General features: G+C 42.9%; 1 protein-coding gene across 1 annotated transcript; it reads right to left on the bottom strand.

The window, feature by feature from the left end:
• Nucleotides 1-15410: 15410 nt before the first annotated feature.
• Nucleotides 15411-237013, bottom strand: LOC144727088 (thrombospondin type-1 domain-containing protein 7A-like). Its single transcript, XM_078605833.1, has 29 exons — nucleotides 236767-237013; nucleotides 174254-174761; nucleotides 173620-173852; nucleotides 150807-151761; nucleotides 150030-150293; nucleotides 145012-145193; nucleotides 143865-143933; nucleotides 137944-138099; nucleotides 136937-137149; nucleotides 123124-123318; nucleotides 116878-117190; nucleotides 110356-110471; nucleotides 106409-106541; nucleotides 103801-103904; nucleotides 92346-92540; nucleotides 82075-82338; nucleotides 79837-80015; nucleotides 71868-72004; nucleotides 67077-67230; nucleotides 62774-62915; nucleotides 57405-57520; nucleotides 43969-44086; nucleotides 38916-39061; nucleotides 35509-35686; nucleotides 25884-26060; nucleotides 24756-25039; nucleotides 22648-22912; nucleotides 18579-18666; nucleotides 15411-16972 (listed from the first exon to the last, which is right to left on the bottom strand). Exons 3-29 carry the CDS (start codon nucleotides 173801-173803, stop codon nucleotides 16879-16881), a joined length of 5421 nt encoding a protein of 1806 aa, XP_078461959.1. The 5' UTR covers nucleotides 173804-173852; nucleotides 174254-174761; nucleotides 236767-237013; the 3' UTR covers nucleotides 15411-16878.
• Between the last annotated feature and the right edge of the window lie 2302 nt (nucleotides 237014-239315).

Genomic DNA, 239315 nt, shown 5'->3' with positions numbered 1-239315 from the left:
TCCCCCCACCGACACCCACACACATGACAGTGCCACCACGACACCACGAGGCCCCCATCCTCACGCAGCACAACGCAAGCAGGTAAACAAACAGCGGCGCTGTCCGCGGCGCGTCCCCACGGTCGCCACGGAACTCATTCGATCGATCGGTCTCCGCTCGTTACGCGAGCACATCGGTATGAATTCAAGTTGCTCGTTGTAGCGAATTATCGTAGATAGAACGCGCGTATAGCGAGTCATGCCTGTATTTCAAGCGGTAAAACAATCAGTTCCAGCCCTTTGCCAATCCACTGTCGGATGTAAGCCTGCCCACACATTTCAGTGACGGGGGCTGTTTGACCATACTTCACCTCGCTGGCCAGTACGGGTTGGGGAATGATGTATCCCAGGATTGGTTCACAAATCGTTTTAGCAGCGGCATGGAATCGGGCTCAGGCCGCCGGTTTCAGTGCGCAAGTGCGCACAACTCATCGTGCCACCACTCCCGAACTTGCATCACAATGCACACCTGTACTCTGCGGTCCGATTATTTTAACACCGAGCATAGCATCTCAGCAGACAACACTGTCCAATTCCATTGGGAAGAAGAGGGGTGGCCGCGCTGACACGCGTTGGTGGAAGCTTAAATAATTGATGCTTTTATCCACCCCACCACTGGGACAATGAGCGGATTTGTTGATCCACCAGCCATCCGCAAGTCCCCCAGCCCTCCTTGTTGCCTCGCACCTCTTCGCACGGTCATACCGGAGCGATTGCTCTCCGATGTGTTTTCGGGTTGTGTGCCACATGCCGCTCAGCACGACTCCCAACACAAATTCAGTTCATACTCTTAGCTCTTTCGGTAAAGTCACGTAGGTAAAAAATGAAATAAAAATTAATAAAAATAAAACAATAAAAATCACGACGTTTCGGAGGCAACACAAGCTTCCGTCTTCAGGTGAAACCGTCACAGCAAAATATCTGTACCTTCCAAGAAGCTCGGCGCTTCTTGGAAGTCAAATGATGTTGTTGGTACGACACGAAACACCAATGATGATTCTCATTCAAAGTTTGCCAGTTTTAGCAAGCGCCTTTCCACATTCGTACTACAACAATAACAACAACCGCCATTCGCCACTAAGTGGCGGTGACGTCACCGCGGCGCTTGTGCCAGGCTATGTGCACTCCTTCATACATCATACACATAACACGGGGTCGGGATGGGGGTTGTGTGAGACCTACGACGGGATACACGAGAGACGCAACGCATCGCATCTCGTTGCACATCCTGTTTGTCCTTTCACATTTATTTAAAGTCTGTTTACACATTGGCCGCGTCGTCGCCGTCCCCCCGACCTCGCCCGATGTTTTCGTGTGCCCCCTCTAAATAAGGTCACGCCACCGGGGGTGGCCTGGTCTCACGCCGCCCGCGACACGAGCGGTGGTCGCTCGCAGAGACGTCCCTTTTGCAATTCACCCTGAGCCTCCGTCGTGCGCGTCCGAGTGAGTCAACACTGGCCGAGAGCGACAGGCGTGACCCAGGTTTTGATGTAACACCCGAGCTGACACCATCGATTGCAGGGTCCGTGGACGGTAAGAGCTCGTAGGTGAATGTCACGCGGAGGCCGCGCTTGACGGTGACGATGAAATTGACAATGTTCATTTCAGTACCTGGGACGGCTTTTGAAGGTGGGACAGATTCCAAACGACTGCCAAAGATGCAGGCAAGAGCATGTTGCGTTTTTGGAAGAGCGCTTTTGGACAGATGTAAGCTTGGTAACGAAAAGTGGCGTGCCAACGTGTCTAGGTATTTAATCAGTGTGTACGACCCAGTGGCGTAGCTAGGATATTTTGCGCCCGGGGACGAACTATAAAATTGGCGCCCCCCCCCCCCCGTTTAATCACATACCAAAATGTAATTACATGACATGTAGGCTGTGTGTGGCGGGATATATAAACTTTTAGGTTGAGGTGTAGATTTGTGCAGTAGTTTCAGGCTGCCGCGCCCGCCGCAATAAGTTATAATGTAACGTTGTAAGCCTCATTTTGGCGCCCCTTTACCTTGGCGCCAGGGGACATATGTACCCCCCTGCCCCCCCCAGCTACGCCTCTGGTACGAACCGGTTCAGAAACGTGGCCATTAACAGAATAAATGGGACAAAAAGCTCAAACGTGTGCAAAGAAGCATGCAGAGATGCGTGCTTGGAGTTCCGTTGAGATACAGAAAGGGAAATACATGGATTCGAAAAAACGCAGATTAGAGACACCATTCAAATTATTTTGGGACGTAAGTAGGTTTGGGCACAGTATGCCGCTCGATGGGACGATGACTGGTTTTAGAAGAATATGGATTGGCAGCCAAGGACTAAAAACGCATCCCACGGGAAATGGCCCCCAGGAGACGGAGCGATGAATTGAGCTGGTGCGTGGACTATCACGTTTCAAGATTGTGAGACGTGGCTGCAGCTTGTAGAGGCTTTCATCCAGCGGTGGATTGAGCATGACCGATGATGATGATGATGATGAATTGTAGGATGCACAGCATTTCAACCATGTGCTTTTTGTAGCAGAAGCGGACGTAGGGACTGGATTACAGACATTCTGTCTCAGGACCTCCTTCCTCAGAGAAGCTTGCAGTGGTGCTCACCTCTGTGAGCAATCCTTCAGCAGAGCGCCGCAAATGGCACATTCTGACGACAGGGCCAGGCTCTCCGTAGCACTGCCTTTTTGGTGACCTCCCACAAAGTGGTACTCGTTTCATACGTCCCGGGGATGATGATGAAGCGCCGAGTCGAACTCTGATCGAGACTTGAACTCATAACCTTCGGTTTATGATTTTATTAATGCGTAGGTCTGGTTCAACCAATAATCACCAAAGGTAAATGGCACGCGTGTACATCACTTCTCAGCCAAGAGACCGCTCACGGTGTCAAAATGTCAGGGTCCTTCTCAAACACAAGCTATAACCTTTGGGTGATGAAGCCAGTCCATTGTGGTGAGAATGAATGCTTGGCATTTAATATAATTCTCACAACCTTCCCATGCTAGTCTGTTTAGGGCAACATAATTCACAGGCTGGGAGAAGCCCCGTTTGTAGGGTTGCCACCTCGGAGGTAAAAAAGAAAAACACGAAAAATATCAGGAGAAAAAAACGACTATCTCAAAACACCAAAATAGAAGAGACCTGCATGCAAACGAATTGTCTAGGGTGAGTGGTGTATTATTATTATTACAAAAAAACCCGGGCTTCTCTTGTCCAAGGAAGACTTACAGATTTCCCCAAAATAGCTTCCTAAAAAAACAGGAGGTCCTGGGGGAAAAAAACAAACCAGAACGACTTCCATTTGGATGCGTGGGATCTGACACAGCTGACGTGATGTGCGTCAGGGGTCACGTTCAGGCAAGGGGACGTCGAGGAAGAATAATGACCGTTTGATGCAATCTCTCCTGGCTGTGATGACCGACCTCAGTGAGCTGTTATGGCGGCGGGGCAGCAGGTGCGCCAAAAAGCCTTTTCACTTTTAATTAAAAGCCTGAAACTTGGTACTAATAAGAATTGACCCGTACTAAATATTTCTGGATATGAAACTCAACCACGCCAGACGTGCACCTTGGTGTTCGTGTGTAAAACGAAATAGTTTTTTGGCTTAAACATTCCCAGGATATTGTATGGTACCGTATTCCGGGATACGACGCCATGCAGGAGTTGAGACTGGATAGTGCTTGGTTGGGTGACTATCATGCATAATTAAGTTATCGGGTGATTGAACAAGACTTCTGTGCTCCAAGCTCATAACATAACGCTATGAACTGATGGTGCATGGTAGCTGTAAATAAGTTATACAGAGGCGAGTGTGAATGCTGCAATGCCGGTCTCATGGGTACCACTGCTTCGCGTAGCCGTGCAGGAAACTGCCACCAGAATTAACTCGAGATAGATGATTGGGTAAACAAACTCTTGACATTTAGCCCTCGAAAAAAGAGAATGCTGTAGTGCAGTGATTCCCAACCTGGGCTCCAGCAGAACTGTTGCAGTTCACGAAACGCGACAGTTCTTACTGTTTGGTGGTCCGCGAAATTCTGTTCAGGGGTTGGCCTGTGGGTCCAGATAGGTTGCCAACTAGTGGTGTAAATCTATACAATTAATAATAATAACATTCATATAGCGTTTTTCTTCAAGGATCTCAAAGCGCTGTACAGGACACAGCAGCAGCAGACACTCAGGATGAAAATAATATTATGAATGAATTTTAAGAATAATTTACTCCGTTAACTAAAAGTTTCATTAGCGGAAACGTATAAATAGGTTTTAAGTCGTATTTAAAAAATGTTCCCAGACTCAGAGATTCTGATATCTCGTGGACGAGCGTTCCATAGCATTTTACTACCTATAGGCGCTATAGATGGTAAGCAAAGATGAACCGTGAACTGAAAAGGTAACGTATACGGGTGTATTTTACTGGGTATAGTTTTTTCGTATCATGTGCTGCACGGTAAATCTTTCTGGTGCTGTATTCAAACCGCAGAGCTATTTCCCTTTAGTAGGAGCACTGAGGGTTTTGGATTGTATGTTGTCCCAGCGTCACGACTTGAGGTTTTGGATCGTAGTTGATATACAAGGTAGTGACACAGTTACCATACTAGATTTATTAGGAATATGCGGTGATCATAATGAAATTGTATCTTGCGATATTTTTATATGCCGTTTAAACAGTTTGAATTAATACCATATGGTTTATGTAATAAAGCAACGGTATGGAAACGTATTTAGTAAATACTCTAAACACATATTTCTCTTTCATAAAATATACGTTATAAATGCATTTGATGTTCATCAGCAATTTACGAGCAATTAATGATACACTTGATGCAATTGGGGTTTTCAGCAAAATGTAACGCAGAATAAATATTCCTCGTTCGGCCACCAGGAGTCGCTTCGATGGTGGTTTCATATCAGACATTTGTTCAGGTCAAACCAATGAATATGTATGCAGAGTTTGAGCATGTTTAATCCAAAGTGCAAGGATTTGGCCATATCCTTAGCTTAACCCCTCAGCTATTATGACGAGTTGATGCAATATCTCACTTGATGGTCAACGTCATCTCAACGCAAGGTGCATCGCTGCTGTAATGAACGTTTCCAAGAAAGGATAACAGGTAAATATAAACAACAATAACAGACGTCTTCGGCCACTGATAGGAAAGAGCGATCTCGACGTTTCGGCCGACGGGTCTCTTTCACAAAATGTTGATGGTTACGGAGTCGTTCATACTGGAGATGATGGGTGGCGGTTGGGGGGAGTCGGTTGGATTAAAAACAAAATCAGAGTTGCTGAGCACAGTGCCAGATGATGCCAAGCAGCCAGCAACAAACAGCACTAATGAAGGATTAAGAGATTAGAGTGAATACATTTATTGAATTGAGTGAGGTCATAAGAAATTGGCAAAAGAGTGTGGGAGGGAATCCCAAAGTGGAACAGTGCGAGGTATGAAGCAGAAAGATAAATATGTTGAGCTGCGGTGCGGTTGAACGGGGGCGTGGGGGAAATTAAATTGATTGGCTACAGCCGATTATTATACTCAAGCGAATGCACCCACAATTATTACAGACGTGAGTAATAACCCATTATTGTACAAACGTGAAACAAATGTGCAAACGTGAGACAAACGTCGTGATAAATACACACGAGGCAAAAGGAATGAATCATTCCTTTTGTCTCGTGTGTTCATTACATCACTCCAAAAGTAAACACGTGCACTGCATTCCCAAAGCCTTGCACGGGGCTCAGTTGACGTGTTTATGTATTGGCGCTCTATAAGAATTCATCGATTGCAGTCAGAGGTACACGTCAATGTAAACAGACCGATTTCTCTTTATCAATGAGCACGCGTGTTTTTACAGGGCCTCTGATGCGGACGTCGCGTGGCCGTTTGAATCATGGACATCACCAATCATGGCCCACCAATTGATGAGCAATCACTTGAGAGAGAGAGAGGCAGAGCAGAGCGGTTGATTCCTCCCATTATTTCAATCGTTGAAAGCGCCCATTTAAGAGACCCTGTTCCCTGTAAATAGAAGGCCAGGTCCCGAGGCAGTTAGCGAACAGCAATATCCGTCAGTGAGGCTCGATCTTTAACACACCGCCATGGATTCAAGGTACGAATTGCAGGACGTGTCATGCAAGAGAGAATCATACTTCAAGGATGCGGGATAAATACATGCAACTGCGTTGACTTGAGCGCTGTATTTTTTTACGCAACTGAAAAAAAAACCTGGATTTTCCATGTCCCGGGAAGAATGACAGATTTACAATGATCTCTACCTCGAGAAAAAAAAAAGTGTCAGTATTGTTTTAATGGTAGAGCATTTCACTCTACAATATAGAACTACAAATATAAGAGTGCGTAGAAGAGGGAATCCACTGAAGAAATGGAGTGATGAAATAATCTCATGCGGCGGTGTGAGGATCGTTAGAGATGGCGGTGGCTTGGAGAGGCCTTCATCTAGCAGTGGATTTACCAAGGCTGATTATGATATAACAGTTCCATTAGCATGTTGAAATGGTTGTCGGAGTAACAAAAAACGAAAAGTATTATTTTACGAGGTAAAGTCTACTGAACTATATAGGTCTTTTTCAGAAGCGACCTGGCCACATATGATTGCCCAATGAAGTGGCTTATCACGTGGAAGTTTCTAACAGCTAAATACTCTAAACGCATGTTTCTAAATGTGGAGCAAAACCCGGAGAACCCGGAGAAAAATACACCCGACCACGCGGAGAACATGCAAACTCCAAATATACAGGCGTAAGGGTCCGAATCGAACCCACGACCACCTGTATACCAGGAAACGTAGTTAACGTCTCGCTACCACGGCGAATCAACAAATCCCGATCTGCAAGTTGCCATGCTGTCACCTGCCGCACGTAAACTGTGTGATAGATACACACTTTAGTCCGTGGAAGAGTAGAAATTAGCACCAGCCGGAGGTGGCAAAACTTTATTGGTACAGATTTATTTATACGGCCAATTAAAGTGAACCATGCAGTAATGTACTCATATAAAACAGGCTTTGAAATAATTCACTTCTATCGCCCACATAAAGACACTGGTGGCCTTAACGTCTTGCCATATGAGGTGGAACTGACATCTCTGCGCCAATGGACTAATTATCCATTCTTCTCTGGAATGGCGGGGAGTTGATGAAATAAAGTTAAAGTAATTTCTTGCTCAAATGAGCATTAAGGTGGTGCTCATCTCGTGTTTGCTTGCAGCTCTGAGCCAGTGGTGGAAATTCCTCATTCCCATTACGATGGGGGGGGGGGGGGTTGGGGCGAGTTTATCCAAAGGACAACCACTGCTGTCTTCCCTGCAACGTGGTACTCGTATTGATGAAACCTGGAGTGATAATGGGTTGAGTTTATCCCCCCCCACCCCCCAACCGGGAACTGAATTCCCCGTGCCGTTCGCCGTGCCGCTGTAGCCACCTGGCCGGATTTGGGATTTTGTTTTTCGCTTCAAAGCTGTCGCTCGTTACGCCTCCATCTCAATAATTATTATGCAAATGTCTACCTCCATACTCTATTACTTTACCCGCAAATATATGTGTAGTATATCCTAGGTTGCGCAACAATTTACTTGATTTGACGACGAAAGTGTAATTTGACCGAAACTGATGCAGCGTGTTATTTATTTACTATTGATATATTAAATTACGATTGATGCGTACTATGTATTCACTATTGAGATATTATATGTTGCGGTCATTTTGTTTTGTTTTCCTTACTTATTTAGGGGGGTTTCTTCCTCTTTGTCGTTTGGTGACCCAAGTCGCTCTTGCAAATGGGACGATATTTCGGTTAAATAATAAAATCACCTTTTGCGCTGTTGGGACATGAAAAGCGCCTCCCCGTATGGATGAAGCAAGCGCTGTTAGCGAGCTCCTATTAAGGGCGGTACGGCACACGACGGGGGTGGGTGGCCAACACCATACCCGGACGCCTTTGTCTCCCCAGTGCTGATGCTTACGTTCCGCACCAGCTACTCATTTAAGGCAGAGTCGACCTAGGGGAGGCTCAGGACCGATTTTGATATTCGTCACCGATTTTGTCCTTGAGCGCGAATCGAATTCGCGTCGCCGGGTTCGTAGCACAGAGCGCTAACCACGAAACACTACCGCTCCCCACAACCAAAGACAAAGATTCCCCGTATAGCGTTTAACAGACTGTTGAAACAAATGCCGCCACCATCACCACCACCACGCACGCACATGCGCTCCGCACGCGAGTCTATATGGTTCTCTATAACTCTCGATCGTGGCGGGGGCTATGGCATCAGCCCCTTTAAATGAGGCTGAGCGGGCGCCGATAGATCAGCGCGTCCCTCGAGGAGATGAACCAATTACGGACAGAGAGAGAGAGAGCGCGCTCGCCTGCTCTGACCTGCGCCAGATTGCACGCGATGGGAACGCGCGGCGCGCCCACGCCGTTCATCTCCATCGCGAGTGCGGAGCGAGTGGGGCATCACCACCGTCACCACCACCACCTCCACCACCACCACGGAAACCACCAACCCCCCACGCTCTGCGTCCGACACGACGGCGTTACGCGCCGGATCGAAGCGTTTAACCGCACGAGCGTGAATTATTCGCCTACCGCCTTGCCTCGCATACACGCTGCAGAACCACCTGGCCCCGTTAATAAATCGCGCGACCGATCTTCAAAATACGCGCCGACACGACGCAATTCGCTCGGGTGGTTGTGCTGTTGCTGCTGCTCCTACGGTTGCGCATTGCCACGGAATACGCATCATAATCCGCACCGGAAAGTAAGACGCGGTCCACGCGTGCGCCCAGTGAAAAGAAAGTTATGCAAAGCTGGTCACTCTCTCTCGGTCTCTCACACACACACACACCTGCCGGATTGTTTGACGGAACCCCAAACTTTTTCTTTTAAAATACAGAGAGAAGGGGGGGGGCGGTGGAAATTGCGTCTTATCATCCGTAGAATATCTGAAGACGCTCTGATGGCATACTACGCAGCGCGGTGAAATCAATACCGGCGGTAGTCGGGTTGGCCCTTGGTGGTCGGAGCGGGGATCTTCTCTCGTTCCTTCTGCGCTGTCCGCGCGCGTCCCCGCGAGTCTGGTCGGATCGGCCTCTTGTTTGTGCCAGAGGATTTTTTTTTTGATTCGAGCGATAAGAGCCGCGTTTCCCACAGGGGTCGCGGCGACCTCTGTCCAAACAGCTCGGACAAACACGAAGTGCAAACGTGGCTCTACAAATCTTCGGCCGGTCCCAAACAAAAAAAATATATAGAGGCTGCAAATTATAGACAAAATGCGCGCGCGTGCGGTGAAATTCTACGCAATCGATTTTTTTAGGGGGGGAATAGTAACATTGCACAAATTGTGTCAAAGCCGATGTCCTGTCTTTGCGTTTTTTATCACAGCTCTTTTCCAAACCACTGCTATAAGAAGGGCCTCACCCATGCCGTGTCGGTCGGGGGTGACAATTGACCATACTTCACCACGCTGGTCGTATGTTTTTTTTATGTTGAGCTTCTCTCGCACTGTACGTAGCCAGCCGCGTTAATCGTAGGTGCGGGTTGGTGAATTGTTAGCAGGGTGTACATGACCGGTTCAAATGTCACTCTCGACTGATGCTAGCTGTAGCCAGAAATTGAACTCAACTCCCTGGGGCCTTTAATGCATTGCTTCACCCTTTATTTTTCTACACTAAAACTATTTCTATGTTCTTCTTATACCAACTCAAAACAGGTGGAATTGATGCTCAGCGAGCTTAAAACCAATTTACAGGTTCACGTCATGGAAGTAGGAGTAATAATGTTAGTTTATTTATTCAATAAACCCTGGAGGATTTTGAAGACTGCGGAGGATTTAGCATTTTGATGTTTGGTAAATTCCATTAAAAGTGTTTACCTTGGAAGAGGAAACAGGAGCGCCAAGAGAAACTCCAGACAACCAAATGGGGTTTCACATGGATACAGATTATTGCAGTCATCTTCTTCGTATGGCTGATGTTGTAATGTAGACCAACGACGACATATAACACTGGTCAACAAAAAAAAAACATTTTTTTCTGGCCTGGACTTATGCAGCTGTTTTAGACTAATTTCAGGGTGCTGATTCAAAATCTGATCTCAGATTTGCTCTATCACATCTCATTTTATGCTATCGGCATACTCCATTTTCATTGATTTTACCAGAAATTAACTCTGTCACTTATGATTGTAAGTTGTTGCGAGTCAGTGACTGCTTTAGTGTTAAAATATGGTGCTGTATTTTTAGGTTAGTGTGTTTATAGTATCATTTTATGTAGATATCCACATTTATTGAATATTTTTCTTCTGCAGTTTTGATTGAAAATGCAATATTTGATATCTCAAAAACCTGATGTGATAAGACAAAAACTGATGCCAGATTTGGAATCAGCACCCCAACATTACCTTAATACCGTTGGAATACCTCATGCCAGAAAAAGTGTGACCAGTGTAAGCGTTGAGGTGGTCGTGCCACAATGCGTCAGTAGTGGAGTGTATCACTGTGATGATGCCTCCTTCGCATTTGTGAATCGGTATCTTCTGGGTGACCATAGTTGCACGCGGGAGAGTGTTTTAACAATTATGGTTGCCCATAAGCTTTGCGGAAGATTGAAGACAGGGATCTTCTGCGTCGAGAGTCTTTGAGGCGGTGTTATTGCTGTAATGCCATCTCTGGTGGTTGCGTGAAAATCAGCTATTTGTATTGGCATCATCATTGCGGAGAGGCAGCATACATTGAAACTGCACGAAGCCTACGGAGGCTTTAAACATACAAATATCAAGCCACTGCGCAGCGGAGATGTAAATGTTTTGGGAATTTATACGACGTAACGGAGAAGATCCCAACAATGCTTGATAAACAGATGTTCCTGTGCTGTCACAACACATTTACACAATGTCCTTTGAATAAGTAGCACTTACCCGCGCATTTTTATTAAATTTTTTGATGTCACACGCCGTAATTTTTTCTTCTTTTTCATTGTTGACTCAACTGTAATCATGCTTCTCACAGCATTAATTTATTACATTGTTCACACCAAATGGCACCACAGTTCTGAAGGTGGCATTTTTCAAATGTAATTGGCAGCATAACATTTGCAATGCACTCGCAAAGGATGAGACAGTGTTCCCGGATCAGAGATCTACATCTAAACACGTGGTGAGATCATCTTCTTGGTTCTTTCGGTAAAGTCACGTAGAATGGAAATAATAAAATAATGAAATAAAACATAATAAAATAATTCTCACGACGTTTCGGCCACAACGCAAGCAGCCGTCCTCAGGTAAAGACCAGGTCTGTCGGGGAGACAGCGTCTGAATGAAACAGCACCATGCTTGGAGCGTATATTTAAGCTGGGTTGGAAGGGCGCCTTGACAAAGGAATTTGCATATCAAAATATGCTAAATTCCTCTTGATATGCAAATTATTTTGTCAAGGCGCCCTCCCCCCCTTCCAATCCAGCTTAAATATACGCTCCAAGCATGGTGCTGTTTCATTCAGACGCTGTCTCCCCGACAGACCTGGTCTTCACCTGAGGACGGCTGCTTGCGTTGTGGCCGAAACGTCGTGAGAATTATTGAATGTTTTATTTTATTATTTCCATTCTACGTGACTTTACCGAAAGAACCAAGAAGATGAATCCCTGCAGTCACGAAAGCTTTAAATCGAAACATGGTGAGATGTTTACCAAGTTAGAGATGCACTTGTATGAGACTCTCGACTGGACCCAGTTGAGAGTCCCATAACAGTAATGGAGGCTCCTCGAAGGGCAACCGTTTCATGCGGACACTTGGGCACGCTGTCAACATTATAGTTATTTTAAAATCTGTGAAGCTCCTCACTCGTGAGTTATATTGATGTGTTTTATGGTTGTACTGCGTGTTGTACAGGACGATATCCGACGTTTCGCGCCACGTGGTGGGCTCTTCTTCAGGAACTGAATTCTGAAAGAAGCTCCCAATACATGAAGCAAAACATCGGACATAATCCAGAAGAACACGTGGCACAACCTGAAAACACATCAGAGATAGACAGCACAACTGCGAACACCTATGCAGTGGCTGTCACTCAAAGCCAATAAGTCGAACGCTTTCCTGCTGAATTGGTTATGGGATGGCACTCATATCATGTTTACAGCCCAACGCCAGTGGTGGAAATTCCACATTCCTATGGTGGGAGTGAGTAATTCCATAAGACAACCAATATGGATTTCTGATAAAGTGATAATTTATCAATCATGATTTCAATTCGGGAGCCTTCCAATTGTGGACCTGTATGCTCCAACAACTGCGGTACCTCGTCAGATCCGCCACTTTTAATCTGAAATAACATGCAACTGCTTTCGTGTGAGCGTGGACGTGAATAACAATGCATCATTTTAAGTTGTTTAAATTGATCAAATACTGTGAGCACTTATCCCCTCCTATTCATCACGGATTCAGACAAACATTCACTGATGCCACTCATTTAAATGTATCATGCTGCTCTTGCATGGACTTTGTGAAACTGAAGAAATTCCACCTTGACTTAGTTTTTTTCCTCAATACTAGTGTATATTTATCCATTATACACTGTATAATGTTCAACACATATTCCTATTTTTGATCAATTCGAAGCATGTTTTTTTGTTTTACACCCAGACTCTTGTTTGCCCAGTAATACATAGATTAGCCACAACGTTCAAAGCTCAGATAAGCAGTGACTGCAAGAGAACTGGTGTAACCATGGGGTGATTTTGTCCAAATCAGGGTTCTTCAACTCGTGGCCCGCGGGTCACATGTGGCCCCGTGAAGGCCGTTGGCAGTAGCCCGCCAAGATATATGGCTCACTGATACATAAAGGGATACCGGTTATTGAGATGAAAGAGAGATAAACATCTCGAAATTTGAGAGGTATTGACAATAGATAATGACTCGTGATATGAAACCACGATAAGCAAGGTAAATGAGACCTGGACACTCGAGGGACAGATAAAGAGGTCATATACAGACATTGTCACGAAGCCAAGTGACGTAATGACATGACCTTCACGTGGCCTGTCAGATGTGCCAATTTTATTTTGTGGTCCACCAGACAATGTCGTTGAAAAACCCTGGCCCAAATAAGCCAACACACGCTCCGGCATTAATGGGCTTGGGATAGGCCTTTTTGCAATACAGCAGATACAATTCGCATTTTCTTGTTTGAAATTGAAAGTGTGACCCATGTGTAATTGACTCCTCAAATTGTTGTCGGGAAAGTGTCTGGGGAGCTTAAAATATGCATGATTAAATTCTATCCAGTGTCCTTTCATTAATCGAGGGAGAGCTCATTGATATACAATTTGTCGCATACAAGTCGCAATGAGTGACACATTATTATAATTTCGCAAAAAAAAAGTTTGATAGAATTTAAACGTTAGTGATAATGTACGTCTTTAGTTGTGGGGAGTGGTGGTGTAGCAGTTATCACACTACGCTACGAATCCAGCGATCCGAGTTCGATTCCCTCTCACGGCCAACACCAGTGACGATTATCTAAACCAGTCCTGGGCCTCTCCTAAGTCGACTCAGCATCAAATGAGGTCCTGGTTCGGTGTGTAATCATCATCACTCGGGAGACAAAGGCAGCCGGGCGTGGTGCTGAACACCCACTCCCTCGTGTGCCGTGCTGGCCTTCAGAGGTGATCGCTAACAGCACTTGCACCAAAACTATGTCACGGCTATATGGGGAAAAAATTGTTAAATTTGTATCATTTTATTATTTCCCTTCTACTTGACTTTACCGAAAGAACCTGGTCCAACACCATGTGAGACTAGGCTCTAAGAAAAGCTGTCTCCGGTGTGGACCAATCAATTTCAAGGGCAGTGCATACATTATCAGAGTTGTGTTTTTGTTTGCATTCCGACTGCAGGTATTGTGGTCAATGCAAACATGACTCCTTGTAAAAAAAGGTGTCAGTTTTCTTGCCAGATAAAAGGGTAAGAAACCAATTATTATTATAACCAAGAATAGTGTATTTTTAGTATATATTTCTTTGTTTATTTGGTTACCTTTTCTATACTTTGCACTCCTATCGTGTTTTTGTATCGTTTGTTGTTGTAACTTTCTGACCTGCCCCTACTGGACATCTGTGAAAAATAGCTTCAGGGTCACGATGCAAATGAAAAATGGATTTTGTCTCGTTATTAGTTTCGTTTGCATTGTGTCTCGATCGTTTTCATTTGTTCTGCGACTCCCTTATATAGCTTAGTTTGCGCTATTAGACTAAATGTAAGATTACACATTTAAATTTGCATATACGTTGCATCATCGTAAAGAAACCATCCTATGTCAATGCGTGTTTTTTTGCGATCATAATCTATAAACAACAAAACAAATGTTTAATTGATGCATTGTTGCATGCCCGGTTAATGCAGTGTGCATCCACAATATGCCGACGTATACACAGTGAAATACAGCGAGACTCATACACTCAACAAATTCCATAGGCAGTTTGAACATGTTTAACTATCACCTATTACACTCCATGGCAGTTAAAGATTTCGCTATTGGCTTTTGTAATTATTATCATCTTTACATTAAATACAGATATACAGGTTACCTTGTAACACACAATGTAAATTAAGTATTTGACAAGTCAGTGCACATGTAATCCTTCCAAATCCCTTACGCTATTTAAATATAAGAAATCATGAATTCAAATGACTGTACACAAGCATTATATTTATACGAATACTTTGCTTAGTTCTTTGTCATAATGCCACCGTTTGTTAAAGAAAAGAAACGTTTCGGAAACAAAATGCAAAGTTCGTTACAAAACAAAACCTTTACATTGTTGTTACATAGCGCTGTATTGTACGAATTTTCCGCGAACACCCGCTTTGCAAGGATACCCTTCGAAATTCAACAGCATGTCGACACAACACAGTAGTTACACAATCAAGTACGTAAAGTAAAACATTATCACCTTATTTTTTTTCTGCTCGGCAAAACCCCCCCCCCCCACAGCTTTAAACAATGATATAAAGGCTTTTTTTCCCACAACGCCATGGCAAAAGGACATCGCTCCACGTGTCTATTTTCACGGAGTCCCAGGAGTAACGGCTTCTACCCAGAGCCTCGTGCGAGACGCATTTCATTATCAGGACGATGATGGAAAAGTGTGTGTGCCCATAACATAGTGCAAATAGTTATCCTTACCCAGGTCAGGCCAGGCAACGTCTCACACGAAGGCTTTTTTCTCTTTTACTTGACCAAACACAAAAAGCACCATGTGATTGGGTCTCGTCGCAACTCAGCCCGATTGCCTCTGCATGCAATCACCGGTTCCAATTCTCTTGTCCATAAATAAATCAGCCGACACGAACCACATCCAAATGACTATACGCAGAGTACAGTTATGTAATTGCGACTCCCCGTTAATAACAAATACACCTCCCCCCCCCATTTACAACAACAATGTGCTTCAGCACAGGACAGGAGCGCAGGTTTCACGTTTAACATTGTAGAAGTTGTGCATGTGTTCTCTAGGCTGTAAAATTGCTACGCTTTAGAGTCAATAGACAGTGCAATGAATTTATAGCGCCGGGTACAAAAAAAGGTAATAGAGAAACAACATCCATGCTCCGCTTGTGCAGGACCACGGATTGTTAAGACAGTTATTATTATTATCAAATGCAGAACGCAATTCATTTGCAGCAAAAAACATAAAACAGATCGGCAAAAATTATTGTTCATTAATGTGGGTGTGGGTGAAGTCCGGTCATTTTTAGAGCTGATTCTTTTTCTTCTGCATGTATACAACAACTCATGATGTAGTGTCCAGCTTCTGTGTTCCGGAGGATGGCTTGGTGTAGTGGCATCCTGCTTGTTGAAAGCTGTGATGAGTTCTGCATAAACATTGTTCCACTCCGTCAATTAAGTGCCTTACATATTTTGGCATCATGTTCTCTTTTGAAGCTCAACTGATTTTACATAATCCACCATTTGATGCAACTTTCATTGGCCGCCTTAATGGCATCAGCCGTGAATATGCATTCACTCTTATGCAGCGATCTATGGGCTGGTAGCATAATTTTTTTCAACCTTGTGTAGCTTTGTAAAAAAAAAAACGTTGTTGTAGAGAGGCTGGTCTTTTAGTCAAAGATCCCAAAAACAATATCCCGATGGCAAGAGAGGAAAAAACATAAAAGCACACATCCATATTCCACAATTGTCCTGATTTGACTGGTAAAATGCTTTTGGATCCTACACTTGTCTTGATTTGACTGATTCCACTGTGATGGATTCCATGTCTTCCACTTTGACTGGTAAAATTACTTTGGATTCTATACTCATCCATATTTGACTGATTAAATTCTGCCGGATTCCACGTCTTCTGATTTGACTGCTGCATCACTGCTCTGGCCATCCACTGTCATGGTTCTTGCTCTCTTGGCTGCCAATGTCGACGATGTTCCTCCTCATGGTTTTCACCATTTACACAAAGGTCTCTCAAGTGGTGGACGAGTTGCTTCCTTTGTCTGATACAGGCACGTTGCTTTTGCATCCAAAATGCACTCTGTAGTGCAGCGTGTGTGCTGATACCCACAGAAGAGCTTGCATGAATCAGAATTATGTTGGTCTTATCTCATTATGTAACTTATTTTTGTATGTATACATACACCAAGTGTAAGTCTTTACACGGTATGTACATATTTTCCACAAGGTCCAAAAAAGCAGATGATTGTCTAGCCATAAAAGTTTGTGTGGTTCAGTCCACTGGACACAACAACAACAACAAAAACCCCGACAACGAACCGTGGAATCCGCTCGCTGGTTGCACCGACCCTGCCCAGACGAGGGGGTCGCCGCTTCCTAGAGGTCGATGTCACCGTCGTACGCGAGGGTGACCGGCCTCCTCGGAGAGGGGCGCTTCACCGGCCTGCGTATGGGCCGCTTCGGTCGTTTGCTTGGAAGGGGAATTGGAGGGACGGCAGACGGAATGTTCAATCGAGTTACACAAGCGTTCGATTTAAATGGGAGGCAAAACAACGAAGCAAGGTTGAAGCTGAGTTTTGAAAAGAAACGGTCGTAATGGGCCCTCTGCGCTCTTCACCCGTGCAAGCAGGTGAATCGTAAACACAGCAACGGGAACTCAATCCCAAACAACACTGTTGCTGCCAGTAAGCACACAGTGTTATGCGAGCGTTACTATTATTGTTACAATTCACCACACCGTGCCCTTCAATTCCCCCCCCCCTCAGCCGCCCTCCACCCCCCCCCAACCCCTGGGGCAATTAAAAATTCAATTCACCAATAGATTTTTGTTGCTCCGTTTTACCGACTCATTTGTATTTGTCGTTCACACATTCTCAACAGACACAATTCGACGACTTGATGCATCGTTAGACACCTAATTGTTGCCGAATCCGACTTACGAGGCATTCAATTTTTTCAAGCAGAAAACGATGTCACACTTAAAAAAATAACTCATATGAACCCTTGATATTTATTTTAAGGTCCAAAAATCAATGCGCAATTTCAGAGCGATTGGGTCTAGCACTTTAGTATCTCCTGGGCTCACGTTGGCTCCAAATCAATCCCTCCCCCGTGTCTCAACTCTCAGCCCGCAGGGAGGATGTAGCTAATTGCATCCTTCATGCTGACAAATTATTCTGCACAAACGCTAATGAAAGAAGAATCCACGGGTGAGTATTGATCATCTCGCAGTCCCAGGGCACCTCCACACTAATTATAGCTATCGCCACTCCTTAACGGCGCGATTTGAATTCTTAGTTTCCACAAACAACACAATATTTTATAAGAGCGTGTTATTAATGCTCAAGCTAACAGAAGGTGGCCTCTTGGCTTACACATGTAAATTTGAGGAGCTTAAAAAAAATGGGATTTCAAAAGTAACACCTTCATACGTTTTATATTTGAGATGATATTTGATAGTCCATTGTAAAACCACTGCTGGATGAAGACCTCCTTACACTGTCCTTCATGGGCATTGTTTGACCATACTTCACCACGCTGGTCACTGCAGGTTGGTGAAGGGGGGAGGGGGGTGGCGAGGAACCAGCTGAGATATCTCTCGCCGCTCATTGTCGCCGAGGTCGGGAATCAAACTGAGGTTTGCTGGGTTCATAGTGCAACACGCCAACAACTGCACCGCCACTTCCCTACGTTTTCTATTACTGTATCTTGCAACAGTAACCCCTCAAAAATAGACATGTAACGATTCCTTCCACCCCACCCCTCCCCTCATTATTCAATGAATTGTCACAATCTAGGGTCACGATTTGATTTAAGAATCAATTTAGTTTTTACGTTGTGGCGAAGGTGGTGCCTCTCGCGGCCGAATGGTTCACGTAAACTCATTACTGTACGTACAAGATATAGGAATTGCAAATAATCGATACTTACTCGCACAATTTTCTGCACGTGTCGCGAGCATAAGAATCAATTTTGATTGAAGAATCGAAACATCATTACACGGCTACTCGCTGTGTATTTACTGCACCGTGCATGCTTTAGTAGTAATGATAATAATAATTATTATTATACTTTACCAGGCGAGATATATCATGGAGACGATGAAGATGAGGAGTACACACGCCGCCGCCGACACACCGTAAACCCACACTTTGAGCTTGCCATCTGTTCCGACAGGACAAGGGGAACGAGAAAAGAAACAGGCGCGGGGAAAGTAGACAAGGATTCGCTGTCAAATAAAATGTAGAACGTGTTCCAAACAGGAAGGGCAGATGGAGACGCGAAATCAGAAAATCCATAACGGCAAAACATTTTAACGGTTAGGGTCCTCCAGAGTGTTGCGTGTGTCTCCGAAACACTCGGTGAGCGTTTGCTCGACCGTGAAAAACAAGCCTCGTTTCCGTACGACGAGGCAATTTTAAAAGGGATGCCAGTTGAGGGACAAACGGTAGAGCATTCGAATTTTATGACACTATTTCACAACCAGCTCGCTGATATACAGTCATTTATGCAGAAATGGGCGCATTATTCCGGGCGCAGGAAAACTGGTGCACCTGCGAAGGCAGAACACATTAATCACGGCACTCTGGCTCTATTGACCGTCCACATCATGAGACAACATCAATGATGTCTTTTTCCCTGCGCACCACTGAAGTCAACCTGAGCTTGTATCATGTTTATGTCACTATTCATAATGTAAGAAACCCCCCCCCCTGCCCCCGCCACAAACTTATTAAAATATACACTAGCCCAGTGAACCCATAATCAGCACCCATGATATATCCACTGCTGGATGAAGGGCTCGCCAAGCCATCGTCATTTCTCACGGTGCAATATCCCATTGTAGCTCCTGCCTCCGACGCACAGGCTCATGTCATTGCTCAATTTTCACGATGGACATCCTCTCGGGCATGTTCCCTCCTTTGGCCGCACGCCATTGTTTTATCTCAGCCGAGGGCCATCATCCCTTCTCGTGAGGTGCTCTGCCCCAGCTCACGCACGTTTCCTGTGAGTCAATGTGATGTCTATAACGCGCTATGCTCTCTAATCCCTCTACCATTGTCTCGCAGTGTACTAGTCCAAGCGTCCACCTTGCTGTGGTTACATTTTCCTTGTCACTGTGCATTTGTTTATGCTCTGTGCGGCATAAGCAGATGACATGCACTGACGAAACACGTTCTTTTCAAAACTACTAAGTACCCACAAACAAACTAAAAACGAAAGCAGTAGCAAGAAATATTGCGTGCATTTCACTGTTTTAGATTTGTACGTTTTATTTTTGAGAAGCATTTTACTTTGGAAAGTAAAGTGATAGCTGGCGAGGGGAGAAAAAAAAGTTAAAATTTTGTCTGCGTACTGGGTCCCTGGACAATGAATTTGCAGTGATTTCAGGCGTGTAATTTAATGCCTAATGGAATGTAGGTCTCAACAGAGAACTCAATGCAATGTATAAAGTCTCAACAATGAGTCCAATAGGGCTGTGATTTACTGCCCTACCTGTCCAGGTTGGTCATGGGCCACATTCACGAGAGAGGCACAGCACAAACAACAGGGAAGTGGTGCCCGGTGGAGTCGCGATCAATTGATCGCCTGTAAGGCTGCAAACGAGAAATGCCGACTCACATCCTACCCGACGCGTACGTTATTGAAACAGAAGGTCGCATTCACATCGTGTTCAGCGCACCGTGCAATTTTCTCGAAAAGGAAATTTGAGGCCGAGGTTATTAAAACATGAGAATGGGTTGCAAGACTGGAGTGACTGAAATTAATATATTGAAAAGTGTTGACATAACCTTGATATTGTCCATCAGCAGTATAGACAACATTTGAATATCCTTTGTATATAAAAAAAAACTTATCTTGTGTGAGCTGCAGCACTATATATCTGAATTAAAAAAAATGTAGGTCAATTTGCTAAAGTAAGCAATATTAAATTCATTATATGTGTGAACAGTCTGATACAGAGTAGGGACATGAATATTTCATGAATATATAAGAAAAATTAAATGTCTTTTCAACATCATGCATTTGTGAGAAAAACATCTTCAAGTAAATTGACAGGCCTGCAAATTCAGTGATAACCCCATAATAGGTATATTCATTAATCTGTATTAGAAATCAGACACCAGACATTTGCTAGATAATCTTAAAAACCGCATTGCAAAGTAAGAGAGAATGAAAGTGAAGATAGGGGAGAGGTGAAGTGCAAATGGGAAAAACCAGTAATGATGGGATTTTAATGTAAATGGAATTTGCCTCACAGTAGTAATGGGAAAAGCTTTGACCAGGAATTAGTGCCGTATAAGTTTGACTTTTCTAGGCTTTGAGTTGCCAACAGACCAAAATAATTACCGATTTCATTTAAATGACATATATATCAGATTTGCAATTTACTTTTAATTTGAGTAAGTACCATTACCTGAATGAAAGTTATTTAGACATTCGATCGGACGGCTACAAATGTATATAAAAGCGCTTCCAAACAAAAGTCGCCTGACTTGCAAAGTGCATCACATTTTCATTATGCAGAGACAGCGCGTAGCACCTTCCACGCTCAGGTACCAACCCCTAGCGACCCTCCCAGCAAACCCTCAAAGCGACCTCCCTTCCTCGCCCCATGTCTCGACAGTAACAGTCGATCAAACGCAGCCAATTGGCCTGTAGATGACCCTAGGGCCTTCTCCACAGTAGCACTTTTAACCGACAAAACGAGTCTGCTTTAGAATGCTACCATATTCCCTTTTCTGGTTCTCACTCACAGAGTATCCAGACGAGTGGTCGGTGCATCTCCCTTCACGATCTCTCCACTCCCAGGGCAATGCAGCAAGTGACACCCTGGTCACCCTTCCAAATGAGATATTCCATTCTCAAGGGATTTTCCAAGTGATGTATTTGAAAATAGGAAAAAAAGCAGCTATCTAAACTCACAGCCTACAAAGCTCAGCCGAGGTGAAGGGAAAATGACTGTCATTGGCAAGAGAGAGGATATTTCCAGGTGCCCGCACGGATAACCGCCAAAGATTAACCGCAGAGCATACCCATTGAACATATGCCTTTGCAGCACCAACCCAGCAACGCTCATTCCGACCAACCACAAGTAAACACCAAAGCACCCTGCCATCAGGATTTGGGCACCTTGTGCACTTTGCCCCAGACCCTTCATATGCTGCACAATCCTCCAGCGTGGAGCTGCGAATAAAAGGTTTCCCTACGGCCAGGAACGAGACGAGTTTCAGTAGAGATGCCGTTACTCGTTCAACCACAGCCTCAATTTACAGACACGGGAACCGATGGAAAATGGTGCTTCTCACCCAAGTTTCAGTGTGCAAAGCTACACCCAGTAGTGCGCTTCTCCAGTCCGGAATGCTGTAAAGGTCATTTTATTATTGGAGCCAGTACAAGCCCTCTGTTGCGGTATGACATTGGTGCTCAAGGCACCCCTCTGCCATCTGTTTCTCCAGTGCAGCTGTTGATCTGTCTGGCAATTTGTTCACCTGACTAGACATTGTCCCAGCCAGCCGCAATAACCACCTTATAACCCCAACCAGGGACCCTTCTGTATTAGAAGGGACCTGAAGGTCATGGGTAGCAGGGTCGCTTACTTGCCTGTGCAGGTTTAATGGAAGCATATCCACTACCTAATCAGTGACACATGATGACTCTCATCCAATTACAATTATGGTCGGGATGCAACTGTAATAAAGCAACATGTAAATCACAGCACACGAAGCCAGTCGAGGCCATGACAGAGGAGTAAATACACTTTGTCAAATGGTAAGTTGCTGAACTTATAACGAAAACATGTTTTTTTTGGAGAAACTGCCTTGGTAGTGGTGGACAGAGCACGCATAAACAAGAATCTCAACACATTCGTCATGAACACGGCCGTCACGGAAAAATATATTACGGACGATGTGATGGGTAATATCTCTTCTTCATAGGCTCGTGATAAAAGCGTGGCAATTTAGACTTTTGAAAATAGTCATTCTTCCCACTTCTCATTAAAACCCATTGCAGGATGGTGGCAAACCTCGCACACGCTTCTGCATCTGCAAATATTCCAGGCCACACGAGATAACACGCACGGGCGGTGCTCTGCGGTGACAGCCCGCGCTCGGCAATTAGCCACAACTGTTGTGCGCGTACCAGGGCCGTAGGGCTGCATGGACCATGTGCGGAGAACATCGCCGAGCCTCGTGTCGCCGTTCGCGTCGGGCCGGCTCCGGCCAGCGCCATGACCGGCCACGACGTCCGCCCTGTGCTCACCACCGCCACCGCCGCCGCCGCCGCCTCCACTGCCGCTGCCGCCACTACCGGCGCCAGCTGTCAGGGTAACGCGCTCGCACCGCACCGCCGTCCCGCCCAGCGCACTCGCTCGTGAGAACCCCCGCGCACACTCGCACGTCCCCGCCTGCTCACGCACAGCAGAGAACGACGACAATGACGACCGTCAGTTTGTACTTATTCAATGCACTTATAATCATATTACATAGCTTTGCCATGGTAGCAAGATGTTAACTACCTCGCCTGGTGTACAGGAGGTCGTGGGGTCGATCCCGACCCTGACGCCTGCTGTAGCTTTGGAGTTTGCATGTCTCTCTCCCTGTGGCCGCGTGGATTTTTCTCCCGGTACTCTGGTTTTTCCCTCCACATTTAGAAACACGCATTTAGAGTATTTGGCTGCTATAAATTTCCACGTGACAAGCCACTTTGTTGAGCTATCATTTGTGGTCTGGTCGCTTCTCAAAAAGAGCTATATAGTTCAGTGGGCCTTACCTGGTAAAAAAAAATAGTTTCACTTTGTAGTTTAGTTTATATTAGTTATAGATGGATAGATAGATAGATAGCTCTCTCCCGATGGGGTTTTGGGTTGTTCAGCATGATGGCCAATGTTTCGCTCCAGTGACTGAATAATTCCATGTGAATTCATGAATTCAATTCAAGAACTGATTTCTTGTAAGAACTCCCAGCACGTGGAGTGAAACTTTGGATAATGACCCGATTAACACAAGATACAACCACAAGATACAAACAATTGCTATAACGTATGCAGTAATAATAATGATAGGTATAATAATGTAATACATTAATCTAGGAAAGCCTCAATACATCTCAACACTATTTTTCAGTAGGCTCCTGCACTGGGATGTTTGGCCAATTTAATTTAATTGAGTGTTTTCCTTTGTGTGGGAAGATATCAATGCACTTGGAGACAATCCATCCATATAATTGAATAACGCTTGAAGGTTAGCATGAACACATTCCTATCCACCTCAGAGCCAAGATAGTTCTGGAGTTTCACAAATCTATTCGATCCACTAACTCCTGCCTGTAAATTGCTGGATCAGAGACATGCACAACCACGTCTGGCACCATTATTGACAGCCTCACTTACACAGAGTGCATTATAAGAAAAAATTAACCCATAAAAACAAAGTTTTTCACTATAAATCTTTTATATGCGTGGCATCGGTTTTATTTTATTATTCATTTCTGTTTTTCTTGAGTAAGCGTTTCATTTTTATCACATTGGTATTTTAAATTAAATATGAAAAAAAAATGTCCTAAAAGTGGAAAATTTTGGAAAAAAATTTTCACGAAAATAAATTGTCACGCACAACGAGTCTGTGTGCAAAATGTCAGCTCGATTGGATCACGGGAAGTGGGTTAAAAAACGACCGAAATATTTGCACGGTCGTAAGCGCGAGTAAGCAAGCAAGTGAACTTAATATAAAAGATTTAAAAAGGTGCTCGTGATTTGGCCAAATCTGACTTGCTCAAGCAAACCTTAAATAAATGCCCCATTCGTCCTTCCCGATTTAGCATTGCAAAAATGCTCGGCAGGTTTTTTTCAAACATACAAACCCGAACAAGATCACACAGAAAGATATTGACAAACATGTGGTGGCCTAATTGTTTTCCTAATTAAGTATGGACATCCAAAAACGATGTTATTCGGCGCTTATCTCTGCCTACCACAATGTTTTCCAGTGGCCGAGTTGTCTCTCGCAGTAGTTCAGTTAAAATATACCGTAGAATCAAGCCCATCCCTCCCACACTCCACTTGGCATTATTATATTGAACATTGTGCTTTGACAAGCCTCATCACCAGGAGTGGCTGAGGCTCTGCGAATGGTTCAACTGATCTCATCTCACAAATTCTGGCACCGTGTAAAAGGATGAACGATGATTTTTATTTTTTATAGATAAAGATGATGAACGTGTCATCTAAACATCAACTGCGGTCTCCCCACCTGTGTACAGAATGAGTTGGGTTTCGGGCAGGGTGGCTGGCAAGATCTCATCCTGGGCGGCTCGGATGAAGCGAGACAACCACCTGTGTTTAATACGGAGAAGGGCGTGTTAAGGGTTGAATGCATTTTAAACGTCATGCTCTGGAATGGGGTTTGTAAGAACACAGTAACAATAATCACGATCATACCGGTCACATTGATGCCATCCGAGCGGGCACACCAGACCTCTCTCTCCGTCCCTCGCCAAGGCCCTGACCTCCACTGGTATTGAAAGCATTTTCCATCTGTTTGCAAGCACCACGAAGCAATGTATGTAACTCTTGCATTGTAACGACTCCCCGTCCTGCCATTAAAAATTAAACGGCGCTGTACGTGCTATCTTTTTGAAAAATGAACGGCACACCGCTACAAATTGCTTTAGTCCCACAGCTGCTATCACAGCATTGCAGCATTACCAGAACTATGGAAAAATCAATACCAAAACATATGACCATCACCGGAGTAAGCCAATGCCTTATGGTTAGAGTGTCTGCTTTGAGTGGGAGGTCAGAGGTTCAATTCCCTAGGCCAGTGTACACTGCCGAGGTTTGAAAATGATTGAGCACCTCTGCTCGGTGCTCGGCAGCACAGCTGCAGAACTACGGCTGAGCAATGCGAGTCAGAGAAGAGCGATCGCCGGAAGGTGCCAACAGTGACCACCCTGGGGACAATGTTGCCTCCGTGAATCACGGAATGTGAGTGAGCCAGTGAATATTAAGAGCACGTCTTCGTTCCAAGTGACAATGCTCAAGTTCAGGAGAGAATGCGAAATAATCAACTCTATACCCTCATGCCACCTCAAGCAGAAATGAACACCTTGCACAGCTGAATCGTTTGCACATAATTCCAAACCGCAGAACAAGTACACGACTGAACACATCGGTATTTTTAATCATCTGCATCACCGAAACCAAGGAAATGTGGAAATGATCCTCCACGTGAATACCTGGACCTACTTGGCGTCTCGGGGGAAACTCACTTTTTGAATTTGGGTGAAAAAATTATTGCCAATATTGCGCGTTAACAAAGCTTAATCGTCGCGACGACAGAAGCCGGACCACGCGGCATGAAAAGAGGAGGCCGACTCACCGTCGCACGGGCGCGACTCCCAGAGCTGCGCCGGGCAGGCAGCACGGCTCTCCGGCACTGCAGCTCCGAGGGCGACGCGCGAGCGCGCCTGCACGCCACGCAGCCCCACGTTGCTGCCCGTGGCGCACATCAGCTGACACACGCTCCAGTCGGACCACTTGCCCAGGCGGCAGTCTCCTGGGACGGAGAAGCACGTGATACGCGCCGTGGAGCAGCCGGGGTGGGGGGGGGGACAACGGTGCAATTAAACTGGGGAGAAAATTCATGTAGGTGCAAGGATTCCGTAACGCTTTCCAACACGCGCTTGTCCTGAGATGTATTTAGTAAGTGATAGGGGAACGGTAACGTTGTAGTTAGCGCATTGCTCTACGAACCCGGCAGCTTGGGTTCAATTCCCGCTCACGGCTGACACCAGTGACGATTATCTTGACTGGTCCTGGGCCTCCCCTAGGTCGACTCAGCCTCATATAAGTACTTGGTGTGGTTTGTAAACATCACCACCCACCCCCTCGCGTGCCATGCCGGCCTTCATAGGTGTTCGCTAACAGCAGTTGCTCCTATCGTCAAGAGATATATGGGGGGATCTTTGTCTGAGTAAGCGGGAAACAAACGTAACGTTTGAAGCCGCATAGTAAGATGGCATCGCATTGCATGAGATGTTGTAAAATGATGTCACAGGTATATATCATCAGAGAGCGAAGATCCACACTTTGCCTGTAAGCTCTGGGTTTGTTTCCAATTTTTGGGTATTCCTTTGAAAAATTTTGGCCAGTTTTCGATAAGCAGCAAAAGTTTTGTTCATATTGGATAATCTCTGTGACAGTCATCATGACCCTCTGTGACAGACATGCAGGCGGGTAGAGCGATGCATTAACCATTTATAGATATTTTGGAGAGTGATAATAGGTTTTTCCACTTTTTTTCTGGCAACAAAACAGGTGTTAAGATGTTAAAACACCAAACTGAAACCTTTAACAAGGAATCATGTCTACATTAACCACAATACTTGTGGTTAGAATGCAAACAAAAAACATACTCTGCAAACAAAAAACATACTCTGAAAGCTGTTAATGGTGTGGACCAATCAGTTTCAAGGACAATGCATATATTATCAGAGTATGTTTTTGTTTGCATTCTGACCACAAGCATTGTGGTTAATGCAGACATGATTCCTTGTAAAAGGTTTCAGTTTGGTGTTTTAACATCTTAACACCTGTTTTGTTGCCAGAAAAAAGGGGGAAAACCTGTTATCATATTTTGGTACTGGCAAATGAGGTCCCATGATGTTTTGGAGAGTGTTAAAATTAAAAGTCCCTTCAATAAAAAGCCAGGTCCATTGACCACTATCACCAAAGGCAGCTCCACACTAGCAGCAGACAGAGGTTGTTCGCTTTTTAATTGTCCATGTTCTGTAGAACACAAGTGACTCCGGTTCTTTTAATGAATTTCCCACACTTTGGGAAATTACTTTTTTATGATTAAAGTTTGCACTATAAAACATTATGCTCAAAGACAGCACGGAAAAATAATTAACTTTTGCCTCTAAGATGGATGTGTACATTTGACAAATATCTGCAAAAAAGGTTTTTTCCTTTGAATATGCATATTTGAAAATATATATACACGTGTGAATTGCCTTATGGGGAATGTTCATGGCTTAACCTTGCGTTGACACAAGAGAGGCTTGGAGATGAGGGATATCATGATTTACCCCCCAGCTTTTCTGTGACTGTGGGCTGCAACTCAATGAGACAAATTATTTTTTTATTGTCTAATTTCTTTACTTTGTATTTGTAATAGTTTATTTCCATCTCACATGTATTTGCTCGTTTAGCCTAAATATAACAGTAGCATATAGTTTTCATCACATTATGGATAGTCGATTCTCAACAGCATGATATATTGAGTGTTTCTTTCATGTAAGAATAGATTTTAATTAACAAATCGATGAATTAATATGGGATTTATCATGTTCAACTCCTCCAATGGAGCCCATATGCTACTCCTGAAATTGGAACATTCCGCTCCTCCAGAGGAACCAATATTCAACTACTGGAGACTGAACATTCACTCCCGGAGAGTGAATACTAAAATAATCTAATGGTGAATATTCAACTCCTCCAGTAGAACCAATATTCAACTCCTCCAGTAGAGCCAATATTCAACTCCTGAGGTTGCCCACAGCAGCGCGGGGGTGATGGCTTCAGAGAAGATGCGCTCAGCAAGCGGCTCCACTACCCGGACAACCCCACTTGGGTTACCAGCGGTGCCTGTGGCGTCAATGTCCGTGTTAAATTGATGTATCGTTACCGGCCTAATGGATACACACTCAAGTTTAATGCTTGTCACCTGGAACAATGACTGCTTCTCAAATACATGTATAAGGTATAAAGGCTGCAATAAAAAAAGCGAGTGAATTTAGCAAACGGTATTTAATTGTCCAATTTATCATGTCAAAGTATTTTGTTACTGTCAGTTGGTTGTAAATTAAATGTGATTTTGGTCATATGAAAAGTACAGATTCTTTTTTACTCACAAAACTTAAGATGTTACTGTTAATTTCGAATCATTACCTTGATTACGCCAAATTACTCTGCTTGTAAAACGTGTGTAAGGAAACTAATGGGCAACATAATGCGACCAAATGGGCAGGAATTACATTTCTTACGCCAAAACAAGTCAAATTAGGAATAATATTTGACAAAATAAGAATTTGCATAATTGTATTCTCAATTGTAATCATAAGTGGGATAACTACATTCAAGCTTTAAAGCAATAATGTAAAGATCGGGGTGCTCCTCTTCTCAATCCAATATATTAAGTCGAACATTTAAAAGCGAGACAGATCCACCGTTAGAATCCATGTTGGCGTACTGCTGGAAGATTCTACCGACTCCCCCCGGAGTCTGAATTTTCTCATGGACTGAGGCCAAGGTTACTAGTGAATGGAGTCTCTCAAAATGCGTTAAAGTCATGATCACCCGTATTTAACACGTCAAACTATGTGACAGTGAGACCTATTGCAACCAATGTGGTCATTCAACAACATTGATTTAATACGTATACTTGTTTTTGTAAATAACAAACATTACACGTACGGGAAGGAATGTATCTTCTCTGTCACCCTTTCACCCACAATTTCTATCATCTGCACAAGTCGGTGAGTCTGCAAGATCTATCAAGAGTGGCCACATTTTTGCAATTATCAGTAACAATTTTTTTTTACGGATAAATCGGAATTCAGGGAAAACAGGATCTGCGATTTTGGTCCCTTACAAAATGGTTAATAAAAAAACGTTCTCCTGTATTTACACACTCTGGATGTAAACTGTTGCTGGTCTCGGATCAACAAAAGACCTTCAACCAGTTACCGGCACCTGTTTTGAGATCCATCCTCGAGTCCGAGCCAGTTTTGCAACAGACATGAAACAAAGAGCCTACACTGTGTGATCAGCGTGCATATGTGATGGACTGGACTCGTAGAAGTGCAAGATAACAAGTGTTCAGACTTACATACGTACTAGTGCTACGAATGTGGGTTGATAATAACGTACACCTCTTTGTGAAGCCAGTGCTGCATTATACCGTGGAAATCATTCAAAACTATTCGATGATTCTTGATGCATTGTAATTTTTTTTAAGTCGATCACTTGTGCCTAATAAAAAATTGTGGACGCCCCCCACATCCTTCACCCCAAAGGTGGGAAACCCCTACAAGCCACGCCCCGGATGACAAGGATCATGACGTCACCAAACCATGCCCATCGTCTTCCATCCACAGCTCCACATAGGAACAGAAGTGACTTTGTTTATCCCAACAATTTTCGTATTTTTCGATTCATGGCATAAACGAACCAATAATCGGTAGAGTGATTGTTTAATGAAATAATAAAATATCGCAGCTCTCATAGATATGTAATTAAATGCTGATTACATTCGTGACTTTTGTAATGTTATGACATGCACATTGACGACAACATGTGACAATGGTTTGCTCCAAGCTCATTAAGATCAATGCCAAGTCAATACAGGTCGTTATCACACACGCGCACATACAAACTGGTGTTATGTAATTATTTTCATTAATTACATGCTGCTAATTAACTTGACGAGTAGAATCTGGGTGGAGTGGACATTATTGATGTCTCATGCAAATCAGGTCCCCTGTTTGAGCAGCAAGTCAAACAAAATTACAATCAGGATGTCGACAGTACTCAGCCTCCCCACAGGATCCCACCGAATGTAATTATTTCATATAATCTTTTATCAAATTGTTGATTAATGGAGACAGCCAAGTGCATTTGAACCATCATTGCAGAGTAAAATTGCTGTCCAAAATCATTTTAACACAAGATAAGACTTGTCTCACTTCTGACGTATTTCCATCAAAATCGAATTGACAAAAATGTGATGGCTCTTGGGACATGAAAAGAGTTAAACTAAACAATTTTTTTATTTTATTAGATAAGGCCCACTGAGCTATATAGCTCTTTTCAGAAGTCACATGGCTATAAATGATAGCCCAATGAAGTGGCTTATGTGGAAACTTATATCAGCCAAATTCTATAAACGCATGTTTCTAAATGTGGAGGGAAAAGCCGGAGGACCCGGAGAAAAATGTACGTGGGGAGAACATGCAAACTCCAAATATACAGCAGGCGTCAGGGTTTTTGTAACAAAGCAATGCATTCAAGGTATTATGCACATCATGTCAACTGCAATGAAAGTTTCAAACGAGGTTTGGCTGAGGTGTGGCTAGACTTTCTTTAAAAGGAAAGTTGTCCTTTTAAATGCTAACATATCAGCTAAATCCCGAGTTACACTAAAACATGTAGCAGACGCATGTAAAAAAAAAAGTTAATTAAAAATTCAATTGATTTCCAATAAGCCTGCAAACCATCCGTAGAAATCCACCCTCCCGACTGCCTGCACGCTCCATTTGTCTGTGAAGTGTCACGTCCCCAAGCAGGCATTCGGGCCAGGCTGCTATCGATTTTGAAGTTATTGTTCCGGGGAGCACCTGACGATTACCACGTTAACATACGCCACACGTTGCAAGTGCACGCTGCGTAGCCCTATCTTTATTGCTGGGCTTGATAGTTCTTTGGCCTTGTATTGACTCTTCTGAAATTAACCATGCATTCGTTTAAGCTTATTTATTTTGATGCCAGAGCGCGCAAGCAAGCAAGCAAAACGTCGCATCTTGTTTACGGGTGAAATAAGCACCCTTAATTAAAGCAGATAAGTAATAAACTATTGAGGTAAGTGGTGGCCTGGAAGTGTAGAGTTTTACTGGAAAGTCCAAGGGATCATCATTTAAAACCCTCATTATTGGATCTTGAGTAAATGTGCTAAACGAGAATAGGTAAAATGTGCACGTAGCTTCCTGTGAACATATCTGCTGTTAACAGCAGCAACAATATATCTGCATGTTGTCTTTATTAAACTATATAAAGACATGCATCATTCTTCAGAGGTGTTCAGTGTGTCATGCTTTGGAGATATCAAATGGCATTATCTGACAGTCACTTATTCATGTTTGTTCCCCCCTCTCTGGCAGAAGAATAGCCATTCTTCATGTCTCTTTACATTTATAGTAATTGGAATAATATAATTGAAGTTTTCGTGACTGCAGGGATCCATACTCTTTGGTTCTTTCTGTAAAGTCATGTAGGTATAAAATAAATTAAATCACGACGTTTTGGGCGCAACACAAGCGTCCGTCATCAGGTGGGACAACCACAGCAAGAAACAATTGCTGAAGTGGGCAAAAGGGCTGCTGTAACAAGAGGCTACAAACACTTACTTCACCTGGAATGGTACTTTCTACAAACAAAATTAAGGTACCCCCATGGGTTTCCCGTTATCACCAGTGATAGCGAATGTTTTCATGGAGAAATTTGAAACAGATGCCATCCAGACATCCACCCTACGTCCTTCCTTGTGGAAGAGATATGTAGATGACACTTTCGTCATTTGGCCACATGGCCTGCCAGCATTGAACCAATTTCTCAACCACATTAATTCATAACACCCATCCATCAAATTCACCATGGAAGTGGAGAAGGATGGTAAGCTACCATTCATGGATGTTTTGTTTGAGAAGAGACTTGATGGCTCGTTGGGACACTGTCTACAGGAAAGCCACCCACACAAATTCCTATCTGATACCTGATTCCCACCACCATCCGGCACAGAAGAATTCCCTCATCAAAACACTACACCATAGGGCCCACTGCATTTCTGACCAACACCACCTAGCCAGTGAACTGGAACACGTACACCAGGCCCTCAAGATGAATGGGTACTCGGACCGCATTATTCGCAAAGCTGTTTCTCCAACCATGGAGAAACAACCCCCTGAGACGCCGATCAAAACCATCACGTTACCATACATAGCAGGGGTTACCAAAAAGATTTCAAAAATCTTAAACAAACACAAGATCCAAGTCCGATTCAGTACAGTACACAAAATCCGTGATCTAATCCCATCTGTGAAGGATGTCATTCCTGACATGCAATATCCTGGAGTCTACAAACTAAGTTGCACCTGTAGGGGTGTTACATTGGGGAAACGAAACATATCTCGGACCGTGTTTGCGAGCACAAGTCAGATCTGAAACATGGCAGAACGAATACATCTGCCGTGGCTGGCCATTGCTATAACGCGGTGGGCTCTCATAATATTGTTTTTTCAGAGACCAAGGTACTCTGCAAACCGTCGGGCTACGATCAAAGGTTTGTTCATGAAGCCATCCAGATATATAAACACAGACATAAATTCAACCGAGACGATGGATACAAATTAAGCAATCATTGGAAGGATGTTATTAACCAGGTAAAACCTTAACTGCTTTATGGTATACTAATAGGGTTTTCCCCCTTTTTTCTGGCAACAAAACTGACACCTTTTGCAAGGAATCATGTTTACATTAACCACAATACTTGCAGTCAAATGCAAACAAAAAACAATACTCTGGTAATTATGCATTGTCTTTGAAACTGATTGGTCCACACCAGAGACAGCTTTCTTTGGAGCCTCGTCTCATATGGTGTTCGACCAAATGACGCCAAAAAGGGGAAAAACCCTATTAGTATATTTTGGTACTGGCAAAAGAGGTCCCATGATGTAGCTGCTTTATGGTGTTGCCTTCATATCCGCATCTCCAGTTTCTTCAGCCTCCCAGTCCCAGCCCCGCCCACTCACCGCCCCCCCCCCCCCGCATTTTGCCATGCTCGCCCTTTATCCCTCCTTGCAGTGCTGCACTTCCCCTACCCCACACCCCACTAATAACCGCATCTCTTGTTACGTCAGCCTCCCACTCCCAGCCCCGCCCACTTCCCCCCACCCCCCCCCCCAGCATTCCCTTGCTCGTTTCCTAATCCCCTCCCCCTACCCACAACCCCCGCTCTATCTCTCCTCCCTGACTCCTCCCCCTTCTCTTACCTATATAGCCACTTGTTACAGCAGCCCTTTTGCCCACTTCAGCAATTGTTTCTTGCTGTGGTTGTCCCACCTGATTACGGATGCTTGTGTTGCGCCCGAAACGTCGTGATTTAATTTATTTTATTTTATACCTACGTGATTTTACCGAAAGAACCAAAGAGTATGAATAATATAATTGTTTATTAGCTCACAAGGAGAGGCTCTTTATAGCTCCCTCTAGTGAAGGCCCTCATTCCAGCCATGACGTGAGTGAGACATTGCAGGGTTTCACCTTCACCTGTACCTTAAGCTCGTCCACAGGCCCTTATTTTCCTTTATTTGCAGTGCTCCCCAAAATCTTCTGCAGAACACCAATAAGAGCAGAAATCTCATAACTTTCTGTTTTCCATCTTCTCGTACCCAAACAACTCAGCTTAGCCAAACAGATACACTCATTTTGATTCGAAATTCACTCTCAAATGTCCCAACCGTGCGGTCAAAGCTGGTCTGATGTGACTACTAAAGTAGAAAGGAGCCAATGGTTGCTTCTAATTTTCAAGAAAGCTGGGCCAGTATTAAGAGTACAATGCAATTCGGAATTATCAAGTCCCTAAATGTGGCCACATCTCGGATGTCGTGACATTCCCCACATTTAGAGGCCCCGTCAGCACGTACGATGTGGACAAAACAAAGTCCTCAAAATGTAGTTAAATTACTAAAATTATATGTTTTAACGAACCATGATGCATTTGGCAATGCACGCGACTCCTGTGGTTGAACGCTGTGGTTCCTCCAATGAATTCCACGTGGCATTACCTTTGCTATGATAATGGTTAGGGCTCGTGTCATGCCACTGCTGGTAGAAGGCATTTCCTCTCGTAGAATCATTCATGGATGGTGTTTGACCATGTATCACAATGCTGGTGAGTGTGGGTTGGTGAAGGAGAGGGCAGGTATTAAACGGAGGTCACCAGGTTAATAAGCACAGTGGGTCAACCACTGCTGCACTGCTACACCCCACTAAAATACCAAATAACGTGTTCATTTACACAGTTTTTGTTTTATATTCAAGTAACTTTTGTTAATATTGATTATATAAGTTGCCGTTAATGAGATGCTTGTAAATACACAGCTTCATTCCAAAGATACACACGTGTTATCGAATAAATAAATGTTCACATTTTTCACATATGGCTACTAGTAAGCTGTATTTTCAATACATGTGGTTGTTTTTATTTTTGACCACTGGATAGCAACGTTTAAACACCAGGGAAAAAAAAAAACGTGTATTTTTTTTGTAATGAAACCTAAATATCCCAAAAAAAAACCTCTCCAACACAAAATATAAATCGACAGACAATCTTAGCAGTTCATGGTGCAGACACAGTCCTGAGAAGCACTCGTTCGTAAGATTAACAATGATGGGGAGGCTCATGGTTGGTGTCCCACCCACTCGTACGTGATTACAAAACGTCCTCTGCTCGGCCCTCTCTGTGAGAGGAGTGGGAGACAGGCGAAGCCATGCAGTGAACAGGCCATCTGGCTCTTGGGTGGGTGGGGAGCTGGCGATGTATCATTGGCTTTGACATGAGTTGCATCCGTGCCTCTTCGCAAGGAAAGCTTTGCTTACTTCGCATGTGCAGGCGGCGCAAACGTCTGAATGTTTGTGAGAGTTATTGCCCAGCTGACACAGCCACGTGAATAGAAGGGAAACCACGGGGAGAGCCGTTACTCTAAGAAGAAGTTCTGCACTTGAGGTGTCTGAGTGGCTATGAGACCAGACTGCTGAGCTGGCACTGCTGAGATTCTGAGATTAAACGTGGGTTTCAGCCATTCATGAATGAACCATGTTCTTAACGACATGACGCCACAAAAAAAAAAACACCCAACATATTATATTTGTTTATACACTCGGTTAAATTGTTGCTCTGGGAATAAAAAAAAAATACCCCTTTGACTTTCATGTGGCATTATGTGCATCAAAGTACACCCTCGATTGTTGTGCATGAAAAGGGCCGCTTGAAGCATATCTCGGAAATAATTCTGACATCTCATTTCGTCGACTATTCTCTCACACGGGAGTGATCCACTGCTCTGGGAGCAATTCTCGGTGGACACCTGGTCTCATGACATGGCACCGATAGAGCACTGGGGGAAAAAGACAACAACTTAAAAAATATATATCTATTTAGCAGTCACCTGGGCAGGGCACGGAGCAGACTCTCTGCAGCTCCTCGGCAACCTCTCCATCTGGCATATCCTGCCGCTCGCCACACTTGTCGTCCTCCTCGACGGCCATCGCCGAGTCGTTGGTTAGCCCGTCCGTCACCACACACGAGACGTTACGCACCTGGACACCTTCCCCGCACTGTGCATCCTGCATTGGAAAGTCGGCTCAGTCAGAGGCACACGCGTTTAATGTTTTGTGGCTCCACTCTCTCGTGCACACGTGAGCGGATTGGCACCCTTGCCTTGGCACGTCTCCATATAGAAACAGCTGCCACATCGTAGCAGCACGCCATTCCGAACACAAATGTATGAACGACACTGCCAACACTGTGCACATGTCCACATGGGCACATCACTGCTCCCAGTTTATTCAACCTTCACTCAGGACTTCCGCAGCTAAACACGGGGAATTTTAAACAAATTCAGCCTCGCGCGACCGTTCAGAATATATATATATTTTTAAAGGGCGGAATTTGTGGGTGGGCATTGCACTCCTCAAATAATCACATTTGATGCTTAGACGTCAGATTATGGGTGTACACACATTATCAGTAGCTTGTCTATCAAATCATTGGTTCATTTCGTATTCGTGCCATTGTACGTCTGAATGTATGTTTAACTTTGCACTCTGCGTAAGCCAACCGTCCTAATCGGAGGTGCAAGACTATCACAAAAGTGCTCCGTTTCACAGCTCAGAATCGTGTGGAGTCGTTTTACAGTGGGAGTGATGTCGCCATGTGGTTTTACGAGATTAGGTAATTTGTGAGTAATGTTCAAATTTCGACCATGAAGGCAGTAGACGTGGCCTACTTTTTTTTCATCGGGTCTACATTGTGAAGCAAAAGATGCACATGTTGTGGTTAATGTAACAGCAGATTCGCATTAACCAGGGAGTCTTCTGGCCTTTAAAACCCTGCAACAAGTGGCAAACGCGCGCCCGCTCGGCTATGTCGCTTGCTTGCATCTTGAATCCCTGCCTCACTTGATGCAGCAAATCTGTCTGTGACGGTCCCACCTGATGACGGAGACTTGTGTTGCCTCCGAAACGTCGTGATTTTATTGTTTTATTTTATTAATTTTAATTTCATTTTTTTACCTACGTGACTTTACCGAAAGAACTAAGAGTATGTCACTGCCCTCAACTGCCTATGGAACTGTGAAAAATCCGCACAACCACTGGGGAACTACTCTAGTCATGTGTGTATTCCAGTGCTAGGTTAGTGCCTAAACCCCACCATACTCCTTGCAGTGAAAGCATACTACAGGATCAATGTCTCAGAAAAATAAAAATAAAGAAAAAAACCAGAAAAAAAGTTTTACTGCAGTAGCCTCAGGTTCCCAAGTGGCCCAGAAATCTCTCACTGGGAAACACCGACTGTGGACTCTACTGAAGCTGGAAATGTCATCTAATACTAGAAGCTGTCAGCTATGTATTTGTTTTTCCTGTAGTAATTTCTCACCAAGTGAACTAATGACACCGATAGATACCGTGTACTATATTACAGCCCTTGTCAATCTAATTCTGGAAGAAGGCCTCCCGACATTATATTTGCCATGGGGGTTGTTTGACCATACTTCACAACGCTGGTCAATGCGGGGGGGGGGGGGGGTCGTGATCGGTTCAGATATAATTCGCCACTGATGTTAGTCATGGCTGGATATCAATATGAAGTTGCTGCACTCGTAGTGGTAGTGCAGTGTGCTAACAACTCCGGAGGTATTCTGACAACCAATACATTCCCAGTGACTCAGCTGGCAAAGACAAATCATGAAGGCTCATTTCTTAATTCTAGATTTGAAGCTTTCGTGACTGCAAGGATTTATATTATTTTTTTTCGGCAAAGTCACGTAGGTAAAAAATTACCGAAAAAACCTAAGAATATGCTCATTTCTTAATTTGTTTGATTTGTTTCATTTTATTTTATTTCTACCTACGTGACTTGACCGAAAGAACCAAAGAGTATGGATTCCTGCAATCACGAAAGCTTCAAATCAAGAATGAAGGCTCAATGAAGCCATTTAAGATGACCCAGTGAACAACATTATCTGGATCCTTCGTGGGCTTAAGCCCATGTGATCAATAATATCACTCTGAGGAATGCCTGGCCTGAGTATAATAGTTGAATTCATGCACATGTGAATTCCTATCATATCCTTGTCGGATGGGGGTTGGTCTAACATGTCACACCTCTGGGGTTGAGAAAAATCTGTGTGGAAAGACAAAAGTGGTTGTCCTGCTGAGAGACTGGACTCCCCTTTGCTTTTTTGGGAGAGAGACAATTTGACATTTGGCGACGTAAATAATTAAGCCAGAATTTAGCAGTAATTAAATATTGGTGAAAGGTTGAAACATGTGATGATTAGGAATGTAATGATGCATTGATGCATTTATGAATATTGGTAAGCTCATGATAAATGGATCAAATTGTATTGGACCGATGCCTTTAAATCTATTATAATTTGTATGCAATGGGTTCACGTGGCTCCTGCAGCCACTCGTGGCCAATACATTGCGCCGCGACGTTAATTTGTTTTTCTTTTTATTGAACAGTATAGCTGAATCGCGACCATTCATCGAACTGCAATAAAAAAACAAGCGACATCATTTATCATCAAAGGAGCCATGGAACTCCCGCGCTGTAGATCGATAAAAATACAATCTATAGAGGTGGCCGAGTGGTTACAGGCCTGTGATCAGAGCTGTCCCGAGGGTACGGCGAATCGGGCCGATCGTCCCGGGCCCCGCGCTTTGGGGGGCCCCGCGCTTTGATGTCACGGTGTCAGATGTAATATTTCCGGTTTAGTTTGAAGGCAACGGGGGGAGGGGGGGGGGACCCACACAGTGGGATTTTCTTGGGGCCATGCACCCCCGGTCCTGCCTGTGATTAAATCAGGTTCTCGAGGACAGTGAGTTGATTATCTCAGCCCAGTCACCAATGACCGCACAAAAAAAGACAATCACATTAAATGTGGTTCTGCACTTAATTTGGATAAATTCCAGCTTTGAAAATGAAATATTAATTTGGCTGTCATGCGATGAAAATTACTCATCGCATGAGTAATGGTTCCTTATACAGTGTGGACTTGCTTCAAAGTTCATTTCATTTATTAGGTATAGCCCTGTGAGCCATTCGGCTCTTGAATCGGGTGCAACCGCAACAAACAAAAAAACATGAACAAGAAAACATCTTGCTGGCGGTCACTTGCAAGGATCTCAGTAGTAGTTCTATGACATCTGCTTACTTCGGGCGTTCTGTTCTACACACAGATTGCACTGCTCCGAAACACATCCTCGGCTCGTAACATGAAACTGACGGCACAACTGGGATAAAATTGGAGAGGGGGGAGCGGTTGGGGAAAAACTCAAATGTGTGCACCTGGAGCAGGCAGCCGGACCACTGGCCGTACTCCCAGCGGTAGCAGGGCAGCACGGGGCACGGCTTGCTCTGCTGCAGCTGGGATGAGCAGCGCCTCCCGTCTCCCTGGGCTGGGCGCAGCACTCGTCTCTCCCTGCGTATAACTCCTAAATCGACACGACACAACACAGGTTCAGGCCGGGCATCTGGGCGACTGGGAATTCGTTTGGTACGCTGAACGTGGAGTCCGAGGCGCCTCATCCTTCAGGCAACTTAAATCAACAGGCAACTGATTGAAGCCGAGATTCATGTCACGCTGTGTGATGACCCAATTCCAGGCTTGGCTTATCAGGTAAATACCCAGTTGCCTGGTGAATCAGGCCACTCAGAACAGTAGAGCAAAGGGTCAGAACACTTGTGCTTCTACACGTGGGTACACACGAACAAATACATATGCACAATAACAGACACTATCATCATCATCATCGTTGTCATCATCATCTCCACGTCCAGAAATGTCCTGGGTTAGTTCATAAATAGAATGTCTGCATGCCTTCCTGTCTTACCATCTCTTTCTCTCTCTCCCATCCTTCTGCAGCCCTATCACTCTTTTTTAAAGCCTCCATGACACCATCTTCCCACTTTTTCCTTAGCCCTCTTTTTTCGCCTCTTGCCATCGTCTTCCCATCGTCTCAAGGAGCTCTCTTTCTCCGACTGTGTCCCCGATCCGCTTGTTCCTCACCCAATTCAATCTTCATTTCCCCACCGCATTTCTAAGGTGATGCATTTTAGTTGCCGTCGCTGGGACTGTGACCTTAAGGTCGTAGGAGGCTTTCAGTGCCTCGTTCATCCAGGAGCTCGAGTTGCTCGCAAAGGTGACCATCCTAGGCGGCTGAGTCGATGGAGAGGGGCGACACAAACAAAGAGTCCAAAGAGACACGCCGCAAGCGACTGTCTCTGCGTGACACAGATGGAGCGGATCAGTGAAGGACAGGCAGGTTTGCAGTGAAGGGGTTACTAAAGGGCGAATATGGAAGACCTACATTCAAGAGGCAATGGCTGCATGTAAAGCCCCGGTGTGTCCCACCGCTGTGTGATGTAGCACGAGTGTAACTTGATGGGCTGATCGGTATCACATCACCATCATGCCTCGTTAATAGTAAAAAAAAAGCTTATGTTTATTTGGCTCAAAAATAAAAAAAATATGGACATGTGTTTATAAACTCTTTTGAGCTTCACCAACGGGGTATAGTTAGTTGCGTTTTAGTCAAATGACAGCTTTATCTCACACACATACACACAGTGTGTTTTTGTAGAAAATGTGCACTATACACCTAATGGTCTATACTCGTTGGTTATTTTTCGGTAAAGTCACGTATGTAGAAATAAAACAAAACTAAATAAAATAAAATTTAAATAAATCACGACGTTTCGAACGCAACACAAGCGATCATCATCAGGTGGAAATGGGGTAGAACACATAGCGAGGGAACACACAGGGGGACATCACGCACGTAGCACACGGAGAACGGTAAACTGCACGGACGCAAATACAACAAGAGGATGGGAGACGAGATCTCAACAAACCTTAGAAACATAATGTGATGCAAAACCAGTCGACACTAACCTGGTTGACCACGTATTTCAACAGACTGCTAATGGTCTGCCCGTCAATGAAAATGGCACACAAAGCAGACACCAAAGACCCCTCGCTGTTAGCGAGTAGCACCTATGAAGGCTGGCCTACGCCACAGGAGGGGGTAGGTGGCCAACACCACGCCCGGCCGCCTTTGTCTCTCTAGCGGCGATATTTACACACTGCACTAGGTATTGATTTGAGGCGGAATCAACCTAAAGGAGGCCCATGACCGGTTCAGATAATGGTCACTGGTGTTCGCCATGAGCGGGAATTGAATTTGGGTTGCCAGGTTTGTAGTGCAGCGCGCTAACCGCTACACTACCGCTCCCCAAACAGCAGACACCTAGACATTATGCACACACGTGCACGCAATATATGCAGTGACATGCATATAAATAGAGAAGCACATTATAGACAAACGTGCATATTATACACTGCAAAATGAGTGTACTTGCGTATAAATGGGGGGCACACATCTTGGCGGGCAATGACTGATGGGAAGGAAATGAGACTGAGAAATTGAGGCCAGTGGAGGAGAGTGGAGCAGTTATTTTAGTGGAGTCCCCGTCATAGGAGCTTACCGTTCAAAACAATTTGATTCACCTTTTGTTGTTGACAAATAATGAAACATAACCTGTTTGATTTTTTTTTAGTTTTGAAAGATGCTTTCCTGAAGTCTCTTGAAATTATAAAAAGGTGGCCAAGAGAGTAACTTTCTATATTACGTGGCAGAGTTTCATAAAATTCATGAAAGCCTATAAATGTCAACAATAATGTTTGTAAACCCAACTATGAAAATAATGTATTTCTCTCTTTCACTCTCATGTATACATTCCTGAGTGCAAAATTGCTTCATCATGCTTGTTTATTTCTTTACTTCGTTTGTATACAGGTGTTTTGTCTCTCTGCTTAAAATGGTTTCTGATGCACGATCACAAACAGGCCAGAAAAACGCAGCGAAGCCACATCAATGCTACTGCTGCCATCGCTGCAAAGTAGGAATATTTTCCTTAATGTGATAAAATATGATTTAGCATAAAAATACAAGCAAAGCCAAGTGTGAAGAGGCAGGACAAAGATTGAGTGGATTGAGGTCTCTGAAGGGGAACTGGTAATTGACTAAAGGTTGCCGGGGAAGTGCAGGCATTGTAGTGACAGGTGACGGTGAGAGATGAGAGCATGTGTGAAGCTTACATCTCCCTAGCATGAAGAGGCCACTTAAACAAGGCAGCCCCTAATTAAGGCCCTTCTCGTGGAATGTGCTGCCAATTTGAAATGCCTCCAAAGCATGTCTCAGCTAAAATAAAATTGAAAAAGGCGACTGCAGTTCAGTGCATTCCCGTTCCACCGTGCATTGTGAACCGTGTAATGAAAAAAGTCACTATTGTTTACAAACAAGAGACTATTGCTGATGCTGCAATAAAAAACAACATGAGCTTTATAATGAATTCATATATTTTCATAAGGAAGTGCCGATGAAATGCACTGACTGCACACCACTGGTGGGTTTGCGGCAAATAAAAGAGTCAAATAAACCTCATCAGATAAAAGAAAAGCTATCAGAAAAGAGAAAATTGAACTTGCAGCAGAAGCTCTCGGAGGCTTGGCTGTGTTTGCGCAGTGAAGTTACGGGGTGAGAAATGTGAACGAAGCAGAGAATAACGAAACACTCAACATTTACTTAAAACTGCCACATTAGCCTTTTCTACAAGGAGGAAGAAATACAAAATTACCATTTTTCACACTGCTAAAACTAAAAAATACGTAAATAAATCGGTGACCATTTTTCACACGAGAAACGCAAACGGGCAACGGTTTTCCTTTTGGTGGGTACCATGTCAGGCATTGGCGTCACCAGTGTTTCCTTTCTCCCCAGTATTTCACAGAGCCATTCGCTCCACGGCAGCGGGAAATTGATGAGGCTGACAGAGCTATCAGCTCAACTCCTTGCACAAGTCTGTGGGGGTTGATGAATAATCCCTGCAGGGGAATTTTCTACGGCACGATGACCAGAATTGCTTGCAAGTGCGACTCTCTTCTTTTGTTCATATTAATGTCCATACCGCATAACCTGGCTGCTCCCCTCCCCCAACTCTTTTATTATTATTATTAAACATAAGCACGAAGGGAGGAGGGGGAGAAGGGGTGGGGGTAGTTGGGCGTGGGGGGTAATGTCCAGCAGCCTAACTCAGTTGGGAATTAAATCAAGATTCAATTTAATTCAGACACGTATTTTCTTTTGATCCATGACAGAAATTGGTTCTGCCTCTTGCTTTGAGCACCTGCATTTATTATTATTGAATTTAAAACCATTACTTTGGTTATTTGTTATGCATGTGGGGAACACAATTTCACGGAGGCGCAGCGGTGCATGGTCGATGCATTGTTCTCCAGACGCGCATCCAGCCAAAGTTATTTCTATGCTCGACATTGATATGAAGAAAGGCAACACGCTGTTTATAGGGATTCTGGACACAGATTGAAATTACTTCCTGACATTATTATGTCAAGACCATTAGCCAGCCATGGTCAAAATAACTGCAAGTTGTACAGTAATTAGCACTAGCTCCAACGCAAAATAATTAGAATTAAAGGACACTTTGCGAATTTGAATGAACTCTCTTTAATATTGAAGCGTTTTTTTCCACATTATATGGAGATGTGTGAGAATTAATTTCATAATTTTCACCGATGACACCAAGTGTAACCTATGTACGTTCTGGATTGTTCTGCAATCAAAACTTTAGCTGGTTCTTAATTATAGGGTCTCGTAGATTGGTTTTAAACTAAAACTTTTCCCAATTGCACATTTGGCAACACATCTTATTTTTAAGAACGAACAAGTTTTGCTAAAATCTAATGATTCAAATGAAGGTGATCGCACGTATCATGCAAAAAAATGTCTTGCAGGTTTATGGCACTACATTAGCTATCTTCACGTTAGCCACCGAGAGCTGAGATGAAATCAACATGAAACAAAGCCTACAAATGGAAACACAGAATCGAGAGCTTACTGGAGAGTGCTTGTCATGTTTTCTATGTTCACCAATAGCAGTCACTATTTAACTGCGTCCAACTCTTCCGTACAGAATACACTTTTGAAGATAACATGTTTGGGTAGACTATGAAAGTAGTCTATATGAAAATAAGACCCAAATTTCGTATTTATCAGAAGAACTCTTGCACCCATGCAGAGATGGTTTGGTGGCTCTCTGGTGCAAGATACAGCACCGAACTTTTGTATTCTATTTACAAACACAATGAAATGCGTTATCTTCAAGGGGCTAATAAAATATATATTTTGGTATATGCAATTCTTTGACTCCTGCCACAAAAGAAATGTACTTTGTTGGTGCAATTTTAAAAACAAATAATAAATGTGTCACAAACAAACAAGCGAGCGAGCGAGCGAGAGTGTAGCGAATGGTCCCACACCTGCCAGGCCGCAGGTGTGCGAGCACACAGACCACGGTGACCACTCCGACAGCTGGCAGTTGATTGGGCAGGGCACCAAGCAGGGCACAGCGAGCCTCCAGGGCGACTCCAGTCCCTTCTGTGGATGCAAACGACCACAGGGCATAAGGGGTGACAGACAAGACAAAGATCCCACTCGTATTCCAGTTAACAGACTGTGGTGGCAAGTGACTGTTTGCGAGCACCTATTAAGGCCCGTAGGGCACACAAGGGGGTGGGCGGCCAGCGTCACAGCAGACCACCTTTGCCCCCCCAGTTTGGATGTTTAACGAATGCCCCAGGTACTCATTTAAAGGCTAAGTCGAGCTAGAGGAAGCCCAGGACTGGTTCAGATGATCGTCACTGGTGTTAGCCGTGAGCAGGAATTGAACTCGGGTCACTGGGTTTGAGCTCAGCATGCAAACCGCTGCACCATCGCTCCCCACATGATGGATGACACACACAGACACACGGCAGCCATCTACTGACAATACCCATGTATTGGTAACACCAGCACACACACAACTGCATACATTTGCAACGTGTCCACTACACATGTACAGACACAGGCCCTTACACAATCAAGACGCAAATCCGCGAGATAGGATTGTAAATGCTGTTGGAGCAAGTGTTTGTTAATGAGAACCTATTAACGACAGGAAAGTACACTAGGAGATAGTGTGGCTAATACCAAGCCTGGTTACTTTTGTCTCCCCAGTGCTGATGTTAGCATACCACACCAGGTACTCATTTAAACACATTTTTTTTAACAATTTTTTTTAAACAATTTTTTTTCTACAAATTTTTTTTATCATCATCATTTGACCACAAGTATTGTGGTTAATGCACACGTGATTCCTCGTAAAAAGGTTTCAGTTTTGTTGCCAGCAAAAATGGGAAAACCCTATTATTATATTTTGGTACTGGCAAAGGAGGTCTAATGATGTAGATGCTTACCCCGAGCTCTCATTACTTTGATAGTGCATTGTCTTTGAGCTGTACGCCATTTGGCGTCCTCTGGTCAAGCACCAATTTAGACGAGGCTCAAAAGAAAGCCGTCTCTGGTGTGGAACAATCAGTTTCAAAGACAATGCATACATTATCAGTGTGTTTTTGTTTGCATTTTGACCACAAGTATTGTGGTTAATGCAGACATGATTCCTTGTAAAAAGGTTTCAGTTTTGTTGCCAGAAAAAAGGGGAAACCTCTATTATGATTATATATTTTTTTTATTTTACCAGGTAAGGCCCACCGAGCTATATAGATCGTTTTCAGAAGCGACCTGGCCACAAATGATAGTTCAACGAAGTGGCTTATCACGTGAAAATTTACAGCAGACAAATACTCCAAACGCGTGTTGATTCATAATATATGGAGGGAAAAACTGGAGGACCCGGAGAAAAATCCACGTGGCCACAGGGAGACAGACATGCAAACTCGAAATTTCCAGCAGGCGTCAGGGTCGGGATCGAACCCACAACCTCCTGTATACCAGGAGAGGTAGTTAACATCTTGCCACCGTGATGCCACCTGGCTAAGTTAACCTAGGGGACGGTTCAGAAACTTTGGTTCGATACCACTTTGCTACCTTTGTGACTGTACTATGGGTACATAGCTATGGGTTCATAGCACAGTACACTTATCATTGCGCCACCACCTCCCCCCCACACACACGTATGCAATGACGCTCACTCATACATGCGCACAAATGCATTAATATATGAACAATCAAACGTAAAAAAGATAAAGAACCTCTGTTTAGCCATTTATCTTTACATGGTCCGTGAGCACCTATTAAGGGCAGCCCAAGACATGACATAATGTAGACAGTCAGGTTTAGTGCTGGCTTTCTACCATAGACCTAATTAAGCCTAAGCCAACCTAGGGGATGTCAACGACAGTTTCAGATGCAGCTTGTTACAGATGTTATCGATGTGCAGGAATCAAACGCAAGTTGCTGGATTCAAAGTGCAATGCACTCACCTCTGCGCCACTGTTTCCCACAATAACAGCAACAGCAATAACAACAATAACAATCATCATTCACCCACTAAGTGCTGGAGGCATCCCCTTGGCGCCAGTGCCAAGCTTGGGGTACTTAACATACCACGACGATGACCACGCAGAGTGGAGAAGGTTCGCTGACAGGTCAAATGACATGTTATGGGGTCACAAATTTGAGTAGCTTGCATTCATCAAACCAGGTATTGCCTAGGAATAAGTGCGGGCAGGCCATTGGGATGAAAGACAGAAAGCACGGGTATATTTTAAATGTTTGTCGTATTTAAAAGAGATTAAGGTGATATCATCCTCATGATCATCGGGGCTTCATGTCAACCAGATCTGTGTCCGGAACATGGAAGGGGCTATTAGTTACGTGCCTACTTCAGTTTACGAGCAACCATACAAATATTCAGTGAGAAATTAAGCCCTGATCATTGCCAATTCCTGCGAATGTGGCGGAACAGCCGATGAGCTGCATGTGGACTAAGGTATTATGCACCTTAAATGTGCAATTAATTATCAAATGAAATAATTCCAGCATATTAAATTTGAAGAGTTTTCTCTGGGCAGTTTGAAAAAGATGAAAACACTAGCTGTGTAAAATAAAACTCCTATACTCCTTTAGCAATTGCCGCAACTTATTGCTCATGGAAATTGATCATAATGTCGTGTTTGATGGCAACAACTACCCAGGCAGGGCTCTTGCTTTTACAGGGCTAATGGTAAAGTTTCAACTCGATATAAAAAGCTCTGACTAAAAATTGTAGCAGCACTTTAAACTACCATGTACTGGTAGGAACCACCTGGTTCCACCAGCCCACAGGGGATTATTGTGTCCGTCCGTCCGTCGTGCATCCAAAAATGGGAGGGGTGGGGCTTGGTGGAGAGGGGAGGATGGGGAGGGGCTGGGTGGGGAGGGTGTGGAGGGGCTGGGTGGGGAGGGAAGGGTGGGGAGGGGCTGGGTGGGGAGGGTGGGAGGGGTGGGGCTGGGTGGGGAGGGGCTTGTCACCCCATGGTGCCATGATAAAACTCAACGTTTAACCTACTCACACCAGCTTGTGCCCACCCTCACAGTCACCCCACGCCGCTATTGACCCTGGCCATTGACCGAGCAACCCAACGTTCCTACCAGCTCCCTCCGCAGAAATGTGTTAATGTGGGAAAGTCAACTGATATACAGTATGCAATAACATACAAAAAACAACAAAGATTCCCCTGCAGGTGACAGACTGTTGGGAAAAGTGTTGTTAGTGGGCACCTATGAAGGCTTGTATAGCACATGAGGGGGTGGTGTGGCTTGCTCCATGCCCAGCCACCTTTGTCTCCCCAGTGCTGATGGCTTACACACTGCATCAGGTACTCATTTAAGGATGAGTCGACATAGGAGTGGCCCAAGACTGTTTCAAATAATTGGCACCAATGTTAATGATGGCCAGGAATCAAAGCCAGCTACTAAAGTGTGATACTGCTACGCTCAAATAAAATATCTCACAAGTACATGTACAGTATACGAATACGTGCAAGCACGGACGCCTGTGTAGTGACATAGAATGGGTGACGAGGGCGCGTAGCGCTGGTTACTGATAGAGAGCGGGATTGTGGGTATAGTAGCCCGGTCTACCAGCAGGGCAGGTAAATTGTCCCACTAAAGCGCTTAGCGCTGGTTGCTGCCAGCAGGGCACGTGATAGGCCGGGGTGAGGGATGTGGGGTAAAGATGGCAGAGGGGACACATGGGGCAGGGCCCTGAACCTTCTGGTAGGCTGCAGAAGGGGGCGTGGGCGAGGGCGGAGCCAGGCCACGCTGGGGAGGATAAAAGGGAGGCCCCGACGCTGGGTCAGGGCTGTCGTTTGGAATGGAACCCATCGTCTATGCAAGTCTCCGTCCCCATCTTACCTCCTCAGGCAGTGTGCCGGCTGTAGTTATCCCCTGTACTGTGGAAGTATAGAATAAACGTGTGTGCCTCCTACTTTGCGTCTCTGAAGTGACTACTACACATGTACACCACATATACCAACACGCATACACACGACAGCGCACACACAACAAAATACATCAGCACAGTGTGCAATTCTTTGTGGTAAATCTGTCGACTTTGAAAAAAATTGTTTCTCCAGAGCATTTATCCATTCAACGAGTAGGGTTATCTAATAGTTCACAAAACATATTAAATTCTATTCGCAGGAGCAACCACAGTGGCTGCAAGTCAATTCTTTACTGAGCACAATATTGGAGATATTTAAAATATATATATATATTGCTATGGATCTAAAGAAATCGTCGGTTTTTTGTCAAGATCTATTTATTATCAGAAAAGATTTTTGCACAATATTTTAGTATGATGATGATGGATATAATGAAGATGATGAAGATGGTTCTTGGACATACAAAGCTTTTTCTCATCATATTCACTGGAGAACGACCGGTGCGTAGTGTAGTCGTTTTGAAATAACAGAATATACAATGTGGTACATTGTAAACGCATTCCCATTAACATAATAACTTAGTTATGTCGGCGCTTTTGTGTGGATAGACTGGTTAACCAGTAAACAGACAGGTGAACTTTGTTCATGAGCAGACAAGAGCCCATCGAGGCCAGAATTAGATTTTTTATAAGAAGGAACATTTGGGTTTCAGATTAATGGAATATCCAAAATCGAGCACCGCGTGCCCTGTTGCTGAACGCAAGGGCTATTTGTTGATTTTTTTTTTTCAATCAAATGCACTAGTATGTGTTGAAAATAACATTTTAGTGAAGTTGTAAACATTTACCAATGAAATGTCTGTGGATTATATAACTTAGGAGAATGAGAAAATGCAGCAAGTTAAATGCATTGCTAATAAGAGCAAATTGTTTCGTTGATATGAAAGTGTAAAGTTGAGTACACAGCATTCAGGGAACAATCCCCTTGGTTGGCATCAACCAATGCCACACAAAGCAAATCCAATAATGACAAAAAGCTACGAAAATAAACACGTCAATAGATTTAGTTTCCACCCTGACAAAACAGACATTTAATTATTACATTTATTTATAACCAAGGGATGGCCCAGTTGAGACCAGAGGTCGCAAATGGGTTTTGATTCCTTACCCGTACCCGGCCGCACCAGGGTCGCAAATGGGTACCCGGCCGGGTACGGGTACCCGTTCCCTACCCGTACCCTACCCGAAATGAGTGACAAACGGTTACTCACCAGTGACTCACGCCTACCCGTACCCGGCCGCACCAGGGTCGCAAACGGCGACCCGTACCCGTACCCGGCCGGGTACGGGTAGCCGGGTATCGGGTAGGGTACGGGTATCGGGTACCCGGTTGCGGCCTCTGGTTGAGACACAACAGCCGTTGTTTACATCTTGCTGGTATTTTCTGACAACCTCCAGGATGAGCAGCCACTCTGCATTGCCATGGTTACAGCTCTTTGCTAGTAGCTACTAATATTCTTGGCTGCTAATACAATTCAGATGCGCATCAGGGGCCTATGGCTCTTTTTTATTACAAAGTACTGTAAACGGTTAGGGCACCACATCTTGGAGGTCACGTGTCCACTGCAGCAGCAGGCGGGAGGAAGCGTTGGCAAGTACTGGAGTGGCATCAACGGCTTGGGCCACGATCTTGAAAAAAAGACACCAAAATGTGCACGAGGCATTATGCCCTCCTGCCTGCAAAGCAATTAAACTGCAATATGAGCCGTACATACTCAAGCCTTTAAGAATTGGATCCGTGTAAAGTTTGATTCTGCACACTTGACATGTTCGTGTATGATCCGTCATGCGGTATTGGTGGAGACACATTCCACTGAAATCTAACAACCAAACAGTGTCCTGGGGGTACTGAGAAAACGCTGATCCTTGTGTCCCACCAAGGGACCAAGCTGACCAGTCGGGCTCCACGCGTTTCTGGCAACTTCTCACAATTGTGACTCCGGCCCTAAACCATGTCCACCTATGGTCATTCTGGAAATGTATCCTGCCTCGTGGTGGAATGGTTCCATTTTGTACAGAAATGGCCATTCAAGAATTGAAAGTTGCAAAATGTGACTGCTTTTAAAGAGAAGTGGCTGTCATTACGGAACTTTTGAGATGAATGATGGCTTATATAGCTACACGAAAGGCATTATGGGCTGTTGTGCAAAATTAAAACTGCCCCAGCGAAAGCTTTTTAAAATAAAGGTTACTGATGTTCGTCTAGAAGACCCACGTTGTCTACTGACAAACGGACGTGTTTAAATGTATCAAAGTATGTTTGGTGCATGTAAAATATTGTGGGTATGCAATATAATCTTGTGCCATATATAGCAAAGGGCAAAACCAGTATTAGTAATCCAAAACATTAAGTCTTCTGGTGAGAAACATCAATAGCGCCTATGCTCATAACAAAATGTTGTTGGTGCAGGTTGACTCTGCTGTGATGCCACGTCCCATCCATGCCACGCGCTACTTGATGTGTAACGCATAGGCAATGACTTTGCTTAATATATGTGTAATGACAGGGTGACACCTGCCGGCCTGTAGGGGTAATTACGGTTATGGCTGCATTACATAATGCCTTATTATAAGGGGGCGTATCTGGGGTAAAGGTGAAGGGCGGAGTCAGTTGAGAAGCTCCGGGAACCAGCTTGAAGGTTCTGGAAAGGGGGCGTGGCCAGAGGTGGAGCTTGGGCCGCGCCGGGCAGATATAAGGGGGACCGAACCAGAGGTTTGGGGCTGTTCTGCGGGTCCTGGCTGCGTCGCTGATCGCCGTCATCTCTTCTTCTTCGACCACATGGCGGTTCTTCTGCAAGACCAGCTCCGTCACCGCCGCTACGCTAGTCAAACAGCTAGCGTAGTGTATGGTGGAGATGGGCTGCGTGTTAGGATCGCCTATGTGCAGCTGCGTTACGAAGTGTATCGCCCCGTGTGCTCTTAATAAATAAGAACCCTTCTAGTCGACGTGTCACGGAAGTCGATCACTACACATGCATTCCATGCCAAGCGTCGAAACAAAGACAATTTCCATAAAATGTCATGTGCACAATCCTTATCAGCTATGGATAATACACTGCTGCATGAAACCTTCCCATGTCGAATTTTTTTCCCCAAGATCATTCCCATCTGTAATCAATCTTACTCCTCTCTTGCAGATACCATAGTAATTGCATTACAGTCACTGGCAATTCTATTCAACATCACATTAGGGGAATTTAGAATTTCAGTCTGCTAAGGATTTTCACCTACTGCAAAAGGCTGCGTGTACTTTTTCTCAAGCGGTTAACTAGCCTCTAAATTGTAATCGTCAACTCAAGTCACCTCGACCTGCAATGCACAATATACAGCCACCTTGATATCCTCAAGGCAGAAAAATATCTGAACATCCGCGGCTTTGCCGTCACACTTGGCGAGCTCCAGCAGATGGATTTCTAACCTGCTCTCCTCCCCATTTCCAGCCCACACCCGCCCACGTTGCCCTATTTCCAGGACTGTTTTTCGCCCCTCATTAACCACATATATGAGACTGTAGATCAATCCAGCCCACACCGCGACAATGCAGAAGCACATCGCAGGCCCACCTGGAGATGGGCACATTCGCCGTCATGCACTGCCGAGTCCACAAGATTGGTTTTAAACTATTATTGCGTTTTTCATCAGTTGCGTTGCCATTTAAACCTGCTTTCATACTGTAACCTTTCCTGTTCTTGCACTTAGCATCAATGTGCAGCTGAAAAGAGCTTTTTTTTTCATTTACTTTGGGGCTCTAGGCTACAACTTCTATCCCCAGCATCGCCATCTGACCGAATGGTCTGTAGACAAAGGCAGGCTCCATTCACGCAGAATGGCAGTGACTATAGCAGTGCCAAAACTCTTCGTGCGTTACCCATATATGATTGATTGTGTGCCTCAGTTCGTTCTAACTCGCAATTAATTATGCTTTGTATGGAAGCCTCAGTGGTGTGCCGTCCAACAGCGTATTTCACCCAGACTGCATGCATTATACTGTTATGATGGCAAATGTCAGACATGTCCATTTCATACAATTCAGTCAGCTTACCCTTTTTTACAATTCAAAATAAACTAGTTACATCACTTATTGTAGGTTCACACGGGATGTTGTGACCGCAATTGGATGTGAGTTATGAAGTATGTTGAAACACTCAGTGACAGAGCTGTTTTATTTACCACATACACTTGTAGCCTACAAAATTAGTTGGCTCGTATCCATTGTACCTAATAATCTATTTTTTCTCTAAAGTTTGTGGCTTTAAAAACTCAAGTTAACACCATATTTTTGTGACTTTTCTGAACTCAAAAGTTCTTGACAGACGCCGTGTGCACACTTATATCTTCCCCTGCTCAATGGATCATAAATAAATGAAAACGTGATAAAAAATGTTTATGATGAAATGCAATGTAACTACACTGCAGTGTGTCAGATTGAATTGCCATGTCTTTACAGTAACTTGCACATTTATTCTCAGGCAAGTGACAATGCCATGTTTGTCACAAACATCTGCCGAGGACATAAACAAGCCGGCTATTTTGTTATGGGATTTCCCCATACAAAGAATACCATCATCAGCCGTGATCTATCCACTGGTTGGAGGAAGACCTCCTCCCCATGCCGTCACCATCCCTCACGGTGCAGCGATGTCACAAAACCATCTAACTACTACACATGAGCGAATTGGACCACTATATCTCTAGAGCAGTTGTAGTTTCGGCCAGGCCCACTTAGTTTTCTTAAGCCAACAACATGCCCCTTCTTTGCTTTTGTTCCCTGATGCACACGTTTTATTTTATGTGCCTCAGTGTTATTCCGAGCAAACAACTCTCCTATGTTGCTTTGCGTACTTTTCATATTTTTTTTGTCATTCAATTTTCTTTGTCATTGTCCATGTTTTCGATCCACATATCATAGCAGGCAATATGCATAATTCACTAATCTTTTTTTAACCACATTTGGTACGCTGCTTTACATATAAAATTAAATTTTTGAAAAGCATTCCAACCTGCTCTTGCTGCCTTTTTTATTTCTACATTTTGATCCTTATCTTCCGTCAATCACTGTCCTCGGTAGACCGATGCTGACGTTTTTTTTCGGTTGTGTCCCTCTGACAAATGTCTCCAATTGTTTACAGACCTTATTGCATGGAATTCGTTTTTTTGCTCACATTTATCTTGAGACCAACCTTGCAGTCATCTTTATTACATTTTTCCAAAAATTTGGCTATTATAATAACTACGGCATCAGTAAATCTAAGATGGTCAATACTTTCTCTATTTATTTTTAGTCTTATATTACTCCCAGCAAATTTTAAGAGTATATTTTCCCATGTTGCTGTGAATGGCCTTGATGAGAGCCGATCTTTGCCCAATTCCTCTCCGACTTCTATTTTTCCCTTCTTAAATCAGTCTCAGTGTAGTTCCACCTTTATAAATGGTTCTTATATACATGGTTCTTATATACAATAGTGATTATTTCATCACATAAAGAGGTGATAACTGTTGAATAATTTAGCTTCTCTAGGGATTTAAATTTGTGTTTGCTTAGAATCAACCAAAATTCTCCGACCTTCTTAACTAATTTTCGATGTTCGTCGTCTTGTTTTTGCCAGCAATTAGCTATGAAGTATAAATTATATCACACAGGCCTGCAATACGTTTGCTGTGTTGAATTTGCTGAGGACAGATACAAATCTAACAATGTCGAATTTGTCCGTGAGAATCAGGTCAATTTACATTTTAATTCATCCATATGGGCTCCGCCATACCCATTTTATAATCGACTTTTTTTTTTTAAAGGTGTTCATTGTCTTCATGTCCCTCCCCACGAGCCGCAAACAAATCATAGAGATGTATCTTCTCTCATTCCTCACTCCAATGCCAAATTTACAAATCATCCTCCCACCCTGCAATATTTATAACTAACTACATTTGCATTGAAGGCACCCCTTATATGTCACGTTGTTTTACCGAACACACACACATTAGGCAAACATGCCAATTGCGCAGATGCATAGCATACTAACATATATATAAAAAAAATTAACTAAAGATAACTTTTTTTAAAATCGTATTTCTAGGCAATCTTCCACAAAAATTATATAAACCTGTTATTGGGATTGGTAAGCTCTGTGCTATTCGGGGTTTCGTAATTTTTCGTGAAAGCATCTAAGGTATCTTCGGGTGGACAGAGGGTCACATTTCACTGACATAATTGTTGTGCAGTAGAACCCCACGGAGACGCGATTTCTACAAGGGCTGTTGCCGTTTTATTACCACTGCTACATTCAGTACTCTAAGCTCACAGGTGCTCTCTATCTGGGTCTTTCGTCCTACCCTCTCTCTCTATCAGCCGATCCGTACTGAACACTCGGAGCCCTATTCTCGGCTATCCCCTTGGCTCTCCCACTCGTCTGCACGGGACGGGGGTTCAACCAACACCGCCCGGCGGCGAGGAGGGAGAGACCTCTCCAGCCGATCCGTGCCCTGGCTCCCCACGACGACATCGCCTTCGTCACGGGGTCCCCCTTAAGTACCCCTTTGGTGGCTCCTCCCCCTAGCTCGGACCCGCCTTTGTTCCCGAAGGTGCCCCCCTTACAGCACCCGTGACATGACGTCATCCTCCGCTGTCAACTCGCTCGCACCTCCCTCTGTTTGCCCCCTCGTGGTTGCTCACACTACTCCTCTACATAATGATGACATTTACCATCTGTATCAGTGAATCCTGGGGATGGCTCATCATCACCAGCTATGACTAATCCACTGCCGACTTTCCTTTCACGACGAGTTCCTTTCCTTGGTTGACACCGTCATCATTCTTGGCCGTCAGTCAACATTCTTCTAGCGATGTGTCCCGCACAAACCCGTTACTTTTCTTAAGAGTTTGAATGATGTCTTTAAACTGCCTATATTCTCTAACCCACATGTGCCACTTTCAGACCTTCATCATTGTCGATAAAATAAACTATTCAGGTGGATCATTCTCCACTTCTCTCTTGCATGGGCATTTTAAAGAATTTCATATCATCATAATTCAATTGTAATCCTAGCTTCCTTCAATACAGTGCTGCATTTAAAATTACCAGATAAACAAGGGCACATGAGAGAGTATAGGCCATCCACAGACTGCCATTCGCTGCTCGAGTGGCTTTGCACACTGACCATAATTGCATGATCATCTTAATTAGAACCGATGAGACCATCATCCATCTCCGCAAGCGTTGGTTATTTACATTTATTTTTAATCACAAGCTCAGACTCTGCAGACCAAATATGCTTCTGTAGACACATGTGACAAGGCCCTCATGGTTAATTTTGTACCATAAATCAATGCAGTTGCTCAAAGAGAAAATGCTTTGGCAGGTAGGCTCTTGCATACAATTGGGACCTTTAATTAATGCAGAGCCCCTGTGCAGCGTAGCAAAGCAAGAGAGACGTATTATCCCAGCATGCAGCAAGCCCAGTGTCAGAACAGGCAACACGATGTGTACCATGGCAAAATCCTGTTGGTCATTTTGTATCTAACAAACAAGCATTGTGTTAACCTTCTTTGTCTGTCAGCGAAACAAAACTCTGATGTGATGGACGATGAACAGAACCAGTGCCTTGTGACCAAATCACATGGAAAGCGCCCGCATCTTATCAGATCACAGAAGATAAATAAGGTTGATCCTGGATAGTGCTTGGATGGATAACCACCATGCGCTTGGATGGATTTTATATCCAGGGTTTTTCAAAAATATGGTTCCCGATTTGAAATCGCTATATCTCTGCAACCACGAACCGCCCATGAATGAAACTCTTACCACTTGAAAGGGTGGGGCATAGAGAGGAGGGCGGGGCATATAGAGGGCGGGGCATAGAGAGGGCGGGGCATAGAGAGGGCGGGGCATAGAGAGGGCGGGGCATAGAGAGGGCGGGGCATAGAGAGGGCGGGGCATAACATTTCAAATGATTACCGCTAAATGCCTCTCCCAGCGCACAAACAGCCCCTAGCCTCAGTCATTCGCAAGACACACTGCTGCAACGTTGGATAGGTCGCATGGGACCCCAAGACTTGGCGCTACCCTCTTGGCCCCCAAGATCCCCAGACATCACACCCTGCGACTTTTTCTCGTGGGGATACGTCAAAGACCGTGTTTTTGTGCCACCATTAGCGACTAATTTGGAAGACCTCAAAAACAGAATCACGGCAGCAGTGACTGCAGTGGAAGAAGACACTTTGAGAGGCGTTTGGGACGAATTCAACTATCGTCTCGATGTTGTCCGTACAGCAGGTGGAGGGCACATAGAGCATTTATAAAAATGGTTAGTAAAACTTGACAACTCATTAAACCGTTTGTAACTTTTTGTGTAATTGTAACATGTTGCCATCGTGAAATATACTGCTTTGAAACTGGGTCCATATTTTTCAAACACCCTGTATATTGCCTGCGTTGCTACAATTGGGGGCAGCAGAGGGCATTGCAAAAATATATATTTGTGTTATTATATTTATTTGCTTCCTTAGGCCTGACTTCACAAATCCACACTGACCGACGTGGTGAAGTATGGTCAAACAGCCCCCACACGACCTGCACAGAAAGAGGCTGCTGCGTTGGCAGTGGTGCACAAGCCCAGTTAACAACAACAAACAACAAACTCAACATATTCGTCTAAAACATTGAGGCCTTAAAAATATATATAACTTCGGGTAATGCCCTTCTTCATAGCACATTAAGAAGGGCTGTTGCCCTAAACCTCATCAAATAAAAATATTCGGCCAATGAGATTGCACAAAGAGGGCTGTATGTGTACACATAATAATAATGTAAGTTTATAAAGGACCCTTTAAACATCGTTCTCAGGGCACTGCGCATGGAAAGGCGGAAATAGTTTAACATTAACCGAGGGAAGAATAAGTGAGAAAGAGGTTCGAAAGTAAAACAATCGAGAAATCCACTTTAAACATATAGTTTTTAGTCGAGATTTGAGCATTTTGTAAAGTGTCTTGGAAGTCCCCTGACCTCGAAGGGCAACGAATTCCAGAGTTCAGGTGCCGCGGTCGCAAAGGCGTAGCCGAGACCATGGGCACAGCGAGCATCATGTCCCGTTCACATGCGCACAGCACTTAATATGCTTTTAAATGGACGAGCGGGTGGGGAGAACCAATCTGCTGACTGCTCTGGTTGGATGGAGAGAGGCTGCTGTGGATACTCGAGTTGCTTGCGCACGGAGCGGCAAAGGCGGGGGAAGTAAGAAAGTGGGCCAGCGGTGCCCGTTAAACGCTCCATGTTAAATTAACTTACGCTGCTTTTATTGCGGCTTACGTTGCATTTCCTCGGAAAGAAGCACCACATCCTACCCCCACACCTCCGCTCAGTGCCAATTGCCCTTCGAGCCAAAGGGGATGGGGCTGGAGGGGGGGGGGAGCTCTCGTGAAATTTCAAGTCAACTCACCTCTTGGCAATAGTCCATGTCCACCGACTTGCCGTCACTCCGCGCGCAGTCCAGCATGCGGGTTACGACTCCCACGCCGCACACCGCCTTCTCGCTCAGTTGGCACGTGCTCCACTCTGCGGACACGGCGAGCCACGAGCACGTCTCAGGCTCGGGGTGGGGGCAACAAGCCAATAGCCAACGCGCGAATTGTTACAGCTTGCGACGATCAAGGTCGCGGCCAATTCTTTCGAACCAAACGGCTGTCGGTGACATGCGGTGTGGCGCAGAGGTCACAAACGGCTTTTGATTCCTTACCCGTACCCGTACCCGGCCGCACCAGGGTCGCAAACAAACGGCTACCCGTACCCGGCCCCGGCCGCGTACGGGTAGCCGGGTATTGGGTAGGCTACGGGTATCGGGTACCCGGTTGCGACCTCTGGTGTGGCGGTTTGAAAGATGGGCACGCTTAAATTAGAACCATTATTATTATTATTGAACCTCGTCCCCCACCTCTGTCCACCCACCACCCAGCAGTATAAGGGGTGCACCATAACGCCAATGTTAGTAAATAAACTCAACACTCATCAACAACAGTGCCTTAAAAGAAAGAAAACAAATAAACAATTGGTGATGTTTTGCGCAATGGCCCTTCTATATAACACATAAACAGAGAGCCCAGAGAGGTAAGAGTTAATAAGAGTTGGAGGCTGCACTTAACACCATGGGGCCTGATGAGAATTACATTTGAAAAAAAATTCTGATGACCAGTTTTTAAATGGGTTTATGAATATTTGCCTAATAGTAGTTTTGAGTACAAATTAATGAATCAATCATAAGTATACATTAATAAACTAACTTGTATGAAACTTCTAATTTGAAAATTTTACTGACTGTGGGTCGGGTTTGTCCTAGATAGTCGATTTGGCAGGTTCCAAGTGGTGGGGTAAGGTGTGGGTAATTCCACCTCTTCGAAGACATTAGGTCAGTGTGAAAGTGGTCGCTCAACGTCCCAGTTAAAGAGTGGCTCTCTGGACCTTCCTCGAGTGGAGACCCTTCCGCTAGCAGTCGCGTGAGCAAGAAATTGAAACTGCAGGGCTCTGAACATCATCAAGCAGGAATTGCAGGTACCGGGCGAATGCTATCGAATTGACATGTGGACGGTAAAAAAGCAAATGCAAGTCAAAAGATACCACTGTGTTACAAACAGCACGGGATAAATATAAAGAAAAGTGTACTTTAAAAAAATATTACTTTGTTTAGTATCAAGTCATTATTATATGGCCTTGCGTATCCCACAATGCAGCTATGCGATACATTTCCTATTTGCAATTGTTTCGTGCACAAGTGGTTACGTTAGATTTATAAACATAAATATAATGGGAGAGTGGAAACAAGAGGCACAGTGGGGGGGCGGGGGGTGGATCGTTGTTGGGGTAGAGATGAAAGAAACTATGAAAGCAAACACAGCACATCTTTAAATGTTTTAATGAGAATTTAAGCCCTGAATCTCGTTAATTGTGCTGGATTACTCCCCGACACCACTGCAGTGTAATAGCATGCACTAACCTAATGCATTCACTAATTTTTTGTAGCAAGCTTTTATTATTTTCAACAAACTTTTTCAGACATTAATTAGCCTTCAAACTGCCAAAGTCCATACACGGACGGGAAATGCTCTGAAGAATGACTGCACACCGCAAGGCATGATCTTGCGGTGTTTACATGTGTGTACATAATTTGCTCAAGTCTACCAAGAGCAACACAGAATTACAAGTGATGTACAAAAAAAAACCAGGCTTCATCGTAGCAATATGTCTCTACCATGTTACACACTTGCTCTGTGTACAAAGCTGGTTCGCCATGCGATACAGGTCTCCCCCGATTGCATTTGCACATCAGCCTTCAAAATAGATATTTTTGTGGTTTTCTGTACATTTGTAGAACACGCATCATCCATTATACGGCACCATTATCATTTCGTTCAAGTCACTGTAAGCAAACTGACGAGTGGTGAGGATGAATGAATGAATCCTTAGCTCCGAGTCGCAATAAATTAAATCAGTGCAAATACTATGGAAGGTAAAGGTGTGGACCTACAATTGCTTGCTCACTCACTGTCGGCGGAAGGTGCGTCGACGAGAGAGCTTGGAAGTGTCCCTTTAAAGGATATTTTGGCCCACTCTTCTACTTTACCCCAGCACACGCGATCGACTAACTGACAGAGGCGGAGGCATTTGACAAACTTGATTAGTGTTTCAATTGCCGTTCCGGGAGATAGCGTGAGTGATCTTAGGATTGCAAGTCCAGTGTGCTCACCATTACGTAATGGCAGCATCCTCAAAAATAGTGTCAAGGCGCCCTTCCCCCTCCAACCCAGCTTAAATATACGCTGCCAAGCCTGGTGGTGCTCATTCAGACGCTGTCTTTCCGACAGACCTGTTCTTCACCTGAGGAAGGCTGCTTGCGTTGTGGCCGAAACGTCTATTATTTCCCTTCTACGTGACTTTACCGAAAGAACCAAGAAGATAGTGGAGCACGCTTTAAAAAGAAGGCAGCGTCACCCCAGTCTAGTGAGGAGGGCAGGAAATAATTTCTGAGTAACGAGTATTGCTCAACAATTTAAATGTTAAACCTCAGATGTAATTAACCAACGAGCTGGCTGAAGTAATTCCAGAATTTTATAAGATTTTAATGACAGTTTGGCCATAATGTTTCCTTCAAATTGGGGGCCTAAATTGTAATTCGTGCTATTTCTTATTTTTAACATGTGCGTGAACATTATTTATTGCTTTTTGAATTGGTGAGTTAAAAGCTGGAATAATTCACGACGCTGCAGATACATGTCCTTCAAAATGCATTTCGTATTACCGCCAAGACAGAATACATTTGTGCTAACAAAAGCGATGAAATCATCCCTTCTCTCATGCTAGGCCACAGCATGAGCATAGAGAAGCTGCACTATGCAGAGTTCTGCTACGAATTGAGACAATGCATGACATCTACAGCTTTGTTGAAAATGTGTTTTTCTATTTTTCAATTTACGTGCTTTATTTCTTTGTAATGTTATACCGGAAATAAGTGGTGTCACGGCGCTTAGCGTGCTGGGCTATGAACTTGGCAACTAGAGTTCGATTCCTGGCTACTACTCATTGGATTCCCAGACAGATATCAGAATCGGTCCTGCCCTCCCGATTTACCAACCCACACTGACCAGCGTAATAAAGTATGATCAACAATACTCCCGTGACTAATACGGCATTGGGAGGCCTTCATCCATTGGTGGATTGAGAATGGCTTGGTGCATTTTTTTTATTTTCATGTTCCACGGTGTACAATAATGCTGCAGTCATTTGTGCTTTTGCAATGCTATCGAAAAAGTCCTGATTCTGAACTCCCAGACATTAGTACAGTGTATTTAAAGTGTATGTCATTTGGACCAGTGCTGTTCGTGAGCACGTATTAAGGCTCACGTGACACACCAGGTACTCATTTGAGTCAAGGTAGTGGAGACTCACGTCGAGCCAAGAAACAAGTTGGGGTCAGTGCATAATGCGAGGTTAATGAATACATTGGGGTGGAGTGAATTAGATTCCAAGCGAATGACATCTGGACTGCAAACGGGGCCCCCAAATGACCAACTCTCACCACGGATCTGCGTGAAGTATGGTCACGCATCCCCCATGATGGACACGGCGTGGGGAGGCCTTCATCCAGAAGTGGATTGGCTCAGGGCTGTTTATTATTTAATAATATAATTTATGCGTTGTTTTTTGGAATTCTAAGCCCATTGAGGTTGCGTAACCCTTACACGGTAATCCCGTGGACCTGTCGACATGCCTGGTTATTTCTGGACAGACATATGGCAGAGGACGAACTGCAATGCTGAAGCCCTTCACGTTGTGCAGGTGCACCGCTCATTAACAAAATGCATTTTCATGAACAAACATCACTGATTGCAGGCACAAAGAAACACGGTGCAGTAGGAAGCATAACCAGACGGTTTCGCGCATATGAGCATTGAAGATTATAACGGAGCGTGTCTACAAAATACAGTTGGGCCAAAATGGCTTAAACATAAGCACACTCCTGGGAAGTCATTCCATCGGATGGACACAGGCTTATTGAAGCAAGAAGATTTAAACATGCCAAAAGTTGTGTTGCAGTCACGCAGAAAAAAAAAACTACATCGATGCCAGATGCCCCAGTGTAAGACCATTTTCTGGAACAAAATGTCACACTTCAGATCAAGAGGTTATAATGAAATGCAAAGCGTGCTCACTTGCACGGCAGTGTGGATTTGAAGGGACACACGCACACACGTCCATCAACGCAAAATGCTAAAGAAAGTGAGAGATGACATAAATAAACAACTGATCTGAATGTAATGCAGGTTAATAAAAGCTCTCCAGTGTGTGCTCCTTCTTGCAAACATTTCACGCGAGCCCCCACTCATCATCTGTGCCAGCTGTGGTCATATGCATTTTTTTTGCGTGAGTTCAGATGAAGGGCACTCCATAAGAACTCCGGAAATTTGAAAACACTTTCAGCAAATTCATGCTGTCAGCACACACACACACCAGCTTAATGGAAGCTGCATGTGTCGGTTTGCCGAGTGGCTGTCTTGTGATCGGTTTGGCTTGGACCTCTCATTACTAAATGACCTTCAGATCGGTGTAAGTTCCAACACAACGTGAAAGCAGTTTAAATTTTAACCTTTCCAAAAGAATTGTAATTAAAAACGTGCAATTATGTCATTTATCAACGATAACTTATTAAAACAAATCCTATAACACCGATGGCAAGATTGGCCTAATTTTGAATGCCATGATGCATTCATTTTGCTGGAACACATTTATGTGGAATGTCCCGCATCTGTACGGATTTTCATCTACCAGAATTCCAATAAACTTGCCATATATTCCATGTGTGTGTGTATGTTGTTCAAGTTAATCTAAAAACACTCACTGATGAGCAGCCTGGAATCAGGTTGTCTGCTGCATTTTCTGTCATTATTCCTTATTTAAGAAATATATACATAATATGAAAGCCGTAGGCTCGTGTTATGTTTAGGAAAATTGCACAAGTCTACCCACACAAGACACAAGAAACGATACAAATGTGGCAGCTAAAGGGAGCCAAAAATCTGAATCTCTTTTTATACTACAGAAATCCGATGAGCCATACAACTCTTCGTCACAGATGTCCAGCAGTAGGAGCGGGTCAGCAAGTTCGAGCAACCAAAGAAATGAACAGACTCGCGACCAGAAATCGTGACAATCGTCGAATCATTAAGGAGGTGTTTGGGGAGCAGGGTCACACCACCGGTGAGCACGTTGGCCGATCGGGGCACAGGTGCCACCCTCGCCCACCACCCCCCGTGGCCGCACCTGTCAGGTTGTACTGGTGGTGGAAGTAGTTTTTGTCGAGCGCGCACGACTCGCTCTCGTTCAGGGCAGCGCAGGTCGCTCCAGGCGCGGCGGGGCGGAGCACGGAGCGGGTGCGCATCCGCGCCATGGAGCTGTTGTCGGGCTACGACGCAATAAAGAAATAGACATAAAGTGGTTCGCGTGCAGGTCATAGGTGCATCGGTACATCGCTTGATCGTGAGAGGTGGGGGATGACTTTGGGAGGCCTTCGTCCGGCAGTGGATTGACCCCGATTGCTGGTGGTGATGATGATTATAACAATGGATAACACGCACGGTACGAGCACGCACTGTTAATCCAATCAGCGGCTTAGCTGCCGAGTGTGCAGGTGGTGCAACTGCACAGGCGCTGGGCTACAGAATCCGGGGGGTGGGGGGGATGGGACAGCTTCCCCCCTTATTTTATTCTTTGCACTGGGGCCCATGCCAACCACACGACACCGCTGACGGCAGTACAACACAACTGCTGTCCCATGGTTATCTGCACCAATACATTTACTGTCAGGCTGTACATTATTCTTTTCATATTTTATTGATGCCATCGTACATCATGCTTTTAATATTTTATAATGGATGCTTTTTGTCTCCATCTATTTATAATGATAATAATTTACAGCTCTTTGTCAATCCATCGCCAGATGAAGGCATTTCCACACTGCGTCATGCAACGGCGGGTTGACGATACTTCACCAGGTTGGTGGGTGAAGGGGGCCAGTACCGCTTCAGATATGAATTGCTACCAATTGGATTGAGTCATTTCCCACATGACAACAAACATGTTGGAAAGTAAACTATTTTACGAGCATTAAAAACAGATGACTCCAGTCTTCACCCCCCCCCACCCCGTTCTATACGAACAATATTTTTTGTTTAATCTAGGCCACCGCACACCCCACATTACCCCAGATGATTATGAGATGACGTGTGTGAGTAAATCTATGGGTCATTTGGTTCCGACTTTGCGAGTACGTCATGTCTACCGCTGGCTTACCACTGCCCACGGACAAACGAGCGCTGTGTGACGCCGCCGTGATACAACACCCTTTACTTACAGAGATTAGTGAATTAACACAAAGGCAACACAGAGATTGGCACACCAAAATGTGTAGCTATTCTTTCAGCAGACATTCCTTTGGGAACACATTTTCACGGGTTGGTATTTGAATAATCCTTTGTCTCTGTGTCACCTCCAGCAGATGCTCTGAAAAATTACTTTCATCATATGCCGGCCTTCAGCCTGTTTGATAAGCCAGCCTTCAGCTTGCATATTGAAGGAGAGCTAAAAAGCAATTTCTTGGTTCACATCTTCAAGGAAAGTAGAATTTTCTTAAAGAAAAAAACATGACAAAAGAGGTGAAGTCTATAAATTATGAACTCCAAGGTGACATCTCGAAATATAATACAGTACTTGTTTACAATTACATTTGTTTTATGTTCAGCTATTTCTCTACAACTTTTTGCTTTGGAAACTGAATTCCACCAGAATTATCCGAAATTAAACTTGGCAAGGATAAAAAAGAATAACCCTAAAATATATTACCCTCATTGGGAAACTAATTTGCTCAGCAGGCTTATATATCTTTTCACAAAATTGGAGAGAACATTCTGCTTTGCATATGCAATGCTTCCACAACTGTCAACTTGGCATCATCAACAGTCAACGTGGAATCTTCAACTGTCAACGTGGAATCATCAACAGTCAACGTGGAATCTTCAACTGTCAACGTGGAATCCTCAACAGTCAACGTGGAATCCTCAACAGTCAACGTGGAATCCTCAACAGTCAACGTGGCATCTTCAACTGTCAACGTGGAATCCTCAACAGTCAACGTGGAATCTTCAACTGTCAACGTGGAATCTTCAACAGTCAACGTGGAATCCTCAACAGTCAACGTGGAATCCTCAACAGTCAATGTGGAATCTTCAACAGTCAACGTGGAATCCTCAACAGTCAACGTGGAATCCTCAACAGTCAACGTGGAATCTTCAACTGTCAACGTGGAATCCTCAACAGTCAACGTGGAATCTTCAACTGTCAACGTGGAATCTTCAACAGTCAACGTGGAATCCTCAACAGTCAACGTGGAATCCTCAACAGTCAACGTGGAATCTTCAACAGTCAACGTGGAATCCTCAACAGTCAACGTGGAATCCTCAACAGTCAACGTGGAATCTTCAACTGTCAACGTGGAATCCTCAACAGTCAACGTGGAATCTTCAACAGTCAACGTGGAATCCTCAACAGTCAACGTGGAATTTTCAACTGTCAACGTGGAATCCTCAACAGTCAAAGTGGAATCCTCAACAGTCAACGTGGAATCCTCAACAGTCAACGTGGAATCTTCAACAGTCAACGTGGAATCCTCAACAGTCAACGTGGAATCTTCAACTGTCAACGTGGAATCTTCAACAGTCAACGTGGAATCTTCAACAGTCAACGTGGAATCCTCAACAGTCAACGTGGAATCCTCAACAGTCAACGTGGAATCTTCAACTGTCAACGTGGAATCCTCAACAGTCAACGTGGAATCTTCAACAGTCAACGTGGAATCCTCAACAGTCAACGTGTAATCTTCAACTGTCAACGTGGAATCCTCAACAGTCAACGTGGAATCCTCAACAGTCAACGTGGAATCCTCAACAGTCAACGTGGAATCTTCAACAGTCAACGTGGAATCCTCAACAGTCAACGTGGAATCTTCAACTGTCAACGTGGAATCTTCAACTGTCAACGTGGAATCTTCAACAGTCAACGTGGAATCTTCAACAGTCAACGTGGAATCTTCAACTGTCAACGTGGAATCTTCAACAGTCAACGTGGAATCTTCAACAGTCAACGTGGAATCTTCAACTGTCAACGTGGAATCTTCAACAGTCAACGTGGAATCCTCAACAGTCAACGTGGAATCCTCAACAGTCAACGTGGAATCATCAACAGTCAACGTGGAATCTTCAACTGTCAACGTGGAATCCTCAACAGTCAACGTGGAATCTTCAACTGTCAACGTGGAATCTTCAACAGTCAACGTGGAATCTTCAACTGTCAACGTGGAATCCTCAACAATCAACGTGGAATCATCAACAGTTAACGTGGAATCCTCAACAGTCAACGTGGAATCTTCAACTGTCAACGTGGAATCCTCAACAGTCAACGTGGAATCTTCAACTGTCAACGTGGAATCTTCAACAGTCAACGTGGAATCTTCAACTGCCAACGTGGAATCTTCAACTGTCAACGTGGAATCTTCAACACTCACGTGGAATCTTCAACTGTCAACGTGGAATCTTCAACAGTCAACGTGGAATCTTCAACAGTAAACGTGGAATCTTCAACAGTCAACGTGGAATCCTCAACAGTCAACGTGGAATCTTCAACAGTCAACGTGGAATCCTCAACAGTCAACGTGGAATCCTCAACTGTCAACGTGGAATCTTCAACTGTCAACGTGGAATCCTCAACAGTCAACGTGGAATCTTCAACTGTCAACGTGGAATCCTCAACAGTCAACGTGGAATCTTCAATTGTCAACGTGGAATATTCAACTGTCAACGTGGAATCCTCAACAGTCAACGTGGAATCCTCAACAGTCAACGTGGAATCTTCAACTGTCAACGTGGAATCTTCAACAGTCAACGTGGAATCCTCAACAGTCAACGTGGAATCTTCAACAGTCAACGTGGAATCTTCAACTGTCAACGTGGAATCTTCAACAGTCAACGTGGAATCCTCAACAGTCAACGTGGAATCTTCAACTGTCAACGTGGAATCTTCAACTGTCAACGTGGAATCTTCAACAGTCAACGTGGAATCTTCAACAGTCAACGTGGAATCTTCAACTGTCAACGTGGAATCTTCAACAGTCAACGTGGAATCTTCAACTGTCAACGTGGAATCCTCAACAGTCAACGTGGAATCATCAACAGTCAACGTGGAATCCTCAACAGTCAACGTGGAATCTTCAACAGTCAACATGGAATCTTCAACAGTCAACGTGGAATCTTCAACTGTCAACGTGGAATCTTCAACAGTCAACGTGGAATCTTCAACTGTCAACGTGGAATCTTCAACAGTCAACGTGGAATCTTCAACTGTCAACGTGGAATCCCCAACTGTGAAAGTGCAATCCTCAACAGTCAAGTTGGAATCCTCAACAGTCAACGTAGAAGTTGTTTGTTTTGTGTGCCACCTCCACATTACGCAAACCCGGGTCACAGAGGTCTTGGCTTGAAGACATTAGAAGTGGTGCGCGTTTGCCACTGTGTACCTGTACGCAGGTTGTCCACGGGCCCCACTCGGACAAGACACACTCCCAAGGGCAGGGAAGCCAGCACGACCGGTGCGCAGCAGGCATGGCTTCAGGATCGCACATCTGTGCATCGGCCACTTCGCTGGGCCCATCGGGAGTGTTCACAGTGCACCTGCGCAAGCCACACACCGGCCGTAATGCAGCACTTCGAGCAAAAGAAGAACACATGCATATCTGGCGAACAACCGGAAAACACATCGGAGATCTAAAGATCATAACTGTAAAAACATACACGGTAAATGTATAACTGCTGCAAAAGTGATTGATAGCACAAAATAAAAGCTTTGTAATGCACATGACTAGCTTGATAATGGTGAAATCTGGGTCCAGACTGGGTCAGCAGCAGCACCCGTGTCTGTATCCTTAGGGTGCCTCCGGTATTTTTTAACTCTGCATACATAACAGCACCATGCCCACGTGGAATGGATTGCGTGTCTGTGTTCCTCTGCCTATGTGCAAAGTTTTGGTTCAAAAGAAATATGAAGAAAAGAATCCTCCACATTTTCAGATATAAGTGAATATTCTGTAATAATTTGACAGCTGTTGGAAACGTCTCTCACTTTGCCAGAAGTTGCATCTCAATATTCGCATTAAACCCCAACAAATCGATTTGGGTGTACACAAATATAAAAAAAAAAACTGTTAAGATGTTAATAGTATAAACTTTTCCTGTGGTGGTTTAAGTCTGGGAGATTTACCGGTCTCCTGGTGGGGAATGCCAACAGTTGCGATGAAAGTCGCGGGCTCACTTGCCAGATGAGCTTAACACCAAACAGTACATTTTAATTATAACTCGAGTCATGTTCTCTTTCTGTTACCGCTGGTTGGCACAGCGCTCTCAGCTAGAGGCAGCCCACAATATCGCATGCTGCCAGAGTATATACTGTAGTCGGAAATGAAATAGCAAGAAACTTCAACCAGTGTTGCGATGAATGGTGTTTAAATGGATATCAGGATACACAATTTCACATTTAAAATTGTTGTACCGTCACAACCAAATACTGTCCTTGAAGTATCCATGAGCATTACAAGGTTTATAAAAAGGCAATTGCTAATGCTTAGGTGAATGTGAAAATGCATCTATGTTATCGTAACCTAGAGAATGGAACACTGAATGGGAGTGGGAGGGGGGAACTTTTATGTGTAGGCACACAATAGTTTTAGTCGCACATTAACGACCTATTATGTTGAATGTGAAAAAACAGAAATCTATAAAAATTTCTCTCGTTCCGTGTCTGTGCAGTAATGATGTCTGTTGTGGGTTAAGGACAATGCAAGGTCAATTCTTAAGCAGTAATCGCCAAGGCACATAAATATGTGCATACGAAACATCCTCTTTTGCTCGCTGCTGGCACTAATGAGCAAATTCTGGGTTAGTCCTGAAGTGGGCTGTCCACCCCCCAAAGGGAGAAATTGTCGCTTCGTTTAGCAGTATTATAGTGTGGGCTGCTCCAGCAAACGAAGATACAAAACCAATGCTGAAAAATTAGGGGCATGGGGAATAAAAGCTCCCGCTCTTATTACTCAAGAATCCTACTGAGACAACAATCACTCGCAAATTATACAAGACATTCAAGGATTGAGTTGTCTACTCCAAGGGTAATGATGTCTTATGATGCGATACTTATAGCTAACTAATAATTACGTTAGATTTGTTTTCACGCAAAGTTTCTAAGAATACCACTGCTCTGTCAGTCGGCATTATCAGTCTCAATATTGTGCTCACAACAGAGTAAAAACTCATGAAACCTCCAGCTGTATCATATTCTAGTGAATCTGTCTTATAATAAAATATTGCCTTGTGTAATTGAATGGATATACAGCATCAACAACTGACAGTTCGTGAAGGCAAAAAGTACTCGTAAAATGTATAACCTGGGTCATTTTGATGCATCATCTTACTTGTGAAATTAATCAACAGTTGCCCAAAGGTGTTTGCCATTTCTTTGACGCCCGCTGAATTACGAACGTTCATTTGTGCTTTTTTTTCTTTCGTAATAAAATAACATCCCCCTTAAATTAGATTGCATACATTAACCAGTCCCAAATACTGTATGCTCATAGACATTTAAAGAGTGGCACAACTGGACCTGCATTCATTGTCACACTCTCCAGACCAAACAGAGAATTCTCCACTCCCTAATCCCCACAATTGTTTTAAATGAACGAAGCTCATACACGGATGCGTTTTCCTATAGTCAGAACGTGTGTTCACCTTTTGTTCGTAGCAGTGTTCAAAATCTCAAGGGGTTTAACTTATTCCTTCACCATGCACATTTTAAATTGGAACACTATTTTCTACAGGAATATAATGGCGACGATATTAAAGGATAATAATTGAGATTTAACAATTCGCAGACACTGTCTAATTTCCTCTCCGGTATTATGCTCTAATTTGTAACATTTAATTTTAATTGGAGACAAAATTCGAAATATATTCTTGGTTCTTTCGGTAAAGGAAAAAAAAGTGTTTATTATTTTATTATTTCCCTGCTACGTGACTTTACCGAAAGAACCAAGAATATGAATCCCTGCAGTCACGAAAGCTTTAAATCAAAAATATGTTATACAGCGTTTAAAAAGACGTAACAAGACTGCAGTTCTATCATTTCGCTGCATTACATTCACCAGTCACATTGTCAATGCCCAGAATCTCAACCGGCTTTGTCATTCAACCCTGACGGCAAGCACATACCAAGAGAAGCAACGCTCTCCAATCATGCACCTCCATTCTTTGGACAAATCCAATGTTGGGAAAATAAGTAGAGTAGTTCAAAAGGGTTTATACTTCTGGGAATGTACCCGTATTAATGCAATGTTGTTGAAGCAGGGTACCACTTCCTCTCTGGGGAATTTTACCCGATACTGAGAACCTGCAGCAAAAAATCCCCAAAGAGCATGCCATTAGGCTGTGTAGAGACACGAACACAGGAATAGGTAACAATACGTGTTCCGTCTCGTAATATCTGGCTGTGAGGAGACTAGGTCAGCATGCTACATCGTTTACCACAATACGTACACACACACACACTTATTTATTCTTCCTTAAAAAAAAAATACCGAGGTCACGTTTTGCAAAAAAGATGTTGTTAAAAATCGGTTGTGAGCAGCATCCGAGATTATCTTGACTATGTGTTCAGTTGACCGTCTCTTTGTATTGCGTTGAAATCAGGAAATCGGAGTCGGGAGATAAATTTACGTCTGCTTTGAAAACCCATCCCTTTAAAGTGACTTTCCCTCTTTAGTTTGGTCGGTTTTCCTGGTTCTGTTGTTGTTTCCTGCTTTCCATGCATTGTGCATCGGGATCCTAGGATGTGATGCGCATTATACTTTTGAATATTCTTTGGTTTTTTTCGGTAAAGTCACGTAGATAAAAAATTTAAATTCATAAAAGTAAAATAAAAATAAAATAAAAATCACGACAATAGCTATCGTGCTGTGACGGTTCCACCTGAAGACGGAAGCTTGTGTTGCCTCCGAAACGTCCTGATTTTTATTTTATTTTTTATTTTACTTTTATTAATTGTAATTTTTTACCTACGTGACTTTACCGAAAAAACCTAAGAATATGAATCCTTGCAGTCACGAAAGCTTCAAATCTAGAATTAATACATTTGAATTATTATTATACATGTGCAGAACTGTCTATTTGTAAGGGCCACAACCAAACGTGAGACGGGCACCCTCAAAACCCCTTTGCATTCTTTAAAAACGTAACAAAAATGCGTTAACAAACATATCTTCACTTATCAACACATTTCGATTTAAAGCTTTCGTGACTGCAGGGATTCATCATCTTGGTTCTTTCGGTAAAGTCACGTAGAAGGGAAATAATAAAATAAAATAATATTATTTTATTACTTCCCTTCTACGTGAATTATCAACACATTTTAAGACCAAACAAAGGTTCAATAAAAAAACACTCTGCAACTGTCTTGACTGTGCGATACCAATCGCATTCGCTTCATAAATTAGAAGATGCACAACATTTTCAAATAAATTAAACCTCTCTGTATTTGCTTTTGATATTCGTTGTGAATATCTAATTCAATCAGAGCTCTGTAATGTAAAAGCGTGACCGCGTTCTGTGATAAATGTGATGTATTTGAGAGGGTGCTCGTTTCACAGCTATCATTTTGTATTTTGTTGTATAAAAAAAAATACTAATTTTAAACGCTGTCATGAGAAAATGTTAGCTCACTTGCCAATACATTCCAGGGCATCGTATCATACGCCGAAATGTTATGTCACATTTTTAATGCTCAAAATCTAATTTTCAAGCTGTATTACTGTGACAGCATTTCTAACAGCTGACCACTGCTGGCCATCAATATTCTGCACGTCTGATGGCAACAAGAAAATGTAGCACAAAATAAATAACCAATATTGATGAACATCTCAACCATAAAATAAGCAAAATTAACACAACAGCGCAACATAATACTGGCAAACAAGTGTTGTCTAGACAAAAAAAAAAGTCTAAATGGATATCACAAGCCAATGCATAACTTGATCATCAAATTTTCAGATGACACTGCCGAGTGGCCAATATGTGTGATTTAACTAGAGCCTGGGGAATTATTTGCAAAGCTGAGCAAGCTGCCCAGGCTTTAGAGAACGGGAAAATTCCATGAAAACAAAAATAAAAAGGAGGGGAAAAAAATCCAGCAACAATAAAAACCTAATCGCAATGTTCCCGAAAGCTACGTGTGCCGCCTGCTTCACTGTCGCGCACACGCGAGCTCTTACCTGACTTGACGCACCTGCTCACTGGCGCTGGATTCCCCGCACCCTCCCACCGCGCCGCTCACATTGCAGGCCCCCCACGGTCCCGCCACCCACACGTGCTGCTGGCAAGGCACGTGGCACGGCACCACCTCATACACCTGCTCGGCGCACACGGGACACCGCGGAGGGTAAAGGAAAGCTTCTGAGGGACACCCAAGGCCGACGGGAAGGGGACATTTACGCCACAAAAGCCTCGGCCAGCAGATTAAGGGGGCCGCTTTGCTTGAGCAGTCCGGTGGAGGTTGGCCCCAAAGTGTTCTGTGCCCAGTTCTAGGGATGTGAGAAAGCGCTTTGACAGGATTTTTTTTTTCATTTATCGCATTTTATGACATTCGTTCTCAGAACAGATCACACGAAATAACATTAAAATCACATACGTAACTTTTACTTATGAAAGCAGTGTACACGAATGTTAAGTGTACTATGTTAATGCCACGCTCGGAGTTTTCAAATGAGCATAAAAAATAACGCAAAATATGTAAGCTCACCAGCATTATTTCAAGCAAATCTAATTGCTGATGAGGCACTGAACGTCAAAACTGGTCCAGAATTTTGCTTGTGTTGAATCAATGCTGCCAAATGATGCACTCCCAGAAGGCCGTGCGGCTAACGTCATGTGTTAAACACATTTTATTATCTCTTTGGAGAGGGAACTTTGGGAATCTAGCGTATTATTTGCGTGATTTATGAGCATTAAAGTTGATTTAGCTGCGAGTCCTAATTATGGCTGCTTACTAAGTGCTTATAAGGGGCAGGTTCGGAAGAGCAGCAGGAAAAAACATGGTTATGAATTGACGACAAAAATTCAAACGCTACAATATTATGCTCTGTTAATCGATATGGGCACCAACAAAGCAACAGCAACTTCACTTATTTCACAACCTAAAATATGCGGACAATAAGCCGACTCCGGTCTATGTGGAAAATTAATTAATACCTATGTAACTATGCAACAATTATGCTTTAATAGAAGATCAAACCGATTCGCCTAGGGTTATATTGGGTTTGTGCAAAAACACGTGGCTTGTTTTCAACATGGACATTGCCTTACATCCATCATAAACTAATATAACTGGAAAGCGATAGACTTTTACAGATTTTCATATTTTAGTAATTGGTGGCCTCAAGGTAAAATGCAAAAACAAATTATAATTACTTGACAGACCTAAGCCTCAATGGGTGCACAGAAAGGTATCTTATTATTTCAGGATGGTAACACATGCACAATTAAAACCTAGACAAATAATGGCTTTACAAACCTGTTAAAATAAACAATGTACTGCAGTTACAGTGCTGCAGTATTACATAATGGCTGTTAAATGTGCAATATATTATCAAACAACTCCTGATGCCATCAAATAGATTCCTAAACTCAAAATGCAAATAGAATGTTTTATGAGCTGCTTTTCAAATGCCATACAATGGAAAATAAAAACACACACACACTACTATCGCTATTTTATCAAAAATACCAAAGAAATAAAAATGCTCAATCGGGATACATAAAAGTGGAAATACAAATTATGTTGCAAAAGTGCAGTAATGCACATCATTGTAAACGCGGAAGACGAACAAGCTGATGTACAAACGTGAATGTTGACTTGTGATTGTGAGTCTGGCCCGCACAGGCAAGAAATGTTTATCTTCAGTTAATTGCGCACCGTGTTGTGTGTGTCATTGTAACACATAGACACAGATGAGATGGGCATTCTAATGCGAGACATGTGGCAAAGCGCGCCAATGCAGAGTGTGACATGCAAGGCGTGGGATTGGTGGTGGTGTTGTTTTTTTTACATTCTCTTGCACCAAGGCACGCATTAAGAATCTGAAATGTGCAAAGTTGATTGTGAATGAACGCTGGAATTCCAGAGCAACATTTCACTCGCGCTGCACCATCTGCAGAGTAATCTGAAACCGCACACATGCAGCCGTCACTATTTAATAGCAAAAGATTAAAGTACTAAGGGGGGCTGTAAAATAAATTCGGCACAGCCGACTGTAATTAGTAATAATAATGGCAGATTTAGATAGAAGCGTTATGGACAATAATCATATATATCACCTTCTTAATGCATGCCTCATTGTGGAGCCTTGGCTGTGTAAACACATATAGATGAGTGATGTGCATGTTCATAACTATAAAATTATAAATAAACAAATAAGAGTCTTCACAGTAAACCGATAAAGCATGTTCACACGTAATAGGCAGCTCCCTCACGAATTATAATTCCTGCAAACCCAACAGCAAGCGCACAGAATAGATTTGTTATGGAGAACATGAGAGCGGGTCAGATAAAAAGTTTATCCTCTTGAATGGAGCGAGCGAGAACGAGAGATGGCTTTGCCACCTGCAGCGAGATAACGAAGTGGACAAAAACACAGAGAGGTCAGCAAAGCGGCCTTCTAGCACTCCGCGCATGACTGTGGCATGCAGATGTGGTCACCAACCTGGGCTTGCTGAAGGTCACGTCCAGAATAACAGAGAACATAAGGAAAAGATGAATAAGAAAAGCGGGTAACGACTTAGAGGGAAAGTGTCCAGGGCCAGAAGACGTCAAAACTGTAACGGACATTGTCACCGGGTGAATACCACACTTGTGCCCAACAAGACAGCGCGATTTGGCGTAGACTTAAGGATACCGTATTGTGAAACACACAAAATTACAGTGCATATATCGTGACCACGTGTGTATAAGACTAACAAGGTAAGGTCCAACAAAATGAAGATACAGTCATGATTGCATTGAGAAATTCGGTAGCCTCTGAGTCACGGCAGTCGACTCGTGAGAAGATCTCCTGGGGAGTCGAGCAGGACAGAGCAGCTTGTGGCGCAGTGCCCTCCCTCATAATCACCGCCGTTGCACAGTGGGCAGTCTCAAAAATGACACTACCTGATATTATACTGTCTGGTTGATAATTGTTTTTTTACCCATTTATCTGGCAACAAAACTGACACCTTTTTTTACAAGAAGTCATGTTTGCATTGACCACAATACCTGCGGTCGGAATGCAAACAAAAAACACAACTCTGATAATGCATGCACCGTCCTTGAAATTGATTGGTCCACACCCGAGACAGCTTTTCTTAGAGCCTAGTCTCACATGGTGTTGGACCAGATGACGCCAAAAGGCGCGTGTTTTTTGTTTGCATTCCGACTGCAGGTATTGTGGTCAATGCAAACATGACTCCTTGTAAAAAAGGTGTCAGTTTTGTTTCCAGATAAATGGGTAAAAAAACAATTATCATATTTTGCTACTGGCAAAAGAGGTTCCAATACTCTCTGGTTCTTTCGGTAAAGTCCGTCATCCTCACCTGATGACGGGCGCTTGTGTTGCGACCGAAACGTCGTGTTCTTGTATTATTTTTTCTATCTACGTGACTTTACCTGATATTTATAATGATCACGATGCAGAGTCGGGAACTTGTCAATCTAAAGCTGGATGAATGTTTCCCCCACACTGTGCAAGTCTTTGGGGTTATTTGGACATATTTCACCATGCTGGTCAGTGTGGGTTGGTGAAGAGTTTGAGGGGTGGGGGGGGCAGCTGGTGTGGGTCAGGACAAATCCAGATGTCACTCACCATCGATGTGAGTTATGGACAAAAATCTAACTCAGGTGGTCGGATGCAAGTGCGTTAACCACTGCACACCATTGCTTCCACCCAGGGATAAAATGGGTGTGGGGACTGGGGAATCTGCCAAACACGGACAGATAAATGTGCGACTTGTTCAGTCGTCAAGCATAATAAAAAAAAAGGAAAATAATAAATAACAGGGGTGGGGGGCGAAGCAGGGCATGGGTGGGGGAGGAAGCTGGTGGGATGGAGGCCATTTTAGTTTTGAATCAGAAAAAAAAGGCTTAAGGTTGTGGTGTGTCATTGTGAAACATTAATCAGATGTAAATTAGTTTCATAATTAACACTGTGCATAGTGCCACTGTTTAAAAATTAAAACCGTTTGTTTTTTCCTGAATTGCTGTAACCTGTGAAGACTGCACACATTACTTGTGGCATCCTCTACGTGAATTTTTTACTTTTGCCAACTGTAAATTCAAGTTATAATGTTGAACTGTCAAGACTTTCATAACCTGTGCAACGTGTTCATCTAAAATGTGAACACGTTGCACATTTAAAACTGCGGAATGTTCCCAGAAGTGTGACAACAGCAATATTTTCCGCACTTTTCAGGGCATGTAAAATGTAATTATTATCACTGGATGTTTAAGAATGATATTGAAAGCTACAGGGTATGAGGTTGAGTAAGCGCTGCTGCTTTCGTTCGAATATAAAACTGCACGCAACCCACGCATGTGCACTTTATTTGCGTGCTGAAAGTGATATATGCATTAGACCGCCGCGCAATTATCACAAACTCTCATTATTCGATCTAAACTCCTGCTCGGCAACTCTAATCCTGATGCATTTCAATTTCTGAGCGCGGTTCGATATGGTCTGGGACCAATGAATGTTTCCTGGAACACCTGTCCCAGGATTTTCAACACACGTTTGATTACTGAAAAGCTATTTTCTCCCCTCTTGATGCATTCTTCATATCGCTAGATCGATGCTTTTCGATCCTGAAGAAAATAAAACTGCCACGTGTGTGTGTGTGTGTCGACGTGTACTTTCAGCAGCGTTATAACCATTCTCGGACATTACTGGGAAGGTCATACTCACATCAGAGAGGCGGTTCTCATCACGTGTGCCTCGGTTTATAGAATAAAACAAAAGTATGATGGTGTGAGGTCAGCACTCCGGGGCAAAATAAGCAGATGGGAAGTGTCTTCCAGCCTGCATTGTGTACCTTAGCAGTAAGCCACGCGTCGCCACGCATAAACAGCGGTCCCTTTGCCCGGCCAACAAGAGCACATCTTGTTGGGTGTACACCGCAATGTTTAAACACTTGTCTATAAAGCACATGCCATCTGCTAATTGAGACTCCTGTTGGGAAATAGCATCTACTAAGCAATGAGACTAATTTTACACGACTGTGCACTGCAAGGTGGGGGATGAACCGAGAATTTCGTAAGTGCCCTGCGACGTGGATGGGCTCTGGCGAATGCAAAAAATATTCAGGTTCATGCGGACAGTGAAAACTAAACAGCAACTCAGATGTTTAGAAACAAACAAATTAATAACTTTAAAGAACAAAAAATGTTGCAAAAAAATAATAAACAAAAACTGCGATTACATCGCTATGGGATTCTTTCACCAGTATCAAAATATTGATGGGAAATAAAGTCTCTAACTGCTTGACTCGAGCTATTCATGCGTTGGTGTTTGCATTGTCCTTGCACTGCTTGCCTTTTGGTGGCCTTTAGTCTGGTGCTGGTGAGACAATGCCATAAGAGAATCTGTCTCTGTTGCAGGCAAATCAGTTTTAATGACAGTGCATACATTATCAAAGCATATTTATTTGCATGTTTTTTACCACTAGTATGTATGGTTAATGCAGACTTGGTGCCTTGTTATTGCCGTCAATTTGGTGTTTGAAGATCGAAACACGGGATTACATATTTTATCACCCTTGCAAGTACAGGTAAAAATGCTCCCCCATCGCACACAGTAACCGTGTTTGCATATATTTAAGAATACATAACATACTGCAGGGGCTCATTTTAGAATAACACCGATGCAGTGTTACCTGGAACCATCACTTGCACCCGGGGATGGGATAGGGTGGGGAGGGGCAGGTGCTCCCCGCCCCCCATCCCCTAAAATATTTACATGGCCATTGTATGTCGTAGACCTTTTAGATTTTTCATAAATGACGTAATACTCTTGCTCGGAAAACCAATGCGTAGATTGATACACGGTGAGCCAAACGCTCGCCTCCAGCAATACATAAATGCACCGCTGACCTCTGATGCAACCTTGAATGGCATTTACATCAGCTGGCCACACTTTCTGAATCACGCAACTGTACTAGGCACCACCACTGTGTGCGCTGAGTGTGCTTCTCGTGAAAGCACACGACGTTACTTTTGTTTATTTTCAAAAACCAAAATTCTCAAAAAAAACATTTAAGAGTTTTCACACTTTTTAATCTAGATAAAAAACCCATTTCTTTATCATTGCGTTTTGTGTTTAGTTTGTTGTCCTTTCCCCACACATCCGATTAGCATGCTTCGCTCCGCGAAATAAGTTTAACTTACATAGCTTTGGGCCTGTATCCCTTTTAAATTCATAAAAATAAGATGTTGTGCTATTGGTATCATAATATTAATGGGTACAGTTGTTATTTTATTGTATGATTTTTCCATTCCAAAATAAATTTGGGGAAAAGTATGCAAAATGTGTTTATTTTGTTGTTGTTATTCTCACCATCATCATCCATGCTCAAACCACCACTGGATAAAGCCCTCCACAAACTGATGGCATCTATCATGAAACCACGATGCAAACATGTACAGTATGTATGTATGTATGTTGAACTTCTTTCGCATCGTATGTAGCCAATCGTGATAAACGGAGGTGCGGAAAATTCACAAAAGCTGATTCCAGTGCTCGGTCTCCTCAGTGGACGTCCTCTCAGATGCATTCTATTCCTTAGCTGGCACTCGGTCATTACTCTTGACCGTTGTCCATAATCCCTTCTATCAATGTCTTCCATACAGATTACAGTTTTAATACATAATTGAAATAAGAGCATTAACTTCAGCAGTATCCACAAATCCACAACGTTATTGTGACACATTTAAATGTACAATTTTATGTTTTGTCGTAGAAATAATGTCATGAAGCTGTCAGCCTGCTGAATAACATGCTTTGTTATCTCGGACGCGCTCTCTGATCAGCCCTTCTTCTATCAGTCTGTTTGTTGAACCAATTTTACTGTCGGAAAATGCAGACACTTATGTGCAGGTACGAGCCAACTATGCCCCGTCCCGTAATGAATAATTGATTGCAAATAAAGCGCTTCCCTTTGTACTTTGAAGGTCTCTGTTCTGTCGACATCTCTTGCCACGCGGACAGCTCAGCGCTGCGATAACTCACGACCCAAGGCGGCCACAGCCTGGAAACTCATTTTTACTTTGCCGGCGGCACGGGCAGCCTTTCTGGGCGACTGCGCGTGTCGAGAGAGATTACTGCGCACACGTCGTCTCTCGCCCAGGGGAAAGGAATTAACATTTTACGGCAATACCCAGGGTAGGTGGTGAGGCCCTGCGGCAGCTCGAGAAGGTGGGAAGGGCGGGGGGAAGTTCGCAGACGGCAGTTGACAATTGATTGGAGAGCAAAGGCCACGTCAAGTGGGCATAGGTGGTGTGATGCTGCAATTGATACGGGTAGAGACCAGTTCATAATGAGTATTGCACACCTACTGTGAAAGCCATCAATATTATTAACTTGGTATCAATGCAGCTGGCATAAATAACTGTCGGGCACAATTGTAAATTGGCAAATAATGGGAAAGAATGTAATGCAATTATTTTAAAACATTTCCATAATTAAATTAGAAAGAAAGTCAATTTTCAACTCCTCTAATGTACATGGCAGTGAAGTGTACTAATTAAAAATACAGGTTATTAGCATGCCACGAGTGCATCAGTCTATTACTACCATCAAGGTATAATTCACCTGGCCATTGCATTTATAATCAATTGGGTGATTGTGATTCAAGTACCATCCTTGTCTAATCCTTAAGTTTAAGCGTAGAATACTCTTTGCAAAAAAATTCAGTGGATTGAACAAGAATGTGTGAAACACTACAAATAGATGTGAAAGTAAATGAATAATAGCAACAGGAAAGGAAGCTGGGTTTTACGTGGCAACAAATAGACGGGGCGTTGGTCCATTTTAATATTTCGATAAAGTCATCGTAATGGGGTTTGATTGTTTCTTCAAGCCTACGATAAAGTCATCGTAATGGGGTTTGATTGTTCCTTCAAGCCTATGTCCGTAGTATGTGCCGCGCCGACTTGCACCTTACCTGGTTTGTGTGATCCAGCTTTGGGCAGGGCCTCCCGCCATTGAAGGGCTTCTCCCGTAGCCACTTGGAACGCACCTTGACACCTGAGCCACATGACTTGCTGCAGGGCGACCACCCAGACCACTCACTCAATCGGCAGTCTGACGGGCAGGCCACCACACACGACTCCTCCTGGTGAACTGAGAGATGGGACGGACACGAACAAGGACAAGTATTCCCCGGTGGAGTATTTTGCAGACGACTGGGAAACGTGCTGTGAGTGAGCACCTGTTAAGCTCAGCACAGTGCCTCTGAGGGTGGTTGTGACCAGTACCACGCCTGGCTGCCTTTGTCTCCCGTGACTGGGAATTGAACACAAGTTGCTAGATTCATAGCGGAGTGCACAAACCACTGTACTCCCGCTCCCCATGGACACAACATGCATACATACACTCACATACGCGAACATAACCAGACATGCCAACAAGCATACGAACAAATACAAGGATCCTCCATATATCCTTTACCAGACTGCTTGGGCAAGTGCTGTTGACTCGCATGAACATAGCCTCTAACAGTGCTGTTAGTGAGCACCTACTGTATGTGAAGGTCAACACAGCACACCAGGGGGTGGGTGAGTCTGCCCAGTGGCTGATGTTTACACACTGCACCAGGTACTAATTTTACGGCTGAGTCGACCTAGGGAAAGCTTCGCGCCAGTCATATATGCCACTGTTATTGGTTTTGAGTGGGATTCGAACTCGGGTGGCCAAGGTGAGTAGCGCAATGCGTAAAAACTACTGCACCACCACTTCCCAAATACAAAGACACGCTAACAAACGCACCCACACACACACGTGTGAACACGTGCACACTGACATATCTAAAAACTAAAAACAATTAATACGAAGCAGGAAAAGGACATTTAATCAAACCTGAAACTTGTATTAACACGAGGAGGCAATTGATATGAGGCACACCATGTAGAGCTGTAAAAAGGCAAACGTTCTAAAACAAAGTGGCACACGGCCATTCTCCACACAATAAGCAAGAAGGTCGTGATGAATGCCTTCTAACAATATGCGGACACCCGCAATTGATCTACTTTGCATATTTATACCTCTGCCAGGTCTCCAGGTAAAATATGCTTCGTATATTTTTAGCGAAAGAAATCATGGTGACAGTTGCCTCTTCGTGCCACAGTCCTGTTTCCTCAGTGGAAGCAGTGCTGCTGCCACTGCTGCAGCTGCCACAGTGTCAGTGTCGTGATGGCAATTGGGAGGCGTCTCAAAGAGCATGGCAAAATAATGATGGCAAGGAATGACATACAAGAGACAAAGATCCCCCGTATAGCTTACATGGGATGTTTGGGCAAGTGCTGTTCGCGATCACCTATAAAGGCTGGCACGGTAACACGAGGGAGTGGGTGGCCAGTACCACACCTGACCGCCCTTGTCTGCCCAGTGGTGGTGTTTGAACACCACCCCAGGTCCTCATTTGAGGCTGAGTCAACCTAGGGGAGTCTCAGGACCGGTTGGCCATGAGCAGTGCATGCACACACGCAAGCAAGCAACCCTGGGAGCCACGAGTACCTTTTAAAGTTATATTTGAAGACTTTTACATTTTGGAAGGCTATCTGTTTAGATGCATTTTACACATTAATCTCAATAATGTTTTCTTTATTTAACAATTAAACTTTTTTCTTGTTTCAGACATTGTTGCTTCTGTTTTATTGTTCATATGTTTTAAATGATTGTTATTAGTCGGTAAGAGATTTTAGTCATTTGTGGCTCAAATAAATCAGAGCTGAGACCATGAATGCTCAGTTATATGATTTTTCTGTTCAACATCAATCACACGCACTTTAAGGAGGAATACAATTGTGGTGGTGGTGGTGTTGTTATTGGTGGCTGTTGGTGGTGCTTGTTATTTTATTGTTGGTGGTTGGTTTTCTGGGACTGCTCTTGGTAGTAGTGCGGTTAGTCCTAGTATGCTGTCGGTGTTACTGTTGGTGATATTGGTGCTGGTGCAGGTGGCGGTGCAGGTGCTTGTGATGGCGATTGTTGTTATGGGGGTTCTGGTGCTGGTGACAGTGGTGCTAGCTGTAGTGTTTTTGGTTGGAGGTGCAGGTCGAATTGGCGTTGGCCAGCTATTAATGAATACGATTTCTCGCACTGGGAAATGTTGGTGGCTGGTGCAAATGTAGTCAAAGGTGGTGACGCTGTTTTTGTTGCCAGCGCCAGTGGCCACTCTTCTCACCAGGAGAAGCACAATTTCCGCCCTCCACCAGCCGGCCTTGCTGGTCGTAGCACGCCAGGGCTCGATAGCGTGTGCCTTGGCCACAGTCGCCCGTCTCCCTGGGGGGGCTGGCGGGTCCCCGGCTTCGGCCCCTTCCCTCGGGCAGCAGGCAGTCGGACCAGGGCCCCACGGGACGGGCCGAGTACTCCCGGCAGGGGCAGGTCTGCGTGTCCACCTGGGGGTACAGCTCCAGGTCCTTGCACTTGTCCACGCGGCGGCTCTTGCCTTCAGGAAGGGGAAAGAGATGGCAACGCAGTGGCATCGCACAATATGCGTGGCGCAAATACAGGATCGCGTTTTTTAAAGCACACATAAATGTATGGAAACTGCCATATATTCTAGTATTTATATTTGTATTCGAGCTAGGCTTTCCAAATTAATCAAGTAATCACTTCCTCTTTCTTTACTCAACTAACGATTGCCCTACCAAGTATTAGTTTTATTCCTCAACCAGTCGGATGACACAAACGTAGTTGAGAGAAAAGTCTCTTTTGTGTTCCCACTTGTGCTGCTGGATGGGAGGTGATGGACGGGGCATGGTGACAGCATCCACATCCATCAGCCCATTGTCACGCCGTTCATGGCTTGTCTGCCGTCGGGAGGCAGGATGTGGGGTGGCTGCCTTTTCTTTTTACAGGAACCAGAGTAACCGACCACGCGAATAGTCGATTACAGTTTTTATTGGATTCATCAGCCTTATGGACTAATTACCCAGCACTAAAGTTCATTAACTTTGAGATAACTTAGTTATTCGTACATACATGCATAGACACATGCGTGTGTTGTTGTTTTACTTAGAGTCACACTGTAAACATATTCTTATAGATTTTTGTTCCTTAAATTCTTAACCATACTTCGCAGTCCCTGTTATGTAATGGTTGTCATAACAGTATTTTTTTTCAATCTTTCTAAAACGTGATCGTTGAAAGGTTGCGAATTTAAATTCCTTTCAGAAGTCAACTAAAGCACGTCACTCTTCTGGGGGTGATAAAATGAATTCCTACTTTGTGTAAATTCTACAGCAGATGTCCAAATGATTGACTCAACCCCACCATAGAAATGTGGAATTTCCACCACTAGCTAAGGACTGTAAATAAGAGACATCGTTGTTTGAGTAGGAAACCACTGTGATTGTGTTTAGGACAAGCAAGAAATACTTTCCAAACAGAATCATAAGAACTACAGTATATTGCATGTAAACCTACCAAACACTATAACAGTGCAACACCACTGTAGGAAAGTAAAATATTGATGCAAAAAGTTAATTTACGCATTCATCAACCAAAAATATGCACATGCTAAAGGAGAACGGCATGTTTTATAATCTCATGTCATTTCCAAAATGAGTTTTATTTCTGTGATATATCTTATGCATGTGATACTGTAGGACTTTCATTTCTGGTGAGGTTGCATATTTTTATCAGTAATATATGAAAACGTACATCTCAAAGTATTTGATCACAAGAAAGTAAATGCATTCATCAGTGTGCTCTGTAACCAGGTCAGAGTCCATTGCGACCGTCTCTCTTTCAAGCGAGACGTGGGTCAAATAAAACAATACAATAAAGAACAACACTCAACGTATATCGTGACGGGTAATTGATGACCATATAAAAGGGATAAAGGTGCAGCCCTGCAGTTGCTTGTTCATGCTGCTGACGACATAGCCTTCAAGACAGGGAGCTCTACAGAACCCCTCGAGGGTATTTTGGCCTACTCTTCCACGCTAGCCAGGCAGAAGAGGTGGGAGTAGCCACACTTTACCCCACCACACGTGGCCTGCCGATGATTAATGGTGGTATACCGACTTAGACTGTTGAGTGGACTAAGGCGGAATTGAGTGGATTTCAGGAATGTGTCGGTTATTTCAACTGATGTGCCAGCAGGCTGAACCAGTGACCTCTGTATTGCAAGTCGAGTGTGCTAACCATTACACCTCGGCAGCATTGTAACAACAATGTACGAAATCTAAAGTCCCATTAGAACGTGGCACAATAACAACAAGAGCAATATCAACGTCAGAATGATTTCATACTTGAAATAAGATAGGTGCATTAAGGTTTAAATACACCGTTTCGCCTTGGAGTTATCCACTGACACTCGAAAATAATTGAGTCAAGTCTAAAATAAAGTAATCTCTCCCACTGTAAATAGACATGGGGGAGCATGCCTCATGTATTGACGGTCCTGAAGTCGTGGTGGAAATGCCTCATTCCTCTGTAAGGGTCGGTAATCCAATATGGATGGTACTTGTTTTATCAACCTGAGAGCAATGTCAAAGAGATGACATCGAAATGACTTTGATAATTGTCTTAAGACAATACATCCTAATTTATGCTTAGTAGTTTTATGATTATTCACTCCCAACTCATGGAAACTCAAGATGAGTTGTTAATATTTATGGTCACAATTGGAATAAAGAATTTAATGTCTTTTGTCTCATGAATGCAGTCTTGTTTTATTCCGTATTTAAACTCTTTATCTTGTTTGTTATATTTTCCTGTTGGTATATTACACATAGACTTTGTATAGAAATGTAATTTGCATTAAATAATTGATCCTTGTAGGTTAATGTACAACATTATAAATAAAATGTATTAAAACATTGAATCAATGTTACCTATTATACAGCATATATTACAAATATAGCAAAAACCAGCACTGAACTTTCTAGGCCCGTTAACATCAATCAGACGGGAGTTTTAGTTTTCACGTTGGCATGGCAATGTCAATTGATTTGAATTATCTAATTAGATTAGACTCATTTAAAAATGATGTGCATGCGTGTCATCATGCCAAGCTGCTCAAATAGACATACATTATTCAACGGAACCTCTACAATAGTTAAGTTATAAAATCAATGTCCCATATCCTGAATGTACAGTATTTTATCAAACAAAGCGATATGAGGAGCAGTTCGTGGTCGCGCAGTATTTAGTACAAAATGCTCTGATCCTGGCGACCTGCGTTTTATTCCTGGCCATGGCTGACACCACTGGCAACTAATACTGGTAGGAACCTCCTGGTTACACCAACCCACAGGGGATTATTGTGTCCGTCGTGCAGGGAGGGGCTGGGTGGGGAGGGGAGGGTGGGGAGGGTGGGGCTGGGTGGTGAGGGGAGGGTGGGGAGGGGCTGGGTGGGGAGGGGCTGGGTGGGGAGGGTGGGGCTGGGTGGGAGGGGTGGGGCTGGGTGGAGAGGGGAGGGGCTTGGTCACCCCGTGGTGCCCTTATAAAACTCAACGTTTAACCTACTCACGCCGGCTTGTGCCTGCCCTCACAGTCGGGCATATTTGCGGAATACACCACGCCGCCGTTGACCCTGGCCATTGACTGAGCAACCCAACGTTCCTACCAGCTCCCTCCGCAGGAATGTGTTATCTCAACCTGTCTTGGGCCCCCTGTTCACCAACTCACATTGCCCAGCTTGGTGAAGTATGGTCAAACAACCCCCATAAGTTGATCCATCAATATATCTGTAAAGTATTACTATTATCAAGCCATGTGAAGAGTTCACTGTAAATTTCAAAGGTTGTTACATAATGTGATTAGATATTATTTAAAAAACTGGCATGTAACAAAGTATTGTATCCTCTCATTAGTAATAATAATGCAATTGTATTTTTGCTTCATGCAAATGGCTGCTTAAAAACCCATGACAATTTTTAGAAATTCTAGATTTGAAGCTTTCGTGACTGCAAGGATTCATATTCTTAGGTTTTTTCGGTAAAGTCACGTAGGTAAAACATCAAAATTAATAAAAATAAAATAAAACAAAAATCACGACGTTTCGGAGGCAACACAAGTCGTGATTTTTGTTTTATTTTATTTTATTAATTTTGATGTTTTACCTACGTGACTTTACCGAAAAAACCTAAGAATATGAATATAAATGTTTAGAAACATTGCTAAAGTTATGCAAACAAACAACACGAAACAAAGCAAATCCGAACACCAAAAAGGCTCAACCACTGCATCGAGCAGTTCTTGAGTTTTTTTGGGGGAGGGAATTGCATTGCCGGTCAATGGTAATGCGGTGAATGCTGCAATTTAATCTCCGGCACTAATTTTTTTTAGTATACCAGCCGGGCAAACGCGGGCGTTCCGTAACGAGCACTGCTCAGGAAGTGGAAAATGTGCTGGCTGGTGTATGTGCATGCACTGCGCTGTATGCCATACTAATATAGAGTGCGGTAACACGCACCCCCACGGGTTGCACTAAACTAAGAGCAGATGCCTTAAAATTGTGATTACATCAGGGCAGCACAGCCCCAGAGAGTGCTCTGGAGGAACAGATGCTGGAGTCACATTAGCCATGATCATATACGTCCAAAAAGCGAGCAGATGCGAATGTGCTCCATTACCCTCTATAGGTTTATGTTAGTTTTGAGAGAGCTTAGAGGAAACAAGGCCATGAATAACTGTTTATTTCTCCTTCGTGAAAAATTAGCAACATTTAGAGACCCCCACCGATGAATTAATAATGCGCATGCTGTTCATAAAATACAGATCCCAACCTCGAGAAATCCATATTTATAGCCGAGTGCTATTTATTCGATCGAAATAAATGACAGTGAATGATAATAATTGACATCCCTTTGCTCATCCACTGCTGGATTAAGGTCTGTCATGGGGAATGTTTCACCATATTTCACCACACCGGTGTGACACAATCGTACTAATAGACAGGCATGCACGTCCTTGCCTGACCTCACGTGAAATAAATGTTATACCCTGTGGATTAGTTGAAAGGGACTTCTCCCCAGGACCTGGTCAGATATCGCTCACCACTGAAGTTAGTCATGGCCAGCAATTGACCTCAGATCGTTAGGTTTATAGCAGTTTGCTAAACACCACACCACTCCTCATAAGATATCTGTGTACAGTATTTTGAGTCTGTTCAGAAAATAACTAAATCAGACATTAATGTACTGTTTGTTTGAATGTATCGCGTAAACATACACACACACTTTTGGAAACAGCTTCGAGGTATAAAATGCTTTCACATCTGGTCTGCAAAAATACGCGCGCGGATCTATGTGGCTCAGGGGCACGCTTGTAAAACGCATGGGTCATTTTCTGTACACCATTAAGCAAGCGTGTATAGGTGATCTGCTGGTCGGGCTACAAGACAAAGGCAATTAAGTTTATTTTATAAACTGATGAAGTATTATAATTGGTTTTTTACCCTTTTATCTGGTAACAAAACTGACACCTTTTTTTACAAGGAGTCATGTTTTCATAGACCACAATACCTGCAGTCATAATGCAAACAAAAAACATAACTCTGAAAATGTATGCACTGTCCTTGAAGTTGATTGGTCCACACCCGAGACAGCAAAAAAGGTGTCAGTTTTGTTGCCAGATAAAAGGGTAAAAAACCAAATATAATTTTTTTTTCTTCTGGCAAATGAGGTTCCAATGGTGATGAAGTATTCGTATTTTAAGATCAACTTCACAGGTGCATCATCTGCCACGATCAATTCGCTGCTGGATGAAGGCCTCCACAAGCCGTCGCTATCTCTCATGGCCCTGCGATGTAACAATCTACCTAGCACCTCAGAATCTTGATTTAGACGGGAAGAATCTGATGAGCTATGAAGCTCGTTTTTACAGATGTCCAGTAAGGGGCGGGTCAGAAATTAACAAACAATACAAAAGCCTAATTTGGAGCTTTCGTGACTGCAGGAATGATTCTTTGGTTCTTTCGGTAAAGTCACGTATAAAGATAAAATAATAAATTAAATTAAATACTAGCATACATCAGGTATAAATTAAATAATTTATACTTGATGATGATTGCTTGTGTTGCAATCGAAACGTCGTATGCTAGTATTTAATTTAATTTATTATTTTATCTTTATACGTGACTTTACCGAAAGAACCAAAGAATAATACAAAAGCCGCTTTAATCGCTTCGGACATTGTCCCTTCTAGTAACGAGTCGTGCCCACGAACGTTCACTTTCCTTTACAGTTTTCATTTTGTCTCGAACCTGTCTGTGTGTGTGCGTTCTCTAATCTACGTTTCTCTCTGTCTCTCAAAAGCATTTGAAGCGTGCATCTGTGCATCATGGTTCTTTGTGCACTTTTCAGCTTTTGTTGGAAAAAGTGTCAATATCCATGTTTCTGATCCATAATTCATAGCAGGTCAAACTGTCTCATGTAGGCAAACAGGTATGTTGCTTTTCACTATCAAGTTAAGTTTTCCAAAAGCACTGGAACTCACTCTCGCTCACCTCTATTTCATCAACATGATCTCGTTCTAACTTCAATAGCTGTTCTCGGTATTCATATTCGAATGGGTATTGCAGTTGCGTTCCCTCGACAGATAAATCCAATTGTGTCGAGAACTTGTTTAGCACGTGACTTTTGCTTTACTCATGTGTACATTGAGTCCATCTTTGCAGCCTTCCTGATTAAATTATTCGAAGATCTTCTGTAGCTCATTTCCAGTGGATATTATAAGTTATACCGCTGATTTCTCCATTTATATTATGCATTTGTTTTTCCAACTGAATGTTTGGAAAACATCTAGAAGAAAAAATATATATATACTGGGAATCAAAACGTTGTTTAGATGAAGAGGAGGAATTTCCAAGCAGGGCTCAATTTCATCCAGGCCCATCTATTTGGACAGGGGCCTGGAATGTATTTACACACCCAGCACATCACTTCCAGTATTGTTCTCGTTATGGCTGTGGCTACTCGTGGTTTTCCACCTACTCCAGTCTACAAGCAAATGAGAAATAAAGAAATGTACATTCCTGGCACACCATATCCAACATACCTTTCACTATGGCTGTAGCTACCATTTGCTTTCCACTCCAGTCTACCAGTGAACCAGAACATATTTACATCCTATATCCCTCTCAATATGGCTGCTAATTGCTTGCCACATACTCCAGAGTACCGGCCAACTTGGAAGATATCAGTGAGCAATTAAACCCTGTGAAAAAGGACACGTTTCCCTTCACAAGATGAAGAATTAGAAAGCTCCTGGACAACAGTTTGTTAATGGATACCAAAGCAGGCTAGCGGAGTATATAGACTAGTTCCAATTCCATGCAGGGTCTTAACATTTAGGCTGTGATGGAGGAAGGGCATTGGTAATGGCGAGTTCAAGCAGAAAGCTTGGGAAGGTCACGCAAAGAAGTTACACCTAATATAGTCGAGCTGATGTATGTGCTGCAGTGCGGGAAAGCTACACTTGCAGTGCGCAATGCATTATTGGAAATACGCAGGAGAATAGAATTCCGATTCCTGTGGATTCCTTCAATTTAGCTTGTGGCATGCTCTGTCAGTTGGGCATGACACTGGGGTTTGGTTTCAATCTTCGGTTTTATATGCGAGTTAATGTCCTAGTTCAGATCGTCGGTCAGTGATGACATCCTTTATTTTGGTCAATACCCGTAATTTGCTTCTGTGCCCTTGGTTACAGCTACAATCCCTGCTTTTGGCTGGAGTCCCCAGTGTCAGCTGTGTTCCTTGGGATCTTGAGGCAAGGCCTCTGGATGTCGGTATTACCGAGCCCCTCATTATGATATGATCCTTGTCAAATATCGAGTGCTCTACATTGCTCACAAGGTAGTTTAATCCTCTAAGGTAATATCGCAGTTTTGGGAGTGGCCAAAAAGATTACTTTTCCCCATTTATACAGCCAAATCACTGAACATTAAATAGCGAATTTTTATTATTAAAACTGCGTATTTGGATAAAAGAGAATAATAACAGATTACATGTATTCAAGAGAATCCCTTGATCTCCGTTCAAATTTTATAAATTTAATCTACATTCTGGAGGGATTAAAGCTCCCCTCCCCCCCCACTTCTAGCAGAATGAGCAACTTTACTGAAAAATGTAAAGTACAGTAATTAACTTTTTTTGAATGTACGAATGATTAACAGTATTTGCTGCGAATGTCTCCGTGTGCCAATGCATCTCCATTAAGTGGGTCCAAGGGATTTTAGGAATTAGGAACACATCAGTGCAAAGTGCTGCCGTGGGATTAACAAACTGAGCGTGAGAGCATGTGCGCGGGGAGCAGTGTGTCGATAACACGTGCTTTTGCGCCTTCGCATCTGTAAATACACATTTAAAGCAGCGCAGGTTTTTAATCAGGCTTACAAGGGCCCTGTGGGAGCAACCCCTCCGGTGGATTATAATACAAATGCTGCTGACAAAACGCTTTGGCCAGCACCACCAGCACCACCACCACCCCACACCGCCACTGCCGCAGCAGCTAGTTACTCATCACTAAGGACAGTTGGTTTGTCTATTAAAATTGCCTCCATCTGTACAGTTAGTTTCACAGGATTATTTGCCAAATACGAATATTCTCAGCGCGGCGCATAATAGAGGGGTGTCGGCTTTGCTCCGAAATACATAAATCATGGAAACTGCCTGCTGAAATAAAATAAATAAAAACACTTCCCTATCTCTTATGCCATTTTGTTCATAAGAATATAACAACACTGTAAAACCCGGAATATGGTAAGTGTGGTAAAACAAACAAAACAGAAACTGAAATACTAATAATAAAACAATAAGCCGCTTCGTGATTGAGGCGAGGTGACCATAAACTTGACCATTGTGAACAAGTTATTATGGAAATTAGTTCTAGATAGTAATCGTGAATAACATCCCCTAAAATTAGGGACAAAATTATTGTTGGTGATTTTAAAATAATCATGAAGGTGATGATTTCATTGGAATTGTGATTTTTAAATGGTCTTGATTCAACCGAGTCAGATGTGGGGTTTGCTGTCGAGGCGAGTGAGGTGTTGGGGATCACGAGAATACAGAGTAGCAGCAAATTCTACTTTTTATGCCATCTCGGAGGATGGAGGAAGGTGGTAAGGACCGAGGACTGGGGGACATAGGATAGAGGGCCAGATTTCGGTATCTATGCTCCTAATGAAGGTAGCAAAGGTCGTAGAATGGCTGGGTGGCACAGTGGTGACACTTGTGTCTCGCAGCAAGGAGCGCCTGGGTTTGATTCCCGACCCGAGTTTATATGTGCTCTCCCTCTTCTGAATGGGTGTCCTCTGAGTCGACTGCTTTCTTACCATAGCTATACAAAAAAACCCGTAAAATATAACGAGCATAGGCCACATTTCTCAATGCTGAAAAATTTCCTGAAATGATCAAATTGGGATTAAACGAAGCAACATCGTCCCCAACTGCGACAACCTGGCAGGGCCCTCCTAAAAAGTGTCCTGAGACACAGTGAGACTTTACTGGGTAAACAAGTGTAATAATAAGAATTAGTACAGTATCAATTTAAAGCTTTCGTGACTGCAGGGATTCATATATATAGTACAGCATCGTTTATATTCTCCATACAAAAAAATCTAAAAGGAATAACAGTCGTATTTCGCTAAATAAACAATACAATGCATTTCTCTGCATGAGGTCCTCTACAGTTCGGGGCCTTGGGCAAATGTCCCATTTGCTCCTCACTTTGTCAAACTCTGATGGGAGAGAGGGAGGGCAATGCCATGCCTGATGCTAGTGAGGCCAAGTAACAAGACATCCATATATTCACTCATGTACTTTATTTACAACTATGTGACAGCCCACTGTGACTAACCATATATTTTTCAAGGAAACCTGAGTCAGAGAAAGCAGTTCAGTAAACACGTGATACACCTATGACATGTTGGCGAATTTAGACATTATTCTGAGCGGGTGCAGGGGGCGACAGTCAGGGGGACTGAACTGTTACATTTGCTGAGCAAACGTCTAATAATTAACATCAGCCACGGTCAACTCACTGGCCTCCTCAAGGTCACTGCCACCTCTCACAATCTTGCGATCCAACAATACATCAAGCACCTGCACATGAGCTGACTTCATCGCTCCATCTCCGCAGGATTAGTCCTCTCTCATCCGTCCCATTCCTTGACTGCCACTCTGTTGTTCATCTTGACCATTGGCTATCATCCCTTCCAATATGAAAACAAATTCTATATTCCCAGAGCCTCACAAAAAAACACTTTTTCCCATATTCTTACTCTAGAAACGTGTATGTTATGATGACGATGGTGACGGGCATTCTGTGTTTAACAGCTCTAAGCGTGGAATACATATAAAAAATCGCGTTAAAACGATTTACTATTCTTGACCATCAGGCCACCGTCCCCTTCTATAGCGATGCGCCCCAAAGAGCGTTGTTCGATGACGACGCCGCCGCCGATGACGACGTAACATCAAACGGGGCCGCACGACGTACCGAGGAGGGACCTCCGTCGCGAGCGCGTCGAGCCGCAACCGCCGGCGCAGGCCGAGAAGCGCGACCAGGCACTGAACGTGCACTCGTGGCGACAGGGCACGCGGCACGCCTGCGACGGGGCCGGCGGAGCGCCCGCGCCCGCCAGGCACAGCTCGGGGTCGACCTGGCTCCCATCCTCCTGCCGGCAGGTCACAGCTGTGGAGGCGGAGGGGGGGGGGGTAGGATGGGGTGGGGTTGTGGGAGGGAGTGGAGGGATCAGATGCACGTATATGAGGACAACACGTTTCAGGAGAGATGATGGAAGCTTCAGGACACTTGCTTTACCAGTGGTGCTCGCGCAGGTAAAAGTAAAATATCAGCACATTTATCATTGGCACCGCCTTCGAAGAGAAAATAGAATAGGCTAGGTTATCTGGCACTTGCTCTTCTTCTCTGAAATGTGATTATTTCGTTATTGACTCTGGTGATGCATTTAGTTCAATACAAGATACTCATCACAACATTTTCCAAACATTTCCATGCAGAGTATTTCCATGCAATTAGAGACTTTGATACCAATTCCTCCCTTAATTCTGATATGAATGGGCTTTCTTTCATATGTTTATCGCGTGTTTGTGTTTTTTACACGATTATGTACTTTTAAATTCTAGTGTTTTATTAGATCATAGGCAACTTGGCTTTAAGCTACAATACCACTGCTTATACGTTCACAGTAAAAATCACACTATGACTTCATGAGGATATTTATTATTTTCATTAACAATTTAAACATTGACAACTGTGCCCAGCAACTGACAAATTCTATATTTACATGATGCATCCTACAATTTTGCAGTGTTTGCAGCATTCCGCAATTATAGTTTTTATTTTACCAAAATAATTACTGTTACCAGGTCTGTCGTACATGTGAACCCAGTAAGTGAATAATGCGAAATGCACACACAGAGTAATCAGGCCATGACAATGTAGTCATGTTTTTATTGACATTTTAAAACAATGGCAGGATATTTTCCACGACTGTCTTTTCTGTAATTTAAGAACTGGGTAATACAATTAGCAGAATAATTAACGGTAACAAAAAGCATTAACATTTGAAGAAAAATTGTAGCATAAAGTAAAAATGTTTAATTGAAATTAAGCCTTGCAGGAGGCAGGCACACAATTGGAGGTGCCTGCATTGAAAGCGTCTGATGTCAACGGTGAAAAACTGCTTGGCTCTTTGAGGCACCTGCAGCAGCTTTGCAATAATGACTGAAAACAGATACATTTCTTTAATGGCCTTCTCATGATGATTCAGCTAAATAGATGTTTAAAAATGTGACGACTATAAATCCACGTGGACAATTATACAAAATACACAGTTAACTCCTGGGTTATATCTGTGTGGATTATTCAGGTTGTGGATTCACTTTGCTTTTGAAAAAAAAAGGATTGGAAGTAGAATACTGAGCATTTAACACTAATTCGTGCCTTTTCCACACACACTGCGTCTATTAATACCTGTTCCCAAGTCAAACATCAGTGACCTATTCCTTTGAGAAATAATGAAAACGCACTCGCATTCTCAACCTTCACTCTCATTTTACGTGGGTAAAAAATAAATACGTGTTAAAAGTCCATGTTTTTTTCACTATCTGTGTTTTAAATTTTGATTGAAATTTTGATTTAAATCTTTCGTGACTGCAGGGATTCGTATTCTTGGTTCTTTCGGTAAAGTCACGTAGAAGGGAAATAATAAAATAATAAAATAATACAAAATACAATTCTCACGACGTTTCGACTGCAACACAAGCAATCATCATCAGGTGTGAAATCCACAGCAAGAAAATTGAAAAAAGTGGCAGTTTTTTTTTAACGTCAGCACCACGGACAGCGATTTGGCAGTTGGTCAGATGGACGAGTCCATCTATGTTCGGAAAAGAAGAGGGGGGAGAAGAAGAGAATGGAATGCGGTCTGAAAGTCACCGTAAGCGTGAACACAATCAATTAAGACCCGAAATGGTTTATCAAATCCGTCCAATGATTGCTAAGCCAGAATCCATCTGTGTTTTGTTCAACGCCCTCTACCCCACCACCCACACCTCCACTCATCCCTCCACATTAACCCAGATAATCAAGAGTAGGCTGTTGTACCATCATCACAAAAGTGATCTGAATTCAGGTAATACTTTGTGAGTATTGAATTTACAAACAAGTCAAGTCTGTGACAAACAAATCGTAACTGGTGGAAATCTATTTTAAAACGTTTGGTTGCATATTTTTTGCATTGATCTATTATTTAGAAAGCTAGCACATGCCAAGAATAATGCTACAGTGGCGTCGTACTCATTAAACATTTACAATTATGCCGTTACCCTTTCAAAAGCATTTTACACAAATCCTTGCGTTTCAGTGATCATATCGTTCATAGTTGAATTTCAGAAATTCCTCTATATGTTTGTATGCATTGTGTATCTCTTGCCAATGGATTAATTTCAATCCTATGAACGCACTCATGTACATTTGTGGTAGATTAACTAAAAATTCAGAAAGAAAATGTCTATCAATCCATTCTCCGCACAAGCTTCACTCACACGTGCAAGCCATAAAGCAGCCAAGCCTGCCAATTTCTAATTTGGCAAGCCCAATGACTCATTACAGCCCGATGATATGTTAATACATGTAAAATTAACAGCCAGGACATCATTAAGGTATTAACGAGAACAGTGGAGTGACACAATTGACTCTATGACAACCGCACTTAAAACCGCTAAAGCCAGACGTTAATGCGACAAAATAAAACAAAAAGCAATTACCGCTTCTGCGTAGCTTTGCCGTCTGCTCTTTTGTCAGACTAACCTGTGAGCATTATCAGATGATCACCGTGTACCATCGGTGAATTCTAACAGAAGCAATGGTGTCATGAAGGTAGCAACATCATCGCAGCACACACACGGCGGGGTTTTAACTGCTCAGCACCCATCCCCCTCCTTTCAAACTGGGCGCTAACACCCAGCCTGACATTATTATATATTCAAGATGCATCGGCGCATGGGGCTGAGGAAGTGGGTCCCCGTGTGTCGAGGCACTCGGCACATGAGGAGCCACTTCCACATTAGGCCATTTAAACTCGATCTGTGCGAAATGAGAGAGGGGTCAAGCACACCAAACGGTGCTCATATGCATCGGTCTAATGCGATGACATTCCACCGTACAACATGGCTTAATATCAAGGAGTTTGACTTTTCATGTATTTGTTCACTGCAATGTCACACAAATACTTCAAGATCACAATTGCTGCGGTGCAGGTCTGCATCAAGAACGTATGTTTAAATTCTGAGAACAATACACAAACAGATATATTGTATAGGAATTGGGTAAAACAACCACAGTATTATATCATTGCTTACAAATAAATGCATCCCAACTACGGTAAGAGTTATCTGATTATTGTATTGCATAATAACACTTCCAACCCTTTGTCAATCTACCGATGGATGAACAAACCATGCCATGCCGGTCATGGTTTGTTTGACCATACTTTACCATGCTGGTCAGTGAGGCACGCTCATAGGAGGGACACGCAGGACCAGTCCAAATATCAGAGGCCACTGATGTAAACTGTGGCACGAAATTGAAATCAGGTCAACCAGGTTGTTTCCAAGTACAGTGTGTTCACCACTGCACCATTGCTCTACCCAAATACAATTTCTGTATCATATTCCACTTCTAACATGCTCCTGCTGCAGATTTCCTCGTGTACTTAATCATTCAGTAGCCAGACATGGCCAACATTACCAACATAATAAAGGCAATGCAATTTAAAAGCTTTCAGACATATGTTTTCTTGAATGAATCCTCAGATGTCATCATCATCATGCTAGGTGGAAGCAATTGCTCTAAAGTAACTTTTTTCCAATGTACTTAATACAAGCACTGAGATAACAACTCACGATGCATGTTGCTGCATTTGACGATAATGAAGTGGGTAGAGTTTTGTGTGGTCGTTTTTATTGGCACGTGTTTGCAGGATGTTACATCGCAAGCGATGGGGAGGGTTGAAACTCAACTTGTGACTCTTGCCATGCACAGTATTCCCGTTTATTACCTGGGCTTCAACAGGTCCTTCAAACGCAAACATGCCCAGTGTAGGCTGTAAATGAAAAACCTAAAAGGGGCGCTGATCACACTGATTTCAAGTGGCTCTCACAGACAGTACTAGGTGAGAAAACACTGACTGTGTGCTTTTTTCACGAGACTGACAATACCAAATTGAGCTCAGATAAAGGCTGCCAGAAGCTTCAAGGGCATTGGAGGTGGCTAAGCGTAATGCATAACTGTTAACGTGCAACTGTTATATTCTCTCTACACAGAGGGCAACACAGGATGATTCATAAAAGCTTTTAGAATCTAAAAGGAAAATGCATCAACTACATTGGCACAGAAGAGTCGCTTTTTACATAAAATGAAAGCGAATGCATCAACAAATATAACAACAAAATATTGATCCCATGGTTGTGAAAGAAGTGGCATCCACCATTGTGTCCGTAGAAGCAATGCAGAAAGGGTAGGCAAAGTGTTCACGTTAACAACATTCGACAAAGATATTGTGACGCACGTTAATATATGTTGGAGCAAATTTGCAAAGTCTCCTCGCAGAAGAGATATCGTGTTTCAGTGTACCCCGTAAGTAGAACTTCTTATAGCCATGTCACATGGTTATACAGTTTTGTCGGCCAAGTTTATAACGTACGTGTACAGCCCGTTTGTCAATCTGCTGCTAGATGAGGGTCTCCCCTACGCCGTACAGGTCACGAGGGTTAGTGGCCACACTTCACCACTCTGGTCAGTGTGGATTGCTGAAGATGGGAGTGGGGGAGGGTGTGTACAGAAAGATGGATTTCCCTGCACTGCCCTCTGATTCATCATCTTGGTTCTTTCGGTAAAGTCACGTAGAAGGAAAATAATAAAATAATAAAAATAAAACATAATAAAATAATTCTCACGACGTTTCGGCCACAACGCAACTCTGTCTACTTCATAGACCTGTTCTCCACCTGAGGACGGCTGCTTGCGTTGTGGCCGAAACGTCGTGAGAATTATTTTATTATGTTTTATTTTTATTATTTTATTATTTTCCTTCTACGTGACTTTACGTAGAAGGAAAATCACGCAGTCACGAAAGCTTTAAATCGAAATTTGCCCTCTGATTCTCACAGCTTCTAGGTTGTCTCCCATGCAGCAAAGAAAAAAGGTTCAAACCTGCTTAGCTTCCGAAGTCTGACGATATCGGGTGCATTCCGGTTGATTGAGACACAGTCCTTGTAAAGTACGCTTGCAAAAAATGAGCAGTCGCATTTGTAGCTCAAAAAATTGGTTCACAACACAGCATCCAGCAATGCTTTGACTGACCGGGCAAATTAGATAACTGTTGGGTGTTCTCCACTGTCTGAAACTGCTTTTTCGTGTTTAAAAGCGGTCTAAACACAAAAAAATACCTCCAATTAGCGCGTTCGGCTATTTACGGTGCGAAAGAAGTTCCACAACATGCTTACAAAATGGTATCTCTCCACCGAGCCTGAAAGCCTTTTTATTCATTTTCTCCAGCGTCGCAATCTGTTCCCGCGTTTAATCCTAAATAGACTGCACATGAGTTGCGTACCGTATGTTTGCACACTTGTAGAATTCTGATTTTACGTGGGAATTCTGTAGAACGTAATCTTCCTAATGAATGTGGCAGTTTTTGACCCCTTGTACCGTGCGGAAAGGGTGATGCCCCATTCTGCGAACACTCCTGCAGCCCATTAGCAGCGAGAACAGTGGCAAGGAGAATCCAAACTAGGCGTGCGGACGTCGGAATTTTGAAAAGAACAGGCCGGACAAATCAGGCTCAATCCATCTCAAAATGACAAAGGCAAAGATCCCCCGTATAGCCTGAACAGACTGTAGGGGCAAGTGCTGTTAGCGAGCATCTATGAAAGGCCGGAACAGTACACGAAGGAGTGGGTGGGCCAGCACCACGAACACACATACTACTAATAGGCGTTCTATATTTGAAGCTTTCGTGACTGCAATGATTCATACTCTTAGGTTTTTTCGGTAAAGTCACGTATGTAAAAATAAAAGTAATAATGGAAATAAAATAAAATAATAAATCACGACGTTTTTACTGCACTTGATGCAGTAAATTTAGCTGTGACGGTCCCACCTGATGACGGAGACTTGTGTATTTTATTTCCATTATTACTTTCATTTTTACATAAGTGACTTTACCAAAAAAACCTAAGAGTACTAATAGGCGTGTTTGTGTGCGAGAGATTTTTTCTGCCATCCACTGAGGGTCGGGATGTAGCACGATGTTAAAAACGGCTTAGTGCGGCTTACAAACAGGTGATGATGATGATAGTGGTTCGAATGACTGCTCTCCGGCAAGTGATATCTGAACCAGTACTCCGCTTCTAATCAACATGGTTAAATATGGTCAAATAGTCCGCATCACGAACACAGCGTGAGGAAGCCTTTGTCCAGCAATGATTAACCGAAATGCTGGAAATTGCTCTTATTGTTATGATGCAAAATGAGATACACATCTCAAACACCTGAATGAATAATCAATACATTTTAAAGTGAGCTTAATTACACCAATTATTATGAATTATTTTTAAATACCCTTTAACTGTAGTAATGTTTTAAACATTCAAGATGTAAGCAACGTGGTGTAAACATGCAACAAGCCATCATTCTGCCACCTTTTGGTGGAATAACAGCTGCCATATTCAGGCCTCTTGTACACAGAGATAATTCGCTGAATAAATATATAAATATATAACTATATAAATAAATAGCCTGGAATTATTAATCGCATTTCATATCATGTTCTTAACAAACCTTAACATTTTGTAACAGTTTTCCAAATAATAATAATATCCGGACCTGGCTGCGAACGTGATTTTACGCCACAATCAGCCTGCGATTGAAGTGCTGTGCGATTTTTTTTTTACGTGCTTTGGTGCATCTCTCTCACTCCCTTCCCTGTCTCTGACCTGACCACGAATGTTGCATCCATATTTTGCCGTTGATGTGAGTGTGACAGGTTATCAGAACATATCAGGGGATGCGGCTTTTTTTATTCAATTCTTTGGAGTTGGCAAAAAGCTATTCAGTCTACATTTGCGAGAGGAAAGCCGGAATATATCAGCGTATAAAAGGTTTCCAGTGGCCCTGAAGAGAAGGCCATTTGCTTGTCTTGTGCACTCACAAGCTCGTGTGAAGAATGGAAAGGGTTTTCTTCATTGCACTAATAGGCCCAATCCCACACAAAGGAGCAATATGTACGAGTGTGTCAGTGGCAGCAGATATGTATTACCACCACGAGATGCTTTTGGTCATGAAAGGTCATGCATTCTCAACATTGTCACAATACAATTGCGTTTTGTGACTTTAAAAAAACATTACTAGACCAAAACATTGTTGAAAACAAACCTGAATAACAATACGTAGTTTGTTGTTGTTATCAAGCTCACTTTAAATTGCATTTGTTAGTTAATCATATATCTGTGGAATGTACTCTTATGAATTATCATAATAATAATGTATAGCGCTATGTAAATCTACAGCTGGATGAAGGTCTCCCCATGCTGTGTAAAAGCCATGGAAGTTATCTGACCAAAATTCACTATGGCCAGGAATCAAACTTAGGTCATCGGGTTCATAGCACAGTGTGCAAATCTCTCTGCCATCCCCCCACCTCACTCTTACTAATTTGCAGCTACATTGCACATGTCTAGATAAATAACAACGCATATTTGTCAAGATCACAGGTATATAGACAATACAGTGCACAGTAGTTATACAATATTACGATTCTTCCAAACAATGCCGGCTATTCCGCAGCGTTAAGGAGCTAACCAAGTAAAACCATAAATAAAATAATCACTACGTGGCATGTAATTTGATCCAAGCAACGTAAAATTAACAAGCTTTTATCAAAATGTGTACTGCCTGCAGCGAAGAGAGCAGACGTCTGTGCCACACACTGTTTCTGTTGTCACTTCACAGCTCATTGAATTGCACAAGGTCAACTCAGATAACCCGTCCCTGCCATGTGTAGGCTGGCCAGCAGCATTCCCCCTCAATTTATCACCGGTACCACGCAGGGGTTTGGAGAAACATTATAATTCATATTGGAAATGGCAAAAAGCCCAACCGCAGAGTGTTTTTTTGTAGGACTTGGATGTGGAAGTGGGGTTGTCTGCAACCCGCGTGGTTTACGGCGCCAGGTGCCACTGCTCCTCACAGTGTGAGGACTGCGATGATTGCCTGTGAGGGGCACATCCACTCTCCGGGTGTTGTGGGGGTCCGCATACCCCAAGATGTTTAGACATGGATAAGAGACACCCACACAAATTTGGACAAGAGAATCACGGTATCTTTTTTTTTATAGTCCTTGCTTTTCTCCCTTCAACAATGTGACAATAATGCCGATAACGGTGCTGATAACAGCACCGTTAAATACACATTAGCGCAAAAAAACAGCAGCCTCAGTACTGAGTCAGGAGCCAGTTAATGTGATAGAATGAGAGTAAAGCACAACAATTATTCCTGACTAAGAAAGGGGTGAACTTCACGGATCCCATCAGCAATCGAACCAATAACCGCCGGGAAGCCACCGGTTCGTCATACGCCCCCAACTTTCACATTGAGGCCGTGGCCCTGGTGCCTTTGCTTGACAGTGGCTTGGCGTCAACCTGACCTCACTGACCCACACACCGCCATTGCCCGTGTGTAATCATCGCTCCACAGAGAACGGGAGCAATGTGTTTCAACACCTGTGTGCTAAACCAGTAACGAATTGGCATGTTGTGTTTACGTGACAAACCTTACTAATTGTCTGTGTCAGGTGGTGGTGGGTTTAACGACACATTTATATTTACACGATCTAACTCAAAAACCTCTATTATGGATAATATTGGTCGTGAAAGCCTACTTGTTAAAGTCACGTCACCATCATGAAACAAACCTTATACGTGTTTAAATGCTATTGTACAGCAACTGGCTTAGAACGATAAGTTGTGCAATGGAAAGACTCGCCTTTTGTCACAGCAATATGGAATTTCCACAAATGGCTCAGATCGACTCAATGGAGCTGGTAACCCTTTCACTTTGTTGATTCCCGTCGAAAGGCAGGTTCACATGTGGTGGGGTAAAGTGTGGGTATTCCTACCTATTCCAAGACATCTCGCTCGTGCAGCCGAGTGAGCTCGCCTGTGATTTACCACACTTATAATTGTGCACTCTGCAGTAAATGGGAACCCAAGACACCAATTTGTGTCGCTATGGGTATCCAGTGATTCAATGATGATCAGGGATTGGACCCCGATCCTACATGTGCACAGCAGAATACGGGGCACGCCACCCAATTTAGATTTGGGCAGACTTCGTACTAAGGAATTCAGTTGGGGTGTTGTGACGTGGAAAATGTTTTCGATCGCTATTGTAGATATGCAATTGCCCTTCCGAGAAAGGCTTTGAAATAAAGTTACGCCGTTTCACACCCCCCCCACCCCCCGGTGCTCAGCTGTTGTGGAGTTGCCCACTTCTATTCATCGTCTCCGAACTTTCTTATTTTTTTAATTGTTTTTACCATTTAAAGCTTTCGTGACTGCAGGGATTCATCTTCTTGGTTCTTTCGGTAAAGTCACGTAGAATGCAAATAATAAAATAATAAAAATAAAACATAATAAAATAATTCTCACGACGTTTCGGCCACAACGCAAGCAGCCGTCCTCAGGTGGAGAACAGGTCTGTCGAGGAGACAGAGTTTTATTATGTTTTATTTTTATTATTTTATTATTTCCATTCTACGTGACTTTACCGAAAGAACCAGGAAGATTGTTTTTACCGTCATCTATTTAGCCGACCTGTCCCCCCTCGTGAGGGTTCACAGCGGGAGCAGAGGGACAGGGTGGATCGGCGACACTCGCAAAATGGTCTCAAGAGCAGCCCTCTGGGGCTCCACTCTAGATGGAGGCCCTTCCACCAGCAGTGGCTTGAGCAAGCAATTGCAGGGCTGCCCCTGTACCTGCTATCGTCTTTACCTTATTAAGTCTACTAATTTTACACATTACATGATATTATTATGTAACGGATAGAAAAAGTTGCATCTGATAATAATGATAACAACAACAACGATGACAAATTAGTTGCACTATTAAAGCCGTGGGCGATCTGCTTCTTGAAGCAGCCCCGGCAAAACAAAGCTCTCCGACTCTTGCCAAGTGACACCCTGAGTTATGCTGCCCTTTCCAACCAGATGGCGAGTGATGTTGCCCTTTACTAAAGAATACATCAAGCAATCGACACCTCCACCCCTCTAGGGCATGTACCCACCTCTCAATGGCTTTTTTGAGATGAAAAATATTTAAATGTCCCTCTTGGACGAAAAACGGGCACACTTGGTCCCACAGAGGGGGTTTTTATGTTTTCGATTTTTTTTTTTTAAAGGGGTAAAGATGCAGCCGTGCAATTGCTATGTCACGTTATTGCTGGCAAACATGCCTCCACTCGAGTGGGTGCTAGAGAGCGTCCTCTGCGGGGTATTTGGTCTACTCCCGCACGCTTGGCAGACAGCTTGAAACACGTGGGAGCACCCAAACTTTACCACGGCACACGTGACCAGCCAATCAAATAACTCTCGTGAACCCATTTGTACCGATGGATGGACAGAGGCCGAGTGGATTTAAGAAAGGCATCTGATTGGTGCAGGGAGGCCTCAAAGAGGATTGGTTACGGTCAGAGAATTAAACTGATTGGAAGAGAAATTCAATCGTAAAAGGCGGTGAAATGAGGGTTGACTGTCGGGGTAATGGTTGACAACCATTCGAGAAGCAGGACCAGGATTGGTTGAGGGGAAATAGGTTGAGCGAACCTTCGAGAAAAGGGGCTCGAGGGATATGAAATGGGACAGCTCAAGGGGAAAGGGACGGTTGGAAAATAGACGAAATTCGCGCCTAAAAAATAGTGTTCGTGTCTACAATAAAGGCTCAGAGTAAAGTAAGAACGTGTGTCGGTCGTCGTTGTTACAATACAACTGACACGTGTACCCGACAAAGCAAGAGCCAAATAAATGGGTGTGAATTGGCCAGGGTATAGCAAGGTTAATCGCGAATGAGTTCCAGCCGCCATTTTATTCACCCGGCTTTGGCAGCAGAGCTCGACGCGATGACTCGTGCTGCCCCCACTTCCCACAAACTGTCTTGACTGCTGCGATTCTTGGACAAGCAGCAACCCCGTATGACAGCACGCCAAGCCAGAATCAGGAGCAATCGTATTTGACATGATGTATGTCACAGGCGGGGCAGTGGCGGAGAGGGGGTGGGGGGAGTCGAGCATTGGTGAGTGTGGGGTGGGGTAAGTGAGTGAGTGGCTGCGTGGGTGGGCTGGCTGGCTGGCTAGGTTGGTCACGGGTCGCGCTCACCTCGTGTCTGAAGTCCTGGCCCACATGCCTCGTCTGCCCCCGGAATTCCTCGACGCACATAGTCCGGAGCAAGCTGGCACGGCCGCCACCTGTGGGCCTTCCACCTGCCACCAGGCGCACACGCACACCACCCACAACGGCGTCACTCGCCCCTCCGCCGTGCGTGATCACACGTCGTTCAGACGGGATTAGCGGCGACGTGTGCTCATTACCGATACGTTTCAACTAAAATAAGAATCCCACGCTTCAACAAATACATGTATTTGTTAAAATTTCATAAATGTATTAAAGAAAATGAAAACAATCGAAATAACCAAAATATACTGCATTCATCAATAATACTGACTGATAACCAAAAAAAAGTAATTTTGTGCAATGAAACATCTTCATCGCGGAGAGCAAGGGCAGAAAGATAAATTTACGTATTAACCCAAAGATCACATGTTACACCATGGGGCTTTGAGGAAAATTGACAAATGATGAGTTTTTTTTAATGAAATACGAGCAGTATTCTATTCGTAGCAATTTAGCATTAAATAAATTATTGGAAATAAAATAAAAATATAACTAACATTAAAATTAGTTCTTAAATTACCATGTGAATGCAGAAGTGCATCAAAGCCCTGTTTCTCCCCACGAAAGTTCTACTTTGAGTTCAAATGGCATACAAATGTTGAGCGCAAATGCCGACCAGTGGGTCAACTTGTCCTCCGTCAGCTCTCGGACTGAAAAAGTGGAGTGCCACTTTAATCGGGGTTCCTACCACGGGAATGTGGACCTCTACAATGAGTTAAGAATTGACAATGGCGATGGACACTGGTGCATACATTCAGATAAAGCATGCATAATGCTCTGGCTTGTCTTGCTTCTTAAAGCGTAGCATAACAAACACTGCATTGAAAAATAAGAATAGGTTTGACCCTTTCTGGAAATCAAACAGGCGTTAAGATGTTCAAACACCAAAATAGATAGCTTTTGCAAGAAATCGAGTCTGCATTAACCACACGTACTTGTGGTGAACATGAACACAAACATGCTTTGATAGGATATTGCATTGTCTTCGGAACTGATTGGCCTTCTTTGTGTCCTAGGCTCACCAGTTTCAGACCAAAGAACGCCAAAAGGTGAACAGTAGAAAGACAATGCACGTAATAGACCATTGATAGCTCGAGTTGAGCAGCTATATTATGGGACTATTTTTTCCCAGTTTCAAAGTATAAAAAATAAGAACATTCTTTTCCCTTTGTGGCAATAAAACAGGTTTCAAAATGTTCAAACACCAAATAGATGCCTTGTTAAACACAACATTACTAAATATGGAATAGTAACCACACTTAATATTTCATCATCACCACGATCATCAGCCATGATGGATGGCCTCCCCACGGGGTCACCCTTTTTCACGATCCTGCAATATAATAATCCACCTCGCACCTGTACAGGAGTCGATCTCACCCGCCCCTTCTCTTTCAGTAAGTTCTCTTGGATGCCTACGATTCCTCGGCCGTTGCTCCACCATTCTTCTTAAACATCAGCCATAATCCCTTTCAATACGAAAAGTATTGCGACAGCCTCGCATGAAAATACATTCCAAGATTCATTAAACGCTTTTGTGGGATGATGTCATTCTGTGTCTAAAATCTTTAAGGGTGCAATACAAATAAAGCATTGAATGAAAACTATTTTCCCCAAGGTCTACATAAAACCCCCACCATTAGAGTCCAGTTCATTAACATTTATGACCTGCACATTGCCACTGTAATGTCTGCTACTAGCGGCACACTTTTATTACTGTGCACAAAGCACAGATCCCTTCACGGTAAACATTATGTTCACCACTGCACACAAAAACGGCAATTTACATGCATTTGACGTAGCATTCAATTGTAGCGGGTGTCTACGTTGGTCAAAATCAACTTTTTATGTTAAACCCATTCCCCCTATAATTTGTCTACCGTTCTGGTATTGTGATTTTTCCACCTACATTTTAGTTTTACTGCCGTAGACGTGCATGCACATTTAAATGAAGATAAAGTTGAATAAAGATTTTTGCTCTGCAGACCTTTCATAAGATTATGGAACTTTCACTTTGCTTTTATTGAAATTTCTGCACAACGGTCTTCCCGATTTTTTTTTTCCTTTGGACGCATCACAAAGCCGCTGTGCGCCCGGCTCTTACTAACCTTCACCTCCACACACACATCCCTGAACAGATTGCACTGGATGGATTCTCTGCAGTCTATACTAAACGATATGCACAGCCACTGGAACCCACTTGCCAAGAGATTTGTTTTTGGAAGAGGGAATTTGCACCTCAAAAAAAGAGTACGTTGTAGCGACCGTCGCCTTGCAGAACAAAGCTCGCTAAAACTTTTCAATGCACGTATGTCACCGAATAAACAAACGCACGGTTTTGAGCAATGAATAATGTATAATGGCTCTGTGGATGGCTCATTGGCCTTCTAGATATATCTACAGCTCTCCTGCCTGCTCAGCCCCAGCTGCTTCACAGCCGGAATTCCAACTGTCACAGCGCCTTAAATTGCCTCTATAAATCTGCGCACCTTCGACTTGACATGTGCCAAAGGACAATGCAGCTGGCGCTCACTTGTAGGCGTGGCAGGGCGGCCGGTCTTGGCAGTCGCGCTCCTCCTGCAGGTTCTGCGGACACTCCTTCCCGCCGTGGGATGCCTGCTGGATGACCATGCGCCAACGACGCTGCTTTTTGGGGGAACCGCCACCTGCCCATGGAGAACGCAACAGATCGTTTTTTTTGTAATCTTTCTCTATTTAGCATGGGAGGAGAGACAAACTCTGCCACGTGCGCTCGGGGTGTAATGCGTGGTGTTCGGAATATTCTACTCCACGTGCTGGGGAGCTTCTTCGGCAACCTCTTCGGGAAATGAATTTATCTCTTGAGGAAGCTCCCAGCACGTGGAGCGAAATGTCAGATGTCATGCCGAACAACACGTGCTGCAACGCAAAAACAAGGCAGAGAGTGTGACTACAAAATGTGTAAAAAAAAACTAAATTGTAATAACCTTCATATTAAGTGATGACTATATGAAAAATGCCTTGCACAAGACAGAATAAATTGTACAGCGAGTGTTGAACGGACTATGTTGGAGAAGCGGTGGTGCAGCGGTTCACGCAATGCGCTTTGCACCTTGCTACCTGAGTTTGATTCCCGGCCTTGGCTATCATCAGTGGTGAGCGATGTCTGAACAGGTCCTGAGTGCCTTCTTCACCGATCCATAATAACCAGTGTGAAAAAAGTATCGAGTAGAACAACCTTAATTGCCGCTATGACTTGGGGAAGCCTTTATCAAGCAGTGGATAAATGAAAGTATGTTCATTTTATTTTTATTCCATGGGAAATGGTATCGAGACTGACAGAGAGCGAGTTCCACAAAAAACGTGACGCAAATTATGCTGTCGATGAGAAGTGCATCATAATGCACGTACAGCAGATGAGGAATTAATGTTTAACTCAGTCTATTAACGGCACATCTTATTATCGAGATGGGAGGTGAGTGGGAAAGGGATGACGTTTTATTGGACGGTTAAAAAGTTTAACAACCAATTAAAAAGAACCAATATATGGAAACTTTTACGTGTATCGGGCAGGATACAGCATGGTACAATATGAAGAGATCCTGTAGATTACAGTCAGGGTCTTATTTTTTAAAGTCATTCTACTTCCCATGCAGCACATTCATCAAACATTTGGATTCCTTCAATTGGACGCATGGACAGCCTAGTGAGCTGCCTCAGCTAAAGTGCAATTGAACCGTATGCCTTCTGAGTGTATGTGCAAATTGCAGTATGTTTCAATGGGAACGTTTATACTCAAAGTGTTAATGATGGTTCATGCGCAAAGTGTTAACGATGCGAGTAATTGTATGCGATTGCTTACATTGTGTAAAATGGTGCAACTTTCCTTTACTCCATCGTCAGGGGAGGCTACATATATGTAGTGAGTCTAACTGAGTCGCAGACGTTATTCTTCGGAGGCAACACATTTATTCACAACACGTATATTCAACGGGGTAACTGCCCCTTTACCAGATACAGCCTAGGGTGGTGACCACCCAATTAACTACACTACACACAGGAGTTACAGCGACGATGGATCGGACCCTCATTCGGGTCCCGGCCACGTGTTGGTGCCTCTTCTGACGTAGGACGTAGAGCTTCCAGCTTGTAGACGTAGAGTTTCCTGCTTGTAGACGTAGAGCTTCCAGCTTGTAGACGTGGAGCTTCCAGCTTGTAGACGTAGAGCTTCCAGCTTGTAGACGTAGAGCTTCCAGCTTGTAGACGTAGAGCTTCCAGCTTGTAGACGTAGAGCTTCCAGCTTGTAGATGTTGAGCTTCCAGCTTGTAGACTGGAGCTTCCAGCTTGTAGACGTGGAGCTTCCAGCTTGTAGACGTAGAGCTTCCAGCTTGTAGACGTAGAGCTTCCAGCTTGTAGACGTAGAGCTTCCAGCTTGGAGAACGAAGCGACATCAGGTCCCTCTCAGGGACCCACCTTATATCCTCCCGAGTCGGGGCCGGCTCCGCCCTCGGCCCCGCCCACCTTCGCGAGCGTTCCAGCTCCCTCTCGAGAGCTCTCCTCGGACACGTGGTCACCCCCTAGCCCCCCCACCTAGGGGCCTCTCTGTGGACACTCCGAATCACGTGCCTACGGGGTCAACCAGAGTGCCATGGCCTGGGGCAACCCTGTCCCTGGGCAACCTTGTCCCTGGGCTGACACTCTCCCGCTCCCCCTTGTGGGAGCCCGCACTGCACGCTATGCGTGGTGCCCGTGCTATCCCAGCGCTCACCAAGCCCCGCTAGGGCTGGTACTACACCCACCTACGGGGTGTACGCGATGACGGTGCATCATCGTACGCCGTGCTGTGCTAGAGCCGGCCTCACTCAGAAACACACACGGTGCTGTCCACGACATAGGGAAATCGCACGCCACGGCCTTCCCAGGCCGGCACCACACAGTGACATCCCCGATGTCACTACATATATGTTGGACCTCTTGCAGAGCCTGCGTGGCTAGGTCATGTAGTGTCACGGTTTGCGCTCCACGCAAAAAAATCCAACCACCCGAGTTCAATTCCCGCTCACGGCCAACACCAGTGATGATTATCTGAACTGGTCCTCGGCCTCTCCTAGGTCGACCCAACCTCAAATGAGTACCTGGTGCGGTGTGTAAAATCATCGCCACTAGGGAGCCAAAGACAGTCGGGCATGGTGCTGGCCACCCACCCCCTTGTGTACCATGCCAGCCTTCATAGGTTCTCGCTAAAAGCACTTGCCTCAACAAGCTGTTAAGGCTACATGGGGGATCTTTGTTTGTCTTTGTTTGTTTATGTGCAGGTGATCGAATCCTATTTTTAGGTTATGTCTCCGCCAACTCATTTCTGCAATATTGTTCAATGCATGTGTCAATTTAATACGAAAAGGCTTTGAAATGTTGGTTTAATAGAGGGGAAGTTTATGCTTTTCAACGGACAAAGGTACCGCTAATTTGAATAGGCCATGGGAAATGTCATTCGACAAACACTTTTTAAGATAGGTAACCATAATGTAGGGAGACCAGGTTAAGGAAAAAAATAAGCTGAACACCTTACAATTTATAATGACTTGGGCTATCTATAATTACATCACTCCGTGTAACAATATGGGATAGAATGGTATTTGATATGGAAAAGAAAAAAAAACAAGCCTTTACATTTTTTCTCCCTTCCCATTTTCTTTCCGCATATCACAATATTGAATGTATGCCCATTGACCTTTTGTAAGTAGCAGTGAATTCTGCGTAGCAGTAGAATATGCAGCAAGAAAAAGCTTGCACAGCCCAATGTTTATCATCTGATGTCACGAGTAGACGGTAAATACAAAGAGTCCCTGTCACATGGAGCAAGCAGCATGATTTTATGTATAACACGATAACCCTGGGGCACAGAAATCTTATGGGTTTCTTTTTTTACAAAGAATGAGGAAAAATGAAATTATCGCTCTGCAGTGATGTGGTTTTGGAAACTTTGAAATTATTCCTTGAATTTTCACCTGCAAGTCACTCGCTGAATATAAAAAAAAAATTACAAACTTGGCTTCTACGTGGCTTCATTAAAGCAGCCGAGAGGCGTTAAAGCTCTCTATGCCTGAGCTCCGATCTCCTAATTTCTATAAAGTAAAGAAGTCAAAGTGATTTCCTGTTCAAATGAGCATTGAGGCGGTGCTCATCTCCGGTTTGCATTCCTGAGCCAATGGTGGAAATTCAACGATCCTAACATGGGGGCATGTCGATTAAAAGGAAAATCACTGTTGAATTATTTTACAGAGGGACTGATGGTCCATAGTCAACGCGCCAAGCAGCATTTGCGAGATGCGACCTTTAAAGCTGAGACACCTCGCCAGTTCGTAGACAGCTGTTTTTGTTTTGTTTTTGCACGAAAGTACAATGATCAAAAAATAAATATAAATGAAACAACTATTAATTAAGGACGCTAAATGATGACATTAAGACGTGAACAGGGATGGATGTGTAAAAGGCACGCACGCTCTTGGCAGGTAGCAGGGCATGAGCTCCAGTCGCTGAAGGGGGTGGCGATGCAATCCTTGCGGCAGATCAGCATGCACGGCCTCACCGCGTTGGGCCGCTCCTTCTCGGGGCATCTGCACCAAGACGCAAAAAGGGGCATCGTCGTCGTGGCCTCATTAATTTGACCAAGACTCACCGTCATGTCCTATGTCTGCAGCCCTGGCACCAGCGAATGCTCAGCGATGTGTCGGAAGCGTGCAATAGTCACGTCCTTTATTTAGCCAGAAAGGTTAGTCGATCGGCAGGTGGCTTGTGGTGGCGTAAAATATGAGTACTCCCACCTCTTCCAGGACAACTGGTTAGCATGGAGGAGAAAGCCAAATACCTCTGTATGAGCTTTCTAGAGATAGTGGAGGCCCTTCATCCAAACGTGGGATGAGCAAGCAATTGCAGGGCTGTCCCTTCATATTTACATATTTTTTCCCACGAAAGTCTCACTGTCTCAAGACTCTCTATCAGTGGGGTCCTGCACTGCGATGTTAGACCAATTACATTTGTAGTGGGTTCCACGGAGGCACACACTTGACTTGGAGGCAACACTTTTATTACAACACTGGTTAACTGGACCCCAACAGGGTAACTACATTAACGGGTCAGGTCAGCAACATGTTGCCTGATCCACGATGCCGAGCTAATGACCGAAGACTGACGACCGCAGACCGAAGAGACGTAGCCCCGAGAGCTCCATTCCAGCAGACAGCCGTGATCGCTCTTGGGACTTCCCGTTTATGCTCCCGAGTGTGGCCTTGCTCCGCCTTCGGCCACGCCCCCTTCTGGATCTCACCAGAAGGTTCTCGACTAAGCATCACGTGTCCCACGAGCCCCCTTTTAGGCCCCCTCGCTACCCTGTCCCGGTCACGTGCCCGCTCGGGTTCACCCAGACTGTCACGTCCTTACTTGCCCTCTCTCAGACCATCACCAAAACTATGCCCCCTAGGGCCCGCTTGCATGCCATACCTACTCTGGTGCCAGAGAGAGGCTCAAGACGCACAGTTCCACTCGTGTGACAGTAGCTGGCGCTAAATACCAGTGATTATTTACGTCACTACACATTTATGAACCTTAAGCTTTACGTGTAAATAAACTCGAGTACCTGGAGAAAGCACAAGCATTCGAGGGGCTAACGCTCAAAGCTTTCCATATATTATACATTTTAAAAAAGTCCTGCACTTCCCTCTGCTGGTCACCTTGCAACCTAAGCCCACAACACCTGCTACAGTATACGGCAGACATTCTCCCATCCATATACTAACCAGAATCGGCTTCCGAGAGGGTGAGACAAGGTGATAGAAAGAGCCAAATCTTTGAGCCCCATGCTGCCGTTAAAGCTCACCTTGTAAATCCTGGGGACACCACAGTACCCACTTGCACACACCATGCATCCAGGAAACAGAGCATCAATTCATTTGAGAAGTAGGAGTGTGCCAGTACTGGTTCACTGCTAAAAAAAACAGAGTTGGCATCCATCAGCCTCCCTCCCTTGTGTGTCCTGATACCGTGACATGCAAGGACAGTGAGAGAACCAAGCTGGGATTTGGCAGCTGGCTTTGATAATTTCCTCACTGCCCTCATTGCCCGAGGCTAATCCGCCTACCAACATTTACCGTCCGTAATGTATACTCATTTCCATTATAGCTAGCCGCAAGAAATTGTCCTCAAGTAAATAGAAGCAATTACATGTTTATTTTCCTTTTGAATTTTAGAACATATTGTTTATTATCGAAGTAGAGGCAGCCAAATGTTATGCAGGATTAAGATGTTTTCACGTAGCTGTTCCCTGCCTGATATGTTGATGTAATTTTTACTTTCATTTTCACAGTAAGTTTCTCTCGCCAAATATATATTACGTCCATTTGCCACACTTTAACATTTTTTGCATAATTGTGTATGGAAATGTTTTAAAATAACTAATTCCGAAGACTGTGTTTTGTATAAAATACAAAAATCCCAAAAGACCACCCGTCACACCCAACAAGTTAAAGCAATGTCAATAAATGTATCGCCTCGCACGTTCACGTATTTACACACACGGAACATGGCGTGAGAGCTGACATACGCCTGCATCCAGAGGGGCGGCTATCGCCTCCCTAAACGTAGGTCATTTGCATATTCTAATTAAGGCTCACTGCAGGTATATCATTAATATTACAAATCCCAAGTGGTGTCTAATAGGGGTGTAACACTACACCGATAAGTCGCATTAATATGAATTATTCTTGGTTCTTTCGGTAAAGTCACGTAGAAGGGAAGTAATAAAATAATAAAAATAAAACATAATACAATAATTCGCAGCCGTCCTCGCCTTAAGACGGCTGCTTGCGTTGTGGCCGAAACGTCGTGAAAATTATTTTATTATGTTTTATTTTTATTATTTTATTTTTTCCCTTCTACGTGACTTTACCGAAAGAACCAAGAAGATGAATCCCTGCAGTCACGAAAGCTTTAAATCGAAAATTAATATTAATTATTAGGCTTTATAATACACGACTCAAGTGCATGTATAGGAATAAATGTTTTCCAATTGGTGTATGTTGTACGTTACAGGAACGTGTGACCACATCATGGACTCGGGGCCGCTGCAGTCAACACAACGTTCAAAAATAATCCCCTCTTGAATCTCATCATGACCCTTAATCGTGACCCCTAATCGTGGCAATTCGTGGCACCGTGCGGAGGTGGGGGTAGAATCGCTACACACTATTAGTGTCTCAGTAATGCAAGCACATTGATTCGACACGTCCGCATCCATTTTTTGTTGTTGCAATAAACACACTTTCAGAACAGTTACACATTTTCATAGCATAATAAGAACTAACGAATGCATGTTCAGGTAAATATCACAAAACATAATTGCGTATGGATGATTTTTCGGTGCTTAAATTCAGACACATAAATCCTACATGTAAGCAGCGTAATTTGGTTAATAAACGAAAGTGTACGTGCTAATTGCAAATATCCATTTCTATTTGATGGTGCTGTGGACATGCAGTAACAAATGAGGCGTTGGTCTACTCTTAAATGGGATGGAACACCTGCCGTCTGACTTTAAATGGCCAGGTAATTTGGATACATGCTAATCTTGATAAAGTATGTTGAATTACATCGTAAATATATATTCGTGAGGAGTGGCTAAAAAGTATGAGGATGATGTTGAAAATGTGAAAATTATCGCTTCACGTTTGTGAAGCAAAATTGTTATGCACGATACTGTATTCTTTGCGAATGTGACTTAGCACAGCCTAGATGCTGGTCAAGAATTGAGAAAAGATTTAAAATTCCAGTGGTGTAATTTTTTTCACTATGTTTCTGCTTTTTTTGTCTTCCACATTATTCTTTAAAAATACGGAAAATGATGACACCACATGAAACAGAAATTAGTTTTAATACGAAAATGACAAATCATATTACTGTGTAGATTGACATTACAATTTAATACGCAGCAAATGAGGGATTGTCCTGTAATTTAAAGCATGTTTTTCATGATGCCTGGCACAAACAGCAAATGTGGTCATATCAAGCTTGTCAAATAATGCGTAATGCTATTTTGTAAGTAAAATCCAAATATGTAATTTATCATAACCATTTCTCCAATTACTCGATATTTGTTACAGGTTTGAACTATGTCATAACGTATTAGGATTATGTGGACAAGTGTGTTTATAGATAATATGTATTGCGTTATGCATGTGTTGATGTATGACTAAGGACTTGTATACTGTACTGTATACGAGGGAAAACAGACCTTATACATTCGGTATGAGCTGTCTGAAAGACTTTTGATCAACTCTTCATATCCCCCCCCCCTTCGTCAGCAAAAAAAAGAACACCCAGGAGATTGGGAAAAAAAACTAAGTGTATGCATCTGGGAAAACCAATCCCTGCCACGTGACAGATCACATGGTAGACCGTGGCACCCTTGAGATGGCTCAAAGACTTGTGCCAACATCACGAACAATGCCTGTGGCACATGTACTTTTGATAATTTATTGAAGCAAATAATTGCGCAGTCGAATTATTCAACAAGTATATAAAAGTATATTTTCGCTTTTTCGTTAGTATTGTTCACGAGATATTATCGTTATAATTATGATTATTCTTCCTGCTATTTTGACAGAAGTTACTCTAAGTGCTGGGCAAAATTATTGTTTGGTAGGGCTGAATTAATATTTGTAATGAATATATATTTTAATGAACGTATAAAAAAACAGGTGAGGGCAAGGTTGTCTCACAAGCAGAGTACATGCAAGACTGACGCGCTCAAGTACACGGGTCCACTGGTGACGTCAGTCTGCCACGTGCTCTGCTTGTGGTTATGGGTGGCGGATGTGGCCCAGTGGGAGCGTGTTCGCCACTTGTTGCAGAGGTATATGGTTCAAATCCAGCGGCCACCCTGGTTATTACTGTGTGGGTGTAGTGAACATAATGCTGCTTCTAGTTTTGAAGCATTCGTGACTGCAAGGATTCATACTCTTAGGTTTTTTCGGTAAAGTCACGTAGGTAAAAAATAAAAATAATAGAAATAATAATAGAAATAAAATAATAAATCACGACGTTTCGGAGGCAACACAAGTCTCCGTCATCAGGTGGGACCGTCACAGCTAAATTTACTGTATCAAGTAAATTTACTGTATCAAGTAAATTTAGCTGTGACGGTCCCACCTGATGACGGAGACTTGTGTTGCCTCCGAAACGTCGTGATTTATTATTTTATTTCTATTATTATTTCTATTATTTTTATTTTTTATTTTTTACCTATGTGACGTTACCGAAAAAACCTAAGAGTATAATGCTGCTTCACAGTGGACGCTCAAGTTTCCTGACGTCATTCGCAAGAGGAGGCCATTGTGTGCCGGCGAAAGGGTCGAAATTTGTCAAATAAAAAAAATATCTGGAAATTACTCAATTGTGACCACTCAGCAATCATCACCCTCTACTGGCAAAACTAATGCCCCAGGTCACTTTTGCAAATGAGAATGGACCTTGTACTCTCAACCAGTCCAGCTTCCAAAGGTTGTTACTGTATTGGCCGTGTTTGAAAAATGCAACCTGGCAAATAGGTGTGGTGGTAACAACACTAAGTCCCGTTAGCCACAGCCACCCATCGTCTATGTGCATAGCAGTTCTTCACATGTAACCCCAGGCATGCTTTCATCTTCTATTCATTAGTGGAGCATACATTTTCCATAACACAGCAAGATATCTTCTAACTCCCTCACTTTGTTTTAATAAGCTACACATTGAGGCAAGGCATGCATTATGCAGTAATATTATGCGAAGTACATACTTGCATGCATATCGCATACGTGTATTCGCATTGTTCTCAGCTGCCAGAATTAATTAAACGTGACCAGCGCCACTATCATATGGCATCTTCTGCTCCACGGAAAATGTCTGCAAGTTTTGTCATGCGGCTCTAAAAATACATAATTGTATTGGCGGTCAAGCCAGGAATGCCAAAATAAATAAATAAGAATTAGTATGTGAAATATGCGCAAATAATTACGTAAAAAAAGAGCTATGTGCATGAGTTAATCAATACATGTTACAATATTTGTGGACAAAGCAGACCTATGTTGAAGTCATGCTCTGAAACCCTTATCATCATCAGCAGCAGCATCCGCCATGATATATCCACTGCTGGATGAAAGAATTTCCAAACAAAATTCCATCCATGGATGGTAATCTTCAGCGAAACGTCGTATAAAATTGTCATAGTTTCGCTTGGCCTTTTCAATATTCCGGTTTTGCGGAAATACCAAATCAATTGGCACATTTGCCCATATGGCGACTTGATTTGATTGGCTCTTTCAGGTGATGCAGGGTAATTGTTAAAAGTGTACAAAATAAATTATGTTTTATAATATCGGTCGTGAAAGTCTACGTATAAAATCTGATTACTTTAATCATACATTTTTACAATGTATAATCGTATGTTTACCCGATAATCATTATGGTAGTAAAACAACAACAACAATAATGCTTAAGCTTTAATAACCCACATAACCAATTTGTGCAAAGCTAGAAAGGACCACATTATTTAGGTTTGACTATTTTTTTTATCTTTTGCTGAGAATTACGTTATTAATTGCATTTGAGTATGTGTATGTGTGCCAGAATAACTGAAATCCAGCATGTCAAGCAATATTTTCAATGTGATTTATAAGATTTTTGTTAGATGCCATTAAAACCATGCCTTTTGTGATTAATAGTATAACGATAGTACAAAAAGGAATCATCGGTGTCTGGCTAGTCAATACATTTGTTTTAAAAGCTCATGCATATTATGAAATTGACACCTTCAACAGTACAAGAGTATTTCTAAAATAAATCTTTAGTCCTTAATTAATCATACATATTTTTTTTATTTCCTAGCACATGATGACACTGAAACATGTACAAAAAAAAACCCCCTCCAAATGCCGGCATGGTATTTCATGACAGCGTTTAATAGACATCCGTTGAAGTATTTGGGAATCTTACTTTTTGGTGCCGACCTGCCCAATGCCAATCCGCATGCAGATGACTTTTCGACTTTGGATGCCGGACGAGGAGCAGGAAGGCCCGTCGTGTGGCGAGGACGAAACGCCGACGTGGGCCGGCGTGGTTCCTCGGGTAGACGCCCCAGCCGGGGCAGGTCGGGCCGCCCTGAGGGAGGCGTTCCTGGGCGGGGTGGAGAGGTCCTCTGTGCAAGGCCCCCAGGAGCCAGCCTGCCAGTGGTAGACGGTGCAGGGCACCTGGGCACATGGCTGCCACTCCTGCAGCTCTTGGCCCTCCCCAGTACACGGAGCACCACCTGACATGAAACAATATATATTAAAAAAGAGATGTTAAATTTCGATTTAAAGCTTTCGTGACTGCAGGGATTCATCTTATTGGTTCTTTCGGTAAAGTCACGTAGAATGGAAATAATGAAATAATAAAAATAACACATAATAAAATAATTATTTTATTATGTTGTATTTTTACGTAGAATGGAAATAATAAAATAATGCAAATAAAACATGATAAAATAATTAATTTATTATGTTTTATTTTTATTATTCAAAATAATAAAAATAAAACATGATAAAATAATTATTTTATTATGTTTTATTTTTATTATTTTATTATTTCCATTCTACGTGACTTTACCGAAAGAACCAAGAAGAAGAGATGTTAAAATATTTATTTAGATTGGAGGAATCTGATGAGCTATGAAACTCTTCTTCACACATGTTCAGTAAGGGCTGGGTCAGTAAGTGTAGTACTTACTCGCTAACCAACAGTGTGGAGCTGTAAGGGGGATCGAGGTAACGGTGCGCATGGGATTGAGAGCACGTTACTATCAAATATACTTTCAGCGATCCACTATTAAATTGTATAATGTACACAAGGTGAACAGCACCTGCACCCACTGCTGCTAATACATTATTTATACCCAAACGTTGCCGTGCAGGTGGGAAAATATGTCGGCTCGCTTCGCTCAACGCAGAGTCAAATTGACAACATGTGTTGCGTCTCGCGAGGGTGAGCCCCACAGTGTATGCAGGTACCACAAACTGCTCTGTGCATATGCAAATTGAATGCTATAATCATAGCTGTCAAGTTCCTGAAGAAGTTCCCCAGCATGTGGAGTGAAACCTCAGCCATCAATGCCAAACAATGTGTGGTAGAATCCGAAAACACATCGGAGGAGAGGCCTAAAGCGCAGCCGCGAAAGCCTATGTGGTACATATAAGTCACAATATTAAGTCATACCAAGGTATCTTTTCTGCTATGGTGTGGTGACTGCAGGAAAAGAATATTGGTATTTTTGAAAACTCATGACGCATATTCGCTTTGACGGGATGAAAAATTGCTTTGAATGAGGCAATGTCACGAGTTTAGCATTTAAATAGTAACATCAAAAACAATCACTTCGTTATTTGCATTTTATTATAAAGTCTGTCGATATACAAAACACTGCAATACAGTCGTGCTGAAAAGACTGAGAAATGCACATTTTTCCTCAGATAATAATTTAAAATATTTCTACTTGTGTACTTTATGATTTAAGTAAAAATGTAGACATTTAAATATAAAATCCACATTGTGTACCGTAGAAAGTCAGCTTAAGCTTTAATTCAGGAAGGATACGCATTTTCTCCAAAATAATCTGACATTAATGTTTTTAAAAAGTAGATCCACACCAAAAAGTAATCCTTTAATACTATCCCCTATATTAGGACTCAGACAGTCAATGGGCAAACTAAAAAAGAACGAGTGGCTAGTATTAGCACTAATGGTGCCCTGTACCCAACAGGGAGGAATTCCGCAGCTCTGTCGATGGTTTGGTCTTGAAACATATCAGCACCAGTGAGGAAAAAACAATAACGAGTTGCCAAATATATGTAATATAAAATGCAATGGTAAATTCGTACCCTGAAAAATAATGTTGGCACGGTTGGATATGTATGGTGCAAAAGAAATTCAACATAGATACATATAAATTGCCCAAGACAGGGAGAAAAAGAGTGACCAATTTACGCATCCATGAAATGGTCCGACAAATGCCAAAATTTCGTGAGATATGCACTGCATGTAAAATTCGAAATTGCTGTCCCAACTCATTCACATTCCTCCATGTGTCACGTCCACACCACTGTTAGTAGGAGGTGTAATGATTTCAGCGTCTTATCAATTCAGTGACTTTTCCGCTACTCTGGGTCACAGTTACAATTCATGAAAAACATGCGTTTTTTTTACTTAAAACTTTTGTGACTGCAGGAATTCATATTTTTTGGTTCTTTCCGTAAAGTCACGTAGATAGAAAAAATAAAAATAAAGTGAATAAAAATATCACGACGTTTAGATCGCAACACAAGTGGTCGTCATCAGAAAAATGAATCAGCCTCTAAAGGCACACTATTTATAAAGGTTTGGAGATGGATGTAGCCCAAATGTATCAGCAGTACCAGCAATGCCATTGCAGCAGCAATGCCAATGCAGCAGCAATGCCAATGCAGCAGCAATGCCAATGCAGCAGCAATGCCAATGCAGCAGCAATGCCAATGCAGCAGCGATGCTAAGGGTGCTGCTGCATTGGCATTGCTGGTGCTGCTGATACACTTGGGCTACGCCCATCTCCAAAACCTTTATAAACAGTTTGCCTTTAGAGGCTAACCCCTATTCCTGATGACGACCACTTGTGTTGCGATCGAAACGTCGTGATATTTGTATTCACTTTAGTTTTATATTTTCTATCTACGTGACTTTACCGAAAGAACCAACGAATACGTGGCTTTTAACAATGCAGTTAATGGTAGCACCTCTGGTTGCTACAAGGGTCACACGAACCTATTACGTAAAATATTTAAGATGCGACTAACACCATGGATTCCTTAGCATGCGATATGACTCGTGTATCATGATCTGAATAATCAATCATATTTGATTAATTGATCCATCCTTATACTCATATTGGCGAGTGGCTCGTGAAAGCTAAGGGAATATATTAACTCGGTCTCATGCGTTAACATTTATGTGGAGAAAATGTTCAGTGCTTGGCTATGCAGTTGAAAATGCAAAATGCAAAAGAATACAACGCAGGGTAAATGTGTGTGGATAGCCAAGCCTTTGGGGGCTATTAATAAGTTATGCGATTTGGATTACGATTCTCAATTAATGAGACAAATATTGTCCCTTATAATGTGGTGTGTTGGGGAGCAGCGGTGCAATAGTTAGCGCACTGAGCTATGAACCTGACCACCTGAGTTCAAGTCCCAGCCGTGGCTAACATCAGTGGCGAGTGACACCTGAACTGGTCTTGGGTCATCCCCGCCCCCCCCCCCCCCCGCTTCTCACCAACACGAACTGATCAGCGCAGTGAAATATGGCCACACAACCCCCGGGACTGACACAGTGCGAGTGGGGCTCCATCCAGCAGTGGATTGACAAAGGACTGAATTTTTTTTTTTACGCGGTACACAGTTGATAAGATATACGCACGCACGCGTAACACACACAATTGATTATTTATACACACACACGCAAACACAATAATCACGTAAAGTGTTATTGACTGGTGGGAGCAAGTGTTGTTCCGATTTAAAGCTTTCGTGACTGCAGGGATTCATCTTCTTGGTTCTTTCGGTAAAGTCACGTAGAAGGGAAGTAATAAAATAATAAAAATAAAACATAATAAAACAATTCTCACGACGTTTCGGCCACAACGCAAGCAGCTGCTTGCGTTGTGGCCGAAACGTCGTGAGAATTTTTTTATTATGTTTTATTTTTATTATTTTATTACTTCCCTTCTACGTGACTTTACCGAAAGAACCAAGAAGACAAGTGTTGTTCGTGAGAAAAATTTGCCGATATTGCAGACAAGACACAATGGGGATGTGTGGCCAGAACCACACCTGGCTACATTTATATACTTATTGGTCATCTAAATACACAAGTAAGTAAGAACATTTGATATTGCGCACTCTTATGAGTCGAGTCCATCACTAGTGTGCCAGATACTCATTTAAGGCCGAGTCAACGTAGAGGAGACCTGAAACGGGGTTCAGGTACCATTACGTCTTCGACGTTGGTCGTTGCCAGGAGCCATTGTGTACAGGCCACTGCACCGCCACTCTCCGCACGTGTATAGATAAACAACTAGATACTTACACATTATGCATAATCGATTGCAGAGAAGTGTGCAAATAACAAACTTTACCACACGGACACTGAAATTAAATACAGCTCCTTTCTAGATTTGAAGCTTTCGTGACTGCAAGGATTCATATTCTTAGGTTTTTTCGGTAAAGTCACGTAGGTAAAAAATAAAAAAAAATAAAAGTAAAATAAAAATAAATAAAAATCACGATAGCTATCGTGCTGTGACGGTTCCACCTGAAGACGGAAGCTTGTGTTGCCTCCGAAACGTCGTGATTTTTTAATTTTTTTAAATTTTACTTTTATTAATTTTAATTTTTTACCTACGTGACTTTACCGAAAAAACCTAAAAATACAGCTCCTTTGTTTAAGCACTGACGATTGATAGCCTCCACATGCTGTGTCGGTGCGGCTGGCGTTCATTGCCCAGAGTGGTATTCAGGACCGGTTCAGATGTCATTGCCGCTCTCAGCCGTGGCCAGAAGTCCCGTGGCCACTTGTGCCGCCGCTCCCACCGCCACCGACACTGACCCAGAGAGATTCAATCATGTATTCTTGGCACAATTTCTTCACGCAGGATGATGAAGACCATCACCATGTACAGCAGGAACTTATTGCAAGCTGGTTAATTAAAGAGTGCCACATCGTGAAGGGGAGTTTGATAGAATGACAGTATATGCAATCACTTTATCTCTTAAGCAGTGCGTTGTGACATTGTGGCATCGTGCGCAATCGTTAAATGCCGCCACGGTATGAACTTAATCGGGGAAACTTTGAATAAAAAATAATTGCTGCCCTTTAAGTGACTATACATTTGATAACACAATTACGACAAAGAAGTTTTTTTTTTTTTTGCAATATGTTAATGTATTCATATTCAATACGCTTTACATTTTTTAATACTTGGAGTAATCCAGTTGGGCTCCAAGTAAGCTTGAAATAATTACATTGAAAAAAAACAAGAACCTTCATAAAAATAAAATAATTGCAGTATGGGAATAATTAATCGGACGAATACATTTTAATTAATTAAATGTTAAGCCGCTAGATTCCCTTGGGATAGCCCACACCCTAAATGTATTATAAAGCGTGGTGTCCCGCTATTTTCCATGCGTCTTTTGCCTTCTAACCAATTCACCTGGGAGACTGCATTATCCGCTTGGCTGTTTAATAACCTCTGCATTTGCCTGCAGTGCCCACTTACACTAAGAAATTGGGCCATGCTTGACTGATCCGCTTTTTATGAACTGCTAAAGCGGAATTGTGTTACTTTATTGGGATGTGCCTTTGTGTAAATGAGATAGAAATTGCGCCTGATAAACAAACCCCGCTCCAGAAATGTTGATTTGTCTGGCATGACAGCTCGTATATTTTCAACCCTTTGCGATTCCACTTCTGGACGAAGGCCTCCGCACACTGGGTCCGTCATAGGGGGTTTTGACCTCGCTGCACCTGCTTGGTTGGGGTGAGTTTGTGTAGCGGAGGTGGGTGGGGCCACTGATGTTAGCCGTGGCCAGGAATTGAACCTGGGTTTCCGTGTCAATATCGCAGTGCACTAACCACTGTGCCACCACTCAACTCCCCCCCACCACCCCCACCGCCCCAACTTCGAAATTTTTATTGGAATGTGCCTTTGTGCAAATGAGATATAATGGGCCGTTCATAAATGACGTCACGCGATTTTGGACGATTTTTGACCCCCCCCCCCCCCCCCTCGTCACACGGCGTCACAAAAAGTCAGACCCCCCCCCCTCAAATATGACGTCACAAAGCTCTGCCCCCCCCCCCCCAAAAAAAAAAACATGCTTCAAATCGCTTTAAACTATTGTCATTGTAGTGTGTATCTAATGTGCTGCTGCACTCTGATGTTGTAGGAGAAAACATTTATTTAAAACATCTATTTAATTAAGTAGAACGTGTTGTCTATATTTATTTAAAGTTGCGCATTTTGATGTGACGTCACATTTCTCAAACCCCCCCCCCCCCTCGTCACACATCGTCACAAATGTCTGACCCCACCCCCCTCCCCCAGGTGCGTGACGTCATTTATGGACGGCCCCTAAATCAAAATCTAAGAATGGCAACTCAAGCTTCACCACCCACCGTCGGAGGGATGGGCAAGCACGGCCCTGCCACGGCTCTGTCGACCTTCGCCTGACTTCCCCGAGCAGGTGAACGAACACGGAGACCAGTCGGACCACTGGGCGAGCACGCAGTCTCCGGGACAGGGCACCCGGCAGGGCAGCTTGGCAGGGGGCTCCGCTCGGCCAGAACACAGCTCCCGGGACACCTGCTCGCCTGTGACCGCACAACAATAGGCAACGTCAACAATAGGCAACGTCAACAATAGGCAACGTCAACAATAGGCAACGTCAACAATAGGCAACGTCAACAATAGGCAACGTCAACAATAGGCAACGTCAACAATAGGCAACGTCAACAATAGGCAACGTCAACAATAGGCAACGTCAACAATAGGCAACGTCAACAATAGGCAACTTCAACAATAGGCAACGTCAACAATAGGCAACGTCAACAATAGGCAACGTCAACAATAGGCAACGTCAACAATAGGCAACTTCAACAATAGGCAACGTCAACAATAGGCAACGTCAACAATAGGCAACGTCAACAATAGGCAACGTCAACAATAGGCAACGTCAACAATAGCCACCGTTCGCCACCAAGAGAAGGTGACGCGCCACCACAGCGCTCGTGCCAGGCTGCGTGCACCTTGAGGCCACTGGAAGGTGGTGACAGGACAGACTCAGGTTCTCCGGGTTGATTGACTGAGTTGACTGGACACCACAAGGGAGGATGGGGCTGGATTGAAACTGTACATGCTGAATACATGTCATAAGCAAATGCCTATTTGCGCATATTAAATACAGTACAATAACAACATACATTTTATTAATCGGTGTACATTTATTAAGGATATAGCATAATCGATGTTTACAGAACAACTGTAATGTTTGCCACGACCTCGGGGGAGCCAAAGGGTCCGGCTGTGTTTGGAGAATCACAGCCACGTTGGCGTAATCTCTAAAAGTCTCAATTTGAATCTTCAACCATTGTTGATTCTAACTAACCCAGGCCCTTAAAGCTAAACAAAGGGTGACATGGCAGAGCTAACATAATCTTAACAGAATCTAGTTATGCCTCCTACAGAATGCGGTGTAAAAGATTAAGTGTTATTATTAGTCATTTCAATTTCCCGTTTAGGATAAGGATTTATTACAAGGCTACAATGGTTTCCTTTTTTCTAAATCACACGCGTAATGTCAGTGAATGTATTCCTCTTGCATCCACCTGCCCGAACCTCAGGTGACAGCTCGTTACTCTTGAGGTGCCTCAAAGACAGAACCTGCGGCATTGGAACATTTCCAAACCATTGCCAACAAATCTAATCTTGAGTTTTGTAATGGAAATTCGCTGACGCAGAACACAGTAAAGTATTTTTTTTTCATAATACCAATATTTATGTCAAACTGTGGCCGCAGTTACCGTATGGACAAAAAGAAATACCCGCTATGAAACAATTTCGAGCTGTAACCCAATATACCAGCTTGTACACGTTGCATACTAGACAATGACAAATGAAAGAACCTCCCAAATCTGATAAAGCTGCCCCCATAGTAACAATATTATTTTAAGGCAAAAGGAAATGAGCATCGGCGTTTTTTGTTGTTGTGGCAAACTATGATGAAGTTTCACCCCCGATTGCCCATCCAATTGTTTGTGACTTCAGAAGTGCTGGAGTCGTTCTTTCACAGCATCGCCTGCTGATCTTCGCTATGAAAAGACTGCTGTCATTGTCTGTGTCGCTAGATGCATACCACACGCTAGAGAGTTCGAAGACACTGAGAGAGGCATGACGTTTTAACACTTGTATATATTTGTTATAACCGCTGTTCCTGTGCCCATTCAATAACCCAATGCACATCAAATTACTGTAGAAAGCACAACAAAAACTACTTAAAAGATATATGCATACTTAGACCACAAAAGGGAACTCCAACTTGTACATTTTATTCTTTCTAGTTCAAGAAAGGTCACGTTTTTTTATTAGATGTGTCTTGAGCAAAAATCGTAGATTTTTATCATTTCAATTGGTGCCACTGAATGAGGAAATCAATGCATGGAATCATTCAATCAATATAGTTTCTTTAATAATGGAGAGGTCGTTTAGATACACTATCTATTTTGTCAATGTCAGGGTGCCTTCAAGGATTAGGGAGAGAAATCTATCTGCAGTTGCATTACTCGACATTCCTTATTTTCTTTTAAATGTACACTAACGTGCCAATATACGGTGAAATGATAAAGCTTCGTTTGTGATGACGTCTGAGCAAAATCAAACTTTGGAAAATCGTAGCTTGCTAACAAATATGGCGGTGCGCAATTAAGAATGCGTGAACAGGATCTGATGTGAGGCACGTGTTCACTATAGTGTGTAGACATCCTCATTTATGAAACATCTGAACAATGCGAGCGAGCACAACATTAGTAACAACTTTGCATGAGACAGCCTTCAAAATCGTTTCAGAACACGGCCGAATACGTGTCAACTGTGGAGATTGATCAACGTATGTGTCGGGGCTGTATGGATTGTTGCATGGCAAGACCATGAGAGATGGATTGTGGAGACCTTCATCAAGCAATGGATTGATCAGAGCTGTTGATGACAATTTCACAACACGATTTTGGACGTTGTATACAATTATTATTGTAATTATTGGGCACTCATTATTGAGCACACATAAGGTGCCATTAACACATCCCACACATACATTGCATTCAGTACATTATTACATCACAGTAGTAAGAAGGGCTTTTAATCACGATTGTAGCTTCATTATATAAGCATTATTCATAATCCCTGTGAAGATTATAACCTTCAACTAAATGGCGAAAGAATGTGCTCATGACTTTGTATATTTTTGTTTACCAATGTCGAAAACAAAATTTTGTTCGGGAAATTCACAGAACCGCGAAGCTATCAGTTTTAACCCCCTTCGGCGATGTATGCTTTTACCTATCCACTCAAAACTCTCTCCGAATGCACGAAAATCGGTAGGAAAGTTGCGACTCCTGTATTTCCCTAGAGCCGTCCGTACGAGTAGCAAACAACAAATAGGCTGCGGGATCGTAAGCATGAAATAACAATAGCTCAAGTGCACTCGCTCCACAGCAAATATTTTAAAACCAAGAGAGCATGTCTAATGTAGACGAGCTCTAGAAATCATAGCGATACCCTAGGTGATGTCGCTAAGCACATCATGAGGCATTGCCTATGGCTACTATCAGCTGCTAATAACTGTCAGCACACTCCATACTACGGTACACCCCCGTGCTGCCACTCTTGTTCAAACTCGCTTCTACTGCTGAGCATTTAGGCACCACAGTGGCACATAGCATAATGTGTGCGGACAATATCATGGTGACCTCACCAAAACATGTACCGAATTTCCTTTCTTCAGGCAAATGGTCCGCAAATGGAACATTTGGGCAAATGGCATGAACAAACACTCGTAGCTAATGTTATGACGATGGACATTAGAATAGCATTCCCGTGCCCAGCACTCAGTACTGGAATGGTGTTGTAAGGTTCATAGTTGGGGCGTGACGGTGACCGCTGTATGAATAACTGGAAAAGTGAACAAACAATATCAATGAGATGGAAAAAACTGACGGTCAAACGATTACGGAATCGTTTTCTAACTCCCGAGTCATGAGAATTCATTGAATTGCTTGATAAGTCAGAACCATAAATGTGCGATGAGACCAGGGTGTTAGATACCACTTCCTTTTGCAAAGACACCCACTTTGTTGAGAATTGAAACCAATATTTTAACGTTACATTGCTCGTGAAAAATTATGATCGTCTCCACGTATTTTTGAATTTTGTTTTCATTACAAATTGTTACCCATCGCATGCAGTTCAAAAGTTGCACATCCTCTAAAGGGAAATGCCACAGGTATTACATTCATAATCATTTCCTTAACTGCTGGTCTAGGCAAGTGCTCAAAGAAAGGAACATTGGTTAGCATGCACACATTACACGGGTGACTGAACTAAACACGACAAGAACGTGAACTGAAGCCGCACTTTTTGTACAGCATCGGGGACATAGTAATATAATATTTTACAACTGTGGTTTCGTGGGAAGAGAGGGGAAATTTCGATTTTATGTAGCACTGCTTCAGCCTCGAGTTGTTCTTAAGGTGACAGAGATTCTGTTACAAGCCTGGCATGCTCTCGACGATAACTGCATAAGTCCTGCCAGTCCAGCGTTAATGTTTGGGAAATAAATTAGTGACGGAAATATTTATAGAGAAAGCATTTTCCATATGTATATCCACACACGAGTCAACGATGACTGCGAGTAGACACAATCGTAAAATACCTTTACAGCTCATCGGATTCCTCCAGTATAAATACATATTATGATTCGGATTCTGAAAGCATGCCGATGAATAAAACTACTCAACAAAATCAAAGCACGACTGCTGCCATGAAGAGATGAAATTATCGAGTCTGAATGAATATGTAGGCTCAAGTCATTTAGGAACGTTATTCGAGGCTGCGGTGCACTGCAGAAAATCATAAACGGTAATTGGCTCAATAAGTATATAAAGAGATGTTCTGAGTTCATGCATTGGCTGACCTGATAATATTAGGTGGTGGTGGTGGAGGAGGGACATTGCATGCTTCTCACACCAACGTTTAATAGCCAGGAGTGGACTACGTATTTTGACTGATTTATCGCCTCGACTAAGCGGGATGAATGACTAAAACTAAATCCACTCGGACTTGAATGAAATTCTACCGGTTGTCATCGAGTGCAAGACTTTAACTAAAATGTTTATTACTTATTAAATTGCCATTACCAGGCTCACATCCCAAGCAGCAAGGCGCGACTGGCCAGAACGCACCTCCGATTAGCCCGGTTGGCTACGTACGGTGCGAAAGAAGTTCATAATACAATTCCAGAGCTGCACCTATCTGTCGCTACGGCACCTTTCTTCAGTTTTTTCCCACCGTACCGCAATATATTGTGCTCTTACGAATATCACAGTCATGCCAGGTGTACTTATTGAAGTATCATCACGCGAGTATTTATTGCACGATTACTGAAATATTACTCCTGTGAAGACAGCATTTAGTTTAGGTCAATTCCTTTTTCCGGGTATCATTTATCATAACTGATCGAGCTCAATTTGGTCTTGAGAACTCTACTAAACATAACCTTCATTTAAAGCTTTCGTGACTGCAGGGATTCATCTTCTTGGTTCTTTCGGTAAAGTCACGTAGAAGGGAAATAATAAAATAATAAAAATACAACATAATAAAATAAAAGTATTTTATAATGTTTAAATTTTATTATTTTATTATTTAAAACATAATAAAAGAAAAATATTTTATTATGTTTTCTTTTTATTATTTTATTATTTCCCTTCTACGTGACTTTACCGAAAGAACCAAGGAGATAAACATAACCTCTTTTGCATTGCTGAAGATTGCTTCATGCTTGTCTGCACCTTTTTTGTCAAATGAAAGATACATCAGATGATAACACTGGTTGTTTACGTGTTTAAAACCCGTTAAGTTTTTTCTTTCTAACTTTCTCTCCCTCTCCCTCGTCTTTATATTTCTCCCTGGATCTCAACTGGGGAACACTACGATTAAGTTCAGTCACATGGAAGACGTTCTTTGTGTCTCTGTATGGCTTGTTGAAAATATATTTCTTTTTAATCCGATGGAAGTAGGTTTTTTTTTTCCTGCTCGAGTACACACTGCACTGGGCACACTGACAATCCTTCCAAAGCACCAAATAAATTATTGTATAATACCAATGTTGTGCAGTGGAATGTTAATATTAGGCCAGAGCAGCATGTATTGTATCACTAAAGGTTGCAATTCATGAGCAAATGCATATAAAAGTCGAAGAGAAATATGGCTCAAAAGTTATACTTTTACTGTGCCCTCTTCTATTAATTATCACTGGTATGTCACACCAATGCAGCAGCTGCTACATAATATTACACATTTGAAATGCTTCAAGTGCTGTGGACATTGCTGAACATTATCTTTGGTTTGCTCGAATCAATCCATTTCAGGGAGAATACCACTCAGGAATGTTTTACATGCATAAAATGTGCCAATCAATGATACATTGAAAAGCATGAATAATTTGTGAGAAATTAATCAGGTCCATTATGTTACACAATTATAATCATGAGCAGGCTCACTCCTATAGTATGAACACACCACCGAATTATACATTAATCAACATAGCAGCCATTACCAGCATTTTCTGTTTTTCCCAGATGTTTGATGCATTTGCATGCATATGGAGAAATTGCCACCCAACATAGAGCACAAGTCATTAAATGTGCGTCGAGTCTAACCGATGTATACGACACACTTACAAAGTCAATGTGATTATGTAAAAAGGAGGTTGTTTTTCCTGTCTCCGTGGAGCCTATTTTAAAAATGATGGATGAACCACAGCCACAAATATGACTGTGGTTCCTTGTATTCATTTACTATTTCTCCAAACCGATACACGTGCAAATACTTGTACAAAGTCCAACCCAATCTGTCCGTTTCATCTGATGGGTTTTGAGAGGGAAATGCAGCGGATGCCAATTTCGCCATTGAACAAATAATGACCATTGCAATTTTGGGATGGAGGCTCCCGATAACAGGGCTTTCGCTGCTAATGCTTGATTTACCATGATCAAATTTCGCTGTTTAATTGGTTTGACTTTGATTGATTTGGTGAGAAAAGAAATACTGCAGTTGTGTTGAAATCCTCGCAGAATAAATAAAAAAACGCAATCCAAAAATATCCAAGCACAATATTAATTAATGTATTCACAACCACTTCCTCTTTTGATATGTTGCAAGGAAAAGAGGCTGCGGATGACATTTAAAATGTGGTCATTGTGGTAGACAGCGGCTCGTTAAGGGTCTCCAACTGTCGTCCTGGTATTTGAAGTTAATTACACTTGTGACATAGCTAAAATCGAGACATGCAGGGCAACATCATTAAGGGTATATTTCCTTACCTTTAAGTTGATAGTTTTTTTTGTGTGGAATAAAAATATTAATAATTCAGGTACTTTCATTTTTATGCAGAATGTTAATGATATGTTTTACATTAATTGGAATGCAGTTTGTGCTTATTCATACAAAATAGGGAGTTAATTGTATTCATTAATAAATAATTCAGGTTTAGTGATAAGTATGAACAAATAGTGCTTGTTTCTAATAGAGAACGAAAATTATAAAATACTTATCACCGCTATAATGCTATGTTTTAACAAGCAAGATAATTACAAAAAGAAACACATTCAAACGATTTGCTAAAGCCCTGTGACATACATGTCAGGTGTTTAAAAGAATCGAAGAGGGAAAAAAAAAATCACGCAGCAAATATTTATTTCATGCAAAATTACATTTCTAATTTTACACAGATGAAAAAAATGTTGCCTAGAGTGAGATTTTTTTTTTAATTGGATTAAATGATGCAGTTTACAATTGGCTCAAAGCCCACACACCGTCAACACACACATCACGTTTCATTTGCGATGAGATGGGAATGCATCTTCACTCCTGAGACAAATTAACCAAGCATGCAATGACAGCAGAGTGGGTCCCACCACCCAGGAAATTCAACTGGACCACGTTCTGGAATAATAATAATGACCAATACTAATGGTTTTTGCGGTTCTGCTATGTAAGCTCTCTGATGTGCTGTTGGGTTGTACTGCGTGTTGTTCGGCACTAAGTCCGATATTTCGCTCCGAGTGCTGGAAGCTTCTTCGGTAAAATTAGATTTTGTTCCTGAATAAGCTCCCAGAACGTGGAGCGATATGTCAGACATTGTGGCATCCAATCTGAAAACACATCAGAGAGCAATAATGATTAATGTATTCTGGGACATTTGAGAATTACCCATGTTGGACTCTTTAAAAGATGGAAAAACAAGAAATCCACAATGCAACAGTGATTTGTAGCATACCAAAGTTTGTTCTGCAATGTGCAAGTTTGGAATGGTAAAATAAAGGTTTGATATTAATACCTAAATATGACTTGTCTGCCCACTTCAAATGGAATAAGGTCAACCTTTCAACACATACTCTGGGAGGTTATTCACACCCCTAACCAACCCTTATTAGCCAATTTTAATCTGCCACATTGGAGAAGAAGATGACAACCTGCTCACGGTCTTCCCTACTACGTGCGAAAGCACAATGAATGTCATCACACCGGCGGCCGAATGCCTGACAAAGGTATCCCGGTCCGAAAAAGCAACAGCACAGAGAGCATTCCACAAGATCGGAGCAATGTGAATGTCAGCCCATCACTGCGAATCATGCAGCTTAACGTCGAGGGCCGCTCCAGTGCGAAATGCGATTACATTGCGAAGATTCTCCAGTTTCAAGAGGTCGACGTGCTTGCACTGGAAGAAACGCATCTGGATCGACAGTGCCCTCAGTGAAAGATAATCAGATACACTCTCATTGCTGCAAGCCACCATCCGAAGCACGGCCTTGCAACATACGTAAAGAACGACCTGAAGGTCCAGGTCGTGCCACACACCTCGCCACACTACATCACCATCGAGATCAACAACGTGATAGTGGTCAATGTCTACAAGCCTCCAGGTATGGAATGGTAGTGTCCGGCATTACCGCAGCCAAGCCACCCTATCATCCACATAGGCGACTTCAACAGGCACCACACATTGTGGGGCTATAGCGCCAACGATAGAGCTGGTGAACAACTGACATCATGGGCAGCGGCAGAAGACCAGCACTTGCTCTATGACGCAAAAGACCGCGGTACTTTCAAGTCGGCGAGGTGGAAAAAGTGCTATACGCCCGATTTATGTTTTGTGTCTTGGGACCAGAACGGACATCCGATGCCGTCGACGAGAACAATCCTAGATGACTTCCCAAATAGCCAACATAGACCTGCAATGATCCATATCGGTCTTCAGATAGCGCTCTTCCGCTGCGTACCAAAACCGCGTTGGAGTCTGAGATCAGCTGAATGGGTGAATTTCACTGCGGACTTGGAAGGATCAGTTGGAGTGACGCCTCCACGCGCAGTCAACTACCGTCGTTTCGTTGGTCTCGTCGAGGCAGTTGCCAAGGCCAACATCGCAATCTCTATACTCGTGATATTCCAGCGACATCTCGCCATAAGTTCACATATGCGGATGATATCGCACTCGCAACCCAAGCACGGAAAATGGAGGACACTGAGGTAGTCCTCGAAAAGATCTGAAAACTCTGGAAGAATACTTCAAGAATTAGCACCTTAAGCCAAAGCCATCGAAGAGCGTCGTCTTCACCTTCCACCTGAACAACAGACAAGCTTCGAAAACGTTGAACGTTAACTTCCGCGGGGCAAAGCTAAGGCATGGTGAACACCCTCAGTATCTAGGAGTTACCCTGGATCGGACGCTTAACTACCATCACAACCTCAAACAAGCTAAAGGTAAAACGAAAGCACGAGTGAATATTTTTAAGAAACTTGCAGGAACAACCTGGGAAGCGATGTCAGCATGTTGAAGATATCGACGCAAGCCCTGGGGTGCAAGCCCTCACACGAACCTTGTCGATACCGAAATTAACAACTCGCGTCATATCATCAGCGATTCCCTAAAGTCTATTCCACTCCCGTGGCTTCCTGTGCTGGCGAATATCACTCCGGCCAACATCCGACGCAATGAAGCGACGACACGGGAATACAACAAGATAATGAAAAACTTGACTCTGCCGCTCTATCAAGATCTAAAGGAACCCCCACGCCCAAGGCTAAAATCCAGGAGACCGTGCTGGATACGCGCCTCCACCCTAGCAGCCGACAATAAAGACACCGCCACTCGGTGGTCTGAATCATGGGTGGCTATGGACGTGGAAAACAAAAACATAATTCACGTACCCGGCGGTGGAAGTACCGGGATTCTCTCTTCCACGACGACTATGGACCACGCTGAACCGCGCTCGAACACACACAGCAGATGCGTGTACACATTCCATAAATGGAAGATCAAAGAATCGCCCAACTGCGTCTGTGGAGAAGTCCAAACCATCAAGCACATCACCGATGAATGCTTTATCCATGCACATCCTGGCGGTAACGCTGATATCCACAATGCGTCAACCACATCATTGCACTGGATGAGTCACCTTTGCATTCATTAATGACGATCATTAAGAAAAAAAACTGTTGCTTTTCACAATGCCATATGAAAGAACAAGATCTGTCACATTCATCATCTGGATTCTTTTTCTTGAAAATTTTGAGTGCAAATGCTTCGGCTAGTTTGTGTCATCCTCATGTAAGTCGTTGTATTATATTGTAATTGTACTACTTTCATTGATGTTGGCCGCTTTGGATTTGCTTCCTATTTAAACAGTTTGTATTTTAACGTATAAAAGAGACGTCCAGTCTCGAAGAGTTTCTCATCATCATCTCGCCATGTTCAATCCACTGTTGGATTAAGGCCCCCCCCTAAACCGTTGCTATATCTCACGATCCTGCAATCTAAAAGAGTGAGCTCCCACCTGGTAACAAATAGATTTTCTGTAACTCCAATTCTCCTGGCTCCAAGGAGCAACGCATTGGCATTACGCTCAAACGTGACAATGCTGTGAAATCACATGTCCTGAAGTCGGGCTGTATCCGTCAAATGTTATGCAATTTGCTCAGGTACACGGTGGAAATGCAGGTTCTCCTCGATAGATATAAAGTGCTCCAGCCACCGAGTTGATCTTACAAACGCATTATATGGCACAGATGTGCAGGTCAGCTCTGAATTCCTCTCATTCCACACGTCCTCCTCCATCCTCAGACGGGAGTTTGAAAAACCTGTCCACAGTGGTGAGGCCACATGGAAACGGTGAGTGCCCAAACCTGTCTCCACCAACTGGTCTTGTGCACCCATTTACTCCTCTTTCGGTATTGGGTGTGATCAAGGTCGGTAAAGGTGCAGTCCCTGCAATTGCTACCTCACTCCACAGCTGACAGAAGACCATCCACTTGAGAGAACTCTGTAGAACCTCTCTAGGGGATATTTTGGCCTCCTCTTCCACGCTAACCAACACAGCATGGCAGCATCCCTGGGTAAACATCTATAATACAATACCATTTGCATAACCATGAACGATAGCATCGCATTAAATCTCTTTTTTTTGCAAGAGCCTGAGTGTATTGGACTCTTTTGGCTTGTCTGCCTACAAACTGAATTACAAATGTACATGTCACATGCATTATATCATTGCATAAAATGAAACATTCTGTACCGTGTACTTTGGCTGTGTGTAATGTTGATTAAGAAAGAGTGAGTGATTATAGCCGAAGTGGTGTAAAAAAAAGGTCACAATAATGCATAGGCGAAGCAATCAGATGAAGAGTAGATTAGATGCGTGGCCCTTCTCAAAGTGTAATAACTTTAAGTCTAAATTATGGCATAATTACCAATGCAAATTGTATCAAAATAATTACGTAAAGTAAGCAAACACAACAACCAAGCTTTACATTCACAGTGTGCTATATTTTTTTGTTCTATCGGTTTTTTTTTGCTTGAGCTTGTTTAATATTTGCAGATTACTGAAAGCAACTTGACGTAGACCGAGTTTGTCATTTTCATTGGGTAATTGATATCTCTGAGATCCCTGCGGAATTGCAGAAAAATCCACTGCAAGACACTGCAATTTACAATATTTCTTCCGTGCAGCTCGGCAGAAATGACTTTGTTAAGTGCTATATAAATCACACTTTCCACAAACGCACCACGCATATGCACAACCAGTAAAGCAGTCGATAATGCCCCAAGTTTAAGTAATGGGTTTTCTAAGCACATCATCAAAAACCTGAATCCTATCCCAACAATACCTTTTACAAACCTTATACCGTAAATAACACGAAACATGTGCACTGCATATATATGAGCATTTAATAATAATAATAATTTACAGCCGTTTGTCAATCCAGTGCTGAATAAGGGCCTCCCCATGCTGTTTTTGTCATGGGTGTGATTTTACGATACTTCGCCATGCTGGTCACTGCAGGTTGGTGAAAGGGATGGAGGGGGGGTGGCAGTAGGGTGGCCAAGACACGTGCGGATGTAACTCGCTTACTGATATTAGCCCTGGTCCAAAATGGAATTAAGGTTTCCGGTGTAACAGGCTAAACTAACCCCTGCCCCGATTAAACCCGAGTATAGTTTAGCCCAGGCCAGAGTATACCCGGGGGGATAAAGTGTCCTCGGCTAAACTATACCCCCCGGGGATTTAAACTAGACTGGGCCAGACCATACCCCTACAGGTCAGAATATGCCCCATGTGAAAGTTCAAACGAACTTCAATCGATATCAAAAAAGCGTGTAAATGGAAGTAAGAATCTCAATTTGATCAATTGAAGCATTTTTAGGGTTAGGGATAGGGTTAGGGATAAGGTTAGGGTTAGGGATAGGGTTAGGGTTATTATGATTAAAGTTTTTCTGGTTGAAGCAGTCTATGTGTTTACAGTTTTAAATAAAATGTTGGAAAAATTTTGTAATTCATGTGTATATCGCTCAACACTATTACTATCATGGGGGTATGATTTGGCCTAGAGATGTATAATTTGGCCTAGGCCATAATATACCCCAGAGTATAAATTGGCCAAGGCCATAATATACTCGGGTATAATCTAGCCGAGGCCGTTTTAACCCCAGGTATACTACGGCCTGGGGGTATACTACAGCCTGTTACACCGGGTTCATAGCGCAGTGCGCTAACCACTGTCCACCCGACTGTGTGCGCATGTGTGCAGATCTTATTTCCCTTTCTGATTTACATGATTAGTGTGACATAGATGAAGCATAAAAGCACCGTTGTTACAATGGCAAATCGTGGAGGGATTTCCGAAATGTCTTCATATTTTCTGATTCTTCTTTGAACATTAATGAGAGTTCAATGAGACATTACCACTTTATTATTTGGTTCAAAATTGCCAATTGTGATGCTGAATGATTCCGAGCAACTAAATATGTGTCTGGCGCTGGTGTGGGATGATTGGCACCAAAATTAAATCGAGAGACACCCGTTCTCATTATCTGTAAGAGCCTGACTTGTAATCTGGCAAAGGGAAATGGGTCATACATTACACAAGAATGGCAGATCAATCACCCAGCAGGGGTAAAATAGCTCTGTTTTGAAAGTCAATATTCCATCCCTTTTATGCATATTTTCTTCTCTCTCACACACACACGCACAATGCAATATGTCAAAACTTTACAGCCACCATATATATGTACGCACAAGTAATATTTTAGTGGACGCATGCACATCGTTAATGGTGTACACTTTGTGAATAAATGCGATGAAGTTTCTGGATGCTGTTCTGAAAGTATATGGTGGCGATAATCATGAAGGGTAGAATGATGCGGCAAATCATCAATTAAAATTGCTTCTTAAGCTCATGACATGAGCGTTGAATCATAACGAATTATCCAATTCGCTTTGGGAATAGTTTGTTGGCGGAAGGGTGGTGGTGTGGAGGCAGGGGAGAGGGGATTAATCCTTCCACCAATAATAATAATTATGAATTTAAATCTAACGAATTAAATATATAATTAATTTGGGTTAATTACATGCCAATGGGAGGAGCAGTTGCGATAATTGTTGGGACAGAAGCAGCACAAACCTGGAAAGTGAACGACAAGCCGCGCAGACAGCTCAAACTTAATGCCGAATATTTACGTCCACACACAACAACCAACGCGGCGGCCATCCAAGCCACAGAGCAGGAATGTGTGTGTGTGTCTGTGTCGCCATCGGCAGCCGTATTTTGTGGAGGAACAGGCAGCTCCCCGCCCCCCTCCTCCTCCTCTCACATTTCCCTTACCCGTGTCTTTCCTGCACACGGTCAACTGGTCGCGCTCGCCCGCCCCGCAGCGAGCTCCGCCGTCCGGGAAACAGGCACCCACGCCGGCCACCTCCCAGCGGAAGCACGCGGGGTCGTCACAAGGCAGCACCTCCGCCAGGTGAGAGCAGTCGCCTTCTCCACCGCCGCCCGCCGCCGCCTCCCTCACAATTTGCCTCCTCCTGCGTTTAAATCCTTGGGCGATGCATTTGAACCAACGGGGGTAACAAATGTCATCGTCGAGCAATTAATCCGGAGCCGACGGTGAATTCCACAGGGTTTAAAAAAGCGTTTTACCATTCGTGATTTATACAACTACTGAATTTAAATGTGGTGGTGGTGGTGGTGGTGGCGGGGTAAGGTGCGGAAGAACACACTGGAGCATGTGTTAATCTTCATGAAAAATAACACAAAAAGATGTTCATAAGCCTGTTGGCTACTTTGTGAAATATGCTTGTTTTATAAGCCATGAAATGTATTAAAAGTTAATTAAAATCAAAATTTTTTTAAATAAAAATTAACCAGATTTGCATTTGTGGATCAGTTTAATACTTTATTATCAAGTTGAAAGCCATGAAATTGATTTGCTGCAATGATTTACCCAATCCTATTTTAATATGAATCCTTTGTCACTTTATGCGGCACATACAGTTACGGCTTTTCAGCACCGTGTGCTCCTGCACAGCAGCATTCAATTTCGTGTAGATGGCATCCTGCCTCCTTATTATTGTCCCAAATGCACGGAACGCCACCGACGTGCTTCACAGCTCCTCATATTTCAGCGGCAGCGCTGCAGCTGTTGTAAAAAAAAACGGAAATCGGCGGCCTTTCGGCCTCCCATGGAGGGATGATTGGTGAGCCGTCGCCCAGTTCGACAAAGCATTAATCCACGGTGTTGTTGATCCCCTGCCTGCGATGGCTCGTGAACATTTTTTGTGCTTGAGCCATTCCTCGGCGTAGCAGCCGCTGCTGCCTTCTCCACGAGATACCTTTCTTGCCGGGGGTTTCTCCACAGTTTTCAAAGGTGCAGGGACCCCAGGCTGTCCACGGGGTCAAGCGGCACTCAGCAGGACAGGGCACTGAACATGCCTGCAGCGTCTCAGGCTTATCCACACCACACAGGCTGTTGTCCACAGGTCGCGACGCTGCAACACACGAGAGTGGGGTTCATCTTCTTGGTTCTTTCGGTAAAGTCACGTAGAAGGGAAATAATAAAATAATAAAAATACAACATAATAAAATACAATTCTCACGACGTTTCGGGCCACAACGCAAGCAGCCGTCCTCAGGTGAAGAACAGGTCTGTCGGAAAGACTTGTTCTTCACTGAATTCAGACGCTGTCTTTCCGACAGACCTGTTCTTCACCTGAATTCAGACGCTGTCTTTCCGACAGACCTGTTCTTCACCTGAATTCAGACGCTGTCTTTCCGACAGACCTGTTCTTCACCTGAATTCAGACGCTGTCTTTCCGACAGACCTGTTCTTCACCTGAGAGTGGGGATGTCCATCCGAGCCTGATTTCCATGACCAAAAGTTTGTTTTAATCGATCATCCTTTTGAATAAATTATGGTACAGGATTACAACTTTGAGTGATGCTACCATGGTGTAATGGGCTAGAATTTCCAGTTCAATTCCACCACTTGGCAAAGCAGTTACAAGAATGGACAGGTTTCTTAAATTCCCATACCTTTTTCCACACAGCGTTACAAATGGAAGAGCAGGCCAAATAGCCCCTATAAGGGTTCTCTAGAGCTCCCTCTAGTGGAGGGCCTTATGCCAAGCGTTACGTGCGCAAGCAATTGCAGGGCTTTACCTCTAACTATTACAATTTCCAGATATGGACTCCATTAAAATATACATTACTGGAGGTTTCTGGGTGGCTCAGAGGTCATAGCACCGAGCGAGCACACCGAGATTATGGATTTGAATCTGGGTTTCAGCCATCCGTGATTAAAGTGTGTTTTCAGGTATTTGAGTTGATGGTCTCAGTCCAGTCACCAATGATGAGAAAAAAACAATTATATAAATGAGAATTGGTTTAATTTATTGGAAAAATTCCAGCTCTCAGAATGAGAAAATATTTTTTTTCCATGAAATTAAGATTTCTTTATAGCATAGCTTGTGTGAAGGGCCAGTGGTTCCCTTAAACTTGGACGTTTTATTTACCCTTTAAAATAGAACATCATGACCAGTCTTAAGAAGAAACCCATATTTTTTATCAGATTATTTATTCTAATGCTTCCTAAAAGTAAGGATGAAAGAATTAATCAATGAATTAGCTATATCTGTTTATCTGACTGTAACGTGGTGTCATAGTAATTCTCGTAAACAAGATCCAAAATAAAAAAAAATTGGTTAAAGTTATGTTGCTATTAGGGACCTACTCTATAGAAACCTAGCAAATTGATGAAAGGATTCCCCAAAATCATGGCAATACATAACCAGCGTTAATACTTTCAATAAAATTAAAATATCATGTGACGTCATCACGGGCAACGTAATCTTGTTGTGCACCTCGGAAGGTAATATTATTATCACCGATTAAATACTTCCACGGACAAATGCAAGAAGGCATGTTGCCTATGCATGAAAATTGTTCCTTGTTTAAAACTAAGATGAACTTTACTTGTGTATTTGCATAAACGCGTAATTGCATTCATAGCATGGTAGCTATCTCCATTATTTTACCTAAAAACTTATATCCGCTCGTCAATTTTCACCCCAGAATTTACATGAAACGCACACGTGCAGCCTTTATGAAAAGTTGGCACCCGTGGAGTGTGATGAGTCGAAGAGGGGCTGGGAACGGATCTGACAGAATGGAGGGTAGCTTCAGCCATGGACCTGCCCCTTAGGCAGAAACTTGGGATAGATTATGAATATTAACGAGTTTTGTGAGGTTTGTCTCACCAATCTGAACAGGTTGTCCTTGCCTATATGATGCGATAACGACGTTCGTGGCACAAACCTTCACTGGCACACTGATTGCATCGTGTGACGCGAAATTCCTAATTGGAGTAAGAAAAAACGAATTTCGTGAAGCATGACTTGCCGGTCTCACCATAAAACATCTTTGACCTGACATTGCTGTTTGTTAAACACCTTGATTGGTTTGAATGCCAAAGTGGTTTGTGGTTCTTGTGCCTTTCACATATTTTGCCAATTGATTTTCTTTGCCAGTAATTGTTGTTGGGAGTTTTGTCTTTCTTCTTGTATCTGGCAGAGTATAATCATTCCATCATAGGAAGGTCATCATTCATGATTAATGGGATAAATTATCTTGAAAAGCATCTGTTAGAGCCACATCACTTATGTTTGTTATTTGTATACTGTATACGATTCCTTTATTGGAAATATAATCGATGATGTGGCTATTAAGACTGCCATGTAAGGATATTAATCATATTCCTAAATTATGTGACGGAGTGGCTTGGGAAACGAATGCCAAAGTCAAACCAATGATCCGACACCACAGAAATCCCGAGTCTGAATCTACACATAAGCCGCCCTTGATTAAACTGGGTTCTCCAGAACTTGCTTCGTTTCCTCTGCCTACGATGGACTGCCTCGCTGTACATCATAAATCTGCCACCTGTTTCTGTACAGCATCTTGAGATGTGGTCGCATTTGGATGCCACATACATCCGGTTGTATTGTGTCGTAGAATTTGCATTATTGTCTGTGTTATGATTGTTACAATGCAATTATTTCCAACAATAAAATTATTTAATTTCCATTACAGTATTCTATTCTCTTTTACTTTCATTGTTGTAATAATGACCATAACACTCACCTCTAACACAGTGATTCTAGCTCTGACCTTCACAGCTCCAGTCAGAACAATCAACATTATCACATCAGAGAAATATGAATCTTAGGGGCCACGGTGGCTTCCAGTTTCCAGGTTCGACCTTGTCAGTCTCTAACCTGAGTTGAGTCAAATGAATCTGGACTGCACTCAGCTCCCGTAGCTGCAGGTCTGGCTGCTGAGGCTGTTGGACAGTACTGACGGTTGTCAGGGAGCCTCTCTCCCCAGGCTGAACAGGCAGCCTGCGTTGACGTAATTGAAGGCAGAGTGCCGGAGGAGGCAACTCAAAGTGCCCCTCGAGTGCTCGACCAGCAACAGATCACTTCTGTGCTCTGTTGCTGGTCTCTCGTAAAAGCTTGCCATGAAACCTGCGTACGTACGTGCTATACAATGGGTCGATAAAATACATTGGGTCGATGTAACAGAATCGGCATAGCGATGAGTGTTCAGACGGGAGCTAAGAGAAAAGTCAGTTTCATCACAGGGATTTGCCGAAGGAGGCAAACTTCCAGAAACCCATTAATGCCACGCATAGTTATTTCTTGTCCACATTCCAGCAAATCCTGATTTTGCCAAGAGAATTAGTTAACATTATACACATTTATCAACTTGCAGCAATTTCAGCATAATTAGCAGTGATATAATAAATTTTTACTTAAAGCTTTCGTGACTGCAGGGATTCATATTCTTGGTTCTTTCGGTAAAGTCACGTATGATGATGATTGCTTGTGTTGCAGTGGAAACGTCGTGAGAATTTTGTTTTGTTTTATATTTATATTATTTTATTATTTCCCTTTTACGTGACTTTAATATAATAGTTTGTTTAACCAGGTTTATGACCATTGGCTTCCATTGTCATTGGTGTGAAAATAAGTTTAAATGCTCGCTACGGAATTAAATGTGGAACAAACCCTCTTACTTTTATATCCAGCCATTTCAGTTTAATTTATCCATGAATTACTTGTCCACATAAGGTAATGTCATTCATAAGCCTTACGTTTTGCCAGAGGAACCATTACAATGTCGATTGTGTGCCAAGTAGAAAGCTAAGTAAAAACTGTATGGGCAATTAATATGAAATGTGGTGCAGGAGTAGTCGCACTCGGCAACTAATCCATCCAACTGCTGCGTTTATGGATGCATATTTCTACTCGTCTTCTCTTCAAGCCTTTGGTCTTCACCACTGTTGGGGCTCATCTGCTCCCACTGTCTCAATGCGTCACTGCTTCTAAGTTCTCTTCAGTTCTACGCTTCTTCCCCGATCCGTTTCAACTCCCTCTCTTGATCCACCTTTGATGCCGCCTACACAGCTGACACATGGCTCTGCCACGTCCTTTCGAGCCTTCTGTGGATCCATTCGCAGTCACCTGCCACCGCTCATCATCTGTTTTACGTGTGTCCATTATAAACGCAGCTTTTGCCTCCACATAAATTGCTGCGTGGTCCGTTTTCACTGTTTGCAATGACTTCCGGGCAGAACGTACTTGTTCGCAACACGGCACTTGTAAGAGGCCCAGATTTATACGACCTCGTTTCGTACACATCCATCCAGTGGGAGCCCTTGACACTGACATGAAGAGAACCCTGCCTGTAGGTCCTGGCTCTTGTGCTACATATGATAAACACCCGAGCCTTAAAAGTCTCGTTAAAAAAGTGACTTCGAAGCACCCTTGAAGAAATTAATCGCGATGCCTTGCATCGTTTTAGTTTCAGATTATTTACTATTAGTCATTGTATCCACGGAGGGGGGAGGGCCTTAAGGGGACTCAGCCCCTTCTACATTCTCAATTAAGAGATGGGGGTGACATTCTTTCCTCATATACACAGGTGAGAGCTAGAGCAGAATGCACGAAAGACGAAATTGGATCATATCGTCACATTGTTTAGCGTTTAACATTTGTTTTAAGTTTGTTTAACAATGGCTGTTTCCCTCCATCCCATACTTTTGTATGCCCTCCTCCCTTTAAAAAAAAGTCACACTTCCGAGTTGATAGAATTTGTGAAGCTAGAAGCAAACAAATGATTATTTCTTGCGTGAAAACAAAATGTGTACAACAGCAGGAACCATAACATTAGCGGGGGGGGGGGAATCACGGAGCGTTAGTTGCGTGTGCGGTGTATGGCTGACAGAATACCAACACGCACCACTCCCCGGGAAGCCAATCTCTTTCCTCAGCACTCAAAACATCACGCTAATGACCAACACAAGCCCAATTTACAATTTGAAAATGTTTCTGGACTGACATTAAGTCTTCCACAATTGACACATGGCAGGGGCACTTTCTGCAGACTGGTGTTTGCTGCTCTGTCATGTTTGAATTTGAGTTATTTTACACTCAAGGAGTTGCATTTCAGCACAGCGCTCCGTGCTCACACTAACTCCGTGTTCAAAATCCAAATCACGCTGCGCACACTTGGCATCAATGCTAAAGGGATGCCCCATCAGTTATTTGCATATGCGGATTTACTGTCGTAACTTTTGCCAAGGGGTGCAGCATTTCATCTGCAAAGTGTTTGCAGTTAAAATGCAGCACACTCAATGTATGCTTTGGAATATACAAATGTTTGAACGTCAACATTTCAAATAATCCGCACAGCGCAATGGCACAGAAGCAGAATGATGCACTCGCCAAAACAAGTCAGTGCCTAACGTTCATCTATCATGCTTAATTACACAGCACTGTGTTCAGTTAATTAGGCATATTGATGACACCTGCGGCGATACTGTGTAAGAACCAAGATGAGATATTGTGCTCAAACAACGCTGGCGTTATACTTGAAATTGAATGGCACGTCCATACTTTTCAACATCTAGAGTGCTATTTGTTTTGGTTGAGGCGAGCACCACTGGCAGGTCTTGCGAGGCACAAAGTGATCCGATGCCTTAACTGCGCGCGTGCCAAGCACGCACACACACTGTTAATGCTTCAACAATAACAATTTAGATTAATATAGCCTCCCCGTTCGCTCCGCTACTGGCTCAAAAAACCAACAGGTTTAAATTGCAAAACCCAAATAAATAAATAACTCCCCGTACTGCTTTTTTCACACGGCATATAGAAGGTAATAAAATTCACATCAAGAGCAATAAGCGGTTTACCTGAGATCTCGTAGGAAATGGAGAGAGATGGTGCCACGGTTGGCCTCATTCTTGACTTGGACAGCATCTCTGTGGACAACAAAACGCCAAGCCATCATTGACCACTAATGGGCATGATATTTATTTTTTTCCGATGCATTAAGCTGAAAATGAATCTCCTTTTTTTTTAATGAGGATGCTCTGCACCTTTTGGCGGAGGAAGAAGAAAAATGCAGCTTTATGGGCCATTAAGCAGGATTTGCGTTGCCAAGTCAAGGTGACTAAGTGGAACGCTGCACCGGCTATTAATGTGCTGCTAATAATAATCCTGGCTATCAATAAAGCAAATGCATTCGCAAGGGATAAAGTCATTATCTATTGCGCCTAATTATGTTGAGAAAATTATTTAATTTACGCAAATCATTGCTGTTTTCTGTGTTCTAAACGATTCGAGTAAATGGATTTTTTTCAGATACATAAAGGAAAACAAATGCAGTACTAAAGTCAGTAGCTCGTACTCGCCATTGGCTACTTGTAAAAGCAATTAAATTGTACCATATCTGCACAAAAGTATACCCATTTTAAATTGTCCTCGGAATAACAAAGGATTAAATGTTTAACACTTAGCGATATAAAAAAAAGCAATGCAGATGGTAATATATAGAGCTCAACTTTTTATTGCTTACACTAAAAATGTCCATATTCCTGTATTTTTAATTGAATCTGTAGCACCGTTGATAATGAGTGTGTCAGAAAATGAATTGCTTTAAATGTGCAAAGTTTCTGTTTTCCATGAGGAAAATTTTACTTTAAAATTCTCACATTTTCTTTCTTAGTGACACACAATGCATGGCAATTGATGACCATGTTGACCCAAATGCTCCCAAGTAAAGCAGCAATGCAAAAGCTGCGACCACATTTCCAAGGATTCGAAAAATGCCCCAACACGCTGTGTTGGAGCGACTGCTGTAGCTTGTTTAGAGAGGCCGTCTGGTAATGAAAGCTCTGCCTCCGGAGGATAATGTCAATTTGACAGTGTCGATTTTTAAAGGCTCGGTGAAACCGGCGAGCGCTGATGATGCAGCAGAACGAGCGCGGGTTGCGGAGTGCCAGTCTCGCCACCGCTTTGCTCTGGTCGGAGCTGGGCAGCGCTCAAAGCTCCGCCCACCTTGCCGCTCGTGGAGGGAGTTTAGGTACAGGATGAGGTTCTCGTTGGCCATGATGCAGTAGACGTCGCGAGTGCGGAGGCCACCACCGCACAGCCCCGTGTGGTTGGCGCGCCTCCGTTCCGGAGCTCCCATCACCAGCTCCACGCGGCACTCGCTCCACTGCGCCACCTTCCACACAAATCTGTGCACACAAAGAGACCGATGATCCCCCGCCGTGTACGTACGTACGTACATATGCGTGATGCTGAACTTCTTTTGCACTGTACGTAGCCAACCGCGCTAAATCGGAGGTGCGGGAAAAGTCGCCTAATCGGAGGTGTATCCTTCAACAGACTGTTTGGGGCCAGTCCCATTCATGAGCACCTATCGATGAAGGCCAGCAGGCACCACGGGGAGCAGTGGTGCGGCCCAGACACCACACGCCTTTTCTTGCCAGTGCTATTGCTTCTTGCATATTGCACCGCGTCCTCATTTAAGGCCCCAGACAAGCTCAGATATGACGAGCCACTGATATTAGCCATAGCTAGGAATCGAACCTGGCTCGTGGTGCTCAGAGTGCATTGCCTTAACCACTGCACCAGTGCTCTCTGCAAACGCACAGATCTGCGCGCACAGACGTACAAGCATGCCCAAGCAATCCAGTTCTCACAGACGTTACTACAATGCCCGTGTACATCACTTACTGGCAGATAAAAACAAATACAATCAACCTCAGCTCATCAAATGCAAAACTGTGCACGGCTATGAGCTAACTGACATTTTCAGCTCTTTCAGCATTTGTTTTGGCTTCACGTGCCAGTAATTCAAACCCATATCAGCCCATCCATCTCTCTTCACTTCAAAATGAAAATGCATTCACATCAACACTTTTCCATTCCTCGTTTTAAGTAGTTAAACTCCAAAGTAACGTGGCACATGGCACAGAGATTTGCATGTGGCACGACTTTAATTTCAAGCATAATTTATACAAACATTGCTTTTTTCCTCTTCAGGATTTTCAACCGCTTCTCCTAATAAATTGCCTTCAAAGATGCACTGGCTTGTGTAACAAAGGGGGGGGGGGGGACGTGTTCTGATCTTTTTCAAAATGTTCAAAAGCACAACAGATCATTATAAACGGCATAGATTTGCATTTTTAGTCATTAAATTGTAGCTTGCAATTTATTTCCTTATTTATTTATTTACAGCATTTTTAAATGGCATTCCCCACCACTGAAAAGACAATCACAGAATCACATTAACAAATAACCTCTAGAATCCCACCTCAATGCATCACGCTATGCAACGGAGGCACAAAGCCAATTTGGTGCAGAATTAAGATGTATGCAGTTACCCTCCTCTGTTCATTCCACAGTCCAAAAGAGAGTGGGAGAGACAATCTAAAAACGGCGGCGCGGGAGTGCGTGCCTTAAATTAGTTATGCTGTAGTTGGAAACGGTGGTGCCTTTTGGAGGCATTTGAAATGATCTGAGAGCAAGAGAGAGAGAGAGTGCTTTCCAGCAAGGCAGTTGAAATATGTCCCATTTAATAATGGACGCGACAAGCAATGTTGACCTTCTTTCACACCATACATAGCCAACCGTGCTAAAATCGGAGATGCACCGCTGGATGAAGGGACATGCCCGAGCCCTCGCCATCGCCCACGGTTGGCGACATAACAACAGCCACATTTGAGGACGGTAAAACATATTTTGAATTTGGTAAGAAACTGTTACAAGCTCTCTCTTGATTGTTTTAAGAAAGTTTCTTGGTTCTTTCGGTAAAGTCGCGTAGAAGGGAAATAATAAAATAATAAAAATAAAACATAATAAAATAATTCTCACGACGTTTCGGCCACAACGCAAGCAGCCGTCCTCAGGTGAAGAACAGGGCTGTCGGGAAGGCAGTGTCTGAATTCAGACGGCTGCTTGCATTGTGGCCGAAACGTCGTGAGAATTATTTTATTGTTTTATTTTTATTATTTTATTATTTCCCTTCTACGTGACTTTACCGAAAGAAGCAAGAAGATGACTCCCTGCAGTCACGAAAGCTTTAAATTGTTTTAATAAAGTTTCTCATTTCGTTATCGTCATGTGGTTCAATGGCGTGGGTTAACGTTATCTGTTCTTTATGTACTTTTTTTCCTGCAGTGCGGTCAAATGCTCATGTAAATGCGCCAAATAGAATAGCTGCACTGAGGTGACATGAAGAATCTATCTTGTAATTTAAATGTATCTTGTCATTTTATTGTTTGTTGCGGTTGCACCCGAATCGAGAGCCGAATGGCTCACAGGGTTATTCCAAATAACTGAAACTGGAACTGAAAACTGAAGAAGGTGCGACCAATACACACAGGTATGAGTCGAAGAGAAGTCGGACCAAGAGACACGCTTTCACTAAAGTTATTCATAGCGACAGGTTTGTCAAACAAATTGTAGATATCTGTCAGAGAGATACAACTAACGAATGAGGAGGAAACATGCCTCAGAGGATGTCCACCGCACAGAGGGGGATGATGAATCAACTCGCGTTCAGATACACGCAGTGGATTGGTCATGCCTGATACACAGGGTATTCCAAAAAAATGGACCCAATTTCAAAGCAGTATATTTCACGATGGCAACATGTGACAATTACACAAAAAGTTACAAGCGGTTTAATGAGTTGTCAGGTTTTACTAACCATTTTATAAATGCTCTATGTGACCTCCACCAGCTGTACGGACAACATCGAGACGATAGTTGAATTTGTCCCAAACGCCTCTCTTCTCACGTTTTCCTCTGAGGTGCGTGGTCGCCCTGTGCTCTTCCCCTTACATAAACAGCAGCCTGCTTCCTCAAATCGTCGGTACCAACAACGAATGCTCTTTGACATTGGCGGATCAATGCCAAAACGCCGTTGAAACGCACGCTGCACCGCAATTACGGATTCAGTCTTGCTGAACTGCAGAACGCAAAACGCCTTGTGTTGCGTGGTCACCATCTTGCGAATGACTGAGGCTAGGGGCTGTTTGTGCGCTGGGAGAGGCATCGAGCAGTAATCATTTGAAACTCTATGCCCCGCCCTCTCTATGCCCCGCCCTCTCTATGCCCCGCCCTCTCTATGCCCCGCCCTCTCTATGCCCCGCCCTCTCTATGCCCCGCCCTCTCTATGCCCCGCCCTCTCTATGCCCCGCCCTCTCTATGCCCCGCCCTCTCTATGCCCCGCCCTTTCAAGTGGTACGAGTTTCATTCATGGGCGGTTCGTGGTTGCAGAGATATAGCGATTTCAAATCGGGTCCATCGTTTTTAAACACCCTGTACACAATAAAAAAAATAATAATGTAGTGAGTTAAGTTTCATGCAATGGCCCTTTTACAGAGCAGCTATCACCGTTGCCTGAAATATGAACCTACTGAAAGTCTATATTGCTGTATTAAGGAGTGGAAAATAACAAATGTGGCAAAATTATTTTTTATTTGTGATCGTACGCAGCTGCCAATGGCATTCCTTTCTTTTCTGTTGAATAAGTATTACTCGTTGTGTGTATTTGTTCCACCATTGCTTTCAAATTCCGTATTGCTCTTGAAAGCTGAGAGAGAATCAGCACCTTGCGAGTGGGAAGGAAAATGTCAACGCCCAGAAGAGTGTACAGATGAACTCATAGCCCAGACTTTCGTGTCAAACACATCCTCTCCATTCACTGGCAAATTGCACAACAGGACTGGCCGCGCGTCTCTTCACTGGTTGCAACAATGAAATGATTGCCTGTGTTTTCTCTCCACAGTTACAGTGATGGGGAATCCTTTAGTCCCGGTGCTTAAAAAAAGTGCTCATCGTGAACACGGGAGATGGCGTGTGCACTTAATTTTTGTTCTTCTCCATTACAGTAAGTCACACGGGACTTTCCGACTCATTATCACGCTTGATCACAACGGGAAGAGACCGTGTGGTATAGATCTCCCCATACATTAGGTGAGAGAGACCGAGCCTTTATATTATAAGCTGATAATTTAAACGGTTCTTCAAGTTCTAATCTTCCGGTTGCAAGCTGTTCCATATGAACGTCAGTAGCAGCGAATGTTTGATTTGTGGGACACTTACGCTCAGCAGCAGTTACACATAATCAAATTACCAATTGTATCAATGTTAACCAGCTGTATTGCTCCAATCACAATGTACCAGATAACAATTTAGCGAATTACTTTCATTTTCATACAGAATTTAAAAAAAAAAGTATTTAACAAAAAATGTGTGGAAATTATCATGTCAGCAAACCGGAGTTGACATGAGGACAGCAGCAGCCATAGCATATAATATTATTTATCCAGGAAGACTCTTTTTCAAGAGCGTCCTGCATTTGAGATGTCTGGCCTTCACCAATGGTATTGTATGTTTTTAGATATGGGGGGGGGGGGGGGGGACGGAACCCCCAGAGAAAACCCACACGCACAAACTCCACACACGAAAGTGGCCAACTTCGAAATCAAACCAAGGCCTTTCTTGCCAGATAAAAAATGCTTATGCATTCTGCTTATTTCCAAAAACTAACTCTACTTAATGTATGTCTGAAGAAAATAACCATAAATGTAAGCCAGTAATCAAATTAATGTGTATTTTGTTCCCTAATACCCCACTGTGCTCAATTACCATTGCTGCCGTACGAAAGACTTCTCCATTTATTTCCTCGCACTGCTCGACTCTACAATTCCCCCGCATCGCCTCTTTAACAAACTTTCTAACGTATTAGCTCTCATCTATAACACCTTCAACAAGTGCGGTTTGTTGCTGGCAGCTTGGATGTTGTGGGGACTCGTGCCCAGCGACTGTGATACTTAAAAAAGAAGGATTACGTCACATCACTTATTAAACAAAAACTCAAATGTATGGGTGTGTGTTGAACTTCTTTCGCACCGTACGTAGCCTACCATGCTAATCGGAGGTGCGGGGGAAAGGTCAACAAACTAAAAACACGCACAAAAAACAAACCCAACACGAAATAATCAGTAATCAGAATCCGGTGACTTCTCAAACCAAGAAAACCCCTCGGGGGTGCTTACCGTGGACATGGCGTCAGCGTCTCCCCGGCCTCCTCGCTGCAATTTTCTCGCTCGACGAGCGGGGGGCAGACCTGGCCCCCTCCGAGGGCGCTGACCCGCACCGAGCGAGAGCGCGTGCGAACTCCGGGGCCCGCGTCCGCGCCGCGTTCGGGTCCGCGGCATGTCCGCGAGCACGCTGACCAGGGCGCCCACTCCGTCACCACGCAGTCGCGTGGCAGCAGGCACGGCTGGAAGGCCGGCGAGGGGCTCTCCGACAGGCACAAGCTGCGAAGGAGAGTCACCGTGGTCATCGGCAGTGGCCGCCGCCGCCGTGGTCAAACCGCCACCGAGCTGCTGCCACGTCTACCGGTCGTGCGATGTTAAATCATTCCAGCGGGCACCTGCACGCAAATTGATTTCACCACTCAATCTCAGGCACTTTTTAATTCCAGATTACTGTTCATGAATAATTATATATCGACGATCCCTTTTCAAGCCACTGCTGGGTGAAGGCCTTCCCCATGTATGTCACCACAGAGGTCGGCGTGAGTTGGTAAACTGTGGGAGCCCAGGAACAGTTCAGATATCGCTCGCCACTGATGTTAGAGCCACGGTTGGGAATCAAACTCAAGTTGTTGGGTTGGTAGCACAGTGCACTCACCACTGCGTCACCTTCTCCACCACAGCTGTTAAGGGGAAAAAATGTTTTCTGCGCAAATGTTAATAGCCAACATTATCTTAATTTGGAAAACTACGCATCGATTGGTGAAAAGCGTCAGCGCAGCAAATGGAACTCACGTCAGTGGGGCGTTTTTTCCGTCGCTCCTAATGCATCGGACCTGTCGGCTCTGATAGCCAATCTGCACATCCCAAGGGGACCCCCCTCGAGGCCAATCATGAGGCGTCGATCTCCACTGCTCCTTGGTCCATCGTTTTAATTCTATACCCTCTCGAGGCAATCCGGTAGAAGTACCATTGACTGGAAAATCGGGTGCCGTTTTATTGCGCATTTCGGCTCTTGTAGTCCTGCTGAAATTGGTACCATTTGGTTCTGCATTGTGTCCCACATCCCGAATGAAACGTCCGATTCTAGCGGGTCTGCAGTCGCTCCAAGGTCCGACTCTGAGGCTGTACTTGAAGCCACCGTCTCCCCCATCACAAGCAGAGGCATCTCGGCAGCTGCGGACTTCGGTGAGGTTGGGGCACAACGCTCCTCCAAACTCGGGTGGCACCAGCACGGTGCGTGTGCGGTACTGCAGGCCCGAGTCTGCACCGCAGGCACGCTCGCACGGGGACCAGGCGGAGAACTCTGACGCAACGCAATCACGTGGGCAGGCAGCGGTGCACGCCTCCTGGTCAGATGGTCTTGGATCAAACACCCGACACAGCTGCTCCATGTCGAGCACCTCTGTTCCATTATCTTTCCACGTGCAAACGACATCTCGCTTTTTCCATCCAGGCAGTCCATCCTTCCCACAGACAGGCCCCAGCGATGGGGAGTTTAAGTCTGGACGAAGCTCACACGGTCTCCACTGTCCAACATACCAGGTAGCCAGCGCACGGTGCTCCTCGCAAACGTGAAAACACTCCCGTTGAGAGGCAGGCCGCTCAGACACTACCTGGGCCTCCCCCTGCTCAGCCTGCAAGCAGTTCGATCGAAGCGTGGTCCAGCCTTCCACGTGCTCACACCACACCTTCCTGACCTGCGTTCCACCCGCTCCACATGCTTCACCTCGACATTCCTCCCACGGTCCTGGCAGTAGACAGAGAGAGACAAAAGGCACGGTGAGAGACGTCCTACTGTGTGTAGGTTTTCATGCTTGTGCTGCATAGCCCTGCGGTGGGATTTAGAGTTGTACAATGTTTTTGGTTCGGCGTGATGTTTGACGTTCTACTTGAAGCAAAACGTTGGACGTTTTACTGAACAACAAGCAGTACACCTCAGAAACACGTCAGGGAAACCAAAAATACAGAATGGCCTTGTCAACTGCAAAACATTTTGAGAATTGTATTGAAGCATTCAATATACCCGGACCAATTTTTTTTTACATTTCTTTCCAGCTGGTAGTCATTATGTTTCAGGTTTTTTTTTTATGTCGAGCAAAGCAAAGCGTTGGTATGCAATTACAATGTATGGGCTCTACACATCTTTATTATAGATGTATGGTATTGAAAAAAATGTGTTTGATTGAGCACCGAAATGTTAATTTATCTGAATATGTGCATCTATTTATATAGAGACAGACGTGTATTTTTATTACCAAAATATTATAATGCATGCAAGCATGCTCTGCAGTGTACATGTAGATTTTAAGATACTCAAAGATCAGAAAACCAGTTTGAAGAACACGTAAAATATTCTCTCATTTCAAAACTTCACAGAGATCTCAACGAAAGGATTATTTACTTAACGTGAGATGTTTCAGTTTTCATTTCCAAACTTTTGAAATAGTCATTGGCATACACGTTTAATGTGCAACAGGCAATATACTGCACACAGGGACACGAATCCTCTCTGGGCATGGGAATAACCCGAATTGATGAACTCTCACACGAGCGGAGCGTCACCTCACAAACTGGAGGTTACCTTTTACGTCTCAAGGTGCTATAATTGCAATTGCAATGAAAACATTCTAAGTAATCCTCTTTAACCCCAGCTGTACATCAAAGTCACGTTTCGCCAGCGGCAGTGGGGGCAATGATTAAAAATGAATTAAGAACCAGGCAGTTTCTCATTACGCCAGCTGTTGTCGTGCCCTTTAAAAATATGTGTAACATAAATCCAAGAGGCTAACGTGGTCTGTCATTCTTCGAGTCGGATTTGTTGACTTTTTTTCGAAAAATACTATTTAGCACTATTCTATACTCTTTGTTTTTTTCGGTAAAGTCACGTAGGTAAAACAATCAATAAAATAAAATAAATGAAAACAACTAAATTAAATCACGAGGTTTATTTTGCTGTGCCATTTTTTACACCTGATGAAGGAAGCTTGTGTTGCCTCCGAAACGTCGTGATTTAATTGAGTTGTTTTCATTTATTTTATTTTATTGGTTGTTTTACCTACGTGACTTTACCGAAAACCACCAAAAAGTATGAATCCTTGCAGTCACGAAAGCTTCAAATCTAGAATCATTCTATAATTCATTCTAGATTTGAAGCTTTCGTGACTGCAAGGAATCATATTCTTAGGTTTTTTCGGTAAAGTCACGTAGGTAAAACATCTAAATTAATGAAAATAAAATAAAAACAAAAAATCACGACGTTTCGGAGGCAACACAAGTCTCCGTCATCAGGTGGGACCGTCACAGCCAGATTAGCTGCATCACTTGATGACGGAGACTTGTGTTGCCTCCGAAACGTCGTGATTTTTTGTTTTTTATTTTATTTTATTTTCATTAATTTTGATGTTTTACCTACGTGACTTTACCGAAAAACCCTAAGAATATTCTATAATTCAGCTATTTGAATTCTGTGGAAGTACGCATCCATTGTTCACAAAGATCATTGGAAAATGTAGATGCTTGACCAACCATGTGAGCAGGCTGCGTTCAGGAAAGGCTTCTCTACGACCAACCATATACACATCACTAGAGGAGTGGTGGCAGGTGGTCGAGACTAACGACAGAATGGTAGACACATGCACAAACATCCACCGTGGAAATGGAGCAATAAAATGAGCTTATTTAAAAGCAGCCTGATGGATTGCGATATTGCAGGACTGTGGGCAATTGCAGTGACTTCGGGAGGCCTATAGGAGGTAGATCATGGTTGATGATGAAGTTGTTGATGATGATGATGTTTTTGAAGATAATGATGATGAAGCCAACAACAAATCTGTCCAATGCATTGGGGAGAGGAGTTCCCAAGAACCAGCAGGTCTTGGAAGACCAATGCTGGAAGACCTATGGTAATAAAGGCTTGTGCAGCTGGCACTCTTTGTTGCATGGCAGAAGGAGAGCTTAGGTCACTGTATGGCCTAGAGTTGACGCCAAATTATTTGGAAGAGATGAGCTGCAATGCACAGTGGCGGCGCAAAAACTGTGCAAAGGATATCGGTGCACAATGATTTCCCATCGAGAGAGACGTGTCACTGCATTTCTCTGGCACATCAAAATCCCCCCACCCTCCCAATTTATTTTTGTTACAAAATTGCTTTTACCACTGAGATAAATGATCATGAATGGGTTGATGGATGTATTTTAGCTTCATAGGAAAGGTGACTTAAGAAATGCAGTGTGTTAACTTTGTGATATATTATATTCTGCAATATATTACACATTCCCAAATTTATATATATATTTTTTTCCTTTAATAATGAAATGCTTGTCCAAAGCTTTAGATTTTCAACTTGTGGCATAAAAGCTGCCACTGTGAAGGGTAATATCGTGCCCACGTGGCCAGTCCTTTCACTCACCATTTCTTTCCCAATCGTTTTTTTTGGAGGAATTTCGAATTTTCTTATGAACAATTAATGGAATAGGTATAGTTGTACCCCAAATTATGTTTCCAGTTTCCTTTTTGTGAGCTTGACTGCAGCTGCTATTTGTCACACCTCACATGCTTCGGGGCTTCACTAAAAGTTTCAAGAATGCTGATGGATGCGTGGATGCCAACTTTTTTTTCCCCCTTTAGCTCTCGAGTGCATTTGCCCCAGAATTATGTTCATTGGACAATATTTTTACGATTTCAATCATCGGCATTTTTGGCACGTCTGAGTTTTGTAATTCTCCGAGCAATGTCGAATCGCCATTTGGAAACCACCAAAGGTGACAACATCCATGAAACGGTTGCACATTTCACCAAATGCATTTCATATAAATCTTTGGAAAATTTGAAAAACCTTTAAAATGTCGCAAAGACTCCAGGGTACTAAAATACATTTGCAAGCAACAGAGACCACATGAGCACAAGCACAGATGTGGTCTTAACTATTAAACCCCAGGGCTCAATGTTGAAACCACGATCTCGGCCCTCAAAGCCACACTCATCTCGTCTGTAATTCATTCCGAGCCTTGAACAGCATACATAGCTTCACCGTACCTCCTCCTTCATCTCCTGCTCAGAGCAATAATGCTCGGGTAGGCAGTGGTCCATCAGAGGCAGAAAATAATAGATCTTCATGAACCACAGGTTAATGAACTCTTTTAATATTAAATTGACTCCGTGAACATTAATAACAAGCTTGCGCACTACTCCATGCATCTGTAAATCTGCAAATAGGGCTAAATAAATACTCGTGTGTGCATTATGAGGGGTTTTGTTGACGTTTCTGTAATTTGTGCATTCGTGTGTAATCACAATACCCACGGAACCTTTTTATCTGCAACTTTAAGAAAACAAAAATCAGGACGCATGTGGAATTCAATAAATGATATTGGGACGCAAGCATTTCTCATGGACAGAGTAAATATAATACGGTACTGTACTGTAAATTACAATGATTAAAATCATTCATTAATTTCATTAACTATATCACTACACAAGTTTGCTTTGAAATACGTACATTAGAGGAATATTTATCAGCGGAAAAATTACAAATATGTGATTACGATTCAGAATTAGCATCATCAGCCATTGTCAATCCACTGCTGGATGAAGGGCTCACCCAAGCTCCCATCATCTCTCACGATCCTGCAATGCAATAATCCCCCCTAGCACCTGCACATCAGCCGATTTTATGATCATTGCTATTATTATTATTATTTAGCATTAAGCTCGTATGTATAGTCACACTACAAGGAAGATGTCACGTTAAAATATGAGATAAATGCCATATGGCATACACGAAGCTTTAGTGTTCATATCCAACTGAGAATGGGCATGAAGGGAAGGCAACCATGAAGATGTACAGAGACAATCACCACGCAAGAGAAAAACGAATAAAAGCTGAGCAGAGATGATCTCTGAAGAATGCGCAATAGAGAGGATGATTCTAGATGTGAAGCTTTCGTGACTGCAAGGATTCATACTCTTAGTTCTTTCGGTAAAGTCACGTAGGTAAAAAAATGAAATTAAAATTAATAAAAGTTAATAAAAAAAATAATAAAAACAAATACAATAAAATCACGACGACGACGAATGGATGATGTTGAAACAAAGGCTGGGGAGACAATACGAGTCCGTGAAGAGACAGATTTCAAGAACACGCAGCCCCCTCTAGTTTTTTTGCATTGTCACAATGACCTCCAATGGAGTGCTGGGCAAACACAAGGCTCACCCACCCAATGTCATCGGCAATGACTGTTTAAACATGGCCGTGGATGTTTGTCCATCGGTCTTGATTGATTGCCAGGGGTTTCCCCCCCCCACCCCTTGGCAGGAGAACATAATAGACGTCGTGGGATTTTAATACAATGTCACATATCAGACGGTAAAGGCGAGAGGGCAGTGCATGCGTGTACTGAGCAACAACAACAAAAAACCATCATACGTGCAGCCTATCAAGATTGATCCAAGGGACCGCGGGTTTCCAGCAATACCCGTTCTCCATCCAAACTCGTTCCTTCCGTGCCTCTGATCTTTGACTCAACAGCGCATGCCATCTCATTCCCTTGCACCCTCTGCACACGAAACCGCCGAGCACACAGTACTGCCACCACCATCATCATCATCATCACCACACGCTAAGCAGTGGTCTTCGGGCTAGCAAAGTATTGGCCATATGTCCATTATTAGGAATCGTTAACCCACTGCAATTGATGTACTCCGCAGTGCCATGATTAATCACCATCTGGGAACCCGGACAGGCACGCGAGCAGTAATCCCGGCTGCCTTTCTTTGCTAATAAGCCAAGTGAGTTATCAAGCAGGCACTGATCATACTGCAGTGCCTCTCCAACACTCAGTTGCAGGATCTTTGCTATTATCCATTCCATATCCCAGAGTTAGATTTAAGCACTTAGAAAAATGTAATTACTTTTTGCGAGCTATTTTTGTTCGTATTTCTTTTTGCATTTTCATTAACTGCACTGAACAGAACCGTAGTTTGCTTGCCCACACCTGCAAAGGGGTTACATATGTTATCCAGCTGTGATCTGCAGAGTGGGGGGAATACAGAAAATTATAGAAGGGGGAAGCAGGATAGGAGGCGATAGCAAAGGGAGGAAATAGGGTGGTTGACCAAAGCTGCGTTATATAAATAAAATCAATGAATGATTGATTTTGACCATCCGAGGCAGACCCCACAGGCAAATAAGCATGAATAAAAGCAAATTTTTATTTTGAAAAACAAAGCTAAAAATATTGTAAGTGCAGCAAGCTATTTGCTCAACAAAATAATTTAGCTTTTTGATGTAGCACTTAAATATAGTACAGCTATGAAACTACTTCTCTCTTAGTGTGTTTCCCTGGTGATGGCAAACGCTCCGCCACACTGCGATTGTAGTAGTTATGGCCAGGATGGTAACGTAAATTGTGATAACAAAGAGCAGAATCATGGCTGCGATAGACTCTTGATGAACACCTTGAACTTGGGTCATTTTGCCAAGAATATGCAAAGGAGAAACCCCTATCTATTCTACTCGCCTTACATTAATACAATACATTATTGGAGGTCAAGTTTTTTATTTAATTTACCATTCCAAACTCGTAATTTTTATTTTAAACATTTATACAGGGAAAACCGAATAAAAAAAATCTATACACAACTTATATTGAAATAATTCCTTAATTGCTTTATTAAATATCTTTATATGAGATAGTTTAATTATGCGGAACACTGCGTATTTACATTGCAACGCTGATCGTGTTATTTTATATATTTTACAAAGAGCAGAACCCTAATTAGAACTAAACATCAGAGCAGACAAACCTTTCCGAGGGGAACAGTCGGTGGCGGGGTCTGCTAGGAAGCTGGCGAGGCAAGGGAGAGCTGGTGCTGGTAATCGTTTATAAGCCTTACAGAAGGATTGCATTCACTTTCTGTGGCTATACAAGCTGCATTATCACGACAAGACTAAACTTTAAAGTGCGTGCTCCAGTGATTTCGTATTGGACATGGGCTGCTCTGAAACACAATGGCTCTATCTATTGTCCTTGCGTGAACATGATGTTCGGCTCGTGGGTTTTTTCCAGCAGCCTATTTATTTATTCTGGTAAACTTGCCCCTCTGGTAATGTCACATGAGAAGATGAAAAAAATATTTTATTAAATATTCTCTGCCTCCTTTGGCTGACATTGCAATCCTTGCAAGAGACATTTGAACACAATAATTGTTTTAAATAGCCCCACAATTTTCATCCCTTCGTCAATCCACTCTTGGATGAAAGCCTCCCTTGCTCCGAGTCGGACTGTTTGATCGGTTGGCGAGGGCGGGCAGGTTGATGAAAGTGGTGGTGGCACAGGGCTGGATATTTATGTTTTTATTTTATTTTCATCAGGTAAGGCCCACTGAGCGATAAAGCTCTCTTTCAGAAGCGACCTGGCCACAAGTGATAGCTTAACGAAGTGGCTTTTTACGTGGAACTTTATAGCAACCAAATATTCTAAACGCACGTTTATAATAAGTGGAGGGAAAAAACCGGAGGACCCAGAGAAAAATCCACGTTGCCACGGGGAAAACATTCAAACTCCAAAAATACAGGTCCATGGGATCGAACCCACGAACTCCAGTAGACCAGGCGAGGAAGTTAACATCTTTCCACCGCGGCACCCCATTTACATACTATTTACATAAAAAGGCAGTGAAGTTTGAGCACAAAAGCCTACCCTTAAGAAGAGCGGGTGTCAGCGTTTTCAGGCAAGCTGAACTACACGTGAATGCTCGGTATACGGAAGAGCACCACCCCACAACGCTCCGCTCGGCGAATACGATGCGGAGACCGCGCTGACAATCAACCGCAAGACCCGTCCCTCCAGGGCCCCTGATCATCGTTGTGGTCACGGTTGTGCTTTATAAACAATTATTTTAAAGGTTCCTTGCATTCCCACTCTTGTCACAACGTTGCCATCCGGAGCAAACCTTCATTCCCTTTGACAGGGCGGTGTGTGGTAAAGTCCCTAGGGTAGGGTTATGAAGCTTAAGCAATAAAACCGTTGCTCACATCGTGAAAACAAATGAAAGCCACTAAAAACCCGAAGCGCTTACGTGACTAATGCAGGATGTCTTGCCTGAAAAGAGAAACTGTGGCTATTCATTACAATGGCAGTGGCTATTTGTATTGCTGAAATATTTAATTATGCTTTACGTGTGTGTGCGTCACAGAACAATCATATGAAAGGTTGTTTGCCGTCTGAAATTTAATTGGCGCTGGATTTGGATGCAAAAAGGAATAATGCCTCCCGCTATGCCTTACACTGCAGTTTGTATGCAGCTCTTCTCATTGAACTGTACATTCATTGAGCCATTTAGATACCCAAACGCATCAATCACATTCAGCATACCACATTTAAATCCGTTCTCAGGCAGGAATGCACCGCAACATTTGTCACGACACCAAGGACGGAGGAGGCGTAGGCAAGGCGATTTTACAACGAATGCCCCCGTCGGATCCGTCTCTGGAATGTTACAATTACGTAGAGGTGTTTTGTTTGTGCCTCTGTGTTTCTGTTAAAATTTGACATTCAAGTAGGCCACTTTGTTCAGTCTTCACCTTCAAAAGGCTGATAATAAGAATCTATCGTCACAGGCATGTTGTCTTGTTACACCTGCGCAACAATTCCGAGTTAGACATCTTTATTCTACCGTCCCACTGGACTACACAGAGACGAATCGAACCAGTGAGGGTGTATCCCATTAATCCGTGACTATCTCGATCCAACTCTCCACAGCTCCCATGCCCTCTCTCTGCCAGCTGGATCTATTGGCACTCTTAATCACATCTGTTGCCGGCCCTGGCGAGATAATTCACCGAAAAATAGAAGCATTTAATTTGTGCAATGCATATTTGTCGTTCGAGTCACTGAACCGTGGTGTAATCATTATATTAATGTTTATTGGCACACATTTGAACGTGCAACATTTGCAGCTGCCAAAAAGGTTTTAGTGGGTGAGTCCTGAAGAATACTAACCAGAGTAACATCCAGCCATCGCATTTGCATTTGGGCGAGCACTGCCATACACTGGCATGTCTGGCAGAGGAGCAAACATTGTGGACAATAGATTGTCTGATGGGAGGATAGCAATGTTGGTGAAGTCGTAGTTTGTTACCATTTCTCAGCAACTCCGAAATGGGAAGCGGAGTCTAATTAAGCATCTGAAGCTCACGGAATAACACAACCTTGGTAGAGACGATGCGATGCCAAGGACACGCCAAAGACTCTGGAAACTCAACTTGCATGTCAGTGCACACCACGGCAACTGTGAATGAGTTTATGTTGACGCACGTATTCTATATATATGCATAATAAATGCGTCGCTCTGACGTTTCACAAAGGAAAGCAGCAAAAAAACGGCAAGATTTCATTATGAAAAGCTTGCACGCGAAAGCAATTACAGCCTCTGCGTTTTAAAATGCTCAGAAATGTTCCACGTGAAATATTCTGGGACATTTGTGGTCCCATCCATTGTCACGGACGGGGGGGGGGAGGCTGTTTACAACTCTGCATTCCCTGCATTCTATTTACGCAAAAAAAATCCAACTGACCTGCAACACAAGATTCAACCTCTTTGCTTCTAAAGAGACAACTTTTCGATCGGTCTCTTGTGAGCGTTCGAGGTCTCATCTAGAGGGATTTGTGTTGTGCAGATAAGGAATCCAGCGATATAATGGAATCCTCTAGCGACGCGCCAGCTTCTGATATGCCTCCGAGCCAACGCCATTACATGTCACCGTTAAAATGATGAAGGGCTGGCTATTTCTACATTACAGATGCCACGCTGCGCTCAAATTACGCTCGAGCGACAAATGTTCGAGAAATGTTCAAGTAGAAACAAAATTAAATTAAAACATGCAAAAGTCTGTCGCAACCAAAGCATTCATTTTTTTTTGCTTGATTATTATAGGCAGTTAGCGAAACGCACTTCGCTTTCCAGCAGCGAATTAAACAAACAGTTGGTGTAGCTTAAAGCAGCCAGACATTTCATTTAAACATCTGAAAAATGAATATTAAAAAAGAGTCAATCTGAAGATTGAAAACTGAATTTACATGCAATCGTTGCCGTGTATTTACTACAGCCACAAATAGTGGTTGCCATTAGTTTCCCCTGCGTCACAACACGTGTCAAATTGCGACACTGTTCGCAACGCCTGCAAGTAACAAACACGTGAATGCTATCTATCGATCGACTGATGGCTGCCTGTTATTGAAGAAGCCGATAGATACCACTCCAAAAACTGCAAATGGGCCCCAAACAAACCAACGCTTTGTTTCCTTATCGACTTGCAAATTACCTGCGGCTGGGTTTACCACGGTCGTGAGGATTCCGATGCCATGAGGGCGCACGAGACTGAGCCTAAGATGCTGGGTTTGTCTCCCTTGCTCGACGCGCACACACACAAGAGAAATCTCACAAAGCCAGCCATGAGAGGAAATCAGATAAATCGTCTGGTCGATGCAGGGAATTATACAGCACTAATCAAAACAGGACACAAGCATGGAAAGGCTAATGTTGTGGTGTTTATCTCCAGATCAAAATCAATAGTTTGTGCCTAAGTGTACACACTAACTAAATCACCATCGCAGCCTTTTCTTTTTTGTGATGAATGTGGCTTTTAACTTGGTTTCTTTATTAATACAATAGTTGCAGTACGCACCTGTCATTTGTTTATGTTGGCATTAATTTATATCTGCTGTTGTTTTTCTCATTTCTAATCAATATATTGTTTACATGGTCACGTCTTTAGAGAACTCACAAATGAGTTTGAGTCAGTATTTAGAAAGTTTCAGCTAAGGACAAATTTGTGTTTTGTATTGCAGGTCATGCTTTTTCCCAGTTAACGACGGAGGATTTGACATGGAAAAGAAAACCTAGATTCTCCAATGCATCCTTAGCCAGATGACTAATGCAGTTATTCCATGACAGGCTTTTGGCAAGTCATCAAACAAAGACGGTCACTGCATCACACGCTTTCAGATGCGCTTCTGCGGCCACGTGGGATGCTCTTCCTTCCGATATTAGGAAGCAACTGGAGATACGCACTTTTAAATCTAGACTGAAAACTCATTTTTTTAGAGCCGCTTTGTTACATTTTTCGTCCTTTCTCCGCACCTCCGATAAGTGCGGTTGGCTATGTACGGTGCAAAAGAAGTTCAACATGCATACATATCAAAAGTTTGCAGCGTCAAGCAGATTTTTGACAAGGATCTCATTATTACATATGATCATAGGAACTGTGGAATTGCAAGCCCTATGTAATGTTATCATTAACCGACTATTGTCATTTTTACCTGACCAGGTTTTCGTCATCACAATTAAGAACTGTACAGGCAGTCCCCCGGTTATGGAAGGGTTAGGTTCCCGAAAACGATCAGTAGCCCGATTTTTCTGAACTAAACAATTTTCCCCGAAAATCAAGATTATAATCAAGATAAAATCCGATAGTCGGAAATAGTGGTGCCTCCCTCTTCTTGATTCTTCGGTAAAGTCACGTAGTAGGGAAGTAATAAAATAATAAAAATAAAACATAATAAAATTATTCTCACGATGTTTCGGCCACAACATTCAGACTCTGTCGCCTCGACGGACCTGGTTTTCACCTGAGGACGGCTGCTTGCGTTGTGGCCGAAACATCGTGAGAGTAATTCTATTATATTTTATTTTTATTATTTTATTACTTCCCTTCTACGTGACTTTACCGAAAGAACCAAGAAGATGAATCCCTGCAGTCACGAAAGCTTTAAATCGAAATTTAATGGTGCCTCCCTGTTAGTTCGCTTTCTCTCAGTACCGTATCGCGCTGTCATCCGTGTTCTATCGCTGCGTGTATCGTATCGCTGTTGATACGCTCTGCACTTCCTACGATGACTGCCACGAAACATGTTAGTATTAATTGTGAACAGAAAGCGGTCGCTTCCAAATGTTCATTTAGCGTGCACGAGGCTAGGCCCGAGACTTCTTCGATCGCTATTGGCCGAGACAATAAGCAATTGAAGTGTAATTGTGCTAAATAAAGTGCGTACGGTAAATAACTAACTCGTGAAAGAAATCATCTTGGTTCTTTCGGTAAAGTCACGTAGAATGGAAATAATAAAATAATATAAATAAAACATAATGAAACAATTCTCACGACGTTTCGGCCACAACGCAAGCAGCCGTCCTCAGAATGAATCTGTCTTCTCGACAGACCTATTCTTAACCTGAAAGACCTATTCTTCACCTGAGGACGGCTGCTTGCGTTGTGGCCGGAACGTCGTGAGAATTATTTTATTATGTTTTATTTTTATTATTTTATTATTTCCATTCTACGTGACTTTACCGAAAGAACCAAGAAGATGAATCCCTGCAGTCACGAAAGCTTTAAATCGAAATCGTGAAAGAAACTTCTAAAAATGAAAGAAAAGATTGACGTGACGCTACAAAGAAATTCCATCTTAATTTTAGAACTTTCGTGACTGCAGGAATTATTATTTGGTTCTTTCGGTTAAGTCACGTCTAAAGATAAAATAATAAATTAAATTAAATAATAGAATACGACGTTTCGATTGCAACACAAGCAATCATCATCAGGTATAATGAAATAGCGACATAAAATCTAACCAGAAAACTATAGACAGACATATTAGCAGACAGATATCACCAAGATACATAGCGGGAGCAACACAGGTAACAGAGAGGGGTGATCGTCTCTGTGGGGTGGCCTTAAATAGACAGGGGGGAGGCGGAGGCAGAGAGAAGGAAGGGGGGTTAGAGAAAAAATGTGCATATCAATGAGTGGTCAACAGACGTGGTGCTGCACGGCAAGTAAGCCTGAAAATCAGGAGGACACACTAAAATTAAATAACCTAGTAAAATATCGAAATGTAATGTAATACAACACAGAGGGTCGGTCAACACACAATTAACGCATAGCCTGGTTGAATAAAACATAATAAAACAATTCTCACGACGTTTCGGCCACAACGCAAGCAGCCGACCTCAGAATGACTCTGTCTTCTCGACAGACCTATTCTTAACCTGAAAGACCTATTCTTCACCTGAGGACGGCTGCTTGCGTTGTGGCCGGAACGTCGTGAGAATTATTTTATTATGTTGTATTTTTATTATTTTATTATTTCCATTCTACGTGACTTTACCGAAAGAACCAAGAAGATGAATCCCTGCAGTCACGAAAGCTTTAAATCGAAATCGTGAAAGAAACTTCTAAAAATGAAAGAAAAGATTGACGTGACGCTACAAAGAAATTCCAATTTTCCTGAATCCGAGTGAAGGCCGGGATCGGCGTTTTGGTGGAGCGGGGCCGCCTTACGCCTCGCTCCGCGCTACTCATCTGCGAACTCGCCGCAACTTCACTGTGAGTGTGCCCACGTAACCAAATGGAAAAACATGTCCGCAAATTGACGGTGTTTTTTTACATTATTAATGGGAGCATTCCCGGAAAGTCGGATTTCCGTAAGTCGGGACTTCCCGCAACCCAGCGACTTATTGTATTATTGGATTCAAGTCAGTTGATGATTTGTTGGGAAATGTCTGCGTGTTGGGCCGCTAAGTGTCTCATACTTTCAGCCTTTGATTTAAATGAGAACGATGCCTGAATTGTTCTCTCATCTGCAAAGGAAGTGGACTGCAGCGTGAGTAAAAGCTAATAAGCCCTTAGTGAAGAGAAGAAATAATGTTGGAGAGAATACAGATCCTGGCGGAACACCAAAGTTAAATGGTGAAGATATCAGATGGGCTACCATCAACTCCCGTATATATATTGACCTATCAATTAGGAAAATAGACATACAAGCGTTTGTGCCAACAGTCTTTGTCGATGCCTTCCACACTCTGCCAGATCCCACAGATTCGTAGTCGTGGAAGTACATCAGCTCTCCGATCTTACATTTACACGCAAATTCCATCTCTAGCCCCGCCCACTTACCCTTGGGCTACACCCATCTCAAACCGATATAACATCCTGCCTCAGCAGCTCTCCCACTATATTTTTCACCCGATGACGATTGCTTGTGTTGCGATCGAAACGTCGTGATATTTTTATTTTTAAATTATTTTTCTATCTACGTGGCTTTACCGAAAGACCCAAAGAATATGTTTATATATATTAGCCATAAACTTCTAAACTACAAATATACTTGGATTACCGTTTTTTTATATATATTTCCTGTATACACACATTCCTTTTGTCTGCACACTTGAAATGCATTAGGTTGAATTTAGTTGGGGGGGGGTCACAAAAACACTTGCTGTTGCTAATGGCACATTGATGTAGCTTTAAATAACAATAACGACAAAACAACAACTGCAGAGCACACTTGTAAGTGGAATCAGTCGCGTTGAGCTGGCATTGTGGTTTTCGCACGTTGCGATGCTAATCGGAGTTTTACTAAGTTCTCCTAAGAGCGACGCTGCTTTAATGGCACATTTGGCATCCGTGCCGATGAACGCCACTATTGTTGTGCTACATCAAAGAGTTATTGTCACTGCTCTTCCTACTTTACCCGACAACAGTGTGCCCATCGTGTTGAACAAAATCAGCTTTGCATCAACAAACAGGTTCAATAAAGGAGCGTTGAACAAATGTATTTCGCTGCTGAACATATTTGCACGTCGCAGTACATTTGTGCACGCTTCAGTCAATGGATATTCAGATTGCAGCATACTCTGTTGACCTTTCTTGGATCTCCTTGTCGGCTGACCCTGTTGGCTTGCTCACATTTTCCAAGCACATCATTTCTCAGAAGCAGTTCCACTGGCACCACCATAGAGACCGCCATAATTAAATTAATGTTTTTGTTTTATTAAATCCATCAGTTTTAGTAGTCTTGACCTTGGCCATCCCTTACCGGGCTAATGCCGGAGACTAAATGAGCAAGAGTGTAAAAGCTTTGAGAGTAAAAGAGGTTCAACTTTCAGGTGCAATCAAGAACTTTAGTTTGTGTCACATCATGTTCTTTATGAAAGCCATTTTCCTCGAGGACACTTTGAGATTTATGTGCTTGCATTATTATATTACGGAGAGAGAGAAAAAAAAACACACGCAAACAGCAATTTTACAGGGCGACTTCAAAAACACGTATGCATTAATTAAGATGAATACATTCAAATTAGGCTCCAATTGATTGATTACAGAGCACCGAGCCTGATGACATGTGTATAGTGCAACTCTCAGACATGAATGCAAATCTAGTTGCTTTTTATTTATTAATTTGCAAGCCTTTTGTGCCACACAGTATACCGCCTAATCGGCACACGGTGAGTAGTAAAATGCCCAAGGTAAAGAAAGATACCTGCAGCTTCCACGCACGCATTGCAGTTGTAGTGGTGTTAATGCAAAGAAATGTTAATTGCCACCATGGAAAAGCATTAAATGTTCTGGGATTCATGCAAATGTATTTCTATAGAGAAAGAAGAAGAAAAACTAATTGGCTTAAGTCGCAGTGAGTAGATCATTAAATTATCATAAGGGAAGTCCTTTCATAGTTCAAAATGTATTATCACAGAGTGGAATTATTGAGAATACAGCCATTGCAATTACGGGTTTCTTTCTCCAGTGTCAAACCGCCGATTATTATCCCTTATGCTGCAAAGCTTTACACACTCGCTTAGAACTTGTCCAACCTTATTAAGCAGACGCAGCAGCTGTCATTTGAGATACATAAGGTGTATGAAAAATAAAACGCTTACAAATCATATGTCTATACGAAGCATGATGTATGATCATGCACTTGATTCGCGTGTGCCTCAATGCATGTTGATGGCCCCTAGAAGTATCGTTAAGACCACCACAGGGCTTTGCATTGCAAAAAAGAAAAGGGAGAAGAAAACCACGTCGCAGTAAAAGCACTATCAGCCAGTGCCCTTCGAAACATCTACAGTACAGTACTTCTTAGAACACATTTCTTACAAAACGCTTTGTTAATCAAGTACAATTTCCCCATGCACTTCGTTCAGCCTGTACGAACACATTGGCACGCACGATCCAAAGAAACAGCTCTCCTTCTGAACGTTGACTGCCAGGAAAACCTAGACTTCATTTGCACGCCCTTCACATGCGGGTGTTGAGTGCAGGCTTCGTGGCTTAGCACTTTGCTGGTTTTGCATGCATCCAAGATGTCTTTGATTGAGGCATAGTGTGGCGGTGTTGTTGCTGCTGCAACTCGTGCAGCAACAGACGGAACAGCTCAGGCCTCAGGGCCATTAGCAGCGGTTCTCTGTGTGCCATCAACGGCTCGCCGTGCAACATTTGCCCCCAATGCTGCCGATCCACACACACGCGCACATCACATCCCGACATTGGCCACGTGCCCTCGGTGTATTTTTCCATTCTCGCATGCACACTGATTGGAAGTAGATGGTATCCCTGGTGGGATTTGGTGAATTCAATACTCAAAACATCCTCATGGTACAGGCAACATGCTGCAGGGTGTTACATATTGATCCAATGTGCCCATTTAAAGTGTAAGAATAAGGGTGCTGTGGCGTGATAAGAGTTGTGAGTCGAGCATATTAAAGTACCACTGTAAAAAATGATGTCTACTCCTAGCACTAATACGTTTCTTTGGGAGCATGGCTGACATTGTTTGCCGGGTCTTTCTGTGCCAATTTAAACCGTGCACACTCATTCAGCACATTTTTCAACGTGCGTGTCTTACGTAAATCTGAATGATTTCAATACATGTGCATGTGTGCATCCAGCTCACAATTTTGGCGTAAGTTTAATACATTACTGTGTATGAGCACGTCTTCATAGGCACAATTGAATGCTTGTTTAATTCAATGCGTCATCCAGGCAATGTTCAAAGTATTAGCTTATATATATTAGATCTAGCCGTTGAACGTAATAATGTTTGTATTTCCTTCAGGTTGAAAGAGTGTTGCTTATTTGCATCTAACCCCTATCTTATCGTGTAGCAGCTATTGCTGGTGGCTAATTTGACCAAGACAATTGTCCAGTCCCGGCCCTCTCCTCCCCCCGTTTTGTGGCAATATCTGCACGTCTCGACTCGCTATTAAAGATCACCGAGCGCCGGTACGGCAGGTCGTCCGTAATGACATAGATTTACCCTCCACCCTGTCATATTCCAAAATAAAATGTCTGTTTTCATTTTGATAGCAAAAGTGACACTTACCATATCATCTGGTAAAATCGGAAGTGTTTTGCTTCAAACACCGATTTCCACACTGAGCCCAAGAAGATAAAAAAAAACTTGTTTAGAGTTTACGTTGTCAAACAATGCTGCTGGTTAACATGAGCCCGGAAGGCCATTAGGGAAATAGGCTTAAAAAATGTAATGCTTCTGCAGAGATAAGGATCGCAAAGTGGTTTATTTAATTTAAACTCAGTCCAGTATATGTTTATGTAAAAATAATAGTCACGTGTGTGATATAGCAGCTGCCTAGCTATATAAAAAAAATGTTATTATAGTTACATCGCATTTCTGTCTGCATGAATTTGCAGATAGATATTATTTTATTGTCCTTTTCCCGTACCTCTGGTTATCACGGTTGGCTACATACGGTGCGAAAAAGGTTCAACATTTGAAGCTTTCGTGACTGCAAGGATTCATATTCTTAGGTTTTTTCGGTAAAGTCACGTAGGTAAAAAAATAAAATTAATAAAAGTAAAATAAAATAAAAATAAAAATCACGACGTTTCGATTGCAACACAAGCAATCATCATCAGGTATAAATGAAATAGCAACAAAAAATTCTAACCAGAAAAACTATAGACAGACATATAAGCAGACAGATATCACCAAGATACATAGAGAGAGAGTAACACAGGTACAGAGAGGGAGATCGTCTCTGTTGAGTGGCCTTAAATAGGCAGAAGGGGCGGGGGCAGAGAGATACATACAAATGTTAATCGCTGAAACTGCTCTTTATTTGTATTTTATGCAAACGTTCTTCACATCATTGATATTAAAACAAAAGAATATTACTCTGGCAATTATTTATTTAAAGTGTTTGTTTAAATATTGGATGATTCTTGGCATCCTATCCGCATCAGTGGATTTGGTACTGAAAGTATGGTCCATCTCAGGAGACCCGATTTTCTGTGCTGCATTTTTTTGAGCCGATTAAATACACTGGTCAACACGCCTTTTCTGGCATAAGATATTCCAACGGTGTTAAGGTAATTTTGGGGTGCTGATTCCAAATCTGGCATTGGTTTTTGTCTATCACATCAGGTTTTTGAGATATCAAATATTGCATTTTCAATAAAAACTGCAGAAGAAAAATATTAAATAAATTTGGATATCTACATACAATGATATTATAAACACACTATCCTAAAAATACAGCACCATATTTTAATACTAAAGCAGTCATTGACTCGCAACAACTTGCAATCATTAGTGACAGAGTTAATTTCAGGTAAAATCAATGAAAATGGGGTATGCCGATAGCATAAAAATGAGATGTGATAGAGCAAATCTGAGATCAGATTTGGAATCAGCACCCTGAAATTAGTCTAAAACAGCTGCAAAGGTCCAGGCCATAAAAAAAATGTTTTTTTTGTTGACCAGTGATATCCTTCGACATGATGCACTTATGCAAGCCTTCATATATTACGCGATTCCTAAATTAATTGTTCAAAATAAATTAGTGATGCATATAGACACAGAGCAGAACCTACTAATATGGAAACTATACAATGCCAAAAGTTTGATTGTGCGTTGACAGAGCTATCCTGGGAAAAAAGAGATGCGTCTGAAAACAAATGCATTAACTAATTAAACAACTCAATTAATTCGCCAATGAATACATTAACAAATATAATTCAAACACCATTCATCAATTAATTAATGTAATGTAATTACTACGTTAATCACTCATGTGTAATAAAAGGCATAAACTAAAATAACATGTCTCTGAGACCGCATTTTAATGTTTTCGAAGCAATCTTTAAAACATACAAACAAAAGCTACATTATTATAATTCCGTAGGACAAATGCCAACAGCATAAGCCATAGCCACAAACCAAATAATCTTGCTTTTGACCAAATCATATTCATAAAAACCGATTGTTATGACTATCTACATTGACATCAAAGGCCTGGGTTTGAAAGCTCTCGTAAAAAACGTGTTTTTACCATGATATTATAAAAAATGACAGCATGCTAATGTTGCCAAATAATCTAAAAACTGGCGGTCATTCCCTCGGGTTTCTCCACATTCATGTACCTTCCATCCTCGTCGCATATTTTTACGACAAGGAACGGGTGAACACACTTTCATTTTCCACGGTAAAAGGAGAAAAGGTTGCACCTGGCAAGAGTGTATTTGCACATTTGTCACGCACTTCCCCACGGCCTCTGTGGCAGGCCTGTACGGAATATAAACAGCAGCGAATAAAGCAAACAGCACAATTTCTAACAGTGATTGAGGCTCCTTGAAGCTTCTCCCGAGGCTCACATGCGGATCGTAGTGGACTTTTTGAAAGTCCAGTGGTTGTTGTGAAATCTGACCATGCTTAACCCCAAGTTAACCTACGAATATAACTCCACTCCCGGCATCGATGTGGTAGCATTTCAGTGGGCTTGTACACGTGGCTTTGCACACCACGACTGCAGCCTCTGCTGCTTACACACAAAGGTTGATCCGGAAGACAAATGTCACGGAAATTCTCGTGCGTACTTACGATCACAGCAGCCCCCTGACAAAGCCAAATGCTTCAATCAAGGGTGGCTTAAGTTTCTGGACATCTGCCGTAGCTTTTGAATACATTGAATGCCTATTTATATGTTTACACATTTAACATGCACTGCAGACAAAAATAACCTTCGATTTAAAGCTTTCGTGACTGCAGGGATTCATCTTACTATATATACTGCAGTATATAGTATGGTGTAGACCGGTGTGATGTAAGAGAATAAAGTTTAGCTGGAAGCATATCATATTTTTGCGACGTAGAATTGTAATGTATTACTTACTGTTAGTAGCTCAGCTTATTGGAGAGTATATTTAGTATACTGATGATACTATGTAGTTTATACTTTAGTTGTTTACGTGGTGGTTTAGTTACTGCAGCTACATACTATTAACATTCTTTCCCTTTATTAATGTTACCCCTATCCCCTCCCTTTGATGCTGCTAATCCTGCATAATGCACGGGCATAATATGACTTTAAACCCCCCGCCAAACCTCCTACGCATTTCACAAGTAGTACTAATCGCATATCTGCATTTCCCATAAATATGCTAAATTCCTCTTGATATGCAAATTATTTTGTCAAGGCGCTCTTCCCCCCTCCATCCCAGCTTAAATAGACGCTCCAAGCCTGGGATGTGTCATTCAGACTCTGTCTTCTCGACAGACCTGTTCTCCACCTGAGGACGGCTGCTTGTGTTTTGGCCGAAACGTCGTGAGAATTATTTTATTATGTTTTATTTTTATTATTTTATTATTTCCATTCTACGTGAATTTACCGAAAGAACCAAGAAGAAAAAAAGAACCTGTTTCTAAAGCTTTACTTTTTTTCCCGAGAGTTGTAAAGTTTAATTATATCCAAAATGAACTCGTCTTTTAACATTTGCTGATGGCTAATTAAAATTCAAATCCATTAAACCTCCATAATAGCGTCAGAGCCCGTAATCTGCTTCCTTATAAGTCCCCGTGCAGTTCTCCTTATCCGCCTCCCCTCGTCAATACCGACGCTTGCTCTGGGTCCATCGGTGCAACGCCACAAAGCCGTTCAGGTGCAAAGAAACAGACGTTTGGCGGCGTTATTTATTTATTTCTAACAACCACAAGTCTTCTCGATTCCCCCCTTGACTTGAGGCTACAGAGAAAGACGGGCAAAGAATCTCTGCGAGAGAGTGTCAGATTACCCCGCACGTTCATTCCCATCCACGGCATGCACAACACCTGTAAAGTCACGTAGGTAAAAAAAAAATCGTGCTGTGACGGTTCCACCTGAAGACGAAGAATTGTGTTGCCTCCGAAACGTCGTGATTTTTTATTTTATTTTACTTTTATTAATTTTAATTTTATTTTTTACCTACGTGACTTTACCGAAAAGTACCTAAGAGTGCTTAACCAAGTTCTAGGCCTCTTCCTCAAAAGGCTGACGTCGCGTTGTGCGATTAGGAGCTGCTACCTTCACTTGCTTATCTAATTTTGTTTTCTTTTCCCAAAGCGTTTTTCTAAACTGTGGCTGCGGCACGCGGGGCCGTTGCAAAGTGTCGAGCGGCTGCGATGAGTTTATCTCACGAACACACGCTCCAAGGCAATTTCCCAGCGAGAAGGTGAATGCATTTCACGGCAATGCAATCCGCTGCCACGGGCGACAAAGGGTTACCGTCCGGTGAGCTGATGTATGCTAGCGCTTGTGCGTTCGCCGGCACGGTTTTTTCTCTTTTTGTTTTGTTTAACACCACTTTTCCACACTGTAATTTTGGAAAAGGCATCGTGAATAGCTTCTCGCCCGTTTGCTCCGTAATTTTTTTTTTCAAGTTTTCAATCTTGAGTTTCTTTTTTATTTTAATGCTGTGCTGTATAATGTGGAAATGTTAGGGGAATTATGCATTATGATTAGTTCCCAGCATGATGGCAGTGCTCTCAGAGCTAAGTCATAACTCATTTCTTATAGTCTGTGGAGTGACAAGAACCTTAATAAATGCTTCCAATTAGCGGTGCTATAACCACAATTGATTTATCAAGGTTTTTGGTGTTTTTTTAATGAACACACCGAAAGGCTGAAACATCAAAACCAGCAATCCATCTTCATTCATCATTAATTATCAGTGTCTAGAAGCGCATTTTACTCCAACAGCCAAGAAATACTATTTTGATGCGTTTGAGGAAACAGTCAACACAGGCAATATTTTACATTGTAGCAGCTAAAGCAAAAAATCCACATTGACAAAGTGCAGTATACAATGGCACAGGCATTACTCGAGGGAAACTAGAAACGAATGTTAAAAGGTATAGGATTTTTCAAACTCATTCAATTCCCTATTCAACCCATGAATGTCACCATCAGCCATGGTGATAGTTGTTTTTAAAAAAATGAACACGTAAGGTTGCAATACTTCAATCAACTCTGCACATTCCTAGCCCCACACTGATTAGCACATTTAAAGATTAGCATGCAGACACAGAATTTCGAAGCAACATCTTAATTGCACTGAATTTTAAACACTTTACCAGCCGATTGCATTCTCCTTACATCCCCAAACAAACCATTGGGGATGGTTTCACACACGGTTTTGATTATTCGTTGACTAGTTATATTTGTTTATATAATATTTTCTATTGAAAATGATTTTTTTAACAATCTTTACCACAATTCCATGGTCATAAAAAATATGCTCTTGCAAGAGAAAAAGAAAATCACTGTTCAGTTTACTACGGAGTTCGAAATGTCAAGGACTCTGAAAAAGCCACGTAAATGGAACTCTCCAACTGGACATACTTGTTCACAAGAACTATAGAAGGCATTCTTGCAGGTGCAGCAATGGAAATCGGAACACAAATGAAAACAGTGATGTGTTCACCTGTCAGAGCGTAACAATACAGGAGTCGTGACGGTGCAGGAGTGCACGTTGCCGACCAGCGTACGTACCTTTTTGCCACTGGTACGGACTGCTGAATGATACCTGTGCATGTACAGATGCGCCTGAAGGCCACAGTGCGAGCAGGGAAATGGAAATCAGACGCAGGAGAGATATTCTTCCACGCCACGAAGCAGCGCGCCTGTGCTCGAGAATAACGAATGACGTTTTTTGAATCCTCATCATGCGTTTCATTGCTCCGACTTCTCTTTCTCCGCGTTTCCAGTGGGATGGGATTTTTTTTCTGAAATGAAAATGTTCCTTTTATCTATCTAAACCATCAAATAAATAACAAATGGAAAATTTAATTCTGACTTGATAACGTAAAGAAAAATGTTGCACACGGTACACCTAATCGTCATGCTAGATGTATTGCAAACTTTACAAAGCAGATGCAGTTTCCCACTTTTCAAAATTATGTTTTTTTTAACTCCCAAAGGGCTTTGCTTTCTCCAAAAGTAAAAACACAGAAATGCCAGTCAACAATAGAAAGCACAGAAACGTCCCTCATGAATCATCCAGGGTAGGAAAACTGATCCAGTCGATTCTGATTGAAGTCGTCATCTGAAGGAAAATGTTTCAAAGTTGCAAACTTTAAAAACCAGTTTATTCATGTCAATACTTTTGTCCCAAGGTCTGTTGTACCTCCCCTGCAGACAAAATGAAGGGATGTCAACTATACAGGCGTAATCCTCCGTGGTTTAAGACAATTTATTCCTGAGGCCTGTACATAAGGTTGTTGATGAATGGTTTTTATTTGTAGAAGATTCAGCAATATACAACTGTAAGTGTTTTAGATGTTATAAATTCAGAGGGTGCTGTATTTCGCAGCAATCTTTCCGTGTGTATTGCATTATTTGAAAGATGCACACGTCTGGACGGTTGAGGAGTTCCTTTCAAGTGTCAGCAAACGAAAAGATGACTTGCAGCAGAGTTGAGAAGAATGTCCATTCTTTCTTCGCTTTTCCTCTTTGAGATGGGTTTCGCAATGGCCATTCAGAATGGCAACATTGCCAACTGTGACTCAAATTCCATCAGACAAGGCAAGAGTGCCATGAAAACACAATCCAACTCCCTCCTGGCACGCGTCCTTGGCCAAATAACAGTTTCCTCGGAGCGATGAAAAACTCAATTACCCAAACACAGCAGCTTCCTGAAAGAGAAACAACAAAATAATTATCGGTAAGCCAGCACGCAAATTATTTTAACACGTAGCAGGCTTTCGCGACCAATATTATTCATAATCAACGTTTTTGGGTTTAGATCGCGTTATTTATAAATGTGTCGTAACCCTCCACCACCCGACACGGCCAATCAGTAAAAAAAGTGTCACGTTGACAAAAGACAAACAGTTCACTGCTTTAGGGCTTTAGGGCTAAAGCAGCGAACTATTTGTCTTTTGTCAACGTGACACTTTTTTACTGATTGGCCGTGTCGGGTGGTGGAGGGTTACGACACATTTATAAATAACGCGATCTAAACCCAAAAACGTTGATTATGACGCAAATTATTCAACACAACCGAATATAACTCAAGGAGATAGGTGGTTTCCGGAATTATACATTTATAAAGACAATAGTTGTTTTTTAAGTGTTTTTTTTTATTTATCGTTGATGCAGATCATTTCTTTACTATTAAATTAGAGTCGCCAAATGTATTTAGATCAAATACTGTAATTATATAAATGCAAAACAATAGTGATATTAAAAACTATAATGCTCAAGGTAGGGTAACAAAACTATTACAATTAAGATATTTGTAATTTAAGGTCAGTAAAACCTTGAAAGTTAGTATGTCCTGTTTCTATATTGATGTTTTCCATTTGTATATTAATATAACATTAGATGCTGCTGTGGTGTAATGGTTAGCACACCCAACTTGCAATCCAAACAGAGGTCGTCAGTTATATCTCCCCGCACGGAAGTTGAAACCATCGTGCAAGTTTCTTAAAACTCCTCCGCCTCTGTCCACCCAGCAGCATAAATGGGTATACCACAGTTACGTCGGTTGCCAGGTCACGTGTGGTAAGGTAAATCGAGGATACTACCTCCTCTTCCAAGAGCTATGGACAGCATCGCAGAGTAGGCCATAAACTCTCTTCAGAACTCCGGCTTGTGGAAGCCACTTCTGCCAGCAGTAGCATGAGCAATACATGAGAGGGTTGCACCTTTATCTGCTTTTATATAACATTGAATTTCTGGTGTGATGCACTACTCCATGTACCGATATGTTAACAGAAATCCTGCACGGAATAAGCTTATTTTAAAACTCATTCTGTCTGCGTAGGTTTTTTTTCACCCCTAACGCACGTAGATAATTTAGAATAATTTAGTACATTTTATAATTCACACTTCTTAAAGTGGAGGGTTATTTCGGAGGCACTATATTTCACAGACAAGTAAAGTCGGCCAATATGATACAATGTTGCTATAATTTACAGTAATCTAGTACATTTTATAATTCACACTTGATAAAGTGGAAAGAGGCACTATATTTCACAGACGAGTAAAGTCGGCCAATATGGTACAATGTTGCTCCGCGGTTTGACCCAATTAAGTAATTTTTCACACTTGGATCACAACGCTGGCACACATGGCCTATTCTTTTTCGAATGACATCAGGGGATATTTAATATCCGCAACGAAGCAGCCGGTGCATATTTTTGGTAAATACTACCACAATATTAACCAAGGGCAGCTTCTGGAATCGAACCACAGACCTCTGCAATAATCGGAAAATGTGCTACCACTCGGCCACATTACCCAGCTTGCCTTCTACGAAGTGAGGTATAATCTTGGGAAATGGTATCTCGGGATAAAGGGCAGGACACCGTGCAGTGAATGAATGAGTGCGGAATCTTTTTAGAACTTTTTCTATTCAGAGAGTTTGCGGTTGCAGTCAATGAGACATATAGGGAAGGACAAGTCTTGAGTCAAGGACAGATTTCTTCAGAAATTAGAACTGTCATTTTAAATCGCTGCATGTTATGCATTATATATACACACACACTGTATTCTCCAGATTGTAAAATGCTCCGGAAGTTGAGACATACCCCAAACTTGTGCCTGGAGTCAATAGAGTTCCAAAGTATGGTTTCACTCACACCCACTCGATTACAAGATTCACCCCCCACACAACATTTGCCATAAAATACATTTGAAAATTGCGCATTTTTATCTGCACAAATTTTTATATTCATGCATATACTGTACTGTAATTCTCAACTACAAGTTATCCGACAAGATGCTTGAGCAATTGCCGAATGCAGGACTATGGAATGCATCGGCCGAAAGATCCCTTGAGCAATGGTCATTCTTCTCTGTTGCATTTCCTAGCTGGTGAGAAGTTACTATTGCTGTAGCTGCAGACCCGCGTGAGCGCAGGATTTAGGGCTCACCTTGAATTAAAACATACAATTGATTACTTACAAGAGCAGATGCATTTAATACGGTTTATGAAGTCGTTTGTTTACGTAACAAATCTGTAAAAATTAGTTCTTAATGTATTACTGTGTAAATAAACTGTAAAACGTGTCCACTTTTTTTTCTATTAAATCTATGCTCTTCAGCTGACCCATTAAATAGTAAATTGGGTCATATTTAATGCCAATTACACTTAACATAAAAACCAACCGAAAGTGCGTGGTTTAATTTGCAATAGCCACTACTCTGTATTACCGTGGCTCCACGGATGCTTGACTAAGGAGCCACCAGACAGCAATTGCATACGGCCTGGTGCCAAGGCTTAATCACATCGTGGGGCCAAATTCGTGTTTTCTTGTGTGCATTACCAATGCAGAGTGGCTTTTATCAAATGTGACCTTGTACACAGTTGCATTTTTCAAGACAGATGGGATACTTTAGCTCCTAGTCATCTAATTACGTATGCACACTCATTCTTCCCCCGGTTGAATATGCCAAGTGTAACATTTTACAACTTTCTGCTCTGTGAAAATTCTAATTCAGGATTTAGAAGCTTTTTTTATTGGAAGGAAAGGCTATAATCATAGATGCGCGCTGATTTGTTACATGCGAGAGTGTTGTTGTCTAAGGTTCCAATTTTGATTGTATCCACGTGTTCTGTGAACATATGCACATGAGTGTAGCGCAGTTCCATTGGAACCACAATGACATTACAACTTTTAAACAAATACAACAAAACTGACCACACGACCAGAAGATAATAACACTTACACGAAGTGAAAAGTCTGAACACAACCAGTTATATATATTGCAACACAACGTTGCACTTAAATGTACGAGTCAAGGTCCACATTCCTATCATGCCAAAGTATTTGTCTATATATAAATGCATGTGCTGCTAAATTGGTTTATGCTGGTAACGGTGTCCAATGAGAAAGCAACGTGAATGCACACAGGTTGTGTTAGTGGCTGTACGTGCTTGATCAAAGCGAGACAGCAGGTGCACTTTGAAAAAGAGTTTCCAATTTTGCGTTACTCGGTTGCAATCAGACTGTAAATTGCATCCATCCCATAGACAGATTCCTCGACGTTTCCGACCTGCCAGTACATTATATACGAGCACGACAATACAATGCAAAGGGTGCATGTGGCAAAATACAACAATCTGCAGCCGGAGCAGCTTCTCTGGACAAAGCTGTAACTTTTACTTATAATTCACAACTCTAAACAGCATTAAGATTTACCACCACTAACGAGGCAGCACACAATCATTGTTTGTCCCATTAATGCCTCTGAAAGCGGTTGTATAATTTTCATGAATGCTGTATTTTGATATATTTCAGAGCGTATGCAGTACAGTGAATTTGTATCAATGGGGCTTCATACAAGCCACGTCTTCAGCGAGCATAATCACAACAACCTTCAATCGGGCTTGACCCATGTTTTGAAGATGACATGAAAAAACCCCTCCAAATCCCATCACCACACTCACAGTCCAGCTCTCCAAAACGCTTCATGACCATGGAGATCGGTGAGTTGGGAAAGTGTGGTCGTCATGCAAGCCAGGACAAATGTGGAAAGTGGTCAGGCTCTACGCTGGGGTTGCTGGTGTTCTTGTGGATGGGGGCCCTCTACATGCGGGTTTTGCCCATCATCCATCAAACCCCACCGTGTGACGAACTTATGAGACCAATTTTTTATTTAAACAAATGTCAGCCTAGATTTTGGACTGCTGTATTATGGGCTGGATATAGCAGCCGCTGCTCGAGAGGAAATTACCTGTTAGATAGGAAATATTGCACTATTATATAACTTTAAAAACACTACAGCAAGCTCAGTAATGTACTGCCAAATTGCTGCCACGCAACACTTTATAGAGGCCTAATCATGTCAAACCTGGAAGGATATCCAGCAGAGGGACACACACCAAAGACCAGTTAATAGGCCTTTCCTTTTACTGTCAGTACTTTACCTCCCTAACTGTTGCCTGTCATTTTTTTTTGCGGAAAATTTCGAGCAATATAATTCCAGTCACTGTTTTCTGTGCTGTCTCGTGAATTTACACGGCTGAATTCTGAATAAAGTCGACAAATGTAAAAATACAGCCAAGAACCGTTTGCCTACGAGCTATTGGATGAACGTTTGCACGTTCAAAACACTATTGTATCTTCTTGGTTCTTTCGGTAAAGTCACGTAGAAGGGAAATAATAAAATAATACAAATAAACATAATAAAATACAATTCTCACGACGTTTCGGCCACAACGCAAGCAGCCGTCCTCAGGTGAAGAACAGGTCTGTCGGAAAGACAGCGTCTGTGGCCGAAACGTCGTGAGAATTGTATTTTATTATGTTTTATTTTATTATTTTATTATTTCCCTTCTACGTGACTTTACCGAAAGAACCAAGAAGATGAATCCCTGCAGTCACGAAAGCTTTAAATCGAAACACTCTTTTACTTTATTACCAGTACAGTATATTCACTTGACAGCAATGCAATTATGATGTTATGCGATTTGCACATAACCATGGGGCTTCTAAAAAATGGGTCAAATGTTTGGGTTCCACTGATTTTTTTGGTGTCTAATTCTCAAAACAATTGGCTGTCTTTCGTGAATTGTAATAATAATGTGAAAAACTTAACAGGGCAACACTTAGAACTGTGATTTCAATGAACCTTTGTACAATTATTGCCATGCTCATCCATAACCATTTATGTAACCATCCACTCACTACCTAGTTCAGACGACAAAACCCTCGAAAAAAAGTTAAAAACAAGCTGCAATTGCGATGTTACAATGCAAAAAGACAAACCTTACGAAGCAACTTTTCATCCCAAACGTTCAATTCATGTGGCCATTTTTCATTCCTTACACATATAAAAACGTGTATAAATCAATACAAATTTAATATTTAATAAAAACAGATGCTTTTGTTCACCATATTTTAATGCTCATCCGCAGATCTTTTTGTGTCTGAAAATATCTCAAGAAGACATCTGCTTGAAATTTTAATCAGCGGGACACATCACATTTTCTTAATTCACTTTGCACAGTATTTTTTTAAAGAAATGTTTAGTCCGGACATAGCTTTCCTGAGCACGGCGCTGGATACACCAACTACTTGGCATTCTTGCCACCAAGCCGGTACGCATGAATGCCATGGTTTGAATCCCACCACCTGCTAATTTCTGTGGCTTTATCTGAATACACCATCTGTCGAATACCGAGGTATTAAACCCCATGTGCCTTTGTTTTCAAAGATGAGGCATCATGTGCCAATGCCATGGCCAACATTTTAAATATCCCTTAATTAAGAGTTTGTCTAGTGCAGTGGAAATTTTGTGCAAAACTGCTGCCATTCGCACACCAAACTTTGAATGATTTGTGGCAAGTGTGTGCTTTGAGAAATATTCCAGTAGGATTTGTGAAATGCAAGAGAGAGGTTAACGGCTGAATGTGGCGATAATGAATGATGACCGTGATGATATAAGAATATTTTAATTTCAAATGTGTACATTAAATAAGGGGTTAAATTGCCCGTGCTTAATCTTGTGAAAATTAAGGGAGGGTTTTCAAACATGCACAAGATGACCATAAAGAGAGAGTAAATTTGACTGCTTTGTGCATTAATTTGCTGGAGTAGTTTATGGAAAAAAATTAAGGGAATTGTGGCATTTTTAATACAATGCATTGAAACTCCTCATTCGCACAATACTCATAGTATGTATAACTCGTAATATCCACATGGATGGGCTCTGATTATTCATGAGTAAAATAGATAAGGATGATGATGATTACGAGAGTTGTTACTTTATATTCATAGCCATCACTACCGCTGTTTCCACAATCAGTGACGAGATGTTTAGGATAATGGTGGTGCATAGCTCTCACCGATGTGTATTCCCTGAATATACTGTTTCCAAAGTAGCTCCTGGGCATATGGAGTAAAACCTCGGTCATGATACCTAACAGCATGTGGTACGACCCAAAACCCCATCAGAGAGCTGTACAGGACAATGACGAAAACATACACAGATATTAGGAAGAGGATATTTTTTGTTTACACGTGAATGTGCTTTTCCACTACTCAGTCAGAGGAGTTTCAGTATACAGTATGTATTATTCATAAATCTGTACAATATTAGTATTGCACATGCAAAACTAATTCCAAACTGTATTCCAGTTTGGTTATTTGAATACACAGTAATGTGGACAGCTTTAGAAAATAGCGTTTGATGTTGGGCATTTAAGAATGTCTGTACTTATTTGGTTTAAAATTGTAATTATTAAAATTGACAGTGTAATTGGCACAACTTTAAAATTTTCAGCCTTTTTTTGTGTACATTTAATTCAGGATGTCGAATTGAGAAAACTCAAATGTTGCCTTGCTTATGGCAGCATAAAGCCATAGGACATTGCCAGTGGCTTTGCTCAATTACGAAGGCTCACGTCTACTGCATGTCACAATGCTGTATTATTCGAATATACAATTACCTTGAAATGAATGGTCACGAAAAAAAACTTCTAAAATTTCCATATGAACACAGACGGGTCGAATGCAAGTGACAGCGATAGCTTTTCATCATTCAGTGTGCTGGGAGAATTTCAGAGATACCTGTTGCATTTATCAAAGGCCTGAGGCTTGTTGTGCAAATCTGCATTGCATTGGAAATGTCCATGCAAGCATATATTCCTACTCTTAGCACGCGATCATTTATATAGTTACGGAGAGTTTCCGAATGTAAGGTCGATGAGTTCTGCCGAAACATTTCTGGGAGGTAGAGAGTTATGGCTTACTGCTAATTGTGCAACCAATAGTCTAAACATGATAGAGTAACACCGAGTAAAATGTATCCAAACGGCAGCCCTTGAAGCCTAATCACATTTGGCTCTGTTGAAAAATGCGACAGTAATTCACTTTGTGACACAAATGGAATTACACGGAATTTCATCGCCGAGGCGATTTTTTTGCTTCAACAAAACTCATGAACTTACACACGCTGACGAGTTTTAAAGGGAGAGGTCCTTTTGAAGAAATAGATCAATGTAATTCAGCCCAGGGACTGCCAGTAAATTCATCAGAGACTGTCAATGGGTAGCTCTTCTGTTCGCAATCACCATTTGCCCATTTTTGTTCTCTCTTCATCAAAGGTGAACCAAAATAGACAATGGCTGACAAAGCCTCGGAGTGCTTGCAGATACTGCGCAGTGCAATTGCTATTTAAGTGAATGTGCGGGATGCTTTTGGTATGGGGTTGGAGGCTTAGTAACTTCCCCATAACCTATAACAAACAGCCAGTATGCTTCTACTGAGATGTCAACATTGGAGTTGTTTTGTAATTCCACCTAAATATGTGCAGGAATCCACGCTCAATCTGGATATATTTTATATATGTTTGTACCTTTACTTTTGTGTTGGCATTGCATGCTCTTCATTTTGTAAAAATCAGTGCAATTTTCATGAAAACTGATTTTTTTTTTTTACAAACACAGTCTTCACAAGAGATAAGTGTATTTGTATGTTTGCATATGTTTAAATTATTTCGGAACGTACGTAGCCAACCATGCTAATTGGAGGTGCTAAGGAAGGACAACAAACCAAACACAAAAAGCAGTTCTAAAGAAATTAGTTTTCTGTCTACATTCCGAATATCGGAAGGAAGATCATTCCAGATACCCGCAGAAGTGCATCTGAAAGCGTGCGATGCAGTGATCGTCTTTGTCCAATGGCTGGCCAAAAGCCAGCTCATTTATTACTTTTAAGCTGAAAATTGCCCTTGGCCAGCAATATGATGAAATGCAGTTTCTTTTTATATAAAATGTTAAAGATAATACAGTAAATACGAATAAGCAAAATACAAAGACTCGCAGGAATAAGAAATTGAGCAGATTTTGATGACTTGACAAAGTTACGTAATGCAAGAGAATGTCATGAACATTGAAGAAACTAAAATTGTATCAAGTCAATGTTATAAACATGTAAAACATGAAAGTGTTTTCTCGATTACTTCATCAAATGGAAGTGATTAAAGATAGTCTGATACACTATGGGAGCAATAAAACAGCAAAAATAATGTTAGCCCATTAGAGAGCATGATAGAGATGGTTCGTAAACTATCCGAGGAATTTTAATATCTATAGCAAAATTGGATTCATAAACCCATTTTTGGTTCAGATGAAGGAGGAAGATGGAGTCAGAAGTTACACTTTAATAACTAATCACTGCCCTTCGCAGTATGGAAATGAGGGAAACTCACCAAATGGCATAACTATTGGCATTTTATACAGAAATATATAGAAAAATGAACAAATTCATAGACTTTTCGATTTAAAGCTTTCGTGACTGCAGGGATTCATCTTCTTGGTTCTTTCGGTAAAGTCACGTAGAAGGGAAGTAATAAAATAATAAAAATAAAACAAGAAGAAAAATTCATAGACCCTAGGGAAACATGTTTTGAGGCAGAAGAAGAGGTTCCAGATATCACACTTAACGTAGCCACTGCCCTTCCCAGTATTAAAACAAAGGCAAAACAATTGCGATGGAGTGTGGCTTCCCGTGCCCACTAGGGATGGTAATGGTGTGGGGAGGCCTTCATTCAGCAGTGGATAGAAAATGAGCGAATGATGACAAACATATTGATGTTAGGAGTCGTTATGGAGATAAAGTACTCTTATAAGCGGTAGTAGGTGAGGATTTTTTTAATGAAATCTCCTTGTCACGCTGCAATTTTCTAACCACCCCTTTGTGATTTGAAATTTCCTGAGTTTGACAGGGAATCTCGCGTCTGGTCCGGAGTAGTCATATATTTGATGCGTGTGCGAAATACTATTTCATGCTTTGTGCCGATTATGAGTATTGTGCGATGTAGAGGAAGGAATAATGAGCAGTGCATGTAATTTTCGGGAGAGTTGGATCAAAGCAGTAGAAAGGGTAAATTTGTAGTGGCCGCATGAAGGATTATTTAAGAAAGTAAAAAAAGGGGGGGGGAAAAAGATTATATGAAAACATAATGTTGGATAATGAGAAATATTCAAATGACCGGAAATATTTTACGACTGCATTATTTTTTGCCCATCATGTTTTTTTTTTAAATAGTTAAATTAGTAACGCATAGCAACAAGGCTGTATTAATTTCATTCATTTTTTTTGTTATCTTCAAGTGACACGTGAAAACAGCACGATGCCTTTTTGGTCTCATTTCTCACCTATGAGAAATACCATGGGATTTCTCTGCTTCAGGAGTTGATGACACGTGAAGAAGTGATTGATTTTTTTTGTATGCCAAACAGCACAGTAGTCACTGCACAGCACAGGTTATATTAACGTTCCTGATGAAGTCGACGTAAAATGTAGTTGGACACAAATACAAATATAAAAATGTACAGATTGTATAATAATCACCACCCACTCAATCCACTGCTGGATGAAGGCCTTTTTAAGCATGTCACCCATTCTCTCACATATCCTGGATGTCATGGTGATGACGTTGGGAGCCTTCATCCAGCAGAGGATATAACATCACTGACAATATTTGCCAAAATGTTTGGCAAAATACATTGGAACAGGCGTGATTAACACCACATGCACAACCAATTATATTAGCATAATGGCAAAAAAGCCAGCAGATTATTGTTTGCCCAACACCAATTCTCAGCCTCTATCTCTGCCCAAATTAACCAGTGTCCCATCTTCCTAAAGCCAGACCATCTGCTTGACTTTCTTTCCGCCACAGGTCTGATTATTAATTTTTCATCGTCTCGCTCAAATGCCGCACTCAAGCATATACACAGCAGCACCAAAGGCATTAGAATTAATTGCTTCCCTGTAACGGCACACCTTTGATGTTAAGGGAATGTATTCTCATCTTCTGCTCCAAAACGCTGCGATTATTATTATTTTTATGATTTATTTGCACTTTGTTATGAAATGGCGGGAGATAAATCCAATTGCTGTTTCTTTTTTTTTAAGAATTTGGAGAACACTTTTTTATTTTCATAAATTATCATTTGGACAAAAACATCTCTCCGTATGGAAGGACAAAAACGCAATGGGTGACGTTACAGGATATGGCCCCTTCCGTCCGCGCCATGCAGAAGAGGCATTTTCTCAAAACGTCGTCTGTTATATATTTGTGTCCTCTAAGGGCAGTGTTATTGACGAATGTGTTGAGTTTTTAATTTTAGTGCTTGTGCACCACTGCCAATGCAGTTTCACAAAATCAATGTGTATGTATTATTGTAAACCAGAACGAGACAGATATTTATCATATTAGAAATATTACAAATAATGCCAAACAAAATGTCCCTATAAAAGAGCGAACAATTAAGTAAGTGTGCAGCTGGGAGTGTGGAAGCCATTTAATTGGGTAGGTCCTTTGTGTTGATTTCCTGGAATCTGTGGGGTTTTTATTTTTCTTGTAGCTGTCAGGTGCGTGCAGCATAACGGTGACATGCAGACATGCCCAAGAGCACTGAGGTTGGGTCTTGTCCAAATAAACTGGAGTTCAGTGACATGTTAATGTCATCTTGAGATAGTGCTGGCTGGTAGCAGATTGGGTGGCGTTACCTGACGTCCCCTCGAGGCTCAATGTTCGCGAGTGATTCTCCATGCGTGCTCTGCCCACGTCTCTGTCTTCCTGTCTGCAAATGGCTCTTAGTCTCCATATCCCAGGCTTCATGCCTGTGTCTGTCTCACTCGCGCTCCCACATCACTTTGTCTCACCTTCAGCCGGCATCATTTGCACCTCTTCAACTTTTGCCACACTCCACAGCAGATGTGATTTCATGGGGATTAGCTTCTAATTAAGTGAACGGAAACAGATTGGCCACTTACCGCGTGGTTTTATCTTACCTCGCGGTACTCCAACTCTGACATGCACGCGTGTAAAGCCACATTTCTTCGCAAAGGGATTTGATGTAACCAACGGCTCAGCGACTTTATTTAACCCTTTGGAAAATGTCTTTGAAATTACAAAATAAAACTTAAAGTAAATGTCAAAATATGAAAATAGCTTTTTATTATGATCACTGCATTTTTGTCCGACAATCATATTCACAAGGTATATTCATGAATGCATCTGCATAGGTGACCTTTGTGTATGGCTCAGATTATGTTGGCTTCTCTGTGATTTCCATAAATGTCTCACTAGGTACACAATTAGGCTGCCTGTTTGCATACACAAGTAATACATCTGTAATAAAACAAGTGCACATTCAAACGACTATCAGTGATGATTTTGAAGATGAATGCTGACATTGTCATGACAACTATTGATGATTGAAACGATTGCTCTTATTAAAACGAAAATAAACATGGTAAATATTCTGGAGTTTGCACAGAAAGGTATTCTAATTACACGTGATAAACATGTATACGTTGCATGTTTAACAATGGCATTGTTTAGTTGGCACTCCGTGGTGACAGGATGCTCCCTCGCCTGGTATACAGGTGGGCCGTGGGTTCGATCCCGACCCTGACAGCCCATGGTCACATGGATTTTTCTCCAGGTCCTATGGTTTTATCCTCCACATTTAGAAAGATGCGTTTAGATTATTTGGCTGCTACTAAAAATTCCCACGTATGAAATCAGCCACTGTCACGTGTGGCCTGGTCGCTTCTGATTAAAGAGCTAATAGTCTTCTTGGTTCTTTCGGTAAAGTCACGTAGAATGGAAATAATAAAATAATACAAATAAAACATGATAAAATAATTCTCACGACGTTTCGGCCACAACGCAAGCAGCCGTCCTCGGGTGGAGAGCAGGTCTGTCGAGAAGACAGAGTCTACTCGACAGACCTGAATCCCTGCATTAAATCGAAAAAGAGGTAATAGTTCAGTGAGTTTTATCTGGTAATTAAAATAGGGTTTTTTCATATGAGCTACAGAAAAATAAAGCCTGATAGTACAACGATAGGAATATATCCGAACGCAATAATTATTGATACATCCAGAATTTTAATTTTCTACAATATGCACTGAACAAGGAAAAACACAAAATAATTACAAACAATTAATTGACTGTAGATGCATTCTTATTACCATTCAGAAATTACCTCAAAGTGTGTACAGCAAACAATGAATCTGTACAAGTACTAAGCAGTGGATCGTGACTGTGCAAAGGTCGGCTTGGAGTGGCCTGATAATTAAAAAAATTAACCCGTAAAAACAAAGTTTTTCACTATAAATCCTTTATATGCGTGGCATCGGTTTTATTTTATTATTCATTTCTGTTTTTCTTGAGTAAGAGTTTCATTTTTATCACATTGGTATTTTAAATTAAATATGAATTTTTTGTTTCTAAAAAGTGGAAAATTTTGGGAAAAAAATTTCACTAAAATAAATTGTCACGCACAACGAGTCTGTGTGCAAAATGTCAGCTCGATTGGATCACGGGAAGTGGGTTAAAAAACGACCGAAAGATTTGCACGGTCGTAAGCGCGAGTAAGCAAGCAAGTGAACTTAATATAAAGGATTTAAAAAAATAAACACTTCAGTGGGGACGTATCTGGGTGGCGTAGGGGTTAGAGCACTGAGCTGGCGTCGCTGAGATCCTGAGTCTGGAATCCAGGTTCCAGCCACCCATTATTAAACCAAATGATCAAGTACAGCGAGTTGATTGTCAGCGCAGTCACTAATGATTGCATTAAATAACATCAAATGTGGTTTTACACATTACTTGGCAAACTTTCCACTCAAAGACTAAAACAGTGGTTTTTGCTGCCCCATGCATTGAACATTTTAACGTTGTATGGCAGTTGGGGAAATGCAGCTAGCCCACTTAGTCTGGATACAAAGAGATCGCTTTAAGGAATCTCTTGATTGACTGCTTCCACGGGCAGTGACTCTGCCAGAACTCCTAATGAACGCTTCTTTTTCATGACATGGTGTCATAGCAAAGGGGCCGTCCATAAATGACGTCACGCACCTGGGGGGGGGGGGGTCAGACATTTGTGACGATGTGTGAAGAGGAGGGCGGGTTGAGAAATGTGACGTCACATCAAAATGCGCAACTTTAAATAAATATAGACAACACGTTCTAATTAATTAAATAGACTTTTTAATAAATGTTTTCACCTACAACATCAGAGTGCAGCGCCACATTAAATACGCACTACAATGACAATAGTTTAAAGCGATTTGAAGCATGTTTAATTTTGGGGGGGGGGGGCAGAGCTTTGTGACGTCATTTGAGGGGAGATCTGACTTTGTGACGTCGTGTGACGAAAGCGGGGAGGGGGGTCAAAAATCGTCCAAAATTGCGTGACGTCATTTATGGACGGCCCCAAAACTGAAAAAAAGTCAAAATAGAATTTGGAGAAAGGACAACAAATCAACAAGCACAGCGGTCGGCGCTCAACGCTGGCGGTCACGTGGTTCTGCTGCCTCTCTGCGCCGCGGGGAAGGGGAGGATGCAGGTCGGGTATGGCACCGTAATTAGCGTTAAACCCTGCGCCAAAATGCACTGCTGACTTTGGAAACACTGCTGCTACGGCTGCGTGGTGAGAAAATCAGATCTCCCACTCTCTCCCACTAGACGCCACACCACAACGACATTCAATGGCCTGTCATCCAACGAGCAATATTGAACTGGGGGGGGGGGGGCACAGTGAATTTACCAGCGTGGCTTAAATCCACCCCGTAACCCCCTAATAACAGCGTGCCTTGCTGCTGGCAATGGTTTCCATGCTCGCTGGCTATGAGGTGGCGCACATTTATCCCAGAGAGAGGGGCGAAACGTCAGCCAGGCGGCACGGAGGCTGCCTTGTGAATTCTTAGCAGAGGATCCAGTGGCTGACTAAATGATTCGATTGCAACGATATCTTTACACGTATGAGGGCAGATAAAGCATATAAGTAGACACTCCTTGGGTTGTGTGGATAAATTACTTTTTGCCAAGGAAGCAACAATTACATTTAAGATACATTGGACAAAGGTGTGCATGACATGTATGATCAAATATAGCAGAATAAGGTGGACGTACAGCTCAGCCACAAGAACGTCGTTTTATTTAATGCTATATATATCTATCTCAGGTCAAACCCACAAATAGGTACTCATTTTATCGACCCCCATAAATTGATGGTGTGCTATGAAGAAGGGCGATTGCACAATACGTGGCCTATCATATACTTTTTTTTCCTTTTAAGGCAGTGTTCGTGACAACCATGTCGAATTTTGCCCGTGGAATGATGGGCTGAGTTGACCCGTGACTGGATAGTGGACTTACTTCCCGAGATTTTGAGTTAAGCATCCTAACCAAAGGCACCTGGCGTATATTGTTAGATTTGTATTCCACGAATGTGTTTTAGGCTTTCAGATTTATGTGAACATTTAGAAAATCCAGTCTGGATATTATATTACTTGGATAATGCAAATTTTTAGTTTGTTTCGGTTTGATCTGAAAATGTGACTGCACGGGAAGTGATATCACTGCCATAGAATCACTTGTGGTTTTACTGCCAAAAGTACTGCGATGAGACGGAATTTTGATCACGTGATGTCACTTTTACTTAAAGCGTTAATATAAAAAAATTTTTACATTAAAATGACTGTTTTACTAACAGAAATCTAAACTTAAACTTTTATAATAATTCTTAAGAGATTACGTTTTAATGCATAAACAATTAAAGGCGTCAACATTTAAATATTAAAATACAAAAAAAAAGCTTTGGCCAAATAACATGAAAATCCAATATCAACATAATGTAATCCTTAAACTCAGTCCTAATACATTCTCACACAAGTCCAAAAGAAACTAATTTATTGAGCTTTTTCTATTGAACAAAGTTGTGAAATACAACAAGTAGCGTGGTGAATGATCCACATTATTGTGGAGTGGCTGGAGTCTGCCACAAAATCAATACAACCTCATTGCGTTTACTTTGCTTCACTGAAGCCAGGTCTCTAATACTTGTGTTGCGAAGCGCGTGTGCAGCGTCGTCGCACACAGACTGAGCGGCAAACACTACATTTGGTCAGTCATAACAATCTTAACAGCAATCCTTGCAGCGGCTTTTGGCTGGCCATCGAACAAAGACGGTCTCTGCGTCGCGCGCTTTCAGATGCACTTCTGCGGACGTCTGGAACGCTCTTCCTTCCAATACTAGGAAGCCACTGGAGCTATGCACTTTTAAATCTAGATTGAAAACTAATTTCTTTAAAAATTATTTTTGTGTTTAGTTTACTGTCCTTCCGCCACACACCTCCGATTAACACGGTTGGCTGGGTACGGTGCGAAAAACGTTAGAATATGCAAACGAAACGCGAACCGAACGATACTTTTTCAGGTGTCACCATCGCCATTACCATCACCAGCCAATCTCGATCTACTGCCGAATCAAGGCCTTCCCATGCTCATCTTGATTTGCATCTAGGTTCCTTGTGCGACTTGATTTTTCTACTCCATTTCCCTTTTGGTGATCCCACAAAGTGAGTTTCCACTATCGTCAGCCACGCCACTGAGTTTTAGCCACCGATCGCCAAATGCTTGTCGCGTAGCATCCTGCGCCGGTGCCTTTCTTTTGTCAAAAACTGCGTTCAATGAGACAGATTCTTGTTTGTTCTACAATCGCGTTTTAGTCTCTTGGTGTAATAAAAAAAAAAGAGTCTCATATTTGATGTACTTTCTTGGATTTTGTGGGGAAAAAAATATTTCAAAAACGAAAAATCCAAGTCAAAGAAGTTCCCTGCTCAATTGCGCATGGTGAGAGGGGTGGGGGGTTGCTCGTCTCCTATGGGCTTGAGCCAGCAGTGGTGGAGGTGAGCGGCGAGGATGAGGTCAACTGTTAACCATTCACTTCCCCACAGAGTGGTTACCCCTTTTGATGAACCGCCGAGGCATGTCCGACGAGGTATTTTATATTCTTAGGTTTTTTTCGGTAAAGTCACGTAGGTAAAAAATTAAAATTAATAAAAGTAAAATAAAATAAAAATCACGACGTTTCGGAGGCAACACAAGCTTCCGCCTCCGAAACGTCGTGATTTTTATTTTATTTAACTTTTATTAATTAAAAAAAAAAAATTTACCTACGTGACTTTACCGAAAAAAACCTAAGAATATGAATCCTTGCAGTCACGAAAGCTTCAAATCTAGAGGTATTTTATAAGAAGCAAAAATGCCGCTTGCGAGTGACCACACTCGACCACAGACACCCCACTACAAAAGACAAGGATCCCTCCATCTCGCCTTCATAGACTGTGAGGGCAAGTCTTGTTAGCGAGCACATATTAAGGCCAGCTCAGCACACGATGGGTGGCCAGCACCACGCATGCCCGGCCACCTTTGACTCCTTAGGTGACGATGTTTACACGATCGCACCAGGTACATATTTGAGGCTGAGCCGACGTAGGGGAGGCACAGGACAGGTTTAGATAATTAATCGGCACTGGTGTTAGTGGCTGTTGAGCGGGAATCAAACTACAGTGCGTGTATTAACATACATAAATAGAGCTGCATAAACGTGCACAAGAACAAGAAAATATATTTTATTTACAACAGCAAAAACCGTGCAGCTCTGTCTTCATGCAGGGTTACCTATGGATCATCCACACGACAAGGGGTGATGGGGAGGCACTTGCTCCCTGCCCGCACGAACACGAGCAAATTTGACCAATGAAGGACCTTGCAGACTCACCACATTATCCCCTGCAGAGCCTCCTTGCTGCAGCTTCCACATCTCCCCCACCCTCCCACCCGCCCGTGACGCTCTCCCCACTACTCACCCCTTGCACACGCCAGGGAAACCAATGTGCTGCTTCCCTTTGCTCGTCGGTCTCGGCGCCGATAAAAGGCACTTGCACGCAGGCAGCCATCCCAGCTTTGAAAGCGAGCAATCTGTTCCCAGGTGCTCCATTCCATCTCAAATCCACGTACAGCCAGGGGCTTGCGCAGCCACTCACCTCTGGCCGAATGTGATCACGGAAATTAACCCCGCGCGGACACAGCATCGGGCCGCGATGCCAGCGCCCGATTTTTGGAGCTGTCAGACGCGAGAGTAGAAGATTTTTTTTTTTTTAGAGGCCACAAATATTACACGGGAGTGTCAAACGTTATTGCCTTTTGCCTCCTGACACATCTGTACGGAAAGCAGACCTTTCGTTACTTTTAAGACTCTTGCTCAGGATTAAACATAGGTTTTGAAAAACGAATTAAATAAAACAAAGTGCGTGATGAGCTAAGCATGCTACAAAAGTCCATCGTGATAATGCCTGTTTAGAGAAATGGGAATTGAGCAATTGCAAACGTGATAGATGGATTGCTGCGTCTCTTCTTTTGACTCCCCTGAGACACTTTGCATGGTAATGTAATATGTTGTATGTAACAAAACCTCCCAGGACAGGAGACAAAGCCATTTAAAAGAAAAAGGTGATGGGGTGGCAGAGCCAGGGAATAGTTTTTTTCTTTTTTTTACCCGTTGGCTTAAAAATTACTTTCAGAGGTATTTCTTCTTGAAAGAGACACATTTCTCTCTGACAGTGGCCCATACATTCTTGAGTGGACCTTTGTAGAACAACTATACAGACATTCTTAAGGGTGGACCAAAACTTGTATTTCACAGTCATGTGTAGTCAGTTTGATAAGTACCTTGACTGATCCTGTGGCAGAACAATTTCAGCGAAAGGGCAGAACAAAGGTAAAGTGATAGCACGCTTTGTCTAGTTTTTATTGAACTGCTTGTGTGCCTGCTTATCATTTACTTATTTAATTTTCCCGAACTAGAGATAATTTCCATTTTCTAATTTTCTGTTTACCATGGGTTTGTTTTATTAAAATTAACTTTGTTTGAATGGCTGAAAGTCGATATTTTTGTTTAGGTTTACCAACATATATATTATAAGTTGACTAAGATTGTATTCATAATAAAAGATTTCAGCCATTCATATGCAATGCATGCCCAACATGTAGAATAGGTACATAATGTTACATTATTACTGCAATTGTAATTATTTGGGCATTTATTATTTATTTATTTTTTTAATATCTATTGATATTTTTTATAATTTTATTTTTCTTCATAATGTGCAGAGGCAGATGCAATTAAAATAAGTATACGCTTCAAAACTCACCTCTGTTATCACACGAAATTAATGTTATCATCAGACAAATAAAAGTGCCTGGAAAACATGAATAAAAGGACTCTGCTGCTTGAGAAACAAGTGTATGCACAGCATTAATTAAATCAAGCAATACTGACTTCCAGAGTTCTTATCCACGGCTATGAAGGAACCACAACCCAGCAAAAACATAGTCGTGTGTTTCGTCAACATGTATTAAATTTCTTCCAGTTGGTCTCAGCGTTTTTAAAAGTGCGACTAAAATTGTAAATCAATAGACTTTGAACAAGAAAAATACACTACTCAATGTACTGTTCCCGCTGCCAGACATTTCACCAGACCCTGCTACGAATGTCGTAGCCGGAGGCCAATTCGCGCACACTCTGCAAAGACAAAGCTCACCCGTATAGCCTGAACAGAATGTTTGGGCAAGTGCTGTCAGAAAATACCGATGAAGGTCGGCAAGGGACTCGAGGTGGTACGTGCTAGCACCACTTTCGGCTGCCTTCGTCTCCCTCGTGGCCATGTTTACACAATCGTGCCAGGCACTTCATTCGAGGCCAAATAGACCTCGGGAAGGACCAGGACTGGATCAGAACATCGTTACTCGTGATGGTCATGAGCGAGAATCGAACTTTGATCGCTGCGTTCGTGGTACACCACACTGACCACTAAACTACCACTCCCCAAACAAAAACACATACACTCGCAATGTGGCTCATGAGGAAGAAACAAATCACAGACAACCTCCCCCACTACTCAACATGCCTCACACTCTGTCCTGGCTCGAAAGCACCAGCTGCTCCTCCGCCCATCTGGCAAATTAAAATAAGTTTATGTGCCGCTGTAGCTCCAGTATTTGTCTTCGTGGTACATTGTGTATTCTGCTATAAAATCCCACCGTTAAACAGGTACAAGTACAATACCAACTTGATTTGAAGCTTTCGTGACTGCAAGAATTGCTCTTTGGTTCTTTCGGTAAAGTCACGTAGAAAGAAAATAAATTAAGTAATAGAATACGACGTTTCGATTGCAACACAAACAACCGTCATCAGGTATGAATGAATGAGAAAACAAACCTTGTAAACTTAGAAATGTAATGCAATACAACACAGAGAGTCGGCTAACACAACAGTCAACACCCTACCTGGTTGATTACGTTCTTCCAAAAAATGCTAAAAAATTCTAAATCTCAAATTTTGCAATCTTTGGAAGAAATTTTGCTAAATCTCAAATTTTGCAATCTTGTATCATGTAAACATATCTTAGGTTTATTTTTATCTGAAATAAATGGACAGTGGAACAGATAATTGCAATTTGCAGTAATAAAAAAAACTCTACGTGAAATTAAGAATGTTTAACAATGTCTCTTTTAATATGGGTTGCGTATAATAACAATACTGCTTGGTCAGTCTTTGTGCACCTAAAAACACATTTCCTTCATGGAAAAACAAAGCATTCACATCACAGGCAGCCCTACTTAAAAACACTTTCAGAAGGCCCATGAGCCACTGCTCATGCTTTCTACGAACAACAAAAGCCTTCTTTATCCAATCAGTATTTATTCTATAGATAGCAAAAAATGCGCACCTGTGTGTAGCAGATTTTCATGTTTATTTACAGAACTTCACATGCCCTGAAGCCTCAAAGTGCACCCGTGTGTGTATATGTGTGATGAACGGTAGTGTAGCGGTTAGCGCGCTGCACGACAAACCCAGATTCCCACTCACGGCCAACACCAGTGACAATTATCTGAACTGGTCCTGCGCCTCCCCAAGGTCGACTCAGCATCAAATGAGTGCCTGGTGTTAACATCGCCACTCGGTAGGGCGTGGTGCTGGCCACCTACCCCCTCGTGTGCCATGCCAGCCTTCATAGGTGCTGCTCGCTAACAGCACTTGCCACAACAGTCTGTACAAGCTATACGGGCGGGAGGTTTGTCTTTGTATGCAGTATATATATAAATACACCTGTAAATTAATATACACACAGATTAATGATCAACATTTAGAAATGACAACTGCGCTAGATAATAACCTTAGTCTATAGCAGCTGTGGTAGCACCTTGTCCATTGTGATACATGGTTGTGCAGCACTTTTGGGTAACCCCCTGCAGTAAAATATACAGCGACCCACATTGTAATCTACCGCACTGTCATTATAAATGATGTTGCAACAGCAGGTTGTGCATATAGCTTCTCGAAATCCGCAATGCACGTTTTCAGGAAAAAGTTTCTCCTAAAAATATTTTTTTTTCCAAAATCCAAGCCGTATTTATACATGTAGCAGTCTTGTCTCATAACCTCATTTTAATAAAACAAATGTACAGCCATTGATGAAGGCCTATCCCCTGCTGTGTCCATTGTAGGGGTTGTTTAACCATACTTCGCCACATTGTATGGGCAGGCAAAGCATGGAGGGGGTGGGCAGGACTGTTTTAGATTTACCGCTGATGTCAGCCATGGCTGGGAATCACACTCATGACAGTGTTCTCACCATTATGCCACTGCTCCTCCAAAACAAAAACGCATGTGTTTTGTTAATGGAATAAGACTGAGATTTTTTTTTTCCAAAAATATTTACCATAATAAAATGCCACTAACACTGAACATTTTAAGGCTATAAATGAAGCACGTATATTTAAAACATACGCGTAAACAAATTACCTTAATCACAATAATCGCATGTTCCAATGAAGACTTGAACGCTTAAACATCGACCTGCCTCTAATGTTTCCACCAAGAATGACTAAAATCTTTATTGAATATTTTCAAACCGGAAAAAAACAGGACATTTCATGGTGCCATTCTTTTGTTGCCAATGACAGTATTTGAAAATGCAATTGGGTACCTTGTGTAGACAAAGATTTGGGGCCCGATTTCAAACTGCGCTGTCATCATTCAATTTCCTTCCATTTATATGGCAATTGTTAAACACAAGTGGCTGTGTACTTTTATGTGCCGCTTTGTTAAGCCGACTGATGGTGGAACACTTTGATTGTCGCCGTTTGCCTTCTCTGAAAATGACTGTCACGCAAGGAACAAAAGGCGTAAAGTAATCAATATCAGCTTGTCTGCTTTATGTAGATCACGACCATCCAAGCGAGCTGTGTCGGGAATGTTCTCCGATTAGGAGAGCGAAGACTCCCACAACTGAATTATTATTGTTATTGACAAATTCGAGATCAAGAAGTCATGGCCAAAGCCGTTACATGCCACCGCTAGTTCGCCATCATTTTGTCCCCGCCGCCACAACCACGACATCCGAGACCTGTCCTAACGGTGTAATCACAATATAACAAATGTACAAGGTTACAAAATGTCAACAGCGCACATAGAGCTCCTCAGAGGAGAACAGTAGTATGTGCTTCTTGCAGTGATGGAATAGATTCTCAAATAAAATGCTTGCATGCAAAACTAAAATCAAGCATTCACAGTCTCGAAAAGGTGGACCCTTTAATTCCTGCCTCAAATTTAAAACATTAGTTTGAACGGTACAGCATAGCATGCATGCATACTTACTACAGCATAACACCGTATGAATTAAAACACATTCCGGGAGGCATGGCGCACCTCCTTTCAAGGCTATTTCGAGAATGTAAATTTTTAAAAGACGTTCAATTTCGAGAATGGCGATCCCTTAAAAATCTACTTAAGTGAATTTTATACAGTAATACCTCGGTTTAGGTTGTTTCTTAAATACGTCGTCAACTGTATTAATACCACGACTCGATTTGTGTCACCTCAGCCAAAAACGTGACGTCACCGACAGCATTATCCGTCCTTACTCGTGTCCGTCGCCCCAGCCTTCAACGCCTCCACCTACATTTCGATTTAAAGCTTTCGTGACTGCAGGGATTCATCTTCTTGGTTCTTTCGGTAAAGTCACGTCGAAGGGAAATAATAAAATAAAATAAATAAAACATAATAAAATAAAAATAATTTTCACGACGTTTTCGGCCACAGCGTCTTTCCGACAAACCTGTTCTTCACCTGAGGACGGCTGCTTGCGTTGTGGCCGAAACGTCGTGACAATTATTTTATTTTATTATGTTTTATTTTTATTATTTTATTATTTCCCTTCTATGTGACTTTACCGAAAGAACAAAGAAGACTCCTCCACCTACCCTGTAAATCGCTTTCATCTTCCTCGTTTCGATATTCGATGCACATTTCGGAAACGCATCTCCGATGTAAACCGGAGCATGACTCTTTGATACTGTACATTACGACCAGATGCAATAGGTTGAGGAATTTCACCCTTATTTGTTGTCTGAGCAAATGTTTCCCCGCGGAGATGGAGCCATAAAATCTGGTCATGTGACGGTGCTCAGTGGATTGTTACACCACAGGGCCATGAGAGGTGGTGACGGCTTGGGGAGGCCTCATCCAGCAGTAGATTCATCGTGGCAGATAATGACGATGGGCTTGTTTTTTGCTGTTTCTGGATGTGAATGTGTTTTTGGTTTGTACTCCGTTAGCCCCCAATTACAATTGGCAAAACAAATACAAAGATACGAGCGGCCTACCACACCTGCTTTTGAAAATACAAAGGAAACAAATATTTACAAGAATGAGAATATCAAAAGTTCATGGGACTTCACGGACACATTTTAGCATTACTTTAGTTTTCTATAATACACTTCATTATCCTAGCTACAGGACTGCACTTGTTAATTATGAGTCGTCTGCAGACGTATATCATTCAAAGAAACCAGAACAGCCAAGGCTGCATACCCCTCCCAGCCTTCGGTAATAGCTTGTATCAGCAAAGCTGAGCGCACCTTATTATAGTCAGAATATCGAACACTTGCCATCTTCAATTCACTGTGACAAACACGGCGAGAGAAAATAGACTAGCCCGTGAAAAAGTGCAGAACCGCCAAAAATAGCTGTTGACTCTAAAGCATTGGAATAAAACGCACACGTATAAATTTCAAAATAAGATATATATATACACCTTTCAAATATTTCAAGCATGAATAATAAAATACACGATGTGAGAAATGGACAGGGGAGATGGTCCGGAAGGGGCAGCCTGCGATGGTAACAGCTTCAATACAAGACACAGCCCCCGTCAGACGTGCGGGTAAGGGTTCCCAACGTCTCTGCCGGCTTTGCCAACCGTTTGCTAAATTCCATGCCCTTGTGCATTTAACACATTCCTGCGGAGGGAGCTGGTAGGAACGTTGGGTTGCTCGGTCAATGGCCAGGGTCAACGGCGGCGTGGTGTATTCCGCAAATATGCCCGACTGTGAGGGCGGGCACAAGCCGGCGTGAGTAGGATAAACGTTGAGTTTTATAAGGGCACCACGGGGTGACCAGCCCCTCCCCACCCAGCCCCACCCCACCCAGCCCCACTCCTTCCACCCCCCACCCAGCCCCACCCTCCCCACCCAACCCCTTCCCACCCAGCCCATCCCCACCCTCCCCACCCAGCCCCTCCCCACCCTCCCCTCCCCACCCAGCCCCACCCTCCCCACCCAGCCCCTCCCCACCCTTCCCTCCCCACCCAGCCCCTCCCTGCACGACGGACACAATAATCCCCTGTGGGCTGGTGTAACCAGGTGGTTCCTACCAGTATTAATTCCCAACGTCTCTCGGTCAGTAGCATTCGGACGTTAGGGATTTCGTCTCAGCAGGAGTATCCGTTAAGTTGGATTCCAGTGATGGGGCTCTTAATGCAGAGGACCACTCAATGCATTCACACGTCGGCTCTCGCCACCCACGTGATTAAATGAAAAATTAATTACAGCCCCGCGTGTGTGCCAGGTCATTGCTTTCCATGGGTCGCATAAAGGGCTCACACAGTCGTAGCAGTGCCGCTGATTTGCTTACACCTGACCGGAGTGTGATATCAGTGGCGTGATACAATTATGACTTAATACAAAGGCCATGGAAGCAGCAGAAAATGATCGTCCGTGGCTGTGTCTTGTTACACACCGCCTTGCACACGCAGCAATAGGCGTCACGATTTTTTTCAAAAAATACGCTATTATTAATGAATATAAAGAACATAAACTACAATGTTGTGGAACAGTGCTTGCGCACTGCACTATGAACCTTGTGACCTGAGTTCGGTCGATTCCTGGTCACAGCTCACAGAAGTGCCAGGTGATATCTGAGCTGGTCCTATTTCCAACGCCTTCCCCAACCCACGTAAACCAGTATGGGGCAGTACGGTAAAACAACCTCCACAAAACTAATAGGGGGTGGGGAAATCCTTCATCCAGCGATGGGTTGAACAAAGGGCCTGTGCATTTTTCACGAGCTTCTCATTAGGTCAAGCAATGTCGAAATGCTTCTGCAGTGTTTTGATGACGATTTCTTTAATCAAATATTCTGTTTACAGATTGAGACTAAATAATAATAATTATAATAATAATAACATGCCGCTGTTGTATTATTTCATCGAAACCCAAGATGTGTTTAAAATACCGCTCGCAGTCCCAACACCAACCAAGGGCAATCGGAGCTCTCGCCTTTCATCCACTGCAAAGGAGTCAGACTGATATTCTCAAAAACAACAAAGGTGCAGTTGAGTGTGGGTCTTATGGACAGTGAAGGAATCGCGTTGGTGAGAGCGGCATGAGACAGTGGGCGAGTTCAAGGAGTCCTCCACCCCCCGCCCCCCCCACTAATGATCAGCAGTGCTTCTCCACGTGCCCCCCCCCCCCCACAATGCAGAGGCAGCTTCTCCGAGTGACTTGCGGAGGCACTCACGTCAAGTTCTAGAGGTGACCGCTGCCAAATGCTATTGATGTCACAATAACGTGCCGTCGCTTCCTTCCCGCAGCCAGATTTGCAACAGTTGACCCCTGACCTCCGTGATCTCTTGTCACCGCATGTCACGTGTGGACGTCAACACTCGGGGTGGTGGCTCCTGGTGGCCCTTCCCCTCCACCACATGAGGCGATGCCTCCCCGTCTCCCGAGTTCGCGTCTTGGCAGAGCTCGTGAACGTTGTAACGGAGGCAGAGGGCGACCGAGTAAGGGATGGGCTGATGGAGTGTGAAGATCCATATACGAATGGAGTGGAATTGACAAGAAAACGTCGTCAACAGATGGAATATCATCATGATGATGATGATGGTGGTGGTGTTGTTGATCGTAATTACCAACAGTGGAGGACTCCTGCTGCTGCTGGCAATAGTTTGGGAGAGAGAGAGAGAGAGAAAATGGTTACACGTGGGAGCTGGATTTCAAAGCGGAGCCAGGTTATATTGTGTTGCCTAGCAGCAGCCATTTTAATAAGTGTCAATAAAAAGGACGGTGCTCTTGTTTTTCGGTGGCTGAAGCAGCACTCAATCTGCACCACAAGGAGAGCTGCTAATACGTGCACACACACACACACACAGGGCTTCTTTTCCTCATGGGCATTCGTGACACATACTGCACGCACACACCGCTTGTTATTTAAGCAAACACCTGCTTGGGGTTGGACCCTCTGCTTGGTAAAAGCTAGCTGCTTGCTGTAATATGCCAAATCACTGTTTCACTGACAGCAATCGAAGGGTGTAGCCCGATGTAGGTTTTTTTGCCATCGAATTGCTTCTCTCTCTCTCTGTGCTGCATATTAAGGAAGCAAATATGTGCATCAACTCATCGAGTATTTGAGTCGTATATTTTTTCTTAGTAAAACACTCGTGTGTGACTCCTGCAGCCATGAGAAGTCCTACAACGTGGAAAAAAAGAATCGTATTTTTTAATAGAATTGCGACCGCACAATTGTAACGAGTCATCGAATTTTGATGGAGAGGTAGAGGGGGGGTGTGGGGTAAATCACCGACCCATTACATAATGTTTCTTTATGCACTGCTGGCTGAAGCACAGACGGTAAAGGTGCAGTCCTGCATTTTTGTTCTATTGAACTGAACTATTAAATTAATTTGTTATTTTACCAGGTAAGGCCCACTGAGCTATGTAGCTCTTTTTCAGAAGTGGCCTGGCCACAAATGATAGCTCAACAAAGCGGCTTATCACGTGGAAATATATAGCAGCTAAATACTCTAAACGCATGTTTCTAAATGTGGAGGGAAAACACGGAGGACCCCGTGAAGAATCCACGCGACCACGGGAAGAGAATTCTAGATTTGAAGCTTTCGTGACTGCAAGGATTCATACTCTAAGGTTTTTTCGGTAAAGTCACGTAGGTAAAAAATAAAAGTAAAATTTCAAGTGAAATAAAAATCACGACGTTTCGGAGGCAACACAAGCTTCCTTTTTCAGGTGGAACCTTGTATAGGTCAGGTCTCTTGGAATTTCTCTTTACTTAATACAGCAATCGTGCTGTGACGGTTCCACCTGAAGACGGAAGCTTGTGTTGCCTCCGAAACGTCGTGATTTTTTATTTTACTTTTATTAATTTTTTACCTACGTGACTTTACCGACAAAACCACGGGAAGAGATACACACAAACTCCAAATATACAGCAGGTGTCAGGATACGGATTGAACCCAATGGCCTCCTGAATACCAGATGATATAGTTAACATCGCGCCACCACTGGCGGATGAGCACCACAAAAACATCTCCAGAGCCTATTTAGAGGGTATTTGGCTTACTTTTCCATGCTGGCCAAGACATCTTGAAAGAGGTTGGAGTTTCCCCCGTTCGCCCCACCACGTGATCGCCTGTGGTGTGCCTATTTCCACTGTTTGGTTGGACACGGGTGGGGGAATTGAGAAACTCGCACAGTTGGTTAAACTGCCACACCGACCTCGAGATAGCTCGACCAGTGTACGAACCATGGTGGCAACTATGTAGTTTTGTTTAATCTACAAGAAAACTGTCGAATGTTCTATTTATTCAACGTTCTTTGATCTTAGAAGCCGACGGGTTGATTGCTACGGCTCAGGGCGTTAATTTGTAAAATTATATTTTTACAAACATTGCGCCCTCAAATTCTGCCCAATAAATCACCAAGACCGTGCTGTAGTAACTGATCCAGGTCCCCCTGGTGTTGGCCAAATCATGTTCAAAGGAAAGAGATGGGTGGAGGTGCCTCGTGATTTTGGTGGTGCTGGGTGGAGCCTCTCAAATGTAGCTTGTTTAGCCTGAGGCTACTCCTTGCCAGCACGAGTCCATTTCCCATCACCCAGAACCGAGTTTGAGTTGAATTATCGCACAGTGCCCCCCCCCCCCCCAGAAGCATTTACAAAGTCGAACAAGATGAATAATGGATTGAACAACTAACCCAGTTGATGCGCGTTATCCCTCCCCGACTTTCCACCTTACCCTTTTTGAAAACAGCCTTGCTATTTTACTCAATTACTCTCTTTCACTTGTTTCTTGTAACATATGTGTTGCTTCCTTTACTGGTGGCGGGGGGCATTACCCGAGTGATCTCAGAGCCCCCCCACGCCAACAGCACACCAGACAGAACCCGCGAATACGTACATGTCACGGTGACGGGAAAGTGCGTGTTCTATTACTAAGTGTTTAGTAGTTCTACATGTATCAAGGATAATTTAGAAAACGTCGCCTAGATGTCAAATATACATACTAGTGAATTAAGTTTGTAATGCGCATTTTCGTTGATGGTACATAATGCAGTTGTTGCGCAACACCTCTATGCACCTATTTTATCTCGCTTTACTTTTGTTGGCCGTGTAATTTGGCATTCAGGCAATTAGGAAAATTTATTGGAGGTGGTGCAAAAATCAATGCGGAAGTAACTGAATTATTGATATCGCACTTATTGCGTGAAATATCGTTTTGTCGGACTCTTCAATACAAAGAGAGTGGTACAAAGTCTATTGCATTTACTTTTTGGAATCCATGAAAAAAAATCCAGATAATTATATTTGTTGTGTGGCAAAAACAAAATTAAGAATCGCATGACTTGTAAAATATGCCGGCACCAGATTTCTCAGGCTCACTCTTCTATTTCATTAACATCGTTCAAAGACTTTGTAAACAAACAAAAAACATGCCTCATAAAACACACTTCGCAAAATCTGACAAATTATATAATTGTAATTGCCGTTCTGCTCTCTTGCTGCATGAACACTTGCGTATGCATATTCTATGCCATTAAAGCAAAGTAGGTTCTAATTAGGGTTGAACAATGCCTTTAAAAACATATTTTAATTAATCTTGCGCTTTCATTGTTACGGGAGTTTCTGGGTGAGCGGTCTAACCGTGCCACGCCCGGCGCTGTGAGATATCGCCGGCCAGTGACTGCATTCGCAGAAGACGTCCTTTGTCGAGCCACCCCCTGGGCTAATGCTGCTTCCGATTGCCCGAGAGCTCACAGAAACCACGCTTCCAATACCTGCCAGGCCAGATGGCCGGACATGATAAAAATCAATACGTCCTTCCCTCCACTCCCAGCGTCTCACATTACCCTCATAAATATCTCAAAAATAAAGGCTGATTGAGCAACTGGATATGCCGAGAGCAAACCGATAGCTTTCAAGCCTTTGCGCCGCATGAAGGCAACATCAGAGGACAGGGCACAGCATTGCAAAGAGCGACATGCTCGGCGTTTAAGATGTTCAACGAATTCGCGATGTAAAACTTGTAAAGTACGTACTTACAATATACACATCTAATCCTTTTGTGAAAATATGGCACCGAAGCAGACTCGATTATCAAGTTATCGCTAATACTTTGTTACAAGAGGCACAGACAGCACTCAAACTCCATTACCTTTTCATATGGAGTTCAATTTTAAATTGTATTTTTTTTTATCTGGTCAATATCTCTTCGACAACTTGCACTCATTTGAATTAAAATCGGTAGCGTTCATGTTCATAAGAAGGAAAACGTATTGCACAATCATCTGTATGGCTATTTTAAAATGTAATTCATAAACCTTTCAATAAAGACTCTTTACAAGCGCCAAAAAAAAGTAATATGAATATTTAACTCAAAAACATGATAAGATCTTCTTGGTTCTTTCGGTAAAGTCACGTAGAATGGAAATAATAAAATAATAAACCATAATAAAATAATTCTCACGACGTTTCGGCCACAACGCAAGCAGCCGTCCTCAGGTGGAGAACAGGTCTGTCGAGAAGACAGAGTCTGAATGACACACCCCAGGCTTGGAGCGTCTATTTAAGCTGGGATGGAGGGGGGAAGAGCGCCTTGACAAAAGCAATTGCATATCAAGAGGAATTTAGCATATTTATGTGAAATGCGAATATGCTAAATTCCTCTTGATATGCAAATTATTTTGTCAAGGCGCTCTTCCCCCCTCCATCCCAGCTTAAATAGTCGCTCCAAGCCTGGGGTGTGTCATTCAGACTCTGTCTTCTCGACAGACCTGTTCTCCACCTGAGGACGGCTGCTTGCGTTGTGGCCGAAACATCGTGAGAATTATTTTATTATGTTTTATTATTTTATTACTTTATTATTTCCATTCTACGTGACTTTACCGAAAAAACCAAGAAGATGAATCCCTGCAGTCACGAAAGCTTTAAATCGAAACATGATAAGGGTATAGCTTACTTGTTAATTATTACCTGCTTACTGAAAATTAGGGCAACAGAAACGAGTTTGAACATCTACCTGCTTGGACTGCGATTAGCCAAAGCTCTGGCTCCCACAAGCGAATGCAGCAGGCGTCTACCATATATGCCCTAAAACTGCAGAGTACGTTTGCGATTAACCGAGTCACTGTATACGGAACGCGAGTGAGATTCCATTGAGATACCTCAGCTCTCCGAGGGATACACACACATGTGAATTATTTCAATGTTAACATCAAGTCCCACAAACGTGTGCTATGTTTTACTGTTTTCACGAAAGAGCTGAAAATTAGAATCTCACTGCACTGACTCTGGCCTAGGGCAGTCTACTCCCATAACAGCAAACACGCAAACGGGGAAAGCATGCGGTCATTCGCAGATGGCCAGACACCCTTGGAATGGGCTTTCGGCAAGGCAGGCAATTGGAGTCATGGTCAGATACGAAACCTCCAAATTTTATTATGGAGCGAGGCAAGAGCACTTCATTAATCAGCATGTGCAGAAATCAGATTAGGACATTACGCACTGCAGTAATCTGTTATTGACGAAACAGCAACATGGAGTATTGTATGGCCCCTTCCTGCCAGAAAACCAGTATATATAGGCTATGTGTATTGAATGTAGTTGCTGTTGTCCTGCATTGATCACTTGACTACGTGGTGTTTGTGAATACTGCCGTATTCCCTCGTTATTTACAAACTTGCTTTCCGCAATTTTGGCTACATGTGAATCGCATCTGGAACTCTACACGACTGCTTCGAGAGAGAAAGAAAGAACGTGATGAGTGATCAAGTGATGAATGATAAAGTGATGAATGATCAAGTGATTAGAGATAAAGTGATGGGAGAGAAAGTGATGGGAGAGAAAGTGATTAGAGATAAAGTGATGGGAGAGAAAGTGATTAGAGATAAAGTGATGGGAGAGAAAGTGATGGGAGAGAAAGTGATTAGAGATAAAGTGATTAGAGATAAAGTGATGGGAGAGAAAGTGATACGATAGAGATGACAGAGATATAGAAAAAACTTCTCGAAGCTTTAGAAGCATTTGCAGATGTTGCGCGTACGATATTCGTATGCCAATATCATTATCCACTAACTATTGCTATCAAGAGCATCTCTGGAATGTATCCCTCGCGAATAACAAGAAGATACTGTACGGTATGAATAAACACAATCTCAAGCTCACAAGAACACATCTGGATGCTCGCAAATAGCTCTATACTGCCGAAGTCTCCAAAATTGCACAAACTTGATGCTCTTTAGCTCTCATTTAGACGGCTGAATGTTTAGCAATGACACGTTTTAAATACACTCTTGGGAATGTATCTGTACACATGAAGCACTACAGAAGGAAATATACAAATACCAACCACAAAAAATATAAACGTGTCCGAAATATGTTGCATATCATGTTGTGCTTATCGATTAATGCGCGATATGAAAGCGTCAACGCACAAGTACTGTCAACAATGTTTTCACCCAAGAGTGACGATTTTGAAATTTTATTTTGACCACCTGTAGCGAGTGTTTCACGAAGAACATCTCATCTGCATGAATGAGCTCCATCCATTGTCCACCACGACGCAACTTAGCCTCCCCCATAGCCATCGCTCAAAACCAGCCGTGACCCGAGCCTGGACATTGTGACACGTGCACCACCCAGAAGAAATGGCACAAACACAACGCGCCGTGCGAGCGTCGATAAATCGCAGCGTCACCACGTCTCTGTCCCACCCCATGGCTCCATCTCCAAGCTGTGTCATTATTTCTGGCCAGGCAATGATGGAGTGCCATGCTGCACTGATATATGAGCCGCAGAACCAGCTCTGAATTAAGGCTACGTTTACCCCAATGTGTGTGTGCGCACAAAGACAAAGATCCCCCGTATAGCCTTGACAGACTGTAGGGGCAAGTGCTGTTAGCGAGCACCGATAAAGGCCGGCACGGCACACGAGGGGGTGGGTGGCCAACACCACGCCCGGGCGCCTTTGTCTCCCTAGTGGCGATGTTTACACACCGCACCAGGTACTAATTTGAGGCTGAGTCGACCTAGGACCTGTTCAGATAATCGTCACTGGTGTTGGCCGTGAGCGGGAATCGAACCCGGGTCGCCAGTTTTGTAGCGCAGCGCGCTAACCGCTACACCACCGCTCCTCACACACACACACAGTCAAGCAATCATACACTCGTGCACACAGACACAAATACAAAGATCCCCTCCTATGGCCTACACAAGCTGTTGGAGGGAAAATGATGTTAGCGAGCACCTATTAAGGCTGTCGTGGTGCACGAGGTGGTGGTGGTGGTGTGGCCAACACCACGCCCGGCCGCCTTTGTCTCCCTAGTGGCGATGTTTACACACCGCACCAGGTACTCATTTGAGGCTGAGTCGACCTAGGTTAGGCCCAGGACCGGTTAAGATATTACTTGCCACTGACATTAACCGTGGCCAGGAATTGAACCGATGTCATCGGGATTGTAGCATTGCACACACACACACAAGTGATGACAGAAACATCAAAAATAAATTACTAAGAGCGCTCTTCATAGGACATGACAGATGCTTGCTAATTTAGCTTTCTGCTCATCGCGGTGTGTTATCTCTTGATTTAAATCTGCTTTGATTCCATACAGTTTACTTAGTAATCATAAAAAAGAAGCTGCCAAATTAAATTTTGGATCATCCAAAATGCTTCTGATTATTGAAACAAACAAACTACAGTAAATTAAAAGTTAACGCAAAATAAATAAGAGCAGCGAAAGTTAATGTAAATTAGATGTAATTCTCCAACGTGATACAAAACAAATGGACAATAATGATAATTAGAAATTAATAATGTAACTTAAAAGCGAGGTGAGAGACAACCGATGTGAAGAATTGAGAGCCCATAAGCCTCGCATCTTAAAACACATCGACACAAGGAGTTCTTGAAGATCATTGGGAGCAGAATCACGGTCAATTTATAAACCAACCACTCATGAGAATAAGCGGATTAAAAAAAAAAATTGTATTTATACCAATAACCACGCACAATGGGTAAGGGGTCAAATGTGCCCTGACCTTTGTAGACGATGAGAAAGGTGTTTTGAGTGAAGTGGAAACTGGCGCAGTCATTCAAGCTATCCCAAACTAAAGCCATAATAAATAAAATATTTTTATTTTTATATATATTTTAAATATGGAACAAGCACACTGAGATTGCATAAAGAACTCGATAAAAGACAAATAGGATGAGTTTCAAGGCAAGGAGATCTGCAGAGGTAAATGATTGAACGTTTTAAACATGTAATAATTTATATTCTTGGTTCTTTCGGTAAAGTCACGTAGAAGGGAAATAATAAATAATAAAATTTTCTTCTACGTGACTTTACCGAAAGAACCAAGAATATGAATCCCTGCAGTCACGGCAGCTTTAAATCAAAATGTCATAATTTCTGACAGTAATTCTAAACAACCCATTGCCGGATGATGGCCTTCCCACGCCGTATGAGTCGTGGGAGTGTTTTTGACCATACTTCCCCACGCTAGTTAGTGAGGGTCAGTGTAGGCAAGAAGCTTCGATGTGCGAGCATGAAATGCAATCCAACAATGCATTTTATTGCACCGTAGAAGAGTCGTGGATTGGTATGCAATCACCATATTCATACCAACAAATCTTACTTAGCAATTAAGACAATTTTAATAAACAAATGCCTTGAAGCAAGTTCAATTAAAATGTAATTACTCTAATATATAATTGTGTGCGGTATATGTGAACTGCGAAAGGAGGCAAGGTTTTAATAAATATGCATGGCTGCAAATTGCCAGCAATAGCAGCCACAGAAAAAAAAATACAGCACTTAAACACAATGCGACTCCCTATTCACAAAATCATTAGAGTCCAGTTTAACAAAGTTGGTATATCACAGATCTATTTATACCCACAACATGTTATCAAGATCAGCGATCAGAAGTAAGTTGACACATCCCAAACCTTTACCGTAACTATAATTTATGTCTTCCATTTGATCCCAAGGGGAAACATATCTGACTGCTGCCTCGATATTATTGCAGTGTGCCAGAATGTGTTGAGCCGGTGCCAGGAATTAGTTTGGTTGGCCATGAATGTTCGTGTCAAATAAGGATGTACAGACTATTCAAACCTTTCCACGCGAAAACGCAACTGGTAATCAGAATCAGAATGTAAAGGGTGTGCAGCAAATAATAATACTGTAGTCAAATGTGGGTACGATACACATTGCTAACAGATTGAGTAGAGTACTCAAGATTGAGTACTCTTTCATTGAATACACCAACCTGACAGCATGGCTTCATTCCATACGAAAGGTTCGCACATTCCAAACTTTTCAGCCGTACAACATCTTGGTGCGCACAGCGTTTCCATATTCCTCAAATTTGTGCACCTTTTTTCACGAAACATGGAGGGGGGGACTCAACGTAGCAGCATTTAAAACGCCACCCTCAAAAGCTCTCACATTTCCTTTCTAAGAAAGGAATGTACCTGCAAGTCCAGTATCGTTTACATGGAACACAGTTCATCCTTTCAGTGCAACGTTTAACGTGGTCATTTTCACTTGAGTGTTTGATTTTTAGCCGCCGATTAAAATGTACGTCAACTGGGGTGGGATATTCTTTTTTTAAACATTTTGAGATGACGGCAAGTAAGGTAAAAGTGTAAAAAAACAGAGCCTACCTTTACCCTACCTTTTACCTTAGCACAATACAATCACTCTACCCTACCTTTTACCCTTTAGCAGGTAAGGTAAAAGGTAAAAAGCAACGAGCCTACCTTTACCCTACCCTTTACCCTTGGCATGTCGACACCTTTACCCTTTTACCCGGTAAAAGGGGTAAATTACCTTACCTTGCCAAGGCCTAGCGCGACCACACGAGCACAAAATGCCCCCCCGCTGCACCACTGTTCCACCACAGGGGGGGGGGGGGCATCATCACTCACAGCCGCCGACTGGAACGCAACAGAGCCCCCAAAAAAACGGATGCGACAAAACACAGGGCGCTTTGCATCGATCAAGAAAACGGTGAGTTTTGGTGCGACGTTTCGATGACAACACGGAATTCTTTCAATATGACGCGTAGAAATAACCGTTTGGTGTTTTTCGTTGTCAAAAAATATTTTAGATTCGTACACAGGTGGAAGCTTCTATCTAGTAGGTATGATATAATTATACTGAATAATATTGTTGAATCGCTTACAACCCTTTAGCAATCCACTGTTAAATGAAGGCCTGCCATTGCCGTACCAGTGATGAGGGATGTTTGACCACACTTCACTCACTGGATCAGTGTGGGTTGGTGAAGGTGGAACACCCTGCACCGTTTTAGATATCACCTCGCCACTGACTTCACCCATCGCGAGGGAACCACACGCAGATGAGCCAAACCACCGTTCCACCGCTCTACCCCCGTATAGCTTTAACAGACTGTTGGGGCAAGTGCTGTTAGCAAGCAGCACTTATGAAGGCCGGCACGGCACACGAGGGAGTGAGTGGCCAGCACCACGCCCGGCTGCCTTTGTCTCCCCAGTGGCAATGTTTACACATCGCACCAGGTACTAATTTGAGGCCGAGTCGACCTAGGAGAGGCCCAGGAGGGATTCACATAATCTTCACTGGTGTTGGCCGTAAGCGGGAATCAAATTCGGGTCGCCGGGTTCGGAGCGCAGCACGCTATCGCTACACCCCCGCTCCCCACACAGACACATTTCACATACACGCAGGATCAGCATGCTCCAGTGAGAGTGAAAAACCAAAATAAATACAATTCGTTGTTTTGGCACACTTGCTCCAGTTTGCGACAACAGGACCCAGTAGCTTCTACGCCCAAACAGCATCCTCGAATGAAGGTTAGGGTTGCCACCTGTTACGTTTTTTTCCAGGATTGTCCTCTTTTTTTCGATAGCTGCCATAGGATATCCGTAAGCCTTAAAAGTCCTGGATTGTGTCCGTCGCATATTAAAACACCACTCAAACAATGCAATTACATGTCGTTATCCCCCTCTTCAAGTACAGTGATATGTCCTACTTCCAACAGTCTACTCTGGTTTATTTTTTTGCCACTCATACGTGGCACCACCAGCGAAGAAACAGTCCCCTTAGAGCTGCCAGCATTGGTGAGCGATAAGCCATGGGCAGCTTTGGTTTGGATTGGAATTGCCCAGCACCAAAATCAAATCTGCTCGGGTGGTCGACTCGGTGCTATCGAGCAAAGGCTTAGGGCAGTGGCTGATTCATGTTAAGCCAACTTCAGCTTAGCCCAGGGCAACATTTTTACTTGGCCTAAATGTCTTGGTGCAATGTACATCAAATCAACGTGGGAATCTCATGCACAGCGAAACGATGCACAAGCGTTTGCGTGTGGTTTGATGATCTGTGTTTTTAAGTCGTATTTGGAATGTACTGTGGTTACTTTTACTTGTTTGACGTGTTTGTGGTGCTTGTACTTATCCATCCGATTGTGGCTATATCCGAATGTATGGCTACTTAACATAATGAATGTACGATTGATAAATGTACTAACGGCACATTTTCTAAAAACGAATGCTATCCAAAATACAAATACGTTCAAAATTACATATTCGTTAAATTGGCATTGCAAGAAATTTCACAGTGCAGATGCCATTATCTTTTCGGCTTTGTTTTCTCAAAGATAGTTCACATTCTACCGATGCTACCACATCATATCGGCTTAATCTTGCGCAATATAATTTCACTTTAAGCGTAATTAATTTGTATGTAACCTTTTTCACTTGACACATTTAAATGATGGTTTGATGTACAGTGCTCTCTGCGTGTGGTGTGAATACGATGTTGTGAGCATAAACTATTGTGCACATGAGGCTTACCAGTAATCATTTCAAAACACCTGTTTCAGCCCAGTGTCCAATAAATCACTTATCCAGCACCCAATCAAGCACGTAATTTAGAACTAATGACTGGTTGGTGCTCAGACAATACCAGCCTGGAAATGAGATCATTTTCATTAAGGAATACAGCTCATGCATCACACATCACAATCATTCAAAATGTCGTGATTAAACGTCGCCATCATCATCGTCGCAAGTCAAATTTAAAGCAATTCCAGCGTTCGAGCCCACACGGAGATCTCACTCTACCCATCAGCACTTCTCCCGCCTCCCTGCACCTAGTAGATCATGTCTAGCATTGTGATGAAACGCATTGCATTCCATTATATTAAATAATAATAATAATCATGATGTATAGCCATTTATCAATCAACTAACTGCTCAATGGAGGTCTCGCCATGCTGTGTCAGTCATGAGGTTGTTTGACCATATTTCATCAAGCGGGTCAGTGCCAATTGGTGGTTAAGGGGTCAAACATGGGAATTATTTTACACGTCACTCACTTCTCATTTTAGCCATGATGGGAATCGAGCTCAGTCCTCAGGTCCACAGTGCAAATGACTGCACTGCCACTGCACATGTAACTGAAATAAAAATTTAGATTTGAGCACCATTTAAACATTCATAATTGGCCAAGCATACTATGCATTACTCTGGATTTAAGCTTAATCCAAATAAAAGAAAACATGAATATATTGTTTGTTGCATATGATTCGAGGTCATCAAATTGCAGTGCATACATCACTGCACATTCAATGATGGGGTATTTAAGCAACTAAGAGCAATTTAGAAAAACAAGTAATAAAAATACTGTATTCCACCATTTAAATTTTCCGCCTTTAAATGGCAGTTTAATGTTTCATTAAGCCTGTTTTTTTAAATGAATCTTTACAATGTGTTTTAGCTTGCGTTCATGAAATTATCGTCTGACAAACAACAATGAAAAAGGGGGTTGACTTAAATCACTTTGCTCCAAAGCAGTATTTGTTTTAAATGTCTTTTATTTCATGGGAATAAATAGGAGAAAACACAACACCATTGAACCATCATGGCCTCGGGATTTAAGTCATTTGCATTCTATTTACAATTTGTGCAGCTCCGTAAAGTTTATCAGCAATTGTCAACATTTATCCGCACCAGTAGCGTAAGACCCAGTGTATCCCTTCGTCACTGCTGGGAGCGACGTAATTATTGTCCTGGTCTTTAGCCTCTTCTCGCGGGCTTCCCATTGACGATAGCCCGAGTGCACCGGAGCAAAAAAAACTCATTAAGGAGGATTAATTGTTATTTATGTTGTCCATAAATAGGGCACAAAATACTGCACAACTTCCTGCTTGGTGCTTGAACACGCATTTTGACTCTTGAACTGTGTCATTCATCAGCGCTAACTATAAAGGGCTTGCCAGGGTGTGGGGAGAGTGTTCCGGACCCCCCCCCCCCACCCCCCCCCCCGATCAATCGCGAGCATTAGCATTACCCATTCCTGCCACAGCACTTGTAATCATCACCCTTCCCCTCAATCCTGGGATGATCCCTCACGGTCCATCAGGAGAAATGGAGCTCTACAAACCGCAAAACCTACTTTCAAAAAATACAGCCATGATTATGAATGGATGAGGAAAGGTGACTCAGGAGGTATTTCCTCTCTGATCATCCGTGAGATGTGATGCACGTAAACCACCCGGTCACCTATCCGATGACATGTAGGCAACAACAAAATGAACACTAGTATGCCATCGTGTGAACATATTACTTTTTTTTTAATCCTTTATATTAAGTTCGCTTGCTTGCTTGCACGCTTACGACCGTGCAAATCTTTCGGTCGTTTTTTAACCCACTTCCCGTGATCCAATCGAGCTGACATTTTCCACACAGACTCGTTGTGCGTGACAATAAATTTTCGTAAAAAATTTTTTGCAAAATTTTACACTTTTTAGCAAATTTTTTTTTAGATTTAATTACCAATTGCTTAATGCTGCCAGGCAATCATCTGACCCATAGGTGGCAGCCATCTCAAGCCAGAGGACGAGAGGACTCTAGCCGCCACGCATATAAAGGATTTATAGTGAAAAACTTTGTTTTTACGGGTTATACTTGTTTTACTTGTTGGCAGCCATTTGTACAATCCCTTGACGTCACGTGAACAGGTTACTTCAAGTAAAAACATTCTCTGCAGGCTACCTGTATTCTGTTATTTTAAGATGTTTATTTTGTACGTCTTATGATAACTTCAGTACATTGCCCATGGTGTGTTAGGGTGACTTAGCCTAACACCAAGTGACTTAGGGATGTCAATTGAATTGGTATAATCATTTTAATCTTCATCCACTTTCATTTGCTTGAACGGACCCCTGGGTTGGCATCATCTATTGATTTGAGTGAGAGTCATGGTGCCAAAAAATTCAAATTCATGACTATACCAAGTCCATGGATATATAATTTTCTCCACAGTGTTCACGACACTGACATGAATTAGAATTACTGACACTAGTGAGCTGAAAATATCCAATTCATGGCAGAATTTACATTCCTGGCATGATGGAATAAGTGCATGTTAACATTGACCTGAGCTCAAGTTTGAAATTCATCTGAAGTCGCCCGTGCTTGTATCTTCAAGTACAATTCTCAAAAGGTGTATGTGGTTCACCAGGGCTCTGGATCTTTGCATGTGCCCACCGGAATGTAATTAATGCTTGAATCAGTGTCCTACCACCATGAGAATATCATTGGGACACCTTTTGAAGGCCGCGTCTCGAATAAAAAAAAAGCCTTTGCGCTAGATGGGTGCCATGAATTGTGCGTAAGTGTTGCAAGTGTTACAATGGATGCCTCCCATCTGCTGCCAGAAAATGTCAAATATTCACAGCAACAAACAACAGATATATTAAGCCCTGCTTACTGTCAATACGACAATTCACCATTTGTTTTGTGTAGCCAGGAAATTAACTTCCCATCACATTTCACAAGTCATAAATATTAATACATTGCCTAGCGTCTATATAAAATATATAGTAATAGACCTGTGCTGAGAGTTGTTGGATTTCTTTTGTTGATTTTTTTTTTATTAATTTGGACATTGTATTTCTGTCCCAAGACCTCATTGAGTTACGCTGCTGCGGTAGAAAATTTATATTTATGTTGAGCCAAACACAGATGAATGTTTATAACTCAAAGGCAACACAATTCAGTGCACGAAAGCAGGTTTACATTACATTAGTTTCAACCATCTGTCATAGAATAGACTTACAATATATTACCTCTGTTTTGGTCAACAAAATGTTGCTCTGAAGTCATCCTTTCATATTCTAAAAAGTGGCTTTATTAAATGTTGCTAAAATAAGGGTGATGTCAAATATATGTATTTTTTTACTTTACTTCCCTTACACAACACCGAATCCAGAGCTAGTGAAAATGCATATCATTCCAATAGGTTAATGTTTCTAAGCTCTGCACCATCTCAGTGAAAATAATTTCCATCACGATGTAAGAGAATTGCAGATTACAGGCAACCAGGCAAACCAGTTTTACATATGGCGCGCTGGCATACCTTATCACAGACTCTTCCTGATGTAAATGTGATCGTTTGCTTCGTTTCCCTCATTTTATGGCCAAGCACAGTCAAGAAATATTGTTGTAGATCCTCTGCTTCAGATGTGCCAGTATACAGCACGGTCAAATCTACATATGTATATGTTGAAGGTGTCCATTGGGGAGGTGCTGCTGAGGCTGTCAAATGAGCAATACAAAAACTTGTTTCGCAGGAACAAAAATGGTTGGAAAAAATATCGCGGAGGTTGGTGCAGTGGTAACACTTTTGGTTCCTGTGGCCTAGTTATGAATTTTGTTTGATAGATCTGAAAACATTTTTGTTTAAAATGGATACAACGTGTGTCATCAAGGCAAATCGCGTCACCTATCCAGAGTCACGTCCACATTTTCCCCTCATTGTTCTGTCACATGTCACTTTTGATTGATTAATTTAACAATTCATGCTTGATTTGAAGCTTTCGTGACTGCAGGAATCCATACTCTTTGGTTCTTTCGGTAAAGTCACGTCGGTAGAAAAATAATAGATCATGATGTTTCGATCGCAACACAAGCAATCGTCATCAGGTGGGACAACCACAGCAAGAAAAAAAAATCATGCTTTTATAAAAGTTATTGTTTTACTTATCGACCTTTATTTACTTCAACTTTTTCATTTTTAAAGTAATTAAACCATTAAGTGCAATGCAAAACAATGAAAGTTGTTTAAATTTGAATCAAATATGCAAAAAAATTAACCCGTAAAAACAAAGTTTTTCACTCTAAATCCTTTATATGCGTGGCGGCTAGAGTCCTCTCGTCCTCTGGCTTGAGATGGCTGCCACCTATAAGTCAGATGATTATCTGCCAGCATTAAGCAATTGGTAATTCAATATTTAAAAAAAATTCCCTAAACAGTGTAAAATTTTGGAAAAAAAATTTCACTAAAATTAATTGTCACGCACAACGAGTCTGTGTGGAAAATGTCAGCTCGATTGGATCACGGGAAGTTGGTTAAAAAACGACCGAAAGATTTGCACGGTCGTAAGCAAGAAAGCAAGCACGCAAGCACACAATCAAGCAAGCAAGCGAACTTAATATAAAGGATTTAAAAATATATTCGCCTGTGGAGGACGCGGGGATCGATCCCGCGACCTTTGGCATGGGAAGCGAGGGCGCTACCAACTGCGCTACTCCGCCACGGCCTGTGGAGGGGTTACGCTCTGGGCTCTTACACTCTGACGTTCAGCCAAAGCCATGAATGCGTTCTATTTAAATATATGTAAAATAATTTTTTTTTGCCTAAAAAGTGTAACATTTTGGGAATTTTTTTTCACGAACAATAATTGTCTGGCACAACGAGTCTGTGTGGAAAATGTCAGCTCGATTGGATCACGGGAAGTGGGTTAAAAAACGACCGAAAGATTTGCACGGTCCTAAGCAAGCAAGCAAGCACGCAAGCAAGCAAGCAAGCACGCGAACTTAATATAAAGGATTTAAAAAAGGAAATAAACCTGAAACTCATTGCTAATAGGCAATGATACAATCATGCATCACACACACATCAACAATGCCTGCATGGTACAGTACAGCTGGAACTGCTTTGACAAGGTCACAGCCAATATGAAACCATTATTTATTTTGAGGTGAGTGAGTGTGTGAATGTGCATGATGGTGCGGTAGTGTAGTGGTTAGCGCGCTGCGCTACAAACCTGGCGACCCGAGTTCGATGAGCATATGAACCGGTCTAGGACCTCCCCTAGGTCGACTCCGCCTAAAATGAGTACCTGGTGCCATGTGCAAACATCACCACTGGGGAGACAAAGGTGGTCAGGCGTGGTGCTGGCCACCCACCCCCTCGTGTGCCGTGCACTAACAGCACTTGCTCCAATGGTATGTTAAGGCTCTATGGGGAAGGAGGTCTTTGTATTGATGGTAAAGTGGCAGTATCGTAGTTAGTGCAGTGCGCGACAAACCATGCCATCCGAGTTAGATTACTGCTCCAGTCAACGTCTGTGGCAAATATTTGAACAGTTGCCAGGCCCCCCCTAGGTCGACTCAGCATTAAATGAGTACTTGGTGCGATGTCTAAACATCTCCACTGCGGAGACAGAGACAGCAAGGCGTGGTGCCGGCCACCCACCCCCTCGTGCGCCGTGCCGGCCTTCACAGGTGCTCGCTAACAGCACTTGCCCCAACAGTCTGTTAAGGCACATTTTATATTTTGGCTTTCCCTACCAAGATTAGGAATAATAAATTACGATGTATAATTATTTCTTCGTCGAGGGTTAGTTTTGTCCAAGTGACAACTTGATTTCATTGGCTTTGTCGGGTCGTAGGGGATTATAGTTTTAAAAAATACAATTTTACCTACGCAATTTTAACCAAAATAAACGAATTATAAACGAGCATGTGAAGTCTACGAGGGGCGATCTTTGTCTGAGCAAAATGGCACGCATATACAATGGAATAAACACAAAAAAACAATTTCCCCACAAAGGCCATCTTCCTTATAACAATGCAAAATCAGCTCCAACACACTACAACCGATCGCCATTACTTCAGAGCCATTACTTCGTGTTTCGTGAGTGCACACTCCCCTCCACGCCCCGTGCAAAAGCTACGGCGCGGCCATCAAGGAAACACCTAATCTTCATCACGTTAGCGTCAATAAAGAGAGGTGTTAGTGCTCTTTCTAATGTCATTGCTTTTAAAAGAAAGCTGCACTAATCCTATGTAAGCTCTGTAATCCTACGAGGAGAGTGTTCATTAAATTCCCAATATTGGAAAAGCAATTTTAATCTTAAGATGGAAGCACCATGAATACATTATATGCCCATTTGCAGGCTGAAATAAAAAATAAAGAATAGGGGGGGGGAAACTTGATAATAGCTTTAAGCATTGGGCAAGTTTTTTCTTACATTTTAACACTGACATAATGGGGCTATTATGAACAATTCGTAAAAAGGCAACAACACAAAACTGCGGCAGCAACAATTCCCATTCAAATGCATGCTGATGTTCAAAGAAAGCCATTATTGTTCTATCGTGCAAAACTAACCAGCGCTATACTTTAATTATGCCACCATAACCGACGTGCTATGGGCACACATTTTAAGCAGCCATTAGAGATATTATAGCCATTGGCTGCAACAACGCCTCTTTGCGGCAAGCGGCTAATGGCTTGATTTGGCTGGCCTGGATGCCCAATGTCCTCAATCAGCCTCCACTGCCGTGTCACATTAGCCCGAAATGCTTAGGTGCTGCGGACAGAACGGTGCCTCCGAGAGCCATCTGTGTGCCCTGGAGCTGGCGGAGAAACAGATCGTATCCGACTATCTGTGGCCCACTGAAATTGATTCAGAGTGTGCACACGGCCAGGAACAGCGTTTAATCCCTTTGCATTACGCACCCAAGGTGTAAATAAGCAGCTATGAGGAAAAGCATGATAGGAGCAGAGCCTTGCCAAGCCCACACACCCAAATCACGTTGAGAATCTCCCACATTTGGGAATTCAGGTTTATTAATCAGTGCAGCCTAATTATATTTTTTTATCTATGACATTATTATTATATCATCATACAATAAATATACAGTCCCAAAGGAAAATTGCTTGACCTTGACTACATGCCAGAGGTAAATTGGTCAAACAGAGCTATAACACTGGTCAACAACAAAAAAACATTTTTTTCTGGCCTGGACTTTTGCAGCTGTTTTAGACTAATTTCAGGGTGCTGATTCCAAATCTGATCTCAGATTTGCTCTATCACATCTCATTTTTGTGCTATCGGCATACCCCATTTTCATTTATTTTACCCGAAATTAACTCTGTCACTTATGATTGCAAGTTGTTGCGAGTCAGTGACTGCTTTAGTGTTAAAATATGGTGCTGTATTTTTAGGATAGTAGATATCCACATTTATTTAATATTTTTCTTCTGCAGTTTTTATTGAAAATGCAATATTTGATATCTCAAGAACCTGATGTGATAGACAAAAACGGATGCCAGATTTGGAATCAGCACCCCAAAATTACCTTTAAACCGTTGGAATACCTTATGCCAGAAAAAGTGTGTTGACCAGTGTAATGTATGTATGTAACTTGAACGTCTTTTACACCAGATGTAGCCAACCGTGCTAATTGAGCGATGTCACCATCAACGTGTGATAATTGAGGCAACTGAAAATCGAAGTAAAATTTTCAACGTTTACCTGAACTAAATAAAAACACCCCACAAACCAGACGCCAGTGGGATGCTGCCACGGTGTTAGTGGTTGGCACACTGGACTTGCATTCCAGGAGGTGGTCGAGTTCGTTCGCCAGCCATGGCAGTCGAAACTATGGACGCGTCTCAAATCCCGATGCCTCCATCCACCCCGGAGTGTACAGTAAATGGGAACACACCAGAGTTCGTCGCATCTGGTGGTGGGGGTAAATTGTGGCTACTCATACCTCCTCCAAGATGCCTGGCTACCATAGAAGAGCAGATCAAAATAGCCTTTTGAGGGGCTCTTTGGAGCTCCTTCTAGTGGAGAATGTTGAGCCATGAGTGGCACGAGCAAGTCATTTCAGGGCTGTAATGCGACCAAAAAGCATCGCCTGACACAAGCAGCATGAAAATGTCAATTAAATGTTCTAACCCTCTTGTCAATCTTAGGGCCAACAATGAACAGTCTCTTGCAGAGCCACACACACAGGGAAAAGCTTAAATCAATTCATGCCAAAAGCTGCCTTTGGTAAACGCTAAAAATGTATAGGAAAAGCGTTAATCCGATGGGTTGGCAAAAATATAATAATCCAGAGGACAAGGGAGTTATTTATAATTCCGAACATGAACGGACAAAGGTCAGGCATTGCTTAGGGATTGGTACACAAGCACATCACCCAACCTCTTAGCACTGTAATGTGCCCATGTCTCCAAAGTGGAAACAGCTCGGATAAATAAGTTAGGCATTTTTAAAATATCAGGGTTAATCTCTGTTGACCATGCTAACACCAATTGCCCTTTATAATCCTGAGTGGAACTTTGTTTGTGCATTCGAAACGATCGACCGAAATCAAATTGATATTGCGTTCATGGTCATAATACTTACATGTAACTTTTATAAGCATTCTAAATCTCATCACCATCATCAACCATGGTCTATCTACTGCTGTATGAAAAGTCCCCTTATGGGGCCACAATTCGTCACAGTTCTGTGATGGACTTACCCCCTGGCCATCAATTGATCTCTGTGATAGCCATCTATCAGGAGGATTATCTCCTTTGGCTGTCATTCCATTACCAGTCTTGTCCATCAACAATCTGTGTATCTAGCATACATAAATTAAAAGATTTAGGCCTTTGTCAATCCGCTGCTGAATAAAGGCCTCCAGTGGCGGCTCCTGCAAAATCTCTCAGGGGGGGCAAATGTCTGGATGATTGATAAGGATAAGGTCCACCCATGCAATGGATAAATTAACAGCTTAAGCATGTAAAGGCAACTTCACTTCTTTAATATTAATGAAAAATAAAGTGACTCTTACAATACATCTTGTTAGTTTCTATACTCACTATTAAAACAAACCACTCAGGTTTATTTTATTAAAGATTCCACTAGGTGGCGACAAATTATATTGTTGGATGAAACGTGCTTACGTATGATGACGTAAGCACGTATGATGACGTAAGCACGTTAGGACGAGCCCTCCCGGAAGCCATAGAGAATGCATTGCAGCGCCCCCGTTCGAAAAAAAACATCTTTGAATGCAAGTCTATGGGACCACTCGGGGCGATTCTCAGCTGGAGGGAAATCGCCCAAAAAGAGGCGGTACTCCACAGAACGTAGCATGACGCTGATTGGACTATATTCAGAGGCACAGTGACGGCTAGCGTGACTCTGTGGTTGAATGACATTGGTGGTGCGTCGCCCAATCGCCCTAATGAAGAAACCGCCCCTGAAGGCCTCTCTACTCCATTTCAATAATGGGAGTTGTATGACCTAGGCTTCACCACGATGATCAGTTTGTGTTTGGAAAGGGAGGGCTCAGATAAAACTTGCCATCAATGTGAGCCATGGCCAGGAATTAAACTCTGGCCACCGGATTCAGTGCAGTTCGTAAACCGTTGTACTCCTGCGGGAGCCAAAATGATTTAGCAGTCAAAATTCTGCAGCAAAAATAAATGTTGAAACGTTTGTGCGTCTTTAAAACATCCTAATTTTGGCAACTATGATGCGATGTTTGTTAGCTTGATAGTGGCTTTCCTAATCCATTGCCTCAGATTGTATTGACTTTGTTTCACCATTGCCATAATCGGGAGGGGTAGAGGGGAGATTGAGAATCTGACATTCCTGGCCCCCCTTTTTGCCAACCTCCATGGTGAAATATGGTCAAACAACCCCAAGTGTGCAGGGAGGCCTTCAACCAACTGTGGCTTGACAAAAGACTAAGTGGAAATAAATATTTAATATCCCAGCCAGGTGGTGCAATGGTCACAAGTTTATATCCTAACCAGGGGTTAAATAAGCACTATATCTCTCTTGGGTGAATAAAAAGAGTACTACTTTATGGGAGCCACGACCCTCACCAGGACAAGCGGACTGAGAAATGAAGGAACGAACGAGTTTATGGGACATTAACAGCATTTTCATAGGTTGCCCTATGGACAAACTGGCCCTTGCCATGGTAATGTGGAATGTCCATCACTGGCTTCAGCCTTCCAACAGACATGATTGCTACCCAACGCTTGTTTGAGCCGTTAGAAACAACTTCTTTTTTTTTACTTTTCGATAAACAGAGAATAGTCCTGTCATGATAACGTGGAAACGTGCAGATGGGAATGCGAAGACGAAGACTGTCAGATGACAGGCTCGTCGGAAATATTTGCTCCTTCGCCAGCGATATAACATTTTCTGGCCGACTGCATGAAAGCTTTCAAGTCTTCCAGTTAATGACTGCAATCTTTCTCTCAAGACTAAATTCTCCTGGCGGTGAGCCAATAGCTGCAACTGCCTCAGATTGCGGTCAGATTTTGATCTGAGAGTAATTTGTTTGATCACTTTGGATGTCGTGGAATAGAATCGGTGGAAATTGACACTGCAAAGTATTTTTGGAAGTTTTGCAAAGAAGCAGACTTCATCACTCCGGGGGAACACGTATATATTAGGCTGTGAAGGCCACATCTTGAATATATACAGTACTCTGCTCAACTCAACAGTTTAGTGCAATGCACTCATTTGCCGTTAGGATCTCTGTAGCCCAACGCTAATTACAACTGACAGAAAAAGCAATGGCATAGCAATAGCTGTCATCGTCATAATTAAGCTGGGGACATGTGAGGCATAAGCAAACAACAGCATCACGTTCTCCCAACAACAAAGAAAATCTGTGATGCCATACTTCCTGTGCAAATCTGTGTTGGGTCAGAGTATAACACGGAACTGACGATCCCCAAAAACCATTGTTGTCTTCTTCCATTGTGTTTAGAGAACACCGCGATCTCAGGCGTTATGGACCTTGTGTGACCGAGCACACGACGGTGATAATAAGTCAAGAAATAACCAGCTGTTTTTTTGTTACATGGGGATTCGGAGTACCCACTGAGTGGCACTTCGCTCATTCCCTGCCGGTCGCCTTCTCCATGACGACCAGTATTGTGGCTCTCTGCCACTTATCTTGCCGTTATGCGCTACTTTCTTTCAGTCATAGCACGAGATGCAAAACAATGCTCATGAGAGCGATTGCAGAGCAGTGTATCAACCTGTTAATACCGATAACGGGGCTTGCAGAAGGAGGCTATCACAGAACTTGCTTTAATTCACAAACTTTCGGGGTCCACTTTTCCACACACCCTGCAAAATTATAAATGCTCATCACATGGCAGTCAACCTGATCATTGTTTTTATTTGCAGAACTGGACTTAAGACAAATTCAATTACATGCCAAGTTTAACATGATGAGATTTGTTCTTGCAGTTTGTTGCTGATCGGGATGAAACCATCCACTCGCGACACGTGACAACCCGGTTTAAGACGTTTTTTTCTATTTTTTTAAATTATTTAGCAGGTAAGACCCACTGAGCTATACCGCTCTTTTTTCAGAAGCGACCTGGCCACAAATGATCGCTCAACGAAGTGGCTTATCACGTGGAAATTTATAGCAGCTAAACACTCTAAACCCCATATTTTTTAATATGGAGAAAAAAACCGGAGGACCCGGAAAAAAATCCACGTGACCACGGGGAGAGAGAACATACAAACTCCAAATATACAGCAGATGTCAGAGTCTGCATCGAACCCCCGACCTCCTATATACCGGGCAAGGAAGATAACATCACACCGCCATTAAAAGACAATTGGATCACAAACTTAGCCTGGAAAAACCGCAGTATTTGCTCTCAAATCCTTTGCACAGTACTCACATGTCCGAGACGGTTTGAATATGAAACGCCGCAGCATTCCCTCGTCGACAAGAATATATTGAACCTCCATGTTGAAGGCCCTTCGTTTTTTGACGAGCCTTGATTGTGTTTCGATGTGAAATGTTCTACCTCGGTGAAACGCGTTGCTCCGTGCTAATTTGTTACAGAGGATGTGTTTAATGCTTGTCCGTGTAATGATACACACATTCTCCACTGTTATCCCGCATGCGTGGTTAAAAAAAATTTAGCCTGCATAGATACGTTTGCGCAATTGAGATATTTCCACCACGTCACACTGGTTTTAAGGCGCAGACGCTGTCAGCTTTAATTTACATGGCGCGCGGTTGAGCGTTGCATGTTAAGACAATCTTGTCGAGAAGGACTGAACAGGTAATACAATGCATGCATCGGGTCACTGCGATCCACTACAGCATGAAACCAGGTGAACTCATTTCATTCCGAAATCGGAGCCTTTTCATTTCCCCCCACCCCCACCCCATCCCATACTTAAATAAGAAGCGCCTATTTGTCGGTTGGAATCTGGCATAATGTGCCGTTTCTCCAGGATGGCAATCAGGCCGTTAAGCTCTTCTTAATCCATAGCAAAGGAAGCCATGCAAGGAAGCTCGTCCATCAGGCTGAGATCGCCATCCAATCATCCTGTGTGTGCTGGTGTCACTGCGCCACCCATCACCAAGGTGCGTATCGACGAACAGCACTGGACATGAATCAGGGAGAGGAGTGGAGAGGGGGGGGAGCTGCATAACCTCAATTATTATCAACGCCGGTGCAGAGTTGATCATATGTACAATGGGGACTTGAATACAGGTGTAGAATCGTGATTGCGACATTGGAATGCAAAGACGGCTTTTATTCTCCTTTACTCGAATGGCAAATGATTGTGGACTGCCCATTTCCTATGGGACACTACCCCGCAGCCGATTTTGAGGCAGAGTAGGACGGGAGTCAGGAGAGACTGCACCCAAATCACAGCAGACAATATCGAACGGACGAGGAGGGAAGCAGCAGCGGCGATGCGCAGTGAAGGCAGAGCTGCCTATCAGGTGAGCGGAGGGAGAAGTCGTATAAATATCGTCAGCCACCAAATTAAAACACGCTGGGATTTGTCACGTGCCTCACACTTCAGTATCGCTGTGCGCACGTGTGCAATGTCTTTGATAAGTCCTCCGAGTAAATATAAGACACGGGACTTATTTAATCTCTTTATTTGTTCATCAACGCATATGGTCACCGACGTCATTTGAATGAGAGAAATTCGCACTCACACGTGCATACATAATGGGGCTTTTTTCGATTTAAATCTTTCGTGACTGCAGGGATTCATCTTCTTGGTTCTTTCGGTAAAGTCACGTAGAAGGCAGATAATAAAATAATAAAGTAAAATAATTATTGATAAAATAAAAAAAATTGTATGTTTTCTTTTTATTATTTTATTATGTCCCTTCTACGTGACTTTACTGAAAGAACCAAGAAGGCATAATGGGACTGTTGATTTGACAATTTACACCCCAGCGTCAATCTACTGTTAGATGAAGGCCTCAACAACGCCGTCACGTGGGCTGCTGGCCAGTGCGGGTTAGTGAAGAGCAGAGGCTGGGACTCAATTAGAATCAGAATCTTTATTTATACTGGAGGAATCCGATGAACTATAAAGCTCTTTTTCACAGATGTCTAGGAGGGGCTGGTCAGAAAGTTACAACAACAAAAACAAATACAAAACACACGATCGGAGTGCAAAGTATAGAAAAGGTAAGCAAATCAGCAAAACATTTTAAGTCGTCTAGTTTTATTTTCCCAGGCAAAGCCCACTGAGCTATTAGCGTCTTTTTCAGGCGCAACCTGGCCACAAATGATAGATCAGCGAAGTGGCTTATCATGTGTAAATGTATACCAGACAATAATCTAAACGCGTGTTTCTGAATGTGGAGGGAAAACCCGGAGGACCCTGGACTGGTTCGGGTATCGATCGCCATTGACTTTTGCCATGATCGTGAATCAAACCCAGGTTACTGGGTTCATAGTGATGTGTGCTAGCCACTGTGTGACTGCTCCATTCACGTGAACTATGAATAAGTTACATGCAAAAAACAAGATGGTTAACATTCAATACATAGTTCAGGATGGCAGGAGAAATTAGACCGATGAGAATTGAATCATTATAACAAGTGGATGGCAAGAAATTATTTAAAGAATCTACCAAAGGTACCTGAAGGGCCAGGCTAAAGATAAGTGAGCAAAATAAAATGCATATACAGTGCAACACGTTCACTGGACAAATCAAAATTCAGTTTGTTGGAGTGACACAATTGGAAAACACATTAGACTATGCATACGTAGGGAGTTTATTGAAGGTGTACCCTGTATGCAAATGATCGTAGAAAGAGATTAGCGAGAGCAGGTCGAAGTGTTTTGGGATATTCGTATTTGATGAATATAAGAAAGAAAACAACGTGTCCCATCTTCACGTTGTATCGCTTTCATGGCAGAATTGTTCTCTGTCATTATGGAAAAGTAATGGATCGTAAACATGGCCACTGACAAAGAAAACGGTACTGAAGCTGCATAAGTGTAGGGGTGTTAGAGAGAGAGCCGTTATGCATGGCAGCTTATGGGAATAAATACGTGTGCCTCACCAACGGTGTCCAAGAGTCATCAACGGTACTTCATAAGTACTGTACTGAAAGAAGCGTGGAGAGATGACGTTGCTTATAGCAATCAGAGGCAGGAGGAGGAACGCGTGGCTCAAGGAACCAACCGAAATGAGAGACATATTCACCGATGAGCAAAAGCACGTGGGCTTGGGCAGAGCGCATCAATTGAAGGGACGGCTGCCAAAGAAAGAAAACAAAGCCCCAGAGGACGACACCGCAGAAATGGAGCAGTGAAATCGGTTGACGTGCGTGCAGAACTCAGATGCACGGTCGCGTCGCAGCACTATGACGGATGGTAACGACGTGGTGAGGCGTTCATCCAGCAGTGAACAGAACATGGCTGTTTATGAATTGTACGGATACCATGAAACCATACCCTGATTATACATCAAGTTGTGCACGCTCAATACCACGATGAACATCGATTTTAATGCTGCAATATCGTGCGGTGAAAAATAATAAGTTGGATGCTAATAATTGCATACAATACCAATGATTAAACACATTGAAGGCCGGTTAATGTCTGCCGGATTTGTTTGCATGCTGTTGCGAATTTATATCCTGCAGAAGACACGCTGTGACGTGTGCAAAACACAATAACGTCTCTTACAATGAACCATAACCAGGAATGCATTGTTTATCGTTTAACTTTCAATGAGGTCAATTATGTAAATCAGACGTGTCCCTGTCCATTTCAATTGCATTGTAATGCCCAGCCGCGTGACTTTGCCCGCCACAATACCCTCCTTGAAGGTTTTTTTTGTAAAAAAAAATATTTTGCACTTTACATCATGGGACCTGTGTTGTTTGTGCAATGCCCCCTCTGCAACGCCGAATTGCACTGTAACAGAGAATAAAGCAATTCAAATGGTTATCATTCATTCTCCATTATTGCACTAAACACACCTGGAATTCCATCGCTTTATAAATGCCCTCGGTTACTCTTCCATCTAAAATCACAACGTGATGCTAAGCTGTCGATTCTGTATAACTTGCAATTGCATTCGACACATTCACTTATCTGTTTATATACCAGTGCGATATTCTTTTGGGTCTTTCGGTAAAGTCGCGATGATAGGTTCAAAGAAAATAACAAAAAACGACGACGTTTCGATCGCAACTCAAGCGGTCGTCATCAGGAAACGACGACTGTTTGTCTTGCGATTGAAACGTCGTAGTTGTTGTTATTTTATTTTAACCTATCCACGTGACTTTACCGAAAGAACCCAAATAATATGAATTACTGCAATCACGAAAGCTTTAAGTCAAGATTTACGCGTGCAATAATCATCCTAAATCCATTATGGTTGTTCTGTAACTGCAGTTTCTTTGTGAAGTAATTTGTCCGAGGCAGATTTTGTTCCAGGAAATAATTTCATTTAAAATTTACGTTTGTGCGCCGTTTTAGATTTCTGTAACGCGGTTGGTTTATGTTTCTTATCGAGTTGGTTTTAATTACAATACGATTATTTTTTTTGCACCGATGTCTATTTGCTGCATTGTTGTACTTGTTATCTTTCTTGCTTTTGTCATTTTTGGCGAGCCGGGGGCAGTGGTCACTCTCAAAGAACGAAAATATCCTGGTCTCTTGAGTTCTAATTTTGTTCAATGAAATAAACTTTCAACGTGAGCGTGTGAACATTGTACGTTCAAGTGCGATGGTAATCAATGTCCCTCTGGAGGCCTCGCGCGTGTGGCCGTCCAACGAAGAATTATAGATTCTTGGCCGACGCCACTTTACACTGCGTTTACTCCGCGGCAGTCCCAGCAAAATCGCCACGGCCAAAACGGTATTGGCAGCCGTGTCCAATTTGTGTCAAGAAACCCGTTTTACCATCACATCATGGCTCCAACAACACAACTGCATGTGCACATCAGCTGTACTGTGTCGCACTCATAAACTGCGATTCTCTGAGTTCACACTCTAGCCACACTGTCTGACGCTCATAGAGTCCGATTATGTATCATGATAGTGAATTTTAACTATTGGACATTACAGTCATTGTTGTCTTTTTTGGCAAAATAATAAATGCATGAGTAATATTTTACAATCAATATTCTATAATGAGGATACATTATGAAATTTGACTTTAAATCGATATTGTAATTATCAATACTTCAGAACAAAGCACTCAAAGTCATGATTCACAATCAGGATATAGATTGTTTTCATGTTAACAATTCACGACCGATGATGGGCATTACTAATAAAGATTTTCAAAGCAATTCTCAAAGTGTTTTAAGACACAAAGCATGACAATTTCACGTGCGAGATTGGTACTTGGTGTGCTGTTATACAGCAAATTATCGTGCAATATTACAAAGTGTTTCTTTTATACGGTGCATTTTGTTTGCTCCAACAAATATCTGCAAAAATGCAATAAAGTGTGCGGCTTATTTTCATAATTTCAAAACATAATTTCCCATTCCTAAGAACGCACGCGGCTGCTGCTGCTGCTGCTGTAGCCATGGTTCGGGCGTGATGAATCAAATGAAAGGGAAATTAAAACCGAGCGTCTGAGTTACAGAATTACCCATGCAAATAAATAGCAATTATAACTCTGGTAATACATATTGCACTCGTATTATCGTTTAGGAAAAGCACGTTTAAATGGTGTAAAAAGTATGAAATTGTTTGTGTGTACGATAACAACGTTCGTGCACATCAGTAGTTTTGTTAATGTGTACAATAAGCCACTGCAGGACTGTCAAGTTGAATTAACAAAGAAAGCAATCGTACTCTCACAACACAAAACGCAACACCGTTCGTCAATAACAGCGCCTCTTTAAAATAAAAAGGGGGGGAGAATACGTAATAGGGAGATGTTTCGGGCAATTGCTCCTCATAGCATTGTGGGCAATGGCCCCCTTCGTATTTGTGCGTGTGCACCACCGCCGCCGCCATCGCGACATCGCCAAATAATTTAGATGCTCAGTGAAGAAGCCAGCTTGAGACCGACGTACAGGACTCCCCGTGGCAGAATTTCCCATCGCAAATCCTCATCTCCCATGCCTCCGAGTGTCCTTGACGGTCCGACTCATATTGGTGGATGGAAGGCACTGGGAATGTGTTTTCTCCGACCAGCGCTGCTTAATATTCTACATCCACGTGGTTCCATATTAAAGCATTCAAGCCGAATGCCAAAGCCGTTATGAAACTTAACCCCGGCAAGAATTGCTTCCTACGCGTTTCCTTAGGAAATCAAAGGCAGCATCAAAAGTTATCATTCATTAGGGGTTTAAAATACTTTTTTAATCTATGTGTATCTCACAGCAAACAGATTTTTTTTTCACTCAAAATACAGCGATGGAACATTCTGTATAAATAGTTACCAGTTGTAAGAAAACAATTGCATAAAATACACAAACTAGTTATACGTTTGCACGCAACATTTAATAACGTCGTTTTTTGTTTTATTTTTGAACGTTATTCTTCAATAGAAGCTTTAGATTGTGCATGCCTCATAGCATCAGAGCATCAGAGGCAGAGCTATGACGCGAGCCTTACAGGTGAATCGAACAAAGCCAACGTCCGTTTAACACGAAGCCAGCGTTTTTTCACTTGGATATTCGTTACTGCCTAAACCAAGTATCACTGCTATTGCTAGGCCGTTGTCCCAATACTGCACGTGAAATTGCCAATGTACTGCCCGAGATCATTGATCATATTGATAACATAAATCATTGTTTATCATTTCTCAATTTAAATTAATAGCACAATGTGGATTATTTTCTTTAAGTAAACAAAAGTCAAAGTGATTTCCTGGTCAAATGAGCATGAAGGCGGTGCTCATCTCCTGTATACAGCCCTGAGCCAGCAATTCTGAATGCCTGTGAGTTGGGGGTAAGTCGATCCGGAGGACAACCACTGTTGACTTCAACCAAATTGGTGCCTATTGTATCGACCTCTGAGGGATGATGGGCCGAGTCAAACTCCAACAACGATTTAAACTTCCAACATTTCCGATTGCCGCTTGCTTTACCACCGAGCCACCTGTCCACTTAAAAAATATATATAGTTGCACATAAATAGCAATGTCTTCTATTTACCCTCAAAAGCCCCGACTGAATCTCAAGGCTTTTTGGGAAGGGAGCTGAATGGGGATATTTGGACAATGTTTCTCTACCTCCATGAGCCAGACAACTCGGGTACGCGCTCAAGTTGCGTTTGCCCATCCCCATGTTTCCTATCCTTTAGTCACCATGGGATGGCTGGTGCTTCGGACTGGGGCCCAAATTCTCTGGGCAAATTTCGCTTAATGGGCCTCATCTAAATCGCTTACATCGGAACACATCACCAAACGTGTCACAATAAAAAAAAATGTTGATTACGGCAGAAATATGAATATTATATTAAATGTAGTATTTAATTCTGCCGTCAACGCAGTGATGACGCTTTACTCGCCAGTAAAATTATGGGAAAGTCTTGGTACTCGGAATAATTTTTTTCTGCGATAGCCGTGCCCCACACACTCGCTCGCTTGATAACTTGAACAGTTGGGAAAATAATGGAAATTTCACTTTTCTAAATTGATTTGTCCATTAGAGTTTTGGGAGAAATATGGATAAACTCGAGTTGGCCTTCCACGGAAATGAGGTATTCGTTGAGCTGGAGAGTTCGCCAATGGGATTTCAAGTCAGTGGGACAAGCAATCGGCAATCGGCAGTCGCAATGGTTGAATTCGTCTTCATATAGTCACACGAGTCTCCTGTGAAACGCATTGCGGTAGAGTATCGAGCTATTTCTGTAGCACAGCTGCTACTGTGGATTGTGTTGTGCCTTCTACACATTTATTTCCAAAAACAATTTGAGAACAAACTCGGAATCAGGTTATTTCCTACATGAACGGGTTAATCTTACCATGGAAACCATGACCACCACCACATATTCGGCGCAAAGATGGACTTGACATTTTTAGTTTCTGGTGCCATGGGTAAAGGTCAAGATGTGAACCCAATTTGCACTGGAAGCTAAAGAAAAGTAATCTGAGAATTCACATTAAACATTGCATATGGCGATTTAAAAATTTCCCATATGCTGGGCTCAAAGGTGAGAACTCTTCAGACAACTCATCCCGTCATGATTAAAATAAATCATCGTCATTTATTCTCAGACATTGCCTTAACAGTCGAGCTCCCAGCAGCATCCACTATGAAAGCTGCCTTCCTCGTATATGCATGTACTGGATACACACGTGTATGTGTGTGGAAGAGATTCAGAATACGCCTTAGGCTAGTGTGAATTATCTTGCTCCAGCATACGGCACTGGGTATGTAAATGTGAAACCAATCTCACATTATGGCTTAAAACAAGAGATATATAGGGCAAAAGTAAAGGTCCAGCCCTGCAATTGCCAACTTGTGTCGCTGCTGGCAAAAGGGGCCTCAACTGGAAGGAGTTCTATAGCGCCCCCTGTAGGGAATTTGACCTGCTCCTCCATGTTGGCCAGACATCTTGGACAAGGCAGAAGTACCTGCACTTTACCCCCACCACGCCTGACCTCCAGCTTTACAAACATACAAGATACTGGATATGTTCTATAAAACCGTGAGAGTAGTGGTGCAATAGTTAGTTGGTTTAGATTCTGAGTAATATCTGAAACGGTCCTGGGAGCTGCATTGACCAGCTTGATAGAGTGGAGTCAAAACCAGCAATGTTGATTAACGTGACACAGATATAGACCAACATTCAGTAGAGAAGTGACAAAGCGCTGCGACTATTCATTATTGTGTTATGTTGTCTGGGAGGGAAGATGCCCAAGAGGGTGAGTGCTGTAGAAATAGAGCGATGAGATCGGCCCACGTGCAGGAGGGAGATGGATCGCGGCATGGCGAGCCCGTGAGGGATGGGCGATGACACGTGGAAGCCTTCATCCAGCAGAGGAAACATCATGGCCGATAATGACCACGACGTTTTAACCTTCAAAAGCGAAATATTGATAGGTAAATGTATGCATGTGTGTAGAACTTCTTTCGCACCGTACGTAGCCAACCGTGCTCATCTGAGGTGCAGGGGAAGGGCATGCGACCACGGGGAGAACATGCAAATTCTAAATATACAGGTGAAGGGCTCTGAATCGGACCACGACCTCCTGTTTACCAAGCGAGGTAGTTCATATCTCGCCACCGTGGCAGTTAAAGTCCTTTCGTAGTTAAGCCGTGGCTGTGTATTTCTTTAAGATGCTTCTGAAACGTTGGGAGCCCCTTTGTGGCCACATGGGGGAGATCCCCGTGGGTTTTCGATATCACCGTGTAAGCTGATGATTACATTGTCGCAAAATCAAGAGCGAATGCACCGAGTGAACAGCCTAAGCTACTCTTTGCGGAGGTGAGTGGCTGTGCAAAATGCTTAATTTTGGTTAATAGCCAATGACGCAGCCTCTTAATAGCAATATCATGGCATTTGTTTTGTCTCGCAGTCTCTCTGCGACGCCAATGCTGCGCTCGTAAGAGGATAGGTGCGATGCCGGCCATTTGGCTTTCAGTCCCACATTGGTTCCAGACGTGATAACATCTCACAAGACGGTGCACATTTGGTCTCCCACCGTCGTGCAATTGTCACAGCAACGAGTGGGGCCACTCTCCCGCGAGCTCGAGCCCAACCTCATGCACTTCATGCGCCCCAAGTATTTTCGCACGGACACACAACACTGGGCTGTTGTTGTTTTACTGCCTTGCCCAAGCTTGCATTCATTGTTGAAAAATCGGCAGGAATTGAGAAACTTTTGCAATGTGTACTTATATACTGGATTTAGTTTGATTTACTTATTTTTTGTGACCTGCTTACCTTTCCTATACTTTGCACTCCAGGCGGTTTTTGTAACGTTCTGACTCGCCCCTACTGAACAACTGTGACAAAGAGCTTCATTGCTCATCGGATTCCTCCAGTCTAAATAAAGGATTCTGTTTCTGAACACTGGAGCAGAATCCAAACCAACCAATGGAATAATTTCATATTTTCCCAAAAAAGTGTGTGTGTCGATATCTCATGAAGCTGAAATATATGATTGAGCTGAGTGCATTAATTACTGACTGTTTTTTTTTTGCATCATGCGGTCTGTAAATGTACGCACAGTATGCATTACCATAATTATATTTATTTTTAAAATTAAATGGAACTGATTTTTGTTAGTGTAACAGTGAAACTTGTTTAAAATAGTTGTATTATCATTAATTACATTACACTTCTGTTAAACCACTCTCACCACGAGCTCAGATTTATTCTTAAATGCTCATTTTAATATACAAGCAAGGGCTTAATTTCCTATTCAATGTTTTTCAGTTCCCTGGTAGATTGGAGTAGGCACGCAACTAGTAGCCACAACCGTAGCGAAATGTATATTTAATTTGGTGTGCCGGGTGTATATTTTCTGGGTCACAGATTCGGACAGGCACAGATTAAATAAAGACCTGCATAGAGGTATGCTTGAGCCAGCTGGGTGACTTGAGTGGCACTGTGGTTAGACTGTGTGCATGGCAATCGAAAGGTCGTGAGGTCAAATCTCAGTCCGGGGTCAACTCGGTCCCTTCATTCGTCTGCGATTGATAAATGTGCACCCGCTTTGAGTGAAGTCAACAGTGCCTCTTTAATGGAGTTAATTTATTTTATTTTTATACCCACGTGACTTTACCGAAAGAACCAAAGAGCATGGATCCCTGCAGTCACGAAAACTTCAAATCTATACGAACCGTTACTTAAGCAATGTGGAATTTCCACAAATGACCGAGGCGTTTCTGCAGGAGACCAGCACTCCCTCGGGCTCGTTGGAGTGGGAAACCACGTTTTTACTCGACCTTGACATATTTTGAAAACATATATAGCAACTGGTAGCAGTGGGATGGGTACAGGGAACTAACAAGCCCTGAGTAAGTTGGGTTCCATTGCTGTGCGCTGACTGACGCATCGCAAGGCATGCAACTGCGTCGGTGACACGTGTCAACTCGTGTAACGACAGCCTTTGTTGTCACATCCTGCATCGAGTGTAATTATTCCAGATGCGACGCAGCTGCCACATTTGCTCCACTAATGCTGCGTTGGTGTATAATCTCTATATCTCTCATTCATTCTCACGCACATCTAGATCGATAACAGACCTTCTTCACAATGTGAAACAATTGCCGTCAACCACAAAGAGCAGAGGAGAAACAACAACGTCTATTCAAATCACTTTGGCCCACTGGTAGTTAAGCATGAATATAAAGGATGCAAACCCCTAGAGCATAGGAACATATGAAAATTGCTTATCGCATATAAAAAGTGACCTTCAAAAATCCATAAGTTCGCCTTTCTGCCATGTCCACGTTGCATTTTTCGATGGGCTGACTTAACACTTTGACGTGCGGGTAAGCGCGAAGCGCCTTGATCTAACCGCCTTTGAAAGCAAGGGATGGTGGATCATAGATTTTTTATGAAATTCCCAAACCTGCTGGCCCCGTAAGTGGTCAGGAAATTGCAATTCAGCCACTGTGTTCGTGAACCCAAATGTGCGTGGACAAGGTCGGTGTTGTTAACCCCCTTGCATTCGTGGGGTTTTCTCTGGGTACCGATTTCCTTCCACAGCAAAATACTTGTTTAAATAAACGGATTGTCCGAAGCATCACGATTCAGGGCCCTCCTGAAAAGGTCTTGAGTTTCAGTTTTAATCGTTATCATACTAAGTACCCAGGAAAGCCTCGCCGGGTCTCAAAACGTTTTCAGGAGGGTCCTGCAACGGGGATGTTTGACCAATTATATTGGCGAGTGTGGCATGCAGGAGGAAACCAAAATAGTTCGAGAAAAACCCACGCATTCAAGGAGTCGCACAAATAGATGCAATAATCTATTGCTAGTACTGCTATCCCCTGGTCATCTCACAACCAAAGCCTATTCCAAGGCAGTCTCCCATTCAAGTTGCAGCCAGGCTCAGCTTAAAAAAATCTAGCTCATATCAGCCGCATTTACAGTGATCTGGGTTATCAGCAAGAGCAGGCAATATCGGTGTTAAAACGAACATATGGGCAATAGCGTGCGCTCGCCCAACACTACAGCACGGCCTGCACCTGCGAATGGTCCAAACGCTGGAAAGATGGGAACAGGAGAAAAGTAACCGGGCACGCACTTCCAGCGAAGTGCTCGCCCGAGTTAAGATTATTTAGATTATTTTGCTGCTATAAATGTCTGCATAAGCCACTTCGTTGAGCTATCATGTGGCCAGGTGGCTTCTGAAAAAGAAGCGAATAGCCCAGTGGGCTTTACCCGATAAGAAAAAAATTACATACAGTAGTTTAGTTTTATTTGTATATATAAGTGATCTGTTTACCTTTCCTATACTTTGCACTGCTGTCGTGTTTTTGTATTGTTGTCGTTGTAACGTTCTGACCTGGCCCTACTGGACATCTGTGAAGAAAACAAAATCTTTATAGCTCATCGGATTCCTCCATTCTAAATCAAAATTCTGCTGCTGAGAGTTAACTCGGTCACAACAATTAAGTGTCAAAAAATTTCCACGCAAAAAGGTGGGGGGTGTTTTCTGTTGTTGTTGTCATCGTTGACTTGCGAGTGGATGAAGATCGCGAATGCGTGACGAGGACGACAACCTCCAAACAAACACCACAGCGTCACCCGGACTTTGTTTCAGCTGCCGAAGCCCCATTGAGCAAAGCAAAACAACCTTATACGAAAACCACCACGGCGCAAGACCGTCGGCAGTGGCGGCTGTCACAGGACATTGCGGGAGGGAATGTGCAAACTGTTAAGAACAAAACAAAAAACAATATAATTTACAAGACTATAACGAGACGAAATTAACGATACTCAATTAAGGAGCAGGTTAGGATAATACGGCAACGTTATTCGACACTGCAGAGCACCAAAGTAGACCAAAGATCACGATCATTGGTTGTGTGTGTGTGTATATAGCAGCAGACCAAGCTTTCCCACCTGATGACTGACCCTTGTGTTGCGCCCGAAACGCCTTGATTTATTTGATTTTAAACCTACGTGACTTTACCGAAAGAACCAAAGATGATGTGTGTTTCTACACAAATAATGTCCGAGCTCACCGATAAACCGACCGGATGACACTGTGGAGGTAGAGCTTGCGAGACGAACATTCTACGAAGACGACGACGACGACCACGAACGTGACGAAAACAACCAATCCTGGCTGAACCAACACTGGCGCGGAGGGCGCGCACAAGAGCAATGCCTCTCGACCGCGGTGACAAGGCACGTCGCGCGCACGCTGCCCGCAGCACCCAAACCTCCAGCAAGTTCCCCACATCACAAGGTCCCACTCACCGCGCCCCTGTCTTCAATCGTCTACATTCAAGCCAATCCTCACTCAGCAAGAACCAGTGGTTCGTAACCTTTACTGCAGCCTTGCAGCCCTTCGGTTAAGTCACAATGGTTGTTTTTGCTGTTGTTAATATATATAATGTTAACAAATAACATCGGTTTGATTAAACAAAGTAGTTGTATTTACGCGCCCGTGCTTAATTTGTGTTTCGATTATTTACCGTCTACAAAAACAATCTGGGCATGCCTCGCACCCCCAGAAAGGGCATTTCGCACACCCAGGGGTTGCGTGCACCCCAGGCTAAGAAGAACCACTGCTCAAGACCCACCAGCGAGAACGACTTTCGAGTTCACTTCATTTCTGTACCTGATCATAAAAATAAGCCGCAAACAAAAATGTGTCATCGGCGTCAATAAATGCATACAAATATGGTCAGACACATCGCGAACCTCTGCTTTATATCCAGTGGCAACAGTGCGGCTCATTCCGGAGAATACGTTAAAGGTGATAACGCACAGCTCTCCGTCAATAAACTTCTGGATGAAGTCTTCGCCGCGCCGTGCTGGTCGTGGGGGTGTATGTGTCTATACTTTACCACGCTGTTTACTGCGTGCGGGTGGACAAAAAAAACGAGGTCATCGAAACCGGTTCAGACATCACTTCGCCGCAGAATCCACTGCCGCCAACCGTGGCCGATAGTCGAATCGTTGCAGCGCGCTCACCGCGACCGCTCCGCCGCTTGACTAATTAACACCCAGCTGCAATGGCAAATTAAGTCGTTCCACGCTGCACACGCCCGACGGTTGCCGAACGCGACCCACGTGCTCCAATTCAAATCAAGGGATCGTGCGCGCGCGTGCGTTCCGCGTGACGGATGGAGCGGGGGTGCTGATTCAATTTAAATAAGAGCGCTCTGCATTGCGTGCCGTGTGCTGATCGACCAGAGGGCGCGTGCGGCGTTATAAACACTTTACTCGTCACTGAGGCGCGCAAATTGGTCGACTCGGGAGACGCGCCGTGGTGGTGGGTCGCGACGGATGTGGAAACTCTGACCCACACCGAGATTAAGTGGCGCATCCCTCCGCATTGTCAGGATTATGCGATGCACCCCGAACCTGTGCACCGCCGTCAATACAGTTATACAACTCTTGTCACGCAAAAACACACGCCGGTCTGATTGCCAGAGGCGCGCCCCCCCCCTCCCAACTTGTATTTTAATGCGCAGTGATTTGGCGCGAGAGGAGGGCCGTCTTATTACACGAGAGGATTTGCGCGAATGACGCTCGTCTCAATCAACAAAGTTTCCAATGTCGCGGCAAGCAATTTGGTCGTGACAGAGCGACCGTGTTCCTCTCTGCAACCGCGCGCGTCTCGTCGAAGCGGGCACACAATGAGACCCGGAGGTCATCGAACTCCTCCGCCATTCGGGCCTCCCGCCACGAGTCGCAGACCAGACAGAGTGTAGGTCGAAACAATTTGGACCACCGTGGACTTTGAACACTGCTGACGGTCAGGGATTCATTTCAGCCGGGGTCTATGCGGTTCAGTGATACGGAAGAAATATGCATTACCCGGCACACCACATCCATAATATTTCTCATTCCGGGTGGGCCTCATAGTCACGTGCCTCCTACAATCTAGCAGCGACCTGACAACTATTCATGAAGGAAATTACTCCTTGCGGACACAGATTGAAACAATCGCTGTTTTTGTATCGCTATTTTACTCGAAAATGGCTCCGAATTTAAACTTTAAGCGCATTTCGTGTCCCCAGCTCTTCTGTGCTTTTCCGAGAATTCCTAACGGCACTGAATATTACCTTCGCCGGTGCGCGCGTCTCTGCGGGGTTCCCGTAATATATACAGCGCGTGAAGTTGATGTCATTTCGAGAGTGCACAGATGCTGCACGGGTCGTTTCGCGAAATGTACCGCGTGGGGGTCGATGGTCCTTCTCTTAAGGTATACGGTGACGCATCATTCCACACACCTCGCGAGACGGCCTGATGTAATCAACAACGCGCACTTGCGTCTGTGTCTGTGCCAGTGGTGCTTCTTCTTCTTCTTGACCCGGGGTGCACGCACCGCCACCTGGGGGTGCGAGATGCCCTTTCTGGGGGTGCACGACAATCCGGATTTTTTTTTTAGAAGGTAAACCATCAAAAACACAAACTAAGTACGGGCACGTAAGTACAACTACTTTGTTTCATCAAACCCTCTGTGTGTATTTATTCACATCGCTACATTTTTTTTACGAGTGAGAACCAAAGGGATGCAAGGCTGCGGTATAGGTTACGAACCACTGGTCTATGCGAATGCACGTGTGCGTGCGTGCGCGCTGCTGGTGCACGTGTGTGTCTGTGTGAGTCCACGACTGTACGTGTATGTGAATGCACTCGTGCACGTGTGTGTGTGTTTGTTTGAGTGCACGTCGTGGGGAGCGGTAGTGTAGGGGTTAGCGCGCTGCTCTATCAATCTGCCAACCCGGTATTCGATTCCCGCTCACGGCCAACACCGGTGACGATTATCTGAACCGGTCCTGGGCATCCCCTAGGTCGACTCAGCCTCAAATGAGTACCTGGTGTGATGTATGAGCATCGCCACTAGGGAGACAAAGGCGGCCGGGCGTGGTGTTGACCACCCACCCCCTCGTGTGCCGTGCCGGCCTTCACAGGTGCTCGCTAACAGCACTTGCCCCAACGATCTGTGAAGGCTAGACGGGGGATCTTTGTGTGTGCTGGTGAATGCGCTAGTGCACGAGCGTCTATGTGACTGCACACTCGTGCACCTGTTTGCCGATGAATGCGCTAGTGCACGCGTGTGCATTTGAGTGCACGTGTGTGTGTGTGTGAATGCGCACGCGAGCACGCGCGTGAATGCGAACGTGATTGTTGGTGTTTGCCGTGGGCACTTTGCACGTGCGCGTCGCTTTCACGCCGTTTGCGGTTCAAGATCGCGCGCTCTCCCGTCGCTACGAATTACGGGAATCGTGCCCAGTGAG

This window comes from Lampetra planeri, chromosome 2 (assembly GCF_965212315.1).
Source record: "Lampetra planeri chromosome 2, kcLamPlan1.2.h2, whole genome shotgun sequence".
NCBI lineage: Eukaryota > Metazoa > Chordata > Hyperoartia > Petromyzontiformes > Petromyzontidae > Lampetra > Lampetra planeri.
This window is presented reverse-complemented; position numbering and strand designations above follow the sequence as displayed.

Excerpts from the sequence above, each read along its gene's own strand:
- LOC144727088 (XM_078605833.1), bottom strand. The coding sequence starts at position 173,803 with ATGAAACGCATGATGAGGATTCAAAAAACGTCATTCGTTATTCTCGAG. Across the intron at positions 72,005-79,836 it reads AGCTGGATCACACAAACCAG|GTGTATGAGGTGGTGCCGTG; the intron begins GTAAGGTGCAAG and ends TGCGCCGAGCAG. Across the intron at positions 25,040-25,883 it reads GGAGTCGCGCCCGTGCGACG|ATGGAAAATGCTTTCAATAC; the intron begins GTGAGTCGGCCT and ends GCTTGCAAACAG.